Source organism: Perna viridis, chromosome 3 (genome assembly GCF_037379345.1).
Source record: "Perna viridis isolate PV_CMFRI_1.1 ecotype Kerala chromosome 3, ASM3737934v1, whole genome shotgun sequence".
Classification (NCBI taxonomy): domain Eukaryota; kingdom Metazoa; phylum Mollusca; class Bivalvia; order Mytilida; family Mytilidae; genus Perna; species Perna viridis.
In genome coordinates, this window is record NC_142447.1 from 54596408 (window position 1) to 54884765 (window position 288358).

The 288358-nt window shown below is 32.6% G+C and overlaps 14 protein-coding genes and 3 long non-coding RNA genes across 27 annotated transcripts in view; 9 read left to right on the forward strand and 8 right to left on the reverse strand.

Annotated features, from left to right (window-relative positions):
* Positions 1-15855: 15855 nt before the first annotated feature.
* On the reverse strand, positions 15856-23952 carry LOC148622940 (proteasome subunit alpha type-4-like). 4 transcript variants are annotated; one of them, XM_088573320.1, is made up of 9 exons: positions 23926-23952; positions 22474-22516; positions 22035-22197; positions 19201-19278; positions 18104-18192; positions 17601-17731; positions 16792-16915; positions 16223-16369; positions 15856-15987 (listed from the first exon to the last, which is right to left on the reverse strand). In XM_088573320.1, exons 1-8 carry the CDS (start codon positions 23935-23937, stop codon positions 16230-16232), a joined length of 780 nt encoding a protein of 259 aa, XP_088429446.1. In that variant the 5' UTR covers positions 23938-23952; the 3' UTR covers positions 15856-15987; positions 16223-16229. The 4 variants fall into 4 exon arrangements, with proteins under 4 accessions (XP_088429446.1, XP_088429449.1, XP_088429448.1 ...); XM_088573323.1 differs by lacking the exon at positions 23926-23952 and adding an exon at positions 23608-23689; XM_088573322.1 differs by lacking the exon at positions 23926-23952 and adding an exon at positions 23532-23576.
* A 3746-nt stretch (positions 23953-27698) lies between these two features.
* On the reverse strand, positions 27699-40657 carry LOC148622941 (protein mono-ADP-ribosyltransferase PARP16-like). Its single transcript, XM_088573319.1, has 6 exons — positions 40411-40657; positions 38752-38877; positions 37863-38066; positions 36328-36496; positions 29987-30122; positions 27699-28820 (listed from the first exon to the last, which is right to left on the reverse strand). Exons 1-6 carry the CDS (start codon positions 40591-40593, stop codon positions 28673-28675), a joined length of 966 nt encoding a protein of 321 aa, XP_088429445.1. The 5' UTR covers positions 40594-40657; the 3' UTR covers positions 27699-28672.
* On the forward strand, positions 32416-34993 carry LOC148622942 (uncharacterized). Its single transcript, XM_088573318.1, has one exon. The coding sequence runs from the start codon at positions 33389-33391 to the stop codon at positions 34724-34726; it is 1338 nt and encodes a 445-aa protein (XP_088429444.1). The 5' UTR covers positions 32416-33388; the 3' UTR covers positions 34727-34993.
* Positions 40658-40919: 262 nt separating the features above from the next.
* LOC148622943 (adenylate kinase isoenzyme 6-like) lies at positions 40920-47929 on the forward strand. The gene is made up of 4 exons (XM_088573324.1): positions 40920-40981; positions 42499-42650; positions 43829-43974; positions 45139-47929. Exons 1-4 carry the CDS (start codon positions 40939-40941, stop codon positions 45323-45325), a joined length of 528 nt encoding a protein of 175 aa, XP_088429450.1. The 5' UTR covers positions 40920-40938; the 3' UTR covers positions 45326-47929.
* A 3465-nt stretch (positions 47930-51394) lies between these two features.
* On the forward strand, positions 51395-57917 carry LOC148622944 (uncharacterized). Its single transcript, XM_088573327.1, has 4 exons — positions 51395-51539; positions 52241-52383; positions 56395-56614; positions 57584-57917. The coding sequence occupies exons 1-4, from the start codon at positions 51516-51518 to the stop codon at positions 57701-57703; spliced, it is 507 nt and encodes a 168-aa protein (XP_088429453.1). The 5' UTR covers positions 51395-51515; the 3' UTR covers positions 57704-57917.
* Positions 57918-59738: 1821 nt separating this feature from the next.
* Positions 59739-71632, reverse strand: LOC148622945 (nicotinamide riboside kinase 2-like). Its single transcript, XM_088573325.1, has 8 exons — positions 71357-71632; positions 69284-69353; positions 67899-67989; positions 66956-67013; positions 65683-65809; positions 65138-65209; positions 64367-64470; positions 59739-62514 (listed from the first exon to the last, which is right to left on the reverse strand). Exons 1-8 carry the CDS (start codon positions 71616-71618, stop codon positions 62432-62434), a joined length of 867 nt encoding a protein of 288 aa, XP_088429451.1. The 5' UTR covers positions 71619-71632; the 3' UTR covers positions 59739-62431.
* A 155-nt stretch (positions 71633-71787) lies between these two features.
* LOC148622946 (coiled-coil domain-containing protein 124-A-like) lies at positions 71788-77632 on the forward strand. The gene is made up of 5 exons (XM_088573326.1): positions 71788-71945; positions 73223-73407; positions 73724-73892; positions 75116-75233; positions 77141-77632. Exons 2-5 carry the CDS (start codon positions 73249-73251, stop codon positions 77334-77336), a joined length of 642 nt encoding a protein of 213 aa, XP_088429452.1. The 5' UTR covers positions 71788-71945; positions 73223-73248; the 3' UTR covers positions 77337-77632.
* Positions 77633-83314: 5682 nt separating this feature from the next.
* LOC148622947 (calpain-8-like) lies at positions 83315-108967 on the reverse strand. Of its 3 annotated transcripts, XM_088573328.1 has the most exons (12): positions 108562-108964; positions 102388-102498; positions 100237-100368; positions 99624-99817; positions 97999-98167; positions 96128-96142; positions 93909-94072; positions 91919-92091; positions 90631-90744; positions 88339-88460; positions 87240-87457; positions 83315-86609 (listed from the first exon to the last, which is right to left on the reverse strand). In XM_088573328.1, the coding sequence occupies exons 1-12, from the start codon at positions 108724-108726 to the stop codon at positions 86525-86527; spliced, it is 1662 nt and encodes a 553-aa protein (XP_088429454.1). In that variant the 5' UTR covers positions 108727-108964; the 3' UTR covers positions 83315-86524. The 3 variants fall into 3 exon arrangements, with proteins under 3 accessions (XP_088429454.1, XP_088429455.1, XP_088429456.1); XM_088573329.1 differs by lacking the exon at positions 96128-96142; XM_088573330.1 differs by lacking the exon at positions 83315-86609 and having other exon boundaries at positions 87262-87405; positions 108562-108967.
* A 13528-nt stretch (positions 108968-122495) lies between these two features.
* Positions 122496-141109, forward strand: LOC148622948 (lachesin-like). The gene is made up of 8 exons (XM_088573331.1): positions 122496-122984; positions 127606-127718; positions 128396-128600; positions 131526-131678; positions 131954-132097; positions 133975-134271; positions 134587-134838; positions 139937-141109. The coding sequence occupies exons 1-8, from the start codon at positions 122945-122947 to the stop codon at positions 140014-140016; spliced, it is 1284 nt and encodes a 427-aa protein (XP_088429457.1). The 5' UTR covers positions 122496-122944; the 3' UTR covers positions 140017-141109.
* LOC148622949 (uncharacterized) lies at positions 125540-136515 on the reverse strand. The gene is made up of 3 exons (XR_015920736.1): positions 136436-136515; positions 135519-136062; positions 125540-125697 (listed from the first exon to the last, which is right to left on the reverse strand). It is a non-coding gene; the product is annotated as an uncharacterized LOC148622949 (long non-coding RNA).
* Positions 141110-153779: 12670 nt separating the features above from the next.
* Positions 153780-160667, forward strand: LOC148622950 (uncharacterized). Its single transcript, XM_088573332.1, has 4 exons — positions 153780-154376; positions 156410-156608; positions 159419-159676; positions 160282-160667. Exons 1-4 carry the CDS (start codon positions 154212-154214, stop codon positions 160359-160361), a joined length of 702 nt encoding a protein of 233 aa, XP_088429458.1. The 5' UTR covers positions 153780-154211; the 3' UTR covers positions 160362-160667.
* A 4323-nt stretch (positions 160668-164990) lies between these two features.
* On the forward strand, positions 164991-168610 carry LOC148622951 (limbic system-associated membrane protein-like). Of its 4 annotated transcripts, none has more exons than XM_088573335.1 (4): positions 164991-165288; positions 166249-166453; positions 166632-166666; positions 168444-168610. In XM_088573335.1, the coding sequence occupies exons 1-4, from the start codon at positions 165094-165096 to the stop codon at positions 168465-168467; spliced, it is 459 nt and encodes a 152-aa protein (XP_088429461.1). In that variant the 5' UTR covers positions 164991-165093; the 3' UTR covers positions 168468-168610. The 4 variants fall into 4 exon arrangements, with proteins under 4 accessions (XP_088429461.1, XP_088429460.1, XP_088429462.1 ...); XM_088573333.1 differs by having other exon boundaries at positions 164998-165288; positions 166649-166666; XM_088573334.1 differs by lacking the exon at positions 166632-166666 and having other exon boundaries at positions 164992-165288.
* A 20662-nt stretch (positions 168611-189272) lies between these two features.
* On the forward strand, positions 189273-202294 carry LOC148622952 (epidermal differentiation-specific protein-like). Of its 2 annotated transcripts, none has more exons than XM_088573338.1 (8): positions 189273-189411; positions 193449-193570; positions 194037-194154; positions 196562-196704; positions 197865-197994; positions 198339-198540; positions 200432-200591; positions 201265-202294. In XM_088573338.1, exons 1-8 carry the CDS (start codon positions 189400-189402, stop codon positions 201419-201421), a joined length of 1044 nt encoding a protein of 347 aa, XP_088429464.1. In that variant the 5' UTR covers positions 189273-189399; the 3' UTR covers positions 201422-202294. The 2 variants fall into 2 exon arrangements, with proteins under 2 accessions (XP_088429464.1, XP_088429463.1); XM_088573337.1 differs by lacking the exon at positions 189273-189411 and adding an exon at positions 192628-192669.
* A 3870-nt stretch (positions 202295-206164) lies between these two features.
* Positions 206165-214975, reverse strand: LOC148622953 (epidermal differentiation-specific protein-like). The gene is made up of 8 exons (XM_088573339.1): positions 214826-214975; positions 211249-211370; positions 210469-210586; positions 210135-210277; positions 208886-209015; positions 208467-208668; positions 207802-207961; positions 206165-206505 (listed from the first exon to the last, which is right to left on the reverse strand). Exons 1-8 carry the CDS (start codon positions 214835-214837, stop codon positions 206352-206354), a joined length of 1041 nt encoding a protein of 346 aa, XP_088429465.1. The 5' UTR covers positions 214838-214975; the 3' UTR covers positions 206165-206351.
* Positions 214976-252488: 37513 nt separating this feature from the next.
* LOC148622954 (protein CEPU-1-like) lies at positions 252489-273416 on the forward strand. 2 transcript variants are annotated; one of them, XM_088573342.1, is made up of 9 exons: positions 252489-252606; positions 257115-257291; positions 264419-264555; positions 264937-265141; positions 266909-267061; positions 267966-268094; positions 268457-268744; positions 269054-269191; positions 272363-273416. In XM_088573342.1, the coding sequence occupies exons 2-9, from the start codon at positions 257213-257215 to the stop codon at positions 272476-272478; spliced, it is 1245 nt and encodes a 414-aa protein (XP_088429468.1). In that variant the 5' UTR covers positions 252489-252606; positions 257115-257212; the 3' UTR covers positions 272479-273416. The 2 variants fall into 2 exon arrangements, with proteins under 2 accessions (XP_088429468.1, XP_088429467.1); XM_088573341.1 differs by lacking the exon at positions 252489-252606 and adding an exon at positions 252678-252817 and having other exon boundaries at positions 272363-272619.
* Positions 273417-281816: 8400 nt separating this feature from the next.
* LOC148622955 (uncharacterized) lies at positions 281817-287026 on the reverse strand. Its single transcript, XR_015920737.1, has 2 exons — positions 283558-287026; positions 281817-283039 (listed from the first exon to the last, which is right to left on the reverse strand). It is a non-coding gene; the product is annotated as an uncharacterized LOC148622955 (long non-coding RNA).
* Positions 287027-287085: 59 nt separating this feature from the next.
* LOC148622956 (uncharacterized) overlaps positions 287086-288358 on the reverse strand; it is a 9729-nt gene continuing 8456 nt past the window's right edge. Inside the window, exon 3 of the long non-coding RNA XR_015920738.1 lies at positions 287086-288358. This exon is cut by the window's right edge and continues 2046 nt beyond it. This is a non-coding gene — a long non-coding RNA (uncharacterized LOC148622956).

Genomic DNA, 288358 nt, shown 5'->3' on the forward strand with positions numbered 1-288358 from the left:
GAAAATCTTTATAATAAATAAGATAATCAATTTAATACCGTGAATACTAAAATGTGATCTCTCCTACCAAGAAAGCAACAAGATTTAACTCGTGCGCGGAACGATATCCGCACAGTCGTTAAATCTAGGTGTTCTTTAGCACTCGTGATCATATTTTGGTTATTGGTTATTTACTTTTTTTCCAATTAATTATCCTATTCATGTAACAGTACTAGTTCCGCTTGAAATGTGAGTTCGAAATGGGATTGTACGTGGATAATATTATCTATATATATGACAAGCCGAAGTGGACAAAAATTAATATTTTGTAATATTAGAAAATGAATTTCTAATACTACAAAATAATTTTTTAATATTAGAATTTTTTTTTTAATATTAGAAATTCAATTTATAATATTAAAAATTCATTTTCTAATACTAAAAATTCATTTTCTAATATTACAAATTCCTGATTTAGTCATATTATAAAATATCACACATTTTGTAATATTACAAATTGAATTTGTAATATTAGAAAATGAATTTTTAATATTAGAAAATGCTCATTTTTGTCCACTTTGGCTTGCCATATATGTCTTAGTCATATTATACAGACCTTTATCACCTTTTGGTGATCTCTGTATTTTGTAGGGGTTATACGATGGTGCATTTTGTGCGTTTCACTATTTCTGTTCCTTTTTCTGTATTATATATTCTCATGTCTCAAGCAAAGAAAATATCTTACTTTTATACTTAATTTGTAATACTAGAGGACTTGTACAAGATTATTGTAAAAGGCGACTATTAGTCTGTGATAACTTTCTGAATACACCCAAGACTTGTCAATTAAAGTACTAATCAAACACAGAACAGATATCAAATGATTGTAGTCATTTCACTTTGCCCTCAGTTCCTTGATAATAATAATTATAGAAATAATTGTTAAATAATGTATGGCATTATCGTGAAAGTTAAATACGAAAGTGGGAAAATCATATAAGTTTTTATACGACCATTTTTTTTATATTATCTGGTTCGTTGTGTATTTTTCGGGGGAACTGTGATTAAATTGTGATTCATGTGAAATGCTTCCCAAACAGTAATACAAACTTTATGAAATGAAGTTAGTCTCTTTGAACTCATTTGGAAACATTTGCACATGAACATCGTCATTTTAATTCAGAATGTAAATGAGCTTTCCTTGGATGAATTCGCTAGACTAGTCTTATGCGATGAGTAGTGGAAGAATATTGACGATTTAAATCAAACTCGGACATCATCGGGGTAACATAATCGAAAGTTCATTCGCCCTGTGTTACTATAAACATGACTAAAATGCAGTGTTAAATGGTAAATGAAAATGATTGTGTTAGTTTTATTGTGTGTTTGAAGGAAACAACTTTTTGCCTAAAGCTCTTTTTATATTACATTAACATTGCTTACTTTTATGATGAATAAAATGTGAAGTTATTGAAGGTAACATATACTTAATATATTTAACCTACATTTTGATGAATTAAAAACATGCATACTACATATTGTACTAGGTTCGTCCCCGCCACACTATCAAATGAGATAGGTGGTCGTGAACAGATCGATACTAATGTCAGTATTGCAGCTTGGTCGTGAACGGAGAATGTTGAGGATCGTGAACAATTTTTCCAATAATGTCAGCAAAACTGTAAATTTTATAAACAAATCAAAGGTATATGTCAAAATTTATAACCATTTAGTCGTTCGGTTGTACTCAATGTTTTCATTTAAGTGGAAATATTATAGTACGTAATCAGGGATTTCGGTTGACGAAGCATGACAGATAAAACGTAATGTAATTATCCGACATTTTCAAATCAAAGTTTTATATTACGTTTTGTTACCTATTGCTCATTACACTCTGTACATGAGGGACTAAGTGACGTTTGTCACCACATTATTACAGTAGAGTGGCACATTTTCGTTAACTAATTTAGCCATTTGACTCATTTAATCTGACAATTTCATCAGAAGGTCTAGACCTTAAGATGAATTCTGTCACCAACCATTTACAAATTGCCCATTAAAATGAAAGATTTTTCTTTAAAAGATCAACGGAAATACATTTGTTTCACTTACGATCAATTTAAAGACAACATGTAAAGCAAAACAGTATAGGAAACATAGAAATGATATAAACTTACAACTTTTATAAATCCTCATATAACTGATAAATTCTTCGAAACATTGATATAGATATTTCTTAAGAAATGTTTTCCACTGGTTTGCACTTTGTCTCTATAAACAAAAGTAAAATACATTCCTTATGGATTCTAGTCCAAATATTAAGAATTATTTCGTACTCAAAACGACAGTTATTTTGGGAGATAATCTGAATAACGGAGTGCGGACCAATTGGTGTTAATGATGTCACAGCACTTAACCAAATCATACAAAATTATCTGGTTTGCTCAAACAACCAAAAAGCTTGACATCAATAAAATTAAAAAAAAATGGTGGAAAAGGCTTTGAACCTTGTATAAACAAGGGCCAAAAATAATGTATCTGATTTTACATACTATGCATCAACTTGGTGCTGGATTTGGCTTCATTATGTAGTATTTTCGGGGGTTCGAGTAATTCTTATCTAAAATTTATGTTGGAATCTTGAACTTCCAACTAGGTAATGGGTCATAATTCTGCTAATGAGAAGTTATTCCTTGAAACATGTGTACAGCATACCTCAAATGATATCGAATATATTTAATTGACTTACATTTTTGTCAAGAAAGTCTACTTATAGACTGAACTTGACTTAGAGATCGTCGGCAACCAAATAACGTAATTAGGGTAGACATTTCTACATATAACAACCAAAATAACACTACGCGGGTTATTCTCTTTGAAAGTTTACGTAAAAATATCGCTCCGCCGCCGATCATACTCCATGTAAAATATACGATGTTTACTTCACGTACGACATGGGCGTATAACATTTATTAAAGATATTCAATATGACTGTGTTGAACTACATATTTCAATGATAATATGATATTAACTATTTAAATTTTGACGCAGAGAGCTGGACTATTTTGTCAAATTGACCCGAACATTCCTATAGAGGAAAGCTCAAACGAGATTTGCCAATTTATTTCTCTCGAACTGACCATGTTAATGAGGGTGTCAGGAGCTTCTAATGACGGATTTTCGGAGCTGCAATGTACACTTTTTGTGTCGTAAGTATAGATTACAGTGGCGGATACATGGAAAGGGGTGGCGGTGGGTGAATGGGGTTGGTACCCCTCCTTATAATTTGAAAATTCCATGTGTGCTTAATTTGATGCCAGGAATTTACCCCTTCTGTACATAAAATGTACTGTGGTCATGTATATTCATTACTACATGTACAAGTACATAAATAAAAGACTACACATGTACACATACATACATGTGTACACCGCTGAGTATCAAGAAACCATACTGAATAACTAGTTTGCTGGATTACTAAGTATCATACTTCTTTCTGAGTGTTTTTCAAGATTTAACAAGCACAATTTTTTAAAAAAAAATTCAAAAATTGCACTTTTTAATTTTCTAAGCGCCACCCCCCCCCCCCATCCGCCACTGATTGACCGCTATTATCCACTGTGGGAATTTTCATCAAGTGGTTTAAAAACCAGTAAAAACCTGGGACTGTTATAACCACTCAACCTTTATTTTTTGCAGGCTTTGCACAAAATTATGTTACAACATTTCCCAAGTAGAGAAGCTTTCTACATATTATATGGTTAAAATACATGCATATATTCATGAATTTACAATGTAACATTTTGCATATATCAGACATTGTTATGATTTTTTTCCATTGATTTCTTTTAAGTGGTAATCACTTAAAAAATTCACTATACTCGGCGTCACATAAATAATTTTTAAAATTTGAATAAAAATATTTTCTACGACTTTATTGACACCAACCTTCGTTTAAATTGTCTTAAATGACTTGCTCATTCGTTTAGTTAAACGGCTTCTCCCTAAACATTGAATCGTTAAATTCCGGTGAGATTTTAATTCTCGGTCCCAATATTTACATCGTCAGCCATGTTTACAGTGACCGGGTTGCTAGGAGATGTTTTTTTTTACGTTTAAATGGTTTGTCAAAAAAAACCGAAGAACCCAGAATGCATTTCGGCGTTAGTTCGGATATCTCGGATTTATTTTATGCGAACAACGTACAATACCGAGAAGTTGATCAAGCAGACGATTGTCACTGGAGTTCGACGGGAACTTACGAACTTCGTTTGTAAACAAATTGTCCCGTAGAAACCAACATGGCGGATATTAGTATGGGATTTTCCCGTAAGGATTTGTTACGTACGATTTATGCCAATAAGCGACTCGTTGGTACTAACACGGCATGCATATATGCGAACTATCTTCAGATTAAATAAAAGAGAGACAACTCTAGCGGTAAGTCCCGACGGTTTAAAATGTAGAGCTTCAATTCGAAAATGTGCTGAATGTGACGTCGAGTATAGATGAAGTGAGAAGAAAGCATCTCTTAATAAAAAAAAACTATACAAACATGAAGCCTGGTTTCTTAGCACTTATATATTTGCGAAACATAGGAGTTGTATTGTAATCTTATACATATTTGTGAAACAATTATGCAGAAAAAAACTTAATTGGAATCTCAAATCGTTCAAATCTATGAGCTGCAAAGTTGTTTTTAGTTTAAAGATTTTTAAATTGCATAGTATTTTTAGAACAAGAGTTTTTGTCCTTGTTTGAATTGAAAAATTCCTAAAGAAAGGTAATCATTTCCTGTAAATGCGTGCACAGTTTCGACGAGTTAAACACAGGGTCTAATCTAGATAACAATGGCAAGGACAAATTTTAGTTTTAATTTATTACAAAAAAAATCCACATCAAAGTGAACACAATATAAGGAGAAGTTTTTTGCTCATTTCTTCTTTGAAATTAGGCCCTTGTTCAACTTCCTCCTGTCTGCAGGATTCATTTCTACTTCATGCATCTCCAAATCTACGGTGTATTTTAAAGTGTGGTTCTTTTCGTGCTTTGAAAATTCATCGAATATTGATAATCAGGGATTCTCAGTGGAATTCATGTTTAGTAAGAAATGTTAATTTAAGTGTAAAGTATTAAGGAATTTGAAGACATAAACATACGTGTACAGCCAGGAATACCAAAAGGAATAGTACAATAGAAGATCCAAAAATGCATTAATAAATGGACTGTATAAATATGCACTACATTGAAACAAATGGTTATTCTTTAGACGGACTAAGTTTTAATCGGTTTATTTAGCTTACAATTTAGTTACATGAATGTTTTTGATTACTTTGAGGTCTTCCTTGACTCAGTGCATCAGCACTTTGAATTAATTTGCCAATGAAATATTCTTCAGCTTGACACCCAAGTCCACATCATTGCCATGTGTTCGGGGAAACAATGATACTGAAGTCCACACCACTGCCATGTTTTCAGAGCGACAATCAGGAATAAAGCACATCATAACCTTCATTTCTATTGCAACTCAAAATACCGTTTATCAGTTGTCAAATCCTATTGTTTCTCTGATACAAAAAGTCCGTATTACACCGGTAATGTTTTGTATATATAGGCATTGGTTGACATATAAAGATATAGATTGAATAGAAAGTGTAATTTTCATTTATTTATTTATTTATTTATATCATTAATATCAATTTTGTATGCCTTAATTTATAAGTCGGTAAATTCATATTAGTTTCAAGTATTTTACTTTTCTTTTCAGTAGTCTCGATAAAGTCACATTTTTTTATATTGTTGAAACAAATAATGATCATACAGAATCCGTGAACAAACCATGAGTTTTATACTTGTGTCTGTAAAGCAATTTGTCTCGGTTGCACACGTACATGTTTGCTTGAAAATAATAGTAGCTTTTATATTGATTAAATTCTGAAACCTACATAATTGTAGCAATCTAGATTTGATTTTAAATGACCGAAAGATCTATTTTACAAAATTAACAAAATTAATATTATAAATATTCTGTTTTATTTTCATACACAATCATAACGATATAACTAAAACAAAAGTAAATTGTTACTTTCATAATGCTATAAGTTTTTTGAAAAATATTTATTAGCTCAAAATCATCTGAAGTGTTATATCCACAATCAATTATTCATATATATTACCCTTAGAATATCAAACTATATTGCTTAAAAGGAATAAATGAACAATTGAATTTGCCATTAACAGTTCTGTTAATGCATTTTTACTTGACAATGTGAAGTCCTTTGTTTTAATGCACTAATTGTAGAGTAAGACAGTAGTCGTTCAAAAAATTAGATGAGACATGTTCTTATTCCTCACTAATAGCTTTCCTTCTTAACGATAATAACATTTATTGAAGTGTCAACAAAATTTAGCAACATCATGTAAAGAATAACCATTCACAAAACTTGTATGATATGTCTAGTCGACAAACTATAGCGGTCATTTACAATACCTTAGTTATCTTAGATCAAATCCAGTGATCCAGATACAAAGCCATTAACGATAAACACTGGATAGGAATTTATAATACCAGTTGCCCATTAGTGAACTTCATGGTTCTTGTTAATAAACAATATCAACAAATATCGGAAGTTGTTTAATTTTTTACATTTCGTAAGATTTAAAACTTCAATAAAAGTAAAAGAGCAACATTGTTTTTACCATGATATACTTATTTTTAAGACTGAACTGACATCCATATATGTATGTATATTTACTCTATTTACAATTTGTAGTTACTTTCAAATGTTTATAGCAATGTTTTTAGCTAGATTCCCCCCCAGCTTTCCATATTTTGATGTGTTTATGCTAGGTTTTATTTTTATTTTTTCTTCTCATATTTTATTGTTCCTATATAAGGTTTTTTATTTTTTAAGGTATTTACCTCACCCGGACTTTTTAATTTTTCTGTTATTTTTTTAAATTTTTTTTTATTTGTGTCCCAATCTTTTGTTTTCAATGATTTAAATGTACATTTTTTATTTTTAATGTTTATTTGTAAAGCGCATAGAGTAATTTTATGCGCTATATAAGTATTTATATATATATATATATTATAAAATTTACCTTAGTAGCCAAGGTAATGCATTCAATGATAAACAGAAATTAACATAGTTATACTGCAATCATTTTTCCCATTTCAAGAAAAGAAAGTTGTACCTAACCTTAAATACAATCTAAGTACTGAAGTACTGAGTTAATGAAGGCCTTCATAGTTCGCTCTGTTCACATTTCAAATCATAAAATATGAATTGTATAATATTTAAATAGGGAAATTAAGTTTTAAACCTCTGTTTCGAAGGAGATGGGATATACAGTTTTACCCTTGTCCGTGTTTCCATTTTTCCATAACAGTTTTCTAAGCAACTACTTATTAGAGCGGCTTGAATACCCGTAGGTATGCCATTTGATGGTATTCATTTTCGAATAAGTCGACAACAATTTCCTGTTTACCAAGGACTTTGGTTTTTTTACTTTATATTTTGAAAGTTGAAATTTTCGTCGCACTTTTCTAAACATCTATTCATCACAGCGGTTTGAAATTTTAATATATTACTCCTGTAGTTATGTCATATAGTGGGATATTTTTTCTGAAATTCCTGTCTATCGAGATTTTGCTTATTTTATCATTATATTTTGCAAGTTGAAATTTTCGTCGAACTTTCCCAGCAACTACTCATCACAGTGGCTTGATGTTTTAGCACAATATATTCGTACTTATGTCATATGGTACGATATATATTATCGGAAAAATCGACAAGAACTTCCTGTTAATCGAAGACTTTATTATTTTTTACTTTATATTTTGAAATTTGACATTTTTGTCGCGATTTTCCCTGCAGTTACTCATCACAGTGGCTTGAAATTGTAACACGTTTCCCGTAGTTATGCTTTATACTGGGATCCATTTTTGGGGAAATTCGTCAACAACTTCCTGTTTACCGAGGAGTTTGTTTTTTTTTCTTTTGACTATATGGTAGGATCCATTTTTGAACAAATAAATCGACAATAGCTTCCTGTTTACCGAGGACTTTGTTTATTTACCTTACATGTATATCGTGGTTGAAAGCGGGGGTATCACTAGTGAGCCATCGCTCGCAGATTTCTTGTTGAATTTTTACTCTGGTAAACACAAACCTTTTTTCAAAAGAAGGTTTATAAACATGACACCTAGATAAAACAAATGGCAGAAGCATTACCCACAACTTGTTCAACTTTTCAGACACATACATGTAGATTTGATGATGCACATTTAAAAATATACATGTTAAATCAAACTCCCATGTCTTTTTTTCTTTTCCCACGATTTCACTATAAAGCATTTGCTTCTGCTTGTCATAGGATTGAACCAAATATTTTCATGTATGTCTAAAAGACTTTAAATTAGGGTTCTTCCAAAGTCATATAAGTGCATTGTAGGCTTTTGTAGCTAAACAATTGTTGAATCCAGACAAAGCATATAAACTTGCTGTCTAATTACCATCAATAGGAATTAAATGACCACACAATTAGGCAAGAGCATCAACACAACAGCCCAACCGGTAGTAGGACATATTCTGAGTTTATCCAATTACCCAAAGGCTGGATTCTGTCACCTCTATATAGTACTAAGAGTAATCAAGGGAACCAAGGTAGTAGCGGTAATCAGGCGCGTAGCTGAGGCCAAATTGCAGTGTAAGCAAAATTACGGCAGGGGAGCTCCGCGGAGATAGCGTTTAAGGGCATCATTTATGCCTCTCCTGGATGTATTTTATCTAACAATTTTGAAAAAAAATGGTAAAATTAAGTGCAGGCAAAAGCTGTTTTGCCTAACGGCAGCTACGCGCCTGGTAATCAAAAGAATGTAATCCAGGGACAAAGACCAGACATGGAAAACAGACATACACAACAAAGAACATAAAGTAACTAAAATCATACAAAGTAACAAAAGCAAATGAGAAACTCGGACTCCACTAAAAACTGGAAGCATGGACTGGTGAACCTGTAGGGTAAGCGTCCTCTGCTTTTCTAGAAACACCCGCCGAGTTGCTCATAAAAAGTCGAATCCGGGGTAGACGAAAGAGGAAAGGAAAAACTATGACTCGTTGAACAAAGTTTTCATGGCAAAGATGGATGCACCGTAACGATCCACGAGTTCATGATGACGACCATAAAACTTTTGTAGTGATGACTTCAATCTTGTAGCAACATATCCCTGTTCCAAAAGCCTCTTTGTTAGAATTCTAGCGCGACACAAAGTCTGCGTAGTTTCGGCAAGCCATGGCATAACGTATGAGTTGTGATATGAACACTCCATACGCAGGTGCTGAAGGGATGTTGCCACAGATCAAAGGAAAGTTGAAAATTTTGAATGTAAAGTCATCACAATTGTCGTAAAGCTTTCCTTTACCAACAATTTCTAAGTGTAGGTCAAGATATGAGGCTGACTTCATAATGTCTGTAGTATCCTTTATCTCAAGTTCTTTGGGGTAGATGCGATGTATCAAATCCCCAAAATTAGGATTGTTTAAAGATAATACGTCATCTATATAGCGGAAACTTAGATTAAAAGATCAAGCTAAACGATATTCTTTCTTTCGGATCAGATCAACTATGAAGTCAGCCTCTTACGAGTGAAGAAATGAGTCAGCAAGTAAAGGAGCACAATTTGTTCCCATTGGAATGCCAACCGTTAGTTGAAAAACGCATCCACCACACTGGACAAACATGTTGTCGATTAAAAATTCCAGCATTTTGTAAACATCTTCTTCTGTATATTTGGAAGATGATTTGGATTTATTTCTTACAAAGTATGATGAATCTCTACCAAGAACTATATATTTGTATCTAGGTGTACCATCGTTTTTGGAAAAACAACGATGTATGTTTTTTAAGTCGGGATTTTAACTGAGTATGTGGAATAGAAGTATACAGTGTTGAAAAATCATAGGTTTTAATGCTGTTATACTCTGATAATAGTCTTGAACTGATTGTCTCTAAAAGATCTTTCGAATTTTTCAGGATCCACATTGAATTAATACTACTACGGGAGTAACAAGTGTTGTGGTAGGACAGCAAACCCTCTTTGGCAGCTGTGAGTATAGAAGTTAATAGTTTTGAAAGAGGTTTGGTGGTACATTTTGCAGATCCAGCTATGGATTCTTGTGGAGTTTAGGAATCCAGTACATAGACGGTAAATCACAGTCATCGTTTTTTGTAGAGAGACCAAAAGAGGATAGCACAGATTTATGGTTTTCCACAATTTCTTCTTTGGAGAGTGTGGTAGCAGTATAGGTCTTATCATCAGAAAAGAGCTAATTATAATTTCTTAACTATGTATAATAAGGTAACTCAGTGCTAAGCAGACAACGTTTATTGTACATTGGTAATTGAAAAAGTTTTCCATAATAACAATATTTTATAAATTAAATAAGATTTAAAATATAGAATGACTGAAATAATACATGTGCTTCAAAGTATTGTATATGATTTTAAGTTGATATTCTCTTAAGAGGTATTTAAAAAAACGAAATGGCATATTTGTTCAAAAGTATCAAATAACAGTACTATAAAGTGAAGTAGATATTTTTTACTGAAACGGTGTGAATGAACGGTGGCTACAGGTGTAGAAAAAAAAACTTAACATAATCAAAACTTCTTCGCTACTCATGCAAGATTTATGAAAAAAGAATGATGTCAACATTAGGGGATGCTATTAGCGGGTATTGATTCTTCTATTCAGAGGGAAAACCTTTTCATTTTATAGTTCCAAACTCATTCATTGAAATGTTTGAAAGTGCAAAAAACATTAAGAGCTGTAAGCCAAATATTGATTCAAGTGGCGAAAAAGGCAGCTTTATTATCCTAACCTATTTGGGCAGCATCGTTTTGCGCCAATTGGATAAAAAGTCGTAGTTTCAGTGCGCCAAAAATAAAAAAAAACAAACAAACAAACAAAAATTTCCATGTAGTCCTTTCCCGCCAGAAAAGAGACTATCTTTTGCGCCCAAAACAAATAAGGAAATTAAATATCAAAATGGTAAAAATCAGAAATAAACCGATCATAAAATAAAGAAAATGAGTTAGAAATCAATAAATAAAAGATAAGAAACATAAAAATTATCTGCATGCTATATTAAAAAAAAACCCTTTTTTTAACATTAACTCCGCCGGGCAAAGCTGTCGGGCCCAAGTCCGGAAGAGGGACCAATAAAGCGTGAAAGTTCAAATGCCGGTATAAAATAAGTAAAAGAATCGATAAAAAACAACATTTTTTTCCTAAAAGCCGCCGTATTGTTGTTTATTATAGTTGCCGCCGTTTTTGAACCGAATGGCCGCTTGCATATCTGCGAAACACGGAAGTGTTGATAGGATTATAACCTGTAAGCAATTCCTTTACCTCTCATTAAGTTTGTATCGCAATGAGTTTAAAGTTATTTATCATTTTTTTTGTTCATCAAACTTGAATGTAAACCAAATGTGGGTTATTTTTTGTCACTACAGTGTCACTACATTTTGTAGAACAAATTGCATGTCAGCACGATCTTACGATCCTGAAAATATTACTTGTGGTATCAATGAATTCTTGAGGGACCAATACTAAATTTACAAAACTGAAATATGATGACATAAACTTTTCATTACCTCGGTCTGGATCCCAAAAGCACATGTGAAAATTGTGCTAAAATAGAATCTCAGGAGGCAATAGGGAAATACCTATTTGATTTTTATCTGTGACCAATGTAGCACTGGTGCTTGTTAAGGCAGTTATATCTACAGTGTGTTAAAAATACCACAGTGCTAGATGTATTTTTTGTGCTTCTTCGAAGGGTGGCAATGGAGAAAACAGATTTTTTTTTTAATTTAATCTAAATTTTCATTATTTCTTTACATCCCGTTATTGTATTTTTTTTTCAGAATACCGTAGTTTAAACAAGCTTTCGTGTGATACGGTGCAATAATATAGTATCCCAGCTTCCAAATGAGCCCGAGCAATAAATAATTGAACTTTTCCAAGTCAAGTTTGGTGAAAAATTGCCATCCCTACCCATGAAAAATGTTACCGCAACTTCCTTGGCACCATTGTAAAGGCGAGACATTGGGCTACATGATGGTACACGCACATGTCAGTTTACTTCGTTTTATAGAAAGAAAAGGTTCGAAGAATAAACAAACGTAAAAAATGGATTTTTGCCTCATTGAGGTATAAGACGTAGCCAAAAAACAAAAAAAAAAAATGCTTCAGTTCATTCTTGGCAACAAAAAGATGGGAGGTATAAGGGTACCAGAAAATCGTATTTTGGTTGATGAGGGGTGCACGGGGAGGGGGAGTTAGCTCAGTCCACGTATTGCCTTTTTTGCCTTTTGTCGATGCTAGCATTACGTGTTGAGAATCCTCACCAATATACTCAGACGTCAACTGCCTCTGAATATCTGGAGTACAACCTCTGCTTCGGGAGTGAATCGGCATAATAGTTATGGTGTTAGAATAGTTAAGAAATGGGACAGCGGAATCGCAGAGGTATATAAAGAATACATAGATGCGTCAACGAAAATACAATGTAGTATTATTCAAGATATGAAAGACAGTTATGCATTGGACATGGCACATAAGAATGTCGATGCATTTGTAAATAACATAAATGATGTCTCAGCTGAACTGGTAGTATGAATCTTTAGTTCATATCACCTTCGCAATAATGTAGATAAACGTAATTCTACACGTGAAGAAAACAAACCATGGTTGAAGCATGTTTGGCAAAACGCAACGGATTTCGTCAAGCCAAAAGACACTATACAACTTATAAGTCGGTAGATACGAACTATACAGAACAAGAGGCTCCCAGGAGCCTGAATCGCTCACCTGGTTGAATTTTGTCTTTCAAGGGCAATAAATTTAACAAGAAGTTGTCCAACAATTTTGACCCAAGAAGACTTTGGTATAGGACTTATCATAAGGATCATTTCAGCAATTGAAAGTTTCTATTTATCATTGTTTTCAAGATATTGGCAGAAAACTGTTGAAAAAAACGTCATTTTTCCCCTTTCAAGGGCAACAACTCTTATAAGGAGTCGTCTGACAACTTTTATCCCTGAAGACTTTTGTAGTCCTAAAAATAAGGATCATTTCAACTATAAAAAGAATTTGGCTTAACCTATCGGTTTTGGAGATATATGCAAAAAAACTAATGTCTGTCCTCTGTTCAATTTTTAGTAACGGCGGCCACGTTTTTCGACAAACAAAAAACCCCAAATCAGTTCTATGCAGGATAACCACTAGGAACATTCGTACCAAGTTTGGTTTCACTTGGTAAAGTAGTGTCAGAGGAAAAGATTTTTGAAAGAAATAACATTGAAAATAGCAAAAAACGTCGAAAAAGGACAATAACTCCAACATGGCTTAATGGATTAAAATGAAAATTTGACCGCAGATAGATCTCATTATGCTGAACACTTTAACCTATGTCAGAATTTAGCTGAGCCTAACGGTTTTGGAGATATATGCGAAAAACCACTGTCCGACCCCTATGTTCTATTTTTAGTAACGGCGGCCAGGTTTTTCGACGGATCAAAAATCCCCACATTTCTATGCAGGATACCCCAAAAAAACATTCATAGCGAGTTTGGTTCCAATTGGTCAAGTAGTTTGAGAGGAGAAGAGTTTTGAAAAATTGTTAACGGCGAACGCCGGGTGAGCTAAAAAGAATATGATTAGGAGCTGAATAATGCAATGCTTTAAGCATCGTTGTCTAATGTGCAAAAAATAAAAAATAAAACTAAAGACGCTCAGGGGTAGAAATGATAAAGACTATTGGATTTTAATAGTACCCGCAATAATTCAGAGATTCCTCTAAGCTCATTATACAATTTTTTACTCAAAGTGCTGATTATAACGGACAAACCGCAATATAAGTCGATAAAGATATCAGTAATAAATGATGATTTTTTTTTAAAAGAAACTTTGAAGTGTGTCATAATGGGAAAATTGTTGTTTTTGTCATTATTTCTAAAGGGAAGATCACAGTAACAATTTAAAAATCGATAACGATAGCAAAGAGATCGATGCTACTGATAATTTCATATTCTAAGTTTTTTTTCGAAATTAAGTAGTTTTGTCAATGCAACTCATAATAGGCAACCCTTTCTATGTATATCTTACGAAAAGACAGACAGCACAATTTATCTCTAGAATGTCTGTCCATTAGACCTGTTCCACAAAAATGTTCAACCTCTTCTACTTTATGGTTGTGAAGTGTGGACACAAGCAATTATGCAATTATTGAAAGTCTGCATCTGAATTTTTTAACTTTTACTAAATGCAAAAAAAAAAATTACACCCGACAATATGATTTATGGTGAATAAGGATGTATGTCCTTCGCATATTTGCATTAAACTCGGGGTTAGAAAACATTGATTATTTAATATAGCTAAACACAACTAATTTTAAGCTTTGCACAAAATTCTGCAGTAACCGCGACCTTATTTTTCGCCCGATCAAAAATCCCTACACATGGATTATTATACTCCTGCAAAGTTCCTCCATACCCCAACCTAGTCAGAAAATAGCTTGCCAGACAACCTGTAGCATTGCTGGAGTAGGATTGTTAAAGACACCATAAGGAACATTCAAGTTTGGTTACAACCTGTCCAGTAGTTTAAAAGATGTTTGATTCGGTTTCGGGATGACAGTGATGGCAAAGGCTCACAGACCAGTAAATCAGTGTGGAAAAGTGTAACATTTTTAGTGTTTCCTGGTTATATATAACTCAATTAAACAAACACTACTACACCAATTAAGACAAAATTGGTGAATGTTGTCACCAAAAGATCTACAAGTAGAATGTTGAATTTGAGGCTATTTTAAAAAATTCATAACTATACAAAACTGTATGACACTATGAATCATAAATTACTAATTGATGGCAAAATATTCCTAGATAGAATAAAAGATGTAAAAAACGTAATACAAAAATACTTATCATGTTTATTGCAAATTTAGATATGCAACTCTCAAGCAATTGATGTTAGTATTATTATTTACTTACAATTCACTTGAAATTGAGAGAAAATTATTTCTGAAACCAAAATTTTGTACTTACCATACATGTACAAACTTTGAGACTTTTTGAACAATCGTAATTTATCAGTCTTAACAGATCTTTGCAAATTCATTTCTGTTATTAATGTATTATTACAAGTACTATATTATTCCTCTCTGTAACTGTTTTTTTTGTCTTGGAGACTAAAGATATAGTGAAGATTAGGCTTTAAATGTGAAACTAATCACTTCTAGAGACAAGACAACCATCTGGTATTTGTCCTGAATGGTGGATGAATGTTTTTGCTGTTTCAAGATATTTGAAAATTAATGTGAGACATACTGAGTACTAGAACAATGGTTAGAATGAAAGAATCCAGTATATCATTATTGACTAAAGGAAAGTGGAATAAAATGGACATTAGTTTCAATGTTATTTACTTTTCTGAGTTTATGTAGATCAAATAATAATCCATTACAAGTGACGTCATATTTTATAGTGTAGTAAGTATTGAAGTTATGTTGTATTTCAACAGTCAGCTTATGCAGTGCCAGCCTTCAACTCACAATATCTACAGTATTTTTTTTCACACAATGTTTTTACTTCAAATAAGAATTTCAGTGCTATTTTTTCCAAGCTTAACTATGAAACTAGTTCTCTCAAAGTTTCCATCTGAGTCATTTTATAAAATATGTTGATTTACTATTTATACATCACTTCACTTATATTACAAAGAAACCAGATAAAAAGTTGATTCTGAACCACATAAATCTTGTGGAATAATAAAATATCAAATTTGAGGAAGGCAAAACTTTGACATCATGGGAACAGTTTTAATATGAATTGTAAATGATGAGAGTTAAAACATCAAATTGATAACAGCAACACTATTCAATGTCTGTATTTACATTCAAGTTGGTACGTCAAAGTTAGCCTCTTCAGTTAAGGCAGCTGAAACAAAAAAAAATCCCTATCAATTGGCTATCCAAGTTTACACAGTTGAAATATTGTTTAAATTAAACTGACAAAAAACTCAACTTTGAAGTAAAATTTCAGATTGACAAAACTACAGTACACCAGATATTAGATTGTAATGTGTATATATCAGTGTATAATATTATAATATCAGTATCATCCTAATCATCAAATAAAGAATATCAAAATTATATTTTTCTTGAATACTTACAATGATACTAAGACTTTTCTTTCTTTTTCTCTGCTTCAGCTTTAGCTTCTTCTTCTTCATGGATTTTAATCAGATCCTCTACTTGTACAGCTGGGAGAATGGTTATTTTAGTCTGATTATTTTCTCTAGTCAAAGTTGCTATCTCAACTGAAAAGACAACAATTTAGAATGCTAGTAATGCACATGATTTGAAATGGGTAAAGTTCCTCTTCTTATTACTATTTCCAACCTTTTTTAACCTTCAGCCCATGCTTGAATACAAAACAAAGAAAAAGAATTAAAATTTCCATCTCGACCAGCTGACAATTTTTCACAATTTAAATCTTTACATGCATGCTTATATGTAACCTTAAATATATATTTCCTGCTTCTACTCCAATGTAATTTATCTGGCTTGAATACTTAATTATATGTGAATTGTCAATAATGAAAATAACTATGTATAAACAATTACCAGACTAAAGAGTAACAAATACCTACAATCATTTATAGGATACTTTAGTATAAAGTTGTGAGTTTTCTTTGATGCAGGAGGAATAATTCTAACAATTACAGTTTTTTTTAAATACCTTTTTCAGCTGTCAACTTGGTCATGTCTAAGGTTTTACTTAATACTTTTACAGCTAAATTCAGAGCATCTTTAAGTTTAACATCTCCTTCTTTGTACTCCTGCTTCAGCATGGAGACAGCATTCTACAAAATATAAGGGATAGATATTAAGAATAACAAGTGAGTCGGACAACTAAGACAAAGTTTCAGGTTTTCCCATAAACTTTGCCAAGTGAGATATGCAGTATATAGTACTGGTGAAGAAACCTTACACCAAAAGGCAAGGCACCATATCCACCAAAAGGATTGACTAAAATATTTTTTTCAGGGTTTGTAATTTTTCTTGAAATTCTCAATCAGAGTATTGAAATATCTTTGGCTTCTAGGGTATCAGATTGTTTAATCTCATTTAAATTCAATGTGTAATTCAAGGAAAGAAATTAATGAAAGTGCTGTGTCACTTGTTTTTTTTAATCCCCATCTATTTGTAGCTTTTTTTTGTTATTATGTTTTCTCAAAGAAAACACAGTTTACACTTAGTGTACTACAAAAATCATCCATAATCTTCTGTGTCATTCTAATATGTATGTACATGGTGCATATGTGTGACAACTTTAAAAATTCCTTATCAACTTCTCACATTACAAATTATAATTAACATTGAACAGCTGCATTATCAGAGTTCTCAAAAACTGATATCCATTAGGTGGTCCTTCAAGAAACCAGTCCAATCTAACATGATGCTGAAATTTTGTCAGTCACGACTGACAGGACAACCCATTTTGTGAACTATATATAAACAGAAAAGCTCATTACATTGTGGACTTACAGCACTATTATTTCCTATACATGTGGCTTTCCATCCACCATAATTACCACTAGGGTCACTCTGATACAACTGAAATCCATAATGTTTATCCCAACCAACATACAGTAATGATACACCAAATGGTCTCTTACCTACAATAAAATATCAATCTAGCATAGGTGCAAGTTAATTCGAAATAGATACTTAACAAGGAATAACTAGATGTCATGAGTTTGAATCCATCTCTGTGGACCGCCATACCCACAAAATGAACTATAGTGAAAAATTGAGTTTCTGTGGTAACACAAATGCTAAATTTCAAAATTATATTATCAAAGATAAAAATATAACATTAAAAATAAAGAAAGCTGATGTTGAAAGAGAAAACAAAAATACAGCCCAGACAAATACTTTACATAAAAAAATCAAGATTTGACCTCAAAGTAAAAGGTCATAGACTCTCATAAACATATTCATATAAACAAATATTAAATTATAATTTCAGGTATACAATTTTTGTTTACCTCCAAACTGTGTATAAGCCTGTTTGATATCACAAAGGGTACTGACAAGCTGCTCACAAGGTATGGGCTCCTGGTATTGTAATAAATATCTGCAAAAAAAACAAGAGATAGCTGTAATGGATTGCTATATTAAACCCCATTCATTATAAATTAATAGATACAACCTCGACAAAAACAAAGGTAATAGGTATTGTTAATTGTACCTTGTCTCTTATTTTCTGTTCTTGTAACAGTTTTTATGTACAGATTGGGATTAATGTACTCAGTTTTCTTATATTACAACAATCAAGAGATTGCATTTTTTTATCTGGCTGAATGCTAATCAAAAATATACTTAAATATTGTCAATTCATTTAAAAATATATTTAAGAACAAAATATTGTTTGTATGACCAGCACATTTGTTAGAAGTTTTAAAAGCCAACATGACTATAAGGGGACAATGAAGAAAACTCAAATACAAATTGAAAAATAGATAGCTAACAATGCAGATTTTCTTTCTTTTTAGTTATACTATTGTTTACATGTACCTGTTTTTCCATCTCTCATTTATTTGAGGCCTAAAAATATAATTTCTGTTTCCTGATACCCTACCTACCTTACTTTATTTTGCTAAACATTTTATGGCCATTTTGGCTCAAGCACCATTAAAGATTGTTTTCCCATTGTCTCCATGTAAAATATTTTTGAAAATTCCCTACCTACCTACCCTTGCTGGTAGCAGGAAAAGGGCCTTTTTTTTGGCCTCAGTGAATTTTATGGTATTAACTGTAAATATTACATAATTTTGTACATTCTGTAATTGCTCTATCTTGTATCTTTTAGGAGACATACATAGGCCTTGCCTGTTTTCCAGTCCTTTTGGTTTACTGTCCATGAAGTGTTTGAATGAAATGACATAAGAAAATATTTTGTAAAATCACAAAATTTTGCTATTTAAAAACTTTTCTCCGAACATGGTATAAGCATCTGTTGAAGCTTTTTGCAAAGTGTCACAGTAGTATCTCATAAATCTTAATACTAAGTCAAATGGACACAAAGTAATTTGTTAGGTGAACTGAACATTTTTACCAAGTTGCAATCTGATTAAATCCCTACCTCTGAGCAATCAACCTTAATTCATTGGTTAAAACATTAGCATCTGATGTAATTCCAGCAACACTGCAAGCCATATCACTGAAGAAAAAAAGTTAAAAATTGTTAGTACATATCAAGGGTCCAGAAATTTTGACAGCCAATGTCAGTCATTTCATCAAACTTAAAGTTATTTAAAGATAAATATTGGAATTTTGTGTTATTTCATCACATACTCTGTCTTTTAAAAAATATATGAATGAGCGAACAAGCTCAGTTTCGACCAAATATGGACTTTTTCATCACATCGACAAACAGCCGAAAAATTACAGTGATGAAAAAAATGTTGATTATTTATTCAAAAAAGAAAACTGTGATTATATTTTGTATATTGATTTAAATGAGTTGTTGACTTTTGTGTTAAAAAGATTCAGTTGATAATAATTATCAACTACGACAGATTCCTAGTTTCAGCACCATGTGTTTTTGTTACCACTGAAAGGTCGACGGGAAAATGATGGATTTGTCAATTTTTTTCTCAATTAAGTCAAGTAATAAATTTGTGAAAATTCTTCAATTACTTCGTACATGCAAAGGTGCTGTATGTGTCCCGTTAATTTAAGTATGCGATCAACTAATCAGTTATAGGTAAACCAGTCACAGGTGGCTAATACTGACGCACACCTGTCATTTAATTTCCAATAAACAATTAGGAAACAGGTAGACAGGATATTTATACACTTATAAAACTATGCAGACTATAATTCGTAAGGGTTGACAATTTTTTATGTCTGATTTTGGAAAATGGTCGTCAGTCATTTGCAAAATTTATTGGCCAATGACTGGCATTTTTTTACTGTTTCCGACCCTTGGTACATATACATGTATATCCATGGAGTAAACATTTCTTCATTTCAAGATTACCAAACTGAACAATCAAAAATAACTTACATGGTTCATAAAAGGTGGTAACACCTTTATTTCCAGTCCATATATGAATACAACCTTAATTGATACATGACAAATACAGTGAAACTTCTCAAAACCGGACCCTCAGAAAACTGGGCTTCCCTTCAAACCGGCCAATTTCAAAAGTCCCGGCTGATATACCTTAAAACCTGTGTGTTTTTTCTTCAATAGACCGGCCACCCCTGAAAACCGTACACCGGCCAGTTTTTCACAGTTTAAGTTATATATTTCAAATAAAAACAATCTCTCAATTCAGCCTCCCGGTTATTGTTCACCTGTAATAAATGTGTCAACAAAACTGTCAATGAGTATATAATATTATGTAATTATTAATTCATTAACTTCATCAGTGGACAGATGATAATTGAAGGGGACAGTAGCTTAAACAAATTTAATCCAAACATTACTGTTAATCGGTGTGTACACACGCCAGGCAATCGGGGTCAGTTAATATAGTACGATCTTTACTATCTTTTAACTGTCAATTAATGTGACCTGTGCCCAAGCCAAAAGAACATAGGGGTGAAATTATTAGACTTTATTGATAGTAATTTAAGAAAACAATACAAATAATAAGTTACCAACAATAGCCCTTTGATCTTTAATACACATTCTTTCAAAACCGTGAACATTATTTTATCGGCAGTACTGTTTGTAAAATCAAATCATTTACAAATGATGCAAGCTTTGAAATGAAATAAAAAGGCCAAAAGTTTTGAATTGGCATTAAATGTCTCGACCAACAAACTGACAAGGCGTAGGGTTATAGAACACATTAATGGAAACAGCTCTTAGAATGCATTGCTATTTTTCACAAACCGGCCATTTTTTCTTGTCCCAGTGGTGGCAGGATTGGAGAAGTTTCATTGTATTATATTTCTTCTGTTTTAACTGTAACTTTGACAAAACTGCTCCTTTTGTATTTTTTAAAATGCTCCATACACAGTCTATTTATTATTTATTCAGAAGGATGTTCATTTAAGCAAGGACTGTAGTAAACTGAAGTCTTCAAAGTTGCTAATCGTCAAATATTCACTGTCACTGATTTTGGCATACTTTAAACATCCAAAATGGTATAAATACGATATTATCTATAATCCGGGGACTTCTGCTGAAATTTTGGTTCCCTTGATATTATTGCTAACTCTTTTGTAATTATTTGGACCTGAATGGCTATATATAGATATCGGTATACTGATAATATATATGAACTTAATATAATCAAAAGTAACAAACGCCTGTGTTTGAATCGGAAACTGGGTAATATTACATAAATTCAATGCTAACTGATCATTTTATCCTTCAATGTAAACTTCCCTTTCTAATACATGTACATGCAAAAAAATATGTATTGACCTGTGTATGATATGTTTTAAAAAAGGTACATAGTAGCGATCTTTGGGTCACTTATGATATTGACCGGGAACCAGTTTATTAACCAGATTTGGCAGCTGGCAATGGTTATTCATATATACTGGGGCATGCTAATGTATATGACCTATTTAGTCTTGTAACTAGCCTCAGTACCTGAATCAGAAACTGGATAATGTTTGAAGCTTACTGATCTTTTCATGAAAACTTCCCCTTCTCATAACAAGCAATAAACAAATGTAGAACACACGTGTATGATATTTAAAAGGTACATTTTTATCTCACATGAATCTGGAACTACAATGCTTTGGTGGTGAACACAGCAAAGATCTGCTGGATTATGTGGCGTATGATTACCCATTAATGCAAATCATATGCGAATATTAAATACAGAAATTATGAGTGCAAGAAATCGCCAACACTATTAGTGACTTAAAAATTCTGATGTTTGAGATCAAAATTATCATACTAGTATATAAAAATCATAAGCCTAATGTACAAATGTAGCAGTATCTTACTCATTAAGATTGTATATTTTTTCTGAATAAGAAACTTCATCTAGTAACTTATTTGTGTTTCTCCTCTCAGCAGCTAACACCACTCCATCACTGGCCAGAATGCCAAGACATGTTCCAGCATGACCAATAGCTTCCATAGCATATTCTACTTGATATAACCTCCCTGCAAATATCATTATGATTATAACATAATTAAATTTTTATCATAAAATAGTAATCCAATTGTTCATGTAAAAAATGTCATTGAACTGAGAGGTGTCAGTTTTCTGTTGACTCATTGCAAGATATCATACCATGATGATTTTGTTCAAATTGAATATGTATATGCTATTTTAGATTCTTGTCCATAATGTAGTAGTATTGTTAATTAATAACATCCAAATGCAATATGTCCTAACCCTGGTTAGAATGAGTAAATTTAAACTGTACATTAAATTACCTTCTGGGGAGAATATTGTAGTCCTTGAATCATATCTTCTGGACTGAAAAACGTAACACATGAGTGAGTGAAAATATAATGTACAAAAGATGGTGCATGATAGTGAAATGATTTTACTTTTTAATGTAGACAGGCATGGACATGCACTTTGTTTGAATATTGAATGAACTTTTGAGATTGAAATTGCAAAAATGTACAGGACTTTGACAGGTTCAAAGCACACAGTTCTAACCAAACTCCACTAACAAAATACAAATACATAAAAATACATGTCATGACAAAGTGCTTCATTTCAAATGTTTTAACAATTTCTAGATTTCCTAGTTGAATTGGATTCTGTGGTCCTTTTCACAAAAAATTGTAAGTGTAAAATTAATTGTAAGTTATGACGTCATAGTAATTTAAAGTATAGTGATGTCATAACTTACGACTAATTTTACTCTTACGATTTTTTGTGAAAAGGGCCACTGAATTCATTCCCTTACATGTTGATATCATATGATCTCATGTGTTAACCTAGGGATGGTCGATGGGCATGATCAATATACACTTCTTCAAGAAAATTTCTTTAGTTCTACCAAACCCTATTTGTGAAAGTTTATGTCATGTATGCTAATGGACTTAAGTATTAGTCTTTATAAAATCAGACAGGAGGTGATTCATGCATGTCAAAAACTCACAGAATTTACTTTTATTTCTTAACCAGAATCAGTAACCAACCACATAACCAGTCTTCGTTTATCATTTTGGCATTGTGCTTGTGAAATAAAATTAGAGATCCATGTAGCCTTTTCCGGCTTTGCTTCAAATTCGATGAATGTTTCTCAAGTGGTCAATATGAAAAAGAATTAGACGAATTTCTATATATTTAAGAACAAGCTTTGCTTGCATAAAACTTTTCCTTTGAAACTGTCAAAATCATGTTGAGGGAATCATTTTTTTTATCAAACCAGAGGATTCCATCATGTCCATGCCCATGGTACAACTCAAGAGGAGATTCGGCGAAAAACCGAACAACAAAAAAAGGTTTTTCAATCTATCATTACGAATAAAATCACTGTTAATAAATAGATATTCAAAATATTCATTGTGAACATTATTCCGTCAACTTCAAAATTGTCCGGCTTCTTTTACCATTCTGTGTTTTGCCGATTCACAATCAAACAGTGAAGTGTGAATTTACTACATAGGAACTTCCGGTTGCAGTATATTGTAAAGTGTTCATTTATTGTTAAGTGAAGTATAAAGTCGGCTTAGAGTAGTTAAACAAGACATACATGAGCTTTTATATTGGCCGAGAATGTACCGATTGGCAAGATACCAGCTCGATGATTGGTGTCACACCAGTGTACGTCCAGCATTTAAAAAGGGTGGCAAAAAATGACATCAAGTAATGTACCAGTAACATCAAGTCCCATATTACTTCTAAATATATATATAAAATATTCTGACCCAAATTTCCATCCTCCATCTTGGAATGACCGTAACGGCATCCGCTTTACCCCAGTGAAAATATTTAGGCGTTACTCTACAATCAAACTTGAAATGGGATAAGTATATCAATAACATGACTACAAAAGCAAATTACATGTAATCTTTAGGCTTCCTCAGAAGAAATATCAAAATATCATCGAAAAAGTTATAGCACACGCATTTAAAGCTCTAGTACAACCAAATATAAATTAATGTTCAATCATTTGGGATCCTCATTAAAAACACAAATAGAAAAAAGTCCAACGAAGAGCAGCCCGCTTCACATGCAACCGGTATCACAACACAAGTTCGGTCCCAGACATGCTTTTAAATTTACATTGATATCCTTTACAAGTCAGACGATTAAGATATATACTTATTAATACTATTGTAGCAGTGCAAACATCAAATTTAATTCATATTCCATCAGACAGTAGAACAAGACACAGCAATCCATACAGGTATAATCACATTCAGACCTAACAAGACTGCTACAAATACTCGTTCTTTCGCTACACAATTCCTCAATGGAATAAACTACCAAGACAGTAGATGGTCATAGAACACGACCGGCCCTTATTCCTATTTTCTATCCATAACATACTCAAATAGTTATCATCATTAAATTGTTTTAAAATGTATGGTTTCCGTCATCAACTTGTTTAAATCTGTCGTCATTCATCATTTTAGACGCTCGGCGCATGATCTTCGACAGCGAAGGAGCGCTAGAAATTGAGAGAAGATGTAATTAAACTGTATACTATCACGGAGTCAGATCGATAAATCGCAAAAAAAATGTACTAAAATGCTGTTTTAACTAATTTTTACACCTGACTATCAATGGTCATGCAATAAAAAAGATTAACGGGTGATAATTGGGTTTAAAAAACTGTGTTTTGATATAGAATGTACAGGTCCTTATTGAGGTTGGATTATTCTCATTCTTCATAACCTGTAGCTGACACATCGGTGAATGACTTCCGTGGATTTGGGGTTATCTTATGAAAATATTTAAAAAGTTTTTAATTTATATCGTGAAACCGGATGGGGGAAAACGTTGATAGAAGGAAAAACATAAACTCGATCGTGATTATATGTACGAGTATTTAAAATGCGTGATCAGACTTCTACATTTGTACAACCATTTTACGCGTCAGTCACCCAACTTATTCGAGATCCGTACAAGGGGGTCTTTTTATCATAACTATTTCCTAGTATTTCCATCTAAGTAAACCTAGTATTAAGATGTATAATGAACTCCTTGTAGTCACTCGAAAGCAAATTTAAATTACGTATTAATGTATCTAATAATACTATACGACCATCGGTACTATTACATACATAGCAGGCTTAGTCATATCTTGTGTTTTACGCATGAACAGCATGTAGCTCTGTTCAGGCATAACCTGGTAGCCATGCAGACGGAACTGTGACCAGATAGAGTCATGCCATCATTTCTTAATGCAATAAATACTGAGAAATCCGGCTTAACACTATCCAAACTTTGAGTTTCCAGGTTCCATGTTCCTAACAAAATACTAAATTATTCTTAACGTTCAATTTTATATTTTAAAAATTAAACAAATTTTAGATGATTAACACTCACAGTGTATTTTTTTTAATGCATTCCACCTTATTCTTTCTGGTTTTTTTTACCTGTATCTACATGTTTCTCTTATTCCTTCTGTTTTTACCTGTATGTACATGTTTCTCTTCCTTTTCACATATTATTTCTCTGTTCTATTAATATTGCATAAATATATGTTAAATCAACATTTTAGGCAATTGAAAAGTGACAATAGATTTCCGACTAAACGAAGTTCACATTGTGCTGATAATTTTTGTCAACTTTTACAGCTTTTACAGTACGACCAAAAACAAAGCCAATGAACCTTAGTGCTTTGTGTATATTAATTTGTCGTTTGTACGATGTAGGAAAGCTACGAAGAATTCGTTGTGTGTTTCATAAGGGGGGAACAATATAAGTGATCGAGTTATTTTCTTCAACTTGTAAAATTTAAGCCTTGAAAAATAGACATCCTCACTGGTACAGACCCTGACAGTACCATGTTCCATGCAAAGAAAAAATATTCTGTGTGCACAAAACAAGAAAAAAATGATATCTTGCCGCACGCGCATTTCACCACAGCTGATCGATTTTGAAAATGGGATCCCAGGCTATTATTTGCCCATTTTGGTCATAGTTTTCACGAAATAAACAAAATTTCCAACCAAAGGGGTGCGTTTCCGTCCCCGGACCCACACTGATCCTAATTAGCGCTCCGTAGGTACCTGTGCGAATGTAGGAAAGCTATGAAGAACTCATATAACGCTTTTTCGCTTTTTCGAGACGTTTGCACTTGTCACATCCCGACTTTGGAAAACAGCTTTGCAGATTAGTTCATGCTAGACGAACATTTTCGCTGTTTGATAAAGTATCATATTATCACTTACGCTAGGTAAGGCGAAATCCCTGCAAGATTTTTACGGGATGGTGCTAGAGTTTTAAAGTATCCAATTACATCAATAATACACAAATCTATATCTTCTGGGTAGTTCCTCTGAGTATGAAATATGCAAGGATCAAACCTCTCTATAAGAAAAATAGTCCAGTAGAAGTTGGAAATTATAGGCCAGTCGGCACTTTATGTATTGTATCAAAAATTTTAGAAAAGAGCATTTACAAACAACTCATACAATTTTTACAAGATAATAATTTGTTATATAATTTACAGTCTGGTTTTAAGCAAAAATACTCGACGGATACTTGTCTTATATATTTGTTTGATTATCCGAGAACAAACAATGCCAACGGTTTGTACACTGGTATGATAATGTTGGAGCTGCAAAAGGCTTTTGACACTGTCGACCATAATATATTATGCATTAAACTTAAAGTTATGGGTATACAATCAATTGATTGGTTTCATTCATATTTGTCACAAAGAGTACAATTTGTCTGTAAACAATACTATGTCTGAACCAATGAATGTAACTTGCGATGTACCTCAGGGTAGCATTCTGGTACCTTTGCTATTTTTAACTTAAGTGAACGATATGTCAATTAGCATAGATAATAAATGTAAACTAATTTAATATGCAGACAATAGTGCAATATTGTTTCAACATAAAGATCCAAATGTAATATCAAACATCAAACACATTAGGAAGTGTTAGAGCAGTGTTCAGACTGGCTGATTGATAATAAATTATAATTACATTTAGGTAAAACCGAATTTATGTTATTTGGTCCCAAATGAAAAATCAAACAAATCTCAAATTTTTCTGTTAAATGATATGATCATGTAATTAAAGCTACAGATGTTGTCAAATATCTCGGAGTTTATATTGATAGTAATTTGAACTTTAAAAATTAGCCAAAAAATTGCAAATCTTGCAAAACAAAGTTGCTAGGTTTATTCTTGGCCTAGGACCCAGTACAAGCATAAATTTTGAAAAATTTGACAGTGTCAATATGCTTTCGGTGCCAGACAGAGTGAACCAACTTAGAATAAACCATGTTTTAATATTTACCATGGTACTGCACCTGAATATTTGTGTGAAAATTTCAAAATGAATCAAGGAAATACAAGGGGTGCTTCAAATTTAAATTATAGTATACCTAATTGTAAATTATTTAGTAAAGATAGTTTTATATACTTGGAACAAATTACTACTTACTGTTAAAAATATAACAAACAAAAATTCTTTCAAAATGAAGTTAGACACTTTATGAAGAAAGAAGCCAAAAGGAGAGAAGAAAATGAATTTATTTATTTTTAACTACAAAATGTCACTTTTTAATATAATAAATTTGTATTTACATAAACTATTAATATTTTAGCAAATGTGAAATGCTTCATGAGTAGATTCAAGTATTTTTCATGTATGCTTTTCTTTTTAAGGGCCCCATTGGAAATAAAGCTTTTTTATAAGTACGGCTTTATGGGCTGTCCTTGACAAGTTCCAAGGTTACATATAAATGCTAATTTTTATTCATGTAATGTCTTTGTCTGTGTACGTTTATGCCTATGTGTATATGTGTACTGTATTTTATAATGTATTATATGTGCTTGACTTGTCTAAATAAATATAAATAAAGAAAAAGTAGAACGTTCCAATTCTGTTACAAAAAAAATCCAACCTAACAAAAAAACTGATTAAACATTGAACGAACTATGTGAGAACAATGGCAGATCCAGAAATTCCAAAACGGGGGTGGGGACGGGGGGTTTGGCTCCAGTGATTTCTACTTTTTTCTATATAAACAACAAAATATTTCAAGCATAAAGGAAACAGGTCCCTGTGCCAACCCACAGGTTTTTATTTGTTTGTGACAAAAAAGATTATAGATAATGGACTTTCGTCAATACATCTTCTGCTCTGTTTTAACTACTGATCTTATCAACTTTGCCTAGTGGCAATTTTGTACTGCCTGTTTATATTGCAATATTCTGTAAACAACTAACTGCAATGAAAACAGGAGATTAAGCGTGCTATACCCATCATTTTCATATTTCAGGACTATTGTGGTTGCTTCAAATTTTCCAGTTTTTGCCTTGATATTGCCATTTGTTATATAGATTTTCCTTCTTTGGACTATAATATTTATAATATAATATAATATTTTACATCTTTTTTTCAATTCTTTAATTGAATTGATTTAAATGCATGAATCCCAGCAATGTAAAGCACTCACATTATTACAATGTAAGAAATATGGCCTTCATCTTGATTTAAATAACTTCCTATAATAGTACTGAAACGTTCTAGAATTAGCAAATCCTATAAGACCTAATATTAATACATAAACAATCATCATAACAGTAAACTTGTGTCTATGTAACCATGACATCCAGCAGCTAGTCAGTGATCTGAAATTAGAAAACAATTTTTGTGTATTACAAATGAGACATCTATACAGATGTCATATGATGATATTGTCATTGTATTTTGTACTCATGAAATTATACTTCGTATAGCACAGGATAGGATATAGTGTATTGTACAATTTTTAAAAATAAATTCATACTTTTTATTTACCCAGTATTGAACACATATCAGACCAGTTTTTAAATAAATTTAGAATCTTGGATACAAACCTATATCAACATTGATGTCAATAAAGGTATGTATCAAAGATGTTAAAGAGTTTCATGCAGCATAAGAAGACCGCAGCATGTTGAATTCTGTTCACTCCGGGCAAATGTGGACACAATATAAGTTTTTGACACAATGAAGCATAGGGATTTACAACTCATTATGGACAAAGTAAATGGGTTGGACACAATATACCTCAAATTTGAAATTCATTTAAAGGTAAAAAAAAGTTTTAAAACATACAAGGTGTAAATTTAACAGAAAATTGCATGCAAGGGTATTCATAAGGAATCAAATTTTAAAATATTCAAAATCAGACAAAAATTTAAAAAGTTAATTTTTTGGGGCATGCCTCAATTTCAATCAAGTTTTAAATCCAAAATAATTAAAGATAAGCCTACCCTGTAAAAAACCTTACAAACAGAATTTCAAGAGGACCACACTGACATCTTAAATATTAAAATCAGACCAACAATAAGCCTTTTCTATCAATTCTAATGATAACAACCATCTTCCCATTTTAGCCCTCTCAAAAGGGGTGGGTCAAAACCTCCAAAAACCATGCTCCTAAGAATGATGTGTTAAAATAAGAAAAAGATCAGATAAGATTTACTCAAGTTATCGTAAATAAACTGATGTCTACAATGATGACAGGATGATACCATTATATGACTGAAAACACTTTTTGCAGTCGTATAAAAACAGGTCAGACATGCACAGTAGGCTTTTTTATAAATTTTATAAATCTTTTGCATGTTCAAGTATAAAATTTAGTATCTTACAAAATACTGGTCCTCTTCACAGTAAACTAGACTCAGGAAACTTAAAATGAAATATTACTGGTGCATACAAAATGAGAACAGTATACATGAATAAAAGTGTTCTATGCTTGGGGAAAACTTCTTAATGCTAAAGGAAATAACTCAAATAATGTCCAAACCTGGAAGATATGGATTTCTGTACATATACAAGAAGGTATTTGATACGTATGACTTCATTATTTTGTACAATATAATATTTATCGGGGACATCTCCTGCCATACTTCCTGTTGCTCTTGATCTGTTCTGGTTAGTATCTGAAACACAATGGGTTTATTTAGGTAACATTCTACATCTATATATATATATATAAACATTATGTACAATAGTTTCATAAGGGTAATACATGTAACGTCTATAAATAGTTCATTTTTTGAAAAGCTCTAAAGTAAATATGATAATGTAGCTCTGTAGAACGTTAACTTATGTCAAGCTTGGCAAAACAAGTAAATTCTCATATTAAGCTTGTCAGGACAGGTAAAGTGTACATATTTCTGATAAGAACTTTTTTGTCTCACAATAATAAAATAATCACAAAAAATGCTAGGAATTTGTTAAAATAAAGTGAAAATTCATATGTGTTCACAGACTTTATACTGCATTCATCGCCACAAGACATGCTTGAGACCATCTTGTACCCTTGGGAAAATCCTACAGGTACACAAGGGGAGATCTTTCCTACCATACATAGAGGTATTGTTTCCAAACCATCACATAAGGGGGCATCTTTTCCTACCATACAATGGGGCATTGTTTCCAAACCATCACCTAAGGGGGCATCTTTTCCTACCATACAAAGGGGAATTGTTTCCAAACCATCACATAAGGGGGCATAGTTTCCTACCATACAAAGGGGAATTGTTTCCAAACCATCACCTAAGGGGGCATCTTTTCCTACCATACAAAGGGGCATTGTTTCCAAACCATCACATAAAGAGTCATTATTTCCTAACCATCACAAAACAGGGCAATGTTTCCTACCATACAAATGAGCATTGTTTCTTAACCATCACATAAGGTGGCATCATTTCCTAACCATCACATAAGGGGACATCATTTCCTAACAATCACATAAGGTGGCAAGTTGTCCAAAATGACAGAAGTGTGATACATGGTTAGTGTTTTTAGAAGGTGAAAAAATGTGATAAGACTAATCAAGGAAACCAAGACTCAAGCAGAAATCAATTAAAAGAATACATTCCAAGGATAACTCAATACAGGAAAAATAGACAAACACACAACAAAGAGCATGAAATAACAAAAAAATGTACAAAAAAACAAAAAAGTAAATGACCAACCCAGACTCCAATAAAAACAGGGAGCATGGACTAGAAGCACCTCTGCTTTTCTAGAAACACCCCAAGTTGCCCATAAAATGTCAGGTCCATGGTAGAAAAAAGAGGAAAGAAAAACTATGACATAATGAACAAATCTGTTCTAATGGTGTAGATGGATACACTATGTGGTAGGGATCCATGAGTTCTTGATGAAAACCATAAAACTTCTGTAGTAATAACTTCAATCTTGTAGCAACACAACCCTTTTTCATAAGTCTAATTGCCAGAAGTAAAACTGGGTGCAAAAAGTCTGCATAGTTACGGCAAGCTCTGGCATAACGTATGAGTTGTGATATAAAAACTCCATATGCAGAGCTGAAGTGATGTTATCGTTGATGAAAATTAAAAAAAAAAAAGATTGATTTTTTTTCATGGTACACTAAAAAGCTGTGAAAAAAATCAAGGTCTGACATGAAAGTAACAATAAATCATGGAACAAATTTAACATCCTGTTTTGTGTTTTTGTCGCATGTACATATACATGTACCCTTTAGCAAATTAGCTTATACGTTATTCAGCAATTTACAACAGAAAGTATAGTGGATATTATTTTGGCATTTTTTGTGTGGGCCGCTATATGAAACAAGAGGCTCCCAGGAGTCTGAATCGCTCACCTGGTTATTTGTTTTCAAGGGTAATAACTCTAACAAGGAGCTGTCTGACAATTTTGACTCAATGAAGAATTCGGTAGGACTTATCATAAGGATCATTTCATCAAGTGAAATTTTCATTCTGTCTATTGTAGTTTTCAAGAAATCGGCTGAATACTGCTAAAACCCTAATTTGTTGCCTTTCAAGGGCACAAACTCTAATAAGGAGTCATCCTACAAGTTTGATCCTCTCAAACTTTCATAGGCCATATCATAACGATCATTTCAGCCATTGAAAGTTTCATTCTATCTATCAATATTCAAGATATTGGCTGAAAACTGTAAAAAAAAAAAAAACAACATTTTTCACATTTCAAGGGCAATTACTCTTACAAGGTGTCCTCAGACAACTTTGATCCCTTGAGACTTCGGTAAGCCTTATAATAAGGATCATTTCAACAATAAAAAGAATTTGGTTAAACCTAAGGTTTTGGAGTTATATGAGAAAAACTTCTGACTGACCCCTTTGTTCTATTTTCAGTAACAGTGGCCATGTTTTTCCATGAATTGAAAATTCTTATGAAAAATACCCTATAGAACATTCATACCAAGTTTGGTTCCTGTTAATGAAGCTGGTCTGGCATTAAAACATATGAAAAATAATAAAACGCCAGGTTCTGATGGGTTTTCTACTGACTTCTTTAAGTTTTTTTGGAAGGATTTAAAATATTTTGTTGTTAGATCATTAAATGCAGGGTACCAAAAGGGAGAATTATCTGTCATACAAAAACAGGGCATTATTACCTGTCTACCTAAGGGAAATAAACCAAGACATTTTTTAAAGAATTGGAGACCCATATCTTTATTGAACACAGTATATAAGATTTGTTCTGGTGCTTTAGCTATGAGATTTAAGACTGTTTTGAGTAATCTTATACATACTGATCAGACTGGATTTATCAGTGGAAGATATATTGGGGAGAATATTAGACTTATTTATGACATTATGCAATATAGTGAAGAAAATGATATACCTGGCCTTTTATTATTAATCGATTTTGAAAAGGCTTTTGATTCCATTTCATGGAGATTTTTGAAAAATGTTTTAAAGTTCTTTAACTTTGGGGATTCTATTATAAAATGGACAGAAGTTTTATACAATAACATAAACTCCGCTGTTATTCAGGGTGGGAATCTTTTTCAGAGTTTTTCTTAATTGAACAGGGCTGTAGACAAGGGGACCCCTTGTCACCATACTTATTTATCTTATGTGCTGAAATTTTGAGTGTGAAAATTAGAAAGAACAATGATATAAAGGGAATCAAAGTCATCCAGGTTGAACATAAATTGTCCCAATTTGCAGACGATACATCTTTACTTTTAGATGGTTCGGAAGAGTCCTTGAACCAGGAATTACATGAACTTGATTGGTTTGGCCAGATTTCGGGACTTAACATCAACTTTTCAAAAACTCAAGTTGTTTGGATTGGGAGCAAAAAGTATTCTAAGGAGGTTTTATGTAGAGAGAAAAATCTTTCTTGGGGAGTTACATCTTTCAAATTATTAGGTGTTAATTTTGAGGTCGACCTGGATAAGATGATAAAACAAAATTATGATGAAAGTATCAGAAAGATCAAAAGTATAATAAACCAGTGGTCAAAACGCAATATCACAGTAATTGGTAGAATAACAGTTGTTAAAACACTTTTGTTACCAATTTTGAATCATTTTATAATGTCACTTCCAAACCCAAGGGATGATATGGTGAAAAATATAAACGACATTTTTTATACATTTGTGTGGAATTCACCTGTTCATAAAGTTAAGAAAGATGTATTACAAAAATGCTATGAAGAAGGAGGCCTTAAGATGATCAATGTAAATGCTTTCATTCAAGCCATGAAATGTACATGGATAAGGAGACTTTTTAGAAATGAAGGAAATTGGCAAAATATTTTCTTATCACAGGTAGACAAAGAAAAATTGTTCACCTGTGGATCAGCATATATATCTCATTTAAGAGAAAATATTAAAAATAATTTTTGGCGAGATGTTCTGTTGTCATGGGAAATGGTAATGGAGAGAGAGAAAGATAAAAAATGGGAATATTTTTTAGCCAGTCCTCTTTGGATGAATAATTTGTTTAAAGTTGGACAACGACCAACTCTTTATAAGAACTGGCTTGATAGAGGTATTCGTTATGTTAATGATTTGGTTGGAGAAGATGGTTCTTTTTTGAAACACGACGATTTACAAAATATTTTTGATGTAAATTTGAATATAATGAAATACAATAGTATTATGTCTCTGACATCAAAGATAAGTAAGCAGTTTACAAAGGAAAGCTACAAACTAGCATCTCCTTTCATTCCATCACATGTGAAAACTATATTAAAGAGTCAGAAGGGCTCAAGAGATATGTATTGTATTTTAAATAGATATGATTGTACGCCTACAGGGAATACCAAGTGGAGCACAATTTTAAATGTAGATATTGAGAATTGGAAAGTTTTTAATAAACTTCCATTTGTCGTTACACAAAACACAAAACTGCATTGGCTCCAGTACAGAATTAATCAGAGGATTTTGACAACCAACAAATTTATCAATATAGTTGACAATGCCTCCTCTCCATTTTGTTCTTTCTGTAATTCAGGAATAGAAACTATTGAACATTTGTTATGGGAATGTGAACACGTACAGGATTTTATTGAAGAAATTGATCAATGGCTCCTTCATAATGGTATAAGCATAGCATTCACTAAAATCATATTTTTGTTTGGTAATATTAAACAATGTTGTGAAGGTGATCCACAAAATAATATTATTCTTTGGATGAAACATTATATTTACAGTATGAAGTGTTATAATAAACCATTAAATGTGCAAGGAATGTTTGCAAGGAAAAAATTTGGAACTCTTATAGATTTTTGAATGCAACCTAATGATCCCAATGTTGTAAACATTCAGCCAGACTTTTTTTTTTTTTTTTTCAGATCAAATTATTCCTTTTTCCACCTCTAATTTACTGTATTTTTAATAAACCCAATAGGATAAAGCATATATCTCATTATTAAGCTGGTTGTTTGTATGTACAGAATGATGCGGTTTAAGTAAACAACATGTGATGTTCTTCATGTAGTTTAAATTGTCTGTTATGCATATATGTATCTTATTGAATAAAAAAAATAAAAAGTTAAAAAAAAAAAGTTTGGTTCCAGTTGGCCAAGTAGTGTCAGAGGAGAAGAAATAGCAAAGAAACGACGATGAATGTTGGACACAAAGTGATGGCAATAGCTCACATGGCCTTCAGCCAGGTGAGCTAAATATCAGCACTCTGCGACACAACTAGTTAAACAGTAATACTATACAATGTATACATATATATATCATATTTTTATATTAAAATATACCTTTTATGTAAATGCATTCTATACTGAACATAATATGTCAAAATCACATGCTGTATCAACACAAGACTACAAGTATATCAGGGCCTATGGGGTGATATAAGTCAAGTGTTGATATGGCATATGATACTGATTTTCACGTGATGTTCATTATATCATAATATTTCAACTATACTTCCAGTGTATTTCGGGTAGAGGTGTGATACAGGGTATGCAATATAGACAGGGGTGTGATGTAGGGTAATGATATAGGCTTAGGGTAAAACAATTACTTATATTGCATATACAGAAAACCTATAGATATTTTTATCTAAATACAAATGTATATGATATTATACACAAATTGCCTGCAGTAGAGGGTAATACACCGAAGTACATGTAACATACGTGGCAGATATGTCACCTGAGACATGGTCCAGGGTGATATATTTTCTGAGTGTGTTATTCAGTGTATAACAGTCTGCAACAGGCAATATGTGTTTTATTATACTGAATACCCTTTTAAATACATCACACATTTATGTATATGTGCATAAACTTAAAGAAAATGCAATTGTTGCAGTACCTCACATTTAGTGAATGTTTAACTGGAATGAAATTTACAGCTATTTTAACATTTATATAAATCAACAATACCAAAATAATAAAAATGAACACTTCCACAATTCCTTTTTCTATTTTAAGTCATCTTCAATGGGAAGGCATTTCCAGTCAATAGGGAGATATATTGTGATGAGGGTGATATAGAGTAACCACCAATCATTTTTTAGGAGGTGGAGCTAGAAAAGAATAGACCAAAATAATACATACTGCATATCCAACAGAAATTTTTTTATATTTGTATGAAGTACAAGTATAATATAATCATTTAAATCCTGTATATATCCCATACTACATACCCTTTATTACACCCCTATTTGGAACAAGTATAATATTATGATATAATGAACATGTCATATAAAAATCAGTATCACATTCTATATCAACCTGAGACTCCTATATCATCCAAAGGCCATATAATATTCAGTGTATATTATAGGCTATTGAATATATGGTTGTTCAATGTAATGTTCTTTCTTAAAATTTTATTAAAACACTTAACACACCATCATAACTAAAAAGTACCTGTTTTTGTTGTACATTTGACTGCCGGATCATCAATCATTTCACACACAGCAACACAGCTGATTTTCTTTCCAAGGAGACTATGACTCCATCCTAATCCCATTGGACTATAGTGTAGAGACACAGATAATTCGCTGGACAGATAGGTCCCCTCTCCAAAAACAGCAACCTGTCGAACATATATGTACTTATACAAAACTGTAACATGTTAAAAGTTGTACATTGCAAGTTAGTTTAAAAGTAGATACATGTACACATAATAACAAATACACAAAACATCTTTATATATATATATGTATATTCAATGAGCAAATGATGTTTTCACACACCTATAGACGATAGTATTTTTGTTTACATTTTTAAAAGAAAGTTATATAGACTTATTTTTCATGGTTTGCATTGTACAGACTCTATTAAACAACACTGAATCTATTGAAAACTTTTATGCTTTTTACATGTTACAACTATGCTAGAGACCTTATAATTCAATTTATATATTCCTTCAATAAATAAAACTACCTTGTATATGCACATAGATGGAGAATACATTTAGTAGTTCTTTATATGGCATATAAATGACACTGAAAAAATCTTTAAAAAAATAAGTAAGGAAATAATACATTTTTATATTTGGTAAGATCAAACCAGTTTTTGGTAACAAACTTATTACTGTTTTTGAACTCTACAATATTCTTTACATACTCATGTACACATCATATACCCTACAATAAAACTTCAAATCTTCAGAGTTCATTTAAAGGTGTAGCACTGTTTCACTGTAGTGCCAAGACAATGGCATTTTAATCTTGTTACCACTGAAAATGATTACTTTATCAGTAATATTAATTTTCTGTATTATCATCTGAGGTACCCCTGGCGTGTTATATGCTGGGGCTGTCAAACTATAATATGGAAAACCTGACCGCAAACCATAGTGGTGCACCGTGTTCCTCGCACGTTAAAGAACCCTGCTGTGATATTCAATAGTAGGAACCTTTGCACTCCGCCACATGAGGCTAAATTGCCCAACCTTACCCATCCCTCCCTTTTTTCAAAATTTGTCGACCCTATTGTCCTTGAATCCCATCCCTTTTTTTTCATTTCATCATCATTTTATGTTCATTTTATCATCCATTTCATGTTCATCGTCTGAATATAGCTGAAATATTGCTGCTTGGATGTTAAACCCCAACAATCAATCAATCAATCAAAATCATTAAGCTAAAGGCATGATAATTGTAGAAATTCTTCACAAAATTTACTTCTGAAAATCCACATTTTTACCTTTTCTGCTAACTGACTGCATGGAGGCAAATTACTGACAAATGTAAACTATATTCATACACTTTTGTAGTAAATTACAAATATAATTTTAAAGTACACATTCTCAGCTTTATTTCAACTACTTTTAATCAGAATTCGCACAAATAATGCACTTACAATGCATAGGTCTAAGAGTTCAGTGTGTTTTTAGTACTACACAGGGGGGTGGCCATTTGACCTGGAAGTGGTTAGTGAGACCTAAAGTACCTTACCTTGTTCATGTGGGAAATCAGACCATTATGAAGAATAGAATGAAAATTTTCAAATCTACTTCCATGGTATGCATACATCAAATTTCTTCCATTTCTTTTTGCTTCATAGGCACTATCAGCTTGTGAACTTGACTGAATCTCAAATATATAATCTGGCTTAGTACAAGTTCCTGTGTCTTTTGTTAATTTTTTTAAGTCTTCGAACTGCAAAAGAGTGATTCCTGCATTATAACTATCAAACTGCTATATTAGAGAGTCAGACCTAACCTTATTCTGAGAAGTACAACACTACAACAGTCAAAAATGTTTTTTGCTCTTTACAGCAATTCACATAAAAAAGGCAAAATGAAAACTACATCAATGTATGAATTAGCACACATAAATAAAACAGATATTTTCATATAAAAACTAGGCAAAGTCTCTCACTTGGACGTAGAATCTACAATCTTGTTAAATACTCTTTGGTATGTACATGTATAACCATGCTAAATCTGGAAAGTCCAACAAATATACAAGTACAAATGTATACAATTCCTGTTAAGGGATGTTTTTTAACTACAAAATGTATATGTATTTGTGAGTTAAGAAGCAAAATGTTAACTTCTAATGGGCATCATTTTGCAAAATGATGGCATACTTGTATAAGCTCAATTAAATCATTTGCCCAAGTGAGCAAAAATCAAAGGGTCAAAATATTTTTTTTACTGTAAGTGGTCTTTCCTTGTGTCTGCACCTTTAAAATTGTATAATCATTTTTTGTAACATACATGTACTTAAAGGTACAATGTATGTGTATCATTGAATATGCATGAATAATTGTATTAAAATAATCAAACAAGGAAGCAATATAAACAAAAAACTTTGCTAATCATGACAATATGTGGTGTACCTTTGTATTAACAGATGTTATATGGAATGGTTTGTCTAATACCCATAAAACAAGATCCAAAACATCCTCTGATAAATCATCCTCTAACAAATTTTTAAAGTTAGTGACTTTTTCAGCACATCTTTCCTGTAATACATTAAAAACATGATTTCTATGTAAATATGAAATTCTGAAAATATGGCTTGACACCATAATCCAATATTGTCACTTATTTAGTAGTGACCCTGATGTTTTCATCCATTTAGAAGTTGCAACCCCATATCAGCACAAGATACTGACTTGTCATTGATAACATTACCATTGATTTTGTGTACCGATATTTTAGTCCGTAATTAATACTCTGTTTATAATTTAATCAGACTCCAGGATGAAATACATTTTATTTTTAAAAGATCTGATGCAAAAATAACAGATGTAACAATGTGAACAAAAGAGGGCTTATTAAGAAATAGTGATTGGAACTTCAATAAAAAATGAATCTATGGGATAAAGAATGTATCAGCATACAAGAAAATGTACCTGGACTCGAACTACATATGTATGTGTGTAACATTTACAATTTCAACCTGTAGGTCATTAGAAGTGTAATATATACTAATGAAATTGACTAAAATCCTTACGGTACTACATTTATACCAAGACCATCTGCTGAGATGGAAAAATCCTTCTTCTTCAATCGTAAATACATTTTACACTGTATCTTAGAATACATTCATAGAAATTGATATTCAAATGGTCTAGATTATCCCTTCAAAGATTTTTTAAAAGAATATTTTATTATTGATGGAGAAGATAGCTGCAATGGAATTGAATTACATTGTAGCTTTCAAGGTTCTACATTAGTTAACCAAAGGTCCTATGAAGGGTCAACTCACTACACCCTCAAAGTACAGAGCTGGGCGGGGTGTCTGCACAGTTAAGACTTTCACACTAAATACAATAGTGTTACAGATAAAGGATCTTATATTCAAAATTCCAAACTGAAGTTGAGATATACATGTAGTACTTTCATGTGCTTAGTTCCATAAATATATGAAACAGTGCAGATGCAACATGATACAATGTAGTTTGTTTTCTAGTGTTTACTATAGGATTAAACAGCTACTTTCGGTCATTTATGCATGTATGAACAGATCTCTCCACTCCCAAACATTACATGGACAGCCATTCATTAGTGCTATATGTATCCATTGCTCCAATTTGACAGTAGTCTAGTCTGTTGGATAACAAATTTGTAGAGAGTTACTCCAATTTCCTTAAAATCTTAAAAAATGAAGCCAAATTCAATGACATGAAAAAGGACTATTGTTTCTTTTTGTTTCAAATTAAAGATCAGTGTATTTTAAGTAATATTACGATCACTGTTTAATTACAAATTTTTATCAATTATGTTAAAGGAAAAGGTCCTCATCTTACAAATTTTCTAAGAACTGAGTCTAATTCTACTTTCATTAGACAGCAGAACTGACACTGCACAAAAACATACAAATGTACGGTAGGCCGGGCACACATTGGTTCCACAATTTATACATGTAATCGAGCATGTAGTCAGAATAAAACTGGGCTACAATGGACTAATCCCTTTTTGGATTCAGTGTCTGAATTAGTTTTTAATTTGGACAATTATAAATGTTTTAATATAAATATCCTTGTTGTTACCAATCGTTTTATATCCTTTTCTCCATTTTCAAGGCAGAAGGATGGGGGAAAAGGACGAAGAACAGTATCAAATCTATAGCTTTGAAGAGCTCCTTTAAACAAGCTCCACTGTAAATCGGCAGACAGTGGATCTGCATCTATCCTTCTTCTCAAAAACTGTCTTCTCTCTTCGGCGGCAGGCATCTTATTTAAGTATTTGCATCAAAATATTCATCTTCCAATTAGTTTGTTTACTTTTGTTCGGGGTTTTTCGGCAAAACAAAATAATAATCTCCGTCCCGATGTAAGTTTGTCATGTTGGAAATGTTTTTTCATTAAATTAAATACTTACTAAACCCATATTTTTTGTAAATTGCTATAATAAAAGAAGATTCACTAGAATTATCTGAAATATATTAATTGGGGAATCATAGCTATTATTGTATGATTAAAAAAATGAATAAATAAATAAATAAATAAATAAACTAAAGTAAAATTCTTCCTTTTAGCACTTTCTTCAATCCAAGGAGTTCCGAACTATTCAAAACAATGGCAGATCCTCGACCATGTGGTCCGAACATATTAGTTACAGGTATAGGTCTATTTTCTACCACTAAAACTGAAAATGTTAGATAATCTATAATCTGATCTCAGGTCTTTTCTATCTTAATTTTGAGCGTTTAGTCAATGCACATTTTGCCAGTCTGACCACAGCACAGGCACAGGGGCATGTGTACATTGAGTATTTTAGATCGTCAGTCCTTGAAAGAGGAAAGACAGGGTATTACTTGCAATATTTTTCAGTAAAATAAAAGCCAGCCTCTTTATCCACATGCTTAAATGCAGTGTACACTTTTTTCATCAACTGATCAAGTCCTTATGGCTTATGACTATGCAGTCTGGTGGCTTTTTTTTTACTTGGTTGCCTCCCTATGCCGTCTTGCGGGAGGGACTGAATTACAATTTGTTTGGTCACCTCTCTGCATGGCATAAATGCGTACATGCACTTGTTAATCTCAGAGAGTGGGTATGAGGCAGAGGTAGAACTCCCACATTTCAACTTCTTTTATGTGGGAGATTTTGCACTGTGGCTCTCCATGTAGGTACACATATTTGAATTATATTTCAATTCATTATGCAGCAAGTATATGATTTTAATCTGAGATGCTACTGGTACAAAGAAAATATGTGCAGGTCTGTGGGGATGTGGCAGGACGGCCTACCTGTGCTGTAGAAGGTAGTGAGATTTAAATAGCCAGTTAATTGACTTGGCTAAAGGATTAATTCTTTAGCCAAATCGGTTTGTCGCTGGCTTGTCACCGAGCGGTCTAGGGTTCAATCCTCGGTGGCAGAGTATAATTTGTGAAGCAAATCATGCTCTCCCGTTACAGCACAATGAACTTTTTTGGAGTGTTTGATTTAAAAAAAAAAGATCCTGTACAACTTTTATAAGCAAATGCAATAAGCACATTTACATACAAAATGTGCAAACACTAATAGCTTATACAAAGTTCTCTGTCCTTAGCTTTTATTGTTGTGCTTAAGCAATAAAATCAAACTACATGTACTTTGATAATTCACAACTGATTGTTTTGTGTCTTTCAACACACTGTTACTTGGATCATAGTTGAAACATGTCCAGTCTTGATTTTGCTTTGCACATATCAAATTCAAAGCATATACATGTCGAGTGTCATTGTTTAAGTCTGTGTGCATGTCTGATTTTTTTTCAGCATAGAAAATGTCCTCTCAGGACCATCATTGCTTGCAGCTACTGGTTTAAACTATTGTTTTTCTTGTTTAAAAAAACATTTAATTCTTTGTTACAATGTAAAAACAATACATTTTGTAAATGTTAACAGAAACTTCAGAAATGTGTTGCATATTCTTCGTGTTCTCTCAGCATCTGTTTAGTGTATTGGTTTGCAGTCAAGTCATGCTGTGTTCATCAAAAAGATTGATATCTTCTGATACATGTACTACCTGCAAGAAATACCAAGTTTACATATAAAGATCTCAATGTGTTTCTGGTGTTTTCCCTTGTTTTCAACCACATGCAGTTCTGAGAAGAGTAGAATTCCTTATTCTGATTTGTTATGTACATTTCAGGAACACCTGGAACTGGTAAATCAACCCTTGGAGAAGAACTAGCTCAAAGGGCTGGAATGAACTATGTAAACATTGGTGAATTAGCAAAACAAGATAATTTATATGAAGGTTTTGATCCTGAGTACAACTGTCCAATTCTGGATGAGGATAGGGTAAGTGTCATGAACATTATTGATACTGTTCCCATTATTTTATGGCTACATCATACAGTATTCTGCTGTCTGAAAAAGGCTTACCAAGGCATAACCTTTCACAATTTCTTTTTCTTTTTTGCCTGTTTACGAAACTTATACCAGTTAACCACTCAGGGATAAGGCATGATGAGATCTTTCTGTGGTTGAATTTTACTTTAAATCTGTTAAGCCATGTTGGAGTTACTGCCCTTTTTTTTTTTTTGCTAATTTTAATGTTATTTCTTTCCAAAATCTTTTCCTCTGACTCTACTTGTCCAATTGGAACCAAACTTGGTTTGAATGTTTCATGGGGTATTCTGCATAGAACTGGTGTGGGGATTTTTTGATATTTCACAAAACATGGCCGCCGTCACTAAAAATATAACATAGGGGTCAGACAGTAGTTTTTTGCAAATATCTCCAAAACCATTAGGTGTAGTCAAATTCTTACAATTGCTGAGATGAACCTTATTATACAAAAGCCTTCAGGGATAGAAGTTGTCAGACGACTCCTTGTAAGTGTTTTGCCCTTTGGTTTTTTTTTTTACAGTTTTCAGCCACTATCTTGTAAGCTATGATAGATAGGAAGAAACTTTCCATTGCTGAAATGATCCTTATGATAAGTCCTATCAAAGTGTTCTTGAGTTAAATTTGTTGGACATCTTGTTAAATTTATTGCCCTTAAAAGGCAAAATTTAACCAGATGAGCAATTCAGGCTCCTGGGAGCCTTTTGTTTTAGGGGTAGTACATGTGGGTCAAAGTTTAAGGCCTGATGTATTTTAAGAAATAGTTTTTATGTGAAATATGGTTTCTGGGACATAATTTCTGAAAGCTTTGATGCTTTTTCATGTAACTTATACAGATTCACCATTTTGGTGAAAAGATAACACCTACTGATTTTGATTTCCATCTCCCTTTCTTATAAATAAAAATTTTGCTTCAGGACCTGGAGCCTTTGTTTGTACATATTTCAAGTTTCTTTCTATAGCATATTAAGGCATATTAAATATAAATTACTGAAACTGTCAAAAGCTATATTCTTGACTTGAAATTAAAACTGTCCAAATTGTTGTTCCTTTACTAGTCCATAAAGCATTTGTATAAATTTAAGAGATTTGATATTGTAAATATGCATAATTTTCATATGTTATGACAGGTGATAGATGAGCTGGAAAGTCAGATGGGTCAAGGAGGCAATATCATTGATTACCATGGTTGTGAATTCTTCCCTGAACGATGGTTTGACATTGTTTTTGTTCTAAGGACTGATAACACCATTTTATACTCAAGGTTGGAAAACAGGTACAATATTATGGAAATAACCAGCTCTAGGTTTATTTCAACATTATACATGGTACACAAAATCACTTGTCATTTAAACCAATTGTCTACAAATACATGTAGCATATTAGATGCTACATGAACAGTCTAATGAAATAAAATAAAGGGATCGATGGTTACAGGGATATTACCATAACTCACAAGGCAATGGACATACTAAGACACAGTGAAAAAAATAGATACAAAAAGAAATAATAAACATGACACAAACGTTTCTTTTATACTAGTCCAATAGGTTAGTAATACAGATTTTTCATGAATTTCCTGAGAGTTATGCTTTTTGAACTTGATTCCCAGAAGTTCATGCCTGAAGCACCTCCTCATTGTAACTAGTATTAGAATTTCAAGAAACATGGTTATTAGTAAGCATGGTAAGGAGACAGAATGTAGTTGTGGATAATTATCAAACAATTTTGATTCTTCAAACTTTGTTTGAGTTATGCCCCTTTTGAACTTAGACCAAGAAAAAAAGTTGTCTGTTTAAGGTTACATTGGCTGAAAAAAGGGAAGGTATGTAAAATATTTTTATATAGACACCTAGGGGTGATAGTTAAGTACCAATAAAATGTGCTATGGTAGGCAGAAAAAATTGGGAAGGTAGGGTAACGTTAAACAGACATATTTTTTTCTTGGCCTTAGTTTCCTGAAATACTTGACTGAAACACCATATTGTGGTATATCTTCTCAAATTACTAAAATTATTAGACATTCAAAGTATAGGAAAGACACATTATGTAGTTGTACATTATACCAGGAAATTTTTATTCCTCGAATTTTGTGGGTGTTATGCCCCTTTGAACTTAATTTATTGACATGCACTCCCAAATCATGTTTTTTAGTGAAACTCCTTCCTCCATACAGTGGAAGGTGGCCAATTTTTTTTTCATATTTTGTACTTTAATGGACTTCTTCTTTAATGTTGGGAAATAGAGTATTTAATTGTGCAAAGTTTGTTTATTTATTTAGGGCTGTATCAAAATTTAAAGTTGTATCTACCTGTGCAGAAGCTTCAACTGTTCAGGTTTGACCTCTGCAGTTGTATAAGGCTGCATTTTATTTGACAGAATAGACAAACATGACTTGCTGTTAAATTTACAAAACGTTCTTTTTTTTTTTCATTAACAGAGGTTACAGTGGAAAGAAATTAGAAGACAATATTCAGTGTGAAATATTTCAAACAATCTTAGAAGAAGCTAGGGACTCTTATAAGGCAGATATTGTACACGAACTTCAAAGTAATACCCCTGATGACATGGACGATAATCTAGACAAGATTTTAGCTTGGATTCAAGAATGGAAAGCAACACACTAGTACATGTTGAACCCTAGGTGTATGCAAATTTTTTAATTTAATATGAATAAAATCTGGAGGATCAAATTCATATGGTTACCATATGCCTCAACCAGGGGCAATATACTCTCCAACTACCTTTATTCTATAGACTAAGTGAAGGAGCTGCCTGCTTATTATGTTGAATTCAGTACAGGTGTAAAAATTCCTCCTTGTTTAATTTTTTTTAATGTTTTTTTCCTGCTTTAGATTTTTCTTCCATCCACTAAATTAAAAAGCTTTATGGCATGAATCATTGAATTCACATAATTGTTTTAGTTTACAATATTTGTCCCAGATATCTTATGAATAAAGTAGAAGACAGAAAATAATATTGTGATAAAATCGTAGAGAATGTGAATAATTATGCTATTAATATAGAAGGAGTGAAGATTGTTTATCTGATGGTCAAAAAACTTACCCATGTTAGATAACTTAAATTCTTATTGTTTTTTTTTATTGTTAGTGCAAGTTGAAGCATGTTTGATTTATGTAAAGGGGTATGTTCTGTTGACATCAGATTCATCCCTGAAAATAAAATCCGTCAAATTGTCATGGACCAAAGTAAAAGTATGGATACTTCGCCAACAAAACATCCTAAATGTTCCAATCTTAAAGTGTATATTGTATCAAGACAACTTTGGACAAAATATTTAGTTTGTCAAAACAATGTGGCAAATATGACCGGACTGAAAAATCATAGACCTCCAAATTTTATACCAAATTATTAGAAGTTGCATAAAACGATACCTTGTAATGCCTTTTCACATGTAAATGTTGTTGTGGTTCAAGTGAAGTCATCTTTCTAACACAAAAATATGGCACTTAGATTTTTTGGTAAGCTAAAATTTTTATCAATTTAATGCACTGAAAACTGGTATGAAGGTACAATGTCTATACATACTCCTTTGTCCTACATGTTCATTTTAGTATTGAAAAACGACTTGACTGTATTGGTCTGTAATTGTGTCATATAAACAGTATCCAAATGTCATTTAGCATTGTAGATTATCATCCCTACCCCTTCCTCAATTTCAAAAGGCCCTGCCCATTTTTTTTTATTTTTAATTTTTTCAGCAGTTCAAATTTACTGAACTTTCTTATGTCTGTATCCATCATAACACTACTTTTACACAATAACTAATGACTTTTGATCATAAAAGAATTCTAGATCATTACAAAACCAGTGGTGTGTGTAGTCTGAATTTTGTAGGTAGATTTGTATAGACTCATTGTAGTATGCATATTTGACAGTATATTATAGCTTACCCTGCTATGAATGTATTTTACTGTTCCTGTCACCTCACCTGTTTTTATACCCCACCACATGGAGTGGCCAGGTGTTATGTATTACCCTTCAAAAAATTGTGTGTTTCTCTGTCCATATCCTGATGGTTTCCAGATGATAAATTGATAATGTATTCATTCTTTTTTTAAAAAAAAAAAAACTTTACACAGTATGAAATTTATAACTAATCAATCAAATTGATCATTGATCAGTTAGTAATACATAATTTTGATGACTATATTTCTTATTGATTTATATTAATCAGTGATCGATAACCAATCAATTATTGATTGAATACCTATTGATGAGTGATTTTTAATAGACTTATTGCTTAGGTATTGATAATCAGTAATATGAAAAACTTGGATAAAAACCAAGAGTTTTAGTCTAGTAACAATAGATTTTACTCTTTTCTCATGATAGAGATCTGTATATAACAATTTTACACAGTTTACAAATTTACCTACAAATTATTTTGATGTGGCCTGTAGTTAACTTGTTTATTGTTTACTAAACTAGTTATTTTAGTAGTATTATATAATTGTATGTTTATTGAGATATGTCAAATTTATAACTAGGAACATAATTAGTTTACTGCAAATTATTAAAACAGTTAGAATTGTATTTTTCTTCAGTCCGTATAGTTTGTCTCACATTGTTTGTGTATCACATCATTGTATTTAGAATTGACAATTGAGGCTTGTTATGTACATATTGTCTGATATATTATGATTAAGTGATCTTAGCTATAACTTAATACTGGGAAATAAGCAAAGTGGATCACGCATGCCTGACCTGAAAGAAGACATTTAATAACCCTTTAGCAAGCTAGCAAAATGGATTTGACCATGCACTTCATGCTGTATTGTAGGAAAAGCTTATAAAAAATTATGTATATATTGCCTTTACTCGTAACTGTTAGAAATACTGTACTATCTGTGTCAATTGAATTTTCTATTACATTGTAATACAAGATGGCAAGAAAAAAAAACTGTTTTAGTTAGTTGGTCAATATATACATGTACATGTACATCAATATATACATGTACATGTATATAGTGACAGTCAGTGTTTTTGAAGGTCTTTGCTGAAAGTTTGTACAAATTGACCTTGATAAAGATAAATTTATAAAAATAATTGCTATGCTTACAAAATATCTACCAAATGATGTCTATCAATACAGTAAACTTTTAATTACAGTTTACTGTTACGAATATTTTTGGTATAGATATTGTAAAGAATTATAAATATTATGATTGTTATTGATACTATATTTGTTGAATAAAATTGCAAATAGAGGAAAGTTATTTTCATAGGCTGCATTTTCATTCGATCTCACAAAATATGCTGTTGTAACATGGTTTGTTGCAGTTGTCAGTAGCATCTTCTTGCATGCTCCGTAGATGTCAGTGACTTGAGTATAAGTGCATGGATCTGTTTAAATTTATGCAATTGCATCACAAGGTACCATACAAACCACAAAAGGAAAACTTGGATTTATTTTATGTATTTGACTTAAACTGTAAAGAAATAAGGGGCAAAAATGGGCCACCTAAATTCTTGCCAAATTCTTATCCTGTATTAAATGTCCATCTGAGGTTAAAATTCTAAATTGAATCTAGTATCAACTTCCTTTCTACTTGCCTCAGCTGTTCAGTATTCCACCTTTGGTCGTATCAAGCTGCACCCTACAAAGCATTTTATTTTAGAACTTTGGTTTAGGTCTGTCAGATTGAAACTCCTGTTGAGTAAAATACTAAATATGACCTACCCCACCAAAAAATCGCTTTAATTAATTTATCTTTCAATGTCAAAACCCCCTGGAGTATTTATGCTATTGTAAAAATGGCATGTTTGGTATTTCTGTGTAGGTTACAGACCACCAATTCAGCCAATGAGCATTTGGAAAGTACACAAAAATAGTCCTCCACAGAAATTACCCCTGTTCTTCATAGTGCTGTGAAAAAAGTTCTCATCTTATTTAAAAAATTTAAACAGTTTCTGAAAGGAAAAACATTTCTGTACATTTTATAGGTGCATTTTGCTTCTTGTGATGTGAAGCCTAATCTCCATAATGATTTCTAAATATACCCCTATCTTGTGAAAACACTGGGATTTCCCATGCTATTTACAGACCCTTCACTTCCGGTGACCAGTACTGCACTGCAAGTCTGTTAACCCCACATGCCATTCTGAGGATTGTGAGCTGACATATGTAGAATCATACTGATATATAGTCCTCTGCATGTTAAAGTTAAGGTAAAGTCCAGAGAAGCTATTGAATATTGTGAAATTAGCATAGAAGCCTATGGGAAGTGAAATTAGTAGTTTCTAGCCTTTAGCACTATCACAATTGATACTTCTGGGTTTTTTATGACTTGTGGCGATTTTATCAAATATTACTAAAAAAGGACTTTCAATTCTTTCATAAAAAGTCCTGTAATTTTGACTCTACAAGTTTGGTATCATAAGATAGATTCACATCTTAAAACCAAGAGAAGCTTAATATCTTGTAATAATTTCCCTTTAAAATTAAAAAAAAAATTACCCCTACACCTAGAAAACATGTCTCAGTATTAAACAAAATGCCCATTCATAACAACACTGTATAACACACATTTTGGCATTCATCATTTAAAAATAATGATACATCCAACATACCTGCTCAATGGAGTTGCCTTTCGTTATATAATTGTAAGAAGTGGAATATCAGATTTTCATCTGTTTCACCTGATTTTATCAATACGTTAAAATACCGTGGAGTCCGAGTTGCTCATTTACTTTCGTTACTTTGTATGTATGATTTTAGTTACTATTTATTCTTTGTTGTGTATGTCCGTTTTCCATGTCTGGTCTTTGTCCCTGGATTACATTCTTTTGATTACCGCTATAACCTTGGTTCCCTTGATTACTCTTTCGAACAAGCTGAACTTATATATGATATAGTTCATTTATATAGTGTCTTAGCCTTCAAATGGGCCCAAATAATAAATATTTTAAAATTCCAACTCCATTTAGGTGTAAAATTGACACATCTGCCCCTGAAAAAAATCTCAACACGAACAAAAATGCTACCTTTTAGCATATTAACACTATTTTCAAATACAGGTGTATTCAAGATATAATATCTTTTAAAAACTCTAAAAATTAAATACAAAAATTACCGGTAATATATTCATTTAAAAGACTAATCTAATTCTTATAGTTTTCTATAATATCTGCTATTTGATTAACTAAATAAAAAATAATAATAATTTCCTTGAAAACCTATAGCTCTTGTATAGTATGTTAGCATTTGTCAATCGGACTGTGGAGTAGCTATGTCAATCATTCTTTTACTCATTTTAAAAAGGTCATCAAAATAATGATAGCAAACGTAAGCATGTTAAAACTGCGATAAGCAGGGTAGGGATACAATTTTTTTTTTCTGAATGGCCTAGAATATTAATAATTATGTACCAATTTGGCTCGTTGTAAAAGATGCTATATAAATGTTCTTGAAGATATAAAAACTTGTTTGAAATTCAGTATTTGAGGAAAAATGCCAATTACAGGTGAAATGGAAGAAAGTATTAAATTCCGAAAAATCCCCCTTTTTCAGATAAGGTCATTATTTTCACCTTTAAAATGAGAACTAAGTATCTTATATGGAAATATGTTGAGTACATTAATTAATACCTGAAACAATAGTGCCCAAGGTGTCTTTTTTAACAGCGTTCATATGCTCAAAATTAGCATCTTGAGGTAATCTTTTGGTGGCGATTTTTCACCTAATTGGGGTTGAAACTGTTAAAATATTTATTACTTGTGCACATTATAAACACTATGTAAATGTACTCTATCCTATAAAAGCATTTTTGAACTACGGCTTAAAACAGTGGTTTTTCGCATATATCGCCAAAACCATTAGGTTTAGCCAATTTCTGACAAGGGCTAAAGTATTAAGCATGATGAGATCTACCTGTGGTCAAATTTTTTGTTTTAATCCATTAAGCCATATTGGAGTTATTGCCCTTTTCGACGTTCTTTTGCTATTTTTAATGATATTTTTTTTTCGAAAATCTTCTCCTCTGACACTATTTGACCAATTGGAACCAAACTTAGTTTGAATGTTCCTTGGGGTATCTTGCATAGAACTGATTTTGGAATTTTTGATCCGTAAAAAAATATGACTGCTGTTTCCAAAAAAATAGAACATAAAGGTCAGACAGAAGTATTTCGCAGATATCTCCAAAGTCGTTAGGTTTAAGCTAAATTCTTTCAATGTCTGAAATGATCCTTATTACTAGGACTACAAAAGTATTCCAGGATAAAAGTTATCAGATGGCTCTTGCATCTTTCAATTTTTGAAATGACCCTAATGATAAGTCCTACCAAAGTCTTCTTGAGTCAAAATTGTTGGACAACCTCTAGTTAAAATTTATTGATTTGAAAGGCAAAATTCAAACAGGTGAGCGATTCAGGCTCCTGGGGGGGGGGGGGGCTCTTGTTACAATTATATAATTATTGTTACCCCAAAACGACAAATTAAGCGCCTTCATTGAGCAAATGTGTTAGATATATCAATATTTTAATTATAAATGCCAAAAATGTGAGATTTACGCCTGTATGGCGGCCTCTATTTGGAACATTTCGGAAATCATGTGAAGACAACAGTCGCCGCGATGATTTGTTAGGCTGAAGTGTTAAAATAATTATTTAAACACCAGTTATAGGGAGGAATTAATATACCCACAACGTATTGAATATTCGACAATTAATTGACGATGTGATAACATCAACTACACAACAATAATATTCACAATGAATTATTCAGCGGAACATCTGTAATTCTGATAATCACTAGTAAGGAAGCTAAATGTTTGGCAAACGAAAATTTGACAAATGTTCAGTTGTTTCAGTTCCAAGGTAAGAAAACCAAGTTATTGCTCTGAAATGGACTAAAATGACAAAATTGGATATCAGTTGTGCTCTTTAAAAATGGTCAGAGATAAGGTGTAGTGTCTTTATATGCTCGTGTTTTTTTTCTTATTAAAGTTGCCGTATGCACGCACAATTTTTATGTTTGTTTATTTACTGCTTAGGTGCAGCATATTCTTTGCCAATATTGATAACATTGTTACAGGTTGTTATGTTAATACAAGTAGCAAAGGACAATTAGGAGTCAGCTTCGAAGGGCTCAGCAAAATAAATCAAATGTTCGGAATATGCAACAAATGTATTTTGGAAATTCATCATTATCCCTTCACTGAATCAGTATATACTGGTCAGATTCCATTTTAACAGAAATTATTTTGCATACGAATTGCCTATAAGTTCTATCTTAATTGTATTAAGCTGATCATATAGGACATTTTGATCAATGGTAAGTTGGATACAGAAATACCGGAATCAGTCTGTACATGACAACTTGGACTTCTATTGCATTACAGAAAACCAAACATGCATACACGTGTACGCTTTTAAAGTACCAATATGATATATGTAATTTACCTTTCCCTTTAAAAATATAAATTACCAGTGACAAAATTAGTCACCACCACCTTTCTTATAGACTGAATTGTACGTACTAAAGTAGGTTACTCAGCTGACATGTTTTTATTGTAAAGGCAACGGAAGTTACAAACTCTATTTCAAGTCGATTGACACTGCAAGGAAATCCAATCTATACAGACACATCATCGGAAGAGGACAGTACAGAAGATGTGACATCGATCTTGTCGAGTTGTTTACTGAAAAGAAAATACAAACGGTAAGACATCAATAGATCATGGTACCATTACAGTTGCTTTATGCTCGTAATGCAGAAATTTGTAGGACACCTTATGATCAAATTAGAGAAATACATTGCTCTGTTTTACATAAAAAAGCAAGACGGTTGGCCGTTTAGGGTGTGTTAAAAACAAAGAATATTTTAAAAGCAAAGTAGAATAATAAGTTGTTCAAAACTTTGAATAGACTTGGGGCAAAAAAGTCCAGGTGACAACTACCAATGAAAACAAGATTAAACTGATACCGACTATTTAACTGCGTGAAGATAGAACCCAATGCTACCGTGTCACTTCCACAATTCAGGGTTTTCAACTACCGAGATTATTAGAAATCCCTTTCTCTGGGCGAAAAATACCGCACCGTTCACTTTTACAGACCGAGAAAAAAATAATTCTGAATCCATTTAAGGAATGACTGTTATATTTTTTGGGTCTATGAGGATATAACATCAATCACGTGGTGCACACTAAATAACTTGCGTAATAAGTTATTTTCAAGTGTGCACCACGGACATTGAGGGAATTTCAAAAAGACAGAAAAATATAACACTCATTCCTATAATTTATTTTTTAATGAGCATCAACATTTAAGGAATTAATCAGCAAAAAGATGATGCTGTCACAGTCACATTACAAAGTTTGGTCTATGTGATGGTAGACTAATTCTTTTATCCAATCAGAAAGCGTGTTTCTTCTGAAATTACTAGTACTATGATGCACTTTGTGATTGACAACTTATGTATCCACTTTGGTGGATAACTACATGTTCCAGCAGGCAGCAGGCATCCCGACACGCACCATTTGTGCATCTCTAGTCTATTGTTGATTTTTTGAAAGGTTTAAATCATAAGTCGATCTCCAACAAAAGTATTGGTACAGGCCTTTAATTTCATGTTTCGGTATACCGGTATGATGTTTTGTCAATATTATTAGCCTAGATTTACCACTATCTCATCTAACCATAAGAAATCGAAGTTCAAATGTAAGTCTACCTCTGATCTTGACCTTTATCCCGAATTGCCAAAGGAGGACAGTTAAAATAAATACTCAGTTTTGTGTTGTAGAATGGGTTGATCAAAATTCGTCTCCGTTTTGATAGAAAATGGATAAGCTTTCTGTGATTGACATTGGTAATAAAGTATTGACCCATACATACGCTTCATGTACATTTACAAAGTCAACCCCGAGACATTTCAAACTGTTACTGTTGATATTTCTATTATCACACATACCATTTAATAAACGATGTTCCGATGAATACATGATATAAACGCATCATCGGACGATAGTATACTGTTACAAGTCTTCTGCAAACAGTACAAAATACATAACGCTTTATACATATTGTCAAAGATTATATATGTACTTAAAGCTACCACGGGAAAGTTTAAGTTTTATTAAATCGATATTGTACCAAAGAATTCGGTCGATCACCAAAAGGTTTTAACTGTTCACCATTATAGTTTTAATGGAGACTTGATACTAATATACTTTTGACTATCATTAAGAGAAAACGAGCGAAAGTTTCGTATAAAAATATCTCCTTTTGTCTGCATAAATTTTTTGTGGTTTCCGCAAAAAAAAAAGAAACAAAAACAAAAACAAGCAAAAAAAAAAAAAACAAAACCAAAACAAAACAAAACAAACTATATTTTTAAAACCAGAAATGTGCTGTAAGTTTATACAAAGAGAAAAGCATAAAATGTATACAGGATCTAGAGAAAAAGACCTTTTGTCAGATGAATTCATGACCACACAGAGATTGGTTGGTTATACCCAAGATTCGTTTAAAAGCAACCAAGAAAGAAAGGATCCAAGCAGATCTCAATAGAGGACCTGTCCAAGCGAAGTCTTCACCCCCTTATTTATATTTTGTTACAACTATGTATCCGCCTCTACAAATGGAAAATTATTTTACCTTTTATGAGACCACGATTTTCCTTAAGTGTTTATACCATTTTTTTCTCACGGCCCTTTAAGTTAATATTCTGGATCCGCTCCTAGCTGATTTTTGTTAAGCACGACATAATATAGTCAAAGCATATGGTATTACTTAATAAAACCATTCGCATTATCTCACCATTAAAAATATACTACCCCCTGTATATATGCAAAAAATATATATATAAAAGGTAACATATGGTATTTCTAGCTGTGTAACTTCAAAATGTATTCTGGTACATTAAAAAACCTATTTATCTACGTTAATTTATCAGTTTAAGGTGTCGCTTTAAACATCCAGTATCGACAAAATGTTCAATATAATGAAAAGAAATGTTTATAGGAAACGAAGTGAATGGCATTACATTCCTTTTGTATAGGAATTAAATCATTTGTGAAGTACCTGCGCAATCTAACAACAAATTATATGGAGGTATAAATCTCCTGTTTTGGCAGTATTGAATGACAGGTGGATAAGACTTAGTGATATTAGCTTTCGGGGGACTATCCATGAAATTTGAGCATATGTAATAACTTGAAGGTAAAGTAGTAATTTTACATTATAGTAGCCATCTCAAACAACACAATCGTTTGGGGTTTTAGTAAGGTTTTTTTTACATTCTTCATGAGCAAAATTTTAATATAAAAATCACATACTGGGGTCAAACATTCGAATACGCATACTTTTCATTAAGGAATTTTGTATGAAGATCATTTTAAAACCAGTAAGAACGACAATACACTATTGTTACTTCTATAAATCCCTGTGCATTTTCTATGGTATATTTATTGAATATCAATAGAAATTAGTTATGTTTTTACGGAAATTCTTTGTATGTAAAAGTTGTTTTGATTCAACAAGATATACTCTCAGGCGTTGTAAATAACATTTCAAAAGTCAAAATGTCGATCACTTCGTTATTAATGTAGAAGAAACATGGTGGTTAAAATCATCATTCCTGGATTAAATCAAGCTTTTAAATTCTGATGATGTATTTTAGAGACCGTCGAACAAATGCAAAAAGTTGCAGTTTGCGTTCGCTCACACCTGAAATACATTTATTGTATATTTTGAATAGATGGCCAAATTCAGTTTTTTACAAGACAGAAAGGACGTTTAATTTTAGTTCGAGTAAGGCTCATCATCGAAAGTACTTTCCACCATATTTGCGGTACAATCCGTGTTTAATACTAACTTGACTATCGAACTGCAAACGATTGAGTAGAAACCATTGAACCTTGTAAAAGTGTCAATGATTAAGTAGAAATCGATACTTAATAAACATCCAAATCGCATTTAGAAAATTAATTTCGAATTTTGAACCTCTTGATACGGTAAATCCGCTACCCAGGGATCTGCATGAATATTTGTTGTGGATAAGATATTTTCTAGGTAACTCTTGATTAACAACCCTAATGTTTGACCATAACAAAAGTAATTGAATATAGAAAATTAAGCGACACAGAAACATTAATTGTTCTTTTTCCTGGTTCCTTATAATACAAATAGTGTTTATACCAGCTTACCGACCACAACTGTAATTTACCATAATATGTTTGAAAGAAACGTACGTGATTTGGTAATATAATCCTGTTAATAATTACAGCACTTCTTAAAAGGTATAATGCTGTAATCACAGAGACTGTTGGACTTGTTCCATGTTTCAAATTTAACGATAATCGATTATGAAAAGCAAGTTAATGTTCTGATATATTAAATATAAACGGTGTCTTAGGCCAAATGCATTCTAGCTCATGTAATCAGTGTAGTCATAATTTTACCAATACATATGAGATAAATGGGCTAATACCTACTTTAAAAGTTCGACATGACAATAAAATGTTCCTATATAAAAAAGGTGCTACAGCGTTGGTTGAAAACACGTCAACATTGATATGTTTAAATGAAAAGTCTACACAGAATATAATGATGGGAGAGGTCTTCATCAGTGTTATTTTTCTCACATGTAAATATGCATGTATGAAGACTAACTGTACACAAAAGCTTTTTGTATGACATATAAATACATTTGTTTTCGATATGTTTGTAGAACATCAACTATGTCTTCAATAAGATCATCAGTCCGTCCACCAAAAGCTAAGATGCCATGGGGTACTATACTGAAGCCAGAATTTGGAATGGGACATCAGAAAATGACGGATTATGAAATAGAACAAACTGTCGATAGACTTTATAAAATCAAAGAGTATAAGGATAGATATTATGAACGTAACGGGAAGAAAATGTCAGACGAAGAAATTTCAGAAATGGTACGAACATTAAGCATGGCTCTTGATCAATAAAATAGACTTGCCAGGGATAATGTTTGATAGTAACGAGTTCAACATTAATACAGTTAAATTGTTGTTGTGACTGGAGAAAATTGTTTTAGTTTTCACAAATCACAACTCCGGCATAGCAAGTGCGATATCCAAAATGATCGAAGCTGACCTGTAATTAATTAAGGTTTTTAAATATACACATTAAAAGATTAAATTAAGAGATTCTTTGCCACATGAAACAAAAGTGGGACGGACAGACGAAAATAGTAGTAATTATTTGCTGTGCATATGATAAATAGCTTAAACATTTCTTTCCAAGCCAAGTGCCCTGTTTTACGTTGAATGTTTAAAATATATAACATATATAAACACATGATATATGTATTGGAATAATCCTTTAAACTTTGTAGACATAACTAAATTTTTATCAGAACATATGATCTGTTGAACTTAAAAAGCATTAGGAATAAATTAATGATCAAAAATCCACTTAAAACGGTTAGTACATTATCCTGTACCATTAATCCTAGTAGTAATAAAGAATTATAAAACTTGATATGCAGGTTCAATCTTAAGTGACGTCGCTGACCCTTTACTTTTGGCAATAGAAAAGACCATTAATTTATAACAACTCAACTGCCAGTTTAACACCTCTGTACCATAAGTCAGGAGAAAAAGAGGATTCCAACTGTCCTATTAATAATCTGTAACAATTTGTGTTTTCCCTATGTTGTATAGTGTAAAATTATGATGTATTCACCATACTGAATTAATTGAACTAAAATAATGTTCATAAGTAATGATAATCTTTATAAGTAGACTTCTTTTTATCAATTTGGAACACAGGGACGACACTCAGTGGTCACTCTGATCTTTCACACATACATCTGTTGGGTAATGACACAATTTAATGTTGGTAACTAGATAAATAATTTGAAAGTTTTCTCTTTTTCTCAGCTACAACGAATGACAAAAGTAGACAAGGAGAAGATTGTAGACAGTGACAGAAGGGTAAACACTTCTACATATAAAGATATGGGCATTGTCAGTTCCTATGCATGGAAAGGCTATAATTGATGATTCTATAGTCTAGGACTTAATGATTTTGTGATTCTCATGGATTTAAGCACCTTGGTGAAAAAACTAAGATCTAATTGCCATGAGCGTTTGATGCAAATATGGTGCTTACAAACCAGGCTTTTAAAATCATACCATATCATACCATGCATGCATATATGCGAGTCAGTTTCTTTGTAAGTGATTTTGTAAAAATGAATCATTTAATAGCAAATGTGTGTTGATTTCTCTGTTGATAGAGATAACATGTAATTTACCACATAACATTCAGTATGAAAACTAAAAAAAAAACTGTGAGGAAAGCTCACCTTTCCCAACCCTAGTAACCATAAGATCAAAATATAAACAAAGTTGTAAAGCAGGTAGTTGATGTCGCTTCAGTCTGAATCAAATCCATCACTATAACATACCTATATAAAGCTTCTGTCAAAATATCAAGTGGTTGTTGTAAGTAGTTGCAGATAAAACTACTATTGAAAAAAAGTTGTGGATGAATGAACATTCAGACTAATAGAAACAATGATCACTTTATACCTCCAGCAAAAGAGCAGGATGTAACTAGGAAAATATACTGCTATACATTACCATCAGCCGACTTGATACAAAATAGATATTCTTATTAGACTTGGAAACAATATAAAATAAAAACACTTTTAGCTGGATTACTTCCCCTTACCATTATTAAACAATTATTATCTTTTTGTTCATCTATACATGATAAACAACCTTCATATACTGTTTCATAAGAATCTATTAAATAGTTTTCGAGAGTTAAAATTATGATGGTCTTAAAATGTTGGATTATCTCCCCTTATACCAGTAACCACCAATAATGAAAATTAAATATGATGCACAGATGAACAGACATTTAGATGACAATATTGTATAATGGTCTATCATAAAATTTGATCTGAATTATCATTTAAAAAGAGTTTTTTTTTAAATCCACAATGCACATATATTACTTATCTAAATCTGATCATACAGACAGATTATGTAGAATAAATAGCACAATTTTTTACCAACTTGAGGTAAAAGAAAAAAATATTGAACATTTTTATTCAAGCTAAATGTCCTTATTAAATAAATGTAAAAAAGCAGTCTTAAACAAACATTACCTATCAGCTTAAGTAATCAGGACAGATTTCAGATTACAAAAAATGTATTTGAACCAAATAATTGCTAATATATAATTTTGCAATGTCTGAATCTCCTCCCCCAACCACCTTAGGTTGAACCATTAGCAGTTAGGGCAAATAGTGACACAACATTCAAATATGATACAGCCCTAAGTTTTGATTGTTGTTAACTGTTTAACATGGGATAAGATTTTGAAGAGAACAGAAGTGAACAAATATGTACTTACATTAATACTTATGAAGGTTACATGGAGTGATGAACAGACAGACTGTTGGACAATGTGATTTCTATATGTCCCCAAATTCTGCTTCTGGTGGGTACAATGAAAAAATATAAACGACCCTTTAATCAAAGGAAAACCAGGCGCGTAGCTGGGGCCAAATTGAAGTGTAGGCAAAATTACGGCAGGGGGTCTGAGGTCCCCTTATGGCCCCAGCAGGTCCAGGGAAGCAAAGCCCCCCCGAAGCTCCACGATGATAGCGTTTTAGAGCATCATTTATGCCTCTCCTGGATGTATTTTATGTAAAAAAAAAATAAAAATTGGCAAAAGCTTTTTTGCCTAATGGCAGCTACGTGCCTGAAAACTGTTCACATTTCCATGGCTATTGGCACAAGCATTTTAAGTAATGGTCTGAAAAGAATTTGCTCCATTTCTGTATGAATGGACAATGCAACAAGTGTTGTACAAAACATTGTAATCCAAAAACAGAGAATTTCCCCATTTTGTATGATTCAAGACCCTTAACTCTAAGAATGAAATAAGAAACTTGTGAAAAATGAAAGAGTGCTCACATCAACATAAAAAAAGCAATTCACCAAAGTTTCATAAAAGTTGTAGCAGCATTTTAGAAAGACAGGAGTATAAAAATGACAAATAAATCTACACACAAAATCATTAACTTAAAATAAATGTATTCAAACAAATGTTCACAACCAACAATAATCAGCCTGAAATCTTTCAACTGTCATGCAAATACTTTTGATGACAAACACAATGATATTTACCGGTAAGTATCAGTTTTCATAAAAATCAGACAGGAGGTGATTCATGCATGTCGAAATCCCACCTAATTCACTTTTATTTCTTATTCAGTATCAGTTACAGACCACATACCCAGTCAAAGTTTTTCATTGGGGTGTTGTACTTATGAGACAAAATTTATATAGCTTGTACGTGAAATAAGCACTTTGCAAGAGTTATTTTGTTCTATTGGTTGATTTTAGTGAGAGAAAAATGTATGAAAGGGCAACTGTTATGCAAATATATAGCATATGTATATTGAAAAACATTGTTTGTTCTGTGGGTTTTTCTACACCATGAATCACTTTAATATGGGCAATGTCTGAATCTTATATGGACTGGTACTTAAGGAATTAACTGTCACATAGTATGGACAAAAAAACTTAAAATTAATCCAGTTATTTAATTTTACACAGGTTTCAACCCTGTTATGATTCCAAAGTCAAAGGTGAGCAGTACATCAACTCTTAACTCCGTAGTTCTGTAGTGAATAAACATAGTGGTAACCAAAAAAAGATGAATATAAAATACTACAAGTGTTAAATCACCCCTGTAAAGAAACATGATACTGCCACCTTTGAATTCAACCCCTTAATGCTATAAACATTAACATAAAATACAACCAGGAATACTAATATGTATGTATATGTATTGCTTTTTTTCACTGCAAGCATTATATTTGAGCAATCAATTTGCATTTTTAGTATATTCATTGATGACATACAGTCAGCAACCTTTACTTAAAATACTGTACTGGTTGATGTTGACGACCAGTGGAATGTGAAGTTGCACATATTGTTGGTGGGTAACAACACACCGAATTTGAAATCAATGCATCTGTCGGGAGTTGAGATTTTTTGTGACGAAAATTTTCTCTCTCATTCCATATATCTGAAATTGTTAAGTCCCATGAAAAATGAAGTTGATAATAGACAACAATTGAAATCATTAACAAATGCTCCATCTACATAAAGCTACACACTGAATTTAAAATTGATCTATCCAGCCAAGATCACTGTCACTAAATTAGGGTGAATGGAGGGACAAGGTCATCCCAATATACCACCCACTGAATGAACGGAGGTATAATAAACACATCAATAGAAGCATAAGGACAACAACAGTGCATTTACTAGAAATAAGTAAAATGCTCTGGTTTGACCCTGATTTTAAGCCTAATCATTTTATTGTTAAATTTCATGTCAAAATACTGTTATTGACATTATACACTCTATATTTACCACTGGAGAAGTTATTATTAGGTTAGTCTTATGTAATAAATAAACTGAAAAACTATATATATCAAATTATATAGAATATATACAAAATGATAGATGCCCATCTTCATTAAAATATTTGTGCAGTAGAAAAAAAATATTACAAATATGGATAAAAATACATATTCAGTAATAGTAAAGATAGATAACTTATGTCACTTCTGGCTTCAATGAACACACTAATTGCTTCATCAATTATTATAACAAAATAATCTTCTGTGTTCATCAAAACAAATTCCCATCATGGTATCAGCTCTATAATTTTTAAGAAATAAACAATACTTTCTATTGTCATAAAGTCGATGAAACAAATAAATCCTGACTTGAATATAGAATAAATCTACTGCTGCCTTATTGGATTGTATACTTATATCATTTCATCCTTAAAATATAAATATCAACAAAACCAGGACTGAACATGAATAAAAATAAGTGTGTATGATTCACAGTTGGATTCAAAACCACGAGCAATTAATGACCTCTGACACTACAATACAGATTGTGAGGATCTTCACATACACTTTTAAAAGGTAGCAAATGGCACCTGTGGAAACATTGTGTTAAACTGCATACACTTTTTTAAGACATAAGTACTGTATAAGTTATTTTAGGATAAACGTACTGTATCAGTTATTTTAGGATAAACGTACTGTATTAGTTATTTTAGGATTAAGGTACTGTATCAGTTATTTCAGGATAAATGTACCGAATGAGTTATTTTAGGATAAACATACTGTATCAGTTATTTTAGAATATAAGTACTAAATCAGTTATTTTGAACATTTATAAGACTTCTATAACACCAACAAATATAAATTATAAGTATCCGTTTACTTAGTATTTTCAACCAAAGATAGGGGAAATAAATGAAAAAAGAAAAACAATAAGGGCTTTAATGCCACTCAATCAAGAAGGAATTATCAACATGAAAAGAGAAACATCACTGTATCCAAGAAAATCTGCGGTCCAGTACTAAATGGTTATTAAACAATTCTATTGGATCCTTAACATTTACAGGAAAATCCTACATGGTTAGCACAAACAAATTTACCTTTTACTTAATGGATCCATATACAGAATATTAAATACTTAATCATTCTGAAGAAGTATAAGAACGTTCTGAAACAGTTAATTAAATTATATTTTCTTATTTACATTTTAATGCCTTGTATCAGTAGTTCTATTAATAAGTTCCTGTACCATTCCAATCTAACAAGTTTACATGCTTTTCTTCACTTTACAATTTCTACTTAACAATTTTGTTCACTAATGTTAAAATTGAAATAATCATCATGAATTCTGTAGGGAGTTCTCAATGTCTTTGTTTACTTTCATGAACTTTTCTTCTTGGCTTAGGTTTTCTTCAAGGAACACTGCAAAAGATTAAATCATGATGTTACCAGAAGTTAGCCAATAAAACTTAACTATAAATGTTTTTATCAGAAAACACTGAATCATTCTGCCTTCATAAAACATTGAATCATTCTGCTTCCAGAAAACAATTAATCTTTCTGCTACAAGAAATCAATGAATAATTCTGCTACCAATAAGAAATGGCCTTACTCAAAATCTACATTTTGGATTTTGCTGAAAATCGAACTTAATCTGTATTATATGGTACTAAAAACAAGAGCCTGAGTCGCTCACCTGGCAACCCATGCCCTATTAATTAAGTAAGTAAAGATATTATGCTTTGTTACCATGTTTGACAAAATAATGCTGAAAAAGAGGACATATTGATGAATGCTCTGTGTTCAACTGAGTACCTATGGCACTGCAAAATGTTGGAAATGCATTCAAAGTGTTTTTAGAACCTCTGGAAAAAATCGGGGCACAGGTCCCCCTATGCCCTGTTATTCCATAGGGTTTGAGGGAGCATTAGCCCAATATACATTTGCTGAAAAGTAAAGTTAAATCATGGCCGTCCAGAACAAATTTTTGTCATCACCATTCAACTTAGAACATAATGTTTCCTAAGGTCATCCAAAAATCATCAGAATCCAAGCAAGTGATGAAAATGGTTGCAAAATGGAAAACTATTTGAAAATGGCCGCCTAAAAAAAAATTTGAAAACTGCCAGTCAACTCAGAATATCATGTTTATCTAATAAGTAGCTTTCATCTTCATTATTCTTATATAGTTCAGGAAAAATAGCAAAAAAAGCATTTTGACCTCTAAATTGTATTTTTGGTAACAACAGCATGTTTTTCGATGAAAAATTTTAAATGATCAATTTGTGCAGGATACCTTAAAAAGAGCTATGCCAACTTCCATTAAATCTTGTTGCACTGTTTCAGAGAAGAAGATTTTTATAGTTGTACATATGAAAAGCAACAAAAAAAATCTGTTTCCAGACCTTCAACAAACACAAACTTTCAATGAATCCTTAAAGTAGTTTTTCAGGAGAAGATTTTTGAAAGTAATAACATCAAAAGAAAAAGAAAAATATAAATGTCCAAAAACGACAACAACTCCAACATGGGTCAACTGATTTTCACACCATAATTTGACAACAGATAGATCTGATCATGTTAAACACTTCAACCCTATCAAATGTGGTTAAGCCTAACGGTTTTGGAAATACATGAGAAACACTGCTGTCTGACCCTTAAAATTTATTTTAAATTATGATGACCACATTTTTCAATGGATCAAAAATTCACATGGCCATTTTGTGCTGGATACTCTAAGAAAAAATCAAGCTACTTTTCATCCAAATCAATTTAGTAGTTTCAGAGGAGAAGATGCTTGAACAATTGTTAACGACAACAGACAACCATGGACGCCAAGTGATGGCAATAGCTCAAACGGCCTACGGCCAGGTGAGCTAAAAAACTTTGAAGGGTATTGCATAATATCTCACCACTTCATGGAGTATGGTATAAAACTAACAGTCCATGCAAGATTTATCATAATTTAAAAAAAAAAAAACATGAAAAAAACCTTCAAACTGACCTCCAAATTACAGTTTATGGAAAGAAATGATCAATTCAAGTATGTGACAAGCTGTCTTGGGCTGTCTTCACACATGTTTCTTAGAAATGTTACAGCCTGGACCAGGTAGGTTTAAAATAATCAATCAATCAAAATTGGAAAATCTAACATTATACTGGTAAATCATTTTGATATAAAAAAAATCAATAAATCATCACTACTGATTTATGCTAAAATAATGATATGTTATTTCCAGATTAATCTACAGTTTTTAACTTTCTGAATACCTACCAATATCTGATCTATCTTTTATTTCATTAAAAAACTGAACATAGTGTGGCCAAACAACTTTCTCAAAATACCCAGGTACATCTGGAGGATTATAATGTCTTTCTCTATAAAACATATAGACATAAATATCATTTCCAAACATTTGTTATATGTCAATAAATATGAATATGTAAATTTGTTGTCTTTTTTTCCTTGACGACACTAAATGTTGTGTTATTGTAGAAGTATTTTCTTGTTAGATTTGAGTCAGCACTGTATTAATGGTACAGTCTTCCAACAAATATGTATATACATGTGTACAAGTGTATTATCATCTGAATCTATACTCCCTCAAATATCTTTTGGTGGTGAAGGTCAATGGATAAATAATGACAAAATATTTCTATAAAAACTCTGACAACTATGATTAGCGGAAACCATTTCTCAGAAAATTCGTTCAGTTAATATTAGTCTTTTCAACTGTGGCTTCATTGCCTTCATTATTCTATATTCTCATTCATTGTTGTACATATTCTGTGCCAGTAATATATTTCCAATTTGATGTTTGTTTGTTTGTTGGGTTTAATGTCCAACAGCAATATTTCAGCTATTTCAGCTATATTCAGATGAATATTTCCAATTTGAGAATGATATAAACATATAATGAATTTAATATAAGTAGTATGTATGTTTAGTAATCCTCAATTCTGTTTTTTAATTATTTATTCTATGTAATAGTCAAATGATTTATGTTTAACATTACTGCATCATCCTATCAATCAGCACACTTACAGCCTTCTTTTATAACACACCTCCTTTGATGTTACAATAAAATATCTTTTATCAAACAGCTCACTCAATGGTCTAGAATCAAAGATAATACAGAAAGAAAACTAAAGAATGATATGTCAATATTAACATGAATATTCAGTACTAATAAGTTCAAATAGTTCATTAAAGCATATTTAGTTAATGCTGTTACCAGAAGACAATGTTCTGCTACCAGACACTGGTTGACATAACCTGTGCCATGCTGATTTTTTGCTTATTATTGGGAAACAGATATGCTTTGACAATTGTGAAAATATCCAGTTAACTCAAATGCAAAAATGACTAAGCTGAACCAATCTTTATTAATTTAAGTTCAGTTTGTGGATAAATGACTTAGTGTCAGGGTAAAAATAGGGTTAGTTGGGTAACTGTAAACTGACACATACTTTTTATGGCTTAAGTAAAATACTAAAATATTCAGACTTCAAATTTTCACTACTGGTCAACAAGATAATGTGACTTAAAACCTCAATAATTTAAGATAAATCTATTTAAATAATACCTACTGATAGTTAAAGATGGTAAATCCTTCCACTAGTAACACTGAATTTTCTATAGGATCTTTCTGTAGTTGTTTCTCTTTCCAAGCTTTTACATCTTTTGTCATGGCTTCCATGTCTAGTGCTGTGAGCACTGAAATACACATCACTTTAGCTAACTTAGAGTAAACATATTAACAATGAATCTTAGAAGACAAATTTGACTTTTTGCTTGTAAAGCCTATCATTTTATCAGTAGTCTATGCTATTTAGGTAATTTGTAACCCAGTATTGTATTTGTTAACTTGCCTGTTATATATGATGGTGGTGTAGACATTAAATTGGTCTTGTTTTAAGGGAAAGTTTTCCAGATAATAAGTCTACTTTCTATTGACCTTATCCACAGATTTTTGGCATATGGATGTATCACAATGAGGTGTTGTGTCATCTTACCATGATAACCATCTTGTGACCCTGTTGATGTTTTCTGAACGTCAACTTATGCTTGCAGTTTCCTTCGTTCTGAGTCTGTGTTAACCAATCATTCCCTTAATCAGTCTTTTTTTTGTAGACAAATTTTTACTGTATTCCCATAATAGGTTCCACATTTTCAATATCAATTTAAATTAAAGATAATATATATTAAAATTAAATCTTCTGTTACAAGTGGCCAAGTTCAACATGTTAAAAAGTCAGAAAAAAAAATGTGTTAACTTCCTCCATTCACTGTCCACATCTTCAATATGTATGTAAACACTGTGCAAAGTTTGAATACTTTCTGAGTTACAGACCTTACACTTAAGGTACCCTTAAGTGTGACAGACAGACAGACATAATGACAGAAATGAGTGGCAACCACAGCTGGACGGAGGTATATAAAGTATATAAAGTTGGTCTGGAAGTCAAAAGCATAGGCCACATGGAGATCATCAAGCTTTACTGCAGACACATCCACAAGGCTATCACATGAAACCTATTACAAATCCTATGGATGGATAATAAAATTTTCCAAAAAATACATGACAAGACCATCTTATCCTAAAAACACATGAAGTTGATTTTGTAGTAAAAGGTCAAAATCACATGATGGTCATCATTTAATGAGACACACCGCTTCATGGTGATACATCAACATGCCAATGATCAAACGCCTAATTCAAAAGAAAAAGTCATTGTTCTGCTTACAATATTTTGTATGAGGAGAGAAAATGAAGAACATTTTCCCCTGCAACAGTATGTCTATCTTCTTCAAGGGAAAGATATGCAATTTAAAACAATGAAACAAAATGGAATTACTTACATTCCCAATTATTGTGTTGCACCTCTTCTACCCAAGTTAAACGGGGGTCTCCTGGTAACTACAAAATAGTTATTAATTAACAACAGTTTGCACAATAAAAAAGCTAAGAATCTCTATCACTGATGAATACACTAAACTAACAATTTTCTTAAAAAAGTATAAACACAGGCAGTGTGTAAGTCCTGCATACTTTTAAAAGAAAACTACCTAGTGACACAATCTATGTGTACATGTACAAACAAAATGAATCTATCACACTCACAGCTGGTAATGCAAATAAAACCAATTTTGAAATATATGGCTAAGGTTAGTAAAATTCTGTTCACAAGATGCTTCAGTAATGCACCTTAGAGCATGTAAGTTTACACAGAAAAACTCCCACAAGATACGGAATAAAAATATTCTGGTAGTATGCTACATATACATATTGTGTCCTTACTAAATATCAAGTTTTGGGAAATTCTATTTAATACACATAATTTGACAGTGATTGTGATGACAATGTGCTTCATTTAATTGCTTCTGGAAATGAAGTATAAAGAAACATAACTTCCATAAAATAAGAATGATCAAAATTTCCTTGAACTAATGTTAAAACAAATATTGTGTCTTTACCACATGTATTGTAAACTTCTGTTAAAAAGTTTCCGAGAAATTGCAATGACAAATTAAAATGCTTCATTCATGTACAGATACTTCTAGAAATTAACTTCAAAGAGAATTAACTTCCATAAAATTTTAGGGACAAAATTTCCTGATAATATAAACTAGATATCGTGTCCTTACTGCATACCAAGTTATGCAAAATTTTTACTTGGTACTGAAAAACACTGCAACCTATGAAACTTTGTTGCATGGGAAAACAAGATCTGTTTTGATACAAAGTATCTATAGCAACTTTATTATCAGAAGTTTATACATGTACCAGTACTCATTATCTCACATGAAAATACTTGTCCTGACAAATATGAGTAGAACCTGGAATTATCTGGTGTAAATTTGAGGTCAATGTTGTTTTTCCACTGTTTGTTGGACTGAAATAAACAAAGTTATAAAAAAAATATTATGTAAATTTGATTCTTGTTTCTAACACTAAAACTAACTCTTTTGAAAGAGTAACCAAGGGAACCAAGGCCACAGCAGTAATCAAAAGAATGCAATCCATGGACAAAGACCAGACATGGAAAACAGACATAGACAACAAAGAACATAAAGTAACTAAAATCATACATACAAAGTAACAAAAGAAAGAATGACTAACCTAAAACTTGTCGCTTATATAATCTGACAGAAAAGTTATATATTTCCACTAATCATGATATAGGGAATTTGTCTTTCAATGGATATAAATTTAACAAGAAGTTGTCAAATAATTTTAACTCAAGAAGACTTTAGTATGACTTATCATAAGGATCATTACATGACTTAACAGATAAAAATGAAAATTTGACCACAGATAGACCATGCTGAACACTTTTACCCTATGTCATAATTTGTCTAAACCTAACGGTTTTGGAGATACATAATTGAAGATCTACAGTCTGACCCCTATGCTCTATTTTTAGTAATGGCTGCCATGTTTTTTGATGGAGCAAAAATCTAAACATACTTTTTGTGCAAGATACCCCAAGGACATTCATACCAAGTTTGGTTCCAGTTGGTCAAGTAGTGTCAGAGGAGAAGATTTTTGAAAGAAATCATATTAAAAAGAGCAAAAAAAAAAGGGCAATAACTCCTAAATGGCTTGACAGATTAAAATGAAAATTTAACCACAGATAGATCTCATCATGCTGACCACTTTTATATGCAAAAAACTACAGTCTGACCCCTACGTTCTATTTTTAGTACAGTGGCCATGTTTTTTGACAAATCAAAAATCTAAACATGAATTTTGTGCAAAATACTCTAAGGAACATCTGTGCAAAGTTTCATATAATTCTTCTCAGTAGTTTAAAAGGAGAAGATTTTTGAAAAATTGTTAACGGACAATGACGATAGATGCCAAATGATGGCAATAGCTCACATGACCTTCTGTCAGGTGCGCTAAAAATTAAAGGTTGACTTCAATTATTTCTTAATACTACCTTGGAATAATGTATAAATTGTGTACTGGTTACTGACTGTTATCTCAGGAATAAAATACATGTATGTAAAAAGGGGATGAAAACAAAAATTTGGTTACTTATCTTATTTATTTGCAGCACTATTTTTTACTTAAAAGAAGAATTAGAGTGAGAGTATATAATTAATTTAACTTAGACCTCTTTTTTGTAGTTAAGATTGTTTTGTAAAATATAACTAGACTGAGACTGATCAAATTCATCTTACCCAGATATACCAACAACAAGAACATTTGTTTCTATATCTTTGCCATTTACATGTAGATCTCTTAGTACATCTGCAAAAAAAAGTTGTATGTTATTTGTTTTTAACAATACACTGCAGATGAAAGCAGACAATCAGATACAACTTCACCTACAAACCACAAATTTAGAAGGACAGACATTTGTATATCATTCAACCTCCTATCATAGACAAGCATATACATGTAAATACTTCTTCCAAAATTGTGTTTTCTTTTATTTTTGCATTATTCAATATAATTCCAAAAGGATTCTGTTTACATATACAGCTGAACAAAGTTTTCTTGCTCCCAAAAGTGAAGGCCTTTTGGATGTGTTTTATTGCCTTTTCTGTCAATTTTCCCAAAATAGATGTTAATTTATGCTTACATGATGTGCCAAATTTGCCTCCAATAGGCTAGAGTGCATTTTTATTACCTAGCATCATGAAACACTATTTCATGTGCACTGTCACATTTTTTAGCTTTCTCTAAAAATAACATCATGGCAACTCCATATTCATATACTGTTAAGGATTATTGTAAATGTGATTCAGAACCAAAGGAGGAAAAACATTCACTAGCTTCGATGATTAAATACAAATCAAATCAAAGCGTCTTCAAAGATAGGGATGGCCAAACCGTCAAAACACAATGATGACATCCAAATGTTTATGAAATTACTTTATCAGTCTTACAATTTTTTACATGTGCTGTACGATTCAACCCAAATACATTTTGGAACATGACAATGCCACACGTGTATAAGGACAATTCAAATCATATGTCAGGATGCTTTAAACAGTATTTGAAAGCAGTTAGAATAATATAACCTGGCTGACAAAATGAGAGGTGTTATGAATTTATGTTTCTTTGGGAGAGTTCCAGGTTTCACCTATCTCATACTGGAGCATTAATGGTTGTTATACCAACTTAGTCTAGTATGTCCAGGAAAAGCATCAATATCCGATCTGTACCTTATTTCGGGAGCTTAAAAATAGTACCATGGCAGCTCCATTTCTGTAAACTGTTTTAAATGCAATTGTGAACCAAACCAAACTAGGAAATTATCTGCTTGCTTTGATGAATAAATACAAATGTAAACATAGCTTTTCCCATGATAGGGATGGCCACAACAGTTAACAGTATGGAACCTAAATGTTTGCAAAAATGAGCTTATGAATGGCGGACAATTGGGTCCAAAGGCATTGTGGACAATTACAATCAGGAGCGTGTATTTTTGAGGCAAACTGGACTGGAAGATTCAGGGCCTATATAGACACTGATGACAAGGAGAAGTTTTAGTAGCAACAAGGAGAAGTTTTAGTAGCAAGTACTGTGAAGTGGTGTGAGCTCTACAATTATTACATGTACTATCTTCATTTTCCTTAAGGTTCCTAAATATACCAACCAAAAAAAAGTAATGTCCAAAAAGTAACAAAAAGTGACTGTCCTTATGGAGAAAATTCAAAGTTTCCTTAAATCAAACAAATAAAAATATACTGGTTTAGATTACCTTTCAGTAAAAATAACTTCATCTTTTCTGATAGTTTTCAAGTCTTCGTTATTTTCTTTTATTAAAAGAAGTGAATATGATGTGTTTTTAAAAATATCAGGAAAATTTACCTGTACCTCAGCTGTTGTCAGAAAAAATAAAAAATATAACTCTGATTGTATTATCCAAAACACAGTATAGCTTTTCTGAGATACAATGTAAGAAAGGCAATCACTTTCTTTTTGGACTTTACTGCTGTCAATTGTGTCCAAATTTTATTTGTGGGTACATCACATTGATATGCGTAAAATATTCCCACAATTAAAATATAGTGTTTGTCAAAAAAACTTGTCTGACCCCTCCCCCTCCTTCCACTTGTGCCTAGGAGGTTTTAACGTCCCTGAGGCTGAGCCTGACTATTAAGTTTATTGCTAATATTATTATTATCAGAATAAAATAACAGCCACAGGGCTGAGGGTTTGCACAATGAAAGGTGGTGTAAATTTATGTTTCTTTGGGAGCATTTTAGATTTCATCTATCTCACATTATTATAATAGTTCTTACAAGAACTGATCTCTCTTTGTTCAGTATCAATAGACTCCTCCACAGACCATTTACCATCAGTTGTCTCCCCTTCATCTGAGCCCCCAGGTTGGTTTGCAAGTTGCTCTGTATTGATTCTTTGGAGGAAGGCATTCAATAATTGTTTGTTTAAGTGGTCTGTCTGTGTAATTTTTCTTTCTTTCTCGGGGCTTAATGCATTTTGATATAAGTTTTCATTTAAAACATTTTGATTTCCTATTTTTTCGCTTTCGTCGACTTCCATAACTAATTTTCAGAATAACCTTACATTTAAGTGAACGAATCTTAAGGAACTTTTATCATCAAATATTTTGTCTACTATTAATAAATCTATATGTTTTTCAGACATATTTGTGGTTTCATACTCGCTTCACAAATTATATATTACCAATATATATTAAAAAATCATATATTTTCGTTCCTTAAAATATAATTTGTTAGATTTAGACATAAAAATTTCAACTTATTTTGCAATAGTAATAATATACTGAACAGATTTTTATTGTTTGTCATTTCTTTTCGTGATAGTATTGTTAGATATATCGTACGCAATTTGAAAGACATAGCTCACGTAAGAAAATACCATTTTTGTCGAGTTAGTGCCACCCATTCCAACATCTTAAACTCTTACCATACTACTAATTGAACTTATTTTTCTTCCAATTTTCCTACTTGTTTGAGGAATTTTGAGAAAAAATATGGTTTTGAAGTTTACTTATTTGGCCCATGTTTGAGAGCAACAAAAACTGAAATTGCTCTTGTTCTAGCGATGCCATGCCCATGGCACAGAGGTATATTCCTGATACAACATTAACATAGTATACGAACAAACATTGTTTATTTAAGGAATGACTGTTATATTTTTTTCGGTCTATGAAGAAATAACCTCAATCAAGTGGTGCACACTGAAAAACGAACGTTGCAGGCTATTTTTAATTGTGCACCACAGGCAATGAGGTTATTTCAAATAGATGGAGAAAATATATAAGTTCATTCTTTATAATTTACTTTTAGTATCAAGTTTAACAGGTAAATCATCAAAAAAGGTTGTTGACAAAATTTGATCTATGAGATGATGGACAATTTTTTTATCCAATCAGAAAGCGTGTTGCATCTGAAATTAAATTATTTGTAAATGCATTTTGTTGTGTTTGTAACTCACTGTCTCTCATCCTCACCCATCAATCCTCATACCCAATTCATTAAAGTAAGCACCATGAACTTCACCATACTCAAACTTCATTAAATGAGCAGCTCAGGTCCAGCAATATCCTTTTTAGTTTAAGTGGGTCTGATTCATAATTTGTACAGATGATAAGGAAATAAAACAATTTTCCATGGAATATCTTACAACCTTCTGAGGTAAACAAATTATAAAAGCAAAAAATTCCAAAAAATAAAAAAAATAAATAAGACAATGATCGTCCATTTTCATAAGGGTGGCTTTTCAATTATAGGAAAGTTATGCTTTGAATTGGTTGAAATAATCACAGCTATATTTTGTTTTCAATGGTTAGAGTCTAGAACAGCCAGTTGAACAGCAGTGAAGAAAGATGTGCATACATACATACAAATGTACATGCAACTTTTCCAAAACGAATTGAAGTAGAAAGATAATTAGAATAGACTCGGGACTATCAGAAAAGAAAAAAAATATTTTTCCTGACACATTATCTCATATGATACATTTTTATTTGTTTGGTTAAAGGAAATGATATATATTTTCTCCATAAGGACAGTCACTTTTTGTAACTTCATTTGATATTTGGTGAATTACTGTACACTTTTTAGCACATACAACATTTCCATGTAGGTATAGATTTGTTATTTAGACTTCTTTTTCAACAGAAATTATTAGTTACTGAAAGAATAATATGCCTAAGAAATTCAAGGGAGAAAATACAAAATCAGCTGTTGCCAGAGCAAGAAAGCAGGAACAGAGAGACTTAGAAACATCAAGAAAAGAAAAAGAGAAGGAAGATGAGTTTTGGAGGGATGATGACAAACATGTAGCCAAGAAACAGCAAAGAAAGGTTTGCTATCATTTAATACTTTGTTTGAAAAGCTCCTGAACAAAATTAAGGAATAACTGCAAATTTTAGTATTTTCAAATCTTAATTCCTATAAAATTCATATCAATCTTCAAAATAAATGTATGTTTAAGATCACTCAATTGGATTTCCCACATTGTTACAATATGTAATATTTGGAAATGAAAATTAGTAGTGAAATCACCAGAAAAATATATTTTAGGTAAGTAATATCTTAATTTTTACATGTGTGTTTTTTAACATTTCTAACATTTAGATGTGCGTTGTCAGAAATAAATACAATCTTGATCTCATACAGGAAGATAAGGAGAAAAAGAGGTTAGAGCAACTAGAAAGAAAAAAAGAATTACAGAAATTACATGATGAAGAAATGGAATCTATAAAAGCAAAAAAACCACCAACTTGTGACAAACTAACAAGAGCACAGATTGCTGAACATGTGGAAAAGGAACGCAAAGTAGCTCAAGGTATAAATAATACATACTTGTAGCAGTAATAACCAGATAAGGCTTCTTTTGAATAATTTTATAAATAGAAAGAACAGTTGAACAATAAATATCATGCACAGAATTGACAGATACACATCATTCACAATTTACATGTACATGTATGTGTGTCTCTCATCACAAAAGTACTACTGATAACTGAATGGAGTTAAAGCTTAAAAATACTCCCTTAAACCAAGATTTATTTTCATCTTTTAAACTGTGATAAAGGTTTTATATTCTATAAAATGAGCTGCACTTACATTTGTTGAGAAATGCTTTTATTTCACCATTGCATGAATCTTCTTAATTTTTATTCTCTTTTAATTGAATTCTACCATTTGTTTTACAAATCTCTAGTTACTTTGAAAAGCACTTAAACATTTATTTACACTAATCAAAATTGCCTTATTAGACTTTTCCAACTAAAATTCATTCTGTATAGGAAATTAATGTAAGTTACATTATATAATATTTCATAGCTGGTCAATGCAGTGGCACAAATCAGTCAGCATTTCAAAAAATGTGATAACTAACCAATAAAATGAGTACATATTTAGAAATAGTTCATTCTTATGGCAAACATAAAAAAATCAGATTTTATAATACAAACTTGTGTATTATTGAAATCAGACAAAATTTTTATTCTTACTTAAAATATTATAAGATGATAAGTTTTTGCCAACAGACCTATCACTTTTTCATTGGCAGATTTCACTTTAAAACTTTTCACAATATGTCATGATATATCACTGATTGCATTACAGATAAGAAAATAAAACAATGATGATAGTTACTAAATTTGTTTTTCAACTTTCTGAATTTTTGGGGCTTTCATGGTGGAGGTATACTTTGACAATCAATAAATAAAATATAATATTTTGACTATTTGAGACTGCACAGATTTGCCTTGGTACAAAATTAGTTAAACAATTCCAAAGGAAATTATAAAAATACTCAAGTTTTGTAACTGATGAGTCTTTCACATTGACTTTTGACCTTGAATTCTTTCAGCTTGAACCATGGAAAAATTCTAAGACATGCTTTAATTGAAGTACCTTTTAAATACCTTTAAAATGAAATGAAAATGTTTTTTTTTGGCATTCAGGTCCATTAAGTTTCAGCACTGAACTACTTCACCCTCTTCTGGAGTGCTTCATTGTTTAGATCAAATAATTATCTCTTTGAATGTTTTTCTTCTGTAGCAACTGCAGAAAAAGAAGCAGAAGAAACACATCTTGATAAACCAATAGAGGAGAATTTGAACAGATTACAGATTGAGGGAGAGGCTAGGAGTGTGGAGGCTGCAATATCAGTTCTAAAGTATGTTGTTTTTAAGTCAAAATTATGGATATACTTATGTGATGCTTTTATGTTAATATAAGTCTGAATAGTTTGTCATTTTATGTTTTGAAAAGAAAAAAAAGGATGAAATTATGTTAAATATAAGATCATTTTAATTAGGAGGGTGGGAATCTACCTTGTATTAATAACATGGCGATGCTGCATATTTAGGATTAGAGATCAGGTAATACTGAAAAAAAAAGTTTTCATGCAGGGAAAATGATAACTTACTTTTCAATTTTTCTCAAATATTTGATTTTATTATGTCTGCTTTCATCATTTTGACAGGCAAAAACTGGTAATTCATAGTAGTCATTATCATTTGGGCAAAACTGTTGAAAGAATATAAAATATATGCTTTGCAAATATCCAATTGTTGTTTTGGTTTGGTCAATGGTCATATGACTTTAACTACTTTGTAAAACAGAGAAAAGTGATTTGTAGAACGGTCAGGGAGAAATGGAGGCAAGATTCCTATGTGTACTGCTACATTTTAGTTAATACAACAATTTAGTTCCTGTTTAGATTGGTCCATTTGTTTCTATAAGCATGATTTTTTTCACTCTGTAGAAACTGCACTATGATTACCATACAGATTGTGGATTGGATAATCTTCCCTTTTGTATTTTCCTACATCTTTAAGCATTTTTAAAGTTTTCATCCAACCATCATATTCCTGGGCTAATGAATGTGTATTATTCGAAAGAGTATACAGTGAAACTTCTCCAAACCAGACCCTCAGAAAACAGGTCTTCCCTTCGAATCAGCCATTTTCAAAAGTCCCGGGCGATATACATGTACCTTAAAACCTGTGTGTTTTGTCTCCAATAGACCGGCCACCCCTAAAACCGTACATCGGCTGGTTTTTCACAGTTTTAGTTACATATTTCAAATAAAAACAACCTCACAGTTCTGGCTGCCCGGTTATTGTTCACATGTAATAAATGTAATATTATGTAATTAATAATTCATTCACTGACTGTTTTTCATTTCATCAGTGGACAGGTGATCATTGAAGGGGACAGTAGTTTAAACAACAAATTTAATCCAGTCATTACATTTTGTCACTGGTTGGTGTTAATTGTTGTGTACATATGTCAGACAACCGGAGTCATTTAATAGTACAATCTTTTAACTGTCAATTAATGTGACCTGTACCCAAGCTAAAACAACATAGGGGTGAAATTATTAGACTTTGTTGATAGGTAATTTACGAAAACAATACAAATAATTAATTACCATCAATAGCCCTTTGATCTTTAATACACATTCTTTCAAAATCAAATCATTTACAAATAGTGCAAGCTTTGAAATGTAATAAAAGGCCAAAAGGTTTGAATCGGCATTAAATGTCTCGACCAACAAACTGACTAGGTGTAGGGTTATAGAACACATTAATGGAACAGCTCTTAGAATGCATTGCTATTTTTCACAAAAGCGGCCACCCCTATAAACCGGCCATTTTTTCTTGTCCCAGTGGTAGCTGGTTTGGAGAAGTTTCACTGGAGTTCATAAGAGTACACACTTATCTATGTTTCCGGTTTATTAGTTACAAATGTATGTGTTAGACATTTAACATTTTTTTATTGAATTAAATAAATAGTAAAAGTTCATTTGGGACTTATCAATGGCAAACAATTAAGTGAAAAAAGAAATCACCTATGTCCAATCATGTTTGAAAGTGGTACAGTAAAAAAATTGTTTATTTAATACAAACTTATATATTGATTGTTCAATATCTTTAAAAAATGACTATTTTACATAGGTGTATGATGATTGCATCAACTGACACTATTGATACTATTAACTAATGGATACAAGTCTATCCCTAGTTGGAAATGTGACCTGGGATACATATTAATTCTGAGAGTATTTGATGTTTACAGGGATAAAGAAGCAGAGGGAGATCGCCATCCAGAAAAGAGAATGAAAGCTGCTTACAAAAAATATGAAGACACTAATCTGCCCATACTAAAACAGGAAAATCCTAGCATGAAACTTTCTCAATTAAAACAAATGTTATGGAAGGACTGGATGAAATCTCCCGAAAACCCATTGAACCAAAAGCTTGCGGAGACATAGCCTCAGATTCTCCTTGTTCAGGACTTTTTGCTTATTTATTCATGATGGTGTTTTTGTGTCCATAAAATAAATATTTGCAGTATTTCAGAAACGAAAATGATGATAGATGATACATTTGTATGCGATATTGTTCAATTTTTTATTGATGCTCCACTTTACTACATGGTACACGTGCAGAAAAGTAAAAGAAATTTCTTTTCAGAAGTGGCGAAAACATCTATTTTTGTTCCTCATTTATTGTTATCTAATGCTAAAGAATTTAACAGTTTGAATAAACTGTGTTATAATACCTAAAACATTTGTTAAACTTACACAGATAGTGAAATGTATGATGTCCTAGATGTGCTACATTGGTGTCACATATCATAATACAAAACTACTGTTCTTACTATTTCAAATGATACCATGCTAACAATAAAAGATTAATTCTACCGGTAACATTGAAAGAGGTATGTTAAGAAAATATGAAAATCAGCCCCAAAAACTATAGTGTTTCAATTAAATTGGAAAATAATGTAATGTATAACTTGGATATGTGAAGTCAGCCTCATATCTTGACCTTCCTATCTTGGAAAACCATAAATCTGTGCTATCTTTTTTTTGTCTCTCTACCAAGGACGATGATTGATATTTACCGTCTGTGTACTGGATTCCTAAACTCCACAAGAATCCATAAAAACAACGTTACATAGCTGGATCTGCAAAATGTACTACCAAACCTCTTTCAAAACTTTTAACTTCTATAATCACAGCTGTCAAAGAGGGTCTGCAGTCCTACCACAACACTTGTTACTCCCACAGTGTAATTAATTCATCGTGGATCCTGAAATATTCGAAAGATCTTTTGGAGACATCCACTTCAAGGCTATTATCAGAAATATCATAGCATTAAAAACTCTTCTACACCTATTAAGATGACTTTTTGAATAGTACATGCAGAAAATTTGTAGAATCTTGCTTTTTATTTGTTCTTTTGAAAAGTTAAGCTTTTACATTTTTAACCTGCTTACTTAAAATTATAGAGTATTAATGACGTACCCTGTTGAAAAAAAAAACAAACAAACAAACACAAAAAATCACCATTTTCTTGAAAGAGTAATCAAGGGAACCAAGGTTACAGCGGTAATCAAAAGAGTGTAATCCAGGGACAAAGACTAGACATGGAAAACAGACATACACAACAAAGAACATTTTTTTTTAAATTTCTATCATATTTAAGTGACAATTTCTATATCTTTATTGTATAAATTTGTATATTGAGAACAATTCTATGTATGAATCAAAATCATGTGGAAACCTCAAACTTTCAAATATCTTTAAAATAACTAAAATAAGTCTATATGACATATTAACATCGAAATTAGCAGAATGTTTTCTTTTTTGCAAACTTGTTGCCATGGAAACCAACATTTAGTATTACCTAACCTAACAAAAGGGAAATTTTGATGTTTTCAGTGAACTTGTTACCATGGAAACCATTAATGCGGACATTATAATTTTATGCTTTAGATAGTTTGACAACTCCATAATAACAATACAACCAGTTTGTGTAGATCTAGTCTCGTCCATATCTCTACAAACTAGGGTATTTAAAGTGTCTACAACTGTTTCCAAAACTAGTCACTTTCAAAATTTTGTTTTATATAACTTTCAATACCCAACAGTACGAAAATGCACCCGTAGATATGTGTATACTTTCAAAAATAGAATTGTCCTTACACAAGAAAATGAAGGAAAACTAGAGATGTGTTATTTTTTAATTTTGAGAAATTTGATGAGAAACTTGGTTTCCATGGTAATTTGGCTAGATCATTCAATCTCAGTTTCCGCTATATAGATGACGTATTATCTTTAAACAATCCTAATTTCGGGGATTTGATACATCGCATCTACCCAAAAGAACTTGAGATAATGGATACTACAGACACTGCGAAGCCAGCCTCATATCTTGACCTACACTTAGAAATCGATGGTAAGGGATGATGAGCGTCCTCTGCTTTTCTAGAAACACCCGCCGAGTTGCTCACAAAAAGGCAAGTCCGGGGTAGACAAACGAGGAAAGGAAAACTATGACCCGTTGAACTAATCAGTTTTCATGGTGCAGATGGACACACCATAACGATCCACGAGATCATGATGACGACCATAAAACTTCTGTAGTGATGACTTCAATCTTGTAGCAACATAACCTTGTTCCAGAAGCCTATTTGTTAGAGTTCTAGCGCGATACAAAAGGTCTGCGTAGTTTCGGCAAGCTCTGGCATAACTGTTCAGTACACCATAGTCTTCTGTGCATCACATTGTTACGTATACCACTTTGTTCAATGTGTATAATACACCACTCAACCAAGTACACAGTCCTGTTAAATAAACAACCCTGATAAATGTGCCACTTATTACATGTTAGTACCCTGTGGCTCTATGAAGTACATTACTCTGTAAATATATGGCTCTGTGAAGTACACCACTCCATAAATATATGGCTGTGTGAAGTACACCACTCCATAAATATATGGCTCAGTGAAGTACACCACTCTTTAGATATGTGGCAACGTTAAGTATACCACTTTGTTATGTATTGCCCAAGATCCCATTCCTCGAAATTCGTGTTCATGTATACTATAATTAGAAACCATGATAATGAGTTGTTTCATACATATACAATAAGTCACCTATAAATAATATATATCCAGATGTAGTTAAAACAAATACGTGTTCACCTTTCCACATACTTCGAATCAAAGTGATTTGAGAGTTTTTTCTCCCATCTCCCAGATCAAAATAATTATTTTCAAAAGAGTTTGATTCAAAATGGTTTTTTTTTCTTTCAAAATTCAGCACCTCCAAATCAAATTACCGTCGGCATACACCTTTCCTCTTTTTCGTTCAGGCTGGAGACCGGATATTTTGGCCATTGATTTTCTTCACATTTTCTTTTATTGACACTAGATATCGGCAAAAATACCAAATCGTCAGCATTGAGATGACTAATACGTAGAAATGAAAAAAAAAATATGACCTAAACCAGAACACATGAACAGAAGCAATCTACATATACAATGTAGCGAATGAAATAAATTACACATAAAAACAAAAAAAATCAGGTGCTTCGGCAGGGTAAACATGTCCTGGTCTGCCAGCGGCTACTGTAATACTAACAACAACAATGAAGCTCCCCGACACGTGTCATATAAAGGCGAAATCATTTATTTCATGTATCATGATGTAAACGTAGTAAATAACTTTGAAGTATCGGAAACATGTCGAAAATTGGCAAAATTAGATTAAGGTAACAAAAAAATCGCCACAAAACAAACGCGTTTATTAGATTAAGATAGACTAAATGATTTAAAATGCAAAATGTGATTTAAATTGAAGGTACAGGCCATTAAAAATATATAAGTAAATTGGGGATATAAGATTCTTAGGACGCTTACCCTACCGGTGCACCTAGTTCATGCTCCCAGTTTTTGTTGGAGTCCGAGTTGCTCATTTACTTTTGTTACTTTGTATGTATTATTTTGTTTTTTATGTTCTTTGTTGTGTTTGTCTGTTTTCCATGTTTGGTCTTTGTCCACGGATTACATTCTTTTGATTTCCACTAGAATCTTAGTTCCCTTGATTACTCTTTCTACTAAATAACTTAGTTCCCTTGATTACTCTTGCACATGGCGCTTGTGATTACGGGAGGACGATGCTAACTGACCAGGGGTATTTTTAAAATCATGGACTAATAACAAAAATGTTCCTGTTGTGTACAACCAAAGTCAATAAATGGGTGGATGGTTGGCATTTAAAAATTAATAACGTTATCGATAATCTGTATGCCTCCTGCAGTTATCGGAATTTTTTGGAATTGATTTACTTTACAAAATGACGGAGTTAAAATAACTTAATCTATTACTATTCGGGTTAACCATGGCCGTCAATATAGAGCACTAACGATCCTATGTACATTTCCGTTCTGTGGGCTGCTATTCGATGCCATTTCAGAAAATCGGTTCCGGGAAATTGTTATCTCAACTTAATTGGTTTATCTCTGTGATATCGAGTATTTTGATATCCAATGATGAAATCTGAGTTATAACTGTATTGGTCTACTTCTATAGAATTATCTGTTAAACTAGCACTTGCGTAATTTGAAAAAAAAAAAAGCCGTTAGGTGTTATGTATTAAACGAGTATTTACCAGATATAAAACCCCACGTATAGATTTTAGATTACCATTTCCATAAGTATTGGAAGTATACAAAAATGTTATGACCAGACATGTTTATTATTCTTTTTTTATTATTCTATAAAAATGGGACATATATGTGGAACGAGTTTTAAGCTCTTCTATAATCCTTTAGTGTCATCGTACTTATAATTACCATTATTTTTATCTTTATATTTATACTCAGTATTGCACATGTACTTCTCATCTGCCTAATGAAATGTATTTTAAGTTATCTTAGCGGAATTTATTGTAATAAAGACACAATACAACAATCTTGTAGCTGGAGTAATTGGCCTTAAAAACGTCTCTCGTTGGGTTTGCCTCTAAAAGGAAAAAAATTCTATCAGTACTGATTAAAAGTAAATACGACCTGCAAAATCTCAATTATGTGTAGATAATTACCCTTTAATTAGTTATTACCATTGAAAGGCGTAATTTGATGTTCTTTTGATCTTATGACATTTATTGCTTATATTATAAAAACAAAAAACAAAAACAAAAAATGAGGAAAAACAGATTTCTGTTTTTTTTTCTACATTTAAACGAAACATTGAATATTCATTTAAAAAAGTTGTTGTTTATCCGCGGCACACATACTACATTTGATCATAATTAAAGAGATGAACACTTTCGGAAATGTGGGCGATAACCGATCGGATGTTACTCATATTCAGGTGCCCGAATCAGCAAGCTCCGCGGAGCTTGTCGAATCGGTGATGACGTGGACATGCATCCGACATGATCCATTAAGAAAAATAATCCCATTTTTATCGGAATGTTCCAAGCGGATTAGTTTTATTTCTTATATGCACAAACAAAAAAAGCATAATATTTTGGTTGACTGAACATTGTGTTCATGCCTAATATTTAAATGTTATTTTTCGTCGATTTTTTGGAATAAAAAAATAAAAATTCAGTAAGAAATGATAATACCATAATGCAGATCAGATAAATCTTTTTCTTTTGCTTTTTATAGGAAAGATATTGTGTGTCTAATACCTTAACTTTCCAGTTATGTTTTTTTTTTAAATAAAAGTGTGCAATTAGACTGTATTAGTATTAGTTTTAAGTAATTAAATATACAGGCATTTCCAGATTAAAAGTTGTAATATATTATTTCCTATACTGTTCTGATATTGTACATAACTAAAAGGTTGAAGTCGATCCTTAAATGAATCATTCCTTATAGAAAAAGTTATAATAAATATTCGACAATAAATCGAATCAACACATTATGTAATGAAATCATTTTGTCTCCCATGAACAGACTTGTATCGGGCTAGACGTTTAACAAGTAGGCTTCTGGAACAGGGTTCTGTTGCTACGAGATTTAAGTCGTCACTACAGAAGTTGTCTGGTCGTCATCATGAACTCGTCGATCGTTACGGTGTATCCATCTGCGCCATGAAAACTAATTTGTTCAATGTGTCATAGTTTTATGAGCAACTCGGTGGGTGTTTCTAGAAAAGCAGAGGATGCTTACCTAACCGATGCACCCGGTCCATCCTCCCAGTTTTTAGTGGAGTCCGAGTTGCTCATTTGTTACTTTGTATGTATGATTTTAGTTACTTTATGTTCTTTGATGCGTATGTCTGTTTTCAATGTCGGGTCTTTGTCCCTGGATTACATTCTTTTAATTACCGCTATAACCTTGGTTCCCTTTATTACTCCCTCTAATAAACTGGTTGTTTTAGGTTCAGTCTCAAGTTCATACAGACTAAATAAGTTATCCATTCCATTAAATAACCTAAAACCGCATGTTATAATTTTTGTTTATTAGAGTTCACACCTAGATAATATTACGTGATTACATAATTGTTGAACCAGAAAGATAATTGTCATCCATCTCTCACCTACATGGTAATTAAATCTTTGTAATTACATTAAATCGCAGTGTAAGTGTTTAATCTTACACTCCTCCCTACCCCATTAATCATAAACCATTACACTGATCTATTCACATGTAACTGCATCAACAATTTCATGAATTATCAACAAGAAAAGACGTGTCATCACCATAATTATTACTTTTCTTGCACAATTTGATCAAATGGCAAATTGTACAGTGTATTTATAGGTATGAACTGTACAATGACATATTAGGTACAAATGAAGAATTATTGACAATTTTCAAAACACGAATGGAGTGGGTGGGTGACTTCAAAATCGGTAAGCGGAAAAAGTCACAGAAAGGAAAGTCACCATTTCGATAGGAAATAACTCACATGAAAAAGTCACAGGAAAAAAGGTCACAATATTTGCTGAGTAATCAAGGGAAACAAGGTTACAGCGATAATCAAAAGAATGTAATCCAGGGACAAAGACCAGACATTGAAAACAGAAAAACACAACAAAAAACATAAAGTAATTGAATTAATACATACAAAGTAACAAAAATAAATGAGCAACTCGGACTCCACTAAAACCTCGGAGCATGGGTCAGGGGCACCAGAGAGGTAAGAGGCCTCTGCTTTCATAGAAAAAACCGCCGAGTTGCTCATAAAAAGTAAAGTCCTCGGTAGACACATTGAACAAATTAGTTTTCATAGTGCAAATGGATACACTGTAACGATCCACAAGTTCATGATGACGACCATAAAACTTCGTTAGTGATGGCTTCAATCTGGTAGCAACATAACACTGTTCCAGAAGCAGCCTTATTGTGTAAGAAGTCTAGCGCGATACTTGATTGTTGAAGCAAGCCCCAGTGTAAACTTGGCGCTAATACACCCTCAGTGTAAGTGTTGGTATCTTTATTTTTAGATACACAAACAAAATGTACAATGATATAGTAAAAAAGAACAAAAATAAAACTCAAAAAAACATATGTGTATGTGTACGGCAATCTATTGTTTTCAGTAATTTTTTATTGACTTAAAACCAAGATAGTCGGAATAGATTTTCCATTATTTTCTTATAATAAGTTGTAAGCTGATAAGGATTAGGATAATTGCAGAGATAAAAATGTCCGTAGTCGTCAAGTCTGCTCCTGATTTTATTTAAAATTAAGGATTTGAATATTTCGTATCGTTTGTAAAGACACAAGAAACCAACACTAAGTTGCACTCAGCTTCGATTACGAATTTATCCAGAAAGAAACTTTCATATCTTTTTTCAAACTTCAATGCATTCATTAACGAGTACTATAAGTTACAAAACTCCATATTTCACTTCTATATAAGCGCAAATTTTACACCCAGGACACTGGATCTTGCTCAAACTATCAAATGCACAGCTTGACTAGTATATAAACACGAAAAGGATGATCCTAGATTTGGGGGTGCCTCGCTTAAACTGAATTTTTTCAAATAAAATCGAATATTTTCATATTAATTGCTCAGCAATCATTTGACAAATGATTCTTATAAATAAACACAAGTATCACCATCAAATACTTCTAATCAAATCAATACAAGGATTTTTACATTTAAACTCCATATTTCTACAATCGCTTGACCGAAAGTGAAACAATTGCGATCTTTGACATCGTTAAACCAACGGGTTTGATCGGCACTCTTCACGTGGTTTGCGATAATACTAGGAACACAAATTGTCCTTAGCTTTCAAGCGTCACAGTAGACCGCAATGCGAATCCTTGTATTGATTTGATTAGAAGTCTTGTGTCTGTTTATTTGATAAGCAAGCCCCTGTGCCCTGGACTAATTGATACAGCTCTTTTATACATTTAAAAAAGGATACTGGATCGTTCTAGAAAGACTTAAAATCTGGGTTGAATTAAGTGAAATTATGGGTTTTTCGGAGTAAAGAAACTGTATAGGGTTTTAAAATTAGCTTTTATCCAATCTAACTACAAAATCTGATATAACAATTTTACACTTATTATTTCATTGTTTTGTAATTTAACGCCCTAGTTTTACTTATTACAACATTTATTGACTTACTGTGTGACACTAGGTTGAACAAGAATTGTACAGTTAATTGTACTAAAATAGCCAAAAGTTAGGTCAAACATTATAGTTTGGCAATTCATATGGATTAAATACTGAATATAATTAAATAATGGAACTAGACATTGCTAAAAAAAACCAAACTTTTAAAAAAACTAAACAAAAACAAACAAAACAAAACAACAACAAAAATTGAATTCTTGATGTAAATATGATTTTCAAAAAGTAAAATATATTTGTTTTGAACAAAAATTAAAAAAAATTAAAAAATAAGTGTACAAGCTACCACATGAAGATTGCCTAAAACACACAAGCAATCAAATAAATGAAAATAATAATACAAAACGATGTAATATATCGGCGATTATCATGGCAAGGATTTGCATAGTAGACTTCTTCTGCTTTACATAAATACTCGAGCATAGGAACAATTTTTTTTTCTATGTTTGTCTGTTTGTTATTTACTATGTTTCAAGAATTCAGAAAAAAAAACACTTGTCTTACAAACAATGAAATATAATAGTGCAAGAGTGTCATAAAAAAGTCTTCAAGGGTAATTGGAACAGGTTTAATATGTAAACTACAAAGTATAAAAAAACTATGCCACGCCTTCACATATATTCGTATCGAGTCATCGTATCTTTTGGCTCTGGAAATTCTCCCTAGTAAACACATTGTCATAAATAAACACATCCTGCCACATTTGTAACATACCTGCGCTAATGCACACATAATGTATAAATTTCGTATGGCCGATATAGGTGTGCCTTTGCATGTGGACAAAAGTTGACAGAAAGAGCTTGAATCTTTATCAACCGAACCGACAGTAATTATGGTGTACACCCTTCCTCCATCATTAAGGCTTTTAGGAAGAATCCTTATTTCAAAATCACGTGTCTGTTACGGTGCCCAGTACATAACGAGGTAACGAAACGCTGTGATCTGATTTGTAACCGTTGTGCTTGTTGAAAAAACGTAGAAAGGGTGATCACACGTGAATTGATAGTTCGTCCTTCCCTGACAAATGCTTCAGAATTAAATGCTGTTGTTGCACACGGTGCGTTATTTTGGCCTAGACAATGGTCTTTTGGTAGTAAAAGGCGTTCCTGTATCATCACCAAGTCCTTCAATGACATTAGCTAGCGGTCTGAAAGAGATAGTATCTATGCACTTTTGTAAAAGCCAAACTTTGTTTTCTCTACATGCGCACTAGCCTGGCGTTTTGCATAATAACTGAAAAGTTCCATTTAACTTTATTTTTCAATTTTATGAGAATTTCTATTTTGATCATTTGTAATATTTTTTTTTATAAAAGAGATACATTTTATTGCTTTAAAGAATCAAACGTGAATCTGATTATACAAGTAAAAAGACGGTAGTTAACAAATATCCGGTCATCTCTTGATGGCGACTGTTGAAATTAATAATTCAAAACTATATTTCAAGACAACGTTTAGATTGTAAATCGTGAATTTTTCTCTCCTACGAGTATTCATTTCAAATGCGTTAAAATTCACTACGGGGGAAAACACCAGAAAAGACCTTCAATGGTTTGCTGAAGAATATTTAAAGCGAATTGTCTTTGACATTAGATACATCTGACATTAGCACTGGAAAAAAACGAACTTCACTACACGGTGTGAAAAAATGTAAATGGCAAAGTAAATGTACCATAAAAATGAATTGTCAGACCTAAAACACTGATAAAATGTAAGATATAATTGTATTTATTGATATTTAAAAACGCTAATCTTATATTGAATGTAAGAATACTTACATACACTCCATCCTACTGACACTAAACATTCGCATAAGATAGGAACGTTGTTGGTAGCTTTGTTGTGTCGTTGGCACCAGTAAGTATTGGCCTGGATCGAGAAAGAAACGTCCAGAAGTTTCCCGGTACTCAGCATATGTTTCTTCATTTTCTGGCATTAATGGGTCTGTTCGGTCAAAGAAAATCTTGTTCATGGCAGCAATTGGTTTATTAAACAGCTGTAATTATATATATATATATATATATTTATTTAAAAATGCTTTATTCTACCATAAACTGCATGTACTAAAATTTGTATCTGCATCATCTTGTTTAGAGTTATGTAAGCACTGACTACATCACACAAATGTACTTTTATATCTTGAACTACACTTAGAGATCGATGGTAAAGGAAAACTATTTACCAAACTTTATGACAAACGTGATGACTTTTTATTCAGAATTGTCAACTTTCCTTTCATCTGTGGCAACATCCCTTCAGTACCTGCGTATGGTGTTTTCATATTACAACTTATACGTTATGCCAGAGCTTGCCGTAACTACGCAGATTTTTTTGTATCGCGGTTAAAAGTCTACAAGATTAAATTCATCACTACAGAAGTTTGATGGTCGCCATTATGAACTCGTGGATCATTACGATGTATCCATCTGCACTATGAAAACTGAATTGTTCACCGTGTCATAGTTTTCCTTTCCTCGTTCATCCACCCCCGACTCTACTTTTTATGAACAACTCTGCGGGTGTTTATAGAAAAGCAGAGGACGCTTACCCTAGCGGTGCACCTGGTCCATGTTTCCTGTTTTAGTGGAGTCCGAGTTGTTGCCCATTTGCTTTTGTTACTTTGTATGTATTGTTTTAGTTACTAAATGTTCTTTGTTGTGTTTGTCTGTTTTACATGTTTGGTATTTGTCCCGGTATTTCATTCGTTTGATTTCTTGGTTCCCTTGAATATTGTTATACTTGTCTTCCGCAAAAACAAATAACATTCGAGTTCCCCTCTCTATCTCTATTGTCCGTGTCATTGTTTACAATTATTTTGATAGTTTGATGTGGAATTTAAATCTGTGGATACAACATATTCATATAAAAATATCATACCTGAAAAATTTCGAACCCTATTGCAAACAATTCACCACCATCGAGTTTATGCTGCCTGTGGAAGACTTGTAAAAGCGAAACAACTAGTGGAAGACGACCATTAAACCTGCGCTGAACGTTAACTGAAATAGATATACTGGTAGTAAATTTTTATATAGGGGTCGCCTATAAGAATACTAAAATGTTATATCAATCCACCAAAAGTTTCTTGGAAAAAAAATTAAACTAACCAAAATAAAAAAAAAATAATAATAACAATAAAATTAAATTCTGTTACTAGGAAAAGAAAGCACACGTGAAGCAAACATTCTGATAATAAACGCTGGTCAACAGTTATGAAGAAGGTATTAGTACAACTGAACGCATAAACAAACATCCAGAAGTGGACGAAAGTTAAGAAACATAAAAATTAAAATACTGAAAAAACAAAAAGATCAGGTACGGGTATTACATTTAAAATTTGACTTGAAAGAAAAGGTTTAGTTTACTCGTATTCTAAAGTGAAGATAGTTTGGCAATCCGTGAGGCAACTTCTCCGTGATTACCTTCACCAAACCGCGGAAGAAAATGCAATAAAATAACAGCTGCCAATGACACTATCGAGCAAATGAATGCTTCACCAAATTCTACTCCGACAAAGAAGGAAACGAGGGGAATATGGGTTCTACACATCCTATCAAAAACCGCGATAAGAAGCATGCGTGATGATTATCGCAAGAAAGGGAAAATCAATCTTGAAAGAGTAATCTAGGGAACCAAGGTTATAGCGGAAATCAAAAGAATGTAATCCAGGGACAAAGACCAGACATGGAAAACAGACATACATAAGAAAGAACATAAAGTAACTAAAATCATACATACAACGTAACAAAAGCAAATGAGCAACTCGGACTCAACTTAAAAATGGAAGCATGGACCAGGTGCACCGGTAGTGTAAGCGTCATCTGCTTTTCTATAAAGAGCAACCGACTTGCTCATAAAAAGTCAAGTCCGGGGTAGACAAACGAGGAAAGGAAAACTAGGGCTTTATTAATAGAAAACGGGGGACATAATGACATGACAAAAGAGTATGCTAGGTCGATGATGAGGCGCATGAGTCTTGTAAAAAGGAAAGGGACAAAACAGCAAGGAAACTACCTGACTATTTTGAACTCTTTAAGCCTGAATACAAGATTTCAAAGTTTGTTAAGGAATATAGTGTGCCTCATGGCTATGTAATTAACTTTGATCAGATTGGGTTAGAACAGTTCCTACAAGTGAATCGACATAAGAAGAAAAGGGGTCGAAAGATTGTAGCGTAGTCGCTCTTGATGAAAAGCGTGAAATCACCGGTGTTGCTGGGATCAGTTTGACATGACTGCTGTTACCATTTCACCTCATTTATTAAACTACACAGATGCCATCCGATTTTCAAGTTTCAAAAGTATTGAAATGTATCCCATTCAAAAAACCATTGATCATCCAGTGAGACCATGATTGAATACGCTAAGACTGTCATGATACCGTATGTCAACAAAATGAGGAAACAAATTGGTAATTCCTTATGAAAAGTGGGCATATACTGAGGATTTGTGTAGAAACTATCTGTATGAAGAGTGAGCATATACTGAGGATATGTGTATAAAATGTACTATCTGTGTGAAGAGTAAGCATATACTGTGGATTTGTGTAGAAACTTACAATCTAAATGCAGAGTGAGCATATACTAAAGATATGTCCAGAAACTTACTATCTGTATGAAGAGTAAGCATATACCGTGGATTTGTGTAGAGACTTACTATCTGTATATAAAGTGAATATACAGTGATGCTTTGTGTAGAAACTTACAATCTAAAAGTAAAGTGAGTATCTACTGAGGATTTGAGTAGAAATGACATTCTATATGTGTATTGAGTATATATATATATATATATATATATATATATATATATATATATATATATATATGTGTGTAGAAATTACATTCTACATGTATATTGAGTATATATATATATATGTGTGTAGAAATTACATTCTATATGTGTATTGAGTATATATATATATGTGTGTGTGTAGAAATTACATTCTATATGTATATTGAGTATATACATATATATATATATATATATGTGTGTGTGTAGTAATTACATTCTATATGTATATTGAGTATATACATATATATATATATATATATGTGTGTGTGTAGAAATTACATTCTATATGTATATTGAGTATATATTGAGGATTTATGTAGAAACTTACATTCTATATGTAAAGTGAGTATACATACTGAGGATATGTGTAGAAACTTACTATCTGTATGAAGAGTGAGTATATATTGAGGATTTGTGTAGAAACTTTCACATTCGAGCCAACCACCGGCATTCACTCCTCGAACCCAGCGCCCATATAAACTCAACTGGTACTCTGAAAAATAAATCAATAATTAATTAATTGTTTAAGCATTGTATCGGTATTTGAAAACACATGTTACTTTGTTTTTAATTTTGTAAGATCAAAATTTCATTGAAAAAAAGGAAATGTGATTAAAAGTATTAATCATGATTAAAAAGAAGTCGTTTCGTTCAAAATCCTGCCGTCTGATTTATTTCGGATACTAGAATATGACTAAATGATTGAACAGTATATGATATCTAGTCCATAATAATCTTTATAGACTATCTATAATCCGTTGTTGAAAATAATCACAAAAATAAAACATACAGCCCAGCAACAAGCTGGTCTCAGTTAACCATTTCTGTCTCAGCAATGATATTTCATACCATGTAAATCTATTATTTCGTTTGGATTAATCCGAAAATTTCCGGATGTAAACAAACCTGGAAAGGTCGCCGATTAATTATTAACAATATATTCTCTATCGAAGGTATTGATTTTCTCTACTTTATATAGGAATAGGACTCGTAAATTGATAACATGTTTTAGATCAACTGAATCATACCGAAATGGAGAGCAACATGTAACATTAAATTTGTCAACGGTTCAAAAAAAAATCTGCAGGGTAAAATCTAGGATGATATTATTTTAGCTCCTAGTAATGACCGAATCCTCGTGGGACATAAAGAATGGTAATGTAAGTTTAGTTGCTTATCATTCAAAAACAATACATTAATGAATCTGGTCTAACTATACATGAATAATTCCGATCAAACTACCAGGCGTTTTGTTCGCGTGTTTTGATTGGTTGATAAACTCTACAGTCTTATCAACTGAAGAGTAGACGACATGCACCACATATTCAATGACAATTTCCACTGAGACGGAAAATTTCAGGTTTCTTTTTACATAAAAATATTGAAAATTATATCATTTCGACCTTACTGGTGTACTGTAGACTGTTATCGTGTTGGGCAACATGTTATAGTTATATAAGGAAACAAAAAAAAAATGTTTACCATATATCAACTAATCTCTTTGCTGAAGTCACTTGGCCTACATGGCACTTTTATCATTGTTTACAGCATAATCTTTAAAGCCTATGTAAAAAACATCACACAAAATGAAGTAAATTGAAACTGTAATATTCACTCACCTAACTTACTACTTAAAATATCGTGGTCGAAGTATAATATTGACTCACCTGCTTTATCACTTATACCATCGTGGTCAAAGTCAGGTGACAAGTTACATATTATCATGTTACAGTACTCTTTTCTAAAGTCCTTATAGTTCATCCAGAATTCTCCGTCATCCTGGGTCTTTAGTTCCAAGTCCATCTGAATAGATTCTTGAACGTGATTCCATTCATCACTTCTGTAACGATATAATAAATAAACTGACAAATGACTTCTCATTATATACCCCAATTCATTTATGATAAAGATTTCACGTGTAGGTAAGTTTAATTAACAACTTGGTAAACGGTCAATAGAGCAAATAAAAAGTTGAATCATGCATTGTTTCCTTTTCAGCATGGCATATCATCTTTATTAATCGCCAACAAAAATGGCAGTACTAATAATAAGATGAGATGAATGATAGGCAGGACATTTACAATATATCCAAGGTAAACTTGCCATTTTGAGTTTTTAAAAGAAATATTTAATATATCGCGGTGCATTTTTAATCCATCGATACAGAATCAAAATGATATATACTATACATGATATCTATCGCATCAGAGCAGAAAATATAATATTCTATTGGAAATATATCTATATTTGCTTCATATTCCGACTTAAAGGATGATGTACGGATGCATCGACAAATCAGATCGTTTTGTGTTTGAAAAATCTAAATCCTCGAATATAACATTGAAGGTTTCAATCTGGGTTATTGGTGATATATTTCTATTAAAATTCTAACATTGACCCATATATCGATTATCTGATTATTATTACTTTCTGGGCAATTATCTGTAGGCAAACCAATTTCAAATATTAAAAGTCAATCGGCCATAACTTCCATTAGCAGTAACAAGTGATAGCATAAGATAAGGCTATAATGCATGTTTAGATTTTCTGATGAAAATGAAGTAGACAAATTGCTAATTTTTACTCGAAATCAGAAGAAAAAAAATTATATAACATAAGTTGAAGAATGTAAAGAAAACTGAAAAAAATAATACAAATGACGATTTCGGTAAACTCTGTATATGGTTTCCTTTGCTACAAACTGTCGTACAATTAAGATCACATATTTTTGTATACGTAGCTGCTCGGGCTGTAATTCATCTATGTATTTAACCACTTAATGTTTTTGTATTGTGTTGTAGAGAAATAACATTGATTTGATGGAACTATAAACACATTTTGTAAAATTGTTTTGTGTAAAGTACGAACTCGCAGTCGATCAAAACCATTCTAATTTATTATGCCAGGGCCAGAAAAGCTTGTCTAAACAGAAAAGTATAGAATACGAATCAGAACACTTAGGCTGATTTCTACGTTTTTAAATGTACTACTATTTTATTAAATCTAATTGTATTTTAATATACTTAAAGATGTAAAATATCTTATTTTGCTTGATAAGGAGATGAGATATCAGTCCATTGGTGACTTATTCTCCCGAACATTTTAATCAAAAGAAGTAATATGAAAAATTAAGTTGACAAATTGATTGTCAATAAACATATAATTTGATAAGTAAGAACAGCGGCAATTCCCACGAGCGTTCAATTATGTGATTATATCTTCCATGTAAGGAGGCAAAGAATAATGGAGAAGAACTTCGATTGTCAATGATAGATACATATTTCATCTAATGCACTTCTTATCTGATATAACCTCAGTATTATAATTCCATTTGATCATCACTTTGCTTTATTTGAAATAAAATGTTGCTAGTTGCATTTGATGCATTGCAGTAAGTATTCAACGATATACCAAGCATAATCCAACTCTTTATCGTCGATTGAAAATATCTGTTTGTAAAAACGTCACAAAGAACTCACTCATCATACTAAACATATCACTGCAATGACAACAGAGAACAAACCAATCACACAAATTATACGTCAAAAAACAAAAAGTATTATAAAATGGATCTAATTTTACACACAGCGCTTGACAATAGATGCCTCACCCATCAAAATAAGCATGTTCCATGTGTAATGAACATAGATAACTCACCCATCACACCAAGCACCATTCCATTCTGTATCACCCCATGGATTCCTCATTCTGATTAGTTTAGCGGTATTTTGAAGATAAGGGATCTCCTCAACTCCAGTAATGACATAACTGTGATTTGAAACCATTCCCTTTTTCTCTTTTTCATCACGGTCAGCCTTGTCCTGTAATTAAAACTTTCTTAATCAACAATGGTCATGTATTAGCATAATAAAAAATCGCTTATGCTGAATAATGATCAACGATTATTGAAAATTTAATCTATAACGTTTATAAACGTCACAAAGAAACAATGTAAATAAGTGTAAAAGACTATATAAGTAATATTCATTTTCGATAAATTAAGAATTTAGTGAATGCATTTCATGTCTATAACCATAAAGAAGACCCGTTTAACGAGTAAAAAGGGAAGTGGACTACCTTTATAGAGCAAAATGAGACATTAAATGCTTGTATCAGATAAGAAGTTAAAAAGTGGTTATTTACGTCTCTTTTAAGTTGCTTTTATGTTATACTTCTATAGTCTAGTGATAATCAATACCATATTGTTAAATTGTAGAAAAGCAAATACCAAACAATACAGTAGCCTAGAAATGTGACATAATATCAGATGATCAGATGAACACTATGCATGTGAAGTTAGACACATGTACCATAGTTCTTTTATCATACAAATATATATATCTGATTATGATTTCATTCCATGAGCAAATTAGTGTGTTGTGGACAATGTATGTAAGAAACCATTTCATTCAAATTTTGGGAAAAAATAATTATATGGAAAAATAAAGTTTTTTAGATAATGTACTTGAATGCCATTTATTAAGGTTGTGTGTATATGTGTATGTGTTTAACATGTTTAAACTTAGTATGCGTAGTGGTTTACGTAAAATAATAAGAGGCTAAAAGGAGCCTGAATCGCTCACCTGGTTAATATTTTGCTTTACATTAACTCTAACAAGGAGTTGGCCGACACTTTTGACTCTATAAAGACTTTGATTGGTCTTGTCATAAGGATCATTTCATCAAGTTTCATTATATTCATTTTATTTTTCAACATATTGTCTGAAAACTGCTAAAAACGTAATTTTTTTTGCCTTTCAAGGGCAATAACTCTTACATGGAGTTGTCCGACAACTTTGATCCTCGTAGACTTTTGTAGGTTTTATAATAAGGATCATTTCAGCAATTAAAAGATATTGGTTAAACCTAACGGTTTTGGAGATATATGCAAAAATCTGCTGTCTGACCACTATGTTCTATTTTTCATTGAATTCTGTATAGTAGTTTCTGAGGAGAAGATTTATGAATATAATAACATCAAAAAACAGCAAAAAACGTCCAAAAGGGCAATAACTCTAACATGAGTGAACAGATTTTCACCAAAATTTTACCACAAATAGATCTCATCATGCTGCATACTTTTACTCATGTCAGAATTTGGCTGAATCTAACGGTTTTGGAGATATATGCAAAAATCTGCTGTCCGACCCTAAGTTTTATTATTAGTAACGGCGGCGTTTTTAACCGATCAAAAATCCAAACGGTCATTTTGTGCTGGATACTCTAAGGAATAATCATCTTAAGTTTCATCCAAATTCATTCAGTAGTTTCAAAGGAGAATATTTTTGAAGAAATTGTTAACGACGACGACGTACGCCAAATGATGAAAATAGCTCACATGATCTACGGCCAGGTGAGCTAAGAAGTAAATTGACATTCGAATAATATACAAACACACAAAAAATGTTTAGACTGGTGATTATGCCACATGCACAAACAAATAGTAACATGTCGTAACATGCATGTCGTACTGTTACATTAAAATAAAACATACAGATATGAAATGCAAAAACGCTTGATTCCTGATGAATTTGTAATTGAAACTTATATCAAAGATTGAGTTTATTGAAAGACTAAAATAGTGATAAAAAAATGTGGTTAGCAAAATGAAACAAACGCGTGCAAAACACACAAAAAAAAGAATCATTAATAGTTTCCAGTAATCACATCTGACATGCACGGATTCTTGTAAAAGTGAAAACGTATATGATAATTCCAGGCGTGAGTTTCACAAAAAGTCGTCAGTGTAAAATTGATCGGAAGTAATGACGTCATAAACTAAAATAGCATTGTGACGTCATGATTTACGATCAATTTCACACTTACGACTTTTTGTGAGACCGACGCCTGAATCGTCTTGTCCATGTAAACCTTACCTGTATTCGAGGTCGCTAGTGAATAAAAATTATAGCAATTCATATCATTTCAAGTCATTTTTTAAGACCTTGTTACTACGAAAACACTTTCAAGAGATTCCCTTCTGTTCGGTTCCAAAATGCGATACATTTTGCTGTCATCCAATGCTATAGAAGACGTTTACCGCAACATATCTTTAAAGAAGTATCATTTTACTTAGGCATGGCAATATTTTGACCATAATCACAATTTTTGTCCGCAGATTAAATAACTTTAATAATTTGTTAGTAAACTCAATATTATTTCTTTACGTGTGACAGTTGAATAAAGTAAAAAGTGTACATACAATTCAGATTTTACAAAGAAATGCTACTGCATGTTTTGACAGACAGAAAGTAAGAGTACAAAAAAGAATAATAATAAAAAAAAACATGTAGGAGTTTTATTATTGATTCCAAGGGGGTGCATATATAATCAATTTTCCTGGTGTGAATATACGACATGCCAGTTCATACTAGCAGATATGTCCTTTTTTTGCTCTACAAATTTGGCTATTAAACCATTAAATAATTCCCTATCGCGAAATTTAGCCATATAAACACAATATAATTATCTTAACGGTAAAAAAGAACTCGTTAAATGCAGCGATAACCTTTGTATTTTATGCTCCTATCTGATAGGGAAAACAAAATTGCTTATTAAAAATTTATCAGACCTTTTCGAGGCAGTTTTTAATTACAGAAAGTCCGTATCTCGGTTCGATTAACCTATTGGTCATATACGCCTGTATTGCCAACTGAAGTTAGGTAGTTTGAAAGGTTGTGGAAAATGATTTTCACGATTGACACATACAAATATACTTGTGTACATAGGTACCTCTTTAATTGAACTATATAGAATTTACGTAAAGGATATCTACATACGGGATATCTTTCATGAGTAAAAGAGATTTAGGATCTACAAACAGGATACCATTCATGAGAGAAAAAGAGATTCGTCTTTCAATTTTAGAAATATTCAATCTGATTTAAAACATGATTTTATTTCATATATGATTTCGCATTTTCTAAATTTCTAATAAATATTGTTTTGTAAAAGTGCATAAACAATGTTGCAGAACAAGTTAATTATGCCGAAGTAGATCTATCAATAAAAAGAAAACATAACAAGATATTGAATTGTGTACAATAAAACAAATATATGTAAAGCATATTAAAAAGTAAATTGTTTTAATACAAAATAAAATCAAATCAAAACAAAAAAAAAACAAAAAAGCAAGGTTAAGCAATCGGTTAATCAGCAGTCGAACAAATCCACGAAACAAAGTTCTATGACAGACCTACCAATCTGCCTTCTTGATGGCTTTCGATGTAATATTTCGGAAGAAATTTTAGTTCGTAGTTTCTCATTCATGTAAAATAAATTCATTCACACACCCCTGCCTTTACGAATTAAATATTATTGGTTCATTAGACATCTTAACCTACTCGCCTGTCTCTACTGATGGTGTGCAAATTGAAATATATTTTGATTTAAGTCATAACAAGTATGATTTATTATTTTTTAAAAATTAAATATAGAATTTACCTCAAGAAAGGTTGTTGGTAGTTGGGTCATGATCGAATAAATTAAAAGGTATTGGAATAGAAACATTTTCATAGTTTCAGGTGTAATCTGGTTAACATGATGCTGTGATATTTCAATGGACTAAAATATATCCACCAAATTTTTATTATGTCAGAAAATCTTAAATTTTCACAAACAACTATTTTCCAAACGAATCTGGAAAAAGTTAAAATAAGGCTGTTATTCAATTATCTGCTGATATTTACAACATCATAATAATCTAAACAACAATTACATACATTTATATTTATTTTCATTTACTTACAACGCTAAGGCAACCAATGACGGCACCACATTGAAAAGCTGCACGAATGAGGTAAAAATCTTCCTCCCTTAAATCAGCAGGATTGTACCACTCCGCTAGTCCACCTGTCAGGTCAGTGAAAGCATCTGCTTCAAAACCATATTCTAATGCCTCATATGATTTATTTAATCTAAAAATATGTGATAGTAATCTTTAAAAAAATTACAGATCTTCGAAAACTACGGGAGTGTGATAGTAACCAGAAGACAGCAAAGAAATGTCTGACAATCACCTTAAGAACAGACTATTTCATGTTGGAATTATTATATATTTTTTTATATTTTAACAACGTCATCTATTAACGATATTGATATCTGATTGTCCCCTTAAATAATATAGAAACTGGAAAGCCAACTTAACATAATATGGGTATTATTATCACTTACACCTATATAAGAATGAGTCCTTACAACAAAAAAGGTTAAATATGCTCTCTTTAAAACTATTGACCAAACTTAACTAAAAACGTGATGAATTTTCATTCAGAATTGTCAACTTTCCTTTCATCTGTGGCAACATCCCACCAGCATCTGCGTATGGAGAGTTCATATCACAACACATACGTTATGCCAGAGTTTGCCGAAACTACGCAGACTTTTAATATCGCGCTAGAACTCTAACAAATAGGCTTCTGGAACAAAGTTATGTTGCTACAAGATTGAAGTCATCACTACAGAAGTTTTATGGTCGTCATCATGAACTCGAGGATCGTTATGGTGTATCCATCAGCACCATGAAAACTTATTTATTCAACGGGTCATAGTTTTCCTTTCCTTGTTTGTCTACCCCGGACTTGACTTCTTATGAGGAACTCGGCGGGTGTTTCTAGAAAAGCAGAGGACGCTTACCCAATCGGTGCACCTGGTCCATGCTTCCAGTTTTTAGTGGAGTCTGAGTTGCTCATTTGCTTTTGTTACTTTGTATGTATGATTTTAGTTACTTTATGTTCTTTGTTGTGTATGTCTGTTTTTCATGTCTGGTCTTTGTCCCTGGATTACATTCTTTTGATTACCGCTATACCTTGGTTCTCTTGATTACTCCTTCAATAAAGGATGGTATGATGTACTTATTGTCTTAACATTGTAAATGATTGTGTTACTGTTTTAATATTGATGACTGAAAGTGTGTAGATGCGACTATTAATATATTTTTAACATGTTTATTGTTCCACTTGTGGGCAGAATATTCAGTGTTTAAAGTATCATACACTTTTTCAGACCTATTTAAGGGTGTATTGTAAACATTCAATATTATAATGTATATAATATAAAATGTATTTTTCTATCAATTATGTCATCAAATTCAAGGGTTTTCAATGAATATAATGATGGAAACATTGGAACATTTCACCAAATATCATTGACGCAGGTTAGTTTATAAGACTTCCAACAAAAAGATAAACATTATTTCAGTGGTTCATAAAGTAAATTCTAACATATGCAAGCGCTTTTGATAAGATATCAGATTGTTCAGTTCATCGCAATAGCCAGTAAGTTAGTTAAAATAATCTAACATGAACATGACAAAACATGAATGGTTATTCAACGTTTAAGTTTACCAAGACATAGCTGTAACTATAAACATACTTTGCATAGGCTTTTTCCACTAAGGATACCCAGAATTCAGTAGGATCAGACGAGTGAGCAAATAATATCTCTCCATTGACGGTGGGTAATAAATCATCTATATACACATCTACCCATTTTCCAAACTGCCAAAAGCGACAATGAAACTTTCCGTTATAGGCAGCAGTACCGAAAGTGTTATCAGCTGGTATTATCTGCAATATGTTGTACAAAAATTCAGTTATTTCAATGTCTAAACGGAACAATACGAACAAATCAAAACTTCAAGTTTTCGATTTAAATCTCTTTTATTGATTACTAGCTGAGTATATGCATATATAATGCTATAAATGTATGCATTTAAGTCAACCATATGTACTTCTGTTTTATCCAATGCGTTGTGAAAAGAATCAAATTGTTCACCAAATAACTACAGATAACTACATGTAACATGCGCGTTCTTCGTTTTCTCTGAAGATATGAGCATTAAACATGGCTCAGTTTACGTTTATGTTACATGTATGTCGAAATACTGTGAATTAAAGTTTTCATAAAGGAAATCGTGAACATTGTATTTTAGACAAGATCAATATTATAATAAATTTCCTTGATATAATATATAATATGTACTTACTTTTTCCATTAACTGGGGTTTCTCTGCTATTGCAGAGAGAGTAGAAAGGAACCAACAATCATTTAATTCACCTTGTTTCATGTCATGACGACTAGTACCATCTGATATAAGAACTGGGTTGAATATGATTTCCTGTACAAAATTGAAATATTTTTAATAATATTTGATAATTTGGATTTAAAATATAACATCTTAACAGTGAGATGTTCTTGTTCAGCTATTATATTCTTATATTTGTACGACATACTACCTTGCATTCTTACACTTACTAGACCCGGTAAAGTATCTGTCCGTGAAACTGCCCGTATAAACATCAGGTAGATCCTAATGTGAGTGGCACAGAGTAAATTTTATCGCCCTGAATTTTTTGTTCCAATATAATGTAGTCGACAATGTATGGCTCATAAAATGACTTCAAAGTTTCCTAACAAAGCAACCAAATTTTGCTCAGATTAAAGAGTTATCTCTCGTTTTCAATGAATTTTGATGCCTTTATGTAATCTATTTCTCTTTATCGATGCAGTTAATCCAAAACCAACATGCAACTTTGAGAAAGAATGCACTTATGATATGAAGTGGGAGAAAAATTACTCCCCGTCAATAAGATTCGAAAAAAAAACAATTTATGAAAAATTCTCATTTTATACATTGTTGCATTCATCCCTGAAGTGATATATTGTATTTTTGTACATCCACGGTACTAAATAATATCTATATTTCTAAATTGTCATATTTATGAATGGTCGTACATCAAAAAACAAGTAATTACAAATAATGACAACGAAAGTGTATTTTGTATGACCACATAATGGTCTCAGTATACCGTAATTGGAGATATTATATGAACATGTTATCTGTTATAACAAAAAGGTAGGACCAAAAAATCGTACTGGGATAAAATTAATCCTATTTTGGTTTTTACAATACTAGAACTGATGACGATAGTTTAGCAATAGGAAATGTAGACAAATTTGTAATGACAAAACTTGACAAGAAAAGCTTTTAGTTCCAAGAAGAAGTGTGAAAATGCATTAATAGGACTTATACAAAAGCAATATATGTTTCTGGGTACACTATAATCCGGCGCAAATTTTCATATGGTTATACGTATTGTTTTATATTGGTGGCTCCTGATGTTTAATGTATAATTTAGTCTTAAGTTATGTAAAGTCAAAGACTAATTGATAACAGTAAATGTCGATACTTTCAAAGACTCCTTATGTCAAAGGTTTAGTTTTAAAGAATGTTAATACCGTAAATATTGAATGGTTTATTTCTTTGGTTCATCAGGAAGAACATCACAGACAATCGCGAACTTTAATCATTTTAAGTAATAGCTAAGGAAAGGTGTTAATGTGTATGAAGCTGATATATAGTTGTTACTTATTGTAAAACTGTATGGTCATCCAAGTGATATCGTACTATGAGATTTGATATTTAAATACATTTTGTTAAAACGGCCTTTATAATATGTACATGCACACAAACAAATAATAAACACGTATTCAATTATTCGATATTTTTTTCCCTGTCTAAACAATCAATTGTCTGTCATATTTATATTTCAATTTTTTTCTGATGTTGACAAGAATTCATTATCTTTGTATTAAGAGGATAAGGATAAACATGTTCCAAGTTAAGATTATCTCCCAGTTGAACTGTTACATACGTATATGGAAACTAAAATGTTTTAATTACTACTTTTGCGTTAAAATCGTCATCAGTTGTCATGGCGACGTTTGTCAGGTAGAAATAAATAGATTTTTTTCACATTATCGTTTTGTTAAGCCTCCTGTTTAACGCCATAAGAAAATTAACGTTTGATGCTTCATACACCTGTACTCTGTGATGTAATAACACTAAGACAAAGAATGTACTATTTTCAAATCATCAAGTAAAATCATAAAACAAGACGTGTTTCATTGTAGAAGGTTTAATAGTCAGCTATCGATTATCATAGATCTTATAATTTCGACAGAATATGATTTAAAAAGAAAATAAGTGCTTACAGTTAAGTGTGAATCATGTACTCCGTGTTGGAAGTTCTTTGAAATTGCTGTACTATTATCGTCTACTTTTACATATATGATTTTTGTCTCATGAATATTTTAACTTTATAATATCTTAACAAACTTGAATGCAAATACTTACATTCGGTCTCTTCCATAATATCTTTTTAGATGTCACTTTGTGTTTGAATATAGAAAGCATGTCAGCCCGAAAATCTGGATCGACAAACAGCTTTCCATGGCGCCGGGCTCTCTAAAAGGAAGTTTGTTGATATTTTTATATTTCCATAGACATAGACTAGAATATTTTAATCAACGAAGTTAAATCAAACTTAGAACATAACTTTTATAATTTAATAGGGGAACGTATTCATCTAAAAACTTTATTCCGTATTACGTAATGTTAACAAAAAGAGTAATCAAGTGAACCAAGATTCTAGCGGAAATCAAAAGAATGTAATCCAGGGACAAAGACCAGACATGGAAAACAGACAAACACAACAAAGAACATTAAGTAACTAAAATAATACATACAAAGAAACAAAAATAAATGAGCATCTCGGACTCCACTAAAAACTGGGAGCATGGACCTCATTCGCTATACTAATTCGTGAAGCTATAAATTTGTATAACATTGAACATTAAAAAGTATATTTTGGGCAATGTTGAATGAAGTGAATCCCATTCATAGTATTTTAAGTTACTTTGGTTGTACCCTGAAGAAAACAAAAATGTGTTTTTCATTTCCATGAAATAATTTCCTGTAATTTTATGGATTGACTATACTTTTGAAAAAATATCAGCTAACACATCTAAAAATCAATACACCGCAAACAAACAATTCATTTTCAATGGCTGCTATAAACAACTTTCAAACGAAAAGTAACTTTTTGTTTTTTTTTATTATAGAAAAAATCATGGAGACATAAAAAAAAAGATAATAATGAAATAAAATAAAACAAAATAAAAATAAATAAAAGCACTATCCATTTTAAATTGACTGAAAATGAGAAAAAAATATTAGTTCTAAGATGGTCCAGGTGAGATGTTGTCTACGCTCCCGTCGTTGTCATCATCTGCAATTCTGAATTACGTAGGCCGAAAGGTAAGGACTTGGATCTTACTGATGAGGTAAATATAAACAAACAATAGAAACAAACAATGAGCAACAAAATACAATCAAAAGGCTCCCAGGAGCCTGAATCGCTCACCTTGTTTAATTTTTGCCTTTCGAGGGAATAACTCTAACAAAGAGTTGTTCGACAATTTGTATTCACGAAGACTTTTGCAGGACTTATCATAAGGATCATTTCATCAAGTGAAAGTTTCTTTCGATCTATTATAGTTTTATTGTTTTCAAGATATTGACTGAAAACTGCTAAAATCATGATTTTCGCCTTTCAAGGGCAATTACTCTAACAATGAGTCATTAGTCAACTTTCATCCCGCAGACTTTTGTAGAACTTATCATAAAGATCATTTCATCAATCGAAAGTTTCTTTCTATCTATTATAGTTTTCAAGAGATAGGCTGGCTGAAAACTGCTAAAAACATTTTTCTCCAAGAGCAATTACTCTGACACGGAGTCGTCCGTCAACTTTTATCCCACCGACTTTTGTAGGACTTATCACAAGGATCATTTCAGCAATTGAAAGTTTCAAGATATTGGCCGAAAACCGTAAAATAATGTCATTTTTCACCTTTCAATAACAATAACTCTAACAGGGAGGCGTCTGATAATTTTGATCCAATGCAGGCTTTTGTATGCGTTATAATAAAAATCATTTCGGCAATTAAAAAAAAAATGGTTAAACCTAACGGTAAATCTTCTAAGTGACCCATTTGATCCATTTTTTAGTAACAGCGGCCATCTATGTATTGGATTCTTAAACTCCACAAGAATCCATACAAACAACCCTACATAGCTGGATCTGCGAAATGTTTTACCAAACCTGTGGACGCGTTTTTAAACAAACTATCTGCATCTCAATGGAAACTAATTGTGCTCCTTTACTGGCTGACCTATTCCTTCACTCTTATGAGGCTGACTTTATAGCTGAGCTGTTCAAAAAGAAGGCTAAGATTCTTTAATCTCAGTTTCCACTATATAGATGACGTATTATCGCTAAACAATCCTAGTTTCAGGAATTTGATACATCCAATCTACCCTTAAGAACTTGAGATAAAGGATACTACAGATACTGTGAAATTCAGCCTCATAACTTGACCTACACTTAGAGATTGATATAAAGGAAAACTATTGACCGAATTGTACGACAAACGTGATGACTTTTCATCCCATATTGTATACTTTCCTTTCATCTGTGCAACACCCCTTCAGCGCCTGCGTATAGAAATTTCATATCACAACTCATACGTTATGCCAGAGCTTGCCGTAACTACGCAGACTTTTTGTATCATGCTAGACTTCTTACAATTAGGCTTCAGGACAAGGTTATGTTGCTTCAAGATTGACATAATCTCTTAAGAAAATGGTTGTCATCATGAACTCATGGATCGTTATGGTGTATCCTTCTTCACCGTGAAAACTGATTTGTTCAACGTGTTATAGTTTTCCTTTCCTCTTTCATCTACCCTGGAATTGACTTTTTATGAGCAACTCGGCGGGTGTTTCTGTCTTATCCTTATGTTTTATTTTTGGTAACAACGGCCATCTTTCTTAACGGATCTAGAATTCCCACATCAGTTATATGCGGAATACCATCAGAAACATTTATACCAAGTTCGATTCTATTTTGTCAAGTAGTGTCATAGGAGAAGATTTTTGAAAGTAATAATGTTAAAAGTAGAAAAAAAATATCGAAAAAGGGCAATAACTCTAACTCGTCTTTACAGGATTTTCGAATTTACAGGAAAATTTGTCCACAGATAGATCTGATCATTCTGAACACTTTCGCCATAGTAAGAATTTCGCTAAACCTATCATTTTGGAGATATATGGGAAAAACTTCTGTCTTACCCTCTTTGTTCCGGTGGCCATGTTTTTCGACGGAAAGAAAATCCCAATATCAGTTCTATGCACAATACCTTAAGGAACATTCAAACCAAATTTGGTCAAGTTATATCAGAGGAGAAGGGTTTTGACAAATTGAGAAATAGATTACCTACAAAGCATAAAACAACAAAAATCTCAACAAAACAAACACAAAAACAAAAACAAAAAAAAACAAAACAAAAAAAAACAAAAAACAAAAAACAAAACAAAACAAAACAAAACAAAAAATACCAAAAATACTAAATGAATGAACAAAATGCAAAAGAAAAATGACGGAGTATTGTCAATATGGAAAACACCTTTCACTGACTTATTCAAATTAACATTTGCAAAAGCTATTAATCTAGCAAGAACCTTTATAGACATGTATATATGTTAAGTTATATACCATACGAAGTCATGCTTTCAATGGATTGCAAATGTTGTCAATTAGTACATCGAGTCATGTTCGATTATGGAAACAGCCCATTTAGGTTTCTGAAGTTTTAATGAATATACTTTGATGTTCTTTTTGTCAATATTTATACCATTCAACGGTCAAAAATGAAACTCTAATTTTTGTAAAATCATAATCAGTTTCAAACGCAATATTTCGCATTTGTTACTTATTACGTTGAATGACATGAAGCGTTTAAATAACTAGATATTAAGGATCAAGGTTATCAATAAGTAAAGTCGTTCAAGACGTCATTCTGTTTTTAAAAAAGTAATCTTGATAGACTAGCGCTGCACACAGTTGTATACTACTTAAAGAAAGTTTTCAGCATCGACTTTTGACCATGTGAAGTCCATATTTTAAAACAATTACATTCTTAAAATTTACTTTAACGATTCCAAATAAATTTTGTAAGGTTTATTTACATATACGAAATACAAGGACGTCAATAGATTCTTTTTCGATATTAAAAGGCGTAAGCCGGTGCGATTGAAAATAGGCCCAATTGTGGAGTATCGATGTGTCTTTGACATTTATTGTAAATTAGTAAAACGTTTCCTAAGAGTTATTATTTTGCCTATTGAATAATAATGCTATCATAGATAAAAAAAAAAGTTCATGTTATTTTAATAACATTTAATCATGTCTACATAAAAATAAATGTGTAACAATAAGGATACTTTTCATCCGCTCATATTTCATCATTAGCGGTCGTCTTTGTTTTGGTAAAAAGTTAAGTAAATGTATATTTAAATGGTTTAATAAATAAATATGTAAAAGGTTTAATAAATACATATGTAAAAGGTTTAAAAAATATAAGAGTTACAGGTATAATAAACGTATGTGTAAAAGATGCTGTGCTTCGTCGGTATTTATACTATTTTGACTTATTGCCCCTCTTGTATACGTGGGACGGGGAGGGAAATGATATTGAATTTAATATTCGTACCGGTCACAAGTAGTGATAATGAGACGATGCATTGGACAGTGCATCGAAATTGTTTGAATATTTACTGATTCGGAGGACTGATAAATATCTTGAAAATGAATTCGAAGTCATGCTTCCTACAAGTGTGTGTTTAAATTCAATATGCAAATGTCTGTATGATTTTTCTTTGATTGTCTCGAATAAATGGGTACATATTTCAAAATTAAAAAAATGTCATTGATATAGTCAGAAAAAAATTAGTTCTAAATACATTTTTTTCATTAACAGATGTTAGTGACCTTCAGGATATTGCTGACTATGTTACTCTACTTATAACTCACGAAAACACGAGATTTTGTAACCATCTAATTGTTGTTAGTTAAATCCGTTTAGAATCTTAACAACATGCAATTTTCTATATAAGTGGTAGTTTTATTTAGCTGTCTGACGTGTGTATTGATAATAGAAGGATGGGCATTTCCTTTGAAACGGTGAAGTATACAAGTACCATAAGGGTAAGATATGTCATCAGAAACAAGGAAACAGCTTCGACATTAAGTAAGCCAGTACAAAGTGTTTATTCTAATTGTGAATTAGTTTCAAACGTTTATCTTGAAAATGACTGACTGTATGTCCAAAATGCACTAATTTTAAGTCTAAACTTTAATACTTTCAGTCCATGTTCTACATATATATGGCAATATAAATATTCTTATGTCAAGAACACGTAAGCGTACAAAAAAGGTAGATTTGATCAAACATTCCAAAATAGGAAAGGGATATCTTAGTGTGATAAATACAAAAAATGTACATGTTGTAAACAAAATAAAATATATCGATATAAATGATGTACGTTTAGCATGGTTATGGATCAGAAATAAATCATAAACCCTGGACTTGACTTTTTATGAGCAACTCGTTACTAGAACACCAGAGGACGTTTATTCTACCACCGCGCCTGGTCCATTCTCGCAGTTTCAGGTGGATTTTGAGTTGCTTATTTACTTTTGTTATTTTTTATGTATTATTTTTGTTGTTTTATGTTGTTTGTTTTTCCATATCGGATCTTTGTCCCTGCATTACATTCTTTTGATTTCCGCTAGAATCTTGGTTCCCTTGATTATCCTTACGCCTCTTTTGCGCTTAAATGTTCTTCCTAAACGCGCAACGTTTTCATCTGTATTTAAATAAAATTACTTAAATAAAATTTTAACTCATTAAATCGACAGGAAAATAAAACGAAAAGTTTCATATATGTGTACACATAAATGTACATAGGTAGTTCTGTTTGTGTATTGACCATTTTTGTTATTGAAAAAAATAATCACGCTTTAATATTTTTGTTTCGTTTTTATGGATAAACACTGTAAAGTAAGTCTATTTCAATTATACAAAATTAGAAACAGACATTGTTACTAAATTGTGATGATCACTGGTAAGTTAAGTTTTTGTTGGGCAGTATTGGAACACACACACACACACACACACACACACACACACACACACACACACACACACACACATTATTTTTCCTATTTCATTGAATACTTCAGGAAATATAAGGTTAATTCATCTGTATGCTTTTTGTGAATAATTACTTTAAAATGTAAATAAAATATTTATATTCCATTAATTAGATTTGAATTAGATTTAAACGAGAAGAAAACAACGCTTACAAATTGCAAAAAAGACACGTCTCCTTCCATGCATTCGATTGTTTATCAATCGTGTATCTTCTGTGTGTTTAAAGTATATTATCTTATGACCATAGCATTTTAAATCGAATACAAGCATAAGTTACACAGTGTGCCAAATTATAGAGAAAGTCTTGAATTAACCGTAATAACAAAATGATCAAATCAATTAAGAAGTCAGTTTTTGATTAACATGGCTTGTCGATAAGTAAGAATTACATATATTTGAGTAGTATACCTACCGCTGCTCCCCCTCCTATACCCCCTGCTTTCACCACACTAGTCCAGTTCCTTGGTGTCAACTTCTCTTTTCTGACTGTCAGGACTTCATTACCATTGTCACCAGAAATTTTGGATTTAATGACGTCGTGTGTTTTCCTTGAGCTGATCGTAATAGTGCATCCCATTTGAGGATTCCTACATAACTAAGTCATATTGAGCAAAACTCGGTTGATATTTTAAATGTTCCTTTAATTGCCCACTAATATGTATGTGTCAAAAATTACCATAACATTACCATCCTTTAAGTTACTGAAGAAAACGTTCGTTTTACATCACTTACAACTACTTGATATTGAATGACCACTCATTGAGTTGACTGAATTGCTACTCTTCACAACATCAACTTCATCAACACCACGTGGTGCTACTGTCATTATAAAGCACCAATCAATGACATTTTACCTGAGACTAGGCATACGTAATTGTACTATGTTGTCTAGCTTCTGAAATAGAATCCAAATAAAACAATTTAACATAACAATGCTGCGGATTTTTTCAATCGATCAACAAAAAGATTCGATAGCGGTGAATCTTTTGCCTTTTTAGCAAAGAATCAATGAAATGGAATATTGATTATTAAGCCCTAAAGATCTAAAAAAACAGATGGAAACCATAAACGGCGATTGGTTTTGCTAAACTTTATGAATTATAAATGAATATTTTGACGTAGGCATATCAAATGCTACAATCTACAAAAACAGGACCTCAACGCGATACTAATTTATCAAAAGCGTTAATTACTGACTATAAACCTCAGCGGCATGATAGATGCACTTAAAAATCTTACGTGTGGTATAGCAACCAAAGGCATAATTGTCATCTACCGTAACATAAGAAATTATGGAATTAATACACTTGCTGTATTTTAGAAGTCATTGACTTATGTCTGTGTGACATGTATGAATGTTGAACTAAAATTTTGTATTCAGTAAAAAATGAGTATAATAAATATACACAGCAAATTGAAGAATGGGAGAATTTGAAATTAGATAGAGTATTTTCAACTGTTTTTGTTGTGTGTTCAATTAATCAATTCCATTGCTGTTACGCGTTATCAGAACAACAGTGTTAGTATTTCGAATCAATTTATTCATTTAAAGGTTTAAGATATCAATACGCATTGATTTAGCAGCAGTACAATTACTGGATTTTGTGGTTTGTCGTTTAATCATGAGTACTTGTTACATGTATGACACCTGACATTCATAAGAAAATATAATATATCAGTGTGACAAATTACACCAACTTTAAATCGAACGCAGAATTGAAATGGAAAAGAAACCTTGCATAAAGTGGAACTTAATCTTAAAAATATACATCTGTAAATAAGAGTATAATCACTACATTGTCAGTTAACTGCATATTGTGATTCTTTTAAAATGAAAATTACTACATATCAAGAATCTGTGTTACCGAAACAAAACTGTCGATGTTTTGGGTAACGTCTTTGATATATTTGTTTTATTGCAATTTGAAAGTTAATTATATTTTATCTGTTTTTTTTCTTTCTATCCACGGTACACCGAATGTGATGGACCAAATTTCGACGTACAATTAATATAACATTTTTGGTTTTTCCAAAAGTTAATATTTATAAGATGTATTATATATTTTTATTATAAAGAGAGCAGTGTTTTATCGAATAGTCCCAGTGAAATAAATTTCGATGGTTCACACTGTGTAATAAATTCGGTAATTTCAATCTCGAACTTTCTCCCGCCAAAACGTCACAACTTTGAAATCAAAATCAATCTGCTGTTCACAAAATTGAAATCCATGTTGAAAGTGGCAACGAATAATCGATGAAATATATATATTAAATAAGATAATCAATTGGTTATCGTGAATAACCAAAATATGATCACGACTGCCGAAGAACGCATAGATTTAACGAGTGTGCAGAACTTGTTCACTCCCTCCAATTAATTATCATATTAAGCCTGACATATTCATTTTCAAACGATATAATATTCAAATCATTCCAGTTATTTTCTGTCTCGTCACTGGTTTTCTGTTTTGCTTAAGTATGACTTCAAACTGAGTTTTGACATTTCAAAACAATCTAGTCATAGTGTACATAGAATTCTGCTGGATAGCCTGTTTCAAATATTTAAGTTTTTGAAAACTCGATATAACATATTTCTTTTTTTAATTCATAACGGCCATAAACAAGCATCAGCAATCAATTTGAGCTCATCTTATGAACCATGTCATTTTTTGTAAAACGGAAACAATTGTTAGACAACCATGCAATGATATACTGGAGACAACTTTCTACAACGCAGAAATGCAGTACCCTTAAATGATATGCATTTGATATTTTGGTTGAAAGTAACAACTGCAATAAATGCAATAGAAGAAATTGATAAATGTAGGTTTTAAAATTATGAGATGAAGCAAAGTTGTGATTCCAGTGGTCACAATTTGAGACAATTTGAGAAAATAAGATACTTATTTGCAATTTTGTAAGGCACACAATTGTCATCCAGCTTCCATGTAGACGATATATTTGAACACTGAAAAAATCGACCTGCAGAATTCTTTTTAAAAAAATGAAAAAAGTATGTTTACATGCAGTTTTAAAATAAGACTTTCCCCAGTACAGAATATACATGCCAGAAGCTTCTACCTGCTGAAGTCATTGGTTAGCAAATATACAGTTAAATAAAACAATAACGAAATAATGTAATTGTTTAGTAAGGGAGAAAATTGACTCAAAAATAAGCATACTCAAACTACATTTATGCACCAACACAGTTTTTAAATTTGTTTCTTTCAACTGATTTCAGCATACAGTTTGTCATCTTTCAGAAGTTCTATAATAACAGTGCAACATTCTGTATAATATACCTTCATAAGATACTATGATCCTGAATAGTGTTTCATATTGTATTCAAAATAGTCAAGGCCAGCATGTACAATGAACACTGGAAAGAAGTAAACGTCTAGAATTTCACAATTATTTTTTCCAGTACGTCTGTACCTGACAATTCTGTTATCATGAACTAGTCTTTTTAGAGGAAAACCACCATATGTCTTATGACATTACAAAAAAAACTGGAAAAACGTAAGCAATGCTTTTTATCTTGATATCCTCACTTTGAGAACCTGCACATTTTTTTCGAATTATGAAATAGGAGTTGCACAATGGAAATATGCAATGAAGATTCTGTGAAAGTTTCATTATATTCCATTCAGCGGTGTAGTAGTAGTCACGTGTAAGAGATGGGTACCCTCTTTGTAATGGAAGGGAGGAAGTATAGGGAAGGTAAAGACTGACACTTCTATCACTATATGACTCAAAGTGTGGGTATAATTATCATCATATAGATCAGTGAATATTTGGACATTTTCATAATTTGAACTTTTATATTCAGGTCTAATTATGTATAGTTGATATTTACCTCTTTAATTAAATTAACAGATAAGATTAGTTCTAACCTCTCAGCCAAACAGTCAGACGATCCGGCTCTAGGACAGTTCTAAAAGTGTCTAACAATTCTAGCAGAGCCAGCTCTGCTAAAACTGTCAGATCAGCCAGTTCTGAAAGAACTGTAAGAATATCTACATCCGTCTCCTGATGTAGTTCCCGTAAATATGTGCACATAATCATAACTATTCATTTTAACATGTCACAATCTGCCACAGACATCATGCCTTTAATTGTCGGTACAATTTGTATGTCTTGTCGATTTGTGTTATTTTCAGTTTTAGAGTTGTAGTTTTGATTTGTGTTTAGACCCATTTAAATTCGAAATCTATGGTCTTGTCTTGTTCATTGACTAGGAACGACCACATCAACCCGTGGTAAATCATGCCGGTAGTATAACGATGTGCGGTGAAAGAGGAACAATATCTATGACTGAAAGGGGTCGTTTGTCAAAATTATCCTAGAATTACTTACATTTCATCTATCCCACTGCACTTAAAATTAAGGAAACGACTTATTTATCTTGTTCTGCGCCATACCTAGACTTTAATTTAGAAGAAATAGACGATACTGAGATCGAAACGTAATAACAAACGTAATAATTCTCAATGAAAACTCACCCGTTCTCTATGGTATTAACCTAAATCATTTAGTATGCATTTGACCCAGCTGATCCGGTATTGTTGCAACATTAACCTTTCTAAGTATTGTGGGGATGTATCAAGTACAACAGGAGTATGATCAGCTTTTGTTGATATCATCATGAAAGACGTTCTATTGTCATCATGTTGATGATGTGAAGTTTCTATCTCACAGATGCGACAAGATTGATTTTACGTCCTATTGGATTTTCCCACTTACAATTAGTCAGCTGTAACTGGTGGAGCAGGCCATGTTTACCTTCCCGAAGCTTCTAATGTCAATGCCAGATTTTTTATGAGAGTTTAGAATCAAGTTTTGTGTGCGTTGTCTTGTTTTTTTCCCTTATTTTCAGTTTTGTACGGTTATCGTTTATCTTGTTGTCTCCACTGTGAATCACCACTGATAGTATTTTCATGTTTCAGCCATGCACATGGAATTTGATGTGTCTGGATAGTCTTTTTGTTGTTACATCAATAGTTTTTACCGATATTTAATCTATTTTCATGCTATTTTAGCTAGATAGTCGAAATCAAGTGAGTGCTGATTTATATTTGTTTTTGAAGTCCACCTGTTCAACCATTCTAAAGAATTGATACATCAGAAGAATAGTAAATACTGTCATCGTTGAATATTAATATCCAGATAACAGACACCACGCAAGTATACCAAGAGAAATATAAGGTTTAAACTGTTTATACAAATTTGATAAGCCGTCCGTGCAAAACTCGTAAGAACAGTTCATCGTGGGCGAGGGGGGTTGAGTGAAATATGAAAAAAAATAATTAAACCAACAATATTCACACAATGCTGAAGTGGATAAGCATTATGTATTTTTTGCGGGTCATATAATTCAACAAATCAAGAACTAAACCGATTTAAAAAAATGTTGATTTATGAAGTGAGTAGTGTCATTAAAGGCTCCAAGCAGTGTTGATGCTTTTAAAGTAAGAAGGGAGGTTACTCAGAAAAGTTACTAGGACTAAAATAAGATGTATAGAAATAGACATGTATAGATATTTTACTGTCTACTTTTTTGTTTTTAACAGTGCTTATTTTCTTTGATCTGATTTGTTTTATAAGAAATTTTAGTGGTAAGCAGCATAGGCGATAAAATCAACAAATATGATGTGATATGTTATAACCTGTATTCTGAAATGTTTTTTTTTTCTTTCTTTATATAAATTTGTCTTTCATTTTAAATAGACTAATTACATTATGTACATACGAACAAAGTTGAAATATTATGTTGATCTACCAGCGAAGTTGTATTACAAAAACAAATATGTAGATAAATAAAATTATCAATGCAAATATCAGTTGTATTTCCATTTGATATCTTTTTTTTCACAGACTTCAATACGAATGTATTTAATATATACTTGTTTTAGCTATATCAGAGGTTGAATGCCAAGCTATTTTCTGACTTGGTGCCATCAGAACCTCTGGCATTCGATATTAGATAACTTTATACTAAACAAGCACTCGTTTTCGTGTGATGAAATGGTAAGGAATGACCTGTTTAGATCATTGTTTTTTTGGAAAAATGTATTGTTATTCTACATGGTCACTACTTGCCATAAATAAAAATTGCTAAAATGGAGCCAGTATTCGTGTGGAAATCAAAAGAACATATTCCAAGAATAAAGACAAACAACAAAACTAAAATAAATAAGCAACCCGGACTCCCTTAAAAATTAGGAACATGGACCTGGTGCATCGGTAAGGTAAGCGTTCTCTGCTTTTCTAGAAACACCCACCGACTTGTTCATTAAATGTAATGTCCGGGGTAGCCGAAAGATTTAAAGGAAAACAAATCGGGTTTTATGGTGCAAATGGAATTCATACGATATTTTTCCCCGAATTTTATATTTCCAACTTTGAAAATCTTCACTCTTAAACTACTGGATGGATGCTCAGCATGATATTACCTATATATGTGCATGAATGCTGAAATTTTCAGAAAGATCCGCTGACATGAATGAGTTATGGGTTCTGAAATGTTTTTTTTTTTAAATCTCCTCTTCGACAACTTGTAGGATGGATTGTACCAATTTTCGAGCATGGTGAGATCGACTTGTGCTGAAATTTTCATAAAGATCTGTTGCTCAATGTTAGAGTTATTGCCCTTGAAGAGAAACAATGACAATTATAGAGATTCATTTTATAATATGAAAACCGGGTGGGTAACTAAGATGCTCTGTATTGATTAAATGATTTTTATGACAATAGTACGGTAAGGTCTAGAGTCCAGGTTTGGAAAGCTATAAAGACTATTTTTGACCAGGTGAGCGATTCAGGCCTCTAGTTTTTAGGGTAACAAAGATATATAATACTTTTGAGTCGGAATTTCAACTGAGTATTGGGAATAGTAGTGTAAAGGGTTGAAAGGTCAAAGGTCTTTGTGTTATAATATTCCGATAATAATCTAGCATTAAGGATTTTCTGAAGATCTTTCGAATTTTTCAGGATCCACATTAATTAATAAGACTACTGGAGTAACAAGTGTCGTGGTAAAACTAATGATCCTCTTTTACAGCTGTAATATGTATGGACGTTTATAGTTTAGATAGTGGCTTGTTAGTACGTTTTACTGATCAAACTATGGTCCGTCGTTTGTATGGATTCTTGAAGTGGTTTGGAATCCAATTCATGGACGGAACATCACATTCATTATCTTTAGTAGAGACCAATATTATTGAACGGATTTATGATTTTCAAATATTTCTTCTTTGGAAATCGTAGTCGCAATATAGGTCTTATTACTGCTATTTTCGACGTCTACCTCCTATAATAAATATTGGATGTAATGTGTCGTGCATGCCAAAAAACGATATTGTTATGGGCTGTGTCTGCTGGTTCATCAACATACTTGTCATGTATAGTAGACATTGTTTTGGGTACATCGGGATCTTTGAAAAAAGTGCAGTGTAAAGATAAAGTTTCACCTCAAGGAGGAATCCTGCCACGAAAAGGTACAACGTGCACCATCTTATAAATATTTCATATTTTTTATTTACATACTGGAAGTTAAATATATCTATGCTAAATTCTAACATTTCAAATGTTGGCAGTTTCCAAAACGTTTTTATGTTAATGGTAATTCAATTGTTATCTTTATGTTCCATTTTTTATTTGTCCCATATCTCCAATTAAATATCTCTGTTTAGACCCACTTCGTACTAGTTGAAATTCTACTAAATAAGAATAAGGTAGCCAAAGTACAATTTTACACATTTGTAACAGTACTGATCAATCAGCCTCAATCAAGCTCTTTACATACATGTGTATTTTTGAATTTACGGTTCACGGTGAATTAATAAAAAACTGCTTGAACACTGGTGAAAAAGAATAATCTAATTAATTTAATTCAAAATTCAAAACATCTATGTTGTTTACAATATATGTACACCACTCTACTATACCTTCTGCAGAATTTGGTATAACTTCACTTGAATTCGTGATTTGTCTTTCTTTTAGTCGATTTTCTGACAACGAAATACCTTTAAAGATTGCCTTAATTTATTCAATTTTTTAAAGGTAAAAATCCTCCGAAATGATTGTTCGACACAGGATGAGAAAGTCCGTGCATTGATCTTTATAAGCGCTCTTATGTGTATACGTATAGATAGATCCAACGACACCATCTACCGAAGAGCTTTATATTATTTAAAAAGTAGCTTTCAAACATATTAATTGTCAGAATGGTTTCTAATAACACTTAAGGTAGAAACTAGGTATGGCTTTCTGTAAAATTGAATTACAAAACACAAACAAAAGTAAATAGCATCATAATATAGTCATTCAAACGATGTAATTAATCATTCTTAGTCATACCATATCCTGGTCGTTTTTGTGGTTAAATATTGTTATATATATGTATTTCATTTTATAAATGCTCATACTGTTCGATAACGCTATAAGCATGGCTTCTTGTGTACTTACTATTAGGCAAGAAGTGATCGGTGATCTACACTCTTGGTACTATTTATACAGGTGCATTGCCCATCTGATAATCGATGTTACAGTAATTAACGTTTCGATCCCTTTATCTGTCCGATCGTCACATGATTATTTAAGTTGTGTCGCGCACAAGAAAAAACACCATCAGTCAAAACAATCTACAATATTCAGTTAAATTTGACTACCCTTGGTCCAGGTTCTATAACATTAATACCTTTTGGAGTTCAGCGATAAAATCCATCGCGGCAAACATACATGAATGTAGTAAACATCGGGGACTCCCTTGTATTAATGACCACTATTCTTGTCGGTTCTTTGACTACTAGAAAGTGTGTCAAGCACAAGAGAAAAAAAGACATTGTTGAAATATCTCGTTTGAGTACCCCTTTTTAATATGTGAACAGGAGTTCACCGTGCACACCCCCTCCTTATCAATATCATGCTGATTTTCAGATACTCTTATCTGGTCTCACTATGTAAAAATGTAAAAAAAGAAAAACATAAAAACTCATAAAATGTTTATAAATTAAATTATGGCATATTTCAGAGAAATGCATAATTTGAGGAAAATTGCCTTTCCTGGTCATTATTTCCATTTTCCCATGAAATCAGTATAGTGATATTGGTAATCTGGCTATATTTTAAGAGGTGTATTGTGCAAGGTATTTTAAAAAACAACATAGCAACAAGATTTTTATCAGTAACAGTGACTCATAACTTGACGTCATCCATGAAATACACAACGTCACTGCTTGGGATATTCAAAGTACTCAAATAGTCACACAGCACAGACTTAGAATCGCACAGTAATGAAATAGGTATGATATAAATTGTTGAAATCTTTCTTTTTTCATAATGATAAATGATATTTACTATTACAACTTCTTGAATTACCATAGGTATCAATTTGGTGTGACAAGTTAGTTAAAATTGTATTTTTTTAGTAATTTAGGGAAAATATCACTGAGGGGCATGATATAAAAATGACCATTTCTTTGTAGTCCTATGTCTGATTTTGATAGTTTTGGTCTTATTAGACTCACAATACCACAAGCTTTCATAAAATGTAAAAAAAGAAAAACATAAAAACTCATAAAATGTTTTTAAGGTCTCACTAACCACTTCCGGGTCAAATGGCCATCCCCCTATGTAGTACCAAAAACACACTGAACCTAGATATATGCATTGTAAGTGCATTATTTGTGTGTATTATGATTAAAAGTAGTCAAAATAAAGCTGAGAATGTGTACTTTAAAATCATATATGTAATTAACTACAAAAGTGTATGAATATTGTTTACATGTGTGAGTAATATGCCTCCATGCTTGTCAGTTAGCAGAACAGTTAAAAATGTGGATTTTCAATATCATCGTACCATTAGCATAATGATTTTGGAAGCCTTATTTTCCAAGCTTCGCAACGGTATGCAGCTTTAAGATGTCATTTGTCCTGGAAATTCACAATGAGACTTTGAAAGTTACTTTTTTAACATGAAAAGTAATGGAAACGTTAGAAGTGGTTAGTGAGACCTCTGCATCACATGCTGTATCAATCCGAGACGATCCACAGGCCCTTTAGTGATATAGGTCGAGGGTTGATACAGCATGTGATACAGATTTTTAACATGTCATGTTCATTATATCATATATTTTAACCATACTTCAAGTATGCTATATGAAGAGGTGCAATATAAGGTATGCGATATAGATCTAGGAATGTGATATAGGGTATGCGATATAATAACAACTGGTCAAACAGTAAAAGAGTGTCTCAAAAAGCCTTTTGGGTGAAAAAATTACAAACGAGAAAAAATAATTCATTGTTAGGTCCTGGTCTGAAGCTGGTGCAACACTATGCTAAACATCAATATGATATAATACTATAATTTAATTTGACTTTTCTCAATTGTTCCCTGCACACCAGTTTTTGATAAACACACCCTCATTCTCGTTCTTATTTAGATTCCTAATCATATGGTTATGTGTGCCTTTGATAAAGGTACAATCATTTACTGTGTGATCTATGTTTTGATCTTGAACTTTATTAGTTTTATGTTGAAGAAGAATATCGATTATCCGAAATATTAAACTGTAAATTTTACCATCATTTGGTGATGTCGAACATATTTAGACATTTATTAACTGTTTTATTATGTTCTGCATCGTTTTTGACGATTGAGTAAGAGTGATTGTTGTCTTCTATTTGGACAATTGACTATATATATGTATCATCATGTAGCTCAATGTTTCAGCTTTCTAATGTATATATCTCAAAAAAGTTGTGGTAACTCCAAGGATTTTGGAGTAAAATTCAAAGTATGTACCCTTACCCCACCGACAATCTCTCAAATTGACATATTTTTCGACGTCAAAACCCATATGTAGTATTTATGCTCGAGTAAAAAAAATGACTTATTTTGGAATTTTCTGTTTAGTACTATCACAATTAATACGTCTGGGTTCCTCTGATGACTTGCAGCTATTTTCATAGTCAGAATTGTAATTTTAAAAAAAAGCAAAATATTGGATTTTCGATTTTCTTATAAAAGGTCGCCTTAATTCGACTCTTAGTCTACAAGTTATTGCTTAACCAAAACGTCCCAAATTTGGTATACAGTTTAAACAGTAATCCCACGATTTCTGTAGAAATCATCGTATTATATCGTATTATATTACCTAATTATAAGGTTTTATCGTGTTTATTACATAAACACATATTTTTCTCTATTTTCAAAATTTATTCAGGACAGGGCGATCTATTGCACTGTCAATGTACTATTGAACGGTGCAATAGTCTCCTTGAGGAGTCTATTGCACTGACCCCATAATGACCATTATCTAAGCCTTTTGATTGGTTGAACTTTTTTTAAGCGCTTCATTGAATTGGAATTTACACACCAAAAAAAATACTCGTGTGTAAAAACGTAGATGTGACTCTCGTCTGCCAATTCGTAAACAAGGCGCGGTCAATTTCCTATTCCAGGTCGAATGGTTGTCTCTTTGACATATTCCCCATTTCCATTCTTTATTATATCTCATAGACAAATTAGGTAATAAAACAGTTATTAAATGGGTTGGAACCCATTGTTCTATTGCACTCGGCTGTTGTCCTCGTGCAATAGAACACTTGATCATTCTCAGTACCTCAGGACAAATATTCTGGTCCATTGCTTCCAACCCACTTAATAATATAATATCGTGTACAAACTATTTGGAATGACCTGATTATGATTGGATCCGTGTTGTTACCTTTATTGGATATGCTAGTAGTAGTACTATGTTATAATCATACAATCGTTGAAAGGAACGAATTAAAAATGATTTCTTTTTGGTAATCCTTATTTTTTCCCAAAGAAATGATCAATTCCAATAGTGATGGTCAGTATTTCTCCATATGTCATGATTTGTCCGAGTTCTATTTGATCATATTTATGATCGTAACAGCAGCTAATATTCCAAGAACGTCTAGGCTACAGGTAAAGGTCGGCGTATTACATCTATAAGAGGCGGGTGGCAAACATAATCTCTCCAGAACCTTTAACCGACATTGACTATAAATAACAAAAGAACATTATAACACACAAGACACCTGCATGCCAGTACATAAAGGAACAGCAAGTTAATAAGCATAAAAGATATGTACATGTAGCATGCACACATAAAGAAACTCAACTAGAATAATAAGCAAGGTTATAAAAAGCACTATAACATTAAGCAGAAGCAAATAAATGCATACAGCTGGAACTATTATTGCAAGATAAAATAAATAATGAAACACATTCTAAATTCAGCAGTACCCACATCTGCATGGGCCGATTAAGCTTATGAACTGGTTTAAGTTTTTTTCTGCTCTCATGTCTGGCTACTCATTTAAGAGTGCGGCCCAAGCATATCATTCTAAAATAGTGGATATCAATTTGTTTTGGTCTCTGTGAATCTGAGAATTTACTGTTGTATTTTTTCTTAAATAATAAATTGTTTAAATGTAATAATGTCATGTAAGTATGCAGGAATTTGTTTGTGATTAATTAAAAAAAAACTTAGTGGCCCTTGTCCATAATCATCGAATTTTTAGTTTGTAAACCAGATTTAGATAATGAATTTCCATATGATACACAGTAGTCTTCATATACAGTTGACGCGCAAGGCAAGCTCTTGATTTTTTTCCCCATCTTTAAGGGCAATAATGAAAGTTGATAAATGGATAGTTAACCTACGCAATTTTGATAAATGTTACCCTTTTCTTTTCCTTATCATTTCTTATTCTAGAAAACCCATGTATCCCATAGGTATACAAAAACATAGCATTTTTAAAACATATAAACAATACATTGGTAAGGTTGTTGAGGAACGAATACCTCTTATTAAACAAAGAAATTAAAATGAAATTTTGAATTATTAAAGAGAATCCAGTTTGTCATTTACTATCCTTATATACAGACACAGTTTTCGAAGTTTTGTGTGTTTTGTTTGGTTCATTATAGCACTAAACTTTATAGAATTATGATTTCTGGTAAATTTTCCATCAATATATTTATTTTAGTCCGTTTGAAAAGCAAGAAATTGCATTGTATAGTGGAATTCGTCTCCTATATCGTTGTTTACATAAAGGACACAGTTCTCTTGGTATATTATTCAATCTACCGTTTTCGATTGGACGTTTATGACTAATTGTTCTGAATTTTACCATTGTTAGTATATCCTTGTTTGATAGTATATCAAAATAGTCCTCGAACTTTATTGAATCTTTGAATAGGCGATAATTAATTTCAGAACGTTAAGCTGCATTTACATCAGAGATGTGACTTTCATTTAAATTTTAATTTACATCTAAATTAAGTTTTAAATTCCCGCCTTGTATTTTACCCAATGGCAATAGCCTGAAATTTTCATTCTGTATCTGTAAGCCTGTCTATTAAAAGTAAACTTTCAAAATTGCTACCTTTATTAGTTGAAAAGTGCTTGATAGCAAAGTCTTTTTATAAAATATTGTCGTCTCAGTTTTGGGACCATATTTCTTTGCACACAATACTTTTCCCATTTTTTTGTTACATCTATTATCTAAGAATTTGTTATGGAGCATTCTTTTTTTATATGCCAGTTTGTTTAGGTGTTTATGTTTTTTGTAAGATGTAAGTGTCCATCAAATACAGTTATTTAATTTCACATTGACAGCAATCACATGTTCAGGGATGTTTGTGAATTATACCTTTTCCAGATCGTGTATGAAATTTGCCTCATTCAATTGTTTGTTTTAAAAGATCATTTAAATTACTAGTAGATAAGTTCAAATGTATCCTCTTAATGCACTCCCCTTTATACACACACGCACCCCCCCCCCCCAGAAAACCCTTATGGATAGACAATTTTTTTTTATTGCAATGATTGTACTTGGAATGACTATATTATTTCATAGGAAGGTGGATATACCGCTTTCATTTGTCGAGTATTATATATTTAACCTTCCATGCATTAACTATTTTTTTATTGCCGTAGGCTATTTGCGTTCGCATACATTATTCATCCTTTTTATTTCTTGAATATGCAGCTTTTATTCTTTTATCTTGTCTCATTTAATGTACAACTGGCAAACATGTGTAAACTCAAAATAATAAAATTTTAGCTTGTAGATATTCTCCATGTTATACAAAACTTATTTCGAGACAAATCTGCTGAATATTTATTTTAGACTAGAGATCCATGACAAGGTAAATAAATTTCCCGTACAAAACTACTTCTTTCACAGGTAAACAGACATTTATCTCAATTGGAAATTATGCGTTTAAGCGTTGAAATTATGTTTGTGAAATATGACATTTTACATGTGACACTGATAAAAACAACTGTTATGTTACGCTTCGGTAAAGCGAATCGATAGACAGGTAACTCCACACAAACCTTACACCGCTTAACCGGAAGGCATACACGGGAACACCTTCCTGTTTCTCTGGCACTAGCCAGTGTCATGAACTGCACGTGTGCGAGTGTGTAGAACTGCCAGAAACAAATTAGCCTACACGATATATTGATCGTTCTAAATTATCCATTATCATTACTTTGTAGTGAGTAAACCACCCAGTACACATGGAATGAAACAATATTTCAGTATCACGTCGAGAATTTCGAGCATTTGTTACGTATTTTGGGATCTAACGAGCCGTTCATGTGAATCTAGATGTTAAGATATTTTTTTTTATCACAGGTTATATTTAGTTAATGTTCTGATGACAGAGGTCGTCGTATGATAGCGACATAGTTAAATCAATGAAGAGAACGATATTATAATGTGATTTACTGTAAAACAACAGGGATATGAGTGTGTTCCATGTTACTGTGGCTTTAGTTCTGTCAGGTAGGTAAACATATTGTATGAAACTGAACGAGTTCTGAAGATGCAAGTTTATACCACCGGATGTAACCACGTTTGTTATGTACGTAGTAATTTGCCATTTAATAAATGTTTCAAAGAGTATAGGGTATAGATGTGATATGTTGTTTGAACATGACGTATGTGTCGTAAGAAGAGACTTATTATCTACTAATCTTGACAATGGTGCAATTTAGTATTATAATTAGAATCCAATTTCTTTTATTTTTGTGAGTTGATAGTTCATTTAAAAGGCCCAGTATAAGAAGATTAGAAAATATAATTAATATATTAAATGCATAAACCTTGTTGAGGTTAAAATACAATATGTAATTGGATTATTTGAAAATTCTTATAATGTGTTGTTTGTAAACACTAGACATGTAGATATAGACCAATACAGTTAATTGATTGAATATATTATGATGAAATCTGCACGTTATCTTAAAAAACTGGTATCACTAAAACGTAGAGAGAATAAGAATCAGATTGTGCATGTTATGTTATGTGTATCTTACTGAGTCGTAATAGTCTTAATTTTTAATTTGAAACAGAAGATGCAAGGTAGTTATACCAAGTTACACAAGTGCAATTTATTGAATTCCTGGGAGCTAAAGACATACATATATAAACAACTTGCCCGAAGAGATTCTTTTTTTGAATACACTAAAACCATAGATATGACTCCCACGCATCTGTCAATATTACTACTATACAGAGGGAATTTGTATTGTGGAATATACACACAGGTTTGTGATGATATAGTGACGTCATCGTTATCTTCGTCGTCCGTAAACACTTGCATCGATAACGTCTTTTTTACTACAAAAACAGAGGTTGGGATTGATGTTGGCTATCATGGTAACATTAGTTGTGGAATTATGGACCGTAAGGCCGAAAAAAAATAATATGTTTGTTACCTGGTACCCCACCTACCATAGCTTTTTGTGCCTACCCTGAATATTTTAAGGCAACTTTGTCTCAACACTGTTAAAATCTAGATTGTTTCCCTATCAACTCAATGTAAAATGTTTTTGAAAAATAAAATCATTTTCCTACCTACATTTACCTAGCAAACGTTTTTTCTTTATGGTAGCAGGAAACAAGACTTACAATTTTTTGCCCAAGGAGCCAAAAACACGCATTGCGTAGGATTTATGAAAATAGGCACATGAATAGTTTGCCTGTTCCTTGTCAATAGATGTAATAGCTTGACTCGACGTGCTTTAACTAATCGTTAAATCAGGCTCGGTTTAAAGTGGTCCAAATATATATTTCATTTGAATTGTTTGTTTTCTACGGAGCCCTGATAGATACATACAAAGAAAAACATAACATTTTGTGCGCACAAAATATTATTTTTTTCTTTGTATGTCCCTATCTAGGCTCCATATTTCCCTTCCCATCATCGATTCTAACCGTAGGTATTCTACTTCGGACCCCATTTTAAAATTTGCTTAAATTGGAGTAAAACGTTGTTTGATTTCTTTGGGGTTTCGATATGATAAAAAAAAATTATTTTGATGAAAATGATAATCCGTGTCGTATCACTGAATTGGAATTATGATTAAAAATGTTGCATAGCAGGTTTTTTATATAATACTAGGCTTATTACGGTTAAACTCAGCACATCGAAGAAGTCATCACAAAGGTTAATTTGGGACCCTGTGCAAATTTGAAAATGGGACCCAAAATCGAACATATAAATAAAATAATAAGGTTTTGAAGAAATTTGGAATTAAAGGTATTTGAATTGGTGAAGTTTAGAAAGCAAAATGGAGTTTAATTTGTATTTGACGTACTACTGATATCAGAGTCGTAGAATCCTGATCTATTCTTTCTTCAAAACAGTTTCCCATTTATTAGACTATTCGAATTTTACAGAATCGGAGTTGGAATTTACATGAATTTGTGTAACTGGAGTTTTAGCTTCAAAGTAATTTATACACTTTTAGTAACTTCAGTTTCATATATCACAAATTAATAGCAATTTCTGTCTTGGAAAGTACGATCCTTCTTATTTTATCATTTGCGATTCTTTATTGAAATTGGTTTAGAAATTTTTATTACATACCATGTCTTGTAAAATTATTGTCTTTGAGTAATTTTTACATATGAATTTGATTGTTCTCTATAACTTAAGGAGCTTTGTATTAGTGCTGACAAACGGGAGCAGCTATGTTTGAAAGTGCTGTATAATCCGTTAGACATATATGATGTATGAAACACAATTTCAAGATCAAACATTTTTACACTTGAGAATGTTTTTGTACATACATGTATATCGCATATATATCTGAAATACTTTTCTTCTTTTGTTTTTCTAAACTATTTATTTTATTTGAACATGATATAATGTAGCATTTGGTCATTTTCTTGCTCTGTTTAAAAGAGTAATCAGGGGAACTAAGATTATAATGGTAATCAAAAGAATGTAACCCAGGGACAAAGACCAGATATGGAAAACAGACATATACAACAAAGAACATAAAATAACTAAAATCATACAATAAAGACTTGTATTGGTAGAATTACTTAGCTTTAAAATTATTGATTGATATTCTACTCAAGCATTTTGTCAGCCTCTGTTCTTTGTTTCCATTGCACGATCAGCATGGAGAACAAGTCTGTATTTCTTACGGAGCTTCCTGAAGAAACTGTCACCTTAAATGGTCCCATGACTTTTTCTTCGTAGTTCCTGCCAGTATAACAATAAATCAGTTGACATTAATATTGAGCTTACGATCGGGATATTTGTCGTATTTATCTTGAAAGAAATTGCACGAAATAAGACTTGCTTGAAAAAACAAACGGTATTTATATAAATGTAAATGAGACAACGTAATCCATTGTCTGGAAAATGCCGGTATCAGAAACGCATAAAATATGTACTTAACTTCCGATAACGTGAAGCACCTTAAATGGAACGGCAATCTCTAATTACACGAGATACCGTTGATTCCAGCAATAACATTCAGGGAATGATAGAGTAATCCATTGTTTAGAAACACCATACGAAAGATGTTCTAGAATGCTTAATAGATTATTCTGTACTCACGGCGTGCCACTAGAATAAAGTGATATTGAAATAAGAAACAGTTTAAAAACCTGGAAATCAGCATGGAATATAGTTTGAGTTATTCTTTTTCACAGATGAGTAATATCTCACGGTTGGCTTTTGTTTATCCATTGTTAAAGAAGAAAATATATTTTAAAGAAACATATTTTTTTAGAGCAAATTAGAGTACATTTGTAGCTCTTTTAAAATAAAGACATGGTCTCACTTGTATTGACGATGGTGCATGGTTTTTGTTTTCCGACAAAAAGTTATATGCCTCCATGCTGAACACAGTTTTAGTATCAGTTATTAAGTCCTTTCGTCAGTCCGTTTGTCACACTACATCGTTTAGCTGTCTAGTGTGTGTGTGTGTGTGTGTGTGTGTGTGTGTGTGTGTGATTGTACGCATTACACTGCTAATGATTAACATTTATTAACACATATTGGGGCAAAACTGCAATATATATAGATTTGGGACTTTTTTAGTTTTCTCACCATAAGGGGATAACGACATTCACTTGTTCTGTTCATAGAATGAATAAGGTAATTAAACTGAAGGGCTTATAACTAATTTATCGCCGAATAGAGACCTGTCATGACCATCAATGTTTAGACACTATCCATATGGCCGTATATAGTGTAATTTCACTTAAAGAAACCTTCTGACAGGTCTATAGATTATTCAATCTAGTGTGTCTAATACAGGATATGCTACAAGGCTTCATGGCGGGGAACTGTATATTATTCCAATTAAATTAACTGAGTAACTGAGATCAGTGCTCAGTTTCAGCCTTGTTTTCATTACTGTCCTCCGTTGCACTGAGATGAATTTGACATTGTAGAATCTCTGACTGACATCACTTTATTGACTTTGCCATTAAATCAAATTAGATTGTATAATTGGCCTGTGTTTCTGGAATAATATTGCTCTTTTATTTTATCGAAAGGTTGCACGTTATGTAGGACATGTTAAAGATAATATTACCAGTTATGTTCACCAATCTTGCATGCACCAGGCTATGTTATACCCGGCTTGAAATATTACTTACTTACCGAACAATAGTTGTTTATACCCAAGATGTTGAGGGTAATACCTTAATTAGTGACTAATACTATGATATTGTTTTGAAAGAAAAAAATGAGCATTTGGATATACATGTTTTCTATGGCATTTAAAACTTATGGGCGTTTCCTGAGATTTCAGTGATCTTCTATCAGTGACAACTTAATAGGAATATGATCTGTCGTTATTTATCTTTGTTTAGTGTTAATGTTATGTGACAGGAATTGATTCCAGGATAGAATGTTATAAGTCTAAACATAGTGGAACTGAACTCTTTTTTGAAACTAATCAGAGAAACTTTACATATCACCTTTGATACTTGATGATTTCAGGTGGTTACATGAATTCAAGGATGTTTTCACCTAGGAACTTGTTAAGAACACTTCCTTCAAAAGGAATTTAAGAATTAGATTTTTTTTATATAACTACCATGGAGGCATATCGCACCGTTTTGAATTATGTTCTTTTTGTTTTCATCGTTTTAGTGCATCTAACATGGGCCCAGCCTTCTATGCATTCATTTTGGACAAAAGTGCAGCAGACTTCTGGATTCACAGCAGTTCTAACCTGTCAGGTTGAAAATCTCGGTAATGCCAAGGTAAAAATTATATACTTTTTTTAATCTAAAACAAAACGCATGTTTCATATGTTATCTGGTTTATCGCAATATTGTAGATCTACTTGTCTTGCTGCTAATTTTACAAAACCTATACAGTTGCTGTGTGTTGTTATTTCTGTAACTCTGCAGGTTTTAATGTTATAGGTAACTCCGATGGAACAATGGTTCGTTTGTCATCATTGAAAATAAATTAAGAAAATAAAAAAGCATGCACACGCGAACATCGTAATCATCTCATACCGTATAGAAATGTTCTCTTTGTGTCTTATAATGACAAAGGGGACAGAAGACGTAGAGGAACAGGATTGTATGCGAATTCATATTTGAATCAAGTATATTATCATGAACGTACTGAGTAAACGCCGTCAGATATTCCGTTTTTTTTTTTAATCTTTGATCAACTATTTCGTAAAATAAAATGATCCTGTAATTTGTTATTCATGCAGGCAGGTTATCCTTTGCTTGCCCAATAAACATTCTAATTGATGGAGTCTATTGTATGATGTTACTATAGATTAATACTTGAAGTAAATATCCAGATCATATCCATCACTTGATATTTCCATATTAAGAATCTATTCATTTAGATGATGGCCGATGTTCCTGCAAAGAAATCCATCAATCAGATTTATCTGACAGATATCTTTTCCATGCAGGTAATATGGTTTGGTCCCTCGGGAACTCCTTTAACGATTGGACGTCAGAAAGTCAGCACCGACAGGAGAATTTCTATTGCTACACCATATGAAACAGATTGGAATCTACATATAAGCCATGTAAAGCCCAGTGATGCAGGGGAATACACGTGTAAAGTAGAAAAAATACCCCCACTATCAAAACAGGTCTTTCTTGATGTGAAAGGTAACACACATCAGATACTTGTACTTGAACTAAACTATGAACCAAACAAATTAATTTCATTATTTACAACCGGGCAGCATGAAATTACCACCGGTAAAAATCGGTAAAATTAGCTGTAAAAAGTACAAAAGATATGAATAATAAGTAAGTAAAAAAATAAAAGAAACTAGGTTCAATTAAAATTAAGTAAATGCAAGTGAAGGGTAATAACAAAACTGATAAAAACCAGCCTCAAAATAAGTCTTGAACTTGATCCCGTTGTTAATAACGAGAGTGGATAATAACGGTGAATATGTCAGCGATACAACAACCCCAACAGAAGAAAAACGCAGCTTAAGGCAATCCATTGGTCTCCATTGAACGACGAGGAAACCCTCATACTACAGTGTAGACTGCAGCTGGCTCAAAACATCATTTTACACAGGAACAGCAAAATAGTTGCCCCCTTATACTCCAGCAATATAAAAGTAAAGTGAAAAAGAAACAATACATACAGAAGCCAGAAATTTCTAACTTGGAACAGGCGCAAAAGAAAAAATGCGGCGGGGTTTGATCACAATCCCTTTTAAACCTGGCCACCGTGGAAAAAAAATACACAGTTAAACGCACCTGAGGCCAAAGAAACTGATTATACGTTGCACGTACACACAAAGAACATGCTAGCTCCAGATCTTTAAATGTTCATAATGAATATATATATATATACATCCCAGTATTGTTTTCAGTTAAGCTTTTTCCAAATGATGATTGCATTTTAAAACTTGAAACGTTGGTTCCTTAAACAGACATTAACTAGGATTAATAGTGAATTGTAAATCATAGTACGTTAATAAAATGAATGGAAACCAGTATTGACGAATATATATGTCAAAATACTGTGTGATTTAGTTGTGTGATATAGCTGTCTCCTTTCTAATGCCTGATTCGGTTTCTGATCTTCAGTTAGTTAATAGGTTGTATTGTTTTCATCAACATATTGCATTGTTTGGCTTCATTCATTACACTGAAATTGATCGCCACTACAAATCGATTAGCATCAACTATAGGTTATAAGCTATAAGTGGGACTAAACCATTATTTTCATTTGCTATATTCAGAAAAGGAGTAGTTTCTTCCTTACATTTCACGCTTGATTTTTTTTTAAAGGGGATGGAAAATTTGAAAAAAAATTGTGGTGAAATCGATTTTCCCCAGGTTTTTGTAAAATGGTTGACATAGATTTTCAAACAAATACAGTCTTTAATCTTTTAAAATGTTATGAGGATCCGTAGACATTTGGTGTCCGCAAAGTGCATGGGTATCAATGAAAAAAGGACCAATACCACAAAAGTCCTAACTGAATTTTTTTCTTGTTTACCACACTGTAACTTAAGTTAATGTGGAAGAATTTCTGTGGAATAGTATACCAAGGTTCCATTCCATTAGAAAAATTAGGATTGATGCTGGATACACATGAACAAATAGTATGAAATAGTGCCACATTGTTCATTATCACAAAAAGCAAGTAGTTGGATTTGATATAAGCAAGAAAATAATAATAACTGGACCTTTTACAACCTGATTAAGGTTATTTCAGCAAGACAACAAAACAAATAAAGCTAACCAGTGTAATGTGCGGACAGGTGTAACCTGTAACAGGATGAAATTGAATATGTTGGTACTTAAAAAAAAAAAATGATTTCCGTAGACTTTATAAGGTTAATGTTTAACTGTATGTTTTAATGTTTCTGACCATTTTTTCTGGTTAGAAACTTATGACCCATGTTAGCCGTTTTATTATTCGACCATTTTTCGGTAAAAACTTTTTCGATTTTTTTAAAAAATTTAACACATTGTTCCTAGGGACATGGCGGAAGGCCCATAGTTTGAGAGGTTTTGCCTCACCGCTTTTCGAAATAATGGGCTTAAACAGGAAACATAGGTGTAATTATTGTAATTGATAGGAAAAGTTTATTGTTGTTAGGATTTTTGCGATTTAGATGTCAATCAGTTCCTTTTGAAATTATGTGTTAAAAACTTATACAGGAAAGGCTTATCTTAAACCATTTTGCAGTCAAAGGTGTACAAAATTTTATTTTTGGACCAATTTTGAATTTTTTTTTGATTCCTTATGAAAATCCTTGAGAAGCGTTGAATCAAATTTCACATATCTCTTATGGTTTTCAAGTTATAATGAGTCAAAGGGGTCATATCCCAAAAAGTTTACTTTTTAAATTTTTTGTTCGAATTTAGAAATGTTTTAATCAAATCTAAAATTTTGTGCTATATAGTGTCCAAACCATATAATAATGAATTGTAAGTCCCTATGCTGAAGTGTGTCAAAAACGAGTAATGTGTCCACAAGGAGCGAGGTTGATGGCTAATGTCTTGTCATGCTGCGCTATGCGAAACTCTTTATAAACCATTGAATAAGTTGCTACAAAAATTTTGTTAACTGTAAGAAGCCGGTGTTGTAGATGATTTGGGAATTTTTCACAAAAAAAAATTAGATCTAGATGAACAAATTAAAACAAAGAAAAAAACAAAAAAGACGAAAGGAACACCTCCAACAACTCGACAGGTACCTTCAAGATCCCCAAAGATTACTGCATTCCACTGACGACACTGGAGTGAATCATTTAATCTGTCCTTACAAATATTACCATACCAGACAGGCGATAATGATGTTGGATTCCGTTATATGTTATTAACCATGTATTTATCACTGTATTCACTTATGTAGTAAGAAGTTGTTTGATTGTCCGAGATTATAGACATCAGATATCATATTCATGCCTAGATAATTTGTTTTAATAGAAAACGAATGTTCGTGTTCTTTAAAGCCATTCTTAAGTTTTATATTTTTAATTCTACATGTGTCATGCATGCATTGGTCAGTTTTTGCTCTTATTTCGTTCCAACCATTTTCATTAAAATTTTCAACAGTGTCACCAAAGATTGACCATGAACTATCTACAAAAACTCCATACCATGTTAGGGAAGGCGAAAATGTTACATTGACGTGCGTTGTGACGGCTAAACCTCAAGCCAGTGTCGTGTGGTTCTACACCCACCCCAGTACACCTGATAGCAAAGATCGTAAGTTTTAGTGTAAGATCAGAATTTATCTTGTTACATATTTCATGCAGATACTAAAACAATCAAAAAAAGGGCTGAAGGTCAATGCTAAACCTATTCATATTCATTAAGAAAGCCTATTGGTACCATGTTTGAGACCTTATAAAAAATGGTTGGAATTCAGTTGTATCTTTGGCAAATAAATAAAAATAAGTACAATGAAAAAAAAAAAAAAAACAAAAAAAACAGAAAAAAACTTTCTTTGTTTGAAAGCATAATGTCATTTTTCATTGCAGAATTGGACCATCATCCTCAATCGATCTATGGGAGCACTATAAGTATAAATAAGATATCAAGAAATCAGGCGGGAGTTTATCAATGTGTAGCAATCAATGGCGTCCCACCAACGTCGGCTAAGAACGTTACAGTCCATGTAGAGTGTAAGTATGTATAAAACATGGAAAAAGAAACATTTCAATAGAAGAACGACACAGGAACTTAAAGTAAGAAACACTAGCAGGTTTTGCTATCCCATTTTGCTATGTTGGTAGAAATCCTAGAAAACCAAAATTAGCGCAGCTCTTCTTTTTATTGTATTTTTTAAGCTCGCCAGCAACAAATGTCCATTTGAGTTTATAACATTTTCTTGTGCCTTTCGTCGTCGGTGTTATTAACTTCAGCATTATAAGGGTGCGTACTTTAAAATTGTGTTGATTATGATTATCCGACAACAAAGATGTTAGCATTATCTATTTATAGAACTTAGAAATGGGGATTAACTCACTTATTTGAAGGCAAACTTTAAAAAAAAAAAACCGAAATAATAATAAGTATTCTTGGGCTTACATGTATAGAGCTTTTCGGAAGTCTTCATAGAATCGAAGTCGCTGTTGGACTCCTTATCAGAGTTACTTATAGTTATCGACTTTAAAACCGCTTGACGAAGGTCATGAATGTTGAAAGAGGAACTATTTTTGAATGGATGAAAGTCATTTGTTATGATGGTAACATAGTTGCACTCTGTAACGGATAATCAGGTGGTGATGACACCGTAGATTTTTCAGAGCGACTTCATCTCATTACGAAAACATCAATACAGTAATAATACGTACAATGTAGCTATCGACATCCGACAGTGTGTACAATGTAGTATCGACACCCGACAGTGTGTACAATGTAGCTATCGACACCCGACAGTGTGACTGGGTGGAATTCTGAAAAACCGAAAGTCGTTTACAATGGACAAAAATGAATATTTACTTGTGGTCGTATGAAGATTTGGCGCTGTGTTCGTCATCGTCGTCCGTAGATTCTTGTTTTTTTTGTCGATAAATTATGGTATGCAATTTGCATAATGAACATAGAAATTCTCTGTTTGCACGGTTAGGCGGTTTTAACGTAACAATAGAATTTCTGTTGGCTGGTGACGAAAACCTCACATACACTGAAAACACGGATATTTTTGCTTGTGTTCATCATTTTATCAAATGCACCAAAAGGTTTGAATAATACTGCATGTACATTTATATATGAAATGACTATCTCTCACGTTACTCCCCCGCCTTTTTGCCAGACCCCATTTTTATTTCCTTTTCTTGTTTTAATCTCATATCGTTCATATTAATTTGTATTACCTTTTCATGTTCTACTGTTATTTTAGTTATATCCAATTGCCGCCATTATGCATTCTTTGTAATCATGATTGTTTGTATGGGAGAGGACCTCCATAATGTTGTTATAACTTGAGTCCAGTCCCCTTGCTTATATTCTAGGAATCTGAACGAATTTAACAAAACATAAGTGTATATGTATGGATTTCTAGGAAATTGTATCACAAAAAGTCTCGTGCCACATAAAAGTATCACCTAATTCCAAAATAGTAAATACTTTCAGAGATCACCATAAGGTCTTCAACAAGTTTAAACACACAAGTAATCGCTGAAAGCCTCGACGGCGATAATAATAAAATAAGTCAGACTTATTACCATACAAGTACCTTTGAAGGAATTAGAGACTACAATGAAATTATATTACTATGTTTTATAAATGTATCACAACAAGGTCTCAATGGAATGAAAGGGGCATTAAAGCATGTTCAAGCCTAAAATAGAGAAATAAGCATTTTCTTAAAATCCTATATCACTTGCTAATTTCTTACGTCAAACTACAAAATATAAAGATCTTTAACTAATTTTATTCTGGTCAGAATCTTGTCCAACATTTAATAGAAAGCCGAGCCTTTCGAAAATTGTATTACTTAATGTTGTGAGTTTGGTCTTTGACTTTACCAATAATATGTTTTGTTTTAATTCGATAGTTCCGCCCACAGTGACTACCACAAATGTTAAGATTTACCAATACAGAGGTAAAGACACTACGTTAGAGTGTAACATAAAAGTTTTCCCGATGGAGCAAATCATTTGGAAGAAAGACAATAAAGTATTCAAGGATGGAGAAATGGATTGGAAATACTCTCTGTCTCTCTTTAAACGCAGTGAATCGGAATTTCTGAAATCCTTACAAATATTTTCATTAGAGCCAGATGATTTTGGGAGCTATACTTGTGAAGCTACAAATGAATATGGAAAAGCGTCAGCAAACGTTGATCTTAAAGGTAGTTTAAAACAACATTGTAGCTTCTGTTATGTAGCAGTCAATATTTTGATAAAAAGAGATTTTTTTCATTTAACTATGTTTGTGAAAGAAGCTAACACAGACAAATGCACATCGATAAATTGTTTACTCATTGTTTTTAGAATATTAAAGTGAGATGATATTTAGGCAAACGCATCACATGCTTCAGTGTTTAAATAATTTGGTTAGTCCAATGTAAGACTGAGATAGGCTCCTATCTACGGATAACTCTATTTTACATTTGTTACTTATGTTTTAATTTATACTGAATATTTGTTACTTTATGTGTATTCAGAAATGGTACAGGTAAAGTCTACCACATCTACAACTACAACTACAAGTACTACAACAACAACACAATCAACAACGGAATCAACATCAACGACTAGATCAAGTACCTTATCGTCTTCTAATACAACTCCCTCAAAAGTGATTGCAACAACAACAAAACGTAATGGCGTAATAATAGATGAAGATGGCGATAATGATATAAAGTATTCAGTGATTACAACTGCTTCGATTCGACCGATATCTCCAGCGGAACAAGGTCGGTATTCTCTCATTGTGTATAAATCCTTTGTCATTAACATTATCAATTTTAATATGAAGCTGGTGTAATCTGTAAGAGAACGAAGTTGAATATATTTATCTTCCTGTCGCATTTTCTAGACATCTTGTCACTTCTTAACACCTCTTGCTGCTTATTTGTGAGACCGGTATTAGTTATTGTACTTCGGGTGATAGCATATCAGAAACAAAAAGAAGTATCTGAATTCAAGTAATTATTGAAGACCATTTGATAAACGCATTGTAGTGAAGAAGATACGAAACTACATGTATCTTGCTCCGTATGAAAGTTCTACAGGACGTAACTTCTTGTCAGACTGAAATCAAAATCACAGTGCTACCAATGCTATCAATCTATTTTGCATTGAGTCCCGATATGAGTACTTCGTCCTCTATTTTTTTTTAAAAAGTAACATTCTGAATTCTTAGATGCGAATAACATTTTTCGTCTTTTTTAAACTTTCAGTAGTGAAGGTTAAGATGAAAGATTTCCAATTATACTAGCGTAATCGTCTGATTTCTGCTATTTTTGTGAATACTGATGCACTGATTTTGTTTTGCTCTTTCCACATTTTAACAAAATGTGAATAACTGTCTTTAAATTTAACCTGTGGTAATTTTCAAGAAGTTTGTTGATATTTTAATTTGAAATATACCTACCTACATGGTATATCCTCTTCGTTATGGACAGTATGTAGGACGTTCAATACGGGTGGTCATCATTGTCAGCTCCATATTGTAAATCTGACCCTACGTCCAACTACACTTCTTCATTTCTTTTTCATAAGATCGCAGTCAAGTTTCTTTTAGTCGACTCCTATTTTTTACCCGATGGTATCCATCTCATTATACAAATACTAAATGCTTCTATTGGTTAAGATGCATAACCAGATCAATTGAATACATGTATAATTTTCTGTTAAATTGTTTATTTGATGTTGTCTTGCATCCAATGTACGCAAACATTCCCTTATCATCTACTTTGCAGTTGCTGAATTTTAGCTAAGTATTTGTATTGTTGTTTCATCTCATCAATTTTGCCATCGTTTATATGAAAACCAATCTGGTAAATACGTGACCAATTTACAGTCATAGAACAGTTTGAAATTGTCAGAAACTTTCCTAATTCGTGACATTACTTGCAGAACTGGTCTTGATTTTGGTCATCTTCTGTCATAATCTGTCATTGGGAGCGATCCCGTCGCTAAAATTAAATTTTGTTCGTTAGTCAATCATAAAACTACGTCATTCAGAAACAGGATAAGTGTATTCAGAATATGTCGGGGAATAGAGCAGAGCGTTTCTTGTCCCAGAGCTGCCTCAATTCGACCTAGTCAGGATTTCTGTTCTATCTGAGAGAACCTAACATAATTTTTGAGAGATTAGAAGAAAAATCAACTGTATTCCCACACCGCTGGCTTTTCCCTAATCACTTATAATGACAGAACTATTATGGCCTCGTCTCATCTTTGATCGTAAAAAGCCCCCTTTCTTTGTCCTTTCTAATTTCTGATAAAGTTTAGTCACTTAATGGCTTCCAACCTATCAAACACTTGTTAAGTATTTTATGTACTCACCCCTTCTCCTCTGCCTCACTTCGCACTGAATGAATGGTGTAATATCCTGTTGCATGTCATTAGCTAAAATTCTATTTTTTTTATTTTTAAGGTGCGTGCATTCTAGTGTACAACCCTTCATTAATGTGTTAGGATATTTGCTTTTGGCATGTCATCCGTCATACTTTACCTGTGTTCTGATTAACATCTACCGTTACCCCGATCTACTTTTTCCAGTTCACTTCCTGTAGCATGACGATTTGTTTACATGAACAACCCTCTTCCTATTTCTTCCGGGCTTGGAACCGGCCAAAGCCCAGTTTAAAAAGTAAAAAGAAAGAAATTTGACAGATAAGGCATTGGAAAAAAAACTCCGACCGCAGCATGATATTGCACAATATTTTGAAAATCAACTTAAGAACCAAGTTCTGCTTCAGTGTGCTTTCATGAATCATATTTCTTATAGCTCGTGTAAAGACATGAATTGTCATAAGAAATCCAATAAATAAAAAAAAATTCAAAATAATTATTGTCCCCGGAATAAAAAAAGTAGATTTTTTTGGGGCGTGGCCAACTTTGGCCCCTAAAAACTCACAACAGTAAGAGATATTTGAAAATTGGATAAAATGCGGACTTCCATGACGAATCTAATAAAAAAAAATCAAATTCAGACCAGAAATAAAATAAGTTTTATTTTTAGGGTGTGGCCCCACTTTAACGCCCTATTGACTGACGATGCAATTAAAACTGTTAAATATTCTTTAAACGGAATTTTCTAAGAAACAATTTTTAAAAAATGTCAAAAGCATTCTTTATCAGTTTAAAATAAACACCTGTTTTACCTCTTTTTGTCCCTTTTGCAAAGGCCATGGCTATTTTGCCGGATCCGGTAAAATAGCTTATTTCATGTCATTTAGCAGTTTTGATGGATCCGGCAAAATTGGCTTTTTTTGCCGTTAATATTTAACAAAAATACAAGACTTCATGCATACAAAACTTAAATATAAAGGAGATTATAAAACTGGATATATGATGTAGAATGAAATTTTATTTAAAAAAGTCATGAAATTTTGAATGAAAAGTGTAAAAAAATTAACACAAAAATTATATTATAGGAATTCTAATCATTAGAAATTTATAGATTTTTCTGTCGTAAACAGTGGTTAAATACGTCGAAATTTTGAATAAAAATTTCTAAAATTTTACACATAAATTAAAGTAAAATAGAAAAATTAATATTTAAAACTATCAAAACTAAATATTTGAAATTAACACAGATTTCTTTACATAAAAGTATATATGTTCAATACGTTAAAATTAAGATTGAATGATTGATTGTTGGGGTTTAACGCCCGATCAGCAATATTTCAGCTATATCCAGGCGATGAACATGAAATGGATGATAAAATGAACATGAAATGAAAAAGGGATAGGACACAAGGATAATGGGATTGACAAATTTTAATTGCCACTGGAAATAGGGAGAGGTGGGTAGGGTCGGACAATTTAGCTTCCTGTGGTTGAGCCCAATGGTTCCTACTCCGATTGAAAACATGTGAGGAACGTGGCATCTTTCCAAAACGTTGTACCACTATCATGGTTTGCGGTCAGTTTACCGTATTTTAACCTAACGACCCCAGCATGTAACATACCAGAGGTACCCCATTCCACCACCTGGGGCACAAACCCAGTTGCTCTGTGGGCAGAGTGCCCTTGCCTCCGGCCAGTGTTCTGAGCACTATTTAGTCGCTTTTAGTCAAGCCTAGTGCTGGTGCATGTTTGTTTGTTTGTTTGTTGGGGTTTAACGTCCGAGCAGCAATATTTCAGCTATATTCAGACGATGAACATGAAATGGATGATAAAATGAACATGAAATGAAAAAAAAAAGGATGGGACACAAGGATAATAGGGTCGACAAATTTTGATTGCCACTGGAAAAAGGGGGATGGGTAAGGTAGGGCAATTTAGCCTCCTGTGGCGGAGCGCAAAGGTTCCTACTCCTATCGAATACCACAGCAGGGTTCTTTAACGTGCGAGGAACGTGGCATCTTTCCCAACACGGTGCACCACTATGGTTTGCGGTCAGGTTTTCCGTATTATAGCCTGACAACCCCAGCATGTAACACGCCAGGGGTACCCCATTCCAAGTAAACATTGTACATAGTTTAAACGACTTTTTCATTTGCAGTTGATACAGATCCGGTATATTACGCTCCGTCACAAGTTTAATTTACATATTATCAATACAGTCAAACCTCGGTAGCTCGAACTCCAAGGGACCATTGAAATGTGTCCGAATTATCGGGAGTTCGAGAAATTGAAGTTCGTATATTTTCGGATTTTTTTTTCGTTGCCGGTCCGAGTGCGACCTTATCGTTAGAAATTGCTTACTTCCTACGAAGCTGTGTTAGTTCGTGGATCTTTTTCGTTCGCTTTCGGAAGATTATGTTGATTCGTGGATATTAAAAATGCTGCGTTCGCTTTTAAAAAGTTCAGAGTTCGAGGTCCTTGGCCAGTAATTTGTTTTCATCCGATTTTCTTGCATGCTTTTATCATACCGACTTCGGAACACTCTCGAACTTCAATCAGTGTAATGATATGATCAAAACTACCTAATTAGTGATGACTTAAATATTACCAGTAATTAACTAAAATGACACTGATTAATGGTAGGGTTTCAGTTTTTCATACTTTTTATTACCCAAGCTGACGAGTTCGAGTTGGTAAGAGTTATTCTCTAGATTCAGATTCTTTTATTCTCTAAACACCATTACAGTACAGAGACGACAATACAGTTAATACATAAATATTCATGACAATTGTGGAAACTATAATAAGATAACAGAAAAAAAAGATTAAGTAAATAACATTTTAACACATTTTGACAAATTTCAGATAGTGGCATTGTAGAGGACTAACCTTGAGAAACATTTTTAAAATCAATTTCGATGAGTTTAACAAATTTACATAGGTTTCGTAATTCATGCTTGTTTTTTGTCTGAAACAGATCTTTAAATTTCAGAACATTCACTCGCTCTAAATATCTTTTGTTTAAAAATTAAAAATCTAAGATTTATCACCGAACGGACCGACTAGACAGTTCGAGAGTTCGAGAAATCCAAGGTTATTTATATTGATTATATAAGAGAAAATTTCGGTACTTTGAATTGTGTTCAAGCAATCCTGGGAGTTCGAGCGAGTGAAGTTCGACTGTATAGGATGGTCCGATTTCTGCTTAAAATGTTATACTACTTTTAAAATCATAGAACGAAATTGAAATGTACTCAATATAGATTGTACAATTTTTGATAACAGCATATCATCATTAATCAATATTTTAATTAGGTCCGGTTTTCTTCTTGTATTAATTGTATCTATAAGCACAATCAAAAGTGTGTGAACCCGTTCGAGAAAACTTAATCAACTTCTGGTGTATTCTCTGAGTTCAGGAGAAATTCAATTGTAATTCAGTTATTGTGAAAGTGTTATTAATATTTTTAATTACACGGTTCTTCCTTTCAGATCCAGGAAATTCTGGGAATCGTGTTGTGATCTCCCTTACAAGCCTACCATGTCTTTTATTACTCTTTGGTGTTTTATGATTGATTTGACATACTTGTGACAGTGCTGCAGAATTCTAGTCAGAATGGAGGATGTAGATCTGAATTTGAGTGCCCATACTTTTTATCAGTATTAATGTAGCTTTTTTGTTATTAATTATCATTTATCAAGTGTTGTTACTACTTTCTTATGTGTTACTATTATGTGTATTCATCGTTTACCATAGCTAACGTAGTGCTGAACTTACGCGAAAACTGGGTAAAACGAGAAGGCAATACAGTAACCCTAGATTCAGGATACATGAGCTAAAGCATGTTGAATGTTTTATGGTTGTCATAGATTAATTAATAATGATCATTTTGCGTTTTTTAGTTTGGAATGAAAGTCAAAAAATTGTGTACAATATAAAAGTTTGTATAAAACTTTAAAAAAAGAACAGAAATCCATATTAAAAGGTTTGAAAATACAGGCATCAAGAACTCTCAATCAAAGACTGAAGATAGTTATAGTCAAGAAATTAATAAAGAAAAGTTGCATACACAATGTTGACTTTTGATAATAACGTTGATGAATTCTCTTTATGAATTTGTAAATTACACCGTATCTTTTGTCATAACAACGCCAAAGTTTTTTTAATGTCATTTTAGCTAACCATTCCAACACACCGTCTCCAACTTAATTTGAGTACAAACTTCTTTAAAGGTATAAAAAGTAAATTGATAATTTTCAGCTTTGAAATTTATTTCTGCTAAGCGGCTGTTACAACGGATATTTAATTGAACGATTATTTGTATTTATATATGGGCAACGTGCATTATCTCTTTTTCATTTGACTGTAAAGAAATGGTATATTGACATATGTGTCGCTGTTCATATACACTATGAGGGTAATCTGTAATATCCTATATTTACATGCTTATTTAGATTTTTAATGTGTATAAGTTAGAAGGGACCAATGTAATTTAGATCTAATCACAAAATATCAACCCATTTCGTGAATGACCATGGACAACGTTGTACATGTATGGTGACGCTTCTCTTTTTTTGTGCCAAAGATGTATGATAATCAAATGTCTGTAAATATTATCATATGTTCCACATCTTATTTAAATAAATTTCATTATTATTTCAAAAGGTTTTGTATTAGAATGTTATTTTTATATCAACCGATGTGTAAGGAATAATCGGAACAACATATTCGAACAAACAAACAAATAAGCAAAAACAAAACAAAACGTAAAATGGAATTACAGAAACAGACACAAAAACGACACGTATACCACAGCACCGAACGGTGTTATCACGTGATGACATACTAGTGGTGTTCAATACCACTTACCCTACTGCTAAACCTGTCCAGTTATTCTATAGTTACTGTTTCTATTATTTTAGTTCATATTTGTTATTCGTGGTGTATTGGCATATTTCTTTGTCCCCGGATCATGAATATCCTGCTCATTGACAGAGTTATAATCAGTCTCTTTGATTTTATTTCATTCGTACATAATATATCATCAATGAGAAGACTTTATATCGTCTTGTTCAGGTAACGCATTTGTAAATGATATAAACAATACAAATCGAACAGGTGGTAGTTTATAGTATATTGATAGCTTTAAATAAAGTTTGGTTGACTCTCAATGTTAAGTACGATCCATACAGGATTTGTAAAATATTCCAAACCATCAAAACAAGTGAAAAATTCAAAGACATCGGAATAATATACAATAACATATATTACTGAACGTGTGAGAATAAACACAACGTACAAAAACTAAAGCCATGGCGACATGAACTCCCTTAAAAATCCGAGTGCCATCAGATGCTTCGTAGAGAAATCAAAGGAACCAAGATTCTAGCGGAAATCAAAATAATGTACTGCAGGGACAAAGACCAGACATGGAAAACAGACATACGGAACATATCAGAAGGTATGCATTTCCTGCTCCTGCATTTTTTACAGTGCAAGTGGATAACATCTCGTTGTCAATTCGGTATGTGATGTGAGATCTAAGTTATGTTGTCTCATCTGTGAGATCGAAACTTCCGTCAATGAAATTGTGATGACTATAAAATGTCTGTAGTGATAGTTTTGGTTTTGAGAATGTCTTGTATACAAAATTTTTTTTTGATTTAGATCTTTCTATTTATTCGATGCTAATGCTTTTGATGAGAGGTTACTCCTTTGGTATATGTGTAATTTACAAAGGCTGAAATATCCCTTCCCCTGAAGCTTATTTGACAATATCCTCGTGTTACTAATGAGGTAGGTTCACAACTCAGGTGCATATAAGTAACAAGTCAACTATAAACCGTATACTACTGCCACTCACACAATTATTTTAAGGCATGGTAGAATATAATATATTTCCTTACGGTGGTAAAGCTTGCAAAGATCCAAAATATTTGTTTTCAAATGGTGTATATATATACACATATTGAAAAATATAATACATTTGTATAATGTACCAAAAAGAGTGCACCGGGTAATGGGGGGTTAACTTAACAGGATAAAGGTCACGGATGTGCGGCCGTGAAAAGTTTCACACACCCCATTCATATATTATGACAATGAAAAAATGACACCAATTCATTTATATGTAATGCATTTATGTTACCCATTCATACATGTGTATGACATTTAGATGTATCTACATATCACAGGATGTGGTCAGAACATATATGACATTGTATCTAAAGACATCATTATCATGTCAGAGTTGATTGGATCACTTCTTACGAATTATTCAAGTGTTAATCTATATTTATTTTGATAATTTTAAGGATGTCAAAGGAATAATCATGTATAAATACATAGTGTAAATAGCCTATTTGTAAAGGTTAACCTCTATCACATGTACTGAAACAAAAATGCCTACCCTTTTCATATATCACTAATCATAAATAGTAGACCGATATGGGCCGCGCATTTGTACCTACCCATTGAACTTAAGTTAACCTCCCTTAGTGAATATGTCAAAAGCTACAACAACCCCACCGGGATGCAAAACATCAGCTCATGGCCATCCATGGGTCTTCAATGAATGACGAGGAAATCCTCACACTATAGGGCAGGCTGGAATTGCCCCCAACAACATTTAACACAGGTACTGGGAAACAGTTGACCCCATATACTCCAGTTACATAAAAGTAAACTGAAAGTGAACACGAAACAATACATACAGAGGCCAGAAATTCATGACTTCGTCTTTCTTGTTGTTTTACAAAGACAATTTATGATTTATTGAACTTGTATTTGCTAATAGGTTTTCCCTCTATGATATCCCTCTTATTGCCACTCCGATATTTTGGCTTATCTAACATTAAATATAGATAGTTAAAAACTACCGAAGCCTCAATAATTGGACAATACAGAAACATCGAATCCCAAGGCATGAACGTTGAAATAAAAATTTAGCTGAGTCAATAAGGTATATGATTACTAAGTTGTTTTGAAAAATTTAGCCCCATATGTAACTCTAAAAAATGAAATATGTTAGTTGATTTTTTTTCAGAGTGTGTTAAAATAAGTGTTAATGACCTAAGTGTTTTTGTCCTCAAGGTAAAGTTCAGGAAAAAAAGGAAAAAAAGCAAATCACTGTCTTGCCTTTATCTTGGAGTGTTAAAAAGAACGAGATAAAAAAAAACAAAAACAAAAACAAACTGAGTAAACATGTAAGGACGGAGATATTTTAAAACATCACTTTCGTATGCAATTGCACGATATATGTTAAGAAATGAAAATAATAAAGCGATAAAAAACCAAAATTAAGCATTAAAGTATTGATCTAATAATACACTAACACCAGTTATTGTCCTGTATGCTTACCTACACCTCACAAAATGTTATTACTGTGGGTTGACCCCATCGTGCGTTTTATTGGTCTGAATTGCTCTGAATAGAATTGCTCTTTCATGTTTCAAGTTACGTAGAAATGGAAGATCTGTTGATGTTAATTTCTTTTCTGAGGGAAATTTTTTTATTCTGAAATTTTGATCAACTATTTAATTGTTTCCACTGCTCAGTTAATGATATAAATGTTAGTTATTTTGTAAACGTCTCTTTTATTGTACACACAATATTATTTCATGTTATTAATTAAAATTAAGAATAGTTATCATATGGTAAACAGAATTCATACACGTAGTACAAATACAACATAAACCAGTCTCTGTTTTGTTCAACTCTAGTTTCGAATCGAAGGAGTAATCAAGGGAACCAAGATTCCAGGAAGAGTAAGAGAGAAATTGCTGTAAAAAATCATTTATATATTTCAGCACTTGCGTATGGAGTGTTCATATCACAACTCATACGTTATGCCAGAGCTTGCCGGAACTACGCAGACTTTTTATATCGCGCTAGAATTCCAACAAATAGGCTTCTGGAACAGGGTTATGTTGCTACAAGATTGAAGTCATCACTACAGAAGTTTCATGGTCGTCATCATGAACTCGTGGATCGTTTTTGTTGTGTATGTCTGTTTTCCATATCTGGTCTTTGTCCCTGGATTACATTTTTTTATTACTGCTACAACCTTGCTCCCCTTGGTTATTCTTTAACTTTTTATATTCAAAATGTTGACATATTGTAAAGTGAGACTCATACAATAGTTTGTTTTATTTTGTCAGATTTACTTTGGACTTGACTTGATTATGGATCGGGTTAGTGTTCGGTAATTTTATTGTTACCCTTATTTAAGGAACTACTGCATATTTTGAACACACTATTTCTAAATATAGGGTTGTCACCAATCAAAGGAATATCATCATTTTTTCATTTGCTGTAAGTAATATCTGATAAATAAGGAAGTGTTTCCTGATCGGAAAACTTCCAATTGAAGTATTCAAGTGGTTGAACTAAAAATTATCGAAACTAATTAGTGGAAAGTTATATATCATTTTGGCTCTCAGACACTTGATGATTTCAAGTGGTAAGGATATATTTACTTTTGAACGCCATATAAAGAACACGTCCTTCAAAATGACTTTAGAATTATTTTATCGACATATGTATCATGGAGGCACTGTTAATGATTTTCAGTTTGTTTCCTACGTCTATCATGGGCCAAGCCTTATCATACACCTGGCAAATGAGTAAGGCCAAGTATCCAGAAACCTGATTCACCGTTGTCGGAGACGTGTTCATATAGATTTCGGTAACGCCAAATTAAACATTATTCACTTTAATCGATCACTACCTTGTTTATCACAATATTGCAGATCAGCTTATAGTCCATGGACTGGAGGGTTCACCGTGCACACCCCACTCATCGACCTCATGGTGATTTTCAGGTACCTTTAAACCTCCAATTACCGAATCAATTTGTCGCCAAAGAATATTGTTTTCAGTATAAGCCTTAATTTGTATCTCACTGGGTCAAAAAGTCAAGATTTTTGTGACTCAATTGTTCCAGATTTTAAGTCTGCCTGGGACAATATGTGTAAAGAAACTAACAAAATATAGTTATCATCATGTAGTCAAATGTCTAATCTTTACAATGGTACCCAGAAATTTGCAGTAACAATTAGGATTTGGGAGTAAAATGAAAAAATGTACCCCCACCCACCGAAAAAATCGCTTAAATTAGCATATTTTTCAATGTCAAAACCCCTAGAGTATCTATACTTCAGTAATGAATGGTTTATTTGGTATTTTCTATTCAGTATTATCCCAATTAATACTCCTGGGCTTCTTTGATGATAATTCAAGAAATAATAGAGGTAACACACTTGTTTTTAGATGCCCCGATATGGATGCAAATGGATACACCGTAACGATCAACGATTCATGATGACGACCATAAACCTTTCTGTAGTGATGACTTCAATATTGTAGTAACATAACTCTGTTCCAAAAAAAAACAAGTTGTTAGAAGTCTAACGCGGTCTAAAAAGTCTGCGTCGTTATGTAAAGCACTGGCATGACATATGAGTTGTGAAATGAAAACTTCAAACGCTGCTGCTGAAGGGATGTTGCCACAAAAAAGTTTACAATACGGAATGAAACGTTATCGCGTTTGTCGTAGTCTGGCCAATAGTTTTCATTTACCGTTGATTTCTAGGTGTAGGTCAAGATATGAAGCTGACTTCAGAGTTTCTGTAGTATCCTTTATCTCAAGTTCTTTGGGGTAGAACTTATAAACCATCATCAATAAAGTCGAACTATTAGTGTGTGCGGGAACATAATTATGAAGTTATAATTAGACACGCAAAAATGTATTTGTTATATCACCTGAAGTTTGAAAATGTGGAAAACCGGAAGTCACAGAGACATTGGACCTGCACTAAGTTTTGATGCATATTACATTTCAATTGCACCCAAAGGCAAAGGTCAAGGCGTGCAAAATAATTTCACATACATATAAAAACTGAAGACAAGGAAAGCAAGATGTAAGACAAAAAGAAAACTAGCAATATACAACTGTCCAAATGTCTCATCAAAGGTTATGTCAATTTTATTATTTAATAGTTATTTTTGTTATCTTGATACCATGTTGGGACCTGTTGAAATTTCAAGTGGTGTGGTCTGGTGTTGAATGTTGGAAGTCAAGTATCTACACGACTTCCAGTTCACAAGTTTGATTTTCATAATATTTTTAATTAGCTATTGTGCCCGTAATACGCTCTGAAATTGGCCGAACTTTGTGTAGTACATAATCTGCAGATTATGATTCATTTTACAGATCTGAGATACCTAATATAATTTTGATTTATCGTAGTATTAATTTTTGAAAGTCTAAATTACAAACAAATAATTATATGATTAACAATTAAGAAAATACAGCGGTTAGAATTTTTTATATTATAAGAACTAACGAATTGATATTACATTATTTTTTTCACCTTCGTCATAACTGTTGAAGCTATAAAAATGCTTTCAAATCGATATTTCATACGTGCTTGAAAGATAGGGTCATTAAGTGCAAATATCAAAAAGGTTTTGGAAAGTAAGGTTTCTATCTAATATAATGTCTTAAAGCGTACATCTTAAATATATATGTGTGACAGCCACCAGCAATGGGACGGTTTAGGTCAATGAATGAAAGTAAAATGTATTAGATGGTTAGGCTTTTGGACAAAACTTAAAAAAGTCATCAATTGTAATAAAAATCTGGAAGAAGTTCAGCTTGTTATATATCAAATGAAAGGTATACTACAAGTAGACAGTTTTCAAAGGAAACATCTTTTATTTGTTTTACAAACAAAGAGTAAAAAAGGAAAGGGAAGCTGAAGCTCATGGTGCGCGATTGTATAGGCAATACCTACAACATTTTGTTATATCAGAAACATGGACTGAAATTAGTTTATTTCACAAATGGCATGTCGAATAGAAATACTGTACATCAAATCATAAGATTCAGGACGAATGAGATAAAAGCGAAACGTCTCAGGTTCATATGCGAAGTATTTTATCCATATAGGTATTTGACTTGGTACCTCGGGAACTTTTGGAACGATTGGTTGACAGAAAATCAGCACCAAGAGGAGAACTATTTCTTCACCATGTGAAACAGATTGAAATCTACATATAAGCCATAAAACCCAGTGGTGCAGGGATATACGTGTGAAAAGTGGAACCATTAACTCGAATATAAAAAGGGACAAGCTCGTTGTAAAAGGTAACACGCTTCTCATACTTATACTTGAACAAGTACATAACTATAAACCAAAGAATATATGTTTTGCGGGCAGAAACAATACTCATACTAATTCAATCTGATTATCACCAGCCTTCATTACTTAGCTTTTCCCAAATAATAAGTCATTCTTAAACCATAGGCTGTACAATTTGATTCCTGAAACGAATATCAGCGTTGGCTTATTAATAAATTGGTAATTATAGCTCGGTTTTAAAACAACTGGAGATCAGATGTCACCCAAAGATGTAATTGTACTTGCTTCAAATGCATGACTGGTTTTTCAATTCCCAGTTAATATATGTATCATTAACAGTTCGCCTTCTTTCAATCGCCACACCAAATCGATTAGCATCATCGACGGTAAGCTAACTCTAGTTAACAAGCAATATAAGACAAAACCAATAAATCTGACGCTGACATTATGAACTGAAAGGAATAATGAACTGAATAATATCCGCCATGCCACTTACTTTTTCCCATGTTTTAGGAATTTATAACTTACATAAAGTTCCAAACAAATACAATCTTCCATTTTAAATAATGTTATTAGGCTGTTGTTGTCGCCAGTACACATTTGATTCTGTACAATAACATAAGTATTGGTGGAGTAAGGAATAGTAACTTTACTTTTGTTTGAGCGTAGACAATATATTCAACAATAAAAAAAACCAATCATAATACTTTTGTTTTGCAACACGCTGTTACTGCTCACATTCCAGAGATAGACTCCACGTGCAGGTCCGGGTGTTAAAAGAATAGACCTGCAGCAGCGCTAAGCTTGTCATAAAAGCCGGGGGCTAGGGCGCTCTGCCCACAGAGCAACTGGGATGTGTGCCCCAGGTGGTGGAATGGGGTACCCCTGGCGTGTTATATGCTGAGGTTGTCAGGTGATAATACGGAAAACCAGACCGCAAACCATAGTGGTGCACCGTATTGAGAAAGATGCCACGTTCCTCGCACGTTAAAGAACCCTACTGTGGTATTCTCCCGGAGTAGGAACCATAGGGCTCCGCCACAGGAGGCTAAATTGCCCGACCCTACCCATCTCTCCCTATTTCCAGTGGCAATCAAAATTTGTCGACCCCATTGTCCTTGTGTCCCATCCCTTTTTCATTTCATCATCATTTCATGTTCATTTTATCATCAATTTCATGGTCATCGTCTGAATATAGCTGAAATATTGCTGCTCGGACGTTAAACCCCAACAAACAAACAAACAAACAAACCAGAGATAGACCTCGGTTGTTTGGTGGGGTTCGTGCTGCTCGACCCTCCGTGTATTTTATTTATTCATAACCAGAATGAATATAGTGACTTACTGAATAGAATTATAAGGACTAAAAGGGTGAACATAAAACCATTGTATCCGGTTTCCGTATAGTATTTTCAGTAAAAGCGGATGCATTTCCATGATATTAAACAGCCTAAGGTTTAGGACATAATTTGGATTTTTGCGTAGTTAAATTATTTTACCTCTGACCCCTCGCTATTCTTTTTGCCGATATTCTGTTAGATATAACACTAACAGTTTAACCGAAATAAAGACTGAAAAAGGGCTCAAAGTTTTCTACACAGTAACCCGAGTTAATTGCACGAAACTCTGTGAAATTGTATCATAAGGTTCCATACCATGAACAAGAGGTTTGATTGTAGGGAATTGAACAAACATTTTTCTAGTTTCACACAGAACAGTTATAAAAGCGTACGAATCTTCTTAAAATGTACACTACAGTGTTTCTTCCCTCAAAATGGAGGTTTGGTTGGATAATAACAACAAACAATTTTGAATCTTTTGAAGTAGGTTGAGACCAATATAAAAGAAAACAATCAGTACTCTAAACGTATTAATTTTCGCTATTGAGAGTAATCAAGGGAACCAAGGTTATAGCGGTAATAAAAAAATGTAATCCAGGGACAAAGACCAGACATAGAAAACAGACATACACAACAAAGAACATAAAGTAACTAAAATCATACATACAAAATAACAAAAGCAAATGGGCAACTCGGACTCCACTAAAAACTGGGAGCATGGACCAGGTGCACCGGTAGGGTAAGCATCGTCTGCTTTTATAGAAACACTCGCCGGACTTTACTCATAAAAAGCGAAGTCCGGGGTAGACAAACGAGGAAAGGAAAACTATGACCCGTTGAATAAATCAGTTTTCATGGTGCAGATGGATACACCATAACGATCCGCGAGTTCATGATGACGACCATAAAACTTCTGTAGTGATGACTTCAATCTTGTAGCAACATAACCCTGTTCCAGAAGCCTATTTGTTAGAGTTCTAGCGCGATACAAAAAGTCTGCGTAGTTTCGGCAAGCTCTGGCATTACGTATGATATGAACACTCCATATGCAGTAGCCGAAGGGATGTTGCCAAAGATGAAAGGAAAGTTGACAATTCTGAATGAAAAGTCATCACGTTTGTCGTAAAGTTTGGTCAATAGTTTTCCTTTACCATCGATTTCTAAGTGAAGGTCAAGATATGAGGCTGACTTCACAGTGTCTGTAGTATCTTCTATCTCAAGTTCTTTTGGGTAGATGCGATGTATCAAATCCCCGAAATTAGGATTGTTTAAAGATAACACGTCATCTATATAGCGGAAACTGAGATTGAAGGATCTAGCCAAATAATATTCTTTCTTTCTGATCATAAAGTCAGTGTCATAAGAGTGAAGGAATAGGTCAGCTAGTAAAGGAGCACAATTTGTCCCCATTGGAAAGCCGACCGTTTGTTGAAAAACAAGTCCACCACACTGGACAAATATGTTGTCGATGAAAAATTCCAGCATTTTGTAAACATCTTCCTCTGTAGATTTGGAATTATTTCTTACAAAGTATGAGGAATCTCTACCAAGAACTATATATTTGTATCTAGGTGTACCATCTTTTTTGGAAAAAACAACGATGTATAATGTTTTTAAGTCGGGATTTTAACTGAGTGTGGGATATTAGAGGTATACAGTGTTGAAAAATCATAGGTTTTAATGCTATTATATTCAGATAATAGTCTTGAACTGATTGTCTCCCTCCAAAAGATCTTTTGAATTTTTCAGGATCCACATTGAATTAATACCACTACGGGAGTAACAAGTGTTGTGGTAGGACTGTAGACCGTCTTTGACAGTTGTGAGTATAGAAGTTAAAAGTTTTGAAAGAGGTTTGGTAGTACATTTTGCAGATCCAGCTATGAAACGTTGTTTGTATGGATTCTTGTGAAGTTTAGGAATCCAGTACATAGACGGTAAATCACAATCATCGTCCTTGGTAGAGATACCAAAAGAGGATAGCACAGATTTATGGTTTTCCATCTCTTCTTTGGAGAGAGTGGTAGCAGTGTAGGTCTTATCACTGCTATTATTTTCTACGTCTACCTCTGATAATATACATTGGATATAAAACGTTTTGCAGACAAAATCAATGTTGTTTTGGTATTTGTCTGCTGGTACGACAACATATTTGTCATGTATAGTAGACAATGTTTTTGCTACATCGGGGTCTTTGAAAACTGATGTAGCCTTGGCACTCATTGACGAACCTGTGATATCGAAAATCTTGAATAGGAATTTTTCGGTTATGTAAAGATTCCTGTCGTTAACATCCGAAACATTCTTAAAATACGAGAAGAGAAAAAATATCTTCAATATAAATATTGAAATTGTCGTTTTTAAGAGCCGAAATATCGTCCAAATATCTAATTTATCTACCAAATGTTGTTTGGAAGGGTCTTTATTTATTCTAGCCGTAAATATAGAAAGAGGTCCGCAAAAAGAGGTGCACAATTGGACCCCATGAGAGTTCTAATAATTTCGAAAAAAACGGGATCGCAAAAGCGACGAAAATGTTGTCTAACAGGTATTCGAGCACTATAAGTTTATCAAATAGAGTCCAATTACCGTAGTTTGTTTATGGTTTTAGTTATTAAAAATATTATCTAAAATAATTCTAACAAATTTATTCACATCAAGATTAATCAAAGATATGCGAATTTATGTTTAAAGAGATTATGTGGAATTGTATAATTTGAACAGATTTGAAAGATCCTATGTGGGCGTGTTATTGAGAAAGCACTTCAAGGTAGTTTTTTAAACCCCAAAAAATTCCACCTAGTTACAAAAAAATCTTAATTTGATTTTTGGTATCGAGTGCACTAGTAAGTAAAATAGAAAGTCTGGTTACTGAGCAATGAGTTATAACGGACATAAATCTATATTTATAAGGTGATTTGGGAAGTTTGGGAAACAAGTACGTAGTAGGAACTTTCATGCTACTAGGTTCAGCCTATAAAGAGGTCGCAATTAGTTTTTGTTCACAATTTCACTTTCGGAACATTTAGGCTGCTGGAATGTGGGTGAATTCGTAATTTCTTTTTTTTTTTTTTTAGAAATTCAACATAAAATCTTTGTCAAATAACAACAATATCATACCATTTACAGCTGTATCGATAGAGATAAAAACAAATTCTTTGCCCATGTCATTCAATTTGTGTTTTATTCGGGAAATACAGCTTTTATGTTTTCTGAAGCAGAAAAAGTGTTTCTCGGAATGTTTTATTCGGATGTCAACTATTTTCGTAACTGTTAGCAATAAAGAATGATAATGCTAATACCTATCAGTGTTACATCAATTAACTCCATGTGTTTTTTTTTTTTTACAAATCTCAGAGAGGAAGAATATTATTGAATAGCGTACTCATTGTTGCAGCATTTAAACAGCCGTTCTCCGCTGTTTGTTTCGTACATATAGATATTTGATTAATCATGTTGGAATCATATGTAACTCATATCACAAATTTTAGAAATATTTAGCGGTTCAGAAAGGACTTCTGCCTATAGGTGTAGGCTACACTCACTTCGATATTAAACTGATCTTCATCATCTCTGTCGCCGTCTTCTGATGAAGGCACAGTTTAATGGTCAAACAATTCGGCGAAACGTCCTCTTTGAGAAGTAATTAAAATGTGTTCGAGTGAAAGGGATAGTTTGAATATCAAAACTCTGAATAATCATAACTCTACTAGTTACTGTAGGTTAGTGGTTTCAAATGTGAAGTTAATATTTTATAAGATTGATATTTGGTTTGCGACTTGATTTTGTAAAATTTAGTTTAAATTTCATTTCCGTTCTTAAAAATATTTTAACGCACAACATTAGCCTCTCGATGAATAGAAACACAATGTCAGATTACACAACTATATATCGGGTTGTCATTTCGGTTTTCTAAATGTTGGAAAAAAAAATTGTTAAAACAAACTATGTATGGTAAATACAACCTATTATAAGTCGAACAAGTGCAGTTACTACATTTAGATCCGTCGAGAAAGATTTTAAACCCCAATGGATAAAATGGAATACTGTGAAAGTACTTCTGTTCATGGGGTATCAATTTTCGTTGTTTTCGTGGGTAAGCGAAACCACGAAATTTGGGTTTCCTTCGGAAGGGAGAATACTATTGATGTGTATACTGAAAACATCAAAACTACGAATCGAATCCAAGAATCCACGAGCTTGTGTTTCTTCACTTTTCCACGAAAATTAGTATCCACGAATTAAAGTACTTTCACAGTAATGAGCGTCATATTTTGATTGATACGATCAATTACTTACAAAGTACAGGAATCCCACTTAGTGTGGTAGAACCACGAGAAAACTTTCTAGATTTAGTTGCGGGAAAACTTTAACTGTTCTATAGAGTAAAAAATCACAGAGATATGATAAAATATCAGTATTTTCAATAAGTAAAGTATTCAAACTAGTATCATAATCAGATGTAAAATAGGGAAACAAAGCCGCAATTCCAATGGTGCAAAAATAGAAATTATCTGATGAGTTTGATACATGTTGCTAAGTACTATAGAATGTAAAAGAGTGTGAGGACTAAACTCATTCATTAATATGTGAATTGTTAATTCCGTTAGCTCCGTCACAAAAAAGCAACCAAGAAACAAAAACCATCTAAGACTAGCCATAAACAGAAAAAAAGTCCATACCGTCATACGTTCTTGCCTTCTATTTCTGGAATGATAACGCTAATTAATTACATCGAAGAGTTGCAAGAATCATGCTGAAGGGAATATTATCAGAATAGATATGTATTCAAATTTAAATCTAACATACACCTGGCTGCGATATGCTCGACTTTAAATTTTAGTTAATTCCCGAACAATAGCTGTTATCTGAAAGACGTCATATTTTGATACAGTTTTGACTAGCAGGAAAGTTTACGTGACTATATAGACTGCCGTATTCTTTCTTCTGCATTAATTTCACTGGACATATATAGTTATTGTATAATTATAAATAGTGTCAGTCTTTGTTTTGTGATATACAATGAATTGATTCATGGACAGAAGGAGTTAAGGTTTTAGGACTCCACATGGTGGAACTGACAATTTGATTGAAACCGTTCAGTGAAAGGATACATACCATTATAGGGCTGAGATACTTGACAGTTTCCTGTGATGTTATTTTAATTTGATACAATATTTTTGATAATAAGATTAATTTGAGGATGCACTTACTTTTGAAAGCCTCATTAAGAGAACTTCCTTTCAAAGGAATGTGAAGGAACTGCCCCCGACATTATCACCATGGATGCATATCGCACCGTTATGAATAATCTTCTGTATATTTTTATCGTTTTAGTATATCTAACATTGACCCAGGCATTTAAGAACACATCGACAACGGTGCAGCAGATTGCTGGATTCTCAGTGGAACTTAACTGTCAGGTTCATAATCTCGGTGACAGCAAGGTAAATATTATACACTTAATACACATTCTTCATTTTGCTTTCTTGTTTATCGCAAACTTTCAGATCTGCTTGCTTAACTAACCTGCATTTTTATCGTCTACAGTTTAGTTTTGAACACCCATACTTTGTTGAATTATATGTTATTTGATTTTTTAATGTTATAGTTAATTCAAATGTAACAATGTTACGATCCAATGGCAAACAGGTTTATGAAGTACCTTAATAGATAAATATGAATAAAAATGTCAACAAAACATAAATGAAAAAGTTAGGAAACATATAAAAAGGTAACCAAACCAAAAGTACATATGGTATAATGTTTGATGAGATAAACTGAAAAAAACCCATAAAACTGTAAAACTGTCTATTTTGAATAGGTTATTGCACGTTCCTCATAAATTGGGAAACCAGAATAGCTTCTTGCATCGTCAACATACGTTTTATGTATATGATTACACGATGTCCATCAGCTTTAGAGGTGCAGAGGGAATTAGCTGTGCACCATCAGACTAACATTAAATAAAGTCTTCTTTCTGTGTTGAGGCACATTTATAAGGATCAAGCAAGTCCGTTATGTAAGGATATTCAAATAGTTTTAGTACCATAATTTATTGCAAATACCGAATAGGACGTCGCAGAGTACCGCGGGTAACATCCTAAATTTGCTATGGTGCAGGTCTTATCTGTTAGGGAGCGAATTTGAATATTTTGATATTCTTAAAATAAAATCAAGCTATTTACAGTTTTAATTAAACAGGGATTTTTCTTGAGAATGTAAAGAAAATAGATGTGTGCTAATTGTAATTCATGCTGAAGAGTAATCAAGGGAACCAAGGTTATAGCGGTAATCAAAAGAATGTTATCAAGGGACAAGGATCGGACATGGAAAACAGACATACACAACAAAAAACATACAGTAACTAAAATCATACATACAAAGTAACAAAAGCAAATGAGCAACTCGGACTAAAAACTGGGAGCACGGACCAAGCGTCCTCTGCTTGTCTAGAAACACCCACCGAGTTGCTCATAAAAAGTCAAGTCCAGGGTAGACAAACGAGGAAAGGAAAATCATGACCCGTTGAACAAACCAGCCCCCACGCAGACGGATACACCACAACGATCCACGAGCCCATGACAACGACCATAGATCTTCTGTAGCGATGACCTCAATCTTGCAGCAATACAAGCGATACAAAAAGTTCCCGCAGTCTCGGCAAGCCCCGGCATAACGCATGAGTTGTGATATGAACTCTATACGCAGGTGCTGAAGGGATGTCGATACAGATGAAAGGAAAGCTGACAATTCTGAATGAAAAGTCATTACGTTTGTCGCAAAGTTTGGTCAATAGTTTTCCTTTACCATCGATTTCTATGTGTAGGCCAAGATAAGAGGCTGTCTTCACAGTGTCAGTAGCATCCTTTACCCCAAGCTCTCCTGGGTAGATGCGACGCACCAAATCCCCGAAATTAGGATTGTCTAAAGATAATACGTCATCATCTATATAGCGGAAACTGAGATTGAAGGATCTAGCCAAACGATATTCTTTCTTTCTGATCAGATCAGCTATAAAGGCAGCCTCATAAGAGTGAAGGAATAGGTCAGCAAGTAAAAGAGCACATTTTTTTCCCATTGGAATGCCGACCGTTTGTTGAAAAACACGTCCACCACACTGGACAAATATGTTGTCGATTAAAAATTCCAGCTCTTTTTGCTTGCTAAGAACGGATTTGGCAGGAGGCAACAAATGCGCCCGCGGCACATAGTTTTAACAAGTTCTTAATAGACAAGAATTGATGAATTAATAATATAACTTACGTTTTTACGAAGAAATACAATCAGGGGTCGAATATTACACAAACAAAATTTAAGGAATTGAAAATTGTATGAAAAACTGTATACTTTACGAATAAATCTATCATCGGCATTAGATACATACATTGGTTCGCAAAAATACCTACGCACAAGGGGTTCGAGGCAATTTGACTCGAATGGAAACCTAGAGTCATTTGACAATTATTTTTCCATGCAGGTTGTGTGGCGTGGTCCCTTGGAAAGTTTTTTAACAATTGGTACAATCAGCTTCGACAAGAGGTTTTCTGTCTCTACTCCATATGCAAATGAGTGGAATCTACATATACGTAATTTAAAGCGGAGTGATGAGGGAGAATATGAGTGTATTGCGAACACTAAACCCCGACAATATAAACGGGTCATGCTGGTTGTTAAAGGTAGCCATAGTATACTTCAGAAAATAATATTTGATCACCATAAAATCCAAATATAAGATTTGGTCAGCGGGCCAAATTTCATGTATCTAAACTATTAAAGATACCAAACTATGATGAAATATTAGTTGTTGTTTGTTTTTAAAAGTAAAATACGTTGTATTAATTTTATTGGTTTGTTGGGCATTTCTTATTATATTACAATTAATGGTGAGAAAGAAAAGTTTGTTTTTATCTCAGTTTTATGTGTATATCAATGTATATCATCTTAATTGCAACAAATTAATCACCGTATTGCATAAGGATTGAAATTGTGTACATAACTACATGTAGGTTTTATTACACACTGAATTAGCATCTTCCCTTCGGTTATACTGCTTCGTGACCTGTTTGACCGCTATGGAATATCTCCTGGTAAACTCAGTCCGTCATAGATGGGATTTCTATTTTGAAGGACACGATCTTCAATTTTTCACTACATTTTCCGTACGTAGTAAATTGGAATACCAAAAATGTGACAGTGACTTTGGAAAGCTTTATACGTAATTTAACGTAAAGTTCGTTCCTCAATGTAAATAAAAGCGTACTAGAATAGAAATAAACTTTGGCATGCGTTCTATAAACGTAAATCGCCATATTTGTCTATATGTGTACTCGTTGCAGAGTGGAAAATGCTAAGTGAAGACGTATTTATTATCCCAGTACTAACTTTTATACACAGACTACATGTTCAATGTTGATAAATGTTTTAACAGGTATTTTACCGATGTACTCTCCATTAATCATCCTAAATTATAGAATGACTTCCGTTTGTTTATCCATCAAAACTAGAAATAGAAGATACTATTGACACAACTTCCTCTGCGTCATTTTTAGACGACAGTAGCCATCTCAGTATAAAAATGTATGACAACCGAGACAATTTTGGACAGTGACCAACTCTTTTTGTTTTTCACAGTTGTCAAGGTATATATTTTATTTCCTAATGCAGCATCATTGCTCGCGAGACCGGCTTTTCTGACAAACAGATTTTCATTTTTTCAACTTAAACCTGACGAGCGTTACCGACAAAGTTCAAGATTTAAAATGAAGCCTGTTCTTAATTTTGTAAATGTATTAAGTTTATTTTGATCACGTATTTATTGTAAACATCTTCTGTACTGTTTTTCTTATTGATTTTACCAATTCGATTTTGACCAGAGGCAATCTGTGTTGAAACATATCGGAAATAATAAACCGTTATGAACATTGGAGGTTTAGCGCGTTATGAAACCTGAAATGGATTGGAAATACTTGTTATCTCCCTTTAAACGTTATGGATTTAAATTCTTTAAATCTTCACAAATATTTTCGTTCAACCAGATGATTTTGGAAGACAAACTTGTGAAGCTTTTACTGTAAAATGCAAAATTAAGGGAGATAACTCTGTAAATGACACTCAAATACAATAGACTCTATTGGATTTTCAATGTTGATTATCTCCTCAGAGCAGACAGCTTTGAACAAATATAACAAAAATATGGAACCAAAATCTTAAGCAAGTGTTGATCTTAAAGGTAGTTCAAAACATTGTAAAGTTGTTCCTTTTGTAGCATTTGTCTACCTTTTTTCAGCGTTTGCTCTTTTTAGCAACGACTACGATGCATGAATTAATAGAATTAAGTAGCTGTCTTTGTAAGAATCATGCAAAATCTGAAAAATGTGATACACCCAAAAGAAGACTACATATTTTTATTTTTGTAATTAATTTGTTTTATGGGTCTATACTATGAAATGTGAAACTATTCATTCAAAGCTGTCTGCTCTTAGGAGATAATCCATATTGAAAATCCAATAGAATCTATTGTAGTTGAGTGTCATTTACAGAGTTGTCTTCCTTAATTTTGAATTTTACAGTGCATTTATACAATTTTTTTCTCCTCCGAACATGGGTTATATGAAAAAGCAGATGTTAATTTCTGTTTACTAAAGCATTTCCTGCACACATTTTTATATCATTTAAAATATATATGTACACAATGTATATATACTTCTGATGAAATTTGATGTACTTCAGCCGTAAGTATAATTCCAATAAAATCATTTTCACATAAAACACTCAAATCAGATCTGTAAGTCGTAACACTTAATCCAGAATGAAAATGAAACTAAGAAATATTCTAGAATATTTTACAGTAATGGAAATCATTGCACTTTTAAAAAATGCACTAAATCCCGAACTATTACATTTGAATGAAAATCATTGCACTTTTAAAAAATGCACTAAATCCCGAACTATTTCATTTGAATGAAAATCATTGCACTTTAATAATCCACAAAAGTTTCAACGAAAACAGTATTTAAACCCAAAGTATACATTCAATGAACTGCACTTAATCCGAAGAAGTTTCAATGTAAATAACACTTATTTCAAATCTTAAGTGTCATTGCACTTACTATCCCAAATTATAATTTCAATCAACATAAGAGTGTCATGGTTGTAGGAAAGTCACTTTCAATTTGCATTTTCAATATAGAATTCCGAAAATAAAGCAAAAAACGACTTCCAACTTCGTTTTTTCAATGCAAACCATTATCTGTGAGAATTTTAAAAAAAATAAGGAAATGCATAACAATAAAATGTTATGTATTGGATATAAAAGTGATATATTAAGAACATTCAAATGAATTAAGATAAGCATATACTTTTGAAGGTCGGAAAATTCCAGTTGTAAAACTGTGATCTGTTTGTATCTAGATTTCTACTGATAACAAATGCAGTATTTTCCTAATTATCTTCATAAAAATAGTCATCATTGTTGCTGATATTTTAGATTTTGTACATGTCATGTCAACTACAACTGCTACAACAACTACAAGTACTACAACAACAACACAATCAACAACGGAATCAACTACAACATCAACGACTAGATCAAGTACCTTATCGTCTTCTAATACAACTCCCCCAAAAGTGATTGCAACAACAACAAAACGTAATGGCGTAATAATAGATGAAGATGGCGATAATGATATAAAGTATTCAGTGATTACAACTACTTCGATTCGACCTATATCTCCAGCGGAAAAAGGTAGCTATACTATCATAGTATAAAAGATACAGGCGTTTACTTTAAAATTCAAAATTATAATGTGAAAATGTCGCTGAATGATTTTTTCGTTTTGGGAAGTTAACAAATGGATAAAATACAAAAAAAAAATCATTTTCGTTTTATAGCTTATTTTGTGTTTGTACTTTCATTTATTTATGTGTCTGTCGATAAAAATGCTTAGAATATTTCTACAAAAAGAAAATGAACATTTGAAGGTAGAGACTTTCTTCCTGATGATTCCGACTTTACCTCAAAAATGGAATAGGTAAAATGCAAAAGTATGACTTAAAGTCCCGACTTTATTAACGGCCAAATAATGCCAAAGCGTCAATAGTGGGATAATCCAAAAAACAAACAAACAAACAAACACACAAACAAACAAACAAAAAACAAAACAAAACAAAACAAAAAAACAAAACAAAACAAAACAAAACAACAAAACAAAACAAAACAAAACAAAACAAAACAAACAAAAATAAAAAAAACAAGAAAAAAAAAATCATGGCATCAGCGTGAAAAATGAAATAGGTGGTTTTCAATATATATCTTTCAAATTCTGAATTGCATCGTGTTTTTGCTTTCAGATCCAGCAAATTCTGGGAATCGTGTTGTGATCTCCTTTATGAGCCTACAATGTCTTCTATTACTCTATGTTGTTTTATGATTTAATTCTAGTCAGAATGGAGGATGTAGATCTGAATTACAGTTTGATTGTCCATACTTGTTATTTTTGTTATTTACTATTAATCACTATTTATAGATTGATTATGTTTATGTATATGCCATTGAAAAAACTTCTTTCTGCTTTGACTGAAGGCTATAAACCCCAGATAGACTGATAGATTGTTAAGATACTAAAACAATAAACTTTAACCATACAGTATCAAAGAAAACATGACATTTTGCACGTTCTATTTTGTGTTTGTGAGTTTATCACAGTTATGTTGTCATATATTAATACAAAAGTTCATTTTGGTTGTAATCCTATCACAGAATACTGGGTGAACTGATATTCTATGCGAGTTTTAGTTAACAGATTTCAATTACATGAGTTTAAGCGAAAGTCATTTTACACGACCGCATTTTTTGGGTCGCATAATGTTTTTGGTCCGATTTTGAAATATTTTTTACGGATTCCATATAAATATCTCTGCCTGTATTATTCAATCTTATTTCAGTTCTCTTGCAGGTTTTGAAGTAACAGGAACAAAAGGAGTCATATCCCCAAAAAGCGATTTTTTAAATTTTTTGATCCGTTTGAAATTTATTTATTCGATAACATGTGCTATATTGTGTCCAAACCAGTCGATACTTAAGATATGCACACGTCTTCTAATTTATTTTAATACGATTTTACTTCTGTTTTGCTTTCGGAAATATTTTAATGCGTTTACTTCGTGCACGGTATCTCTGTCGATTAATAGAAATCATTATTAGACTAAACAATTTACAACACTATAAACACAACGTCAAAATGTTTATAACCTACCGGAAAAACAGGTACCAAATAACATTTTACATTGCTAATAATATTTGAAGGACTTCGATATTAAGGAAATGATTTATGTGGAATTTTCCATACGCTATCAAATATTGTATATGCCCGAAAAACATGCGGTTGTATATGGTATTGCGCTGTCGGCGTGGGTGTCATCGTCGTCGGCGATGTCTGTAGACACTTGGTATTGTTGAGGTAACTAAAGTATGAGTTGGTTTATCTTTATAAAATTTTACAATGTTTCCAACTACAAAAGGAAGGTTGGTATTGATTTTGGGGTTATGACCAAAACTTCTTTGGGTGAGATTTTGAATGTTCAAATTATTCAGACATGGGGGAAATTATATTGCCTTTTAAATGAATTATCGTCTATAGTATATATATCGGTCAAGAACCCGAAGCGTCAGCAGTGGGATGATTCAAATACGTGAAACCCCCTAAAACATGTTGAACACATGAAGCAGAGACGAAATACACACACTCTAGTGAATCTAATAAAAATATTACACAAAACTGAATATAGGAAAAACAAGACGTCACACAGAAAAAGCTCTGGCAAATATGAATTTCCACAAAAAAAAAACCGGAGTAACATCAGGTACTCCGGAAGGATAAACATGTCCTTCTCCGCCAGTGGCATCCACCATATTGCAAATGAGTATAATCCGGTAATAATCTAGCAACAATAATGCAATACCGCGACACATGTCAAACACTTTTGACATAAGGGTGTAATCATTCATTTTAACTGAGTATCATGTAGTATGCACAGTAGATAACTTCGAAATTGTGGACAAATATCCGAAATTGACAAAATTATATTTTATATATTTCAATTATGTTCTTGAAATTTGTGAATTGAAATTGATATCATAAAGCAATTAATTAATTACATATTGCAAACATTTTACTTGAAGATTTCAAAAGAAATAAACTTAATCTCTCTGAACGCACTAACACGATGGCACGACGTTTCATAATAATAGATAAAATGAGTGTAATTAAATATGTAATCGAAAATATTAACATTTATTTTAGCCGGATCTGCGTATGGATATTCGTGTAGCTCGAATATAGGATATATTTAAGAACTTTAAAAAATAAAAAAAAATAATCAACACTCAAAATAAAAAAGCGTTATGAAAATGCAAAGACATGACATTGTGACAAGAACAAAGTCATGTACATATTGCAGTGTGGTATGATTAGAAAAAAAATCAATATCAAACACATCCACTTCCGGTAGAGGATAAAATAAATTTTATCTATCTAGACATGGGCATGTAAACTTCAATAAAAACTTTGGTAAATCAGCGCATTCCCAAGATAGTGGTGTGATTAATAATCGTAATAGAGAACCGTAGTGAAATCTATGACCTAGCTACTCTGACTTGTGTCAAAGAAACCATTTTATTGCGACTAGAAGGTGCCAGGTTCGGAGGGTATCACCCGGTTAGACGTGGAATCTAATTGAAGATGTCTGGTTTCATCTGGAAGATCGAAACTTCATATCAGTCGATCAGATTGGATGTCGACCGTAAAACTTCTGTAGTGGTGATATTAACAAAGCTTGAATATTTACCCTTGATTGAGGAGTTTTTTTGATAATATCCTCACTCGACAGAGAAACTCCGTGTTAAGTTCACAGGCTCGACGGTAACATTAACTGATATACATTCCATAGGCTTGAGAAGTAGGTATATTGCCACTTAGACTTAGAAAAGAAAAATTTACTATTGGTAGGTCAAAGTCATTACCTTTGTCTATTTCAATTTCTATTACAAATGTCTTGTGCTATCTATGTACAAATTAAGGTTTGTAGGTATGAAGAAGACGAATGTCTACCAGTTGTCGTTTTAATTTCAATTTCATGTCGGTAGAATAGATGAAACCAATCTTTGAAACTAGGATTATTCAGAGATAGTATATTACTCTATAACGGAAACTAAAATTGAAAGACTGGGCTACTAGCTCCCCTTTTTTTCTGCCGAAGCTCTTGTAAAAACTGGCTTCATAGGAATGTAGGAACAGATCGGCCAAGAGTTTTGGACAATTCGGTCCCATATTACGCCCCTTGTAAGTAGGTATAATCACAGCAACTATTAAGTACATCTTTGATCATCATCATCATCATTGTGTTGCAAGGAATTTGTCGTGCACTTTGCATTCCTAGAAATATGCCTCTGATTGTAAGGACACTTGTGAAAAAGTTCGGTATCCAATATATATATAGTAAAGAGGGCCATATCATCATCACCTACAGAAACACCAAAGGACGTTATCACAAAAGTGTGGCTGTGAATGATGTATTCCTTGGGTATAGTACAAAGTGAGTATGTCAGGTTGTCAAGTGAACTGTCAACACCCATTTCCTTAATAAGACAATTTAGTGCTTTTGGACACAAGTTCTATGTTGTTAGGAGCTTTGTCTGATGGAATGAAGACGAATTTGTCATAAATTCGAAAAAGTCCCCCTGAGTTTGTTCTGGAACTCGTTGACGTTCTGAGAGAGAGAGTATCAAAGACGTTATATGATTATCCATTTAGAGAGGGTCCTGGCCTCTTTTTTGCCCTTTCTAGCCGTTTTCCTTGCATAAACCTCAACTGCATCCATCATTTTCTTTTGTTTTTGCATAAATTCGCTGCACACAAGTATTTATTACACAAGTTTGGATACGTTGTCAAAATAAGTGTGAAAAATGTAAAGAACTAGTAACTATTGAACATTAATACCTTGGATGCGTGAAATTAAAACCCTTTTGGAACACCTTGGAAAATTAAAACTGTAATTAGATTATGTTTGGTATTATTATACAAAAACGACATGAAATAAATTAATGTATGTATTCTCTTAGCAAAATACTTCCATTAACTTTATGTCTTCTAATGATCCCTCTCAGAACATTCAGTTTTCTTCTTTTTTTAAGTTTCCTTAAGAGAAAATTGATACATGAAATCATTGAATGTGTGTACCGTTTAAAGGAAATCAAACTTTTTCAGAAAGAAATATTCTAAACCTTAAATGCATACTGTGATTTATTTGATGGTTTAGATTTGAAACGTGTATGACTTAGGAGCCTAAACAAACATGTTCCTGAATTCCGAACAAAGTGTTGAATATAAGTAAATGGATCTTTTTTAAATGTACCTCGATGTGTCATACTACCAAAAGAAGGCAGGGATTTATTTTTTTGGGATTGTTCGTTAAACAATACTTAGAAGCAGGGACCAAAGAGGTTCAAACATGAAGCATTTTCCTGACGTCCAGACACAGTAATAAGATCTCCTGATTCCCTTGATTTCATCACAAGGTGTCATACCATCTAAGCTGGGATTGTTTTTATGAGTTTTACCTGATCCATATTAAAAGGGGAAAAACAACAGAACTTGAGAAAAATGTTGAGAATCTCTTTGAAATTATACCAAAAGGTGCTACGCCACAAAAGAAGACTGGGTTTGGTTTTTGAGGTTGTAACTGGAACACTTAAGGAACTGACAGCAAAAAAAGTAGCCACTTCTTGTCAATATTCTTTTCTTGTATCAAATGTCTCATCACAATCATTTTTTTAAAATTTGTATTGAGCTTGAAATGTGTGTCCATACTAGCCCGAACTGTTTTTGATCTATGTGATCGCATCAAACTGCGCCCTGTGAAACATTTTATCACGTGTAAAAATAAACACAATCATATACACATACGCGCATATTGAAAGTATCTTACAGTTGTACAATGTATCAAAGTTTAAGCTACAAGTTGAAAATAAATTAGAAATATCAAGATTGAGGTACATAGTTAACAGGCTGTTTACAGGAATCAAGCTGTGAAATATGATATTTCTCAGTGTTACATCAATTAACTGCATGTGCTATTTCAAACTTCAGTGAGAATCTACATTACATGATAAAGTATCTATTGTTGAAATGTATTATGGGTCTTGAGATCGCAAGTATGACTCGATGTTTAATTTTAATCCTTCTGTATGCAAATAATTTAAGCTCAGCGGATGTCAAAATAAAATCTGTAAGTGTGACTCCTGGATTGACGGCGTCGCTTACCTGTAAAATTAAGGAATCTCATCTCTCTATTCAAAAGGTAGGAATGATATCTTAATACCAACATGAAAAGTAAACCATTTGTCTTAAATATAACATATTTTGTAATACTTATACTTTCTGCAAATGTATCGAACTTGATTAATCAGGATTATATCAATTCATTTACAACTTGTTACAAATATATTCCTGTTTTTTTTTATCAAATTTAATTCAAAGTGTTTTAAACTATGTTCACAGTTTGTTTGGTTTAACTAGGATGATATCATTAGAAACATTTACTTTTTTCATGTAAAATATATCGAAATTTTATTTTAAATTAATCATTTAATGAGACGGCGAACACTGTTTTGTTTATCTCAATTACATCTTACATCAACACATACTTAACCTACTTCAATCTATGATTATACTCTACGACAATGACAGTGCATCATGTATCACATAGATGTCACATCCTTTTATGCTAACATCAAATCAATGTCTACTCACTAAGTCGATATTAAAGAGTTAGCAAAACCTATCAATATAAAGATTAAACAAATATGATGTGATCAACATAAACATGTCAACAAACTTTAGGTTACCGTCTCAAAAATGACAACATTAACTCAGCAAATACTTACAATTATTTCTTGTCATCGATCACTGAACATTACGAAGTTGCAAAAAATGTTCACTTATAATTCATATTCAAGCTTCATGTGTCAAGGAGTTTCCAATGCATATTGTTCATGGATTCTTGTGAACTTCATATTAATACCAGTGGACATTCTATGGGAAATAATGATATGTGTGTGTCGAAGCACCTAATGTTAAGTTTTACTGGACCAAAGTAGTTTAATTTAATTAGAAAAAAATAGTTTTCAATGCAAAACAATGTTTATTTTCTAAACAATGTTAAATGTAGTTTTGTTTCTGTATGTGTTAAAGAGAAATTTTATTTTTTAAATGTCAATTTTATACGTAGAAAATGAGAGGGAAATTTTACTTTTTAAAGGTAATCTGGCTTAGCCCTAAAGGAATACTTCTATCTATTGGAAACCAGACTGAGACTACGGACTCGCGAATATCTGTGGCACTTCCTTACCGAAATGAATTGCGGCTTCGTATCGACAGAGTGAAACCAGCTGATGCAGGGGTTTATACTTGTAAAATATCAACGCAGCCACCAACTTCATACGACGTAGAGCTTATAGTAAAAGGTAGGTTTCAGAAAAAAAAACTCTAAGTAAATGTAGTATCTTTTGTGTCTAGATTCTTATTATTTTCTGAAAATTGTGTTTTCTATTCTTAATTTACAAACGCATTTTACATCTATTCTCTACAATCATAACATATTATAGAACAAGTTGGAGAATGAAGATTTTATTAGCTTATCAGTTTGGTTATCTTTACAGAAACAACTACAGACACTGGTAAGTTTATTCCTTCTGTTGATACAGTTTACAGCTGGTTTACAGTTTCATAGAGAAATACTTCTTAAAAATGTCAAGGAACAGGAGAAGGCTTGTGCCACGTGAAAGTTTAGAATCACATAAACCCAACAATTGAGTCGGAACTTGTTATATAATGTACAAACAGCTGTAATTCAATTTAAAAGTTGGAAACATCATTTTGTGCTTTTTGTGAAAATTGACATTTGAAAAGTTTTCCAATGCAAACTGTGGCATCGTAGAATTCTATAAAACATTTACAATGTAATAGTCCTCTTACAACGCAGCTATCATAGACGGTTGGTGGAAATATCCGATGTGTTTCAATAGCAATTTAATGCATTGTTATCTATGAATGCACATGGTATGAGTTTCATTTATTTTGGTTAGCTTATAGTTTTGATATACCGGTCATGAGTTTAAAAAATATGGTACATATTCGTTACTACGAGTTTCAAATTTTATTAGTTTTGGCGATATTTTGTTACTATATTTGCTTATTTGGAAATTTCTTAATAAAATATTAATTCATTATTATAACAAAATTGCAAGGAAATCGATTTTAGGTGTTTTTTAGCGTTGTATTCATGAAGCATTTATAGGTTATATGTTCCTCTTGGTTTTGTGTATTCAATTTCTCGATAATTTCTTACCCCTGTAATAAATAATCGTAGGAACTTAATATATATACTGATTGTTTTGAGCATCATGATGTAACAGGTTTTATTTTGCTATGTGATTTCTATATCTGGTGGTATGTCTTGTAAAAATGATTTTTTTTTTGCAAAAAGCTTTAGAGTTTATTAAACATTTATACTAGAAAATAATTTAAATCCCCCTCCCCTATCAAATATTATAAATGTAACATAATATATGTACATCTGTTGAAGCGCTTGTTTGAAATTTTACAATCAACAACATTTTATGAGGATTATTTCTATTATTTCTGCGCAGTATAAATACTAATCGGTTTTATTGTCAAGATATTGAAAAACGGAAGGGACCGATGAGTTTTAGAAATGCATTGTCCCCTCATTCGTACATGTTTTTTGGCGATTTAATTCATATATAGTCTTTTAAATCAGGCAGGGTACTGAATAAGTGACTTACTTAATTATTCGCTGAGAATATTATTCTTTGATTTTTAATTTTGTGTGCAACTGTCTTATGATATGGATTATGACATTTTACCATGAATAAAGTGATGAATGATTTGCGTATCTTTCAATATTCGTATGTTAAAAAGGTCCTCTGCTTTTCTAAAAAAAAACACTCAATAAATTAGTGTAAAAATGTAACGTGTAGATGAAAAAAAAGAGAAATGACAAATCAAACAAATACATTTTATAAAAAAAAATAATTATAATAATAAAATATCATTAATTTGTCTTTTATGTCTTCTCTAAAAAATGTTTTATGCAACTTTAAAATTGAACTGATATAATCATTACAAATACTCCATGCTACTTAGCTTAACGTCCACTTTAATTTTACGCTAGTTACAATTATTATTATTATTATTATTATTATTATTATATTTAGATCAAAATACCTATCTTTTACATTCTATCATAACACGTTAAGTTTTGAGCATTGAATATGTTCCTAGATTATTGAAATATATCGTAAATATATCGTATACCGCAAACTCGTACGCAATAAAATTATTACATACACATCTCACTATCTAATTGTCATGTGCATTTTAGTCTGCTTACACTAAAAGTCTGTTATAGTAATAACTTTCTTTTTTTTTCAGGAGTTTCTGACGGATGTACATTGATGAAGAACGCTCACCTCCAAACCATAACGTTGGTAGTGTTTTTACAAACATTATAATAGTCCTATGCTTGTATGATCATTTACATTGTAATATTCACATGATTTTTGTGAGTAAATAAAGTATATTACGTATTACTACAGAAACCTTCTGACATCATGTACATTTTAAATCTGTTCTGTTATGAGGTATTCGTTCATTACTAATCTCAACAAAAGCATACATCTAGTGCTCGTGTTTAATAATATTTGTATAAAAGGGTATATACAATTGAATATTAGTTTAATTAAATGAAAAAGTGTTTTGATGTCTGTCTCAGTAACCGTCCAAAGAGTTACTTTTTTCAAAACTTAATTTCATTATGATTCCAATATCTTTGATATAATTCTGTAGAATGACAACATGTTGGATATACAAAAAAAATACACAAAAGGAAGAGTAGGAAAACAACAAATCTCGAGTTGTTCCAAAAAATTAGCGATTCAAGATTCCTGCAAGGCACCTGCCATGAGTTTACACTGTTCGTTTGTTTTTTGTTTATTTGTTCTACTGAAGCTTTACTTTTTAGTGTGCTGTTATATGTGGGGCGAGACAGGAATACGTGAAACAGAAACGAACTAAACAATACAGGGAAATGAATAAAATAGAATGCACATAAAACGGAAGATAAGAAAAACATGATATCACACAAAAGTAAAGCACTAACAATATAAACCAAAGATCAATCAAGGAGACTAACACCACAAAATACAATGAAGATCAATCAAGGAGACTAACACCACAAAATACAATGAAGATCAATCAAGGAGACTAACACCACAAAATAAAATCTTTATCGAAACAAAATGCTAGCGTTTATATGAAACATAATAACTATTGGAACAGATGTAACACCCAATAGTATCCTGTGTGAAATACTTTCCACCGAAAAAAAACATAATATTTAATCCGGGAATATTTTATAATAGTTAAATGTTTTCCATGGCTATTAAACTTATGATGATTAAACATACAAGTGTATGACAGCGTTTTCTTTACGACTACTATAAAAAAAAAAAGAATGCTTTTAAATATTATTACTGTTCATCCAGGATGTTTTCAGATATTAATAAGTATCCTGGGTGATATTTCATGAGATGTTTTACACGTAGTTTGTTTCATTCAGGATATTATTTAATTTATAAATAATCCATTTCATCAAGAATTCTGTTCACGCGTCATGTTTGAATTATATTCAAGGTATTATTGAGTAGTATGAAATAATATTCTGTATACGATTATGAATTCTGTTCAGTCCAGTCTTTGTGAACTATTTTCTGGATATTATTTAATACTGTAGTATTAAATAATATCCTGTGTACAATTAGGAATACCTGTAGCTTTTTTCAGAATAAGTTATGCTAAATAACATTGTTCAAGTAACGGAAACAATTTAATAGGTGTGGACAATTTTTCATAGTAAGTTAATATCCTCTAGAAAAAAACATTGATTTAAAATAATTTCCACGGGATAAGATTACATCCGGATAGCATTATGTCTTACGTTTATGTGGACTCCCTTAGTTTATTCACGAATAATCCTGGGTGCCAAATTATGTTTTCAAAACTAAAACCCTCTACAATATTTGTTAGACAGTAGAAAATTCAGTCACAATTGACTAACAACTTACTAAAAAATAATTGCTCATTACTTTAAAACGTCATGCATCTTTTTTTTTTTGTAAATTGTGCTCTCTTACACTAGTTTTGATCGACTCATTGACTTTACAAACTTATGCTGTTCCATGATAGATAAAGAAATAAAACAATAATTTGCGTTCTTTTCTTTTTAATTTGGGGTTTAACGTCCAAGCAGCAATATTTCAGCTATATTCAGGCGATGAACATGATATGGATGACATAATGATTATGAAATGATGATCAAACAAAAAAGGGATGGGACATAAGGACAACGGGTCGACAAATTTTGATTGTCACTGGAAATAGGGAGAGGTGGGTAGGTTCGGGCAATTTAGCCTCCTGTGGCAGAGCCCTATGGTTCCGACTCCGGGAGAATACCACAATAGGATTCTTTAACGTGCGAGGAACGTGGCATCTTTCCCAAAACGGTGCACCACTATGGTTTGCGGTCAGGTTTTCCGTATTATAACCTGACAACTCCAGCATGTAACACGCCAGGGGTACCTCATTTCATCACCTGGGGCGCACAACCCTGTTGTTCTGTGGGCAGAGCGCCCTAGCTCCCGGCTAGAGTTTTGAGCACTATTTAGTCGCCTTTTACGACAAGCATATCGCTGCTGCAGGCCTATTCTCTTGAAAGCCGGACCTGCATGGCGCTTCAGAAAGGCAATATTTGATACTATTCACCTATCCCCATATTGTTTATTTAATTAAATATACCAGGATCGCTTCCCTTTTAACACATAAATATCTATGTAAGTTGAGATATGTGATGTGATAAAAAATAGTAATTATCTTCCAGAAGAGGATAATCATTCATTGACCGAACGGGCTAACGTATACACGTGTTACAGCTTCAACATAAACAAGTATTTTTTGTCTCTCACTTTTACAACAAAAGTTTTATTTAGAATAGATTTGTATTTTATGTAAAATAGCGTAAACAAATGATACCTTTCTATTAACCCATAATGTGGACCGGAATAGGTCTGAGCACCTTTGTTTGAAATAGATCAAAACGGTCAAAATGGCAAAAGTTGTCTAAAAACCTTAATTTTACCTAATTTTCCTGCCATTTGGTCTATATTTTTGTACGCCAAAATACTAAACGTTTCCTTCTAGGTCTACGCAACATTGCTGAAAATGACTTAAAACGGCGTAATACAAATGATTCTCCTGAAATTGGGTCTATAAAAATATATAAGTCTTAAGGATTGTACAACGATATCGATAAAGATGTTATAAAAATATAAATGAGCAGGGTAAATTTGAAAATCTTTGTACAATTGGACATAGATATGATATAAACATAAATACGAACAAAAAATATGTGGGATAAAATTTACCATGTGCATTCATGTCATAGGGTCTGTCTGGCTTCTCAATGGACAGTCTTTTGACAATAGGGTGGTAAACAACGTAAACACAACTCACTACATCATCACCTGACGTATCAAAATTATTATCCTGAACTTTGGGAGTTATTCAACTTGAAACATAAACAAATACTGTAAAGAAAATATTTGCGTGCTTGATTATATTTCTACGTAGTTGTGATATTTTTCAAATCACCATATGTATTTTTTCATCGAAATTCTTTATATTTATTGATTTTAATACCCATATCTACATGTACTTCCATGGAAAACTCTGTATCAAACTTCAGATCACGTGACTATATTTTCAAGTGTTTGATAGTTTTACAGTTGATTTTCGGACAGAACAAACTTAGCAGATTATGCATTTTTAAAATAGTGCATGTTCCAATACAAAAAAACAAAAAATGCATATACAATTATGTCTATTTATTACTTAAAAACACGAAAGTGTGAACAAAATCATATTTAAGAAAACATGCGATTAAATACCTGATACAAGATGAAATACAAACATAAAAGTACCTATGTTTAAAATCTGTTTTAATATTAAAACATTTAAACTTTACTTTCATCTGTGGCAACCTGCGTATGGAGTTTCCACATCACAACGCATACATCATGACACAGCTTGCTGTAACTACGCAGGCTTTTTGTACCGCGCTAGACTTTTACAATAAGGTTTCTGGAACAGGGTTTTTTCTACAAGATTGAAGTCATCACTACAGAAGTTTTATGGTCGTCGTCATGAATTCGTGGATCGTTACGGTGTATCCATCTGCACCATGAGAACTGATTCGTTCACCGTGTCATAGTTTTCCTTTCCTCTTTCGTCAACCATGAACTTGAACTTTTAAGTGAATGTTTCTAGAAAAAGAGTGGACGCTTACCTAACCGGCGCACCTGGTTCATGCTTCATGCTCCAAGTTTTGGGTTTTGTCACTTTATACGTATTATTTTGATTATTTTATGTTCTTTGTTGTGTGTGTGTGTGTGTGTTTACCATGTCTGGCTTTTGTCCCTGGATTTCAGTCTTTGGATTTCCGCTAGAATCTTGGTTCCCTTACTTACTCTTTCAGGTGTACTTTCATCTGTGGCAACATCCCTTCGGCACCTGCGTATGGAGTGTTCATATCACAACTCATACGTAATGCCAGAGCTTGCCGAAACCATGCAGACTTTTTGTATCGCGCTAGAACTCTAACAAATAGGTTTCTGGAACAGGGTTATGTTGCTACAAGATTGAAGTCATCACTACAGAAGTTTTATGGTCGTCATCATGAACTCGTGGATCGTTATGGTGTATCCATCTGCACCATGAAAACTGATTTATTGAACGGGTCATAGTTTTCCTTTCCTGGTTTATCTACCCCGGTTTTGACTTTTTATGAGCAACTCGGCGGGTGTTTCTAGATAAGCAGAGGACGCTTACTCTATCGGTGCAACTGGTCCATGCTCCCAGTTTTTAGTGGAGTCGGAGCTGCTCGTTTGCTTTTGTTACTTTGTATGTATGATTTTAGTTACTTTATGTTATTTGTTGTGTATGTCTGTTTTCCATGTCTGGTCTTTACCCCTGGATTACATTCTTTTGATTACTGCTATAACCTTGTTCCCTTGATTACTTTTTCACTGTGCATAGTAACTAAAATACAAAGTAAACGTAAAACGAAACTTAAGTTTAATTGTCTTAAAGTTGACTCCCTCAAATTAAATAGCGGGAACAGAAATAAGTAGCCTGGTATCACATACAAGCAATCTTTGTATGAATTCAAATAAAATAATCGACGAGTTATAATTTGTATATATATCTATTAAATGTGCTACGTCTTGCTCAGTTTCGAACGCAATTTTACTTTTAATGCATTAATTGATACGTGTACTTTAATAGTTATGCAAATATGTCTTGTTTAAACCATACAGTATTAATATCTGTCAGAAATGTCAACTCATGCTTGCTTGCAATTGCGCCCAGCACCTACAGATGTTGACTGACATATTTTAAAAGTAAGTCGTATATTTTCTGACTTGGGTGGTTTATTGTAAAATGACTTTTTAATTGCAAGTCAGCATGAGTGACAATATATAACATTTTCAGGTGACACATACAAATACACACAATACAACGTTCCAACATACATGTACAAACTGTGGGGACAAAAAAATAAATTTAAACTACTTAGAAAAGCACTTCTGGTTGGTAAAATAAACATCATCAGTTTGTCATTTTGAATTATATGTACAAGGCTAAACTTTGACCGAGATCGATATCAGGAAAACAAGTCTCCTTCCGAAAAAAAACTATAATACTTTCTGATTAGTATCGTTTATCATAAGCATGTAAATGTTATTATCTTATATATATATATATATATATATATATAAGGGTCTGAAAAATTCCCAACGATGTAAGAACTGTCAAATTTGCGAAGCAAATTTTTGTCGTTCCCTCCGCGGGACTCGAAATCGTACCGCTGTGACATCTATGGCAACACCGTCTGCACTAAGTCCAGCGTCCAAGACCACTCGGCCAGCTAGGCTATATAAAAATATAGCTTTCACTGGCCGGGTGATTCCTCCTCGTAGGATTAATATAGGGCTGTAACTTAGTACACGATATACGGGACAGTTCATCTAGGTGTTATTAATAACACCTAGATGTCCCGTACTACCATACATCGTCCCGCGGAGGGAACGACAAAAATTTGCTTTGCAAGTTTGACAGTTCTAACATCGTTGGAAATTTTTCAGACCCTTCTATAAGTTTACGTTATCTTCCCGGTATCAATTTGATCCGATGGAGCATTGTAGTGAATAGAGTCGTCACATTCTGAGACGTTGTATATATATATATATTTAAAAAAAAAAACATACAAATGTGAAAAAGTCAACAAACAAACAACCTTTACCTTTTAACATATAACCCACTCGTCAGCAATTCCGTGTTTACTTAGTGTAAATACCAAATCAAGGCCAAAGTATTTTTTTTCATTCATGTAACGCTTATTACCAATTCGCAGCCAAAAGACGAACGATATAAAAATCAAAAATTGAAATGTGGTGGATACATTTATTTAATGAAAAATGTTATCAATGTGATAGGAAACTAGTGATATTTAAATAAAAGCGTAATCAAGGGAAACAAGGTTCTAACGGAATTCCAGAGAATGTAATCCAGGGACAAAGACCAGACATGGAAAACAGATACACACAGACGACACGTTAAACAAATCAGTTTTCATGGTGCAGATGAACACATCGTTAAGATCAACGATTTCGTAATGACGACCATTAATTTCTGTAGTGATACTTCAATTTTGTAGCAGAAAACACTGTTCCAGAACCCTAATTGTTAGAGATCTAGCGCGATACAAAAAGACTGCAAACTTACGGCATAACGTATGAGTTTTGGTATGAAAACTCCATACGCAGTTGCTAAAGGGGTGTTACCCCAGATAAACAGAAAGTCGACAATATGGAATGAAAAGACATTGCGTTTGTCGTATAGTTTTGATAATAGTTTTTCTTTACTATCGGTCTATTAATGTAAGTCAAGCTATGAGACTGACTTCACAGTGCCTGTAGTGTCCTTTATCTCAAGTTGTTAGCGCTAGTTGTTTGCGATAGATCCGCTGTATCCAATCCCCAAAACTAGGATCCTATAGTGTCCTTTACCTCAGGTTTTTGTGATAGATCCACTGTATCAAATCCTGAGTATGGGGAACATAAGTATAAAGAGTTGAAAAATCATAGGTTTTAATGCTATTTGATAATAATCTTGAATTGAGGGTTTCAAGAAGATCTTTCGTTTTTTTTTAGGATCCATATTGAATTAATACAATTACTGGAGTAACAAATGTCGTGGTAGGACTGGAGACCGTCTTTGACAGTACAGTACAGTTATGAGGATAGAAGTTGAAAGTTTTGAAAGAGGTTTGATGGAACATTTTGCAGATCCAGCTATGTAGCATTGTTTGTATGGATCCTTGTGAGTTAACGAATCAACGTCTCAGGTACCAAAAGAGGATACAACGATAAGTGGTTTCCCACTATCTCTTCTTCAGAGAGTGTGGTACATGTATAACAATACAGGTCTTATCAATGCTATTATTTTCTACATCCACCTCTGTTGATAAACATTGAATGTAATATGTTTCGCAGAAAGAAACAATGTTGTTTTGGGTTTTGTCTGCTGGTACGACAATATATTTGTCATGTACAGTGAACAATGTTTAGCTACATCGGGGTCTATGAGATAGCATCGATCTACTGAAAACTTCCATACGTTTCAAAATGACAGAAAGTTATTCAGAATGATTCAATTTTTTGCCGAAGTAGGTTCTCTCATTGGGGTTAAGGCGGTTCTCGTTTGAATATTTAAAATAGTGTGTGGTTAGTCGGGTACCAGATTACCTTAACATCAGCTTGTTGATTTTCAAAATACCTAGTTATCGAACAAACAATTATTTTTAACTATTTCCCATGTAACCTTACGTCTCGTGATAGTTTCTAAGTGACTGATATTATATATAATATAGAATTTAAAAATCCTATCTCCGAAATAGAGGTCCTTCTATCTCCTACGTCAGTTAAGTACAGGCACAATCTCTGTTTCTGGGTATTTGGCTGTTATTTTTGGAATAGCACCAGTAATGTTTTTGTTCAGTATATTACCATGGCTACTGGTTTTTATGACTTATTCACTAATGCACTAATACATTACTGGAACTTCCAGACATAAATGATAAGAAATATTATAAACCTTTTGTATAAAAAACAACACTTGAAATAACTGCCCAAATCAGCTTTATTTCAACAAAACGAGAAAAAGAATAAAAATTGGAAAACTGTATATAGTATATTACTACCAAAAATGTTTTTGATGATCGCATTCAGAACGAGAGTTTTCTTTAACTCATTTGTAGTGCTTATCAAACGTGTGACAGCTAATGATATGGTGAATATATATTTTCACTAGCATACATAACGTTCAACGTCTTATATAAACCAAACGCACATCATACTATTTGGACGATCTGGTCTGGCTTTCATAATGAATCTCAATCTGAGATTATCCTAAAAACCTTGAGTTTTCCCTAAAATGTTTCAACCATGACTTAGGACATCTCAATTTGAGTTTCTTTATAAAACCGGAATATGACATCAGGTAAGTTTAATTCTTCATTCCAACGTCATTATTAAAGTAGACATCAACAAATACGTCACCAAACAAGTCGTGCAAAATCGGTTGATACATAATTCGCAAAGTACACGGACGATTGGTTCTTAATTGATTCAAAACATACCGAGAGAGTCTTAAGGTGGTCGTTTGAAAACGTAAATATGCGTTCGAGGAATATTCGATCATACGTTAGACAAGAGTTGTTACAGTGTTAGACAGCGGAAGTAGCCTTCTGGTTTAAGTTTCGGCTTCTTACGAAGTTGAGCATATATCAGGAAGATCATATGGTGATATAGATGCATTTATCCAGATACTGAGTTATGCAAGAGAGTGTACATGCGGTCCTAGAGAAACCACCAACGAATTTTGTGCCGACCATACCTAATATAAACCCTAGAAGGCTGAGGGCAGTTACATCTTGGAAAGTGAAGAAAATCTGAAAATGCAGGATTAATCGTTTTACGGAGTTAAGAAAGTCACACTGCAATTGATAAATATCATGTTATCAGAAAAAGGAGAACAAGATATACTAGTTTAACTTGTTTAGTTAAGAGTTATACACAATAACAAAAATATTATGGCCGTAACCTTGGAAAACCAGAAATTGTGAAACATTTGATAAAACAGAAATACACCAAAAAGAGATATTTTGGCTACAAAGAGGCAGTAAAATAGTTGATTTTTGTGATAGAGTAGAAACGAGTATTTGCAAACTAAAATTGGAAGATATTTCTCATTTCAGTTTGAACTGAAGTTCCATTGTTTCAGGCTGGGCTCGATTATCTTTTACCTTGTGCTCTTGTACAGTACATGGGTGAATCAAAAAGGGTAAAACAATAAGAGTGCCATATTATTCTACCAAAAAAGATCAGGAGGTTATTGATGACACAGTTGCATACAACTGACTAGAATGACATCTTGGGTTTCAAGAAAACCCTCTAAAATTAAAATGATGTTGCCGAAACACCATTTACAGGCAATCAAATATTAATGTATCAAATATGGTGTTAGATTCCGACAGTACATTGTGCTTCATGGGAAAAATAGCGATATACATACTATGTTCCTTAAGTAGAAAAAAGAAATAAGTACACCTGAGTGTATTAGACAATTTTACTAAGTTTCCTGAGATAAACATAGCTTAAATACACGGTGGCTCAGAAAGTTTCAATCTTTGGATCACCTATTTCGCTCAGGCCAATGGTCCAACTCCGAATTATATATTTTCTATGAGATGTGTAGGAATTTGACTATTTACAAAACCTATACAACTCTTTAAACAAAATCAGATGGTTTGGTCGACATAACAAGTCCTACCATAGAGACAATGCTGTTTTGAGTGTCCAATATCAAGATTGCGACGAATATGTTTTTATATTGCTAATGTTGGCTTACAGATCAATTGACCATGATTGCTTAAGTTATATGTTACTGGGAAACGATCACACATACTTGATCACGGGAAAACCGACAATTTGTAGTTCACAATTTTTGAAAAGACTACTTATGTAAAACTGCAACTGTCTAGTGGTCGAATGTAGCGCTATTTTAATATAAAAGCGAGATTGCAGAGCATGTGTTGCTAACAACCCCCAATATGTCCCAATTTACAGAGTAACTGGTCCCTATGATATTTTCGGAAAATTCGATAAGAAGATGGGTTCGTAAAGTTCCAAAGGTTCGGCCTAATGTAGTTCACCAAGACAGCTTTAGACTAGGGTTGTCAAAATCATCGGAAACTACTTACCGGTTAACCGTTAGACCGTTAAACATATGTTCACTGTGAACAGTAAAAGCAAGTAAATGTCTTTAGCATCGGTTTTAGTATAATGTCTGTTCAAGAAAATTATTTGACCGAGAAAGGATGATGACAACCGACTTTGTAGTCTCGTAACTATTAGTCCAACACACAAAGATGTACCTTCTGTTGGGAAGGACGTTCCTGGATTGCCCTAATACTGCTGGGACAAGACTAAATGAGTGGGGTATTTTGCAGAGTTTTCAATCACTAAAGAGGGGATTAGTCATGCACTGCACACTCTTTCTTTATTAGCGAGTTCACAAATTAATTTATTGATGACTTTTTCAGGGGTCTGCAAAAATTCTAATGAGTGTTCCAACTTAAGATGATTTAGAATATTGCCTGTCCCGCCTGTGTATGCGAGTTCAAAGTCATATATACTTTGCATTTAACGCGTTTTTCATCTGCATTTCTCTTAAATGACCAAGCCCAAGACGGCCGCATTTGCACTATATTGAGAAGTATTAAAACAACTTTTACCGTTGTAATTAGCCTCTGAGCAAATGACTGTTGCATTAATTTCATAATTATATAACGTCTTTTAGAATTATATGATCTGAAAATAACAGTAAAATAAAATAGAAAAATCCATTACATGTACAGTGAACTGAGTGGCGATTTTGATATACGATATTCGGTAATTCCAAGGGATAACCGCTTAACCGCTTCAATCCGTAGTTTAAAATCTCTCTGACAGCTAACCCACTAACAAAATAAATAACACCAATATCTCGAACAGATACTCCAATCATTATCTCACAAAGTATCAAAAACAACAGAAGCTTTTTTTTCGACGCAGTCGGTATAATTTCGCTTTTTAGCCTTTGACCTTAAAGACGCTTCTCCATGGAAACGCAAGTTACACGATCGCAATTCTGTTTCCGGATACGCCAAATACTGATAACTTAAGGGCGTTCGAAACAAAACTGTATCGAAAATTGAAATTGCGTGCAATGTGTTATTTTTCTAAATGGAAAGTAAAAAGAACAAATTTTACTGCGTTTGCTGTCTTTTTTTTAAAGATAGTACTTTTTTTCCAGGTCACCATAGACAAAATAAATGTTGCATATGTAAGGATTTAAGCTTCGAACAGACCACAAGTTGAAGGAAGCGTATGATTGAACAGCACAATGGGTAAAACTTTAACTATACTTATGTAGGACATCATAACTATGTAGGGTAATCAGATGATTGTCAACAGAACAAAGCCGGAGAAAAAATATTTACAATGTTTCAAAGCAGTAAAGGTGACATACTGATAATGAAGATACTTACTATGGGTGATTTTTAAAAAAAAATGACCAGGTATTTTAAAAGAAACTTTCACCTCCAGGACACGGAGTCACGCTCCATGGAGATATTATATTCCTACAGTCATAAAAAAAATACCATCACGTGGAAGAGAAGAGGGTGAAGCATGCCAGGAAGACTGAAAAATTGGTGTAAGAGAGTGGACAAATCAGGGAAAGAGAAAGAGGAAGGTGATATTTTATATGATAAAGAGAAATTGAAAGTCAAAAGAGACAGTTCGAGGAACTTGTGATTTTTTTGGATGGAAAATGTTTACCTCTTATTTATTCTTTTTGTTTTTCAATGTCTACAAATAACTTATAGTAATCCAATCTTGAAATCAAACTCCTCTTGTTTCATCTGCACCCACTGTATATTTGCCGTGTGCTTGAGATATTGAATTTAGCATAAATACACACACTATCGATATATTGAGTCATATATAAGAACATTTCTTCAGATAGACTGCATCTCATTTCTGCAAGAGAAGAATATGATGAGTGTTTATCAACTACAGATAACTGAACCGCGAGATTAAGCTATTGGTTGAGTCTGGCACGGTTATTGGGCTTCTGGCTGGCTGGCTTAGTTAACCTTCTCTAGAAATGTTGTGATATTATTGCTTGCATGTTACTGTGCAAGTCATAAATATCGAAACTAATCTGTTAAACGTTCGTGAAAATTACAATGAAATAAACTAATTTCCTTTCCTCAATAATTAATCGCGATTTATAATTAGGGAATTTAAATTTCCCGCGATTATGGGCGCCAGCATGATCGGTTGAGCTGTGACGTCACGAAGTCGGTTTGTAAAGTGAAAGTAAATAGGTAATTAATTATGATGTCCGAAAAAATCGCAAGTTTTGGACTTTCCCTTATAATTTTAACCCAAAATAAACAGAAAAAGAGATTGGGGCACAACATGTAAGCAAATATCAGACAACATTGACGAACAACGGAATTTGCAGCCAGAAAACAAGTATGTTTGAGGAATTCCGAAGAATATTCGAGTAGCCGGTCAAAAAACTTTTAGAATATTTCTCTTTTATCAATCTGGCAATCGTAAGCTTGACAAGACAACATGTTTTGGTGATTAGATAAAATCGTTGAAATACTTACGGAATATTCTTTGTTTACATATTATTTGCAGTACTTGTACATGTATCAGTAACAAATCGACTAAGTGACGTCACGAGTCAATCGGAAGCTATCGGTAAAAATCAATAAAGTCTGTTTATGATCTTCCTTTAGATAGGAGAGTTCTGCAAGATGGCTATTCACATATATTTCAAAGATTCCGAACTCTTTTCCGAACTCCGAATTTTTATGAGCAACTCGGCGGGTGTTTCTAGAAAAGCAGAGGGCGCTTACCGTACCGGTGCACATGGTCCATGCTATAAGTTTTTAGTGGAGTCCGAGTTGCTCATTTGCTTGTGTTACTTTATATGTATGATTTTAGTTACTTTATGTTCTTTGTTGTGTATGTCTGTTTTCCATGTCGCCCCGTGCAGGTCCGGGTGTTAAAAGAATAGACCTGCAGCAGCGCTAAGCTTGTCGTATAAGGCTACTAAATAGTGCTCAGAAACCTAGCCAGGGGCTAGGCGCTCTGCCCACAGAGCAACTGAGTTGTGTGCCCCAGGTGGTGGAATGGGGTACCCCTGGCGTGTTGCATGCTGGGGTTGTCAGGCTATAATACGGAAAACCTGACCGCAAACCATAGTGGTGCACCGTGTTGGGAAAGATGCCACGTTCTTCGCACGTTAAAGAACCCTGCTGTGGTATTCGATAGGAGTAGGAACCTTTGTGCTCCGCCACAGGAGGCTAAATTGCCCGACCTTACCCATCCCCCCTTTTTCCAGTGGCAATCAAAATTTGTCGACCCTATTATCCTTGTGACCCATCCTTTTTTTTTCATTTCATGTTCGTTTTACCATCCATTTCATGTTCATTGTCTGAATATAGCTGAAATATTACTGCTCGGAGGTTAAACCCCAACAAACAAACAAACAAACTGTTTTTCATGTCTTTGCCCCTGGATTACAGTCTTTTGATTAATTCTATAACCTTGGTTCCCTTGATTACTTTTTGCATAGCCTTGAGCATTTCCTCAATGCGCATTTTGCATTAAAAGGTATTTAGTTTTGTTTATGTGGGTATGATTTATCATAAAAGCCTAACTTAATACAAAGGTGGTCTTTCCCTTTAAATGTAATTTCTCTTAGTGGGGTTTAATATATTAAAGTTGTTTAAGTTTAAAGGTTGAACGATCAATCAATCTTACTTTACCATAAAATAAGTCAATTTTCGAACTTAACTACTTTTGATGTCATCTTTCGACTGTACACAGCCTTCGGAAGGCCTTCAACACCATACCGATTTAAGATTCACGCAACTTTACTAACGTTTAAGTCGAGCCTTACCTATGTATATTCCTGTTTGTCACTCAATGAAAATGACAAAAACGTTGCAATATTTATTTGCATACATGGTGTTGTCTCTAAAATGGATAATTTGGACATTATATTGGTATTGAACAAGCTGTTTGATGTTCTTGTTGATGGCGGCAAATTATATATGTACTTATATAGCTATTTTGTGTGTAGAGTACATAAATGACATTTACAATACCTCATGACATTGTTAAATATTGATGTTTAACAATTCTGCTTTTAGTGTACGTAAACGTACCAATCGTCACGTATTGACATAGACTTAAAGTACAAATTTATCTATACCCAAAAATTTGCTATAACATAAGATAACGAATCATCATTACACGCACAATTGTATGTCAGCATAAATAAACATTGATCTAAAACTTGGGATTTAAATTGAACATTTTCGTCATCCGTTCGACACAAACAATGAAATGAAGATTCAACAAACATATGTTCCGTGTACTACCATAAAGGTTATACATGTAGCCCTTTAATCTGTATTTTATGAAACAGATGTTGATAACATAACCTTTAAACATTTGAATTAACTTTAGAAATAAATGTACATTCAGTGTTTAAACAGGATTATATAATTTGACGAGTCTATGCTGCACATTCATTTTTGTCCAAGCTAATGGTTATTCCTAGTAAAGGAACGAAAGATGAAATTCAAAATATTCCAACCTTTGCTTTTAAAATCGTTGTGTACTACAACAGGTTTTATCAACTTCTTATACACAGTGCATGTATTGAATTGTTTGGTCCCTAAATCAGAAACGTTTTCGATCTTTCCAAAAATATTCGACAAAATTTTATAAATATATTTTGGCAAAATAACTCAAGAATTTTAACGTGAAACGTCCATGCTTCCATAATTCAAGTAACACTAGTTTTAGAAATGACCTTTTTTTTAAAAAAAAAATTGTACATCTATGCAAAAAGATAACAATGATGTTGGTGATGTAAATGTTATCACTCTAGAGGGGGTTCTTCTATATATAGTCGGTTATGAACCAAAAATAGCAAACTCGCGGCATGTGGTACTACATACGGTCAGAACAGAGAGTCGGAGCGGCATGTGGTATTTCATACTGTCAGACTCGCGGCATGTGGTACTTCATACTGTCAGAAACACTGATTGAACGTATATGGAAATATTTGTTTATTGAATAATTTTGCATGTTATTTTCCATACAACAAAGTCAAATTCAGCAGCAATATTTTCGTTTCCAAGAAAAAAAGTAGGACACATAGATATTCCCATAAATTTATCAATATTTACTTCACTTTAAGAAGCCAGAGTGGAAACCTTCTCATACGCTTGTATACAGTACATACATGTCACTATATTTCTTCTTTTCCTCCGAGATACATAAAAAATTATGGATTTAGGGGTAGATACTTTAAGCTGATTTGGGATAATTCTTAAAAATGCAAAAGCGGCATGACAACAACAACAGCAAATTTAAACAATGACACGATATTCCACATTTTTCAATGTTCTGTAGAAGAAGTACATCATGAAGTATGTTTAGCATGAACTCTTCCAAAACGTTTGAGTTTATTACATGTATTTTTAAAAATAACTGATATATTGATATTTTACTTGTGAATTTGTGCGTCCTAGATTTTGAAATGGACTGAAACCTTTAATGTTGTTTTCCATACTAAGTTTTCACACTTTTATGTATATTGATCTATTTGCAAAAGAATTGTATACGTATCAAAAATGACACTGCCGGTTCTTTATATATGCTTTCAGAACAGAAATTGTTGTAAATATATTTTTACATATGTAGGAATGCACATTATACTTTGAACAGGATGTTTGGTGCATTTTAGTAGAGTTTCTTTGTACTTTTATTACATAAGATATAAATATTACATAGGAACAATAAATTCGTTAGGATAAATTATGTTCCATCCATATAAAAGGAATGGACACCATTTTAATACCATTATACCATCAAACACATTTCGGAATGGAAAACAAGACTTAACAGTAAAGCTTCATTAAAATGTTCATCAGGTCAGTTTCGTCGCCTTTCTAATGGCATTAAAGTAGTTAATCAAGTACATGTCCAGAATATTCAAACTCTTATTAATAAATGTATCAATATATGTTCATAAGTACAAGAAATTATATTTATGTTCTGAGCTGTATAGTTCTTTGAAGTAATCGTATTTTTCAATCAAATTATAGATGTTATTTATCAAAAAGAATTTTAATAATAATAAATAAATAAAATACAAATTAAAAAAAAAAAAAACAAGTAAACATAAAACAAATTCTTATGCATTTCTTACAATGTCGGGGATCTGGTTATATTTGATACAGCTCACTTTTATTATAAAAGTACACACACACTGTTTAAACCGGATATATACTGAGTGTTTGTTTTTGTTCATACTGTGTATACTATTTGTTCAGGTAGTACTTCCAAGTAAAGAAAATTCTAACACCTGTAACATGAAACAGGGAAATCTCAGATACCCGTGGGTTAGATTTAATCATTCTCTAACGAAGCTATATCTTATCCAAGCGTGCGTGATTTCACAATTTTGCTTTCGAAAGAGTAATCAAGGGAACCAAGGTTATAGCGGTAATCAAAAGAATGTAATCCAGGGACAAAGGTACAAAAATTTGTACCCTCTGAAATAGCGCAATTCACTATTTAAGCTTAAGGGACAAAAACCAGACATGGAAAACAGACATACACAACAAAGAACATAAAGAAACTAAAATCAAACATACAAAGTAACAAACGAAAATGAGCAACTAGGACTCCACTAAAAAATAGAAGCATGGACCAGGTGCACCGGTAGGGTAAGCGTCCTCTGCTTTTCTAGAAACACTCGCTGAGTTGCTCATAAAAAGTCAAGTCCGGAGTAGACAAACGAGGAAAGGTAAACTATGACCCGTTTAATAAATCAGTTTTCATGGTGCAGATAGATACACCATCACGATCCACAAGTTCATGACGAGGACTTGTGTAGTGATGATTTGTAGCAACATAACCCTGTTCCAGAAGTCTGTTAGAATTCTAGCGCAATACAAAAAGTCTGCGTAGTTTCGGCCAGCTCGGGCATAGCGTATGAGTTATGATATGAACACTCCATACGCAGGTGCTGTAGGGATGTTGCCACAGATGAAAGGAAAGTTGACAATTCTGAATGAAAAGTCATCACGTTTGTCGTAAAGTTTGATCAATAGTTTCCCTTACCATCTATCTAAGTGTAGGTCAAGATATGAGGCTGACTTATCTCAAGTTCTTAGGGGTAGATGCAATGTATCAAATCCCCGAAATTAGGATTATTTAAAGATGATACGTCATCTATATAGCGGTAACTGAGATTCAAGGATCTAGCCAACGATATTCTTTCCTCTGAATCAGATCAGCTGTAAAGTCAGCTTCATAAGAGTGAAGAAATAGGTCAGCAATTAAGGAAACACAATTTGTTCCCATTGGAATGCTGACCGTTTGTTGAAAAACACGACCACCACACTGGAAAAATATGTTGTTGATTAAAAATTCAAGCATTTTGTAAACATCTTCCTCTGTATATTTGAAAGATGATTTGGAATTATTTCTTACAAAGTATGAGGAATCTCTACCAAGAACTATATATTTGTATCTAGGTGTACCATCTTTGTATTTTAGAAAAAAACAACGATGAATAAAGTTTTTAAGTCGGGATTTTAACTGAGTATGGGGAATAGAAGTATACATTGTTGAAAAATCATAGGTTTTAATGTTATTAAATTCAGATAATAGTCTTGAACTGATTGTCTTCAAAAGATCCACATTGAATTAATACCACTACGGGAGTAACAAGTGTTTTGGTAGGACTGCAGACCCTCTTTGACAGTTGTGAGTATAGAAGTTAAATGTTTTGAAAGAGATTTAGTGGTACACTTTGCAGATCCAGCTATGAAACGTTGTTTGTATGGATCTTTGTGGAGTTTAGGAATAAGTTACAAATACATTACGAATGTGGATTTTAAGATTTCTTCGTTATTACAGCATACAACTGTACAAATTGATCTATATTTTTGCTACCAATAAAAATGGAATTGGTTAGACCTGGCATTATTAGAGTGTTATTTCTTTTACAAATGTCAATCATAAACAAAACAAACAAACGATATCAAAGTTCCATGCAATAAACAAGAAAACCAAAGGACGAAAGTCTGTAGATAACAACGACGTAAATCAACACCAAAAAACTATATTTATTGAGAACAGCAGTGCTGGATTATGTCTTAAAGTACATTTATTTTCCTGGAACGCAAAAACTAAGCCATTAATATTTTGAAGAACTATCGGAGGGTGCATAAGTAGAGAACTGCAGAATCCAGTACATAGACGTTAAATCACATTCGTCGTCCCTGGTAGAGAGACCAAAAGAGGATAGCACAGATTTATGGTTTTTCACAATCTCTTCTTTGGAGAGTGTGGTAGCAGTATAGGTATTATCACTGCTATTATTTTCTACGTCTACCCCTGATAATAAACATTGAATGTAAAACATTTTGCAGACAAAACTAATGTTGCTTTGGGCTTTGTCTGCTGGTACGACAACATACTTTTCATGTATAAATGTTTTTGTTACATCGGGTCTTTGAAAATTGATGTAGTTTTGTATCATAAGAATTTCGAATGTTTTCTGTTGAGTACATGACTGTAACTGAGAAATTTTCCATTATGCTGTTTTATTCTCTTTTGCTAGAGAACTGTTTTAACTAGACGAATGTAAAAACAGAGACCTTATAGAAGTAAATTCTTAGCAAATCACACACTACTAATTCAGTCCTAAAAAAAGAGTAATTTACAGGCTTTTTAGGGAATTAAAAATGGAGCATGTCCAAACCCGGAGTCTGTCAATATATATGTATATATTTAATATAATAATGTCACCGTAAATATATTGCGATCGTAAATGTCCGGGTCATCGTTGTCCATATTCACTTCACTTGGTTTTCGTGCGATGACTTTAGTTATGGTTGATCAATTGTTATGCTTTTTTTAATGAAATTTGTATTATAACTACTAAAGGAAGGCTCCTTTTTAATTTGGAGTCATGGTCCCAACCATTTTAAAATTAGGTCCATCCATGTAACTGACAGATACCGCACAGTTGGTTTCTGATCATCTAAAAACAACTGAGAGTCCAGAATTAGAGCAACAAATTCTACCAAGCTAACCTACATCAAGTAAAATGGGCAAGTTGAACACATGCAAGTACACCTTCAAGAAAGAAGCATTGTTATATGTATATGACTTGCCTTATGGTTATGGCAAGCCACTGTGGAGTTTTTTTTACTCATTTATTGATATCAGTAGATATTTAGTAACATATATTAAGGATATTTATCAACATGTGAATAATTCAATTATTGATAACAATAAATGGAGGAGCTTTCTAGACAATGCAAATACATTCAAGACAAAACGTATGTATGTTCAAATCTGCCCTTTAGGCAATACCAGTCTGTGTTCACACTTGTTAAAGGATAACATAAAGTGATGCATACATCTTAGTATCAAACCGCATTTTTCCGACGCAGTCGGTATAGTTTCGCTTTTTAACCTTTGACCTTAAAAAAAACGCTCTTCTATAGAAACGCAAGTCACCTGATCGCAATTCTGTTTCTCGATCGGCCAAAAACTGATAACTTAGTGGCGTTCGAAAAAACATGTAGCTGATTATGTTTGTTTTCGAATTGAATTTGTCTATTATTGTTATATGGATAAACAGAAATATCATTTAATCAGAAAACAGTTCTGTGGTAACATATGTTAAAATGATACTGGACATATTTTAATGCATTAAACCATACATATATTTCCTCATATTTACTTAAAGTTTTCGTAATAAAGGAGGACAAAATGTCGCTTGTCAATATTAAACATTTTTTGTAATATTAATAAACAAATTTGTTCTAGACATGAGAAGATATCTATGGGTAGATTTTAACGGATTGACAACCCATAGAACTTGACGCTTGCCGGGTTTTCTCTCATCTCCGTTTCCATATTTTTGTGTTTTTGCCAGAATTTTGCGCTTTTGTCCTGTTCTTTGATTTTGAATTTTCCTTTTTTTGGTGATACTTCTATATTTTTCGTCGATAATGTGCTCAGAACTGCGTCCTATGCTGTCTTCACGGAAACGCAGATAAAGTTCCTTTTCATTTTCATTGGAATATGAAAAAATAAACGCATGTGCAGAAAAATACGGTATTGACCATAATGACATACTAAATCCATAAAGAAACCATACGTTAAACGGTTTGACAAAACATCATGTTTTCACCATAACGGTTTAATAGAGTAACCAAGGAAACCAGGACTCAAATGGAAATTAAAAGAACACATTTCACGAATAATGACATAAGAAGGAAAAGAGACAAATATAACAAAGAACATCAAATAACAAAAATAACACGTGCAAAGCCACAAAAATGAATGGGTAAGCCGGACTCGACTAAAAACTATGACACGGTGAACAAATTGGTATCATGTAGATGGATAACGTATTTTTAACTTCTATTTCCTGATCCAAATAGAACGAATTTGTAAGATCGTCAATCATTTATCTGTCTGCATAATCGTAGTCAGGGAGGAGACTTGATCAAGTTATCTTGAAGTCGAACTTTAAAAAGGTATTGATAAATTTTGTATTTTTAGCCTTACGTGTCAATTAATCTTAGCTCATACATACTGTTTTCTCATGTTTATATCTTAAAATGATAAACAAAAGGGTAATGATACACCAAATCAAATACATAACTATCATTTATATGCCATTGTGTAGCATCCGGGTTTTTAGAAAAAGAAAATAGGCATTTAGTTCTAGCCCTTCTTTATATTCATATGATAATTATATGAATTATTACTGCCATATTGCCATTTTAATTAATGGTCGTTTGAAATGGTGACACTGTATCCCCTAGACAGCCTGTCCTACAATAATTACATATAAAAAAAAAAGAAAGAAACTGTGATAAGGTTTCACAAAACACTCATAACTTAACCACTAATATGGTTTGGAAAAGTAATGACTGTTCTGGTAATTCAAATATGTTGGTCAACTCGTGTAGGCGCTTGCCAAAATCCGGTTTCGTAGACTATATAAAGCGTACTCCAGGAAGGTCTTGGAAGACAACACCATGGATCCTAAGGTAAGCTAACTGCAGTCAATCTGTACATTTTAAAAGGGGTTTTAACTGTAAAGACCAAAGATTTGTACGACCAAACAAGACAGGTTAAAATAGTTCACTTTAGAGGTATAGTACCATTTCTTCAAATTTTGTTCTCTCAAAAATCATATGCATTGATTATATTCTTTTTGTTTCAATGTGCAGTGTGGATGTAATTTCATTATTTTTTTTGTATTTTTGATTTTTGTTTATTGTTGTTGTTGCTGTTGTTTTGTTTGTGTTTGTTTTGTGTTGATATTATTACTCTAATATTATAATTATTTGCCGTTGTGTCTTCCGTGGTACAATTGCAATTTCAAGCAGACTAAAATTAAATGTTTTACTTTTTCTGTCCGTCTAAGTAGTCGTGTTAAATATATGCGTACTTTTTTGTATCATCATTCATTATATGCCAACATTTTAATCTGATGCGCAGTAGCATGAATTTATAGCTATCACTGTTTGAACCACACAATTCAAAAACATAACATGTGCTATTCCATTTAAGATTATTGAGATGTGACATAAAATTAAACGCACTGCAGCAATTAAATACAGCATTACAAAGCAATAGAATTGGATATCTGACCGCTAATCCATCTATCTACTAGTATCTTCTATATTAGTGATATCACCATGTATCACGTAAATCTATGTAGTACTAATACTCAGTACGATGATTACATTTAAAACCCATGTGATGTTTTGACCGATTGAGTTTTCATATGCACAACAAAGTGCACTTAATTAAAAATTTATATTTGCTGTGTACTATTTCTTAACTTTTCAATGTATGTATACAAAACTATAATTCAAAGATAATCTGAAATATATTAAACAATAAAGTGATCTAAACAAATTTGTCGCAACTGTTAAATAAAAAAAATAATTCTTTAGATAATTTTAATGAATATAACATGTAAAATTTCATTATCGTTTCATTGTTGTGTTATATGCCTCAGCATTTTTTATATGGGGTTAAGCAAGTGGTTCACTGCTATATATAATTATTATTCACATTGCTATATTGAGAGTGCATTGGAATTCGCATTTTTTTAAAAATTAAAGTTTACATGCCCATGTCTGGAGAGATAAAATAAATTTCATCCTCTATCGGAAGTAAACTAATTTTGCTGGAAAAAACCCGGAATGACATGCTAGACCACTTTCGTAGAGAATCATCTTTTACTCAATTTAATAATCTTCTCAACTCTTGGAACGGCATGTCATGTCATTGTTCTGTTTGCTATTCATAACAGCTCTGGTTTATGCTTTTACATTATTGACTATCTATGCTGCGCTTTCGTTTTAACCCTATTTTACATTTGCTGCTCTTTGCCTTTTATGTTGGCTGATGACTTTTGTATGTTTGCATAAAAAGGACTAGATAGTTGCCATGTATTGTACTTGTGATGTAATGTTATTTTTTGTAGTGCATGTATGTTGATATTTAAAGCTCCCAGGATGTTGTGTTGTTTTAAAATATCGACGTTAAATAAAGTTTTTGTTTTTGTACTGTATAGATAAGTTAGATAATGATTGTCATTCTTATTATCGGACACTTCAATAGGTTTATGACTTTGCACTTGTAACAATGACGTGGCTTTGCATTTTCAGAACGCCTTGTAAGTTGCTAATATTGTTAGCGACTTCTTTCAGTACTTAATCTTATGATTTGCATAGATATATAGTCATACGCCACGTAATGCTGCAGATCTTCGTCGTGTTTACCGCCATCGCGTCATAGTTCTAGCTTCATACGAGATAAAAATGTACCTCTTAACTATCATACACGTGTGTTCTATGCGTGTTTCTTGCATGTACGAGAAAGGGAAGTTTACATAAAAATGATCGGTTAGCATTGAACATTACCCAGTTTCCGATTCAGGCACAGGAACTCGTTACAAGACTATATAGGTCATTATGCATTAGCACGGCCCGATATTTATGAATATTTATTGCCAATTGTTTAATCTGGTTCCCTGGTCAATATCATAAGCGACTCGAAGATAGCTACAACGCACCTATTTTAATACATATCATACACATGTCTATGCGTGTTAAGTCTAAATCAGTGGAAGAGAATATTTGACGATTAGCGACTTTGAAGACCTTAGTCTTTGATTATTTTAAGTTTTAGTATTCTTAAGTAAAATGCTCTTAAAATATGTCCTGTATTCAAGCTAGACAAATATCCAGTCCAGTTTCGGCTAAAATAAATATTAAAATTTCGATTATATATATACATTTTTTTGTGAACTCATTTTATCAATTATTTGACAAAATCGTGCTATCATGTTAGTGCGTTCAGAGAGATATAGATTTTATTTCTTTTGAAATGTAAATTTTTGGCCCTATGGTAATATTTATTGCTTGATTTATGACTTTTTGATAAAAAAACTTAATTCAAGATCGAATTCTCTAATTTGAGATAACAGTTGATAAATTTTTTTCGTTACCTTAATCTAGTTTTGTCAATTTCGGATATTTGTCCACTATTTCCAAGTTATCAACTACGCTTATAACATGATACACAATGAAGAATGAACGATTACGCCAAAATGTCAATTTGTCTTTACACGTGTTGCGGAATTGCACTATTGTTGTTAGATATTACCGGATTATACTCACTTCCAATATGTGGCGGACACTGTTGGAGCAGGGCGTGCTTACCGTTCTGGAGCACCTGATATAACTCCCGTTTTGTTTCGTGGGAGTTAATATTGCTACCGCTTTCTTATTGTGTGACGTATAATTTCCCTTACCTTCGGGTTTTAAGTGTAATCTTTGTTTTTTCATTCAGTTCGCTACATTTTGTATGTAGATCGTCTCTATTTCATGTGTTCGCGTTTAGGCCATTTAAAACATGACGTATTTGAATCATCTTCGGCATTAATGATCTAATTCACATATATGTTTTATCTTAAAAGTTTTTCGGACATTTCCTCGTGATGAGTGCTGCTGTTTAAACAGGACATATTTACTTTTCCGAAGCACCTGTATAAGTTGGGCACAACCTACAACTGAACATCGCACTTGTACACTTTTCCTACGTTTGTTAATGCATTGGGAAAAGGACAATGACTGAAAGGAACTGTTTTAATTTGAAATCAATTTAAATGCTACTTTCACTTTGAATACCTGACCCATTTCTGCGGACCTGTCTGATATCTATTCCGTTTGACTGAACGTCTATCGTGAGCTTCGCATGCGATGCTCGGTATAATTATCAGACAGGCGGTAAGTCATTTATTGCAAAAGTCGACAGTATTCACATATATTTCTCATTCAGAAACAGTTACCGACTACCCAAGTTTTGCATTCGATTGTTGTACTTCTGTGATAAAATTGTATAAAATATGTATGAAATTGGCACTTTTCAAAGATGCAAGTTATTTTAATCTGGTAAAAGTCTTGATATAACAATACAGCTCTCTGACAGTAGTCAGAAAGGGGACTCGTAAAAACCAATGGAGTGATGCATACTAGGGCGACATCGTTAATTTCAACAAGATACCATGATGTACAATCTGTTTTCGTAAGATATTTTAGATATAATTCTTCAAAATATTTTCAAAACTTCTAAATACGTTTTAAAGACATGGTGATATCAACTAAAATGTGTAATAATCACTTAATGCATATTTAAGATGGTGACTATTGATAATTTTTGTTCATTTGTATAATTGAGATATTTCATCACCATTTCTTTTTAATTTTACTTTATGTACATCATGGTATCTTGTTGAAATTAACGATGTATACAGAAGAAGAAGACATATTAACGCAGATAAGACATTGATAACACAGGATTTAATGTGTTTCTCTTACCACATGGCCATGATTTCTTCATATTTAAAGAGATCATCTGAAATAAGATATTCCATAAAAAAACAAATATCATTTTTTAAACTGCTCAGGTTTGATATTGCTCTGAATATTTATAACAAGTATTATTATTTAAACTGCTTAGGTTTGATATTGCTCTGACGATTCTTTACCTTCTATTTATGATTTAGATAACTCTCTATGAACACAGAGATTTCGGCGGGAGGAGTCTGACTTTTACCAACAGCTGCTCTAATTTTGTAAACGTTGGTTTCAACGATACATTGTCCAGTGTAGTGGTAGAAGGTGGTGTGTGCGTATTTTTTGATAAGTTTAATATATATATATTATATCTGGCCGAGTGGTCTAGGACGCTGGACGTAGTACAGGCGGGGTTGACATAGATGTCACAGCGGTACGAGCTCGAATCCCGCGGACGGAACGACAAAAAATTTGCTTTGCAAATATGATAGTTCTAACATCGTTGGGAATTATCAGACCCTTCTATAAGTTTACATTATCTTCCCTGTATCAATTTGATCCAATGGAGCAGTGTAGCGAATAGAGTCGTCACATTCTAAGACGTTGTATATATATATATCGATTTTTTATGTTAATAGGGTCGGTATTATAAACCTATGGAATGAAACTAAATTCTTGTAAAAAATAAAAGTGGTATTTGCAATTTCCCATTCTAAGGTTAAAACACTATATGCATTAATGTATAAGACTTCAAAATGCACATCGTCATTTAAAGTAACTGGTTGAAATCATTACAGATGGGTTCTCTTTCAACACATCAACTACCAAGGAAGCATATATGTTGTTTGTGCGGGAGAGAAAAAGAACGTTTTAGAATGGAATGATACTGCTTCATCAATAAAGCTTATCGACAATGTAAGTTCATATTTTATATGAATATATAACATAAAGTTGACTCCATCTGAAATCTCTTTGCTTCGGGAATGATAGAATTTTCATAACTATGTTGGTTCCTATAAATTAATAAAAATCAATAAATTGAATTTTAAAAAAAGTAAAAGATTCAATTTATACATGCACATAAGAAAATACTGAATCAAAAATACACTCCAAAAACACTCTCCAAAGAAGAAATTGTGGAAAACAATAAATCTGTGCTATCTTCCCTTTGTCTCTCTACGATGAATGTGTATTACCGTCTATGTACTGGATTCTTAAACTCCACAAGAATCCATACAAACAACGTTACATAGCTGGATCTGCGAAATGTACCACCAAACCTCTTTCAAAACTTCTTAACTTCACCTCGGTATTAATTCAATGTAGAACCTGAAAAAATCTTTTGGAGACAATCAGTTCAAGACTATTATCAGAATATAATAGTATTAAAACCTACTATTTTTCAACACTGTATACTTCCATTCCACATACTCAGTTAAAATTCCGACTTAAAAACATTATACATCGTTGTTTTTCAAAAAAAAGATGGTACACCTAGATACAAATATATAGTTCTTGGTAAAGATTCCTCATAATTTGGAAGAAATAATTCCAAATCATCTTCCAAATATACAGAAGAAGATGTTTAAAAAATATTGGAATTTTTAATCGACAACATATTTGTCCAGTGAGGTGGACGCGTTTTTCAACAAACGGTCTGAATTCCAATGGGAACAAGTTGTGCTCCTATACTTGCTGACCTACTTCACTCTTATGAAGCTGACTTTATAGCTGATCTTATCCCAAAGAAAGAATATCGTTTAGCTAGATGCTTTAATCTCAGTTTCCTCTATAAAGATGACGTATTATCTTTAAACAATCCTAATTTTGGTGATTTGATATATCGCATCTACCCCAAAGAACTTGAGATGAAGGATACTACAGACACTGTGAAGTCAGCTCATATCTTGACCTACACTTAGAAATCGATGTTAAAGGAAAACTATTGACCAAACTTTACGACAAACGTGATGACTTTTCATTCAAAATTGTCAACTTTCCTTCCATCTGCGGCAACATCCCTTCGGCACAACGGTATGGAGTGTTAATATTACAACTCATACGTTATTCCGACTTTTTGTATCGCGCTAGAATTCTAATAAATATGCTTCTGGAACAAGGTTATGTTGCTACAAGATTGAAATCACCCCTACAAAAGTTTTATGGTCGTCATCATGAACTCGTGGATCGTTACCGTGTATCCATCTGCGCCATGAAAACTGATATGTTCAACATGTCATAGTTTTCCTTTCCTCTTTCGTCTATCCCGGACTTAACTTTTTATGAACAACTCGGCGGGTGTTTCTAGAAAAGCAGAGGACACTTACCCTACCGGTGCACCTAGTTCATGCTCCCAGGTTTTAGTGGAGTCTGAGTTGCTCATTTGCTTTTGTTACTTTGTATGCATGATTTTAGTTACTTTATGTTCTTTGTTGTGTATGTCTATTTTCCATCTCTGGTCTTTGTCCTTGGATTACATTCTTTTGATTACCGCTATAACATTGGTTCCCTTGATTACTCTTTTATAACTCCATACGTTGTCAGTTTGCTGGTCCAGACATGTTTAATGCTAATTCCAAACTTTGGGCCTTTTTATTGCAGTTCAAAACTTGCATCATTTGTAAATGGTTTGATTTTACGAACGATTCTAATGTTCACGTTTTTGAAAGAATGTGTATTGAAAATCAAACGGCTATTGATGATAATTAATCATTCGTTTTAGTAATTTACCTGTCAACAAAGTTAAAATAATTTCATCTCTTTATTGTTTTGGCTTGGGTGCAGATCACATTAATAATTGCCAGTTTAAAGATCGCACTATTAAATAAATCTAATCATAAGATTATTTATGCTAATAGCCTTTTCGATTGGTTGAGAACGTCTTTGCTAGAAAGTTCATACTTGCATGAACTGTGTCAGCTCGTTCATACATGCATGAACACCGGTCAGCCGATATGGCGGCCGTATAGTTCGAAAGAGTGTGGCAACGACCTAAACGGCATGATATAGACGTAAGAATAATTTATTACATCCACATTGATTTTACCGGTACAGTTTGTTTACAGAGTGTAATTTTCAGCTCGGGGAAAGTTATAAATGCTTACAATCTCACTAATTCGCCCCATAATTAAATTGTCAGAGAACTAGATTCTATAAATACGTTTTATGAACGACCGAAAACACATGTACCTGTTTAATCCTATAATAACCCGATTGCCTGATGTGTGTACACACCAATTAATACCCAACTAAAGTGACAAAATGTGATGTCTGGACAATCAATTGCTTGGGGTTTTCTATTTAGTGTGTGTTGTATTTTAAGGATTTTACCGAATTGCCTTCCTGTACGTTGTACACAGATTGGAATTTTCAAGGAAAAAGTCTTGATTTACATGACGATGCAAAGAATCTACAATGGTACAATTTTAACGATAGAGTGTCTTCCATCAGAGTTTATAGTGGAGGGTAGGTATATAGTTCTAAACGTCGTCATTTTAACGTCATCGAATATAATAATTCAAAATAAAAGACATGTTATTTTTATAGTTGAAATTTATTATATTTTTATGACATAAAATACTACAGTAAACAGTACTTTATCAGGAGAAGAGGACATTTATAAGCTTTAGGAATCACCATATGTACGAACACTTGGTAACCATTCTCATCCATTCAATTACTATTTTTTTTTAGAAAAAAGTTAGTTAAAGTAATTCACAAAAAAAACGTGTTCTGTTATGAAATGTGCATGACTTTTGACGAATATTTGGAATGACATAGATCAATTAAGATAGCTGGGTACGAATTATATGCCTTAGTTCTAAAATTTATAGTTTTCGTCAAAGAAAAAAAGGTGAAACTAGTTTCCTTTTCCTTGCTAACAACGCTGTCATATTCGTTCATTTCGAGGAGGCCCTGATCAAGCTGTAAGCTTCTTTGATAATATCTTCATGTTCGAGAATTAGAGAGTAAAACACTTTTGGTATTATCAAAAACGTATATATTTTTTATTTACAAAACGGACAATTAGATAAAACAACCATGACTTCCCGTACAGTACCTATCCCTATTTAGAAAAGGTTGCCTATACTTTGAAGAAAGGTCCATTTATTTATTTAAATGCTTTGACAACACATTGTGTACACAGTACAAATGTGTCACATATGGTATTCATATGGTTCTTACTACAATAATTATATGGTAATCAAATAATAATCAAATGATATTTAAAGTATGATTGTCATATTATATAAATTATGCTCATATGTTAATTTTGGCTTTAAGCATTTGATAATCATATGTTTGAATAACATTTGACTCTCATATGATAATCATGCGATAACCATATGTAAATTGAAACATATGATTGTCATATGGTTCTCGATTCATGTGATAATCATATGATGCAAACCATATGATTCTTATGTGTGGCACATTGCCTGAATGCATCTTTTATAGAAGCTATTCACATTTTAACAATATATATAATAGTACTACCTTTTATTACTGCTATATTATACTCAACATGCTGAGTTTATTTAAACAAAGCAGTATGTTTTGTAGGTACTTACAGTAAATGATTCTCAAAGATAATACGTTCTTTAACATTTGTTTCTGTCTTTTAGATGGATTGCATATACAGACGCAGATTTTAAGGGACAACAGACACTCTACCTACTTGGGAACTATTCCATGTCTGCATCCGAGGGACAGTTTCCGAATGATATGATATCTTCCTTAAAGGCCATACAAATTGTGAGTCTATAGATAGCATTGTAGGTGTTTTCGAACGATAAGATATTTATAGTAAGGAGAGTAAAAATTATAAATGATATAATTCTGAGTTATAAATAATTAATTTAAACAAATTAATTGAATTAAAAGATAACAATTTATTTTGTTCAACGAAGTCACCTTATTTTATCAATATTTAACTACAGAATAACTGTAAAGAAATGAAAGAGTGGTTTGCCCTGTGCAGTAATTACTCTTAAACATGAGAGGAGAAACTGTTCGAAGTAAACAGGACAGAAATGCAATTTTGGGATAAAGTTTTTATATTTCTTTCCGAGTTTAATTATTCATATAACATTTTTTAGAAACCAACAGGATCGGTCACTATTGTGAAGTTAGCTTTTGACCTCACTAAAGCAATTATTACAACCAAACCCTCGGCGGTATTTGAGTGGACACAAATAAATGATTCATCTGTAGAGCAACATCTATCAATTAAAGAGGAAAAAAGTATCACCAAAGAAAATACATACGAGTTCCATTGGAATCAAGGCGCACGTGTTTCAGGTGAGAGCCCGCAAAAGAAAAAAAATACTTCTTATCTTTGTTTATTTATTTTGTTCTTAAGAATTAATTTGAATGTCTGTTCAATATATATTCTGATAGATGTTATTTTATCGTAGAATGGGTGTTTTTGACTGCCAAATTGACGTTTTCTAGTTTTAAATCTCTCATACGTTCTTGAAAGATGTAACAAGTTATAGTTTAATGTCATAGACATATTAATACTGTGAATGTCTCTCTGTATGATAATCTCAGCAGTTCTTTTCATAAGTGTGTGGTCGAAAAGAGAAAGTTAATATCAGAAAGGCCCATTAGTAGGAAGTCGGACAGGTGTAATGTTAATGCACAAAGCCACGTGAACGTCACCGCATTTTATCTTTGCATTTGGACGAAGATTTGTTTTACTTAGACATTTTATGATATAGTTTCACTAAATTCTGTTGGGCGTGTTTTCATTGATGTTTTTTTAGTAAATAAGGTGTGCTTATAAGTTGCTTTTTGATTTTGAACTGGCTTACAGAAACAGCGAGTACTCTTTCAAGGTAGATACAGCTTGTTGTGTTTTGTCCTATTTGTTGAAGTGTTTGTATTTTGGATCGATCTTAAAAGTTAAATACCCTAGCAACAGAGTTTTATAGTTCGTTTTATTGTTGTATTTTCCCACAACTACCCTAGGTATTGGGAGGGTTGAGCGCTCACAAATATCGTTAACCCCGCCACATACATTATCTGTCCGTCCAAAGCCAGGAACTTGTAGTCCAGTGATTGTCGTTGTTTTTACATGTTCATTGTTATTAGTTTAACGTTTTTGCTATAGATCAGGTCGATTTTCGTGTTAATGCATACGAATGTAGTTTCATCGTATTTATTTTGGGGCCTATTGTTTGATTTGATTTATTGGTTTTATCCACCATTGAGGAAAGTGTGATGACCTGTAGAAGTTTATTTGTTTGTTGTTTGACTTCAGGTTGATGACTGTCACATTGGCAATTATACCACACCTCGTATTTTTTATATTTAGAAATTATCTATTTTGTTAACAGTTTTAACATAGTTTAAACAGATCATGGTTTTAATAGATTTATTAGATTCATTATAAAGTACGACAAACATGCGCATCATTTGTCTACTGGTGATAAATTTCATAACACCTTGTCTGTTTTTATTTTTTCAAAATTAAAATAAATAAGATAGATCTCAATGTTCGTTTTAAGAAATAAACAAATGCATCTCCATGATTTTACATTGTGATCATTCTACATTTTATAAACAATTGAATAGAGAGTACATACTAAAAAGTATAAAATAATAAATACTAGTATAGTGAAACGGTAATATGATTTTACAAAACTATGACCTTTTTAAACACTATATGGTCCGAAAGTGGGTATTCAAACATTCATTGAAAAGTTATAGTTTTATATAAGAAAAATTTTCAGTAATGTCATTTATACGTCTTTATATGATCAACATTCAGTCTTATTTGAAGATAGGTTCTTTATTACCAAAACTTGGTTAAATTTCATTAAGTATTTCGAAAACACTATAAAATGCATCCTGAAATTGATGAACACTTTTTTTTAGAAATAAAAGCAAAATTATGAATTTGCTTTCAGTTGAACTGTAAGCTGTCATTTGATATGTTGTTTTAATTAACATAGTTAGCAATATCATATATGTTTCTCCTATATCATAGCAAACAGTTTGGTGTATAATATAGAGGAGCTTTAATGAAAAAGAGATAATTTGATTTCCCATTAAAGACTGTAGTTAAAGTAACATCTAGTACAAGTCTGGAACTGTTGATGAAGCTTACTTTAGTGTGTATGTATGTGATCTCGTTGAAATCTTATAAAATTTATCAGATATTGTGTTATATCATATTTTATTTTAGCTTCCGTGGAAGTACAAACTGGTATACCTTTCCTAGCAGAAGGAAAAATTTCTTTGAGTGCCGAAGCTAGTTATGATGTTGGGAGTAACTCTGGAACAAAAACATCAAAAACAGAGAAGTGGTCTGTCGAATTTCCTTCAAAGATACCTGCAAGATCAAAGTTAGCGTCATTTCTAGATCCATCAAAGTTTCTTTGGTATCCAGAAATGTTAACTTTTAGTCAAGTTCATTTCATTTATTGCGCAATTACATAGTCGCTTTATATTTATTTGTTTTTGTTCGAATAATGTTTTCGTACCTTTACTTTTTACTGAAACCTGATTAGTTAATACATATACTTTACAGTTGGTAAAATTGTCAAAAATTACTCTCTAATTGGTTTTAAACATTTCAGATACCTGCTTCGTTTTGATAATACCATGAAGTTAAATATGCCAAGTTAATAACGAATAGATAAGAAAGAGTTTCTAAAAGTTCACAATTTAAACAAATTCAGGGAACAATAATAAATTACTAAGATATTTTCAGTGAATACGAGTATTTCATCTACTTAGAGATGACAAACAAAATGAAGGGTTTCTATATAAGAATTTGTAAAGTATCAGAAACAAGGGCTAAAAGTAGAAAAATGCTGACGGTTCCGACCAAATAACTTTTTTTTACACCAAATATGCATAGGGGTTTTTAATGAAATTCCTTTGCTGCTGCATTTAAATATGTATCCATTTTAACTTTTAACATTAGGTAAATTTGCATGCTCACATCCTACTTCATAACGTATTTGCGTTATGGCTTTTTTCATGACTACTCAACAATAGACATATCAATTTCAGGATGGTGTTGTCAACAGTTATAACTGAGGGGAAATACGATGTACCGTTCACAGCCGTTATGAAACAAGGTCATAAGACCTGGACCGAATATGGCACATTTAAGGGCGTCAGCTTTTACGGCTTTGTTACCAATTTCAAAGAAGAGAAAGTACAATAAACTGACAACAGGAACATTTTAAGTTAGTCAAGGAATCTTAACATATAACTAGAGCATGCTTTAGATAATAATAGTTTTATTTGCTTATTTACTTTTGTTACTTTGTGTGTCTCATTTTTCCCGTTTTTGTTATTTTATATTCTTTGTCGTGTCTGTTTTCGATATCTGGTCGTTGCCTGTGGATTACATCCCTTTATTTCAGCTAGAATCTTGGTTCCCTTGATAACTCTTTTATATAATGTTATTTTTGTTTAACAATTTGAAAGTGACATATTAAGTTCAGACAGAAGACTCAACTTTGAAACCAGTACAATTAAACGAAATTAGATTTGTGGAACAAAAAACATCGAATACACATTTGAAAACAGTGCAATTTTAATTTGGTATGTTTTAAACTATCTGTGATGTCAAGCATCGTTAATTCAAAATGTCTTTGACATTGTTTATTGAACTTCAACAAAACCACAAATCTGTTAAAATTTCAAAACTGTTGCAAGACTGTTGTAAAGTAATCCATGCGATTAACCTTGAAAGATTGCCTGACAAATTTGATTCAGCGAATTAAAAGTTCCATCAAGGTAATTTGCTGTAATTTTGATTGATCCCTTAATTTACGACAGAATATAATGTGTTTAATAAGTTTGATATGGTTTATTATTAGTAGTACAAAGAATAAAAAATATATATTGTTTATAATGTACTACACACGAACAAATGAAGATTGACAATATAATAATTGTTCATATAATTATATTTTTATCAGTATTCAATGACTAAATGGATGCAAATTTGATGATTTGATTCGCTTTATTTTCTGCGACTTACTGATTAGATTCTGTATAGCATTGCTTTAAAATAAAGAATATGTTAATATCTCTAGTATTTTTAATACCAAACAATATCGTTTGTTTTACGATAACACACATACCAATTACATCTGATATAGACCTGACAAATGAAACAGTATAAGATTAAAAGAGGTGTCCTTCAAATACAAGAAGTACTCATCCATCAGCAGCACATAAGTTTACCCACGCTAACTGTTGGTTTCATGGGCTTTGTTTCTGTGTGTCTTTTTGCCCCTTTTTGTGTTTTCCATCTTGAGTTTGTTTTGTTCGCGACTTTCCTGTTGTTTAAAACAGCCAATCATAATATCGTTTTTCAAGAAAAAAGCAAAAAGTGGCAATTAAGATCATTCTGAAATTACACATTGACTCTCCATACAGTAAATTTGTATGTGAGCTCCGAAAAAAACATCACAAATATAACTACATACCACTCTTAGGTCTCACTAACCACTTCTAACGTTTCCATTACTTTACATGTTAAAAAAAGTAATTTTCAAAGTCTCACTGTGAATTCCCAGGACAAATGACATCTTAAAGTTGCATACCGTTGCGAAGCTTGGAAAGTAAGGCTTCCAAAATCATTATGCTAATGGTACGATGATAGTAGAAATTCTTCACAAAATTTGCTTGAATAAATAATACTGAAAATCCACATTTTTACCTGTTCTGCTAATTGACAGCATGGAGGCAAATTACTCACACATGTAAACAATATTCATACACTTTTGTAATTAATTACATATATGATTTACACATGCTTAGCTTTATTTTGACTACTTTTAATCATAATACACACAAATAATGCACTTATAATGCATATCTCTAGGTTCAGTGTGCTTTTGGTACTACAAAGGGGGTGGCCATTTGAACCGGAAGTGGTTAGTGAGACCTTAACAGGCAAGTAATATTACGATTCGGGGAAGTAGAATTTAAATTTCATTTGCCCTAAGGACAACCAAGCTTAATGTATTTTTTTAATAATATTAACCTAAGGGAACCTTGTTTTCAATTTCGCCCACTTTTATTTTTATCAACTCGCCAAAAAAAAAAACCAAAAAAAAACAGGGTCCCCAAAATGTTAACGTCAAACCCATCTTTACACGTAACCGAGTTTTTTTAACCTTCATACAAATAAAATATTCACGTACAATAACTCTCATATCTTAGTACTTATATAACGAACTCCATGTTTTAGCCGACATAACGATAGACTAGATGTTTGACTTTTATAAAACAACACACAGGAGACCGTGGTGTAGATCGAAAAAACAAATTTAAGCCATAAAACAGTTGAATAAAAACAAAAGAAAACAAAATAGAGTGGGAGATGATTTATATTTGTATCAGCGTGCTAAAGGGTGCCTTTGTAGACATTCATAATATAAATAGCATGCATCATGTGGTTCTTTGCACCAATATATTGCGCTCAGTAACAAACTGGAAAATACTATATGGTTATCGGATCCAAAGTTTTCTTCTCCAGTAAATGACACTACTATAATAAAAAAAAGAATTTTCTATCCTTTTTAATATGCTGTCTAGTTCTTATGCACAACACAGAAACAACATGAATAAGAAAACATTGAACTTTTGCAGTTAAATTATTAAATAATAACGGAAAACTACAAGTCCCATTTAACGGTAAATATTCGAGAAGGTACAAATGTTTTTTTCATTTGTTTTGTTTTTTGTTTTTTGTGTTTTGTTTTGTTTTTTTGTTTTTTTTTTTTTTTTTGGGGGGGGGTGTATGGGGGTATTCGAACGAAATACTGTATTAATGTTTGCATCTAGTACAAGCGTGTCAGTACATGTAGTTTCAGAAGTAATATTACATATACTTTATTCACTTAATTTGGAACGGTGTTATGTTGCTACAATATTAAAACCATTACTTCAAATAAATGTATGGTGTCATCATGAACTCTTGCGAAAGTCACGGCGAGAAGGTTGTACGGCTCGTCCATGAAGAACACCTGAATACACCCCTGGTTATATTTGGGTTCCTGCTGTCTCCTTCCGTGTATTTAGAGTTCTATCGTGTTGTACGTTTTTTTCATCGTTTGTTTATTATGGTAATCTCTATGTTGTCTTTTCAAAAGATGTCCCCTTGCTTTAACTACATGCTTTTCTCGAACATATTATCTGTAAGATGTGTATATCAAATATATTCCTGTACTTTTTCACATGTTCAGTCTTGAAGTAACATTTAAAACATTTATAATATAATATATAATGATCTAGTGTACTTTATATCTATCATCATAATTTGAAAGAGTAATCATGGGAACTCAGGTTATATCGGTAATCAAAGAATGTAATCCAGGGACAAGGGCCAGAAGTGGAAAACAGACATACAGAACAAAGAACATAAAGTTACTAAAATCATACATACAAAGAAACAAAAGCAAATGAGCAACTCGGACTCACTAAAAACTGGGAGCATGGACCAGATGCACCGGTAGGGTAAGCATCCTCTGCTTTTCTAGAAACACCTGGCGAGTTGTTCATAAAAAGTCATGTCCGGGGTAGACGAAGGAGGAAAGGAAAACTATGACAAGGTGAACAGATCAGTTTTCATGGCGCAGATGGATACACCGTTGCGATCCACGATTTCATGGTGACGACCATAAAACTTCTGTAGTGATGACTTCAATCTTGTAGCAACATTACTCTGTACCAGAAGCCTATTTGTTATACGAGTTGTGATATGAACACTACATACGCAGGTGCTGAAGGGATGTTGCCACAGATAAAATGAAAGTTGACAGTTCTGAATGAAAAGTCATCACGTTTGTCGTAACGTTTGGTCAATAGTTTACCTTTACCATCGATTTCTAAGTGTAGGTCAAGATATGATTCTGACCTCAAAGTGTCTGTATTATTCTTTATCTCAAGTTCTTTGGGGGTAGATGCCATGGATTTAATTCCCAAAATTAGGATTGTTAAAAGATAATACGTCATCTATATAGCGGAAACTGAGATTAAAGGATCTAGCTAAACGATATTCTTTCGTTTGGATTAGATCAGATGTAAAGGCAGCTTCATACATGTAAGAGTGAAGGAATAGGTAAGTAAGAAGAGGAGCTATTGTTCCCATTGGAATGCCGACCGTTTGTTGAAAAACGCATCCACCACACAGGGCAAATATGTTGTCGATTAAATATTCCAGTATTTTATTAATATCTTCTTCTGTATATTTGGAAAATGATTTGGAATTACTTTGGAAGTGTGAGGAATCTCTACCAAGAACTATATATTTGTATCTAGGTGTACCATCTTGTTTTGAAAAACAACGATGTATAATGTTTTTGAATCGGGATTTTAACCGAGTATGGGGAACAGAAGTATACAGTGTTGAAAAATCATAGGTTTTAATGCTATTATATTCTGATAATAGTCTTGAACTGATTGTCTCCAAAACTCTTTCGAATTTTTCAGGATCCACATTGCATTAATACCACTACGGAAGTAACAAGTGTTGTGGTAGGACTGCAGACCCTCTGTGACAGCTGTGAGTATAGACGCTAAACGTTCTGATAAGGATTTGATGGTACATTTCGCAGATCCAGCTATGTAACGTTGTTTGTTTGGATTCTTGTGGAGTTTAGGTGTCCACTACATGAAAAACGCTTTGGATTTATTCCAGTATCACAATGTCAGGATTTAAAAGTTGTAGAATGAGTATGAATACTTAAGAGTGTTTATTTCCAAAAAAATATACTTGTATTTTTATCTTTGTTGTGATCATTCTTTAGAATGTTCACTGAACTTCTTATTACAATGTTACGTCTTTGTGTCGATCCTAAAATTTTATAATTTCTGTTGCACTTCCAACGACCAATGTATTAATGTTTCAATTTTAATAAAAGAAACCTGAACAAATAATATCCAGAAATAGTTAGCATTGTTTTATTTTTAAATGCAATGATATCTGTCAACACAATACCATATTTTTATTACAACAAATATATCATACAAAGCGAGTGAAAACAAAAAAAAAGAAAATCTTTTATAATTAATCTACAAATTGCACCACAATTTAGAAAAATGACAAAGATGTAAGTGATTTTAGGGTCATAAATTTAAAGTGGTTCTTCTTTAAAGTCGGTGACAAACCCATAATAGTTGACTCCTCTAAAAACTCCCTGTTCAGTCCAGGTCTTGTTACCTTGTTTCAGCACTGCGATATATGGTACATCATATCTTCCTTCAGTCAGAACGGAGGAAAGTATTAATCTGCAATATTATTGTAAGGAGAGATGCTAATGTAACTAATATTAATTTTTCATTTTATGTTTCGTCATTGATTTTTGATATGTTAAGCACTCCTATGTTACTTATATTACTGATCGTATATTTGTTAGATAGTAACCATAGTATGTCTCCCACGGCGCAATCATCAGTCAATATGAAAAAGTGTATGGCAAGCCACAGTAGACAAAAATTTATTTTTTATATTAAAAAATGATTTTCTAATATTACAAAATAAATTTCCAATATTTATAGAATATTTTTTATTATCAAAAATTCATTTTTAATATTAAAAATTGCTTTTTTAATACTAAAAAAATCAATTTCTGATATTAGAAAATATTTTTTGTAATATTAGGGAAAAAATGCTTATATTAAGTTATGGATTTTTAATATCAAAAATTCATTTTCTGACATTAAATGTTCAACCTGATTCTAATATTAGAGAATAATTTTTTTTATATTAAAAACATGATTTCTTAAAATAAGAAAATTAATTTACTGATATTAACACTTCAATTTCTAATATTAACAATTCAATTTCCAATATTAAAAGATATGGCTACTTGTCCACTTTGGCTTGCCATTTAAGTGTATTTGTTGAAAATTATAAACAGACTTTACATAATAATTATAATAAAGGACATAGAAAATTAACTCAATTTGATTGATATCCAAGAAATACCGTTGTGTTTTCGTTAATTGTATTTTATATGTCGTTCATTGTTGCTTTATTTAAAAATCACCCAATAAAATAGAACAGCAACAACTATGAAGAAAAAAGATAACTGAAACCCAACAGTATTTTTCCGACACAGTCGGTATAGTTTCGCTTTTTACCCTTTGACCTTAAAGACGCTCTTCCATGGAAACGCAAGTCACCTGATAGCAATTATATTTTTCCGATTGGCCAAATACTGGTAACTTAGTGGCGTTCGAAAAAAAAAACTGTATCGTAATTACGTGCCATGTGTTATTTTCTTGAATGAAAGGTAGAAAATTATAAGCAAAATGGACAAGATTTTACTGCGTCGGATATCATTTTTAAAGATAGTACTTGTTTTGATTATCAACTAAGCCATTTTCGATTATATACATTGCATGGCCACTATGAAATATATTATTAAAATGCAAACATGATACTGTTTTCTTGGTTCTGCAAAACGTGTTTTAGCAAAATATTTATTTTTTTTCCTTCTGATTAAACAAATGCACCTTAAAAACAAAGTATCGAATAAAGTAATTATATTATATGTAGTTTAAATTAGGTATTGGACTTACTGAGTTCTAGCTGGAATCCTTGAAGGAAATTTGACCACCCATTTCTCTGTCTTTGATGTGCGTGTCCCAGTTTTACTTCCAACTTCGTAGCTTGCTGTTGCACTCATTGTTAGCTTACCTTCACTCAGAACCGGTATCCCAACACTCATTTCCATTGATGCTAAAAATAAACACCGAGTGAAAATTTACAAACAACTATGCCTAGTGTTTGTGTATAAATTTAATCATTATGTAGCCATCTCAACTCCAAAATTGCGTCATTGTTTCTTCTGTATGTAACAACATCTTCGACTTTATTTTAAAAAGACTACACGGGAATCCCTTTTTAATGTGGGCTGCTTTACATAAAATCCTTCGCATGAAATTTGTTGCATCTTTCAATGTAACAATCTACAGTTCTGGAAGGAAAACTGACCAGATAGAAATGACTGTTCGAAACGACACCAAGACTGACCTTACAGACATGTCTGTTGAGAGCTAAACCAAGACAGACCAGACAAACATGACTGTGGAAAGTTACCGACCAGACATGTATGATTGTTAAGAGCTACACAAAGACTGACAATTCAGAAATGATTGTTGAAGATACACCAAGACTTACAATTAACTACCACACAGAAATGGTTGTTGGTAGCCACAGTAGTTGATGACCGCATTGTACAAACCTGTAATGCTTGTTCCTTGTTTCCAGTGAAATTCGTACGTATTATCCTTTGTTATGCTTTTTTCCGTGGTTATCGACAGGTTTTGTTCTACAGATGAGTCATTTATTTGTGTCCACTGGAACACCACAGATGGTTTGTTGGTAATAATGGCTCTACTCAGGTCGAAGTCAAATTTCAAAATAGTAATAGGACCGGATGGTTTCTAGAAAAATAAACGTGCAAAGGTTGTCAAATTAACAGTCCATTAATACCTAGTAAAATTTCATTGCAGAATTAAACGCAGTGACTGTAAATGTTTTATGACAACAATTATATATACAATCAACACTGGCCGCATTATCATGTTTATCTGAAATCGTGTTATATACTTCTCAAGTGTGCATATCATAAAGTTGGTATCTATTACGACTTCGACTTACAGTTTGAATTGCTCTCATTGATGAAATGCTATCATTAGGAAACGATCCTTCAGAAGCAGAGAGGCTATGTCCCCCTTGTAAATAAAATGACTGCTTCCCTCCGAAATCCCTGTCAGTGTATGCGACCCACCTGAAGCAAAAAAAGTAAAATTCAATTCTTAGCCGAACGTTTTGGTTTTATTTGCAAAAGGCATCAGTCTTTTTAATCAAAAATTTGTGATCATTCTAGTGAAAAAAAACACAGGCTGAAGAATAATATTAGGTATATGAATTATATTGTTTTTATATGTTCTATGCATTCAGAACTTTATATGTTCTTATCGTATGCATGTATACAATATGTTCATCTATTCAAGAAATTTGAGTATTTTTCCTTGATATTGTGCGAGACTATGCTAGTTAATTGGTGATTGCATTTCCTCCCAATGAATTGACCTTCACCTACCAGATTCAAATAAGTTATTTTCGAAGTTCAAACGAGTAAATTACGAATTTCAAATGAGTTTCCTTCGAAATTCAAGTGCGACGTAGTGGGAAAAGACTCACGCATGCAACGTACATCGCTAAATGAAAAGGTGGACGTGCAAAATAAACATGAGTTAACATATACTCTGAATCAGTGGTAGGTTTTCCGGGGAATCAGGATTCCAACGGTAACAGACAACAGACTAAACATTCGGTTCTCATGGTGAAGATAGATACACCATAACGAATCACGAGTTTGTAATGAAGAGCATTAGAATTTTGTAGTGATCACTTTAATATTGCAGCAACAACACGCTGTTCCAGAAGCCTAGTTGTGAGAAGTCCACAACGGTACATAAAGTCCGTGTGGTTACGGCAAGCTATGGCATAACGTAGGTGTTGTGATATGAAAACTCCATACGCATGTAATGAAGGTTGTTGCCAGAGATGAAAAGAAAACTGACGATGATGAACAAGAAGTCATCGCGTTTGTCGTACAGTTTAGTCATGAGTTACCCCTTTCCTTCGATCTCTAAGTGTAACTCAAGAAATTAGGCCGACTTCATATGTGTGTTATATCCTGGAAAAGTCGTTTTGGTTATAGATGATAATCCAATGCTGATAATACTGTTTGTCATCTTTGATCAATGAAAACTTGAAGTATTCAAATACACAATATAAAGTTCCATTACTCAGAATGTATCTATTTTGTTTATTTTTCTGTTACTTTACATGTTACATGAAATGAAAATAAATATACAAAACAATAGAGCAAAATACTTACGCTCCAGATTGAACCCTGATAGATGAAACCCTGTCGTTGAAGTCGTACCATTTAAGATTCAGTGCATCAGCGGTTAAATTCAAACTTCGACCCCAATAGTTACTATCAGCGTATAGAGTGCACGACGGTGGGTCAGAGAAATCCTATCGAATAAAGTTCATACTCTATTATTATCTGACTAGAAATGTGTATACATTGTACATGAGTCGTCTTCTATTTATATACAAGAAAACATTGAATTATCAAAAAAACAAAAACAGTAAAAAATTAACAAAGCACCAATAGCTTATTCAAATCTTTAATATTTAACTTGAATCTAAGAGATAATACATACATAGTTGATCAGTTTTACAGAGGAAGCCTTGTCGTTATATCCAGACACATTTACTCTATCACCCTCCTTTACTACATAAATGTTTCCTTGGTAATTTATATCACTGAAGAATATCCACCTACAGATATAAGGAATTTGACGTAATATAAACAATGTGCATGATTGTAGTAATATTTAGGGAAAAGGTCGAAGCAAATAAATCTGCGCCAAAAACAACGGTCGATTAATAATAAAAAGAACAGCATGAAAATATTCAAAATACTAAATATAAGTGAGCATCTCTAACTCTTATGGGACACAGACTTTTTTGCCAGTCTTTTGAGAGTCCCTTGCTTTCTAAAAACATTCACAAAGTTCATATGTATAGTACGCTCATGAACATTTTGTAACTCTCAAAATTGTACCTAGATTCTCGTATATCTTGTCATTAGTAATTTTGCCAACAACTTGATTTGTTATCCTTTTCTATTCCTTTACATTTATCATCTCCATTTTACTTTATTTTTTCAAATGATTCATTCAATTAATCATATTACTATCAATTAAAAAATGAATAGTTAGGGGAGCACCAAAAATGAAATATATTAAGTTACTTTACTTTATTTGAAGTAAGTAAGTATGTTTACACATCCAGTGTCTAAATAAAAAGAAAAAATAAATTCGTCTCTAAAGTTTTAGAGTTTTCTGATTAAAAGTGCAAGCAGCATAAAAAATAAACGATTCTGATAATTTTCATCATTTCTATGATTTTCCTTTTATAATTTGTAGTTAAGTACATACACTCCACCTTGAACGTCAACGCTGGACAGAGTATCATTGAAACCGACATTGACGAAGTTAGGAATGCTCTCCGTGAACGTAACTGTCCTTCCTTTAAAATCTTTGTCTTTATAGAGAGTGATCTGTAAATGATAAATTCAAAACATTTGACTTTAAGGTTGGCACAGATGGGGCCTAGAACTTTAAAATTAACACAACTGGTGTCTAGACTTTAAGGTTAGCACAGCTGTGGTCTAGACATTAAGGTTAGCACAACTGGGGTCTAGAACTTTCAGGTTAGCGCAACTTGGGCCTAGAACTTTACGATTAGCACAACTGGGGCATGAGCGATAAGGTAAGCACAACTAGATCCAAGTAGTAGCACAACTGGGGCCACCCAAACAGACTGATTTTCTTGATTTATTTGAGGAACTATACAAAAGATCGATCCAGAAAATGAGTCGTGGACTTGAACATTGTTTACTAAACGACAGAAAGCCAAATCACAAATATAAAAATATGCTAAATGTATATCGTCTAAAACAAATTTTAATTAAACAAACTAGAGTAACCAATAAAAGGAAGTCTTTATGATACCATATCACATGTTAAACTATTGACAAAGGCAGTCAAACTAGAGTACCTCCGGTTCGTCTAAATGCCTAAATGATCATATGTTAACCCATTGTACTAGGGAAGTGAACAAAAACGCAATAAATTGTACAAGTGTGACTTCAAATAATTTTGTTTAACAGTACAGTCGTGAATTGCTTGGGATATATTTAAAGACATTTTCACAACAATTTTGAATAAAGTAGCTCCACAAAAGGAAGTAAAGATTAAAAAGCATACTGGGCCTTGAATGAATTCGGAAATTTTGGAGAAAAAAAATTCAGAACTCGATCATCTTTTAATCAAATAGGCAATATTCAACTGTATTCAAATTATTGTAAATTCAGAAATAAAGTACAGAAATTGGTAAAAGATGCAACATGAGACTTTTTTAAACAAAATAGAGGAAAATGAAGAAACTATGACAGCAATAAAAAAAACTCAAGGTATAGTAAAAGCAAAATGATTCGGCCAAAATTGTTCTAAATATAGATGGTAAATATTGTCACGATCAAACAGGTATTGTTAATTATTTCAATAGCTTTTTTACTAGTGTAGCCAAATCTTTGATTAAGATGCTACCAACAGCAAAATGCATTTTCTCTTGTAGTTGTGATGCAATAAAGAAATTTTATGACAAGGTATTTCATAATAACCTTAATTAGAACCTGTCACTGAAAATTAGAACCTGTTGCTGAAAATTTTGTACCGAAAGAGTTACAGAAGTTTAATAGTAGTAAAGGTACAGGACTTGATAGAATCCCATCTAGATTTTTAAAAGATGGAGCAACCGTATTGACAAAACTAGTTACTTATAATAAATTTGGTAATTAGCAGTGAAATTCTTCCTGATGACTTAAAATCTGCTACGGTTTGTCCAATTTACAAAGAAAAGTAGCCGACTCAAAGTTGGAATTTACTGACCAGTGAGCATTTTGGCAGTCGTTTCTAAAATTCTTTACTTTCACATCAAGATCCAAATATTATTTCATTAAGCCTTGGTCGTGAATTTAGATTATGCTGTGAGTGGTTGGTGGACAATGAATTATCTCTCTATCTCAGAAAAACTGAATGTATAATATTTCGATAAAAAAAAAAATTAAACAAGTATTAGCTTTCCAACAAAGCTTGCCCGACTTAGCATTTAATAAATATTTTAGCTCACATATATGTGCAGGTCAAGATAATTAGAAGTTTGCTGACTTGGTAGAATTAAAATTTAGGTTGGTATTTAACAGAATCTCTTAGCGATAATTGTTATAGGCAACTAGACATCGATGAGATGCCAACCATCTCGGTGGGCCCTGTCAGTGGGGACCAATATTTGCTCTCTATTTGTTTTTGTAACACACACAACAAGATGAATAGACACTACATATCTGTCACATGCATTCCATTGTAGATAGTGGATAAATATGAGAGGAAATGTTTTGACAATAAAAAAGAAATGGAAAATAAAATAATTTGACTTTGAGGTCAAAGTTCAAAGCTCAGGGTAATCAACTATAATATGCGACATTTTATCTGGAGGTACTCTATCCACATGCACAATATCAAAAGCCCATTACATAAGATAAAAAAGTTACATCCGAAACAAGAAATTACATGTACAATGTAAAAAGCTATATTTCAAGCTCAAGATCAATGAACTTCATCAATGGTATGCAACACATAGTTCAAGATGATATATCCACATAAAAAATATCAAAAGCCCATACGACAAAAAAGTTACAGGAAGGACAAGAAATTACCACTTAAAATCAGTAATTTAACCTGAAGGTCGAATGTCATCATCGATGGTACATACACTAGAGTTCGTTTTGAGATGATCCAGCCACATGCCAAATATCAAATCCTATCTCAAACGACATACGAGTTACAGTCGGGGCAAGATTTTGTGACGGACGGACGGGTGGAGCAAGGTCTATAGGGCGACTGCCACTTTTTGTGGCGGGACCCTAATAATTCTCTGAAATAATTGGTTGTTGCTCTCATCTGGTCTAAAAGTATGTTTGATACTATTTTGAGAGGAAATATTCAAAGTAAGGTTGATTTGGTAGTTAATTACTTTCCATGTAAACAATTTGCATAGTCCTAAGCTTGACTCTGTGAATGAAGTGTTATTTGTAGGTGGTAATTTGACCTATTTTAGGTGGGATATTGACGGACTGTCAACTGGAGCTTAGACTTAAAGGTAAGCACAACTGGGGCCAAGAACTTTAAGGTTAGCATAACTGAGGTCTAGTCTAGAACTTTAAGGTTAGCAAAACATGGTCCTGGACTTTAAGGTTAGACAAACATGGGCTTAGACTTTGAGGTTAGCACAACTGGCGTCTTGACTTTAAAATTAGCACAACTGGGGTCTTTACTTTAAGATTAGCACAAATTCTGGCTTAGGCCTAAAGTTAGCTTAGCTGGCGCCTATACTTTAGGGTTAGCACAAGATGGGGCAAGACTTTGAAGTTATCACAACCGGGGTCTAGACTTTCAGATTAGCACAACTGGGGTCGTTACTTTAAGATTTGCACAAATTCTGGCCTAGACCTAAAGTTAGCACAGCTGAGACCTATATACTTTACGGTTAGCACAACTTAGGCCTAATGACTTTCAGGTTAGCATAACTGTGGTCTAGACAGAACCAGAAATAAGTTAATGTATATGTAGTATATCTGTTTATTAACAACAAACTGTTACAATATAGTATTCAACAAATTGGCTGATTTTTGTGCGATACCATCAAGTCTTTCATTTAACGAATTTGTTACAATAGTTAAAAGCCGTATCGTAATTACAATACATATGTGTAGCATAAGTTATTGGTAACATAATTAGATCATAACTTCTAGTATAAGGAAAAGGATGCTAAGTGGCATTAGACCTAGTATATACACGTAGTCAGTAAAAACGTGCAAGAATTTAAAATAAAATAAAAAATATGTAACAGAGTAATCATGGTTATTAAGTATACGAGAATTTATTAACTTGCCTTAGGGTCCATGTCGATGGTAGAACGTGGATAGATGATAGAAGAAATGCATGGATTAATATACAACAAGACAGGAAACCATAGCTGTCAAAGGGAGAAGAAAACGGACATGTTGACGAAATTTTATACCGACATAAATAAAAAAACAGGAAGCCCTTTGTAAATACAAGTTGTTTGTTGTTCGTATTGAATAAACATCTATCACATGCTAAAGGTATTTCCGAAAACAGGATATTTTATGAAGTTGGTTATTTCAATTAAAAATGTACATTGAATAAAAAAAGTACAAAATTTAATCAGAATTGTCTCTCTTTACTCAGCAAACTTAATACATTGGAAATTTTTATCAGTCCTTGTTTAATTTACTGCATTTCTTTCAAGTTATTTTTATTTATTTATTTTTTTTTTTTTTGTGTAACAAAGAATGACAGGAATTGCTGGTTTAGATTAACTCCCGCATATTGCACATTTCATCCCTGCCCCTCGAGCCCTGCCCTCATGACAAACGTTATATTCATGACATTACTGATTTGTGATTTTCTTATTATAACACTCACTAATTAAACTTAAGTGCGAGAAATACGTGTATAGGTAAATACGATAATTATATGTTAGCTATCAACAGTGTTATGCTTTGACAGTAAAATTTTATAATAATAAGAATTGTGTCAATACTAATAGTGGAGAACGGAGTGATTTCATCTAATATAATTACCAGACAATGGCTTTCTACATAAGTGTACATTACAAATAATGAAGTTTACATTAGAGCAAACGACGAAGCTCTGTTAACATTTGATATCTAAAAGCTCTATAGATTACATTACCACAAAGTCTGACAAATATAGAAGGTCACCCTTTCTCTACATCATTTTATGTTGTCTTTCTATTATGGGTCACACATACAAAACACTTGATCAACACAGTGGAATTCAGTAAGAAAAAATGTACTGTTTATATTCTCAAAACATCATTGACCGATATTAATAAAGAATAAAATCATGATTACACAGACGAGGGTGAAATTTAGTAACAAAATTTAACGCAAATTTTAAAAGTCAAGGCTATCAAGAATATTATCTGGCGCAGAAAACAAAAATCATATGGAATACAGTAAAATGACTATTGTAACTTGATATATAAAAGAACGTGTTTTTAAAGATACGTAGTGTATTGAAACACAAAACCATGACAATTCGTAAGAGTATAGTGATGGACGTTAGTCCCCTTCCCCAATTTTAAGATTTATAATTGACAGGAGTAATGGACGTCCCAAGCTACTGACCTATGCAAATGGATATTTACATAAACTTACAAACAGAAATAAAACCCAAAATATCAAGGAAAATGTGCATTCTATAGATATTACTTTTCATTTCATTTCATTTATTACACTTTATAAGCCTGATCATTGGCCTTCAGGTAGCAGCCAATACAACTTACCTCGAACCAATGACAAACCACTATCCAAAACAATTACGTGATGAAATTTTATATAACTCTGAATATTGCCTAAAAACAAAATCTGCATACTTGGCCCTAGGTGAACAAACACTGTAACGACCAACATTTACATACTTATTAAATCAAAAGGCTCATTTATACATATTGGCTAATTGGGACGGAGTGTCAACAACGTCATATGTAGATATCCTGGAACATGAATGGATCAAAATCGTTATATATATATATATATATATATATATATATGATATGCTATACACGTGTTTCAAGGATAACCTCTCATCATCATTAGAATCGATTATACAGAAAGTTCCTGATGCAAATGTTTATACAAAAACTCAAAACTAAACCTATCCAAACAGGAAGCCATCACTGAGATTATGTACAATACAAAGATTGAAGCCGCAGTGTTTTGGGTATTTTGAAATTTGTAAAACAGAAATTTCGATAAATATGATAAATAAAATCTGATAAATTTCGGGATCAGACAAGTCTGACCATTGCACCTTAAGCCACCAGCAGTGGATTTGACCCAGTTGTTATCAAATACAAAAATACCAATCATATATATTGCAAAGTGACATATGCGGATAGGAAGTGACTTTTAGAACTTTTAACTCAGATGCTCAAAGTGTGTTATTGGAAGTCATGCTTATTCCAATTAGTTGAGACATCAGCAACATACAATTCAACAATGCTATGGTGCATTACAAACAAAGTCGAATGCTTTTAATAATACAAATATTTCCGTCCCTGACAGGTAAATCCCATAACCATGTTACTGTGATACTGTAATCTATAGAAAAAAAAACAACAGTGTTTATTTGATTTCATTTATTTTCATATTGCTATGATAACTTCATCAATACTCTGTTAAATCTTTATTAAAGTCGCATATGTAATAAGAATTTGATCTTATTCAAAACATACAGCATCCGTACAAATGTCCATTGCTGACGTCATTGACAATTTTATGTTTTGCTTTTTACCAATGTGTGAAAACTTTAAGATTCTACGGGTGTTTGATTGAATTTATGTGAATTATTTATACTTCAATAAATATAGCAGATATTTCATTCAAATATCTTCAAAATGAAATTACAATGTTACCAATCCGAAATGTGTGACATTACATTAAATACATTAAGTACGTTTTATTTTTTTGTAATCAAATTACCACATTAAATAAGCTTTTCTGTGACACTTTAATAACTTTTGTAAAATCTTATCCAGTAGCTACGATCAAGAACTTCCACAAGTAATTATTGAAGTAATAAGAGATCTTTGAAATAGGAAGTGTGTTCATCTCATGTACAAACATATAGAATGCTGGTAAGGAGTGCGGGGAAGTCTCCTGGTTTTGGTGGAGCCTAAATCTGTTATACTAACAGATTTTTCCATTTTGGTGGAACAAAACTTTTTAGTGGAACAAAACTTTTTTCAAGCCTTTTGGTAGAGCAAATCTTTTTTACAGATTAGAAGTTGAGTTTATCAATTTTACAAGCCTTGTTCATTAATACCTGATAAAGTCAGCTGATCTTGCTTACCCCCCTTTTATTATGATGAAAGTTCTGATTCTTGGTCATTCCTTCATTTCACGTTTGGATAATTACTTGGCCACATCTGGACAAGCAAACCTTTGTATGTCATACAATGACTTTGATGTATATTTTGGATGGCACTCCGGGATGGGACATAAGCAGGGTCAAATAAAAAGGGCTGCCTATGGTTTATTACGTAAAACCAGACATAGTTGTGCTACAAGTTGGTTCTAATAATTTGTGCAAGGAGAAACCTGTAAACGATGTCCAGAAACTGAATCAGCTAGTAGTCAGCTTGAAACAATTTGAGGTTCCTAAAATTATTTTGGTGCAAGTTTTATTCAGGACAGAACCTACAAAACGGATCCGGTATGACGTCGATACGAATTGGTTTAATGTAAGGGTTGAAAGAGTAATCAAGGGAACCAAGGTTATAGCGGTAATCAAAAGAACGTAATCCAAGGACAAAGACCAGACATGGAAAACAGACATACACAACAAAGAACATAAAGTAACTAAAATCATACATACAAAGTAACCAAAGTAAATGAGCAACTCGGACTCCACTAAAAACTGGGAGCACATACCAGGTGCACCGGTGGGGTAAGCATCCTCTGCTTTTCTAGAAACATCCGCCAAGTTGCTCATAAAAAGTCCTGGGTAGACGAAAGAGGAAAGGAAAACTATGACACGTTGAACAAATCAGTTTTCATGGTGCTGATGGATACACCGTAACGATCCACGAGTTCATGATAACGACTGTTAAATTTAGTGATGACTTCAATCTTGTAGCAACATATCCCTGCTCCAGAAGCCTATTTGTTAGAATTCTAGCGCGATACAAAACGTCTGCGTAGTTTCGGCAAGCTCTGGCATAACGTATGAATTTTGATATGAGCATTTTGCATTAACGTTTATTTATTTTTGTTTACGTGGGTATGATTTATCATAGGAGCCCAACTTAATGCAAAGGTGGTCTTTCCCTTTAACCACAATGTTTCTTACGGCCACATGCATACCTACAATACCATGTGGACTTTTTCTATACTGTCTGTACCGCTTTCTGTAGCTCAGTAGTCACTCTCTACTAATCATCCTACCTATTTATTTTCTTTTTCAAAATTCTAAAAAGTTTCGTGCTTGGAAACTACTAAAAATGTGACTTTTCCATAACCATCTATTAAACAAAGATAGTCGGTTAAATTAGACAATATCTTCATCTCCCTTACGAACAGAGAACAAATGGTGTGATATTGGATAAGGAATTTATCACTCTGACAGACGTTTGATTACACGGGTTATTAAACAGGTAATCAGCTGAATTTAACTGGAGAATTCGTAATACGCACACGAAATTAAAAAAACAATTATAATGTATTTACACGTTGCCGTAAAATGAACGCTTTGACTACTCAATTGTCATTTCGCCCATCTTCAAGTTGGGTCTTACAACTATTCTAGTCAACAAAAGAAACGATACAACATTTTACACAATACAGAGTAGACACGAAATCTAGTCTTTAAAGTTCTACGTGGCACTGTTTAGAACAAAAAAAAAACGTCTAAGACAGTTTCTGGACCAAATACGGACGGAAGAAAATAATTATCCGGAATTTCAGTTTGTGAAATTAAATATGAATAATCGTATCTTTCAGCTGACCCGAAATTTTGTTGTTGTGACGATCAGATATTTTCCACGTTTAACGTGAAGGATATAAGGAGTCGTGATAACTTATCTAACTTGTAATATCAACTTAGCTAACTTGTGATACCACTTGTGATATCACAAGTTAGCTAAGTTGATATATAATTGATTGATTGATTGATTATTGGGGTTTAACGTTCGAGCAGCAATATTTCAGCTATATTCAAACGATGAACATGAAATGGATGATAAAATGGACTTGGAATGATTAAATAAAATATGGGAAGGGAAACAAGTAAAATTGGGTCGACAAATTTTAATTTCCGCTTGAAAATAGGGAGAGTTGGGTAAGGTCGGGCAACTTAGCCTCCTGTGGTTCCTACTCCGGGAGAATACCTCAGAAGGGTTTTTTATCGTGCGAGGAACGTGGCATCTTTCCCAAAACGTTGCATCACAATGGTTTGCGGTCAGGTTTTCCGTTTTATGGCCTGACGACCCAAGGATGTAACATAGCAGGGGTACCCAATTCCACCACCTGGGGCACACAACACAGTTGCTCTGTGAGCAGAGCGCCCTAGCCCCCGGGCAGGGTTCTAAGCACTATTCAGTCGCCTCTTACGGCAAGCTTAGCGCTGCTATGGGCCTATTCTTTTGACACCCGGACCTGCACGGGGCTTAAGTTTATATAACAATTTAGTTAAGTTGTTATAACAAGTTAGAAAAAAATATACCTATTATACCAACGGGCTTCCGTAGTTAATCGAAAAGCAAACACGTTTTTTTTTTTCTTTTTCTTTTTTGCATGGACACACTATTAAACCTTTAATTGATTAACGGCGAATTCGATGACTCAACAAAGTAAATTCCGGGTTATTGTTGTTTCCGTCGTTTAAAAAAAAGGTGGTGTTTGTTTGTTTTATTTACAGACATAAACTGTTAAAGAATCAGCCACTTGGAAAACATATATATATATATATATATATATATATATATATAGAGAGAGAGAGAGAGAGAGAGAGAGAGAGAGAGAGAGAGAGAGATCTGAAAATTCCCAACGATGTTAGAACTGTCAAATTTGCGATGCAAATTTTTGGTCGTTCCCTCCTCTAACTCGTACCGCTATGACATCTATGGCATCACCGCCTGCGCTAAGTCCAGCGCCCTAGACCCTCGGCCAGCTAGGCTATATAGACCTTTCTATACGTTCACATATCTTCCTTGTGTCAATTTGATCCGATGGAGCAGTGTAGCGAATAGGGTCGTCACATTCTGAGACGTTGTGTATATAACATTCTGTCTTGCCATAACCCACTTCATGCTTTTACAAAGAGTAAATATTTACTGTATAAAATTTCCATAGATTCACCATAAATGTTAATTCCGCTATTCTAATCAGGTTGTTCCTTCTAGAAAGCATTTCAAAAATAATAATTAAGCGTCCCTGTAATGATACATCTAATTAACGTCAATTTGGTCAAATTGTGGTTGCACGGTGAGAGAAAATGCTTTAGACATGGCAATGCTACAAGACAAAATGTATATCAATTTATCAATAATCTTAAAACGTTTTAACAAATGGGTACAATTCAACTTACAATGCTAATCTAAGCTTGTAGTAACTAATTGATTCATGTTTAAAAATATAACGTTGCCTATATACCATGGAAGATCATTGCATACATCCTTTGTTTCTTCAGAAGAGCTCCAACAAAATAATCGAAAACAGCATCATAAAATCGGCCTACTCATTTATATTCGTTAATCAGGCGACAAAAGGTCAGGTTAGGTGATGTCTGTAATGGCAAAAACAGATATTTTGTCATAAAATGACAATTCAATTACTAAGATATAAATCAAGTTCAGTTATCTGAATTCTGAAATTATGCAGAATATACCCATTTTTATAATAAAGCGTTGTGACTAACATATTGGATACGACGTTGATGTCTGACCATGTGGAAGGCTACGATGGAATGCAAAAAACAGACAGCCATTGAATCATCTGTATAAAATCGCAGTATTAATAGATGTTGTATAGTCCGCGTATTATGTCTGATACATGTAGATTTCAACACACTACATTCATAAGTTAACCGCCATTAAAAAAAGTTGTATTTACCCTCGTATGTAGTTATAATTATTATCCTATTTCTATTCTGTTGAAGATAAATTTGTTTGTAAATACTTGTCCTAGACAAGGATTGGAGGATTTTGACAGTCGAAATTTGTATTTGAACTGTCTCGATTGTTAAATATCATAATTTTATACCTGCTACCTGAGTTAAGTTCTGTATGATCAGACCATAGATAAGTTATTATATAGATGTCAGTGATTTACTGAATGTGCCCAGTATTGAAAAAAGATCGATAATTCACAATGTGAAATAAGTTCGGTAATTTCACCCTCGGACTTTCTCCCGCCAAAACCTCACAACTTTGATATCAATTCGCCAATCACATAATTTAATTTATGTTGGAAATACCGATAAATTATGAAGAAAATTAGGAAGAAATCTATATACATGTAATAAATAGGATAATCAATTGGTTATCGTGAATAATCAAAATATGTTCACTCGTGCCAAGAACGCTTGAAGATTTAACTCGAGCGCTGAACTTAAATTAAATCTATAAGTTCTTCTGCACTCGTGATGATATCTTTCTAATTAGTTATTAATAGGATAACTAATTAGAAAGAGTGAAGAACACGAGTGCCGAGGAACGCCTAGATTTAACGAGTGTGCGCAACTTGTTTCGTGCTCGAGGTAAATCTTTGCATTCTTTGCACGCGTGATCATATTTTTTTTTTTTTTCACGATAACCAGTTGATTATCCTCTTTATTATACAGATTTCCTCCATTATTCGTTGCTATTTTCAACTTACAATGTAAATATTGTGAACGGTGGATTGAAGTCAGAGATGTGACGTTTTTTTGCGGGAGAAAGTCCAACACTGAAATTACCGAATTTATTTCAGTGTGAATTATGGGAAATTTTTACACTGGGAACATTCGGTAAATCATTGTTATCTCTATAATACTTACATATAATAGATATGTATATCAATACGTACATAGTATTTATCGTTGTACACATTGCCCTCAAACTATTCTGTCAAAATTTATCAATGTTATCAGGGCTACCGATTTAAACGAACTTATAACTAAATATTGACAATTCAAGGATTTCATTTTCAACTTTCTACTACTGTTTTCTTTCTACTACTGTTTTTTAAATGCAAAAGTCATCAAAGTGTATAGTATTAAACGACACTCGGACTGTGAGAGTAGACAGAGTTGATTGGGTTTAGTTAACTTTCAGAAGTAGTAGAGAAAGGTATGTAGAATTGTAAATGAAACTTGAGCGTCAATAGAGTGTCCAGAAAGCTGAGGAAAATTACATAAAACAACTAAACGCACCATACAGGTGAAACAATAAAAAACACGAAAAAAAAACCCGGAAAATCAGCATCAAGATTTTGAATCTTGAAAAAAAATTCAAGCTCCAAAACAGCGTCTGACGTTCGAAATTCACTCTAGACGAGGAGGCAGCCCTAGACTGGTTCCCGATCGCAATATTCAGTATGTTACATAAAAGTACATGTACATGTAAACAAGGGTATTTTGTAATTATTTTAATTTCTTATTGATTACTTTTTTTTTCCGTTTTATTTCAAGTTCTTTTAATGATTATAAACAACTAATGATTGCTACTTTGGCGTCACAACTGCATGCACATTATAATCTCTCAGACAAACTTGAGCCATCTTACAAATTATTTTCTTTATAAAAAAGTTCACAATAAATGAAAAAAAAAAAAGATTTTTAATATATCTTTGTTATGTACAAATTAACCATTTCCACATTAGTTCTCAACATTTGTTTCAATATGCTGTCACATAAATGAATTTTCATCTAAAGGTATGGATGAATTATAATTTGCAAATAACAGGTTAGATTTTATCCAAGGTCAGACTTGAACTGACATTTCCCTAAATGTTGGGTGCACTACATTGTACTACTGGGAATTGATACCTCTAATATGCTGAAAGTAAAAACAAACCTAAGGAAACTCTCATTTGATTTTTATGAGGGGGTGGAATTGGGCCAGGATCAAATTTGAAATGAAAAGGAAGGCTTGAAAATTTCAAGAAATAATAAGCCAGGACATAAAAAAAGTAAAAAGGCAAGATCTATTATTGCCCTCAAAATTGTTGTTTTTATTCAACAACAAAGAAAAAAAAAAAACTAATTTTTAGACAGAAAATTATATCCAAGCCCCCCCCCCCCCCGCCCAAGAAAAAAAAATAATAATAAAAATGGTCGCTCCCTAATACATCTACAAATAAAAATATATGCCATGTCGTCTCTGGTATTGAAAGTGTAAAACATTTCAATAACACATCTTAAATTCTTAAATAAAACCAATATTTGATTTATAAACATCATGCAAAATTATGTTTGACTAACTTTCAAGTAACAGGTCCAAATAATATGTAATATTTAAGGTTCACTAAATTCAAATTCTAGGACCTTCCTCATCAGAAAGTTTTAATAATGCATTAAATGTAGCTCTGAAACTTTGCTACATGCATCTTTATTTATATTTAACATATAAGCACAACTAAAATTTGGGAAAAAATGTTTTATAATATCCGAATAATCTATAATTCATAAACAAAAAACCACTGGATGGACTTAGATGAGTGATGCCCCAAATTAAAGATAAAAGATTAGAGAATTGCAACATGTATTTTTTTATTTATTTAAAATAAGAGGAATACAAATATAAATATTTCCAAATATTTTAAAAAATATTTTCAAAATTACAATATATGTATAATGTCTTTTTAGACACATATTAAAGCAAAAAAAAAAACTTTTAAAGGTTCATAAATTATGATTCGTCATTGAATCTTTTTGAAAAATATTGCATTTATTAAAATGAATTTAATATCAAATGAAAGAGAAAAATCCGCTGAATGGCAATGGGTATTAATGTTAAGTGTGCTTTGAATAACAATAAAATGATACATATATATTAAAATTGGTTACATAAATACATTACACATGAATGAATAGGTGTCAGTTTTCATTGTCAGAATATAAGAATGGGGTGGGTAAATATTTTCTGGGCCGCACACCAGTACCCTTTTACCTGTTAAGTTAACTCCCCCTGTGAGTAGTTGTCAATTTTTTTTAAATGTTAATCTATTGAAGAAGGGAACATGCTTACATGTAAGTGTAGAATACTGTGCATAGAAGAATTTAGGCTTTTAACATGGCTTCAAACTTATCTTCAAAATCTTTAAATGCTGCTTACATGTATGTGTAGAATACTGAGCATAGAAGAATTTAGGCTTTTAATCAAACATAGTTTCAGGGACATGCATGTGATGTTTGCATTATTGAAATTAAATATTACAATGTATGATAATCATGACTAAAACGTATCTTGACAGGTAATGTTCTATATTTTGACTTTAGCTTGCGATATCAAAATATTGAAAAATAGAGTTTTTTTCTTATAAAATACAAGAAATATTTCCACTTTTAATAACTAACACTGGCTCGTTCTCAACAGGGTCCTTAGGGGTGCGAGATTCAAGGCCGTGCACATTTATCATTTGTAGCAAACACTTGAAAGCAAAAGTGTGCAATTTCACTGAGTTATTTTCTGACACACGTCTCAAGAATTTAGAACATTTGTTACCCTGAAGCGGCTTTCCATCCTCTTACTTCCGGTTCATTTTGAACATTGAAAATAACCTCGTACCGGGACCTCGTGAGAGTGTATTGCTAGTAGCTAATACCTGGAACGTAGTCCCAGGAACCAGGATAAGGCAGCCCAAGCACCGCAACAGCATCTAACGTTCAAAATTTACCCTAGACGCTGCCGCCAGCCCTCTCAGAAAATGCAAGAATCTTGCAGAGTCGGGAAATTGTGAATGATTTTACGCGACGTTATCTGATTGTCAAACGACGTTTGACTTGAATAATGTCAGAGAACTTCGAAAAGCAATCAGCGGCGGTAAGTAAGAGAGGAAAAGAACGACTGCCCCTGCGTGGAGCTTGGAAAAAAGTGCATTTTCAAGACGACACGACCTTTCTTCTCTTACATGTATATCAGCCATCAGTTTAAATTAGAAGATATCGCGTATATTCAAAATCATTTTTGAAATTCATTTTAAGAAAAAAAGAATCTTTTTTACAATATCGTTGGCGAAAGAGCATTTGTCCTGGGATAATTTAGCGTAATTTATACTGCAATATATTACCTACGGAACTTAGAAATACACGAACATGCAACATATTTTACCATTAATAATTGCAGTATTTATGACAGCTGCTGACGGCATTTGATTATGAATCGCATATTATTGTTATCCATTTACATTCAATGCAATAATTGACCTTTTTAGGATCACGAGAAGCATCCATATATCAATGTAGTAAGGATAATTCTAAAAACTCCATTAGCAGATCACAAGTCAGCAGCGGCAAAACTGTTTATTATCACTCTATTGAAAGGCTTTCTGATTAATTTCCAATACAAACTTTCTCTTAAGTGCTGTCAATTCCAGACTGGCAGCGCCAAGTTAAATATAAAGTAGTATATATGGACAATTACATGTAAAATGCACCGACCCTTTTCATTTATCATACAGTCGGGTTTATATGTGTATACGTTTGTATTCAAACTATTATAATATACAATACCGATATGTTTTGATGTCCACATACATAAAATGATCATTCTGAATCTTTCGTTCGATTAGGAAAGATAACCCACAGGCAGATCGTAGGACTTATCTCCCGTAATCTCTCATTGACGATTGTCGGGTATTCTTTCCAGGTACATACATATAAGTAAAGTGCATCAGGTATCACGTGCTATAATAAAGACAACCAGATAAGAAATAGATTGTACAATAACAATCAGCTTCTGTAATACAAGGTCAAGTATTTTGTTGTTTTAAATGTGTCATAGTTAAGAGTATGTGCAAATATGTCTGTCACCTTTATTTCAAAGTTGACTTTATTTTGTCTTATAGGCAGTCTATTACATTTTCTTATTTTCAAATTCCATAGTCCAGCGTGTGAAACTATTCATGCCATTCATACAAAAGAAACTTGCATTCGAACTGCAACTCAGATGTGAATTTAGACTTGATTTTTTAAAAATTAGTTTCATTATTCAAAGATCTATTCAAAGAGTACATGACACCAGGAAAGTGTTTGGTGCCTATCAATATTGCGTATTCTTTGTCATTTCCAGGTGGTTTTTTTCATGATGTCGATAGTATATGCATCGTGTGTCTCTTACGCACTTGAATTGTAACTGATCTGGCTATCAGTTTTTGGGTACACAATATGTTCCTGTATACAATAAGCCGCAAATTCTTTCAGTTTTGGAGGTTTTGTTTTGTTTTTGAAGTCATTCATGGTTTCCGTATTCATTTGCCTTGCTTCAATATTGATAAGGAGAGTTTAAATTTGTTTCTTATGCGCGCTGTAACTTGGGCTATCATCCAGTTCACTTAAATAAAGATTACAACACTAGACCTACATGTAGAATTAAATTATAGGCTTATAACTAGCATCTTAGAAATAACAAAAAAATAATACAAACAAAAAAATAGGTTTACCAATGGCCAACCAAGAGAATTATCTAAGTTAAAGGAAATATACAGAAATACAGAAAATATTGAAAAATTGAAGTGGTTTGATTTTATACTTTGTTTTACTCCTGACAATATGTCCTGTAAGGTTTATAATTATCTTTAACGCCGACAAGCAGGATACGGGTCGAAAACGATTATTTCTTAAATTTAAGTGAAATGTCCGTTTTCTCAAGCTTAAAATTAAGCTTTAGCCGTTATTTAAGATATGCGTTAAGATGAATTGCATAGTTAAGATATTTTTCGTCGCGATATCGTAATACATGAACATACTAATTGGCATCCAAACAGGTATTGTGTCATTACATAATACTCCGTGCATCAGCAATTCACAAGACAGTATTAAGTATTCACCTAAGTGTGGATTTTATGCGATAGATGCAACAAAATTTAAGATGATATGGTTTTCTAAACTGGTGCTAAGGTCAACGGCGATCAAGATTTTAGTGCATCAAATCATAAAACGAAAGTGATCCACAGATGAATCTTCGACAAGCCGAGAAACCCCATTATTTTGCATACCTAACTAAAGAGTAATCAAGGAAACCAAGGTTATAGCGGTAATCAAAAGAATGTAATCCAGGGACAAAGACCAGACATGGAAAACAGACATACACAACAAAGAACATAAAGTAACTAAAATCATACATACAAAGTAACAAAAGTAAATGAGCAACTCGGACTCCACTAAAAACTGGGAGCATACACCAGGTGCACCGGTAGGGTAAGCGTAATCTGCTTTTCTAGAAACACCCACTGAGTTGCTCATAAAAAGTCAAGTCCGGGGTAGACAAACGAGGAAAGGAAAACTATGGCCCGTTGAATAAATCAGTTTTCATGCTGCGGATGGATACACCATAACGATACACGAGTTCATGATGACGACCATAAAACTTCTGTTGTGATGACTTCAATCTAGCAACATAACCCTGTTCCAGAAGCCTATTTGTTAGAGTTCTCGGGCGATACAAAAAGTCTGCGTAGTTTCGACAAGCTCTGGCATAACGTATGAGTTGTGATATGAACACTCCATACGCAGGAGCCGAAGGGATGTTGCCACAGATGAAAAGAAAGTTGACAATTCTGAATGAAAAGTCATCACGTTTGTCGTAAAGTTTGGTCAATAGTTTTCCTTTATCATCGATTTCTAAGTGTAGGTCAAGATATGAGGCTGACTTCACAGTGTCTGTAGTATCCTTTATCTCAAGTTCTTTTGGGTAGATGCGATGTACCAAATCCCCGAAATTAGGATTGTTTAAAGATAATACGTCATCTATATAGCGGAAACTGAGATTGAAGGATCTAGCCAAACGATATTCTAAACAAACCAACCCAGACAGCATTCCTCCGTTTGGCAAACATTGGTTCAACGGAGTCAATTACGTTGGGCCAACGTAGGGCACCCAATATTGGCCCAACGTTGTAAGTGCAAAGAGAGCCAACGTTGGCCCAACTTAGTATCGCAGTTTAGATGCAACACAATATTTGTTTTCATACATCTTGATTGTCTTTGTAGTTTTACTTTCTTGAGACCGATATACATTTATGCATCATGAATAATATTAGGTCTTTTTTAACATGTTTGTTACCAAAGTCGTTTCGACATTGGTTAAATGTTGGTTCATTGTTGGCTCACTGTTGGCTCTGGGAAGGACAAATGTAGAATAATGCAATTAATGTAATTATGGTTTTGATTTAGAAATCAAAATTTAACAATACTCTCACGCAGAATTCGCTTCTAAAACAAGTTTTTAAAGAAAAACATCAAATGAAATGGTTTTTCAAACATAGTAGGGCCAACGTAGAACCTTTTTATGTTATGAAAGTATTTAAAATTTCAAAATGTCGTGTTTAATCATTTTGTTGTCAAGTAAAAACCATTTTGGTTAAAACAAATGAAGAAGAAACATGCCCATAACTACGGACTACTACATTGGGCCAACGTTGGGCCGACGTTGTCTTGCCAACGCCAACTAAAAGCCAACGATCCAATCATCCGCCAACGTTGGCCCAACGGAGGCATGCTGCCTTGGAACTGTCTTCGGCATATCAAATTTGATGGAGAGAAAAAATATTAATGTATTATATATATATACAAAGTCTCAGAATGTGACGACTCTATTTGCTACACTGCTCCATCGGATCAAATTGATACAGGGAAGATATATAAACGTATAGAATGGTCTGAAAAATTCCCAACGATGTTAGAACTGTCAAATTTGCGATGCAAATTTTTGGTCGTTCCCTCCGCGGGACTCGAACTCTTACTGCTGTGACATCTATGGCAACACCGCTTGCACAAAGTCCAGCGCCCTAGACCACTCGGCCAGCTAGGCTATATAAAAATATAGCTTTCGCTGGCCGGGTCATTCCTCCTCGTAGGATTAATCTAGGTCTGTAACTTAGTACACGATGTATGGTGGTACGGGACAGTTCATTTAGATGTTAATATGTAGGATAGAGGATCAAATTAATAATGCATTTATATAGCCTAGCTGGCCGAGTGGTCTAGGGCGCTGGACTTTGTGCAGGCGGTGTTGCCATAGATGTCACAGCAGTACGAGTTCGAGTTCTTCGCTGGTCGGGTAATTCCTCCTCGTAGGATTAATTTAGGGCTGTAACTTAGTACACGATGTATGGTAGAACGGGACATCTTATCTAGGTGTTGTTATATAGGATAGAGGATCAAAATAACGATAAATGTTAACACAGATCAATATTATACAAACGTCTCAGAATGTGACGACTATATTCGCCACACTGCTCCTTCGGATCAAATTTATACAGGGAAGATAATGTTAACGTATAGAAAGGTCTGAAAATTCCCAACGATGTTATGTATATAAATATATAACAACGTTGGGAACTTTTCAGACCCTTCTATATATGAATCGAAGCCAAGTTTGTTTTAGAAAGAGTAATCAAGGGAAAGAGATTTTAGATATACAACTAGTCAGGAAAAGCAGAATATCGAAATTTGAGAGGACATCTGTAATTATTATACTAGACAAAGCAAAGCTATGAACATAAACAGATATACAACCAACGAATAACAAATAAAGTAGAACAAAGTAGCTTAAACTGAAAACGAGCATCAAGAACCCATGGTTATTCTTATAAATGTTGTAATGGACATTTAGATGAAGTATTATCTTAAGAACAGCACCTATTTTGGCAACAAAAGAATATAAACCTTTATTCAAATACAAGTGTTGCTACAAACTAATGCCAGGAATGTAGGTGGACACTAATTAAAAGATTTCAGCGAAAACCGGTCTTAAGAACCTGTTATTTGGGTACAGTATACCTTTTTTGTAATAGGGACGAAACCTGAGCGACGCTCTGCAACACTTACACGAAATGACGAAAGCAGTAAAAGAGATTAAAGCAGATGCACGTCGTGTTTTATAGGAAATATCGCTTATTCCATGCAGTTGGTCGTTGATCAGAGATATAACAAGAAGGCGGTGTATTAAGTTCAGTACAAATAGCTCGGAACCTCATAGGAAAAGCGTATATATGTCTACAGATACTCTGAATATGATGGTTAAAAATTGTCGGGAGTGACTTATTTCGGAAATGACGTATGCAGTTAGAAAAGGTGAACTTTCAATGCAGACGCACAGCGTGTGTAATATAATGTCACATTTATTCCCGTTGGACAAGACATCCGCAGTATAACATGTATGTCAAACGTTGTTTGGGTAAAATAGCTCAGTCACTCATATGCAAAGCCTAAAATCATTTTTAGTGATTTTCATTATTAGGCCCTCACTTTATCAGCGTTGAGGGGAATTTATAATCACTGACGATCGTACGAATGTATATCCGTCAAATAAGGATCTACTCTACATGTACTTACAATGGAATGACTTGATTTTGGTCCATTTGGGTTGATCGGTCAACTTCCCATGAAACAAGACTTTATCAATATGAATTGTCACTTTACAAATTTTGACTGGGGTTTTCATCATCATTGACTCTTCTAACAACTTGAACACTGACGGTCAGTGATATTTGGTTCTTTACATCGATTAGTCACAGTAAATGTGGTGTTTTCGTTTGAATGTCGATAACTAAAAGTAGTTCAGAGCGGACATTTTTTTTAAATACCACTAATTTCTCGCCAAAATTGTAACTTGCAAGCACTTATCAGTAGTAAATGTAATGTTGATAATTGAATAGTAATAGTGAGAATTAGTTCTCAGCGAAAACTAACATTCGAATGCGATATTAGGCACCTACGCATCCATGGTTACTGAAGTGTCTGCCAAACTCTTACTGTTTCCATAAAAGTTATAAATTCTAAAATGTTTGTGTAGAAAAATACACAAGTTAAACATGAGATTTGGTTATATCATTCTACAATGTACAAACGTATTCATACAAAGCACACAGAAGTCACAAATGAAGTAAAGTAATTTTAAGATTAATTTTCTTGTAAAGAGAAAGTAACTGAGGTTCTTCAAAACGAACAAGCATTAACAGCATTAAATGGTTTACATCATAAACCAAGATAAGGAATATATGATGTAAGCAATAAATAGTTTACAGAAAATTAAACGTACTAATTAACTTATTCAGGCTTCCTTAAAACTGGCCAATTTTGGGTCATACGGGGATAATGTGAGCTCATAGTCATTGTATGAAGAATGAGAAAAAGTTAGGTTATGTTGCAGGAACATTTTCCACGTCATTTTACAGTTTCCTGCAAGAAATTCTGTCTGAATTTTAAAATTAAATATCATGAAAAAGAGCATGAACCAAAGGAAAACGTAATGCACTGACATTTCCATCCTAATACCTTTATCATGTCAATGGCGATAGCGCACTTTAGGAGCAACCCTTAAAACTAGACTAATTTGGTCGATGGTTAAGTCGGTCGTGATGATTTATCTATCATGTCATGTCCACGTAAGTTTAAATTCAAATTAAAAAATATATACATATATTTTTTTTTTAAAAACTTGATGTAATTTGTTACAAATACTAACTTTTCTTAAAGAGAGATTTCAATAGTTCTTTTCAGTTTATTGTTTTTGTATACTCACCTTTCTGGATTATTTTTGTTTGATTGACATTTATTATGATCGCCATTTTCTGATGAAGCAGTTATAAAGGATAAGTAAAGATTAAATATGATGGATTGATATGCATTAAATATTAAACTATTTTAATTCACAAAATACACCAGAACTTTCAGTATTTCCTTTTTTTGTCTGATTCTATTTATGCCTAACGAGTATGAACGTTTCTATAAAGCGGCTTAAACAGTCCATCTAAAGTTAGTTTATTATTGCTTTAAATAGAAGTTATTGAAGTCTGATTTCGGGCAATCTGGCCAAATCAACTTGATTTACAGTTCCCCACCGATTCTAATGTTCTTAGCCCTATACGAATATCACTATTTGAATTCGTCTGAAAAACGATGATTTAAAATAATTAACTGAGATTGAGAAAATGTCCAAGCACGGTAAGTGAGAAATTGGGCGAAAGTATATATTACATTTAGCATTAAATCGTTGAGACATTTCAACGAAACTATCACAGAGGTAAAAAAACAGTAGGTTAAAATGTGGACAATGCCGTCGTTATTTCGATGCTACTAGATCGAAAAACAGCTACATGTTGAAAGTTTGTTCCCCTTATCAAGAATAATTGACAGTGTTCAGTCCTTCTGAAAATTAGACACCATTCGATGAATTCACTTTTTGTCTCAAGAACGCTTATTAGCTTATGATATTCGTATAAGAGACGCAAAAGTTCCTTATCTGCAAGCTGAATTAGCCGATTACAGAAGTCCTATTCGGGCTCAACAGTCAAAGATGACGATTTTATTTATAGTACATGTATTACAAATTTCAAAATACTGGGGCTTCATTCCTTGTATTGCACAGGGTAGAAACTCTTGGTGATTTTATCTTCCAGGTTTTGAGTACTTGTATACAAATGAATTTGATTTGAGATCTTCCTATAAACTGCTGGTGAGAGGTTACGCACTGAAACACTTGTACAGCATATCGAAAGTTGTAATGTATATGATTAGTATTTTTTGTATTTTGGATTATTGCGATTGGAAGTAGGACACAGTGTTTATGTTTCTTCAACCATCGAGAAATGCCGTGAGACGACCAATTGAAAGTAAAAAGCTAGATATTTCACCTAATCATTCAACTACTTCTTAAAATTTCCTCGGAAAGATACAAGCAAACTCAGTAAAAAGTGCTGAATACGCTGGCCTCGTAACTAACATTTGATTTATGGTGGATGCAATTTGTTGATATTTCTTTGCAACAGGAAAATACTGGGAAAATCGCAAATAATGCATTTTCCGTGAATATCCGTGCAAGAAAGAATAAACATATTTTTAGCATCATACTGAACATTTTTCAATTATCTCACCGACAATAACTCTAACAGGGACTTGTTCTACAACTTAGATCCAGTGGGGGCGTTTGTAGGCCTTATCAGAAGGATAATTTCATCAGTTGATTTTACTATCTTTATAGTTTCCAAGATGTAAAAACGACCTCATTTCGTCTTTCAAGGGCAATAACTCTAACCAGGAGTCTTCCGACAATTTTGACCCGATTGAGACTTTTGAAGGCTTATCACAAGGATCATTTCACCATTGAAAGTTGTTTTCTATCTTTATAAATGTTCAAGATATTGGTTGAAAACTAAAAAAAAACACAATATTTCGCCTTTCAAGACAATAACTCTTTCAAGGGGTTGGACAACTTTATTTATTATTTTTGACAGGATTTTGACACTGTAAAAACACTGTTTAAAAAAGGTGTGGCCAACACATAGCAAAACAATTATAATTATGTTTGCAGCGTCGACATTGTTAATAGACTCCTATTATCTTATTACATCATTTATGAACAGATTGGGATTAATGAGTTCGGTTCTTTTTTGTCAATTTTGAAAAGTTAACAAAACTACAATACTGTCACCCAATGGAAACTTTTCTAGGCTTCATCATAAGGATCATTTCATCAAGTGAAAGTTTTTTATTCTACCTATTATAGTTTTCACAATATCCCCTGAAAACTGCAAAAAACGTCAGTTTTTTTAAGGCCAAGCCCGACAACTTTGACCCAATGCAGACTATTAAAGACTTGACCCCTGTAGTATGATAATAGCAATGCCGGCCATGATTTACGCTTGATCTATATAATCGGCACCATGAATATAGATACCTAAAGGATGCCTAAGACCAAGTTTGATAATAATTCACTGAGTGGATTCATAGAAGAAGATTTCTCAAGAAAATTTAACCATGAACGACGTAGGCCAGGTAAGGTAACAATACGAGTATTTTGAAAGAATTTAATATAATCAGCTTAAAATTGATTTTCAGAAATGGTATTTTCCAAGTTTTGAATGATTTTAATACATACTTATGACAGAACAGGAAACCTTGGAAAACATGTCTATTACAGACTATTAGTATATGGTTTTCAGTAAGGGATGAATCTTAAATACATAAATAATGTCTATTCATGCACCTTTTTCTACATAAAATGGTGGTGGTGGTCTTAGATTATAATGGAACACTAAGATGAACGCATTAGTGTGCAGAAATTAAGAATATTCACCATAAAGTTACGAGGGATAATTAGAATCATCATAATCATTTGATATTCCATACAAGCCGATAAAGCGTGTCAATCACTTTTAGTGATCATGTATCAATACCATACTATTCGATATTTTCGTTTTTTTTCGTACAATTCCTGAGTTACGATAATCAAGTGAAATATGTGATAAGGATACAAAAAAAATGCTTTGATTAAGCAATAGATGGATAAAACAAATAACTTGCACTGAAAACAATTTTCAAAACCATTTGTTATCAACAGAGCTACATGTAGTTAAACCATTTTACGTGTGCCAACTTTTCTGAAATTATATGAGACATTTCGACACAACAGACTAAATTTATATAACGTTTTCCAAATTTTAAAAGGAATACGTCTCTTTTCTAAGAAATCTATTTCAAAATTTTAAGAATCACAACAACTGTTATTTCGTTTATTGCACTGCGGTCTAATTGAGGAGAATCTGACTAAGTGCTCAGACACTGAATTATTTATTTAAGAGAAATGAAGGGCTGGATTGATTTTGTGATCTGACGATGTTTTGTCGCATTTCTTAGATTTACAGTGAAACTAACTTTGTTAAGAAAAGATACTCCATTTGTTACATGACATGTAAACCTGTTACATTTGTTACATGACATGTAAACCTGTTACATTAACAATTAAACTAGCTATGTTTTATGTTTGTTTTTTCTGACATGATCTGGTGTTGTTATTACGGTCAACGAAAACTTATTTCAAAATTTTGGACTTAAAATTTACTAAATAACATCTAAGAGAAGTTACATGTAACAATGTACAAAAATTGGTGTCCCTGATGTCACATTTCAAAATAACAATTGAAAAAAAATTAATACAGTATGCCTTATTTCATAGTTATGTATATCTTTACTGCTAAAAATTTGCGCTTTTGCCTTCCCAAATCGTTAAGTTATACTTCTATCTCTAGACATATGCTCTTTTGGTGTTAATGTAGTAGTATCTTTAATTGACCCTAAAGTGGCGCTATGACACATCATTTATCATGTTCGAATGGAACTTACCATACATCGATTATACTTCTCACTTAAGTCATCATATAACAGTTATGATCAATCGTGAAGGTAGTCTTAGAAATAATAAGACAATTACATAGTCAAGAAAATTCATATGCTGAAAAAGCATTCTTGTGTAAGCTAAGCAACAACATCAACGATAATTTATTATATAGCAATTCTAGTAATAGTGTAGTTGTCATTACATAATTACCATTACTTCATTAATCATTAGTACTTCGACACTCCAAAATATATAGATAGAGTTTACGTTGTGTTTTATTTTTAGCTGGTCCATGCTCCCAGTTTTTAGTGGAGTCCGAGTTGCACATTTACTTTTGTCACTTTGTACCTATTATTTGGATTATTATATGTTCTTTGCTATGAATGTCTGTTTTTCATGTCTGGTCTTTGTCCCTGGATTACATTCATTCGTTTGATTTCCGATAGAATCTTGGTTCCCTTAATTATCCATTTCAACTATGTATGTGTAAACTATGAAATTCATCAGGAAGTATATATGACACGCATATCCAGTATTGGGAAAAATACCTTTTAACATAAATATTGGACATGTCACTCAACAAGTATTAGTATAAGCATTGGATAGATCGAACAAATATAGTTCTTGATATATATTCATTATGTGTGTCATTCGTCGTTTTGTTTACTGTAGTTTGGGACAGCTATGTTATGAAAAAAAGCCTCCCTTGATAATCCTGTATTTGTATCACTTAATGTACTCTATCGATCCATGTCATGAACAGTATTAAAAAACCGATTAATTACTATTTTAGTGCCCTGAGAGTTTTTTGAAACTTTCAAAAAATCTTCACTTCTACATAAAGGTTTTCGTTAGCCAAACCTATTTATTGATATCTTCTATTTTCATAAAAAATAAACATAATTTATATGTAGCTGTTTTCATATGTATCTAGTAATTCAGCCATGACTATGTTCAATAGTTCATAAATACAGCAAAATGTATACATCATATATTTTCATTATAAAATTGATTGAAGAAGATACACATAGTTAGTCAGTTGATAAATGGCCCACACCATCAATATTAGTTTCAGGTACCCTTATATCCCCCATTTTAGAATCACATTTGCCAAAAAAAAAATGATAATGACACCCACTTTACCAGACATGTTTTTGGTTCACAATTTTGTATACTACCAAGAGTACTGATGACTATAACATATTTGAAATTTGTAAAATAGGCGATCCAAGAGACCTGGACTTAAATCAAATACTGATGTGAAATTCCCAAATCACAGAGGATTATGGTCTGGTCTGACAGTGTTATAATTCAATTATATAACTGGTAAGCGTCGATAGAATATTAGTATTAGCATAAACGTTTACACTTCCCATTAAATATTGGACAATGTTAAACTTCAATATTTCTCATCTTCTTTAACGTAGGCGAAAGGGTCCTACATAAGATGTTTTACCCAAATAATTATCTTATAAAATTTATTTTGTCATTCTGCATTTTTCCAATGTTAGCTATTCTTTTAACTGTTGAGTTATTGTTAAGGAAAAATATGAAATCACAGAAAAGGTATCGACAAAAGAATAAAAAACAATGAATAACAAGAATAAAATGTTATATATATAGAAGGATAAATCGAGTAGCAGTCAAAATGGTTCATATAAAATTACAAGGTCTACATAGCTTGTTCGACACGTGTCAATATAAACTACTTCCGTCCAGACGTTTTTAGGTCCAGACATTTAACTTTCCCTTCCACAAGCATGGTAAATCCCATAGATGTAAATATTGATAAATCTACAGATATATTTTAAAGGTATGATGAAAAACAATGAAAGATTTTAATCACTACATATTGTTTTGAACAAATTACAAATAGAAGATATTTGGTTGTTAAATGATGTAAAATATTATTTACAAACAAGTTTTAGATTGACAGTTTGTTTTACACATTGCAAAAATAACTTAACCAACAAACTAACACAACATAAAAAATTCAAGCAAACAAATAAAAAAAACTAGTAAAAACAAAAGTCTCTCTTAAGATCAACATTTCAAGTTTGATTTATTGAAGTAAAAAACAGGAATCTATGAATGGCCTATTAACAAGATATCCATACACTTGTCCAAAGACAAAGACTATCCCAGACACAATACACCATAATCAACGCAAATGTACTACAAGAATACAAATGGATAAGAAAAATAAATGTAATAAGGAAAACAATATATAAAACATTCATTTAGTATAGTTAATACAAAGCTTACAAATTTTCAATTTGCGGCATATATAAAAGATATAAAATTAAAACATAATCATGTTTATTCTATTCTTGAAAATATGTTTTAACCATTACATTTGTCTTGTTATTTAACGGTTTTTATACCAACACTGTTATTTAATGAGAATATACACAAATGCGTACCAACAGAATTTGCAGGTAGTAAGACGGTTTGCTTACGATTCGGATTCAATATGACTTCCGTTTATTTTTTTAATTTTAGTAATGCATGTCGTACCCACTTTAATTATAAAGACGGTGGTTACTACGCTCCTGATCATAACAATTAATGCTATCTACAAAAAATAATTAAACACTACTATTAAGAGAAAAAAGTAAGGTATAAGGAAAGGCACATTGATTGTATCATACTTTCCTTTTACAAGGGGTACTAATTAATTGTACAACAAATTTAATTATCACCCTGGGATTTAGGGATTTAGAGTATAAGAAGAATTGAAACTGAAGGCCGTATTTACTTTTATTACAGTAAAAGATTTAAAAAGATTTATGCTACATCAACCGAAATTATACAGACACCACAGAGAAATCAAGCACGGTTTAAGGTAAAATATACAAATCCCAAAAGAAATTAAAACAATGTTTTAAACATCATGTTATAATGATCGCCTTCCGGCCTTACGCAAAATTCAAGAAAGTACATGCGGAATGTGTGCTTTTGAATTTGTAATTTTGTTTTAAATTTGTTTAATTGTGCTCTTTTCTTTTATATCTAAATATTGCTCTGATTTCAATACATAAACATAAAGTTTTTTTTTTACAAATACATTTAAATCTGGAAGTTTGCAAAGAATACATTTTTGTTTATTGTCGTTGTTTGTGATAGTAATATGATGATTGATTGTTGGGTTTAACGTCCGAGCAGCAGTATATCAGCTATATTCAGACGATGAACATGAAATGGATAATAAATGAACATGAAATGATGATGAAATGAAAAATGGGATGGGACACAAGGATAATAGGGTCGACAAATTTTGATTGCCACTAGAATAAGGGAGGGAAGGGTAAGGTCGGGCGCAAAAGTTCCTACCCCTATCGAATACCACAGCAGGGTTCTTTAACGTGCAAGGAACGTGGCATATTTCCCAACCCGGTGCACCACTATGGTTTGCGGTCAGGTTTTTCGTATTATAGCCTGACAACCCCAGCATGTAACACGCCAGGGGTACCCCATTCCACCACCTGGGGCACACTACCCGGTTGCTCTGTGGACAGAGCGCCTAGCCCCCGGCTAGGTTTCTGAGCACTATTTAGTCGCCTTTTACGACAAGCTTAGCGCTGCTGCAGGCCTATTCTTTTGACACCCGGACCTGCACGGGTTTATTAACATGATGCATGATGAAGTTAAGACATCTTCATAATAGGCGATACAGGTGAGCACGCTTCATTGTTACCAGAAAGGCCATGATGATATCCAAATCTGAACTGAACAATACATTTTTCCTTGCACAAACTGTAACCTGTGTACTTTAATCTGAGACTTAAACTTGTATTTAATTTTGATCAATCTACATTGACACTATTGAACACTTCGTTTTATTTTGCCGTAGTACTTCCATTCTCCGCGAGGGTTTTTGGACTCTTTTGGAGTACTCTTTTTTTCTGTACCTTGACGAACTATACTGTAACAGTCCCGAAATCTTACTATGAACACTACTTGGCAAAAAAGCCCTCTGCTTATTTGTTTGACTCTGTGATCTTGAACTTCATAAGTTCTAGATCACAATATTTTGTTAAATATTTTAAATTTCTATCCTAAAAACACGAATTACTGTCGAAATCATATACATAATGTTCTTAATGGTATAAGCTTTCATTACAAATCCAGTTTGAGCCAAAAAATTAATAAATTTAAGTATCGAAACGCGCATTGAAGTTGGTGCGCTAAATCCCGTGTTTTTTATATAAGACGAACTATGACGTCCAACGGCCCCAGCTTGTCTGGCAAATCAGCACAGTTGGACGTCAAAGCAAACTCGGGCTATGTAAAACAGGAATAAAAGCATGATGATGACAATACAGCACAAACAAAATAATAATATATGTCTAAAGGATTGTACAAAGGCAACGACAAAGATGTTATAAGAGTAAACAAGGGAAACAAGATTCTAGAGAATACAAACGAGAATACAAAACGAGAATACAAAATGAGAAAGTAAATGATCAACTGTTAGTTACTCCAAGTATCTTAGTTATTTTATGTTCTTTTTTGTGTTTGTCTGTTTTCCATGTCTGGATTTTGTCCCTGGATTACATTCCTATGGTTTCCGCTAGAATCTTTGTTTCCTTGATTACTCTTTACCACCCTACAGTACACATTCAATTTAAGCTTAGCACTGAAGAAGGTCATAAGTAACGGCAAGGAAAAAGAATGAACGTGATTGTTAAGAATAGCAGTCTAACCTTGATGTAGGTTTAATAATCATGAACCATTGTCCAATATTTATTATAATAGAAGCATACATGTAGTCATGTAGTAGTAATATCAAGGGTCAACTTATCTAATAACCCCTTAAAAGTAAGTAGTTCGAAGGAACCCACTGTGCAGTAATTTAAAAGACAGCTGACCGGAGGCAGCCCGAAAAATCATCGAGTCCGGTAAGAGAAAAAATATCTAGTTGATAGTGGAAGTTATTGTTTTCATACAATAAACTTGATATAACTATAAAGGAAAGAAAAGTTGACAATGTGGAAATCAATGTCGACGTTCAATGTCGACGTGACTGTTATGGAGTTTATATAGTGCTCTGATTATTTCGAATAGATAACAGTAAAATAGCAGAATGTCTGTGAAACTGTGTATTTTTACGTTCATTTCCTAATTGAGGCAAACTTGTAATAGCGTCAATTTTAATCATTAATCATTAAAATGATTAAAAAACACTTCTACATAAATAAAACAAACATGTAAGTTTGAGTTTACAGTAATTTTGACGGAATGATATTTTTTTACTTACGGTCCAAATAACATTTATACAAATACAAAAGCCCTGTAATTCTGTCGCGTAAACAAAATTGAAAAAAAAAAAAAATCAAACACACCTTGCAATAATCTAGACTAAGCGACATCTCTTATTTTGACACTTAATACTATATATGATCTGTAGTTTGGGAAAAATGTATATAGTACTATTTGAAAATGTTTTGGTACAAATAAACCGGTTACAATAGAAGACATACATGTAACACGATCTAACCCTACAATAAACGAAGCAAATCCTACATGCAAATGTGAATTTTTGGTTTCATAACAATAATTTTATACACTGTCATTGTTTACAAACACTAATTATTAGTGATATTTTTACTAAAAATTTTGTAATAGATTTCTTTTTCATTTTGGAGTGAACGGAATTTTAGGTTTTGATGTAAACCTTTAACATTTTCAAGTATCCACATATTATTAATGCCACTGCAAGAATAAGTGGTATTACAACTAGCTTGTAAACAATATCTTTGTAAGGTGAATTGACATTTCCTTCGTGGAACGAGATGAAGATCCAGCTACATACCTTTGTTTGTTTTGGTTTTTATGAACTGTCAGAATTCAATATCAGCAAGGTAATTTCTCACATTTTAATACGATGTTGAGAGAGGACATGAAGGACTTATGTTACTAAGGTTTTCATCTTTGTCAAAAGGAGCACGTTTGTAAGTTGCACTACTATAAATGCCCAATTTATAAATAAGGTTCAAATGAGGTAATGGGCTTTAAAAACAAATACAATGTTTCTTGAAGCTTTGTCCGCAATGACGATAACATATTTCTCATGTAGTGAGCAAAGTCGTTCAAGTGCCCAATGATCGTTGAATACGGACTTGGGACTATTATTGACACATTTCTCGTCAGTGGGAACAAATTGTGCTTATCTACTTGCTGACCTATTCCTTCACTTTTATGGGGCTGACTTTGTAGCTAATCTGATCCGAAAGAAAGAACATCGTTTCGCTGATCCCTTAATTTCGGTTTCCGCTATATAGATGACGTATTATCGTTGAAAATTCTAGTTTCGGCGATTTGATACAACGATTCTACCCCATAGAACTTGAGATAAAGGATAATACAGACACTATGAAGTCAGCCTCATATCTTGACCTACAGTTAGGTAACAAACGTGATGACTTTTCATTCAGAATTGTCAACTTTCCTTTCATCTGTGTCAACATCCCTTCAGCACCTGCTTATGGAGCTTGCCATAACCACACAGACCTTTTTTGTATCGCGCTAGACTTTGTACAATTAGACTTTTGGAACAGAGTTATAATGCAACAAGATTAACTGGGCGAGTGGTCTAGGGCGCTGGACTTTGTGCTTAATCTGTTTAGATACAATGTATGCTTACACTGACTGACATTTTTGAAATATTAGGAAGAGAATACGGAACTTTAGTCATATTGTGAAAGAGTATACATCACTAACATGTTAATTTGTATTAGCCAAACAGCAAGGCAAATCCTCAATATAAAGAGAATGGTTCAAAATATCCTGTTCAAGTGTGTGAGATCACTTTTGTAAACTCCAAATTGTCATCTGACGAGAGGTCCGTGTCACATTAAAACCAACTGCAGGTGTTCACACAGATAACAAAACTACTTAGTAAAGAAATGCATCATAAAAATGTTCATCAAAGACATGATCTCTCAAATGCATTATTTAATAAAGGACAGAATTATACTCTGGATTTTATTACTCATTACGGCTCAGAGAACCATAATAAACTTTAAGCACTATTATAGAATTTTATTCATCGGAAGGAATAAAACCAAGCTTCCTCAGTTCTCCCATAAAAGTAGATAAATCTCTTTAAACAAACAAGAAAATGGAACAGAGTAAATGATCATAAACTATAACCAGAGTCGTTTGTCGTCATTACCAAGCTTCATCTAAGATCAAAATTCTTTAAAAGAAATCACGAAAATATAATATCTTAGGAGGATAATGTATCAAATTCAATTTGTTCTTTTCCATTCTTAAAAATGACCGAGATAGTTTAGTTAGTTGATAAACTAAAATAAATGAATTAAAAAATACTTTTTTTCATAATTATTAGGTCATTCTGGCATGCCTTAAATTTCCTTGTTTTTTTAGTGTGAAATATAAGGTTTCCAATTGCTCTGTTTCGACTTGTTAGTCGCACATTCTTCTGAGCATTTGATTGCTTTATGCCATTATGGACAGATAACATGTTTCGAAAATAAATCATGAGGTCTCGCTTTTTTCTTGAATAAGCAAATTGATCTTAATGTATCAAAGACTGCAAAAACTCTAGCAAAAAAAAAAAAAAAACCAACAACAACAACAGCAAAAATAAAAAAACAGTTTTTTTTATAGGGATTATTTTTCTACAACAAAAGCGACAACAGTTTATATGTAATGTTCAAAATAATTTATATCAATAGAAACATACATAGAACTAGGTTGAGGTTTGTAACATATGTGTAAGTTAGGCCAATTTGAACATTACATACATTGCATACAAGGATGGAAAGATATTTATTCTTACTGATTACTATTTTAGTTTATGTGTGCCTGGCTTTGTGTGTGTGCAAATAATCCCTTCCTAATATTTTTGTTTTTTAAAAGAATGTGTTCGTATTTTCTTTCACACTGCCATATTGATATTGAGGATGATTGCAGATATTTGGAATCGCCACTGTTCCTGCTTTGATGTTTTCTCTATATACACAGGCAGTTAGCAACAAATTCAAGTCGAAAATACCTTAAAAACACGTTCAGTACAGATTTCTCATATGTATAGGACCACCATGAAAAACACACGAAAAACACATGTTTCTGATTTATGCATTATTTCCTTTAACACAATGTAGTATAATCAATTTGGTATATATATGTTATCAATTGGAGTTCATTTATGAAAAAAAAACTAATATTGCTGTCCCATGATTTTCGAAAACTTAGGACTTCATGTATCTTGAAAAGCACAAAAACACATTCTTATTATACTAGTCCTTTAAACATTTTCATATCTTTTAATTTTTTTTGTTTTTTGTTTTTTTGTTGTTTTTTTTTTTTGTGCGTGTATTTTAATTCATTAATGATCTTCTGTCAACTATGTATCCTTTTGGTCTTTTGAAATAGTTCATTTCGTACAATATGATTGCCATAGATTTGAGGATTCTATTTCATGAATTTACTGTTATGTCATAAGTTTACCATATATCAATTGTGAAAACACATAAAATTTATTCAAGTTACACGCAAATTCTATACAAATCTCTAGCAAAGATATGTTCTGAAATCCCAGAAATAATTGAAGTCTAACAAATAGATATTGAATTAGAGTTTGACAGAATGATTGTTTTATTTGAGATTTTCTCAACTATTGATTAAATCCTGCACGTTATCAAATGTTCCTGTGGCTCAATGAAGTAGAGAGTTAGGATGGTCTCTCTCATTTGTAAACTATAGTTTGTAATATGTGGATAAAGATTTATTTTGATTTGTAATTAAGATAAAATTTCTGAAGTATTTGGTTTGTATTGTACATGTATACATCATTAACCATAAGATTTGTGAAAGAATTAAAAATATGTTTCAATCAAAATCTGTCGTATATGCTTACTTATTTGTTACATTGATCAAAATACTGAAATACAAGAAGAAAAGAAACAAACCTTTTAAGTATAATTAAGGTATATTGCTTTCTCAAACAAGTCAGGTTAAACTCCGTGCCATCAAGATATCATATTGCCTTTAGATATAAACTTTTCTTCTGTTAAAAAATCTTTAAAAATCAAATCAGATTCTTTATCATAGGGTTTAAGAGTAATCAAGGGAACCAAGGTTATAGCGGTAATCAAAAGAATGCATTCCAGGGACAAAGACCGGACATACACGACAAAGAACATAAAGTAACTAAAATCATACATAGAAAGGAAAGTAATTTATTACAATAACATAACATGATAATAGATTGGCAGGTAGACGGTCTTCTTACAAATCTTGAGATTAGACAAAACTACGGGGATAAGGATAAGTTGCATTAAGAAAAATCTCGTCACTCAAGAAGTTATACTACCATTACTATGACTTGATTGACCAATATGGAGTGTTCGAATAAGAAAGACAACCTGAAACCTCGTTGGTGATCGTACAATCAAATTCACATTTTCGATGTGAGCCATTAAAAGAGGGCTAAAACTTGGAATATTTTATGACAGAGAGTGGTTTAACAACTTAAAAAGTTTCCTACTGAATGGAGGCAATGTAGAATGACATACGTCACAGCAATATACAGCATGATATACGTCGCAACAATAGAGCATGACATACGTCGCAGCAATGGGCAGCATGACATACGTCGCAGGAATTGGCAGCACGACATACGTCACAGCAATAGAGCATGACATACGTCGCAGCAATGGACAGTATGACATACGTCGCAGCAATTGGCAGCATCACATACGTCGCAGCAATGGACAGTATGACATACGTCGCAGCAATTGGCAGCATGACATACGTCGCAGCAATGGATATTATTCTCGTTTTGTTGTTATTGCAATATTCCACATATAGCAGTAACGTGATAAGAAAAAATACTACAAATGTAACTACTTATTAAACAATGACAAACGAAATGTAATAATATACATACTGCATTAAACAAGTTAAGGGCCACATTTAAAATGAATATATTCTGAATTTGTTATTTAAGTTCATAACAGAAACTGTGTTCAAATTTAAGACATATAAACACAACATAACTCAAAGTTGGTATGTCTGCTATGAATTCAAATAAATTTTTATTGTATTCATTTAAAAAAAAACTTTTTATGAGTATATATTTAGCAATAATATTGTTTTGAAATAGGTCTTTATATATTGAATTATATTAAATGAAATAATGACACTTAGCGGAGGATATAGCTTTCTAATTAAAATCAATATGATTGGAATATATGGGTTATTTCAGTTACAGCACATGTCCATAGATAGATAATGAACTATTACGATAGTCTCTGAAAACAATGGTATGCATAACAGTTATGGTTCATTATACAAGGAGTAATATAAACCACACATGTATGTTGGCGTCATCATGGTTCAAATGTATTCGTGTTTGAAGACTAAAAATAAACTTATCTTTCAGTAGTAGAAATAAAAGACGAATTTGAACACTTCCAGCGAGAACAATGTTAACAAGAAAACAGTTATAACACTGTCACAGAGTGATGCGTTGTCTAATACATGGCATATCGACAGGTTTGCCTAAAGCTGAGAATTATCAGAATTTTCTGCAGTTTCAATTGCTATTATGCTTTTCTTAAACTCGTTAAAACCATTTATTTTCCAAGTACATTAAGATAGTTATTTCTCTAATAGAAATGGAGTTTACCTTTTAGCAGCGAAATTGCAAATAAATCTTGTTTTGGTTTTTACATCGCCAACGGAAAATAAACTTACCAGTTGGGCTTTTTAAAGCTAATTATATAAAATTCAGTTTGTGTTGATTTCACTCCGTATTCTTTAGAAAAATAATTTAAGCTGAAAAAGTAAAGCACACTAGGTGCAGCCAACATTACATGCAGAAAAATAATCATTATTTGAAATAGTTGGATATTCATTTTAATGTTCTTTTAAGCACTTACTATATAAATGCAAATTTTTAAAATCAAAATGAATATGATATGCTTACACTGTAATCTGGGGGAAGATGAGATGGTTTCGCTGTCAATTGTTTTTGTTTTGTTTTGTTTTTTTGTTTATTGTTTTTTGTTTTTTGTTTTTTGTTTTTTGTTTTTGTTTTGTTTTTGGTTTATTTTTTTTAAGAAAGTCATAAAATCAAAGGTTAGATATATGTATTATTTTCAAATGGTTCTACTTTAGAATACAGTGAGTTAATAATGTGATATCACAATTTGATAGTTAAACCCGTTCATAGAATGTCACAATGTAACATAGCAGTAGAATACAATTTGCATTTGGGTTGTAGAGCAGCTTCATTCCTTGCAATTTTCAAACATAGTAGTAAAATATTCATTTTGATCTCACTGAATTTGACGAAAAAAGCTTTTTTATTCAGGCTTTAACGTACAACCATTCTTAATAAAAAAAAAACTTGATTAGATATTCTGTTCTTACTGATTATATTTTGGAAACGATAGATTTGAGAGAGTTCTTATTAAAACTAATTTTAACAACCAGGTTGTTTTGACCTTTCTTAAAACTATATAATTAATTATTTAAATGAAGTGACTTAAAAATGAAAATAAAACGAAGAATTCAAAAAGCGGATAAGATAATGACCTTTTAATATTTTAATTTGAATCATCAAAACTGTCACACATGCAGATGAAACATTATAATTATTCAACTGAATCAAAGTTTATTATGGTAGGCACTGAGAAAAATACAAATCGTATGATGTAAGTCAATAATTTCTTTTCATGACACTTAAGCTTAAAACTAAATGTGACCTTGTCTGTTGAGTCATACATTTCCCAAAAAGGTTTCTTGACTAATCTGGCTTGCAAATAACGAGTATCATACATCGTATATCATCAAGAAGTGAACCCAATGAATTAATTGAATGGCGATTATCATGGATGCCCTTTATACTGAAACTCTCGGGACTGACAAATGCAACAATTATACAAATATATGGAAATACGTGGAGAAAATGGATATAATTTCATTAATTAAACATCTGTGGCATGTTTCATGCACATATCATGTTAACCATTTGGCTATCATATGGAACATGCAAAGTATATATCATTCTATTAGAACGTATCTAAAGGTTTTACATCTACTAAAAACAGCTAATCAGGTTTTGTTTTAATGTAAATAGTTTCATAAGGATATACGAAATATAATTCAGTGAATGTATTTGTAAGAGTCGGACAAAATGGGAAAAACGAGTAACCCCACCGATCTGACACTACACTTTCACTCAAGTATGCTTTCTTTATTTGAAGAGGCCATTATTTGATCTCTGCATTGGATTTGCTCGTATATTTTTCAAAAAAATGTTGGAAAAATGAGATTTTTGACAGAGTTATCTGCCCTTTAGATGTTCATTTACAGTGCATTTCAATAAAATATCTCAATCCACCAACATATTATGGAAAATCTTGTTTTGTCCCTTGATTCTGATTGCGCAAATAGTCAAATTACACTATCAAAATGACGGGTTTTCATACAATGTTTTACCCACTGCCTGATTCGTACAAAGACTGGCACTTAAAACCAATGTTTAATTCCTTACACAATTATATTATATTGGGACAGCTAGAATTTTTACAGAAATAAGTCCACACAAACCCTGAAACATACTGACATATTGAAAAATAATATTACAAATTCACAGCGCTTGCTTCTTTCAGTTACGCATTGTTTCTGTTACTAATGATGTCTCTTTTTTCCTTTGTTTATAGAAAAAGAACAATTCAACAGACAAAATATGCCAATGTTTGTTAGTTATAGTTTTACATAACGTAGCTGTATAAGCTTTAACGAGGAACTTATTTCATCGATATTAAACGCTACATTTAAGATTGTCACTTTCTTCGTAGCGAGTGTCAAGTCAACTTCCGGACATTATTTCATTAAATATCCCATATGTTTAGTTGTCCATTTACCATCTAGCTGTAATGTGATCGTTTCAGACTTTAGATGACATCCATTTATCATGAAACAATGGACTTAACTAAATATCCATTAGCGGATCACAAGTCAGTGGCGTTAAAACTATCTATAATCGTAACACAACAAAAATTTCTGATTAATATCTTATACAGCATCTCTATGATGGTGTCAATATCGGTCGCCGGACCTCTAAGCAATTCTTGTATAAATCGACAACTTAAACTTTATGGTAATCAAAACTGCAAGAAACAATCAATTGATATTTATTAATTCCCACTTACAAATTTAATATATCCTAGATATGCATAACGTATATGGCTTCTTAAGTTCTACTTTTCACTGTAATTTCTTTCCGAATAGTTTGTTTTGTTTTTGTTTGTTTGTTTGTGTTTTGTTCGTTGATGTTTTTTCACTTGTACATTCATCATCTTTGCTTTCAGTTCTATATCATCAGTTCTTTTTTCCTATTATACCTATTTAAAACGTCAACATATGCCCGAAGAATCTCCATACAATATAATATTAAAATGCCGACAGATACATTATTATCATTATATGTAGCATTTTATAAGTGTTATGTATATCCTTTAAATAAATCTGAAGAAACATTATATTTTGGCATTAAAACATGTGAATGTATTTGTAATAGCCATTGATGTGTATACCGGCATTCTAACAATATAAATCTTTAAGATATATATTTTTTCAGTTAACAAAAAGTAAGCTAATTTATATGTTTTAAATGAAATTACTTGAATATGTTCTAGTTTTAATGTTTTCTCGTCAGTTCTGCCCGTCAATCAGTGATCATAATTCTTTAGAAGAGACATCCCAAAGACAAATTTAAAAAGAAATCTACAGCGACCGGATAAATGTTACCACGAATCAAAGAGGACTATGATGTTTCCTGAGCACATCACCAGAATTTATAGTAATCATAAATGTATATAACATATACGTGTGTTGAACAACAAATACAAGAAATAATATATAAAAACAAAATAGATTGAAACAATCAACAACCGATTAATACAATAACGTATAACTACATATCCTCTCGATAACAAAATCAGCTAATGCGATATTTAAATGTACAAATTTATCTGTATGTTCAGTGAAAAATAACTATGAATTAGCAAAACAAGAAACAAAACACAAAAAATAAATGACTGATATTAATTTATAACATATGGAAAATAAACAGTACATGTTTAATTGTAATATTTTAAGCTTGCATTTGGGGACAAATGGATGATAAAAGATAACACATACATCGAACCTACAGTTTTATCAAATTTAACTCAGATATAAGGTTTTCCAGAAATAACAACAAATGCATTAAAATCATTAACCTCAAATATTGAAAAGGCTTTTACCTTTTAGTAAGAAATTAAGGAACAAGTTTAGTAATGGTTAGCAAGCCATTAATGGAATACACTGATGGCTTCTAGAGTTCTAATGATATCGTAACTACTTTAATAATCAAGGGCTCGTGACCGGGGAGAGAATCAATCAGGTTAATAGTTCTATCAAAAAATATTTCGATTCTTTGATCAAAGATCAAAAACAACATAGAACCTGTAGTTTGAAGAAGTTTTAACAATCCTTGCTTTATTCCAAGATTCTTATCTTTACCCGAGATATTGAATAGGTTGTTACCATTTATTAAGACATTCCTCTAATTACACTAAATTCGATCACATCATATGATTAATCTCAATGGTGACATCTTTATATTCCGTTGGGCAGGTGTTTCTTTTTACCGACAGATATCTCAAAGGTTTATGTCATTACAAGACATATCAGAGAGTTCTATGGCTCATCAAAAGACTTTAAAGAATAATAGTTTAATCAGACTTTTTTCAAATTTTATTCTATGGAAGACATGAAAGTATGTACTGAATACAAAATAAAAGTGAATATGGTGGTTTCTTCAACTTTCGTGAATCACCTCCAGCCTGATTTTTATAACGACTGTTACATAACACTGAGACATATAAGTCATATGTATTGTTTTCAGTAATGTTCACTATCATTGTAAATTCAAACATATTTATAAAAGCACTTAAAAGTTTCAGAATGTATTTCTTATATTATTGATTTTCATTTTCAATGTTTATGAATTGTCTGTTGCGATTTCAGTGGTCCCTATTCCATGGTTTGTATTGGAAACAGAAATCATGGGAACCAAGATTCCAGCGAAAAATCAAAAGAATGTAATCCAGGGATGAAGACCAGACATGGAATATAGACAATCAAAACAAAGAACATAAAGTAACTAAAATCATACATACAAAGTAACAACAAAAGCAAAGGAGCAACTCGGACTCCACTAAAACTGGGAGCATGGACCAGGTGCATCGGTAGGGTAAGCGTCCTCTGCTTTCTTAGAAACACATACAGAGTTGTTCAAATCCAGGGTAGACGTAAGAGGAACGGAATATCGGTAGTAGGTGACCTAAACACGAAAAGAGGATTAGAAGACGATCTACATACACAAGAAAGCACAGTTGGACGTTGAGCTCCTATTTTTATTTTTATGTTCAATTAAGGAATTGGTGTTTACTATTGTTAATATTATTAGATATAAGTAGAAAGTAGAAAGGGGAATAATGAAAAAAATAGGGAAAATAGTTAAATTATATTATAATATACATGTTTCAAGTCAGATACTCTTCTTATGCTTTTGACTTTTAAATTTTGTGGTAGGGGTGAAAATCAGACATTTCCCCAGTGTTTTTAAAAAAAATCGTGTTCTGATCGTATTTCTGAAAACTGTTTCAACAAAAAAACCCAAGCATGTTTTTAGAAAAGACTTTATATTAGCAGACTTAAATTGACACCTGCTAATGACTGAAATATTTAGAAATGCTGTCTGTGCTACAGGGAGTAATATGACCCGTCGAATTTTTTGACATAAAAATACTTAGTATCTTAGCTGCTATTCAAATGAATTAATAAGATAAATAATTTAAGGGGGAAAAAGTAAAACTTTTAGCATACAGAATCTTCAAGTAGCTTTGTTTTATTTGATAGTATAGCAGCTATTAAAAAATATCGACAGTGACGCCCATGTAAGCTAAGCTTTTAAATTGACATTCATTTTTTAAACAATGTTGATAAGAATAGACTTTTATAGTTTGGCGTTTGCACTCAATAACCGTGTGATATTATAGTATTATTGAGTGATAAAGAATGTTAGTGAAGTATTTGTTGTATACATAAGCACTTAAAACATGTATAGTAAATACTTTAAAAAGGAGATCAGTAGTACAGGTCAAAAATGCTATCTTAAAAAATAAGTGTTCACATTTTAGATAAGACTTAAATGATATGAGGGAAAATATATACGCTTTTTATTAATAAAGAATGGGTAAACAACGAAATATGTTAAATATTTCAAATATGTGCATCCTTAACAATTTTTTTCGTCAAAATTTTGCAATTGGTATAAAGTTATTGTAAACTTGTAGTCCTCCCTTACAAATGTTATTTAAAATAAATACTAATCAAATGAGTATTCTATAAATTATTAAAAAAAATACATTGAATCCTTATAAAAAGTTATTTTGGCATATAAATATATAAAAAGTGAAGCAATAAATAAAACTACATTAAAATTATAATTTTATATATATAATTTGTATTGTCTGTCGACAAAAGTAAGTGATCTGGCCGATTATTTTTGATAGTAGTCCTGTCGACACTGTGTAGTTCTAAATGTTATAATTTGCCCAGTCTGTTTACAGCATCGATTTCACATAATACGAACTGACAACATTACACGATGATTGCTATCGGAGCAATCGGATTTCTCAGTATCTCCCGATGTCATCCGAATAGAACGTGTAAAGTTATGTGATCCGTTAAATGTTTGTTGAAGGAATCGACAGGTAGGAAGGAAGGAGATACTCGAGAAATTGTTCATTGAAACTTTTTAAGTGTGAGAAGAAATTTGATGTGGTCACTTACAATAGTTTTTTTCTTGGTATACGAAATTCTAAATTGTTATTGGAGATAGCTTTAGTGTGACTAGAGTACTATTGTAAAAAGTGTGAACGTGGGGATCATAAAATGTGTATATATTACCCGCTGTACAGCCAGGTATGTAGAGTGTCAGTTTAAGTTTCCGTTTATGATATGAAATTATTAAATTAGAAAATAATTTCCATTTTATTGCAACCCCCTCCCCTTTGAAAATTTTCGTCATTCCTGGAAATAACAGTTTAAGTTTTCATAAAACAAGAACGAAATTTGTTGTCAGACTAACTTTCTCATTTCTTAGAAATATATTTTAAAATTTACCATAATTTATAATTGTATGCGACCAAGTTCATTATTATATAGATATACCTGAATACAAGTCATACCTGTTTAACGAACGTCTCTTAGTTCTTTTTGTAATTTCAATACCAATATCAAGCAGAAGAATTTTAACACACCTTTTCATTCCATTCAATCGTCAACGAACATTTAACTGTGATCAGTCGTATGTCAACAATATATAGACAAAATTAAATATTGTCACACAAAAAAGAAAACTACCAAAAGAAAACTATTATCATCAACAGAACATAATACTAATATGTAGTTATAATTATTTGTTGAATTTGAGAGAAATTTTCACTTAAATATATACATGTCGTTTCTCCTTAGTACTTTGTTTTACGCAGTTATAACTCTGCAATATCATGACATTTTTATAGAGAAAATAAGGTAGTTTACTGGCTGTGGGATCATTCAGACAAATACCAACATACGTCCATTCACAGTAAAAATTCAAATGCATTAATTACGAAATTTCATGTATAAACAGTCTAATTTGGCATGTTAAAAAATTGAATCTGTCTTCCTGTGTAATCTTGAACATATGTTTTGATTCATGAAGTCATATATTTAACAAACCAAGTTTACCTTCTCAAAACAATCTCACAAACTACAGATGTTAGAATGCGTGGGTTTTCTATTTGGTTTAATTAATCAAACTTTTCCAAAATTGAATTTTTTTATAATTCAGTTATTGTTTATTAGAAAGTTTACATATGAGTTAGCAGTTCTTGTATTCTTATTTTGTTGTTTAGTTTCAGGGTCAAAGGTTTAGGTCACAGTGTAATGCCTTTCATTGTGTTTCAAATAAACTTTTGTGTTATATTTGATGGATGAAGTTTTTTCCAAAGATTTGTTAGAGTCGATGTTCAACTAAAATTATAAGAAGACTCCCTATCTGGTTTTGTACAAGATTATTTACAGTTTTCAGAAAGGTCAAAACTTGTGAACATTAATTCACATCTCTGTAAGAAAGGTTGTTTGTTCACTTAGACCTAAAGAAGAAAACATATTTAGAAGAAAAAAACATCTGAGATCAATACGAAAATTATGCGAAAAAGTTAAATACGAAAACATACTTTCGTTTAAACATCAATAGAAAAGTCAATGACAAGGAAGTCTATTCTCCAAGTTACACTAAATAGTTTTCAATTCAATTATAATCTAATTAGGGATAGTTCATAATAATGGATCTATTAAATTGGCATGTGTGTTTAATTGATTAAATTTCTGAACTATTTTGTTCGGCTGCAGGTAAATAAACATGACATTCAAATTTATCAAAATGAATTTCTAACACTTGTTTTTTTTTCTATTTGTACATACTTGATATCAGAGAAAAACATACTTAACGTTTTGCTCTCTTTTATTGTGGGTAGTCATATTGTCTCCCACCATGAGTTGTAAGAACAACGGTCAGCTCAGATATATTGAGTATGAAATTGTCTTCAATGTAGCTAATGGTGTGTTTATACAACATAAAATAATTACAAAATACTAATGTTTGTTAAACACTAAGTAAGTTTGTTTCGGGGAAGTGCATTCGGGTCACATGAATATTGCTATTATAAATTTTCATTCAAATTACAGCCTTGTGGTTGAATGAATTTTACCATAGTAGGTTTGAAAAATTCGTTCAAATATACAAATGTAAAAAGCCGCTTGCGTTTGTTCTTGTGGCATCAATCCCTAATAATATCACAAACAGTTCTCGCTTTATCTGTCTTTCTGTAGCTTATTTTCCTAACAGTTCATACCTACAGTATTTGGCTACCATTCACTATTCGCTAGCGAGTATTTCCAACTTTCCGGTTTTTACCCCAATATTGCAATTTAATATACGGACATTCATTTTGACAATCAGTTCGGCAGATTGTTTATTTATATTTCCGATTTAGTATCATTATTTTATTTTTTTTATTATTATTTCCGGTTTCATATGTAGTTTGCCGTTTATGTTGCTTTATCCTTTCAAAGCGTTTAAGATTTGAAATTTTGGTACTTCAGTTATGTCATTTTACTTCGCAATTGAACTAAATTTTGATCAGTTCGCTTATAGATTTGGATTTTTTAAAGTAGCATTCTTTATTAAAAGACATCAGGCAGGATGTGATTCACGCATGTCAAAAACCAACCAAATTTACATTTGTTACTTTTTACTGACTACATAACTTGCCTTAGATTTTCATTTTGTAGTTTATTTTAAAATAAAATTTATATGAAAATGGCACTTTGTAGGAGTTATCGCTCTTGCTTTGGTTGATTTTAATGGGAGATAAATGTGTAGTTTTCTCAAAAGTGCAGATCAAAATACAAAAAAGACTATAAAGATATAGCATCTGTAGATAAAAAAAAGCATCATTTATTTGGTTTTTTTTCTTCGCCATGAACCACCTCTATTGTACAAAGTGTGTCGATTTTATTGACACTTAAAACTTCACTCATGTTTGATTACAACAAGTGTACATCATATCGAAATTACTTACATGGTTAGTAAGTTTGTATTTTCTAAATCACTCATGCAATTAAGTGAAAGATAGGTTGTTTCTCTTCTGTCTTATAGTTTTTTTTTCTTATTTGTTCTGCGCCTTTTATTTCTACCATAATACGTTCGTAAAAAAAAATGAAATAAAAATAAAATTGATGAAAAATTCTTGAACATCATTTATAACTAAAACATCCTAGTTACACTAGTATTAAAAGTTTGCTTCAGAAAATAACTATTTAGGCGCAAAGAATAGGTCAGTAATTTTGCACTAATTACATTCCATCATCAAAAGTTCTTTGTATAATTCTTGGGATTAGAACTTTATTTTAGTTTTACTTTTCTGATCGATATCAAGAAAGTGCATGATAGACATTAAGATTTAAAGCCAGATGTTGCTGCTTAAGTGATCACAGCAGACAAAATAAATAAAATAAAAATAAATCTAAACATGATCCTTGTTAATCCATACCGGTCTCTAACTTAAGTCTCATGTATATCTTTTGATGATTCTCGTTTGTGATAGATTTGACTGCGGCAGAATTACATCTACCACATGCTCTCGCCGGTATAGTGCAACTGATTGGATATTATTGTTATATTTATCGGAATAAATGAAAGGTTTAAAAGCATGTCTTGTCACTTGAAATTCTTTTGAAACCACGTTTACTGATATATATATTTTGTGTATTTGATTAACAATTATTTTTTATCATGAACTTATAACTGCTCACTTAATCGTTCTCAAACACAAACCAAACACAAATGTGGGTAAATTACGTAAGTATTAAGATCAAGTTATTCAAGCAGAACGATGCAACTTAAAAGTAAGTTTGGATAAAATGGTAATGAAATAGTAAATGGAACTGTGGTATATACTAGATATTTCAGTTCTATTTCCTTCTCCAATGAGTATTAAACTATCGCTTTAACAGATAATGTCGGGTGGACCTATGCAGCTGTCAGTAGAATCTTTTTGTGGGTGTTATCACCAGATATTAGCATTGAAAATGAACGAAAATATCCATCCTCTGGCATGATTTCTTCTCGTTATCGCTTTTATGTATTGGTTGATTAGTTTTATTTTCTGTAAATTGGTTCTGGATAAAATCTAATAAAGGTTATAACACTTTGTTGTTTTATACCATCTCAAGACGTTCAACTGAGGGTGTTTATCTTCATACAAATCAAATCATCATGTAAAAAACCGAAACCGCGCTTGTGTACAGTGTCATAGTTACCTTTTTTAAATTATATATATGTACAAAGCATGTAAAAGTGTTTAATGACACCATGGAATAAATTGAATCATTAATATAGTTCGTAATATAGGATATAGTTTAAACAAGGATGAAACAGTTTAAATCTCGATACGCCAACCTCTAAGATAACCATAATATCTGATAATTTACCAAGGATTTCATCTGAATCATTGAATAATGTTTAAACTGGTTGCGGTAAATCTACAACGATTTGTAAGAATATATATGTTCTCATTAGAATTAAACGTATTTATAGTAATTATATCACTTACTTATAATTGGCACCTATAATTTTCATCAATGGCAGATCGCATATTTTTACTTGTAGGATGGAGAAACACGTGTTTATCGTTAATGTTGAAATAAAACTTCTGAAGAAATTAAATCAGAGAGAATTTACCACAAAAATAGAGTTAATATGCTGAAATGAGCCCTGATTATACTTTAATTTACCAGATGATGAGACAAAGGGACTCGACTTCCGATATTTTTATACTTTGCACAGGTAAGTTTATAATTTAGCAATGTAGTAGACAAATTTTATTTCATTTTATTCTTTAGATTATTAATTTAAATCAGGTATGGTCGGAACTTCGAGCCAACTTTAGGAAAAATAATTCCTGCATTATAATATAAAATTAAATGGCATTGAATCCTTATTTTGTACTTCCGGTCTACTTTGTAAATGTTCTTTTTTATCACTTTACTATAGAGGTAGAGCATATAACCCACTGTCTTTCTGTATTTATCTATTAATATGCAATTTTAGCTTAAGCTATAGTTTAGACTTCAAATAAATCGGCCTTTAAATACGACATATGTTACACAAAAATTAGTGATTATATATATATATATATATATGCACATTGGGAATACGTTGGGAATTTTTCAGACCCTTCTATAAGTTTACGTTAATAGAGTCGTCACATTGTGAGACGTTGTATATATATATATATATATATATATATATCTAATTACTGTATAGTACACACTTTATAGTAAACAGAAGTAATTTGATAATTTGACTCTTCTTTCAAATAATCGTCTTTAGAAAACAGTCATGTATTTTCACCAATCTACTAAAAAACATAGGGAGATAATCCAAATTAAGTGTTTTACATATTAAAACATAAGAGTTTGTTTGTTTTTTTTTAAACTAGCATTATATATAGATGTGCATGAATGAAGTTGATTGATATCAGATTATTGTGAGGAAATTATCCATTTTCAGTGTTTATCGTGGTTTTGCAGGGAAGGGAGTTTTCACTGGGAGCTTTGTCACAATATTTTTGTATTCTAGTGTATTATTCTAGCAGTATTTTCTCCTAGCACAAAGAGTGACTAGACAAGGCTGTTCAATGACAAACGTGAAGTAAAATAATTTATTGATATTTTATTTTACTTCTATTCAATCGATAATTTAGAGTAGCACGGAATGGGAGGCCACGGAGCAATATCTTAAATACCAAAATACTATTAGAATGCAAATGTGGAGTTAAATTTTGACATAACTAGATACTATTTGAAAAATCGAAGAAGATTGTGATACATTTTTATAAAATGCGCTTTAAATGACAGACAATTGAAAACTAAATTTTACCAGCGTGTCCAATTATTATAGATTTACGTGTTTTGACTGCTCAAAGTTAGTCTGTTTAAGTCTGATTGCAGTAAATCTAAATAAGGTATTGTCTATTTCCGATTCTAATTATATATATATGCAAGTTGTTTTTCAGTGGTTACATCAAATTATGGTTTCTTTTATAATATATTTTATTCTTTCAAAATTCATAATGCGAGCAACAGTGTCCATGTTTCAAAATGACAAATGAAGGAAGACGTATTCTACCTGGTCAGATGATGTGAAATAAAGGGGTATACTCGTTTTTACCCGTGTCTAGCCCTCTTATTTACTGAAATTGTTATCTGATCCACATCAAAGAAACATTTTGTGTCATAAAGTTTACTAAACCCCTAGCTGGCCGAGTGGTCTAGGGCGCTGGACTTAGCCTAGCTGGCCGAGTGGTCTAGGACGCTGGACTTAGCCTAGCTGGCCGAGTGGTTTAGGAGTCTAGGTCTTCAAATCCGCAGACGGATCAACCAAACATTCATATTACCGTTCTTTGTGAGGTTGATCCTGTTTTTTAAATGGTTTTCAAGAAACATATCCCTATGTTTTACTTGTTGACATTGCATTTGCTCCACCTCAAGACTTGTGACAATGAAGTTGCAAAACTATCGCAAGTTTCGCTTTCACATTCAATTACATTTGTTAAATAATTGTTTTTATTGTGAAATGATTTTGAATGTTGAAAACAGAAATAATTCCTTCAATTTGGTTGGCGATACTGATTTGAAGCACTTTTGCTTTCAATATTTCGTTATTTATATAAGTTTTGATATGAATTAATTTATACCAAGGACATCGCAGCTTTACAGCTAATTAAGAATTGTACTTGAGCTAATAAGATTTTCTAATGGAAAAGTTCCGACGTGGCTTAAAGGAACCCTTTCAACAAAAAGAAATTGTATTGCTAACTCATGGGATAATTGATTCTTAACAAATAGTTATTGAATTAGAGTTTGACAGAATAATTGTTTTGTTAGAGATTTTCTCACGTATTGATTGAAACCTACACGCGAACAAGTGTTCTTGATGTCTCTTTAATAGCATCGTAGAGTGAAAAATAAATCTACTGACTTTTTTCTTAACCGCCGTGTAACGTAACGCTTACTCCTTTCTTAAGTGAATACAAATATTCAAGAATTAGAACTGTTACAATGTTTGATAACCTATTCAAAGAAAACCAGTATATAAATAGCTGATATTATCACGGCCTATAAGGATGCTCCGATCATTAGACAATACATGTGCATCGAGTCAGTATTTTGTGCCTGTTATGTTAAAAAAATAATAGAAATATTAACTATACATACTGATTGAGAAGAATAAAATTTAAAAAAAAATAATTAAAAATAATATAAATATAATATAATTAATATAAATGATCACTTTAAAAAGATATAAAATGTAAGATCTAGGGCTACTTACCGTGGTTCAAATGTAAGATCTGGGGCTACTTACCGTGGTTCAAATGCAAGATCTGGGGCTACTTACCGTGGTTCAAATCTAAGATCTGGGGCTACTTACCGTGGTTCAAATGTAAGATCTGGGGCTACTTACCGTGGTTCAAATCTAAGATCTGGGGCTACTTACCGTGGTTCAAATCTAAGATCTGGGGCTACTTACCGTGGTTCAAATCTAAGATCTAGGGCTACTTACCGTGGTTCAAACGGTCAAAGCTGACAGTTAAAATCGTAATGACATTTGCCTCCCTTAACCTGAAGTATATCAAACAGTCACTATATACGGGTTATAGTACATTAATACGGTAGCAATCGACAACTAACTGATCCTTTGTATTGAGGGATTGGAACCGCTCACCAGGGCTACAATATTGGCAGAGCTTTTTTGACATTCGAGTTGTTTATCTGTTAAAACGTTTGCATCCCTTAACCGAATGAATCTAAAGCAGCCATTATATTGGGCTTGTATTACTTAAACAAGATAACAAAACCAATTATACAAAATTATATTTATATGGACTCGAATAAGTCCTAGTTTGCAAAAGTGTTTCAAAATGACATTCCATTAATTTTTTTTCTCTATATACAAGAATACTGCGTTTAAACGTATACGGGCTTCCCATTTATAGAAGAGTTTCCAAGGTACACGGGTCAAAACACAGTTCTTTTTAATTTACATGGTGGCTTAAATGATCCATCATGGGAAGAATACCAGTTTCATTAAAATGAACAAGACATGTACCTCTATTTAAGAAAGTATTTTTTTTCTAGTGAATTCAAAGATAATTTGCCGTCTTTTATGTCCTGGTGATTTCAAAGGTAATTTGCCGTCTTTGATGTCCTGGCGATTTCGAAATAATCTTTCTTTCGAAATAATCCATCTTTCTGGATATTTTTATAACGAAATTGCCATATGTATGAAGGTAATAACAAAATTACCGAAAAACATAGGCAATAGTCAAAAGGAAAGTCAGGATAACAAATGGCAATATCAAGGTAAAAACCGAAAACCACCGTTATAGTCTTGACTGGGTAAAGGTATTGCTGACATAAAAGGTGGAGTAAACTTAATAAGGCGCTAAACCTCCTCGTTTTGCTAGCTATGGAAGAACTATATCCACTCGGATGTAGTTGCGAATAGAATAAACTTTGTTTTCTAGAATTTATATCTTGATTATATGTTCTGATAGACCAAATGATCAAACATATTCTTCTGAAGTTCTAAACGCCCCTTTACTATGGAATGAAACATGTGGAACGAATCTTTGTACTGATATGAGCAGAAGGTTCTCTTGGCTAGGGGACGTTACACAGAACCCAAGCAGACTGTGAAACGTAGCCAACCGACTATCTTTATACACGTTGAAACGTAAAGTTTTTGTTTATATATGGTCATTAAGTTGATCTTGTTTATCTAGAAAAAAAGTTTAATCATTAAAGATTTTTGTTTTTTTAATTAGCAACATACGTGTACATTTTTAATTAAGATTTCCTTAATAATTCTAATGACTGAACACTGCCCAAAGCAGAGAAGAAAGCTCATTTTTAAAACCCGTGAAAACGTACCTCACTGGGCCAAAAACTGTCTTCTATAGACTGATATTTTTTTTAACGTAGGCGAAATTTTGATAATAATCTTTAGAAAAGACCAGCTCTATCAAAATGTTAAATTATGACATTTGTTAATATTGTATGTAGATCATGAACCGGGATAAATTTGGTATATGAAAACTTTGCAATGAAAAATGAAATACCGTAACACTGGTTCTTTTGGTAGAACTTTCAATCTGTTTAAATCCAATTTTTCACCGTAATCTATTAAATAAATCATCCTTTTATTGAACAAATTACAATGTATAGTTTGCAAGACAAAAAGTAAAAGTTCTATTATACTCGTGGATCAATACGGTGCATCAATCTGCACCATGAGAACCGATTTGTTAACCGTGTCATGTTTTTTCTTTCCTCTTCCGTCTTCTCCGGACTTGACTTCTTATTAGTAACTCGGCGTATGTTTCTAGAAAAGCAGAGGATGCTTACCGTCCTGATTGCCTGGCCCATGCTCACAGTTTTAAGTGGAGTTCGTTTTGTTCATTCACTTTTGTTTCTTTGTATGTGCTATTTTGGTTATTTCATGTTCTTTGTTATGTTTGTCTATTTTCCCTGTCAAGTCTTTATCACTTGATTACATTTTTAATTTCCACTAGTATCTTGGTTTCATTGATTACTTTTTGACACGAAAGGCTTACAACAACAAACAAAAAAAAAACATTATTCAACGCGGTTAGGGACCAAAAAGAAGCCCGCCAGGTGGTCACAGAGGCGGTGTGCGAATTTTCCCCTCTGACAGCAAATACTGGAGGCTTTCCAAATTTGTAAAATAGCCTGAAATTTATCCATATTTTATGGATTTAGCACACCCTTTAATTAAATATCGGTTTAAAAAAATATAGCCAATTATCAAAGAAAAAAGCAATGAACAATGATTTTTTCTGCCCCATTGATGCTATCCCCACCCCATCCACCCCCACCCCCCGCCCCCGCATTTTCAATGGTACATGTAACCATGAATTAGTCCATACAACCTGCTTTCTTGTTACACTTATGTTTGCCAATTTTGTATCTCGTGTCACATCAAAGTGTCCGAATTTAATTGGTAAAGTATTTTAAGTCAAAATTGTAAGCAAAAATAAACGAACAGACACACAAATAATAACAAGTAAACTTGGAATCAGTTGAGGAAAAAAAGAACAAATTATTTTGTTTTCACAAAGGTATTAAAGTCAAAGTCTATCTGCAAATGAAAACGAACAGAAGGCGCCATATTGCCTTATTTACTTTCGGTTTTTGTTCGTCATTTTGATTGCTTTAGAGCAATGCATCGTAATTGTGCTTAATGTCATCATATAATTGACAAATTTGAACAAAATTACCCAAGATAAGTATTATATATTACTATAGTTCATAATGTAATTGATTAAACGAGCTAATGTTTAAATTTTCCATTTTATCGTACATGCATTACTGCATGTTTATGTACCGAGGTGAAGTCCGACATTTGTATTGAAGGAAGTTGTACCTGCTACCAATTTATTTACCTACTGGACGGGGTTAATAATTTGTCGATTTCGATTCTGTCTAATAGCAACACTTAATACCCCGACTCGGGTTTGGCTACTAGTTACACTCTTAGACTAATGCATTGAAAGGGACCCGGGGATGGCTAATAGTAACACTTTAATGCCGTGACTCGGGCTAGTTAATAGTACAATTCCAATGTAGTGACTCAGGGTTGGCAATAACACTTTAATGCCGTGACTCGGTGCTGGCTAATAGTAGCATTTTATTATTGCCGTGAAAGGAAAAACAGTTAATTTTAGCACGACCTTATATACAGTAACTCGATGCAATCACAAGATAGCTTATATAATCGAGGCGATCACAAGATAGTGGATGTTTATTCCCAAAGTAATGGAAAATGTCACTGTGACATAAAAAAATTCGCTGAATGTTTTTCTCCCTTTGATGCCTTTGTGAAGAAAGAGAGGCACATACGTCCGATCAATTGTAGCTCCGTGTGTTCCCTTGTACAGTGGACGTGTTTTTGAACAAACGGTCGGCATTCCAATGGGAACAAATTGTGCTCCTTTACTTACTGACCTATTCCTTCACTCTTATGAGGCTGACTTTATAGCTGAATTGATCCGAAAGAAAGAATACCGTTTGACTAGATCCTTTAATCTCAGTTTCCGCTATATAGATAAGGTATTATCTTTAAACAATCCTAATTTCGGGGATTTGATACATCGCATCTATCCAAAAGAACTTGAGATAAAGGATACTACAGACACCATAAGGTCAGCCTCATAATTTGACCTACACTTAGAAATCGATGGTAACGGAAAACTATTGACCAAACTTTACGACAAACGTGATGACTTTTCATTAAAAGTTGTCAACTTTCCTTTCATCTATGGCAACATCCCTTCAGCACCTGCGTATGGAGTGTTCATATTACAACTCATACGTTATGCCAGAGCTTGCCGAAACTACGCAGACTTTTTGTATCGCGCTAGAACTCTAACAAATAGACCTCTGGAACATGGTTGTGTTGCTACAAGATTGAAGTCATCATTACAGACGTTTTATTGTCGTCATCATGAACTCGTGGATCGTTATGGTGTATCCATCTGCACCATGAAAACTGATTTATTCAACGGGTCATAGTTTTCCTTTCCTCGTTTGTCTACCCCGGACTTGACTTTTTATGAGCAACTCGACGGGTGTTTTTAGAAAAGCAGAGGACGCTTACCCTACCGGTGCACCTGGTCCATGCTCCCAGTTTTCAGTGGAGTCCGAGTTGCTCATTTGCTTTTGTTACTTTGTATGTATGATTTTAGTTACTTTATGTTCTTTGTTGTGTATGTCTGTTTTCCATGTCTGGTCTTTGTCCTTGGATTGCGTTCTTTTGATTACCGCTATAACCTTGGTTCCCTTGATTACTCTTATACACTGATAACATAAATTATTTAATGCTACTTTCAGTATTGATAATAATAATTGGTAACGACTGTGAAGAACACACTTCCACTGGGTTTGACAACAGACCACTAAATATCACTTCCATTGCTGGAGAGACAACAACATTGCCATGCACAGTGGAAAACATACAGAGTTTCACGGTATGTAAGTAACCATTGGAAAACATACAGGGTAAACGGTTAGTAAATGATAGTAAGATTTTGTACAGTGGCATATACATGTATGAATGGTTATACGGTATAATTCAGTTTAATGTATTGTGTTAACTTACATATACACGCAGGTCGTTTGCAGTTTTCACAGTGCAGACATATCTATTGTTTTATGTACATGAATAGGAATAAAATTATCTTCCATGTCTTGCTGCCTCTGCCAGATATAGTGACATATAACTTATCACTACACATAACTGGAAATAAATGATTATATATTTATTATGAATATCGAACAATAAAGATTTCAAGTACAAAATCTACATTAAGTTATAAAACTGTAAATACATGGATTTTGTATTGTTTAAGGTGGCCTGGTTAAACCCCAAAAAGATCATTATATCTCAAGGTGATCGGCGACTAATAGATGATATTAGAATTACGATAGAACGACCCATGGTGCCTGACTGGAACCTACATATTCGGAATGTCAGATACAATGATCATGGCATGTATACATGTACCTTAAATACCAATCCAGTGATGATCAAACGTATATACCTTACAGTGCTAGGTATGTTCTTAGGTTGAAGATCACATGAAATACCTATTTATTAAAGGTTGGTTACTGAAACAAATAATTAGTCATCGCATCGAAAACCTTTACTCGACTAATTGACGATTCCCTTCCGTCAGTGCAATAAAATTTATGTTTTGCTGATTTTTTTTCAAAGCATCATTATAATATTGCACGTTTTTCTCAGTTAATTTCTAAAATTTCAATGTGTCCGAATTCAAAGAAGGATTTTCTTGATTTCCTTTTTATCGTTTTAATAGCTCAGTTTTAACTATTATACTTCAACGTATCACTGTCACAAAACAGTTATTTCTGCTGGCAACAGTTGATCATTTTATTTTTCGTAGATGTATTATGTATAATTTATTGTTGTAATAGAAATTACAGTTTTATCTAATCATAATGAACTATCCTTAACAAAGGGACATTGTAATGACGAAATCAACAATCCATGGATCTTTTTCTTAATGCGATGTTAAGAAACGAGTAAATACATTTTGAAATCGAGAGAGCAGTTACTGACAATTATATAATTATTTACAACACATTATGACATTGAAAAAAAAAAGATCCATTCCAGGTACCGCTTGTGGAGCATGACATGCTTTCCTTCAGAGCACCTGGTGTCACAACCGGGTTTAGTATTTAAATATGTTTGTTTTCCTCTGTTTTTACATTGTGTATGTACACAATCTCTGTTTCCTGTTTTCATGTTTTTGCAAATTTTCTGTTTAACCTCTACAGAAAGATATTGATATAGCAATCATAATATGACAGGATTTGACTTTATATTCAAATTAAAATTAAAGGCATTATCTGTTTACTGTAAAATGAACTGTCGATAGTACAAATATAATATTCTTTTATTGTCTTATAAGTCTACATGTACGCACATAGATAATCCATCATTTTACTGTCAAATGCACGTACAAAATGTACCAAGTACTGTTTCTAATCGATTAGTGCGGAAGAATTCATCCCAACCATCTTTTTTATGATAAACTGAGATAAAGCTTCCATTAAAAAGATTTGAAAGTAATTTTGGAGTGAGTGCAGTTACAATATTATTCACTTTAAAAACTTGAGTAGTACAGCCTCTATCTTTGCTTTAGTTATACATTTCCTGTACAGGTCACTGATATTTTCTGTCCCGTGTCAAAAGAATAGGCCTGCAGCAGCGCTAAGCTTGTCGTAAAAGGCGAATAAATAGTGCTCAGAAACCTAGCCGGGAGCTAGGGTCTCTGCCCATAGAGAAACTGGGATGTGTGCCCGAGGTGGTGGAATAGGGTAGCCATGGCGTGTTACATGCTGGGGTTGTCAGGCTATACTACGGAAAACTTGACCGCAAACCATAGTGGTGCACCGTGTTGGGAAAGATGCCACGTTCCTTGCACGTTAAAGAACCCTGCTGTGGTATTCGATAGGAGTAGGAACCTTTGCGCTCCGCCAAACGAGGCTAAATTGCCCATCTCTTTTATCTTGTGGCAGTCAAAATTTGTCAACCCTATTATCCTTGTGTCCCATCCCTTTTTTTATTTTATAATCATCATTTCATGTTCATTTTATCATCAATTTGATGCTCATCGTCTGAATATAACTTAAATGTTGCTGCTCGGACATTAAACCCCAATAATCAATCAATTAATCTGATATTTTCTTAACATGAATGTTTAATATCAAAGTAAAATAATATCATTATTGCGTCCCTACATTCTGTTTTTTTTAATTAAGTTTGAACATAACTTTATATCAATGATATTTTAGTGCCACCAGATATCAAGGAGTATTGGTCTAGCCCTAACCAGATAGTCCACGAAGGTTCTACGATACAACTTACATGTAACGCAACCGGAGTACCACAGCCAGATATTTCATGGTTCAGAAAACTAAAATATAGCGAAGCTGAGACTAAGGATGGTAGATACTTAACGTTTATTTAAAAAATACTAGAATCAATTTCAAATTGATAAAAATAATGAAAGGAAGCCTGTTGGCCCTGGAACATAGATTCAGTGTATAATTATCAGATCTACGAATATGTACTGGAGTGATAATATACTCACTGTCTTTAAAGAGTTATACAATGATTTCTTTATTGTAGACTGCTGTTAATTTCTAATTATTAACAGCAACTTTGTAATATATCGACAGTAAAAATCATTTAATATCGACAATCGATTGTATTTTCCGATGGTATGAGTTCGGTATTTTCTACAGGATATTGTAAATGCTGACAGTAAAACTGTGTTACTGTTTACATTTTAAATTGACAAGGGGAAAACCTCGGGTATCATTGTCTTTATATTTAGCACTTTAGGAAAAAATTAATATATGTGAATACATTTCACATTTTCAATTGATTATAAAACTTACACAATCTACTACGGTCATAAGGAATATAAAAATATGCTTCATAGTGTATCTGTTACAGTTACTTTTATGTACTCAATTACTTTAAGAACATGAAAAACATTAAGGTAGCTACATAGTCAATGAATGCAAACGTTCGTGGGTACATATCTAATTATACCCTAATAATATTGAGATGACTTGTGTTGATATGCATTTATCTAATTAGGAGTTTAATAGCGTAGCGCAGATTCTAATAGAACCCATCAATCTAGCTGTTGCTCTATCTGTATCTGTAGCTTTATATTACACTAAATAAAGAGCAAGTTACATAAAGATTATGACACTTACAGAATGGTATCCCCATTTATAGAATTAATCCATTTACGCCTTTCTCTTTAGTAAAATTCGGGGAATTATACTACTCCCTCATGCACAATGCTGCAACTATAAAATGTGTTTATTGTTTTAGTAATAGGTACCCCTGGGGAAATTTTAGTGATCCACAATATCACACGGTATTGCGATGGAACTTATGAATGTATTGCCTCTAATGGTGTTGGAAACGATGTCTCCAAGGAAATCAAAATCGAGGTACATTGTAAGTATACGATTTTTTGGCATTTGATAAAGACCCCATCTGCCGTCTATATAACGGTTTTTTGTGTGTAATCATAATTAATTACAAAAAGACATGGACCATGAAGAAAAGTATAGATTGGAAACAAAAAAAAAACAAAAGAAAAAAACAAAAAAAAAAGCTTCAAATTAAAAAAAAAACGGAAGATAAACAAACTTAACATATTTGACAACATACATATTAAGTCGATACACAAGTATATAAATATTAATAGCCAATCAATAGATTGCTTTTCCAATGCGAAATGTCATTCACAATTCACTCTACAATGTCAAAATCTCTACAGACATCTACGATATACACTTATTTGTGTCTCTTTTTAGTCAAACCAGAAGTCCGTTTACTAAACAGAAAAATTAGCCAAAGAATAGGGAAAGAGACAATTTTATCATGCAGCATATCTGCTTCTCCTCAAGCGTATGGAGTGTGGTTAAAAGGCGGCAAGGCTATCACTCAAAGGGCTGGATTAAGAGCCGATGTATATAACGATGGTCCACATACTGTCACTTTGAATCTTAGGATTATAGACATTAAAGAAAGTGACTTTGGTTATTATACATGTGAAGCTTCTAATGAGTTGGGAAAAGATAAAGAGGGAATGATCTTGTATGGTAAGAGTTTAAATATAATCAACATTTAATTTCTAGGTACATGTGAATTAACATTTAGTAAGGGAGAAAATAGGTCTCGTATTATGTACATGCATTCATGTTTTCCAGAAGTTCTGTATTTACGCGTATCACGACAGTTTTGTACAAAAAATAAAGTCTGTGTGGATAATTTGTACATTCCTACGACAAATTTATACTCAAAAGAAAATATAAATTAAAAAGTATATATATACTCATAGGAAAAGAATGTTACACCTAAAATAGCACAAAATGGCGTTTATCTAATTCATGATACCATGCCTATTGTAGAAGAAGTTCCAAGAACAACGACACCAACAGCTCAAATGACGGAAGCAGTCAATACTCCTTTCCCCGACCCTAATCCACACTTCAGTGGAAGACATCACATCTATCCAAATGAAGATAAAACTAGATACATTCCGAAAGGTAATATATGTGTAATGAAACAATTAAAAAAAAAATATTTTCAACGAGCCTGCTGTTTCTACATTAATTTATTTTTTTGTATACATATGCATTTGTTAATTCGAAAGATCTTTTGGAGACCATCAATTCAAGATTATTATCAGAATATAATAGCATTAAAACCTATGATTTTTCAACACTCTATACTTCTATTCCCTATACTCAGTTAAAATCCCGAGTCAAAAGCATTATACATCGTTGTTTCTAAAAAAAAAAGATGGTACACCTAGATACAAATATATGGTATATCTTGTTAGAGATTCTTCATACATTGTAAAAAATAATTCCAAATCATCTATACACAAGAAGATGTTTTCAAAATGACGGAATTTTTAATCGACAACATATTTGTCCAGTGTGGTGGACGTGTTTTTCAACAAACGGTCGGCATTCCAATGGGAACAAATTGTGCTCCTTTATTTGCTGACCTATTCCTTCACTCTTATGAGGCTGACTTTATAGCTGATCTGATCCGAAAGAAAGAATATCGTTTGACTAGATCCTTTAGTTTCAGTTTCCGCTATATAGATGACGTATTATCTTTAACAAATCCTAATTTCGGGGATTTGATACATCGCATCTATCCAAAAGAACTTGAGATAAAGGATACTACAGACACTGTGAAGTCAGCCTCATATCTTATCCTACACTTAGAAATCGATGGTAACGGAAAACTATTGACCAAACTTTACGACAAACGTGATGACTTTTCATTCAAAGTTGTCAACTTTCCTTTCATCTATGGCAATATCCCTTCAGCACCTGCGTATGGAGTGTTCATATTACAACTCATACGTTATGCCAGAGCTTGCCGAAACTACGCAGACTTTTTGTATCGCGCTAGAACTCTAACAAATAGGCTTCTGAAACGGGGTTATGCTGTTACAAGACGGAGCCATCACCACAGAAGTTTTATGGTCATCATCATGAACTCGTGGATCATTATGGTGTATCCATCTGCACCATTATAACTGATTTATTCAACGGGTCATAGTTTTCCTTTCCTCGTTTGTCTACCCCGGACTTGACTTTTATGATCAACTCGGCGGGTGTTATTAGAAAAGCAGAGGACGCTTACCCTACCGTTGCACCTGGTCCATGCTCCCAGTTTTCAGTGGAGTCCGAGATGCACATTTGCTTTTGTTATTTTGTATGTATGACTTTAGTTACTTTATGTTCTTTGTTGTGTGTGTCTGTTTTCCATGTCTCGTCTTTGTCCCTGGATTGCATTCTTTTGATTACGGCTATAACCTTGGTTCCCTTGATTACTCTTTCATATGAATTCAATGAAATTTTATCTGCTCAATTCAGGTGAAAATCATGTGAAACTATTTCGCTTGTATATATTTCCGTGCAAGTTCTATGAAAATCTCCTTTGTTCATCAATGGCAGAAACATTCGTATAAATATAACGTGAAGTTTGGTGGTAAACCATACAGTTCTTCCTGCAGAAGAACACCACTTTTATTAATAACATTGGCATTGATTTTACTTTATTCAGAATGTAGGATCTGTGTTCGAATGGTAGTATTTTGTTGCACAATAACTGATTAAATCTAAACGAAGAGATTTGTCACATGACCATAGAAATTAAAACAAACTTCATTCATGACAAATTCTTCTTGACTATGTGATTATCAAGTATTTTGAAATCACGTTGAAGGAAAACTGAAATTTTACTCAGTAAAAACACATTTATAAATATATTTATCTGGGATTTGTTATTGTTACGTATTAACTCTTTCTCCTCATGATTAACAGCACAGTTATGAGATCTAATAAACCGTTAACAAATGTGCTAATGAGTACTGTTTAGGAATGTCATTGACCCACGGCTGATCCCGGTACTAACAGTTTACATCCTAAGTTATGATCTACGCCGGACACGGCTTATCCCAAATACTTAGAAATAAGCATTCTTATTCTGGACCCACGGCTGATCCCGATACTTACATTTGCCATCCTTAGTTATGACTCCGGCTATCTAGGTACTTACAGTTAACATATTTACTGTTGACCCAATGGTGACCCGGGTACTTACAATTAATATCTTTACTCATGACCCACTGGTGACCCATGGACTTACAATTAACATCCGTACTGTTGACCCACTGGTCATCCGGGACTTACAGTTAACATCCTTACTGCTGACCCACGGCTGATCCTGGTACTCAGAATTAATTAACTGACTGTTGACCCACGACTGATCCCGGTACTTAGAATTAATTAATTTACTGTTGACCTACGAATAATCTCGTATTCAGAATAAACATATTTACTGTTGACCCATTGCTGATCTATGTACTTAGAATTAACATCTTTATAATTACTGTCGAACAACGACTAATCCTGGTACTTAGAATTAACCTATCTACTGTTGACCCATGACTAATGCCGGTACTTAGAATTAACCTATCTACTGTTGACCCATGGCTGATCCTGGTACTTTGAATTAATTCATATTTATAATGACTGTTGACCCACGGCTGATCCCTGTACTACGAATTAACAAATTTACTGTTGACTTATGGCTGATCCTTGTATTTAGAATTAATATATTTATTGTTCATCTACGGCTAATCCCGGTACTTAGAACTAACATCCTTATAATTCCTGTTGACCCGAGGCTGATCCCGGTACTTAGAATTAACATATTTACTGTTCACCCACGGCTGATTCCTGTACTTAGAATTAACATCTTTATAATTACTGATGAACCATGGCTGATCCTGGTACTTTCAGTTCTGTTCCTTATTCTTGACCCACGACTGATCCTATCATTAACAGTTAACATTTGTATTCTGGACCCTGGCTGATCCTGGTACTTTCAGTTCTCTTCCTTATTCTTGACCCACGACTGATCTTATCACTATAACAGTTAACATCCTTATTCTGAACCCATGACTGATCCAATCAGTAACAGTTAACATCCTTATTATGGACCCTGGCTGATCCCGACTGATCGTATCACTAACAGTTAACATCCTTATTATGGACCCTGGCTAATCCCGGCTGATCCTATCACTAATAGTTAACATCCATATTCTGGATACTGGCTGGTCCCGGTATTCTACTTAACATCTTTCAAACATATGCGATACAGATTAATCATCTAACAATGATAATTTACAGAGCCAGAGTATCGATACAGAGGTACAGACAAGAGTGGTGTATCTCCAACCCATGGATGTCATCTAATTGTTCTTCTCTCAATTACAATTATTGGATTATTCAGCCCATGTCTATAACAGATAAATCAAAAAGACTGTTACTACAAGTATGTTCAGACAAAAAACAAATGTTATAAAAATATCTGATTGCCTGAATTTAACTGAAATCATATATTTACATGTTGAATCACATGAAAAAGATTACTAAGTGTCGTTAGTAAGAGCTGACAATCTACAAACTAAGGAATCAAAAACCTTTTACTGAGGTTCTTGTGTGTGTGAGAGCAAATGATTGACACTAAGCGCATTGATTAGACCAATATTGTAGTATATAGTACATAGTAGGTATGATAAAGGTAAATGGTGTTGAGTAAAATAGAAATCAAACTAATTTATATGTAAGCGTGTTTGTTTGTATGTGTTTGTGTGTATGACAGTATTGTATGATAAGACATTTGTTGTAAATCGATTATTTTAACCTTAGTTCATAAGGCGAAAAACAGGGTAAATAACAAAATTAAATTGTTGATTTTTTTTACTTTCTTTCTAATATATAAGCAGAATTTACACAGCACACGACATCACTTTTTCTTTATTTTTGTGTTGTTTAATAAATTTGTAGAAGTAGAAGAAGGATTTCTATCAAATCAACATTTTTTAAACTGAAACCAGGCTTCTGATATTTATTACATGGCATTTAAAACTGAAATACATTCTTTTTGTAAAAGATACTTGTTGTCTCTTTAAGGTACATATAGAAAAGTGGAAACATATAATGGTCAGATGGTAAATGTTTTCTCTTCAAAGTAGTACATAAATAGTTGGTTATGTGTCCATGTGTTGTACGTATTATGATGAGGTGCTGTTTAACTCCTAGTTTACCATATTTTTACTACATTGTTACAGTATGATTACATTTTTCTAAGTTTATTTAACTATTGTGATTGTTATGCCATCGTTCTTACATTTTTGGTATTTATTGTCCTTGATTTTAAATAAATGAGTTACATCCTCAACCATGCGTTTTCAATAAATGATATTGGTTTAAAAGACACGGTTCTCTAGATGGTAATTGAGTCTGGAAATGCAATTTTTATTTGATTTTGTTACCTACTGGGAATCAAAGTCATTCGGATACGTGATATGAAATCTTTATGAGGATAAAACTAAATCATCTTTCAAAGACCAGATACAATTGTCCTATTTCTACAAAATTATACGATGAGAACATAAAGACTTTTTAACCATCTTTTACATTCGTCATTTTACCAATGGTTAAATTGTGTACATGGTACTTTATCACGGTATCCACGTGGTTCTACCAGTTTCTTGCTTTACTTACAACTTTATGACAGTATCCACATGGTTCTACCAGTTTTCTATGCTTTACTTACAACTTTATGACGGTATCCACGTGGTTCTACCAGTTTTTTATGCTTTACTTACAACTTTATGACGGTATCCACGTGGTTCTACCAGTTTTTTATGCGTTACTTACAACTTCGTCATTAATTTAATACTAGAAGTGTGTTTAAGAAAGGAAGACATTTCAAAATTATTATTTTTCAATCTCGAAGGAACGCTGCTTCGTTATTAGTGTAAATATAAAAAAAGTATCTAAGTTCAGTCGATTCAAGTATCGTATCAAATACCTATTGCTTTAATGGCATGATATAAACCTGTGTAAAATGCGTTATAAGATAATTTATACCAAATGTCTAAATTAATCTAACGCAATAAATTTGTTTGACATGTTTTTAACTTTTCATGACATTTTCAAAATACATATGTATGTGGTATTACCCTTATTCCTAATCGAAATACAACTTGTATACATGTATAACAAAAATATAATGTATATTTACAACTTTTAATTACATTTTGTATTTTGGTACATTTCTTCTCTTCCCCCAGAATTTTCTGCTGATACAAGTTTAACTAGAATGACAGTAGCTGTTTCACCCAATGAATACAGTTAGATTTAAATTTGAAAGTAAAGTGAATGATTTATGACAGTGTTTCTTCTGGTTCTAATCATACTGTAAGTAAACTGTCAATTTTAAATTTGTAAGCACTTGTCACGAAGAGCCGTAACAAGATCTGAAGCTGACTTTCTTGTTTGTTGTTTTGTTTTGTTTTGTTTTTTGTTTTGTTTTTGTTTTTGTTTTTTGTTTTTGTTTTTGTTTTGTTTTTTTTTTTGTTTTTGTTTTGTAATTCTTCTTTTGCTATGTCATTTGTGAGTTGATTAAATGTCGTTCCAAAAAAGCCTAAAGCACATATGAATATCTGACTTAAGCATTACCATGTTTTTGTTAACAAATTTGAATGTGGAGCGAATTTGTAATGACGAAAAACACCTTAATTCCATCCAAACCTAGGGACGTTTACGATAGAAGAATAGGAGAAAAACTACTTCGCTACTTGTAACATCTGACCACAATATATACCTTGGTTTAGGGTTCTATGTCAAAAATTAGAGAGAAACAAGAAATAAACAAACGATTTACAAAATTTAAAATTCAAGAATTGATTTGAATTTCATTATGAATTTCCAGGCGAATGTATTTTATCATATGCTGTGAAATTCTGGTTTTTCAAGATACCTGTATTGAGATAGTGATAATTAGTTTTTACCAATAAGCATCATATGTTGATAAAATAATTTATGTCTAGTACAAGCTCCACTTTGTCCCGAAGACAGCCACTTGAATCTGTTCATGACTCAGAAAAAAAACCTTTAATGTTTTTTGTACAGTTGCTGGTTCCAAAAAGCTTTAATTGTTTTTAATACTTAAGTAATAATTCGATTTACACAATTAAATAAGACGATCATTAGCTAATAGGATTGTAAAATCAAGGAAAAGCTTAAATTATGTATACAGTAGAGGGATTTTGATTGCTTTTTGCAATTGAACGACAGTCTGTCACATTTTATAAAGACTTGCATTCATTTTAATTATGTAATGTGCTAGTATATCCGCAAACATATATGAAGAAAGTGTCTAAGATCTAATTGAATAAAAATTGTATATCGTACAGGTAACAACATACTTACATTGTATATCGTACAGGTAACAACATACTTACATTGTAAGATGCAATAGATATTTGCTTATATATTTTCTAAAGAAGTTAAGCAAATCTTATGAACATAAAGGTCTGCATAAATGGATCCTGTAACGTATACAAATATAGTACATTATTTTACTATACTGATTGTAATAACGATATATTTTCTTATGCCACCAACAAAAAAGCAAAACTAGAACCATACACTAAATAATAATCGCTTTTTTGTTTTGTAGGAACGAATATGTTTGCTTCTCGGTTTATTCATTTACAAATCCGTCAAAAAGATAATAATACATAACCAATCCTTTATACTGACATGATATGTTCAGTTACAAGCGAAATGATCTTTTATTTTCTGTAACCACAGTCTTCGAATTAAAATAATAAAAAGAACTGATCTGTTGCGGTTCCTGATGACGTCGATTTTGCACACAGTGAAAACAGAATTTGTCCATATCAGGTTACATTTACATTTTACTGCACGATAAATCTGACTGTCTGTTTTATAAACGAAGACCACTCCTGAAATGTCTTCATCATTATTTAATGCTTTCTTCCTTCCATTTAAACACATATAATCTTTTTCTTAAAAAAAAAAAGTTACGATGAAGATACTCAGAGATTCCATCACACAACAACTTTCACTGTCACAAGAAGCCTGTCTCACACGTAATTAATATTCTGTTATAAGAGGTATTTACATTAACTAACTTTATTTCACATTTACATTTTAATTCATCATTCATACGACTTCATATAATGTGTATGTTCATGACTATTAAGTTGACAAAAATAATTTTGATACTGCTTTATATCATCAACTTTATTTTTGTTTTTATCTCTTTATATTTTTATAGAGCTTTCATAATATAAAACAGTTAAATCAATTATCCTAGACCAATAATAGATGTGATCTAATATCGAGTATGAATATTGTATCTCCAAACCGTTTTAACATGACCTCACCTTAATAAATTATGTTGATATTTATAACTATTTTATGTTAAAAGAGCATACAGCGGTACAATGACTATAGAACTATAATGTTACAGGATATAACGTGACGTTTGATTCTAAGACAATAGGAAGCAACAGGACAGAGGTTTTTCCTACTTCATGATGATATTGTGTTTCATACAAACTCGGCGGAATGTTCTATCTATGCGATACGGTATCAAGTCGTATCAGCTTCAGTTAAAACATTACAATGTGCTGAAACAATTCAACAATTCATTTGATACTGTCAAGCAAAAGATTTATTAAACTTGCCACCTTAAACAATTTTTATCCTTTAAAAGTCTATCCAAACAAATCTGTATTTGATGCATATCTTGTACACATTAAATAATCATCAATACGTTGAAACTGGCTTGACATTACATCTTTTCTTTACAAATTTGATTATTGTTGTCATCAAAAGGATTACCCAGACAAATTTAGATGTTCATATTTCATCCTTAATCTTATAAAGAGGGACCTGTTGACAGATATACAATGGTAATTTAGTGTAAAATATTTCAGCTAGAATTAGGTATTCTGGACTGACTGTTATTTTGAATAATGTACGAATTAAACATTTCCACAGATTCATTCCATAACCCTACAGACAGTACGTAGGCAACAAGTGTGTTGACGACACTCGTATAATTTGATGCGTTTCCATATTCAATTATCTCTTCCTGAAACGAAGAAAATATTAGTATAATACCAAATATAGACGTGCTAATGAAATCTTATTCCACTGTTGTCTTATCGTTTGGTTATATAACTATACTGTTACCTAATTCCTATTACTCACATGGAAGTAGCCCAATTATCAGTGTTCGATGAAAAATAATATCATAAGTTGTTTTTTTTTTACTTTTTCGTTTCCGGATTTAGTAGAACATTTAATGTAATACCTGAAAAGCTGTGTTTTAAGCATCGTTCAAAAGCTAAAAAAAGAAAATAAGCAGTAGAACATGTAAATGTAGTAGGAAGAATCCTTGTTGTTTATAGTTTTTCGATTTTTTGATATTTCAAACTAAGTTAACAATCTAATATATATTGTAATAGGAATCAAACAAGTCAAAACATTGGTTAGCAAATTACCTCTGGCAGCTATAGTCTAACAAGTCTAAACACTAGGCTAGCAAATCACCTGTGGCAGCTCTTGTCTAACAAGTCTAAACACTAGGTTAGCAAATCACTTCCGGCAGCTCTTGTCTAACAAGTCTAAACTCTTGGTTAGCAAATCACCTCCGGCTGCTCTTGTCCAACCAGTCTAAACACTTGGTTAGCAAATCACCTCCGGCTGCTCTTGTCTAACAAGTCTAAACACTTGGTTAGCAAATCACCTCCGGCTGCTCTTGTCTAACAAGTCTAAACACTAGGTTAGCAAATCACCTCCGGCTGCTCTTGTCTAACAAGTCTAAACACTAGGTTAGCAAATCACCTCCGGCTGCTCTTATCTAACAAGTCTAAACACTTGGTTAGCAAATCATCTATGGCAGCTCTTGTCTAACAAGTCTAAACACTTGGTTAGCAAATCACCTCCGGCTGCTCTTGTCTAACAAGTCTAAACACTTGGTTAGCAAATCACCTGTGGCAGCTCTTGTCAAACAAGTCTAAACACTAGGTTAGCAAATCACCTCCGGCTGCTCTTATCTAACAAGTCTAAACACTTGGTTAGCAAATCATCTATGGCAGCTTTTGTCTAACAAGTCTAAACACTAGGTTAGCAAATCACCTCCGGCTGCTCTTATCTAACAAGTCTAAACACTTGGTTAGCAAATCACCTATGGCAGCTCTTGTCTAACAAGTCTAAACATTGGCTAGCAAATCACCTGCGGCAGCTAAACACTAGGTTAGCAAATCACTTCCGGCAGCTCTTGTCTAACAAGTCTAAACTCTTGGTTAGCAAATCACCTCCGGCTGCTCTTGTCTAAAAGGTCTAAACACTTGGTTAGCAAATCACCTGTGGCAGCTCTTGTCTAACAAGTCTAAACACTAGGCTAGCAAATCACCTCCGGCTGCTCTTGTCTAACAAGTCTAAACACTTGGTTAGCAAATCACCTCCGGCTGCTCTTGTCCAACCAGTCTAAACACTTGGTTAGCAAATCACCTCCGGCTGCTCTTGTCTAACAAGTCTAAACACTTGGTTAGCAAATCACCTCCGGCTGCTCTTGTCTAACAAGTCTAAACACTTGGTTAGCAAATCACCTGTGGCAGCACTTGTCTAACAAGTCTAAACACTAGGTTAGCAAATCACCTCCGGCTGCTCTTATCTAACAAGTCTAAACACTTGGTTAGCAAATCATCTATGGCAGCTCTTGTCTAACAAGTCTAAACATTGGCTAGCAAATCACCTGCGGCAGCTAAACACTAGGTTAGCAAATCACTTCCGGCAGCTCTTGTCTAACAAGTCTAAACACTTGGTTAGCAAATCACCTCCGGCTGCCCTTGTCTAAAAGGTCTAAACACTTGGTTAGCAAATCACCTGTGGCAGCTCTTGCCTAACAAGTCTAAACACTAGGCTAGCAAATCACCTCCGGCTGCTCTTGTCTAACAAGTCTAAACACTTGGTTAGCAAATCACCTGTGGCAGGTCTTGTCTAACAAGTCTAAACACTAGGTTAGCAAATCACCTCCGGCTGCTCTTATCTAACAAGTCTAAACACTTGGTTAGCAAATCACCTATGGCACCTCTTGTCTAACAAGTCGAAACATTGGCTAGCAAATCACCTGCGGCAGCTAAACACTAGGTTAGCAAATCACTTCCGGCGGCTCTTGTCTAACAAGTCTAAACACTTGGTTAGCAAATCACCTCCGGCTGCTCTTGTCTAACAAGTCTAAACACTTGGTTAGCAAATCACCTGTGGCAGCTCTTGTCTAACAAGTCAAAACACTAGGTTAATAAATCACCTCCGGCTGCTCTTATCTAACAAGTCTAAACACTTGGTTAGCAAATCACCTGTGGCAGCTCTTGTCTAACAAATCTAAACATTGGCTAGCAAATCACCTCCGGCAGCTAAACACTAGGTTAGCTAATCACCTCCGGCTGCTCTTGTCTTACAAGTCTAAACACTTGGTTAGCAAATCACCTCCGGCCGCTCTTGTCTAACAAGACTTAACACTAGGCGAGCAAATCAATTCCGGCAGCTCTTGTCTAACAAGTCTAAATACTAGGCTAGTAAATCATTTCGGCAACTCTTGTCTAACACCATATGCTGTACATGTAATTTCAAAAAGTAACATCACGTCAGCAGCATTAGAACCAAATACATGCGGAACACGAGATCCCATAAAGTCTTAAAGAACTACTTTCAAGCAAATCGATTTATGAAGCTAAATCAGCATTAAAAGTTATACAATGCGTAATGTAAAGAATGGCGCCTTGTTGATTTCTATTTGGTTCATGATTTCATCGCCACTATACGTCACCTATGTAACATGATGTCTCCATAGATGGTCTCCTTCCTTTCATACAAAAACCTCTTGGACTTCATCACATTAGAACCAAACTTTATTCTATACCTCTCACTCTACTACACTCCTTTTACAAAACAAGTCTTGACACTCCTGTTTCTGAACCCACCTCACTATTATACAGACTTGTTGCCATCATTTTGGATATTGGTTTCCACAGAATCTTTAAACCAGTTTGCGTGAAAAGACAAGATAAAGAAAAACGGTCATTTCTTCCACTACCGTTTGTCAACAAAGGTATAGATGCAATTAATTTGGCTAACATCCTCCATCACAAAAAACTTACCAACTAAATTCCCCCATATTACAAAGACAAATCCATACCAATGGACGCTTACCCTACCGGTGCACCCGGTCTATGCTCCCAGTTTTTAGTGGAGTCCGAGTTGCTCATTTGCTTTTGTTACTCTGTATGTATGATTTTAATTACTTTATGTTCTTTGTTGTGTATGTCTCAAAATGTACTACCAAACCTCTTTCAAAACTTTTAACTTCTATACTCACAACTGTCAAAGAGGGTCCGCAGTCCTACCACAACACTTGTTACTCCCGTAGTGGTATTAATTCAATGTGGATCATGAAAAATTCGAAAGATCTTTTGGAGACAATTAGTTCAAGACTATTATCTGAATATAGTAGCATTAAACCTATAATTTTCATCACTGTATACTTCTATTCCACATACTCAATTAAAATCCCGACTTTAAAACATTATACATCGTTGTTTTTTCCAAAAAAGATGGTACACCTAGATACAAATATTTTTGGTAGAGATTCCTCATACTTTGTAAGAAATAATTCTAAATCATCTTCCAAATATACAGAAGATGTTTACAAAATACTGATATTTTTAATCGACAACATATTTGTCCAGTGTGGTGGACGTGTTTTTCAACAAATGCTCGGCATTCCAATGGGAACAAATTGTGCTCCTTTACTTGCTGACCTATTCCTTCACTCTTATGGGGCTGACTTTATAGCTGATCTGATCCGAAAGAAAGAATATCGTTTGGCTAGATCCTTAAATCTCAGTTACCGCTATATAGATAAAGTATTATCTTTAAACAATCCTAATTTCGGGGATTTGATGCATCGCATCTACCCCAAAGAACATGAGATAAAGGATACTACAGACACTGTGAAGTCAGCCTCATATCTTGACCTACACTTAGAAATCGACGATAAAGGATAACTATTGACCAAACTTTACGAAAAACGTGATGACTTTTCAGAATTGTCAACTTTCCTTTCATCTGTGGCAACATCCCTTCGGCATCTGCATATGGAGTGTTCATATCACAACTCATACGTTATGCCAGAGCTTGCCAAAACTACACAGACTTTCTGTATCGCGCTAGAACTCTAACAAATAGGCTTCTGGAGCATGATTATGACGCTACAAGATTTAAGTCATCACCACAGAAGTTTTATAGTCGTCATCATGAACTCGTGGATCGTTATAGTGTATCCTGCACCATGAAAACCGATTTATTCAACGGGTCATAGTTTTCCTTTCCTCGTTTGTCTACCCCGGACTTGACTTTTTATGAGCAACTCTGTGGGTGTTTGTAGAAAAGCAGAGGACGCTTACCCTACCGGTGCACCTGCTCCATGCTACCAGTTTTTGGTGGAGTCCGAGTTGCTCATTTGCTTTTGTTACTTTGTATGAATGATTTTAGTTACTTTATGTTCTTTGTTGTGTATGTCTGTTTTCCATGTCTGGTCTTTGTCCCTGGATTACATTCTTTTGCTTACCGCTATAATCTTGGTTCCCTTAATTACTCTTTCAAAAGAAAAAAAACTTATTATAAACTATATGGTACAGGTGGCGACCAAATAGTGAAATTGTCTACACTGTTTTGTAAGAAAATGATAATGGTCAACAAAGTATTCCATTTATTGACTCGTAATTCATATTTTGCAACTTGTTTACACTATTATCAATGAATATAACGTACAGAGGGCTTAACTAACACACACAATTATGTACATGGAGTATGTTCTTCTGTTCAGAACGAAATAAAGACTATGTTACTGTAAGGTTAAATTTCAAGAAAAAAAAACGTTCTTATGACTTTGTTTGAAAAAAAGGTTATAAGGTATGTGCTATCTAACTATTTCTATATCTGATATTGATTTGCAACAAAAAATAAGGAACTTTGTCAATCTCAGTTGAAAGAACACTTGTAAAAAAATACAAGTATAAGCAATGATACTTCAAGCAAGAAATAATTCAGCATACCAATATCCTGTGGGATGAATTAAGACATAGCAATCAGAAGAATCACACTAAAATACGATTCAATAACTGATAAAAGAAACCTTTGGATTAAACATTGTTAATTGTATATTAATGGTGAAACTATAAACCACTTAGTGTGATTGATTCTTTATAGTCATTCTGGAATCCTATGGGTACAAACACAATTCAGATCAAATGTACAGAAATTTATAAATATTTCTTCAAAATGTATCACAGATTTCCATCAGCTCGTCCAAAGTACTGTAAATATACATGTAAATAAGACTATAGTTATTTGTGATATCGCTTCGATCTTATTCAATAAATTCATGAATAGGAGAAACACTAACTTATTTATGTTTCACGATAGAAGACAAAAAACAAATGTAACAGAATGGTAGGATTGTTAAAGATACACCATACATGGAAACTGAAATTAATACATTGACATATATATATAGGTCTGAAAGATTCCCAACGATGTTAGAACTGTCAAACTTGCGATGCAAATTTTTGGTTCCCTCCGCGGGACTCGAACTCATACCGCTGTGACATCTATGACAACACCGCCTGCACGAATTCCAGCACCCTAGACCACTCGACCAGCTAGGCTATATAAAAATATTGCTTTCGCTGGCCGGGTGATTCCTCCCCGTAGGTTTATCTAGGGCTATAACTAAGTACACGATGTATGGTATATTAAATCTGTTCGACGTTGGCATAGTATCGTACAGTAGTGTATCTGGGGAATACTCCATCGCTATTGTGAAAAGTGTTGAGCTCATCGGAGGTCCATGTGAGCTACTCTCATCACTGTTCGTCCGTCTTTTTCTTTGTTGAAAAATTCTTTTTGAAAAATCTGAGTGGATAAAAAAATATAAATAACTATCATGAAATGAAATAAACTAAAAAGCATATGTGAAGTGTGCGTGTGATATTATTTATTTTAAAATCATTCTCCAAATATATTCATATATACAAAAAAATGACGAATAAAAAGGAATGCATTTTTTCAGGTTGGTTATACAGAGTTAAACATGTTTTTTTTTATGCTTTCCTCTTTTGTTTCATATAATGTTTGATGTTGCAAATGGTATATGATAAATTTGGATAAGGTAATAGAGGAATGAAATCAACGACAGACATAGGCCATTTTTATGTTTGACACAGACGCTTTATTTTATAGGATTTGTATTGTTTTTTTATTAAATCTATTGACAACATATCCACACATCCTTGTCCCAGTAGTTACTGAGCTTTCGTTTTTTTATATTTACTATATACATACTGTAAAGCAAGTGATATGATTGATTGATTGATTACTTATGGTGTATCGTTCTATGGTACTTATTTCTTGCTTTGGCTAATCGAACAGACCTGACTACACGCTGTGCTAGCTCACAGAAGCAATAGTCCGCAGGTAGGCATGTAATCCCACTCGGTCGCTTTATTCTCCGAGATATCCAGTCGTCACACTATTCACTTAAATATCGTGTCTGGTGGAGAAGCAGTGATTACAAATTTCCAAGTATTTGATGAGCTAGGGATTGACCTACCGCACTCGAGGCAGCACGCTACCCTGAGACCATCGAGACAGTTGTAAAACAAATAGTACACATAATGTCACTGGTTATAAGGATCGGGTTACATAATTAAGAGAGCATTTAATACTGAATTATCTACCAGTGATAACCTTTATCTGATGATATGAGACTGCTAGGTATTGATCAAGGAAAGATAATCCAAGGACATTTAATCTTCATTCTTTTTTTTTTTGGTCTAAAATGATGATTCAGATACATTCAATCAGGTGTTTTAAAATTATTAGAGTTACTGCATTCTATTAGAATGTTAGACGCCATTTTTACAACAATATTAAAACATATATAACTTGAAAATAAAAGATACAAATAAAATATTATGAAACAAATAACTTGAATCACTAATACTATTTGCTGCTCAATAAACTACCTCCAAGGTTTCCATACGATCGACCTGACTATTACATGAATTACTGTAATACACATTTTTCGTCCTCGAGCACATTTTTACAAACTAGATAAACACTTTTAAAAATTTCGTTGTTTTCGTTTCTACCATAGCCTATTGTAAAATATTCTTTTAAAAAAAGGCGGATCAAAATCAGGATTAAATGTTAAAGGTATCATAAAATTCAGTTTTATGTGTTGTGTACAAGTTGTTATTTCATACAAATTGTAATTTGTATGAAAACAAATGTACACATTATAATTTGTATTTTGACTTTGTACAAATTAAAATGCGTCCAAAATACGCTTATTCAAATTATTATTTGAAAAAAAATGGCAAAAAATCACTTACAACTTACTTGTAGCTATTTTATTAACTAGAGTCAACTGTAGCTTTAATACAAAAAGATAGTTTAATGACAATGTAAAATTCACATTTAAATTTCAAGTTCACGCGAGACGACTCATGATGACGTCATTTCATTCGTTTGCTCAACTCACTGAATTTCGTACAAAGATCTTGTTAATGCATGATCCATAGAAATTCATTGTCAGGCTGGAAATCTATCAAATCAACATGACCTTTCGAATTGAAGTTAGTAGATAGTATTGATTTCACTCCTTGTGTGGAAATCTCTGGACGCTGTCGTTTGACGATACATTAATCGCAATTATTTCCAAAAATTCTGATTAATTATTAATAATTCTGTTATCCTTTATTTTTATTTGGCACAGACGAATACACTGAATCAGTTCTGCATTTTACTTATATTTCCCTCTATGCATTTAAGTAATTTGATACTTTTTTATACACATCTCTGTTCCATGATTACATTGTATTGTCTCTGAATAACGATTTTTTAAATCACCATTCCGTTATTTCTGAACTTTATGGGTAGTTTTATGAAGTTCTTACATGCAGGGGGTGTTAGAGGGTTTAACTAATTTACTCAATCTTGGGGCATATACCAATATATCATTGTATTTGAGATATTTGCACCGTTTTTCGGACGTCTTATCAGTTTGTATAATCCTTGCACTTAAATAACACATTTCTTCATCAAGTGCCGATCTTTTGTGAACGTTACTCATAATATTTAATACCAAATTTATTTTTTTTGCGATTTTTTTCATCTACCAAACAAATGTCAAACTTATCAATGGTTTTAAAAACTAAAACACCATTCGTTATAAGAAACTGCAGATTCAAAACGACACATTTCAATTCAAACTAAATGTATTTGTTTACAGTTGTAAAGATTTCTTAAATTACAAATTCACATCAGATGAATAAGGATTGCCCTCAGAAATTAGTCCTCCACTAACGATTTAGACTGAGAACTATGTCAATAAGTTTGTGTATCACTGACAACGCGAATTAAAATGTGCCACTGGTAATAAACAGATACTTGATATTGATAATCTCTTAGTTGTAGGAAGTGGGTGGGGGGGGGAGGGTTGAAAACTGTTCTCGATTATTCATCATTTGGCCAAATTACTTAGCGAGTCTAATCTTAAAGTGTGATATATAAATCAATATAAATAATCATGTTTAAAGATGTTACAACAAAAATGTCAAGGTCAGAAATAACCTCTTAGAAAGATTCAGCCAACAAGAGACAAATTACGATTTCAATAATTTTGATTAAACTACATAAATAATGTGTTACAATTTACAGTAATTATAATTACAAAAGTTTCTTATTACTATATAATCTGGATAGTTTGCTAATCTGTTCAACTTCTAATGACCACTTGTGAATTCTGTTATAGCAGGAATCCCAAAGTTAATTTAGGTAGTATTAGTCCAGCAGAGAATAATTTCAAACACTTAGTCCAAGTTGCAAAGGTGTCCTCAGAAGTCCAGTGCTAAAGAATAAATGTACTCACAAAACAGCATTCAGTCATTCATCAGTCAATTAGATGAATTCCCTTTTCAGATGTCCACTATTTATATATAAAATATCGTAAAAAATCTAGAAATATTAAGAAAGTTCTAGAACAATTTAAAAAAAACAATTAATCATTAATGAGTCAGATAAACAATACTTGTTTGTTTACAAATTCTAGAAAATTCTATTATTGAAATACGATGTTTACAAATGTGCCATTTCTATATTTAGCAAAAAAAGGTTAAACAGATCAAGTCAAACAACCTTAATTTTTTGAAAAATAACAGTATCCTAACAACAAACACTCACAATTAATAAATAGAACTTCTCGACAATATCTAATCTTCATAAATAATAGCACATTAACACTGTTTATAGCTATGTCTTCCTCATCTTATGTATACCTGCCTTTGGATAATTGTTATATAGAGTTATCCATTCAAAACTTTATTACTTCCATCATGAATTTAAATGAAGAGCTTATTTCTACTATCAGGACATTGTTTTATTTTTTCTTCTGGCTGTCATATACTAGTACTTTAAGACACCAAGGAGTAAATATAAAGTAACTGACAAAAATATTGTACCGATTTTGTAAAATATTAATCAATATAGATCAAATTTCAAATACACCAAAGATTTCAAAATTTGTCTCCAACTAAGAGAAAATGTTTTTAAATGATAGTCGATATTCCAATTGTGCCCCTCTTCTCGTTGATCCGTTTCCCCACTCATATGAGACAGACTTCAAAGCGGATCTTGTTAAAATAGACACATGGCACTATCCCAAGCCCTTTTATTCTTCTTTTCGGAACATACATATATAGATGATTTTCTATCATTTAATAATCTAAACTTCGTTTTATTGTTCTATAAAAAACAGAAGACGCTTACCCTACCTACCAGTACACTTTTCCAAATGTTTAAAGGAGAAGATGTCGCTCATTCATTTTATTATTATTATTATTGTTATTTTGTTTTTGTTTTTTTTTTTTATGTTTTTATAGTTACTTTGTGTTATTCATAGTGTTTATTGGGTATTATTAGTTTTTGTAGCCTGATCATGAATGTCCTGCTACTCGTTCTAACCATCATCTTCTTTTTTTTTAATTTCCAAAGTAAGTCGGATTGACAGTCGATTAACTTTAATGTTGACCATTTGTAAGCATGGAATTTTGCCAACGAACCAAGGCTATTGGTAAATATGAGCAACTATATGTCGAGAACGTGAAAGGTAAAATACATTTCAAAATTTCTGATACTATTTTTGTGGAACAGTAGGATTGGTGAATTAGGTGACATAAGCAAGAACAGTACAATACAAGATGACCTCGTAGTGTCATCAGAAGATGTTTTAAGACCAAAAGTAGAACACTGTACTGTTTATATTAAACCAAAAAGAGAACAATTTCAGTGTAGATGAATATGAAAATATTTATTTCCTGCTTAGAGCAAGTTAATACTATTTTTTGAATTTAGTTATACTAAACTTCCCGCATATATCATAACGAACTAAGTTAATCTAAATAATTGTATAGTAAGCCTCATGCAGAACCTAAGTTTCAGTTATATAATTAAAACTTACACAAAACACCTTGGCACTTTCACATGCGTTGATTAGATTAATCAAGAGTTTTGCATCATTACTTTCAAAAATAAAAAAAAAAAATATTTATAAAATCTTATTCAGTCGATTGATAAATTAACATCTAAGGTACGGAAACAAATAAGTAAATTTTGAAAATTTAAAGGCGCCGACAACAACAGCAATACCATCCACGGTAACAGAACAAATACGAGCAAAACGGACCAATTATGAAATGTAAATACCGTAGGAGGTTGCCTCGGGAATATCCTCATCCAGGAATGGAAAACTAACAATAGGGAACTCAAAATCGTCTTTTGTTATAAAGTTTTGTATTTTTATGTCGTTTTTAGCTCAGCTGATCGAAGGCCAAGTGAGCTTATGTCATCAGTTGGCTTCCGTCGTCGTCGTGGACAAATTTAAAAAAAAATCATCTCCTCTGAAACTATTAGACTGACAGGTTTTAAACTTGGCATGATTGTTCCTTAGGGTGTTCTGCATAATATGACAGTTGGGAATTATGATCCATGAAAAAACATGGCCGCTGTTACTCAAAATAGAACATAGGGGTCAGATTGCAGTTTTTTGCAAATAACTCAAAAACCGTTGCCTTTAGCAAATTTCTGTCAAGATAATATTGTTAAGCATCATGAGACGGACCTATGCCAAAATTTTCAAAACGATTGGTCAACTGATGTAGCAGTTACGGCCCC

What these genes read in the sequence shown, in the direction of transcription:
- LOC148622951 (XM_088573333.1), top strand. Translation starts at nt 165,094, where the DNA reads ATGATAAAGTATCTATTGTTGAAATGTATTATGGGTCTTGAGATCGCA. An exon ending in CTCATCTCTCTATTCAAAAG is followed by an intron (nt 165,289 to 166,248) that starts GTAGGAATGATA and finishes TACTTTTTAAAG; the next exon opens with GTAATCTGGCTTAGCCCTAA.
- LOC148622950 (XM_088573332.1), top strand. Translation starts at nt 154,212, where the DNA reads ATGGATGCATATCGCACCGTTATGAATAATCTTCTGTATATTTTTATC. An exon ending in ATAATCTCGGTGACAGCAAG is followed by an intron (nt 154,377 to 156,409) that starts GTAAATATTATA and finishes TTTTCCATGCAG; the next exon opens with GTTGTGTGGCGTGGTCCCTT. An exon ending in TATATCTCCAGCGGAAAAAG is followed by an intron (nt 159,677 to 160,281) that starts GTAGCTATACTA and finishes TTTTGCTTTCAG; the next exon opens with ATCCAGCAAATTCTGGGAAT.
- LOC148622947 (XM_088573328.1), bottom strand. Translation starts at nt 108,726, where the DNA reads ATGGGATGCACTATTACGATCAGCTCAAGGAAAACACACGACGTCATT. An exon ending in GTGGAAAAAGCCTATGCAAA is followed by an intron (nt 98,168 to 99,623) that starts GTATGTTTATAG and finishes ACATATTTTTAG; the next exon opens with ATTAAATAAATCATATGAGG. An exon ending in TGGTATAAGTGATAAAGCAG is followed by an intron (nt 90,745 to 91,918) that starts GTGAGTCAATAT and finishes TTTATTTTTCAG; the next exon opens with AGTACCAGTTGAGTTTATAT.
- LOC148622944 (XM_088573327.1), top strand. Translation starts at nt 51,516, where the DNA reads ATGTTCAGTTGTTTCAGTTCCAAG. An exon ending in TCAGTTGTTTCAGTTCCAAG is followed by an intron (nt 51,540 to 52,240) that starts GTAAGAAAACCA and finishes TTTATTGTAAAG; the next exon opens with GCAACGGAAGTTACAAACTC. An exon ending in CTGAAAAGAAAATACAAACG is followed by an intron (nt 52,384 to 56,394) that starts GTAAGACATCAA and finishes ATATGTTTGTAG; the next exon opens with AACATCAACTATGTCTTCAA.
- LOC148622953 (XM_088573339.1), bottom strand. An exon ending in ATCAGGGTTCAATCTGGAGC is followed by an intron (nt 209,016 to 210,134) that starts GTAAGTATTTTG and finishes TTTTTGCTTCAG; the next exon opens with GTGGGTCGCATACACTGACA. An exon ending in ACAAGGAACAAGCATTACAG is followed by an intron (nt 207,962 to 208,466) that starts GTTTGTACAATG and finishes GTTTATTTTTAG; the next exon opens with CATCAATGGAAATGAGTGTT.
- LOC148622942 (XM_088573318.1), top strand. Translation starts at nt 33,389, where the DNA reads ATGATAAAACAAAATTATGATGAAAGTATCAGAAAGATCAAAAGTATA.
- LOC148622954 (XM_088573342.1), top strand. Translation starts at nt 257,213, where the DNA reads ATGAGCCCTGATTATACTTTAATTTACCAGATGATGAGACAAAGGGAC. An exon ending in TATTTTTATACTTTGCACAG is followed by an intron (nt 257,292 to 264,418) that starts GTAAGTTTATAA and finishes TGCTACTTTCAG; the next exon opens with TATTGATAATAATAATTGGT. An exon ending in TATATACCTTACAGTGCTAG is followed by an intron (nt 265,142 to 266,908) that starts GTATGTTCTTAG and finishes ATGATATTTTAG; the next exon opens with TGCCACCAGATATCAAGGAG.
- LOC148622940 (XM_088573321.1), bottom strand. Translation starts at nt 23,570, where the DNA reads ATGTTCACAATGAATATTTTGAATATCTATTTATTAACAGTGATTTTA. An exon ending in TATTAACAGTGATTTTATTC is followed by an intron (nt 22,517 to 23,519) that starts GTAATGATAGAT and finishes TACGTTTTTCAG; the next exon opens with TCCAGAAGATATGATTCAAG. An exon ending in GGCTTATACACAGTTTGGAG is followed by an intron (nt 17,732 to 18,103) that starts GTAAACAAAAAT and finishes ATTTTATTGTAG; the next exon opens with GTAAGAGACCATTTGGTGTA.
- LOC148622943 (XM_088573324.1), top strand. Translation starts at nt 40,939, where the DNA reads ATGGCAGATCCTCGACCATGTGGTCCGAACATATTAGTTACAG. An exon ending in CAATTCTGGATGAGGATAGG is followed by an intron (nt 42,651 to 43,828) that starts GTAAGTGTCATG and finishes ATGTTATGACAG; the next exon opens with GTGATAGATGAGCTGGAAAG. An exon ending in TACTCAAGGTTGGAAAACAG is followed by an intron (nt 43,975 to 45,138) that starts GTACAATATTAT and finishes TTTCATTAACAG; the next exon opens with AGGTTACAGTGGAAAGAAAT.
- LOC148622941 (XM_088573319.1), bottom strand. Translation starts at nt 40,593, where the DNA reads ATGCCTGCCGCCGAAGAGAGAAGACAGTTTTTGAGAAGAAGGATAGAT. An exon ending in TAACATCTGTTAATACAAAG is followed by an intron (nt 38,067 to 38,751) that starts GTACACCACATA and finishes ACTCTTTTGCAG; the next exon opens with TTCGAAGACTTAAAAAAATT. An exon ending in CAGAAATCCATATCTTCCAG is followed by an intron (nt 28,821 to 29,986) that starts GTTTGGACATTA and finishes TTCTAATTTCAG; the next exon opens with ATCACTGACTAGCTGCTGGA.
- LOC148622946 (XM_088573326.1), top strand. Translation starts at nt 73,249, where the DNA reads ATGCCTAAGAAATTCAAGGGAGAAAATACAAAATCAGCTGTTGCCAGA. An exon ending in CCAAGAAACAGCAAAGAAAG is followed by an intron (nt 73,408 to 73,723) that starts GTTTGCTATCAT and finishes GATCTCATACAG; the next exon opens with GAAGATAAGGAGAAAAAGAG. An exon ending in GCTGCAATATCAGTTCTAAA is followed by an intron (nt 75,234 to 77,140) that starts GTATGTTGTTTT and finishes TGATGTTTACAG; the next exon opens with GGATAAAGAAGCAGAGGGAG.
- LOC148622948 (XM_088573331.1), top strand. Translation starts at nt 122,945, where the DNA reads ATGAGTGTGTTCCATGTTACTGTGGCTTTAGTTCTGTCAG. An exon ending in AAAATCTCGGTAATGCCAAG is followed by an intron (nt 127,719 to 128,395) that starts GTAAAAATTATA and finishes TTTTCCATGCAG; the next exon opens with GTAATATGGTTTGGTCCCTC. An exon ending in GGTCTTTCTTGATGTGAAAG is followed by an intron (nt 128,601 to 131,525) that starts GTAACACACATC and finishes AATTTTCAACAG; the next exon opens with TGTCACCAAAGATTGACCAT.
- LOC148622952 (XM_088573337.1), top strand. Translation starts at nt 192,643, where the DNA reads ATGCTCGGTATAATTATCAGACAGGCG. An exon ending in GTAGTGGTAGAAGGTGGTGT is followed by an intron (nt 193,571 to 194,036) that starts GTGCGTATTTTT and finishes AAATCATTACAG; the next exon opens with ATGGGTTCTCTTTCAACACA. An exon ending in TCAAGGCGCACGTGTTTCAG is followed by an intron (nt 198,541 to 200,431) that starts GTGAGAGCCCGC and finishes ATTTTATTTTAG; the next exon opens with CTTCCGTGGAAGTACAAACT.
- LOC148622945 (XM_088573325.1), bottom strand. Translation starts at nt 71,618, where the DNA reads ATGGAAGTCGACGAAAGCGAAAAAATAGGAAATCAAAATGTTTTAAAT. An exon ending in CTTGTTGTTGGTATATCTGG is followed by an intron (nt 67,990 to 69,283) that starts GTAAGATGAATT and finishes TGTTTATTTCAG; the next exon opens with TCCAACAAACAGTGGAAAAA. An exon ending in GCAACACAATAATTGGGAAT is followed by an intron (nt 65,810 to 66,955) that starts GTAAGTAATTCC and finishes TGTGTATTTCAG; the next exon opens with TGCTCACAGCACTAGACATG.